The sequence below is a fragment of the Anopheles stephensi genome, chromosome 2, assembly GCF_013141755.1.
Source record: "Anopheles stephensi strain Indian chromosome 2, UCI_ANSTEP_V1.0, whole genome shotgun sequence".
Classification (NCBI taxonomy): Eukaryota; Metazoa; Arthropoda; class Insecta; order Diptera; family Culicidae; genus Anopheles; species Anopheles stephensi.
Window position 1 is genome coordinate 45,175,776 of NC_050202.1, and position 288,358 is coordinate 45,464,133.

The 288,358-nt window shown below is 44.0% G+C and overlaps 5 protein-coding genes and 4 long non-coding RNA genes across 15 annotated transcripts; 5 read left to right on the plus strand and 4 right to left on the minus strand.

Moving 5' to 3' along the window:
- Positions 1-21,491: 21,491 nt before the first annotated feature.
- Positions 21,492-100,268, plus strand: LOC118506885. 3 transcript variants are annotated; one of them, XR_004905568.1, is made up of 3 exons: positions 21,492-21,601; positions 36,018-36,092; positions 94,120-94,475. It is a non-coding gene; the product is annotated as an uncharacterized LOC118506885 (long non-coding RNA). The 3 variants fall into 3 exon arrangements; XR_004905566.1 differs by lacking the exons at positions 21,492-21,601; positions 94,120-94,475 and adding exons at positions 21,910-22,003; positions 100,163-100,268; XR_004905567.1 differs by lacking the exon at positions 21,492-21,601 and adding an exon at positions 21,910-22,003.
- On the minus strand, positions 30,027-132,334 carry LOC118506883 (homeobox protein prospero-like). Of its 5 annotated transcripts, none has more exons than XM_036044649.1 (8): positions 132,118-132,334; positions 99,192-99,251; positions 55,106-59,044; positions 54,519-54,748; positions 53,689-54,434; positions 52,807-52,986; positions 43,318-43,462; positions 30,027-43,141 (listed from the first exon to the last, which is right to left on the minus strand). In XM_036044649.1, exons 3-8 carry the CDS (start codon positions 58,668-58,670, stop codon positions 42,962-42,964), a joined length of 5,046 nt encoding a protein of 1,681 aa, XP_035900542.1. In that variant the 5' UTR covers positions 58,671-59,044; positions 99,192-99,251; positions 132,118-132,334; the 3' UTR covers positions 30,027-42,961. The 5 variants fall into 5 exon arrangements, with proteins under 5 accessions (XP_035900542.1, XP_035900541.1, XP_035900540.1 ...); XM_036044648.1 differs by having other exon boundaries at positions 53,689-54,748; positions 55,106-55,751; positions 55,836-59,044; positions 132,118-132,333; XM_036044647.1 differs by having other exon boundaries at positions 53,689-54,437; positions 132,118-132,333.
- Positions 83,386-85,464, plus strand: LOC118506884. The gene is made up of 2 exons (XR_004905565.1): positions 83,386-83,667; positions 83,735-85,464. It is a non-coding gene; the product is annotated as an uncharacterized LOC118506884 (long non-coding RNA).
- Positions 132,335-155,181: 22,847 nt separating the features above from the next.
- LOC118506886 lies at positions 155,182-201,483 on the plus strand. Its single transcript, XR_004905569.1, has 3 exons — positions 155,182-155,322; positions 170,151-170,277; positions 200,162-201,483. It is a non-coding gene; the product is annotated as an uncharacterized LOC118506886 (long non-coding RNA).
- A 23,840-nt stretch (positions 201,484-225,323) lies between these two features.
- On the minus strand, positions 225,324-227,582 carry LOC118506887 (sphingomyelin phosphodiesterase-like). Its single transcript, XM_036044651.1, has 3 exons — positions 227,382-227,582; positions 225,857-227,289; positions 225,324-225,777 (listed from the first exon to the last, which is right to left on the minus strand). Exons 1-3 carry the CDS (start codon positions 227,503-227,505, stop codon positions 225,415-225,417), a joined length of 1,920 nt encoding a protein of 639 aa, XP_035900544.1. The 5' UTR covers positions 227,506-227,582; the 3' UTR covers positions 225,324-225,414.
- Positions 227,583-246,428: 18,846 nt separating this feature from the next.
- Positions 246,429-256,711, plus strand: LOC118506960. The gene is made up of 2 exons (XR_004905575.1): positions 246,429-246,994; positions 247,929-256,711. It is a non-coding gene; the product is annotated as an uncharacterized LOC118506960 (long non-coding RNA).
- A 5,189-nt stretch (positions 256,712-261,900) lies between these two features.
- LOC118506917 (dihydrolipoyllysine-residue succinyltransferase component of 2-oxoglutarate dehydrogenase complex, mitochondrial) lies at positions 261,901-266,019 on the minus strand. The gene is made up of 7 exons (XM_036044713.1): positions 265,859-266,019; positions 265,646-265,779; positions 265,279-265,385; positions 264,244-264,936; positions 263,343-263,487; positions 262,979-263,284; positions 261,901-262,893 (listed from the first exon to the last, which is right to left on the minus strand). Exons 2-7 carry the CDS (start codon positions 265,739-265,741, stop codon positions 262,759-262,761), a joined length of 1,482 nt encoding a protein of 493 aa, XP_035900606.1. The 5' UTR covers positions 265,742-265,779; positions 265,859-266,019; the 3' UTR covers positions 261,901-262,758.
- Positions 266,020-266,258: 239 nt separating this feature from the next.
- Positions 266,259-266,968, plus strand: LOC118506953 (guided entry of tail-anchored proteins factor 1-like). Its single transcript, XM_036044772.1, has 2 exons — positions 266,259-266,442; positions 266,513-266,968. The coding sequence occupies exons 1-2, from the start codon at positions 266,374-266,376 to the stop codon at positions 266,936-266,938; spliced, it is 495 nt and encodes a 164-aa protein (XP_035900665.1). The 5' UTR covers positions 266,259-266,373; the 3' UTR covers positions 266,939-266,968.
- LOC118506918 (glutamyl-tRNA(Gln) amidotransferase subunit A, mitochondrial) lies at positions 266,953-268,682 on the minus strand. The gene is made up of 3 exons (XM_036044714.1): positions 268,628-268,682; positions 268,261-268,550; positions 266,953-268,198 (listed from the first exon to the last, which is right to left on the minus strand). The coding sequence occupies exons 2-3, from the start codon at positions 268,536-268,538 to the stop codon at positions 266,998-267,000; spliced, it is 1,479 nt and encodes a 492-aa protein (XP_035900607.1). The 5' UTR covers positions 268,539-268,550; positions 268,628-268,682; the 3' UTR covers positions 266,953-266,997.
- Positions 268,683-288,358: the final 19,676 nt, after the last annotated feature.

Below are 288,358 nucleotides of genomic sequence, written 5' to 3' on the forward strand. Positions count from 1 at the left end.
TTGCTTTTATTCCGCGTTTTGCTTGCCTTCTTTCCGTTTTTTTGTTTTTGCATCAGACTAGATTTCGAGTTGTGTGTCTTACTTTTTCTCCCTTTTGTTTCCCTCTTTTTTGCTTTTCCGTTTTCATTCGTTCGTTCCGCCGCGTCGATAATCCGTGTTGCATTGTTTTTTTTTTTGGTTGGTCGTCTTAAATTTTAATCATAATTTAGATAGAAATTTTGAGACGTTTTTTCCGTTCACAAAAACAAACAAACTTTTGCGTTCATTTTGGTTTTTGTTTTGCTTGTTTTTTTATACACATATATGTTTCCAACATATTCCCTTTCCCGCGTTCCTGGTTGCGCTCTACTGGTGCAAATTTACGTTCACTTGCGTCGCTTTTTTGTCATACGTTTCCGTTTTTTTATGCGCGTTCCCATAGTTCCGGACAACTACCGTTCGCTCTACTCTTGCAGAGCATTTTGTTCTTTTTTTTTCTCGAAACCAAAACCTAAACAAAACAGTTTTGTTTTAGTGTGTCCGAAACAGTGTGTTTTCCTGCTTTTGCTTGAGTTTGTCTCTGTGTTGCGTTTTTCTGTTGTTACTTTTTACTTTTCTCTTGTTCTCGTTCTTCCTTTTCACGTTTTTTGTTTCATTCTTGTTTTAAGATTTCAGTGCAGTTGGCGGATATTCATCGATTTAATTTCTTCCGTACTTCGTTTCTTTTGTTGTGCTTAGATTTTCTCCATTTTTTGGTTTTTGGTGTGATTCATTTATACAATAAGATAAGACTTAAGATTACGACTAATGAAAAACGAAAAACAGAACCGAACGAAAGCGATTTTAAAAACTCTTCTACCTATAGCTTGTCTCTTGTTTTAAACCCGTTTCTCTTTTCATTTTTATTTTTAGTTTTGTAATATTTCTAAAACTTGCTCGCCCGCCGCCGCTTTTTGCGCGATGTACAGTGTTTTTGCCATGTTTTGTGCAAATGAAACACGAAACAACATAAACATCGTATAGTTTTACCTTTTTTGTGTTTTTTTTTTTTTGTACGTCACATTCATCCCTTCCGTTTTGCGCTATTACAGCTTGCTAGTTCAGTGGTTGTTACCTTCTACGTATGATTTGGAGGGGCCTTTTCTTCCAAACTTTTATTTTTCTTTAGTTCATTTTTGCGCCTAAACTGCTCTTCCTGATACATTCGGACCGTAGTTCGTTTTTAAATGATGTTCGAGAGATGTGGCGTTGGTGGTTATCAAAAAACGTTTGCTTAATTTAAGTCGGTAAATACAGTTTTGGTTTCGCAGCGCCAATTTTTCCTGCTGTTTACGATTGCGATCGTCAACCCTGAAATCAGTTTGTCAATGTGCGTGTCCCGCCACAGGACTTTTCGTTATGTTTTTGTGTTGCCTTTTCGATGTCCTCTGTTTCGAATGCAATGAAAACTTAGCTTTTGCTTGGTTCCTCCAAAACGTAGCATCTTTGTTTTTTTCTTCTTTTGCTGAGCTGAATGCCTGCCAGGCTGATGCTTCCGGTACTGGTTATGCTGGAACCGTGACATTTTGGGATCGTCGGTGACTTTATGTACACGCTGCTCTAGATATAAAGTGCCTAAACAGTATAATTTTGTTACAATTTTTTACACATTCTCTCTTCACTCTACCCCAAATGTATATAAGCCTAAACGGGCGGTCTTTTGTTCACTCCGATCGTTACGCTTAGTGTCGATCGTGAGTGTTGATTATTGATTAAATTTTGGGTTTTTTTTTATGCCTAGATAGTAAAGTACTAATTACACTGCTTTAGTAAGTAGCAGAAGGAGGTCACAGAGGTTGTTCCATACGGTACCGGAGGAACGCAGCCTGGCGACAATTTTGAGCCACAGTCGCACTTATTTTCCTCGATGTTAAAGCATCCTTACTCTAGTTCATTTGCGTTTTTGCTTGTTTCTGGTGTTGTGAGATGATCTTTTTACTCGCGAAACAATCGTTTTTAGTATCTCTTTTTTGTTGGTAAGCGCATTTTTTTTCATGCCATTTTAAAAATTGATTTTTGACCAGTTGATACTCCCATTGTCTAAATCGCCCGTCGAAATTACTACCATTTTTGTAAAGTCTCGTCTACACGGCACAAGTGCATAGCTGCCCCGATTATCCGGGCAATTGGAAAAGGGATCGATTATAACTGGACGAGTTGTTCTAGGCGTTCACAGTCAGTATCCACCCAGCGATCTTGTGCCGTGTGTGTAGACAAGTACTTTTATCGAAATGAAAAGTCGAAAATATATTCAAACTGTTTCCAAATGAAATGTTCTAAATGTTAGCTCCTAAAAGTTTTCCTTTCATCCACACAGTATTGTTCGAAACATTGTGAAACATAGAATGAGATATTTGTTTCGTAAATTTTGTTTGTTTTTGTTTTGTGTTTGAATTTTTGTTTTTATTTTTGTTTCGGTTGATTTGACTATTTTGTTTTTGTTTTCAGTTTTCTTTTGCCGGGTTTTGTGATGCTGGTTGGTTTTTGTATTTTGTGCTTCCTGTTATTTATACCGTTTATTTTATTTATCCAAAAATTTCCAAAAACATAACCGCTACGTCGTTTTTTGTTTTGCTGATGATGTTCGACCGTTGTTCTCGTCTGGGTGTTTTGTTTTTGTCCACGTTTTTTCCTACTTCTGTTCTGATAACACATCCGGTTCGATTTGCTGAACGGATGTTCGTATGAGGGTTATTAGTTTTAGCTCTCTGGTGTGTATGTCCTCTCTCGCCTAAAATTCGTCCCATCCTCGTTGTTTGCTTATGCCTGAACCATGAAACTAAATTGTAGCAAAACGGAAATGCTTCTACTACCTTACCTTAGGTAGTGAGTTACGACTGATGAAAAACGATAAATGATAGATGCTGGTGAAAGTGGTCTAAAAGTGTATCCGGTTTTGGTTTGTTTCCCCCGATCTTTCTCGGTGTGATCGAAAACCAAAAAATCCGCTATCCATCCTGCGCATCTTACACTACTAATCTCTCGTCGATTCTGTCTGTTCTGTGTGTGGTCTTTTTGCCAAAAAGTTACCTTAATCACGCGTTAGGACTATCCAAAATTATTGAGCATGTTCCTGCCTGTTTGAGTTTTTCGTTTGGTTGTTCCTTTACTGCATATATATGTATGTAAGTTAAGTTTTTCGCATGCTACTCCCGAAAGCATCTCAAAGTGAATGTCCGAAAGGGTTGTTCTTCCATCGATCCCAAAAGTTGTTGTGTTGTGTGTGTATATTATTACTGCCCATTTTGGTGTGCCAGAGTTGTTGTTGTTGTTGTTGTTACAGTCGTCGTTACTATTGTGTGTTACTGTTTCGAGTTGGTAAACCGTGTACTATTGTTAACCTGTCTATTGTTTTTGCTTTGCTTTGGGTAGGTCAAACGCTGGCTGGATCGCCAGCGCCCCCTATATGGAGGGTGCACAAAATAACCGTTTTGCTATTGTTTTGCTCTATTGCCGAAGGCAGCTGCAGCAGCTCCCGAATGGTGTTGCCCCGGCTGATATCGCTGCTGCAGCTGCTGAAGTTGTCTGTTCTCCTTGTGTTGCATCTACGTGGTGGAGTGTGTATTCAACTTTAAACCCATCTATTGCTGGTATGTCTTGATGCTGCTCGTTTAGCTTTGAATAGTAGTGATGTAACCTCTCCTTTACGCCCTTCAGTCCTCACTTCTGGTCGGACACCTGGCAGCCATGTCCAGCTTGCGTTCGTCTCTCACGTTCTTATGCACTCTGGAATTTTTCTTATGCTTCTCTATTGTTTTGCCATTGATACTATTACTGCGAATCTCAACCGTGATGTAGTCGTATGGAGATTCGTTGCTTTTACAAAACGAACCGAAAACTTTTGTCCGTGTTTCCCCAAAGTCGGAGTAACGCGTATGCAATTTGCGAATTTTGTCCAGTAGCCGATGAGAAAGGGAACAGTGTGCGTATTCGACACGCTCGTACTGCGTAGCGCGCTGCAGGCGCCTTAGTGTACTTAGCGCAACTCGCGTGTCTACTAACGCACGGGTAGTAGACGATGTTACCGACTGTTGCCTTATTAACTGTCTTGCCTGCCTGTTTATGGTGAAAATTTAACTTAAAAACCTGATCCGAGGTACAGTCAGCTCCAATTTAAACGGGGACCACCTTTGCCGCTTCCTTCAGGTTCGGTGGACGGTTGAAGGAAGCAAAGATATGTCGCGCTAAGCACGTCGTCGATACACCGTTCTCAAGGGTTCTGACTGCCACCACAGCCGTCAAAACGAAAAGTGAATTCAGCCAAGTGCTTCTTAACGAAAAAAAAAAACACACACTCAGCGAACCATTGATAAACGTTCCAGTGTTGAGTTTTTCGAGGATTTAGCGTCTTACGTATGGGGACGCTTGGTTACGTACTTATTTAATTCAATAACTCAACCGGGTATTATAATAAGGAAAAGGATACAATTGGAGGAAAAGAAAAAATCGGACCGAAAGAATTGTTGTGCAAATTGTTGCACGTGAAGCGTGTCATTATTACCAAGTGTGTTTGTTTGTTTGTTTTGCTGTCATTCGATCTGGTGACACAGCTGTGGCTGATAGTAGTATTAGTAGTAGTTGTAGGTAGTAGTAGTACCGCTGGATCCAGCACACTGAAGCGCTGCAGCGGGTGTAGCTGTTGGGTTACAATTAAGTGTTACCGCTTATTATTGTGTGTGTTTGTGTGTTGCGTGTAAGTGTGTGTGTTTTCATTGCAATCGAAAAGTTTTGGCACAAATGTTTCGGTTTTTTGTTAGCTTTTGATGCACTTTTTTACTGCTGTTGACACGCCGATTGTTTCCTGTGTTTAGTTGTAACTGTGGTTGTTGGTTTTGTTTTTTTAGGTGTGTTAGTGGTTCAGATTTGTGCACCCATATGCTTCATGCTGTCTCAACTACTAATGCTCCTGTTAGCATGTTCTTATCGGTTTCTTGGAAGTTACTGTTACTTGCTTTGCAAAAATTTCTTTTCTGGTTCTATTATCTCGCTCTGTTTTTTCGCCTGTTTGTGTGTGAATATTTTGAAATACTTGCATCACTAAAAGTATTCTCTCCTTCTTGCTCTCCGTCTTCCATACCATATATCCCCCACCGTTTTATTGTTCTTCCTCCGTGTACTAACACTCGCTGCATACGCCACTTCAGTGTGTGTTGCTGTGCCGTTGCTGTCTGCCTGCTCACTGTTTGGACTGTTTGGAAATACATCTCATCTTTGCTGGTTTGTGTCATCTTTGTTAGATTAGGTACTTTATCCTATTTCAACATAAAATACATCTTTACCACCTGCCGCAACCATCTCCCCGGATCGTGACACACACGCCCACCCGGAACTCTGCAACCTGGGTCTGGGGTTGCGATTGTAAAACATTGTACATCAGTTGGTAGACCCACGTCCTGGGACCAATCATTGGGTTGAGGCTGGTGGGCGCCTGTTGTCTCCGGTAGACGGGCTGGCGGCAAGTGTTTTGGGTGGTCCCGAGCCTCGGGTGTAACCCCTACGGCCCCGGCTATTGTGATTGTGGCAATTGTTGCCATTTGTGAGGTTAATCGGAAACTGAAAGCCCGCGTAAATTCGAACGCAAAGATCCGACAAAATTAAAAACTGGATGTGTTTTAATGTATGTACATCTAACTCCACACTCTGTTCAGTTCTGACCGCCAGACGCACTTGCGCCTGTACCTTCTTGAGTTTCTGCTTTTGTTGTGGGGGGGTGGCTTGGTGTGGATTGGTTCGAGTTCGACTATTTTACAGTTTTTGGTTAGTTGGGTTTGGCCAGTCCGAACGGGGTTTTGTCTATTGTTTTCATTGTTCATTGCATATGGGTTTTGTTATGGTAGCTGTAGACCCCTTTTTGGGAGGGATCCACATTAGGTTCAGTTCTGCTGCTTCTGCTGCTGCTGCTGCTGCTGGTTGTGGATGGTTGTGTGATTGTGTGCCGGTGCGGTTGTGTACTGGTGGTAGTGTGAGAGTGTGTGACAACATTTGATGGTTTGTTTGAACTCGTTTGTTGGAGTTGGAGAGTCAAATGAGATAAAGTAAAGAAATTATTGAGAAATGGCGCACAAACAGTTGGCGATCCTTGCAGATGCGCCTGCGTTCTGTTGCGCCCGTTCCTGGTCTATTGTGCATGTTAGAAAGTATAAGTGTTGTTGTTGTTGTTGTTGTTGCTATGTTGTGTTTTTGTGGGATTCACGCAACCCAGAGCTCGCCTCTGTTTCTTCAAGGGCATGGGTCCTTACTTGTTGTTGTTTGTCTTGCTCTGGCAAGTTCCGATCTGTTGGTCTGCGATTGAAACTCGATTTGCAAAACCTTCATACACACAATCTTCAACTTCTTGTTCTCAAAAGGGCGAACAGCAAGTTAGAAGAGGATCGCCCTGACTGATCATTGTCCAATCTTACCCCGAACTTCTGGGTTCTGGGCAGAAATCTCACAAAACATTCGACAAAAAGGACAACTCAACTGTGTTGGCTACGGATCGTGTTACAAAAACCTGGAACTAAATGGTCAACTTAAACTCCCAAGAAGTACCGAAAGTATCCTGATAGATTTTTTCTCTCGATTATCTCTTCCTCTTAATCTATCTCTCTTGTTGCATCTCCGCTACTGAGATGTTAAGTCATTTTCCTGTTCGTTTCGCATCGCAACAGCATGTTCTGCACCGGGGTTTGCTCACTTTTTTTTCTTCCTGTTGTGTTCATGTGTAAGTGTTGTGCTTTATTCGTTTTTCGGTTCCCCTCTCTCCAGGGCCTTTGTCAAATTGTTTGTTTTTTCGGTTTTTTGTTTGCCGCGAAAATTGTGCCAAAAGTTTACGTTGTTTTCAACTTGGATTGTTGTTGGATTGTTGAACGGTTTACGCTTCCTAAAGGTGTGACAATTGACAGACACGAAAAAAATTATACTGACAAGAAATAACTAACATAAAAACTGATAAATGGATAATGAAAATGGGGGAGTTGTTGTTTTGTGGGGGGGGGGGGGGGGGTTTGTTTGGGTTTCGAAAAAGATCGGAGATGTTCCATTATAAATGGTTTCCGCTTTCGGTGTGTGCTCTCTGGAAATTGATTACTATTTGTTTTTTTTTTTTGCTGTGTGCATATTTTTGTTGCTGCTGTTTTTTTTTTGTGTTTCAAAAGGTTTGTGGTGGTGGTGGCATTAAGATTGTGGTTAGTTCACATGTAGTATTTGGTTTACCATTCCTTTAACATATTATACTATTTCACGCAATTTGCTGCACCACTGGCCTGTGACTAAACACGCAGCTGCAAAAAAGATGGTCACATTGCTTCGGAAAATTGGATTCCAAATATCCTTTCCCGATGTCCCGTGTGTCCAGGCCAGACGGCACCAAGAAACGTGTTTGCCTCAATTGAAAATTATGGATATTCCAGATTCGGTTCATTTGATGGTATTTGTTATCATTTCAAGTTACTGCTGATGATCTTCGTATGTACTTCCATTCGTATTGTGCTCTCTCTCTCTCTCTTATTCTGTATCTGCTGCCTGTTTGATATTAGTTAATTAGTGTTTGTATTCATTTTGCATTTGTTTCGTGTCCTTAAGGTTCTGTTGTCGTGTTGGTAAATTACTTTGCGTATCTCTTTTTGTTGCATTGTTGCATATGCACTCTTCGCTTCTTCGCTGTTGCGGTTGTTGCTGTTGGTTTTTTTATTTCTGCTGGTTTTCGTTTGCTGCTTTTGCTTGGTTTTGTTTTGAGAAATAATTTTTGAATACTTCTGATTATTTCGATACTATTTACTTGTGAGTTTTGTGTTTATTTAATTGATTTTTTTTTGTTTGCATTCATTATGTTTCTTATTTTTTTGTTATTTTGGTTTTGCTTGTTTTGCTTTTGCTGCATTTTTAAATAGAGAATAAATACAATATGCTTGTGGTGTGTTTGTGTGATTAAAATTAGATTACAAAAAATAAGTTTATAACCCCCCTTTCCATACCGACCGCAGACCGAGTACGGCGCGCAACGGGTTGCGCTGGTTGTCGAGCGGCAGGATCCAGTTGTGTGTTTGAGTATACGTTTGTGTGTATATGTCTGTGTTTTATATATGTGTGTGTGTATGTGTGTGTTTTGCAAGTAGTAGGAATCATCGATTATCAGTCCAAGTGTTGATCGACCGCGGTTTCCTTACGAAAACCTCACGCGACCAAACAAACACGATCGTGCTCTCAATCCTCCCCATTCTAATGTAATGCGGTGTGCCCGTCCGTGAGTGTCCATTTCTACCGAACGAAGCGCAAGACAAATCCTTGCAGGACAGTGCTCATGAGTAACCCATACTCGAGAAATTATTCGCTCAAAACGTGTGTGTACTTGCGTGATTGTGTAATTTTTGTTGGGCGCTGACGCACCCGAATTTTGGTCCTCAGATCCAAACGCGTGCTCCAGACACAAATTTTAAACCCCGAAGTAATAGCTCTTCCCTGGTCTCTTCAATCTCTGAGGTCACAGGTGGAACGATCGGGATGAAGACAATTTTGACAGTTATCTACTACTGTTCCTTGGAAGCAACGTCGGTACGAAAACGGTAGGAAAAAACGGTGGACACACCTCATCCTTACGCCATCTCCGTGCCTTCGGATTGGCACCCTGTTAAACAGCTTCATTACAATCACTTAAATATACTAGAAAAAATAGTTGATGGTCCAAGTTCCGGCCCGACAGCCCAGACGAACCGCGCACGCCTCGAAGCTCACTGGATCGGTTGATGGAAAAGTGGGGGTTTGTTATGCATTTTGTTTTGTTTTCCTCTTGGTTTTTTTTCATACTCTCTAGCTGCTGCTTCATCTTCACTGGATGCTGTATTAGGTTTATCTGTTTTAATAGTTAAATTGTGTTATTTTTTCTGTTCTCGCTTTCTCGCTTTCTCGTTTACTGCTTAACTTGATCTCATTTCATTCCATGCTTCGTTTAGTAGTTAGTGCAAGAGTTGGCTGCTATATCTGTTGGTTTTGCTTTGAGTGCTTCATGTCATCATGTCTATATTTCCCTAGCGTACTGCGACAGAATTAAAAGCAAAAACAAAATCGCCCACCTGAGAGTCCCAGGAATGAATGAGAGTCTACTGTTCACGGCCATATTTTCCTTCCGCTACTCGCTGCTGTTGTAAGGTTCTGCAAACTCTTGTCTTGCTTGACTTGACGCCGCTGAGTACTTTTAGTTCTGCGAACTGATCAGCTCTCTCTGTCCCTCGTTATCTCTTCAAGCAGAAATCACGTTGTTAGCCTTAGCAACAGTCAGCTAGGAACGAATCTATGCGAATTCCTTGGGTTGGGCCTTTTGGAGCGAGAACTCAAAAATCAGCTTGGTTTCAATCACACCAAAGCCCACGTTTGCTGGTAACTGGTATGTTTCTTGAGGAAGTGGCCCGTAACTTAACCGGTTCGAAAATGGGAGGGCAAAATTAAATCGGTCCTTGTTTCCTTCGTTCGTTCGCTGTTGATGTCTTGATGTCGCAGTAGGAGTTGGGGAAAATTAGGGGGGAAATTACAGTCAAACATGCTTATGGACATCATCAGTAGCTTCTTGCAACTCTAAGCACCCGCGTGTGCATGTGACCCTATTACTCACGGATAATGGTGTAATAATGTGTGTCGTGGAAACATCTGCGACAATACCCAAGTAATAAGCAGCATTGGAACATTGGTAGGAATGTTGTTTGTTTGTTTGTTTGGTTACTTATCTTCCAATTCTCAGCCATTTCACTGTGCTCTGTATGTATGCGTCCCTCAGTAGAACAATAGTGTGTAAGTATGTGGGTGTGTGTAGTCGCCTTTGGTTGGTTGGTACGCACACCTGTTTTTGCTTACACATGGATTTTTTTCTTTTATAATGTTTTCCCTTCTTCTTATGTTCGTTTAGTGATAAGTTTTTGGAAATTTTCTTCTGCTAGGAATGGATGTCTCTCTGCTTAATTGGTTTTGACTTCTGTTACTTGTTTATTAGTAATTCATTTGCTTCTTCAATGTTTGCAATCGGTTTTGTTGCTTAATGTTAAAGAATATGTGTGTGAGTGTGTGTGGGGGTGTTTGTGTTTATATGAGTTTTGTATTGTGTGAGTGTTATTGTTTTCAACTTCTTACGTTTGCTTTAAAGTGGTTTGCATTAACAGTTTGTGACTGTTTTTTTGTTTGTTGTTGTCTTATATAGAACAAAAGTGGTCACCCAAAGATGGAGACTGCACCAAAATACCATCGCGTGACACCAGACATATAGAATGGCACCTAGAATGGCTTCCCGTTTGGAAGTTGTACGGCCATTTTGAATCGCGACCGCAGATTGGTAGTGGTGGTGCCGATAAAACCAAAAAGAAAAACGCGAACTAGATACCATTCCCGAAAAAACACTTTTTCAACACAAAGCACGGTGAAAACTCAAGTCGATATATAATTTGGTAGAATTTTTCCCATGTTTTCTTCTTCTTTCATTTTCTTTTTCATTGTTCTGTTTTGCATGTAAACATGGGGATTTTCTTATAATTCTTCTTATGTCATTTTGTTCTTCTTCCTTTCTGCTTTGTTTCGTCATAGAGTATGGCCATCTTTGTAGTTTGATGCGTTAGATGTATGCTTTTATTTGCTCAGTGTTTCTTGCCTCAGTTTACTACGTACTAGTGTGTGTTGTTTTTTTTTTCCTTTTCGTCTATCTTTCCTTATTTCGCTTTCTCTCTGCATCTCCCTCAGTGCGGAAAGGAAATCTGAACCACCATTTCGTTCGTGTTTCTACTTTCGCTTTTTTAGTTTTCATTGCTATTCCACGAAATATCGTTTACATTGACGACAACTGGTTTCCATTTTGCATTGAGCGCGTGTTGTGTTATCGTTTGGTTTGGTTGATAGTTTTTGTTTGGTTTTGGGTTGTTTAGATAGGCTAATCTTCTCGCGGTAGTAATCTTACCTTTATAAGTGTATTAATTGTTTGTTTGTTGTATTTTTTTTTTGTAAATTTTCTCTCTCCCGCTTGTCACATTTTTTTCTCTCTTGTTTTGCTTTACTTATTCAGCTTTTTCAGCTCCGTAACAGTGTAGTTTTATGATTTGCGTTGCAGTTTTTGCATCATTTTTGCTTGTTTTTATATCATCATGTTCTGAATTATACATTATTAAACTTAAATTTAGTCCTCCGTATTACATCCTTCACTCTACCATGCCCACTATTATCCTTGGCCTCACCTGGTTTTCTTTATTTAATGTCTGTGTGTGTTTTTTTTTGTTAGTTTATTTAGATTATTTTGCTTGTTTCGCTACTTACTCATACACGAAAAGTGGCATCACTTCTGCTTCTTCTTCTTCTTCTTTTTCCCCCCTCCCATCGTCCTGTTCCTGTTATTTCTAAACACGGTTTTGAGCTTTCCAAAGAACTGTTATCTTCTGCCTATTACTGTTGTGTTGTGTTTGTGGTTGTGCTTTGTTGAGGTTTGTTCGAAACAAAAAAATGGTCCAGTATAGTTCTATTGCATCTGTTGTTTGGCTTGTTGGCTATTTGGTTACTGTTACCGTTCGGCTGCAACAGTAATACTCTGTATTGTTGTTGTTTTGTTGGTGGTGGTGGTGATAGTTATTATTGTTGTTGATGTTGTAGTTTCTGTTTGCTGCTGCAGCTGCTGCTGCTTGTTGCTGTTGATATTCCAATCTGCGTCATATGACAATAAAATCGAAACAGAAAATAGAAAAAACGTACACTAGATCGCGCCCGAGTAGCCGAGCACTTTGGTGGGGCGAGAAGTCTATTAAAGGGCCCGTTTTATTCTTCCTCCTCCTTTCCGCGTTTCGTCGGTTTTCATTTGCTCCTCCGTCGTCATCGTCGCTTGTTTTTTTTTTACTCATTTTTTACTCTCTTTTTTCGTATATAAAACTTATTAATTATTTATCTTTTCCATTTTCATTTTTGTAAAAATCAACATTATTACTTTATTATTCTTTTTGAAGGCACTTTAGATCGGACGTGGTGGCCCAAGTGTTACCTTTTTTGTGTTTTTTTTTGAAATGCCGGTTTGAAAAGTGTTGTTGTTGTTGTTGTTGTTACTGTTGATGTTTCGTTGGGCGCGCTAGAAATTTGTTCTATGTTTGGTCACGTGTATGTGTGTAATGTTAATTGTTTAAATTTTGTTCGATTCTCTAAATGGTGTAAGTGTTTGTGTGTGTGTTTTTGTATGTATTGTTGTTTTGTGTCTAGTGAAGTTGTGTTTTTTTTGCTCCGCTTGTTATATTTTGTTCATAGTTTTTTTCCAAATAGATTGACCAGATAGCATGGTGTTGGTAAAGTGTCTTAGCGCGCCCCGTTTTGGTCTTTGGTAGATGTTTGCAGCCATAACGTACCGTCGTTAGTATCGCCAAAAGATGTTTATTTTTTCATACGCCAGAAGGATGTAATTTTCTGTTTGACGTTTGCCATTGCCATTCTGGGTGTTGCTGTTTGCTACGGAAGCATCTAACACCCAGCATTAGAACAGGCATGCGCGATGGCGTCAGCAGACTGCAAAAAACAAACTTAAAATTCGAAATGTGCCATTTTTATTTCAGTTTTGATTGCCTTCATTTGCTATTGTAAGAACGGTTTTGGATTATGTCAGAGATTAAAAAACGTGGCTATTTCAGTTTTGAGAATGCTCGGCTACTCGATCCGACGATCACAACTTAATCCGCGATTTTGTGGTTTTGTGCTTTTCTTCCTGGTGTATGGGTGTTGTTTGTATATGTGTTTGTGTCAGTGTAAGTGTGTGTGTGTGTGCGTAAATGTGTATTTGAATTGCGCTATGTTGATAGATAATGTTTGCATGTTTATAAGGAAATCATATGTCCAGAACGATTATGAAAATGCTCGTTTTCTCTTAGTAGGGTGTATCACACTGCCGACGTGCCCATCTATTCCAAAACTAGATTTCAACACTTTTCCAAAAAAAATTTCAATTCCAAACAACATTCAAAGCCCATTTTATGTCGGGTATGAATTTTGGGCTTATACTACCCCTTTAAAGAAAAGTAGTAATATTTTTTACTTTTTCGAAACACTTTTATATGTGCACTTTGGGAAAATCCTTTTCCCTTCGCACACAGTGTGATACAATTTGGAGGATGAAGAAGATTCACAAGTGGTTACCAATATACAAGTACCATTAACATTGGAGAACCGGAACCGTTTGTTGATGGCCAGAAATATCCTAATGGAAGCTCCGAAAAATTCATTCTCAGCCAAAAGTGCATGGAAAAAGTTGAATTTGTGTATCCTTTTGATTACTATAGGGTGCAGCAGAAGGAGAAGTTGTACACTAGTGAAAATTTAATATTGTTCAAACGTCTGTACGAGATGGTATTTGAACAACGGAAGTAGAGCTCCTGTGTGGTAGGCTTTCCAACTAGGGGTAAAATCAACCTGAGACCTCTAGAGGTTATAATGTCACGTTTTCTTATCGAAAGAGGTATGACTAAGACTGGTCCAGTGGGATAGGCAAGATGTCAGCCGGGAGAATTATACCATTAATGGAGACCTCTGCTGTATGATGTAATGGTGACTGTGATTACTGTGGAAAAGCATACTAAGACGGCAGGCAGTAAAACACTGCTCAAAGTTGTAAGAGTCTCATTGTTCTTCAGTGGCCAACAGGAATCGTGAACCTAAGACACATCTTATCGAGTTGTCACAGCGCGACGCCGTCATGAGTTGTCCTTGACAAAAAATCGTCCGTACCGTCTAATTTGGGAATGCAATCTAGGCAAGTTTGAGGTGGTATTTAGTCGGAAAGAAACGGCCAATACCCAATGGATATCCCTGTTCGATGGATCTCTAGGAAGATGTGGTCCTCGAAAAATGGGTTTCTCTGGGCGTTCTACAACTTTTTTGAAGATCGAGCTGCATGGCCACTCATGCCACTCTTAAAATTTAAAGATGGCTTAAGTAATACATGGTGTTCTGACACAAAGACTTATGCTCCGGACTAGCAGCTCGGACATTGATTATTTAGCAAACAGTCATCGTCGGGAGTGGAGTTCTATTATAGCAAACAAGTGGCTTTGTTAGACATCATTAAAAGACTTGGTCTAGGCCTAGGACTGTTGACGCCTGGGGAATTATGGAAATTTTACTTCAAGCGTTTAATAATCAATGAGTATTCCTTCCAATAAAATTTGCAATTTTTTCCTACTACACCCTACAAATTTAAGTTTTTTTTTTGCTTCCATTCTTTACCGTGTGTACGCAGGGCAATCGAATGAAAAGTGGCAGAGCCAGCGTATCAAGAGCATTTTAAATCAAGGCTTCACAATCGTGGTTGTGCATGGACATTCCTGATATTTTGTCTTGGGCGAAAAAGTTTTTCGCATCCGCTTCGTGCAAAGTCGACGAAACGAAATAAAGGACTCCTACTGTTGTACTAGTGTTGTAGAAACTTAGGATTGTTTACTAACGAAGTACAAAACCGTCGGCAGTCCTCTCTGGTCTTTGGTGACTTGAGAAGCTGCCCTGTATATTGCCAAGTTTATGGAGAGTGGTTCTTAATGTGTTCAAGTATTCGTGAATGTGTGTGTTCGTGTATGTGTGTGTGTGTGTGTGTTTGTGCTTGTGATGTAGTTGTAGTTAAGTATCCTGTAAATCATAAATCTCAAATATTATTTCTCTTGTTCGAAGGAGTTATCAACCGGCAGGTGCATAGGAATGAAGGGGCGCCCCCCTTGTGCTCTGTTAATGTAGCCTGTGTACTACAGCTCTAGGTTGGATGTTTGGTAGTACAGGTCCTATAACTCCTTCTACCGGTTGATCCCCTTCGTGTTGGCTGCCTGTGTGTGGTGGTAGTGGTAGTAGTATTTAGTAGTTCCTTGTTTGTGGGTACATGCAATAACTAACCGAAAACCAGTTTCTCCGAACAAAAGTGTACAACCTAAGGAAAATCAACAATTTATCTCTCTCTCCCTCTGTTTCTATCTCTCCTGCTCTTCATCCTACATCTGTATTTGCCCCCAACCTGTATCGCCCCGCCATCCTTTTACGGGAGAAGAAGGCGATACAGGCCGTGGGCTTAATCTGCCGGAAACTTAACTCAAAACGATACTATTTGTGGCACTAAGATACAACGTAACGTGCCAGTTTCGATTGCGACCAACAATTTCCTGACCGCAATCGGATGTAATTTGTTCCGGGTTTTTGTGGGGGTTGTTTTTTTTCCTGGGGGTTTGTTGAAGATTTTGTCTTTTTGTTCAGCTCAGTTTGGTTTGATCTCGATCCTTTGTTTTTGTCTTGTGTTGCCCGCTTCTTGTGGTGCTGCTGCTGATGCTGCTTGCTCACTAACGTTGGCCTAAATAGTTTTAAATAGTTTTTAGAAATAACCGCTACCATGATGTTTGTTTTTTATATTTAATTTTTTGTTTACTTCTGTGGTTTGGTAATGTGGTTTTTTCTTCTCTTCGTTCCCGTTTTCCTTCTCTCGTTCACTTTTCTTCTTTTCTAATTACTAGTGTTTGATTTATCTTACTTTGGGATTTACTTTTCATTATTAAGGAATAAAATTACAATGGTTTTTCTTTTTGTTTTCTGCTTTCGTATTCATACCGCTCTCTCTCTCTGTCTCTCTTAAACGTGTTCTGGATGAGGTTTTTCTTTTAATATTCCCTCAAATTGTTGCACCTTCCCCTGGTTTATTATAATTGTAATGTGAAATTTTTGCCTTTTTCTACCATTCTGTTGCGCTCCTCCTCTCTTGCTTTCTGCGTGTGTGTATGGTTTGCCTTTTTGCGTGTGTTCTTATCCCTACTCGCTTTATGAAGTCCTCCTCGGAGCACTTTTTTCCTTCCATTCTGTCCTGCAGTGGCTCTTCCGAAGCTGGTTTTGCCCTTACAACTTATACTGCGGGCCATATTCCGGAGCAAGCGTGAGTGAGAGAGTATGGTTTGTCCCACTCCTCATTAACCCAGTAACTTTACACATTATGCTACATCCCACGATATAAAGAAGAAATTAAAACATATTCATCCTTCTAGTTTCTTCGCAATCCCACAATTTCTCGCTGTGTTCTGTTTGAGCTTTTGTTTGCGGGGTTTCAGATACGATTGTGAAGATTATGTGTCCATAGTTTTGGCCTGCGATCGAAAAATTGCATTTCCTAAAACGGGATGGATAGCTCTGTGCCGAACGTCTGTTTGCAAATTTTGCAGGGGTTTTTTAGAACACGGAAAATCAAAACCTTCCAGATTATCTATCCGCTATGCTGTTGTTGTTGTTGTGCCTGATAGGTGCTGCCCTTCTATGGCTTCTAAATTAATATTTCTGTTTTCTCTTCTGTTTTTTACATATCTGTTTGTGTTTGTGTGTTGTTGTGTATATGTTCTTTTGCGTACTTACAGTAGTAACACTGCAAGTGGCCGAAAAGTACTTCCACCTAGGGTGCCCTGCTTTTTCTATACTGCGCCCAAATTTCTCAATAATTTCTCATTTTATGTTACATGATCTTAATAGCTTTCATCATGACTGAATAGTAACAAATCTCGTTCTGCAGTGGTTTAAACTGTGTAGCAGTGTGAAGAGAAGGACAGCAGCCCGAAACTAACATGTGCCTACTGCTGTGTACAGCGCGCGACGCTACGACTGTTGCAATATTTTTGAGCACGAAACTTAAATTATACTCATTATTTGTTTGAAATTTCGTTTAACTTCCAAACAAGAATTCATTGCGCCTTTTTTCCAACGCCTATTTCACTTTTGAAGAAGAAAAAACAAGTAATACTCCCAAAGTTTTAAAGCAGCGCTTGGGTGCATTACCAGGGCACATGTAACGTGCTACGTGTAACGCTTGTGTAACGCTTTTCGCAAAGATTTCAGCGTACACTATTGAAGAGAGATGTCTCGTAGCGATGTGTTGCGTTAGTTTTTTTTTCATGTGATTTTACCAATGACGTTCGGCGATTTATTGTGTCGGTTTTGTTACTCTTTTTGTTACGCTTTTTTGTCTAATGGTAACCAAAATATGAATCCTATTCACGTTTAAGACCTGAATTTGTTTCCCTCGTTTTTAAGATTTTTTGTTGAGTGTTTCCCTTTACATAGAACCTCTTTACTACTCCTTATTTCTTCTGCCTCATCGCCTATTCCTTCTCATTCTCTACTACTGATTTTTCGACCGCTTTTAGTTGCTTGTATTATTTTTATTGAGTTTCTGTGTTCCTAACCGCAATATTTCACAGTTAAATTTTTCTTTGTTTCCATTTGTTTTCGTTTTACTTGTTTTAGTTTTTCACTTTGTTTTTTTTTTTGTATATAAGAAAATATAAGTTAAGGCAGATTTTGGTAAAATTACACACAATGTCTTTAATACGCGTTTGTTTTCATTTTGCTTCTCAGATTTGTCCTCTTTTTTGACTGTTTTTGCCCAAAAGATCCATTTAAACCTGTGGCAAACGTTTTCCTTTTCCTTTGCTGTGTTTGCTTGTTTGCTTTTTGTTTCATACGCAGTTCATACATTTCTTTGCCCACTTATTTCCGATACCGAGTTTTTGGTTTGTTTCGCCTGCTACCGCCTTCCATCCGTGCGTTGATGCGTTTTTAAAATTGTTTCTTAATTACATTTCTTAAGATTTGTTTCACATTTTATCTCTTTTTTTCTTTTGTGTTAAGTTTGTTTTTCTTTAAAGATAAGGCGCGAAGGTGCTTCAAATAAGCTTGTACTTTTTTTCGTGATATTTCTTCTTCTTGTTTTGCTGCTTCTTCTAATATCGTTTTATTTTAGACCGGAAATCCCAAAAAACATTTGCCGAGAACGTGCATTTTCTTAAACTTGTTTCTTCGTTTGCTGCTGCTACTCCTGCTGCCTTCTTGCTCGCTTTCCTTTGATCGCGTCTGGCCTGCTGCTTTTGTTTGCTTTTCTGTAGCGTCGTATCGTTTGACTCTCTATTGTTATTATTGTTTTGCTGCATTAATTTGTGTTGGTTGTGCTGTTTTTTTTTCATTAAACGTTGTCCTAGAGTTACTCCTAAACAAGAGACCGGGAAGTTTGTTTTTTGAAACGTTACGTTTAGCCCGCTTTGTGTCTACGCTTGGTCCACGGAACGCTTTCAGATAGTGCTTTGATGTTTCGATGCGGTGAAATTTGGAAATCAATTCAATCACAAACGTTGCAATTATAAACATAGAAAAGATGTTTGTAAATGAGAGAAATTTATTTTTTGATTCATGAAGGACGGCCTGGCCGTATTGTTTAATTAGAAGAAATTGTTACAAAAGATTTAAAAGCATTATGTTTATTTGAATCCTTCCGATAGTCTTTTTTATTATTTAAACAAATGCTTTTATATTTCGTAGCTTTTCTTTTTTATACTCTTTGTTGAGTGAAGTCCAAATGTAATTTTAAACTATTACAACTTTTATGTAAGTTTTACTGAAGATTTTTTGTTACTAACAATTGTAAGGAATATTTTTCTATTGCATCTGAGCATCGTATCTGTAGCGCGTGAGTTATATGGTGCATTGTTGGCTATCGTTTCTTCTTAATTTTGTTCACAATTTTGGTTTTTACATTTTTTGGTAAAATTTTGTCTGAGCAAATCAACAATAATCAATGCTTTCCAGCTTTTTCTTTTTCCATTAAATTTTGACGTTGTTTTTGTTTTTGTCACTTTTGTAATAAATTTTGAGTATAATTTTGAACCGCCATGTAGCTTATTTTTCTTTTCCTTTTTTATCTTTTTTCTGTTGGTTTGTTGTTTTTCTGATGTTGTTTGTCACTTAAAGGGTAAGCTTTGATTGTATGTATCTCTTGTAAGCACCTCACCTCAGACTTGGTTGTTTTGCTGTTGTTCGCTGCCATAGCTATTGTTTTTCTTTTTCTGCTTTTGCTTTGTATTTTTGCGAATTGTTTACCAGTTTTCGTTTTCATATGGTGTTATGAACTGATTTTTGCTTTTATTATTCCTTTGCTTGCCTGGTTCTTTTCGTGTCTTTTCATTGTTGATGTCAAATTGTTTGTTTTTTTTTTTACTTTCTTCTTATCTGTCTGTATGTGTGTGTTTGTGTGTAACAAACAAAAGTCTATCTAAAGTTCAACCTAAAGTTTTCTGTTCTTCAGAAACATAACACATAATAAAACAACGCGTACCGGCAGCGCACTTTCGGGGCACGCTGCCAGACTCGTGTTTCTTTTAAATGCCCGGTAAAGGTTTTCATACATTTATAATATACATTAATATTTATCTGAGATAATGGTGTCCAAAATATGGCCAAAAGTGTAGCGATTCCAGGATCGCAATCTCTGTGTTGGGTTAGGTTTCGGTTTTCCGGTTTGCAATGGTTGAATATGGTTTGGTTATTAAAACAAGGCGAACTGCGACGGCGCGCTGCTGCTGCGACCTGATGTTGGGGATCCTGCGCGCCGTCTAACTAAACTGTCAACCCAGTTGAAAATTCCGATTTTCGCTAGAGTTGCTCAATTGCTGTTATTACCTTCCGTTTTGTATTAGGTATATTTAGGTATTGCTGTTCAATACCCTACATTTGATATTTTCATGCGGTTTGTTTTGCTTTGTTTTCTTATGCTTCTTTGTTCTATTGGATTCATTCTCGTTGTTCCACTTGATGTTGCCCGTGCTGATTCGCATTTGTGAAATGCACTGTACAATGATGTTTTTGGTTCCTGCTTCAGGGTGATGTTGAAATTAACTCATTCCTTTTAGTAGTAGTAGTAGTAGTAGTAGTAGGTTGTAGCTGTCTGCGTGCGCGCTTGATGTCGAGTAGCTTTCACAGCACGCTCTGTTCGATTTGGAGCTTAAAATGTTTGCCAATTATTAACGTCTACTGGAAAACTAATCAGTCCTGCCCTAGAATTTATCCATTTGCCGATTCAAAAACACATTTCAATCCAATTGATTTGATATAAACGGAATTTCTCGTGTTTTTTCACATTAATAAATTTATAGTCTATTCACTAATTCTTACACTTTCGATCAGAACATAGCAAAAGGATTCAGATTTTTGTTTTGTTCATGCTAATGACTCGAATGTGTTTTCTTTTGCACTTAACGTAGCCGAAACGTTTTAAATGTAACGTTTAGCGTGCTGCCGAAGGAAATGCTAAACTCTTGTTTTGTCTCTCTTTCTCAGACGTTTTGAATTTCAAACGCCAATGCATGCCAAAGCAGAGTACTGTGTTGTGCAAAACGTTTTGTCTTCTTCCGTAAACTACTCAGCGTTCAAAATGGGTTTTATTTCCAAAGTTTTTTCTTCTTTTGCTTAATTTCATACGTGTTCTCTAAATGTTCCTTCCCAAACGTTTGGTTTCTCGTGTTAGTTTTGTTTATACTTTGTTTTAAAAATATTATTCCATATACTTTCTTTACACTCACCCGTTCCTCCTTTTTTGGGGGTACGCCGTTACGCGTCGTTTTAGAGATTTTTGTTTTTGTTTTGAGTAGTTCACCTTTTCACTCTTGCTACACATTGTTCGTCGGCGTCGCCTAGCGCCTTCTTCTGCCGCTTAAAAATATATCTTAATATGAGGTAGATTTTAGATTTCACAAAATGTCAGACCAAAAATTATAACACGCTGTTCCAAACGGGTTGTCTTTGCTGGTTTTGTTTCAAAAACCCAAACACAAACTTATTTAGTATTTTCGCGCAATGTGTTTTTGTTTGAACGGGGATTTTTTCTCTAACACAAATCGCCATGAAACACACACTCCGCTTCACGGGATGCACGTTATTACACCACACAGTCTGGCTTCTGGTATGTAACGCGTCGCCGTTACGTTGCGCGAGAAGGACTTTTGCTTGTTGGTTGTTTTAGAAATGTTCACTTTTTTGCTTCGTTTTTGATACGCACTAAGATTGTTGTAAACTGTTTTTCTTTATCCTCACCAAATTGTCGCGTAGTCTATGAAAGTTTCGCCATTTAAAAATCGTGATAATAATACGAGTAACGTAACGAGAAACAAAATATACACATCTGCCTGTCGTTAGTATCCCTCCCTGTCTACTAGCAGTTAGCCAGTTCGTTCTTCGCTTTTGCCCAGTCGACTTCCACAATCGATCGATGGATGGAATGTGCTGATCGCTGCTAGGATGTTTCACTTCTACCAACGTTCGATACGAGATGATAATGAGAAGCTATTAGTTTCGGTGTGATTATGTGTGTGTGTGTGTGTTTGGTTTCTTTGTGTTTTTAAGGTGTGACAATGATCGCGTATGCGTATGAGATCATGTACTAACTCTTCACAACTCCGACAGCCATTACATTGGTGTGTTTGCTGTCACTCTCTTTCATCTCTCTTTATCTCTCTCTCTCTCTCTGCTTCATCCTCCCATGTCCGGCATTGGAAACGATTGTATTGCTTTCCATCATTCAGATAGTGTTAACCAGCAGTCAGCATTATTAGCAGTGGTTGCTGCTTGCTGTTCTTGCACTGGCCCCATAGCTGCTTCCCCATTTTATTTCTCGCTGCTCCCTCCTGAATGCGGCCTCATCAGCGTCGTAACGAGGCTACCGCAAACGTCGGCACAGGATCTGATACCCTTGGTTGTAGTTCGAGGTGCCCATTTCAGATCCCGGCCTGGCGTCCTTAGCAGTCTGCTACTAGTCGGTGAGGTGCATCTGAAAGTAAGCTGATTTGCTTGTGTGTGCTTGTATATATTCATATATTGAAGTTTGACGAGAGTAGCCTACCACCATTCGATAGCTCATATACTGAGTTTAAGTTCGTTTTTGTTTTGCTGTTCTGCACGCGCGCGCGCTCGCGTGTGTGTATGCTTTAACTGCTGCTTCTTGCTTGCTTGCTTGCTCGTTTTGTACAACATATGTACGTTGCTGTGTTTTGTACCAGGTAGATTCAACGACTACGAATTGCCCTTTCCGGCGGTGTGTGTGCGGTTGTGCGTTTGTAGTTACGGACGCAGCAGCATCAGCAGTGCGCTGGCCGACAGAAACGTCACAACGCTTACCGAGGCTCGATCGCTGCTACGGACTGGTACGGACAATTACAACGGAAAAATGGGAAATAGAGTGAGTGGATTACAAGAATTGAAGGGCATTTTTGGGGGTAGTTTTTCCCGGGGATGGGGCGGGAGTGTTTTACTAGTTGCCTATACACTGTCGAGGATCCTCCTGTTTCCTCCTTCTCCCCTTTGTTCTCTCTCCCACACATACACATTCTGGTCCACGCTCGACAACTGCGTCGGATGCTGTGTGACTATTGCTTGGGTAGTAAGTTACATGACCTCGCTCTCGGGAGGCATGCGTTGCTTCTGGGACGTCCTGGTAGCTGGTACCCCGGTACGCCCGGTTTCAAGTGTCCTGTTTTGGGTGTTGTGTCATAGTCCGGTGATCGGTGGTACACTCACAAATTCACAGCTACAACGATGATCACATGTGCGCATCACATTTGTATTTGTGTTGCTTGTGTCGCACACAAGGTTCGCGGTTCGGCGGCGCGGTTTTCGCCGCATTCTGTACATTCAGTCTGTCGGTTCTGCTAGTGGCTAGTGATCATGCGGAATCAAATACCAGTAAACTAAAGCGGTTTTGTTGCTGCTTCGGTTTTGCACAAAATAATTCCCCATTTACCACTGTTTGAGTTTTGATCTGGTTTGGTTTTGTTTGTTTTTGCACGAGACGGAACCGGTTTGTTGTTGTGTTGTTTGTGAATGCTACTAGTTTGTGGCTAGTAGTTTGGCCTATTACTTCACTTTCTTCAATTATATGACGGTTTGATGCAGGCTGTGATCGCTACGACTTTACGATCGATTCAGAACGGTCAGTTATCGATTTCATAAAACTCTCGCTTTTTTGTGTGTCTTTGCTCGACTTATTATTAGTTAGTTGGGTTTGATCGGTGATCACACGTACACCACACGCACACACACACTCATTTTTTCTCGGTGTGTGATTGCGGTATGAGCGTGTATTTGTTTACTTCAGCACTCGCGTACTATATACAACTATGATACAGTTGGTACTGCTATCGGACCAGAAACGGACCTCTACCGGCCCGTTCCTGACTCTGCCGGCAGCAGTTGGAAATTCTATTAAGTTCAGTGCTTACATGGCTATGGCTATACAAGTTTGAAGGAATACAATTTCATGCTCGTTTTCTGTGTTCTCTCCCTCCTTTCTCGTTTCCTCCTTTCTCGTTGGCTTACATTTGGGTGTTTTGTTGTAAATGACAATCAGCCCTTTATCATTCGTGGTTTTATGCATTTGCCGCGTGGTGGTGTGATGTGATTTGTATTTGAGGTTACACAAAACCACACACACACACACACGCGCCTGTTTCCCAACATGATGTACACATTCACACTTCTTCGTGGCTTGGTGTGGGCCAATGGAAAATGGCTAAGGTAGAATTGATGCAAATCTCCAGTGCGCTACACACTAAAAGATTGATTTGATTGGCTTTGCGCACTGGCCGATTTGGCCGATTACGTACGGCCTGTCGGTTATACACTCAACGCACTTCTGCATCCGTTCCGTTCGCACTTATTCTTCTTTTTTTTCGTTCTCTTTTGCTTTGTTTAAACACTATTGTAAACGGTCGCTCTCCTCCATTACTGCCGAATTGCTTCGGTCTCGGTAAAAATACTTATTGCGATCAAAAATAAGATTGTATTATGGTTTGTGAAAATTGTTACATTGGTAAAGTTCTCTGGCACTATTGTTTGAAATTATTATTGATTCTGTTGTTTGCTTTTAACTGTTACTGCTTTGTTGTTGTGTTTCGTTTTTGTTTTTCAATTGCAGCTATCTCTGGCGCACGGGATTGCAAAAAGAGGTGGTCATTGCGCACACTGCCGTCACGCGGCCTTTGAAGTCTTGTGTAGCATTTTGTTCTGATTTTGGATGTAATTTTGAAGCAAGTGTTTTTATTTTTCAATGTTTTTTTTTTTTCAATTTAAGCATGGTGCTTTTGAATAGCCGATTATGCAAAAATAATGCTTCGTATCGTCTAGTCTTGGATTTGGTATAGGTTTGGAAGTATAGTAAGTTAGTTTGGAAATTAAAAAATGTATTTTTTAACGATTGTTGCTATGCATTATCCGTGAGTGGCTGTGCTTGATTTTAAAAAAATTATTTAAACAGTTATGCTTTCAAGTGCTTAGTTTTGGTTGGAAATTAAAGTTTTCCAATTCAATTTTAATCAACATTCACATTTTAATGTTTTACTTGAATATCCTGTGTCCTATCAATGCATCGAATCGTCATGATCGAATGAGCATGATCCACATAAGCGAAAAGTTGGAAGTAGGAAGATAAATCGAGACGACTTACTAGTTTTCACGTTATACAACAGCTACTCACTTTTAGTCAACGATTAGAAGTTACTTCTGAACTATGGAAATATTTCAAAAATTGTTGAGGAACACAGAGGCTGCATTGCCTTGTGGGTTTATCGTAGTGAAAATCCCGAATTCCGTGCAACCATCTAAACGGTTAATAAAGTTCTGGAAAACATGAACATTGTTATAGAAAACTTGCAGCTGATGTGACAATCGCTCAGAATAAGCTAATGAAGTTTATAAAAAATCCCTTCCAACTGACTTCTAACTGAACTCGATAGTGTCCATTTCAAAGTCAGACCTGTCTCCTCTATCAGAGGCGAGCTCAGCATCTTATCCAGTACCAGTATTATTCTGTATCCATGACAGAATTGCAACTGATCGTTAAGACACAGAAAGAAGGGGAAAATGCGAACATTTATTTAATTAGACGACAGCCATGATTAAAGTCCCAACTACCTGATACAGATCACTTGGGTCCTACCTGTTGGCACCATTTTTATAGCATTCTTCTTGGATGCAGGATTCGAGCATTCAAAATTTTCTAAAGTTTTTATATGCAAAAGTTGTGTCCTGAAGGATGTGAAATTTTGGCATTTCCAATCAGTCTCTAAATACATTCAAGATTTGATTTGATTTTGTTTTAAAATTTCTATTTAAATTGTTCGTCGAATAAATACAACTTTTGTTACAGAGTTCCAACAAAACTCATAAAAAGCAATCCAACCCCAGCTATGCCATAGCAATAATCTCACGATCTGTGCTAGATCATCATGTAATGCACAAATTACACAAGCACAGTTCGGCGTTTTTGAAAAATCGCTAAATATGAAATTTGATCGTACATTTTCCTTACAAGAATTCAAATTCAAATCGCACCGAGTGTTTTTGGGTCTAGGTTTTTGGTTTTGCTCCAAAATGTCAGTGTTTGTTTGCTTACTGATCATACTGCGCCGCGAAAAGGATATTGATACGCTACATGTGGTCACGTTACTTATTTGCAGAGACAAGAAGGCTATTTTTCCCTATTTCGTTCACTTTCTCTCTCTCTCTCTTCTCTCCCTCTCTCACTCTCACTCTATGAATCTTTCGATCAGACCACTTCCGGCACGCGGAAAAGGCACAAATCGATCGATCGATCGTTTGATTGACTTGTCACCCGTCACTTTTGCACCGCACTTACCCACTGACAGGTGTAAAGTCAGGGTGTGCGCGTGTGTGTTGGTGTTCTAAGCGGTCGGAAGATGTCCTTTCCCCGAGTGACGGTTTTAAGTAGTGTGTGCGTCAGCAGTACTGCGTGTATGGGAGTTCTTGCGCCCGCCGCAGTACGGTTGGTTTTGTATTTGTTTCTGGCGTTTACCTATAACTTTCAAAAATAAGGCAATAACTGTTGCTGTTCAAAAACTGTAACCAATAAAGTTTGTTGCGATGAAAAAACCTGGTTCCATCTCACACGGTACGTCAGTAGTCGCCAACGAGACCGTTGCGTGCTACTGTTGCGAATACGCATGTACGCGAAACGAAATGTTCATGGTACTTTGGATTGTATGTTTGTATGTATCTTATATCGATAACGGCTTACTCTCCTTGCTCTCCTTGCTCCATATGGTAGTAGTAATCCTAGATTTGTGTTGTTTCGGTAATATCACAAACATTTGTTTCTCAACACGTGCACGGTGGCGCGGTTGTGTGCTCACATGGTTTTTGCTTTGTTTTGTCATTTCAAAAATCATAAGAAGATATCCCTGTGGTTACCTGTGCACTGTCCTATACTGCTCGGCTGGATCCTGTCTGCTAGTCGTGTCGGGGTCCACTAAGCTACCAACACCACTAGGGCACAACACCACGTTCACGCTGGAGAGATCTCCACCGTGGGAAAACGGGTTTTGAACACATGTTTGAAGCTCTTTTCCCATACATTTATAACAAACGACCACAGCCTGTGTGTATCGGGGGAACCTCGTGCACAGATACTATTTCAACTGAACTGGTAAATTTGAAATCATTCCGGTTTTGTTGTTTGGTTGCGTATTTTTGTGGTCCAAAGGGAACCATCGCGTCCAGTGACAGTTGGGCTCCCCTCTAGCTCTCGATAAGAAGCGAAGCGGAGCACTGAACCCTGTCCTGACCGAACGACGATTCGTTTGGATTTTGGCTGGCAATGGCATTTATTCTCTATTGTTCTATTGTTTGTGTGTGTGTAAAATTATACTCTGTATAAATATATATGTATATATATCTATATGTATATCTATCTCTCTCTCTGTTCTATCCCTTTCTCTCCCTCTCGTTCAGTTTTGTTACGCACATTTAACAGTTCTGCGTTTGTTTTAGCGGTTTGTATCGCCTTTTGTATAAATAGTTGCTTCCGTGCCATAAATGTCTTGCTCCTCTGCAATTTCGCTTTTTGCTATAATAATCTCACGTTCCCTTGCATCTCCCTCGCTCTCTCCCTCTCTCTCTCTCTCTCTCTCTCTCTTTCCTCCTAGTTTTTGTTGCGCTCTGACACTGCGGTATATATAAAAACATGTTGTATATAAAATTTCAATATTAAACAGCGAATATTCGCAAAAAGTTGTAAAAAAAGAAGAACAAGAAAACGTAAATCATTCACTTCGTTTTGTAGTGTTTTGTTCTGCTTCCTCCTTAGCTACAGTAGCTAGTTGGGTTAGTACTTTCCAATTTTGCGTTCGTTTCTTCTCATTGAAAAAAGGGGGCTTTAGGGGACCCGTTCTTTTTTTTTCTTTGCCAATCAAATCAAAATCGAACGAACAGTTCAGTTTTTTTTGCGACGGGCGTGCGGTGCGTGAATGTTTCTTTTTTCCGTTACTCAAAAGTTTTGTTTTGCTTTTTGTCTGTTACAATACGTTGGGAAACAATGGAGATCGACACACACACACACACACACCAGCACTCACCAACTCACAGAGGCCTGTGAGAGTTGTGCCTGTGTGTGCGTGCGTCGATTATTAGCGATTAAATATTCTACTCACATCATTCGTCATTCGACCTTTTTGCTCTATTGATTTAGTTACGGTTTGCTAATACATATTACAGGTATGTATGCATTATCATTATTATTAATAATATATATATATAGTTTACCTTTTGTTTATGATATATATGTATATATATCTGATCACATTTTTAACAGTCTGCTGAGTGTTGTCATTTTTCTTCTTCTTTGAGAGAATTGGATTCTTTTACGTGTTGTTGCGTTTTTTTGGCTTGTTTCAATTGGTTTTTTGCTTATTTTTTTGTGGGTTTTGGGTTGTTAAGCTTTTCATATTTGTTGATTCGTCGTCAGTGTTCGCGCATATTTCTATTTTTTTCATTATATTGTGTTGCTTGCTTTTGTTGTTGTTTGCTGTTGTTGTTGCTGTTGTTGTTGTTGTTGTTGTTGGTTTTGGAAAAGAAAAATGTTTAAAAATAAGGATGTTTAATGTTAAATTTACTGATTTCAATATATAAAACGACTATATGGTTTGTGTGTGTTCACTGTTCTGCTTCCATTTTGGATTTTGCTTCGTTATTGTAATATTCTTCTTCTTGTTGTGGTAGTGGGCTGGGCAGAGGGTTAGAGGTCGGTTCGGGTTGGTGGCAAACCAGCGTGGCGAGTGTGTTGTTATGTCCCACCGTTTGCCTTGCGTTCCCCGATCATCCTCCTTTTCCCCTCCCCCGCAAAATCCCACCCAAGATATTAGTTATTGTGCTCATCACAATACACTGTTGCTGCCATCGGGGGACACCCTACACAAACAGAGATGGTAATGCTCGGTAGGGTTGAAGGTTTGGTTGGTTTGGTGAAGAATGTTCACATTAGAAGAACCTTTTGCTTAAATATTTCCCCGCGTACAGTTCCCCCCGGTTCGTTCTGCTCGCTTTACCCGCGGGACTGCACGTCGGCAAACGAGGTCCAAAGCTTCCCCCAGTTGTCAGGAGATATGGACCAAGTCACGCATTGCCGGATTATTGCAGCGGTCCCAGTGGGCCCTAGGGTCCGGGGTCCTGCGTTGGCTCTTGTAATAAGATTTGTATAAAAATATAAATATATCATCTGTTGTTGCATTTTATTACTATTGTTTGTTTTCTGGCTTTTACTGTTTTTTTGTTGTTGCTTGCTTGCTTGCTTGTTTTGTTTGGTTGGTTGGTTGCTGTTGTTACTGTTTTTTCTGTTTTACTATTATTGAGTTTGGTTGGTTTTTTGCGGTTTGCTTTTCGATTAAGATCTCCTGTTTGTTGCTTTGATTTCAATATTATTATCGTTTGCATTTGTTCGTTTGTTTTTTGTAAAAAAGTGGTTTGTGTTGTACTTTAAATCATTCCGGTTTATTTCATTTATTTTAGCCTATTGAGTAGTTTGGTTTGTTTGCTAGTTTTTTCTGTTTTGTTTGCGCTTCATCTGTATTTTACTGTGGTTTGAATAGTGGTTGCTTTATTTAAACGTTCCTGTTTCCTGTTTGCCGCTGGAGTGATATCGTCAATCTGCTTACAAAACACGCCGCTTTTGATTATGTCAATGTTTTGCTTAAATACCATGTTTTGTGTTTGTTTGCTGCGTTTTAAAATGTTTTGCAATTATTTAACTATTGTACGGTTTTGCACTTATATCGGAACAGCCGAAGGTCGATAGTCCGTCCGATCGTGTCACTATATATACATACACATACACACAACATACCCTGCTGCTGCTGCTGCTGCGGCTGCTAGTTTCGGTTACTTATGATTAAAAAAGTCACTTCCGATCGGTCGGTCGGAGGCATGACCTCAGGCACTTCGACTGTTTGTGGTTGAAGGGTTTTCGTTCGTTTTTTTGCGGATTAGTTCTATTGTTTGTTTGCTGCTATTGTTGTTCTATGGTAAGGAGGATGATTGGTGGTTGTTGGTAAGGAAGATCGATTTCGATCGGGGAGGATCATGGCATTGGTGGTAGTTGGGTGGTGGTTTTGCTGCGTGTGTTGCTTGTTCAAGAGATTGACAATATCACCCCACGTTATTATGGTTGTGGGACACAGACCGCTGATCGCGGTACGGTCCTGCTATGTACGGAGTTTTTTGGTTGTGGTTGTGGTGTGACTATTGCAAATGAAATGGAAAATAGAGATTCGTTCTTCGTTCATTTCTATGGTTTTGTTTTTGTGGGTTGCTTTCTTTTTTTTTAAATTGATTTGCGTTCATTACTTTCTGTCGCACCTTATGCACGCACAACGCCCGATGTTCGTGTTGCGCGATCGTAAAGATGGTAAGGTGCGATCGCACGACGTTCTGCGACGTGCATAGAGTTGCAACGGACGAACCGAGCTGGTATTTGATCGTCCATCTCTTTCTACGGTTGCGTTTGTTTGAGTGAAAAATTATGAGAAATAAAATTTCATTTCGCTATTTCAGCTGCTGGTGGTGATGTGTTGTCTTTGCTGATGTGATTCATTTGGTTTTGTTTGTTGGTTTTTTTATTATATTAGTTTAAAAACGCACGCGGGCGCCACCCCCTAGACAAGTGCTTGGTGCGCTTGCCCCGGTTGTGGTGGCCCCGTTGTTCGTGCTTTGCCGGTTTCTATTGTAAACTAAAAACTGTGCAATATATTACCATCCAGTGGCTGCAGCTGAGGGATGCTGCGAGATGGATGAGAATATATTTTTTACTATTGCAAAAATAGAAGTGAAAATTCTGCTGTGAATTCTTTGATTTGTTTTTTGTTCTTTGTTCTGTTGTTGCTTGTTGTTATTTACTGCATTTTTTCTCTTTTCCAGATGTTTTCAGCGTCTATTATTCCTGACCTGGTGATGTTGGTATACTTCATTCCATTTTACGTGATTAGATATTTATTTGGTGAGCCTCCCCCATATTAATGGTTCGGCTCGTTCTCAGCGATGATGTTGTCATGAACATCATACATCAACAAATTTTGAATTTTGCTTACTTTGGATGTTCATATGTTTTTTTTTTGGTTTTTGGTTTCATTTTGTTGTAGGTTGTTTCGTTCTTCTGTTGTTTCTGGTTGCTTCACGAACTAGCCTGGCGCAGCTAAATCGTATCGTTAGATGGTTGTTTTCGTTTTTTTGTTAAGAGCAATTTCGTTTGTGTTGTTGCTTTCATTTCAAACTGTGTGATTATTTATCGGTTCTGTTTCTTTCTCTGTTGCTGTCAATTTTGATCATAAAATTGGATTACGGTGAAACGGTAATGATTGTGGATTTGTAGTTTTGCTTTTGCTTGGATTGATTTTTTGTTTGTTTGGTTTTTCGTTTGTTATTTGCTTCTTTATGCTTCAACATAGGATGGTTGTACTCAATTGGAAATGAAAAACGTTACTTTTCGGTTTGAGTTCTGTTCAAAGATGAAAAATCATTCCAGTATATTTTATATGTTCTGTTGCCCTGAGCAGATTTGTGACAATGATGATTAAATCATGGTTTTTACAAACAATACAATCTGAAAGAATATTTTGAAAATAAAAAAAAGTCTTCTTAAAAGTTAAATGTTGAGTGAAATTAAAATAATTTTTAAAGTTGAAGAATAAAACTTCTATTTTTGATCGAAACATATAGAATAACAAACAATGCTTAAGAAAAACAAAAAATACATAAATACATAGGAATAGCAATCAAGTGAAATAAAAAAAAAACAAAACTTTTCCAAAAGGCGTACATAAAACGTAACATATAAATCACCATCATAAATCTGCTCAGCAATCTGTATAACTGTCTATTGCTGTTTCCTGTGTTTTTTTTTTCTTGGTTGTTGTTGTACGGTGGACCAATAAACATAATATCCTCTGCCAATCGCTTGTAGTAGACGGAAACGGAAACCAAAAAAAACTTTGATAAAAAATGCACCAAAATGCGCGTTAGTGTTTGTTAGGCTCGAAACTGCTACAAAACTGCTGTTTCCTGCTGTAACAACGAAAACAAGGATCCGGTTTATCCTGTCTGATAACTGAACATAAATAGGTTGTTTTTTCCCGATTTTGCTTCTTCAATGTTTTGGTTGTTCTTCGGTTTTGTTTTAGGTTTGTTTGTTTTGTTGCCTGTTTTGTTACTCAGCTGATTTAACTGAACTGTCCTCGATTGTTAACTCACTTTTGGAGATGTTTTGTTGTGTTTTTCGGTTTGGTTTTTTTGTTTGTTATTTTCGGTTCTCATTTTTACTCATATTTTACTGTGATCAGATCATTTCTAGCCAGACTGTTTCAAAAGTGATACGTATGTTAGCCAAAGTTCGATTGTTGCTAAAATCAAATCGCTATTGTTCGGTCACTATCACGCGATGATGGTTGGGTCGCCAGTAGTGATGGGAAGAGCGATCGAGAAAACTGATTGACAGTGGTGGTGGTGTCGGTTTTCGATCGCTCTTCGAACAATTTGTTGTACGGTTGTTGTTTTGTAATGTCGCTTCCAACATCTGCTCGCCTCTCTAGTGTGTGGCTGTCGTGCAAAGATGTTGCTGCGTGCTACAGCGACACTAGTCAGCGGGCGCGATAGTTGGTTAGCGTGCGCGATATCATTTCGATTGTTATTTTTGTGATCAGATTTTGGTTTTAGTTTGTTTTTTATGTTTACTTTCATATAAATGTTTGTCAAATGTGTTTTTTTTTTGGTTGGCATGTTTTGTAGTATGTTTTAAAATTTATTTTTTTAATATTAGCATGCGAGATTGTGTTAGTTTGTTTCGGTGTATATAAAGTAGCTAACACGCAAACAGGCGCCGTTGGTTGATGGGGGGAAAAAAGGCTCGCTACGGATTCCGTAGCTGGAGCCGGTGAACGTCAGCGAACTTGCACACTGCACAACCCAAACCGGTGTTCGGTGTGTTGCCTTAACTCTGCCGCTGCAGCTGAACCAAAAGAGGAGGACGTATGCATGTGATGTGAAGATGTATTTTTTTTGGGTTTTTTAAATATTTTTTTTCTTCCTCATCAATGCCATCTAATGTCGTCCAAAACTCACCCAGCTTTATTGACGGGAGTACCGAAAATCGGTGGGTTAGAGTTTGTCTGTTTGATTTTGAATTCCCAAGCAGCAGCAGCAGCAGCAACATCGCACAGACGCGCAGAGATGAATGGTTGCTGTGTGCGTGTGCCGAAACCGTATGTTTGGTCGCTGTGTGTGCACGTTGTGACCGTTTCACCGGTTTGGCCTTCGTATCAACGTCATGCCGGCGATGCGTGTGTGAAAAATTGGTTTCGAGTTTATTACAAATTGAAATGATTAATTTGTATGATTTAAATATAATCAAACAGCAGTTTTTTCCCTCCTTCCCGTGTTTTTTTTTGCATTTACTCTTTCTGCATTTTTGGTTGAAACTTGGAATCATAGATTTAAAAACGTCGCTACTGCTTCGTTCCAAAAATGACTCAGTTGGAAATGGAATTTATAGCTTTTCTTCATTTTCGGTTTTCAATTTCTGTAATCGTGTTTTTGACTTTCAATCGAATCGAAAATTGTGGAACGCAAAATTAGACAATTAAAATCTTACTCGATCGATCGATCGAACGATCGCGAGCGTAAAAGTCAAAGCATTTTTGCAATTTTGTTGTGTTCTGCTTGTTCAAGTCCTTATTATAGCAATGATGTTCGTTTTTGTTTAAGGTGTCCACTCACACACACACATTGCTAAATTTATACAGATTGGGTTTCCTGACTGTCTCTCTGTCTCTCCCATTGCTGTCTGTGCTTTATTTCACACATTTATACTGTACTTTAAACGATATGGTTATGCATCAAACAGGAAAGCTGTATTATGCTCAAATTTCGATAAAGAGAAATTTTGATGGATAAAATCACATGTCATAAATGTGGGATAGAAAATGTTGGCCAATTTTAGGATTTTTTCTTCTTCTACCAATTTTCTTTTTCGCCAAAAATGGAAAAGACAAATGAAATCTTACGGAACTTTTAAGATTTTTTTTCGAGTTGCTTAATTTGGAAAGCAAATACTCTCATTCTTTTACTCCACAATATGAACATTAGGGGGTTTTTAATTTCAACAGGAGATTTAGAATGAAATCGTTTTCCTTGTTTTTTTTCATGTTGTTGTTGTTGTTGTTGTTGTTTGATTTCCAGTGCTTAGTTCAACCTTTCGTTGCTCTAATCATATTCATTTTGAAAGTTTTGTTCACGAAGTTTGTCCAGTATATTATTTGTTTCAAATGTGATTGTGGTTGGTCGGTTGGATGGGAATTGGATTTTTTACCTTTCCATTCTGACCCACAATTTCATTTTCCATGCATTAAATTGATAGTGTCTCCTCGTTCATTACGCTTTCTGCTGCATCATCATCTTCTCCTTCAAACTGCGATTATGATGTTTTTGTTTTTGTTATGTATGTTTCATCATTTGTTGTTGTTTTCACTTCGTAAACTTAAGCGAAAAGAAAAATTCTTTTTTTCTAGCATCCATGTTATTCCTTCCCCACGTGCTCTCTGTGCTTGGTTTTGTATGCACTAAACTGATGGTCGTTTAGGGGGTGCCTTATGCGAGCGTGGGGAAGATGCTAGCATTTTATTTTAATAACCGGTTTATTTTTCTCACATTCGTTCTGTTTCTTAACATTCGGCAAATGATAAATGCGATGCTGTGCGGTGATCTTCATTGCACACAGATCGATACTTAAAACGCAAAACTAAAACATAACCAAAGGAAAAACGGATCGAAGAGGATCGTCACACCGAGGATCGGTGTGCGTGAATCCTCCTCTGGTTTGGGCGTGTTGCGTAAACGCCTGCGAGCTCGAGAGTTTTATGAAATGTTCGATGGGATCGGTTCTTCGTACACGTGCGATCACAGCCTGCATTAGTGTTAGTAGTTTACACAGAGTTTGCTACGTTTGGTAGCCCGGGATTGCAGAGTTTTGGCGGTGACTGCATTGCGGGATACTTAGTTTCGTTGGTTGGGTTGTCTGTTTGTTTTTTTACAAAGAATTGGCAATATGGGGGAGTATATCAGGTTCCGGTTTCGTTCTCATGCTGTCAAGCGGCTTTATACAACATTCATTGAATCTTATTTGCATTAAATTTAAATTACGGTTAATGATTATATATCCTGTATATGACTGTATCACGCACATTCGCGCGCGCGCGCACACACACATACAAACAGCAGTGCTGTCTGTCTTTCGTAACAGCACGGTATATGGAAACTATCGAATGGTAGTAATACTATTCCCTGAGTATGTTGCATTCTATAATACCCATTGGTGTCAATCGGTCAATCAACCGTATTGACTAGTCTATTTCAGGTGTGGTTTTTATCTGGTTCTAATCGTTTGATGTTCTGTTCTGTTGGTTGGTTTGTTGTCTGTGGCAATTGATCAATCAATTTACTGTGATAGTTATCCTGGCTGTGTCGTGGAGGACAATGCTTTTTTGTCTCGTTACTATTATTTATCTGCTCATTAATGCGATTGCTATTGTTTGCTGTTGTTGTTGTTTTATCCTGTATATTGTATCCTGGTGGTTTTTTTTTTTTCGTTAGCTATTTCCGATCTTAAAATGCTATGTCAACCGAGCACTTCTGCATTCATCTGAATACATGTATAAATGTATAGTATGCCGAAACATGTTCTTCTCAAAAGGTTTCGATAAAGCGATGCCGTTTCTTTTCACTTTCACCTGAAAAATCTCTCAGTCCTTCCGGTTACGAAACGTGTCTCTAAATTGTCGCCAAACGTGTTAAACAGAATATTATTGTGGCCAGAAATTAATTGTTAAACTTTGCCCAAAACAGCTCATTTCTCTGCTCGCCTTCGTTCTCTAAAGGTTTTTGTGGTGGTCGTGGTGGTGTGCGTATCATAATTCTTGATGATGTTTGTTGGTGATGTAGTGTAACGTTAGTGCAGGGGTTTTTCTCCAGAAAAATTGTTCCTACGTTCACAGACAGTATGCTTCGCTTCACGATTGTTATATTGCTGGTGTGTTATGTTTCTGACGTTGCTGTAAACTGTATTGCATTGCAATTTTGCTTCTTCTTAAATGGGTTAAATTTTAGCTCAATTATCATTCACTTAGGTGTTCTAGATGTGACCTAATTGGTGGAACAAATGTTCGTACGCTCGCAAAACGGAAGCACTAAAAACGGAGCATATATAATCATTCGTACATTCGATAACGCAGGATGTCAATTTATGAGTTATAAGTTTGGAAATAAGCTACTTTATCGACTTGAGAAATATGTGTTTGTTGAATCCAGTTGAAAACGGAAAATATTTTTAAACAGATAAGAGTAACTTTTACCCATTCTATTGCAATCTTTTGCATGCTCTTAATCAATTCAACCTCTCCGTGATTGTCGGTGATGTAAATAATTAGATTCCATTTAAAGCTAGCTTATACTTCACATGCTAACCCGCACAAAGCATTGCACGTTTGGAGGACTATTGATGTTTCGGTTTTTTTTCTTTTGAAACGCCGCACAGAATTTGAATAATTTACGGGTGGTCAAAGTTGAAACAATTCTTAATTAAAAAAAACAGGTTATATAGTTCAGAAAACCCACAATCATTTATCATTTCTCCATAATATAAAATCGAAATGATATGTCCTTATTCCCATATGTCGATTAAATTTGGGATATCTCCTTAAATATCTCCAATACACACAATTGAAAAGGTATCAGAATGAATCGTTAGCAAGTAGTACCAAAATTATGCATCTAAAGCCCACAATTCATGCACGATCGCAAAACTTACCCAAACTTTTCTTAGAAGTCTAATTTTTGTTTTCATTTCAATGTGTTTTTCTTTTCAGCCATCGAGACGTTCGTCAAATCTTGTGCAAATCAATTTTAGTCAGATCAAGAAGAGCCCTTTGCAAATGTTAAACGTAAGTTTCTCCTCAATTATTAGATTTTATTATTTTTAAAAAAATCTACACAATTTGCATAAATAGAACGACGGACAAAAAGGTATGGCAAAATGGAAAAAAGTATTTACAAAAAGCAACTACCGACACACTTGGCTGTTGGTAGAGCAGCAGCTTATCGAGTATCATTCCCCGGTATGGGACTCATTCCCCATTCCCAGTTCCGTCGGCATCGGGATCTTATGTACGGTGTGTGTTTTCGCCTGATCAGACGACTTCCTGAAGAGTTCTACCACGCTTTCCGGTAGCAGCTCTGCCGGGGTGCAGCACACTTGAGCGATTCAGCAAAACAGCGCTTTCGGCAATGGTAAAAGCACGAACTACCAACAAATAGCCAATGCTCCACAAAGTACGCAGTGCATGTGCTGCAATTGAAGCAACAGAAAGGGAACGGGCGCACACGTTGGACCTGCCGTTTTTCGAATTGCAAATTATGTCGCACGTACGTTTGGATCTTGCTCCAAAGCGCAAAGAGACACAGGAAAGCCACGCCAACAGCATCTTCGATTGGCGATGGCGATCGAATCATACGCGCACACCGGCCCGCGCCGCTAAGATGCCGATGGTGGTATGGCACATGGCGTCAGCTACAGGGTGGCGTTGTAGACGGGCTAGTACACACTTGGTCTGTGTGAAGCCCGTGATGAAAATCGCGCAAAATCACAGACTCCAACAGACTGGCGTTTCCTGGACGAGCGATGATCCTCGTACGATGCCGCGCACCCGAACGCAACGTTCGGTTTAAGTGAACGAATCCGTTCGGTTGACAGGCAGGGTTTTCTCGAGCAGAACCCGTCGTGCCAGGAACGGTCTGCACGTCTGATTTTCTTTCCCCGTGGATGAGTAATTCGTTATTATCTTTTCTCCGAAAACGGGAAGCTTTCCTGTCTGGGCTTAGGAAACGTTGATCAATTTATGGTCACAGTGCGGCCGAATGGTGCTGTGTGCCGTGCTTTTGACCATCTTGTTGTATTGGAAAATTGGAAACAAAAACGGCCGTTCGGTGTGTCGTCGAGTGCGCTTGGCTTGTTCGAATGTATGGTTACGAGAACCTTACAGCGCGGCACAGCTGCGTACGGGTTAATACAGAACCTTGCCCGCGGTACAGCGACCAACTAGGATCGTCTAGCGACGGTCCGGAAAAATCTTCACCCATACCGGACGTGATTTGGGTTATTTAGTTTGCTGTTTGTCGGTTTGTGGTTGAAGTATAGAATTGAAAAATTGCTGAGTTATCTGGCTATTGTTTTGTGTTACACTAATTGGCTTGTTGCGCTTGTAACTCACACACACACACTGATTAATATTGAATTGATTAAGTTTACTGTGTACCAGCAGTGCGCTGGCCCATGTGTAGCCCATCTGCACTGCTGCACTAATATAGCTCTACCATTTACTTATGTCTCCGTTTCTCTGCTCTGCTATTTTACTGCTTTTACGTTCTATGACTGTCTGTTTGTGTGGCTGTGTGGATGTGTTTGATTTGTGGTTGACCTGTGTAGTAGTGGTAAGATACTGGTGTGAAATCGTTACTTACAAACTAAGTGTATGCTTGCTGTCTATCCATGTATTATTGTTTTACTATTTAATGTTTGCTTCTTCCGCGCACCTCGTTTGCTGGTGTCACACCGACATGAGCGAAGCGCTGTGCCACCGGGTTCAGGAAGGGGCGCAAACAATTCCGTTACACAGTCGTACAAGCCTGGGTCGGCTCTGGCACCGACGCACTGGTATGGGGTTGAATTTCCCTCCGGGGGCGATTCAATAACTCGATAGCTTTTGCTGTCTTTGCTGGCCGAATAGGATCGGCCCAGCACACACATCACGCGTATCACACCCAATCCAAAGTGAAAGAAAAATGCACACATCTTCTACATAACTGCTAACAAAACATAAGCAGCGCTGGCATTCAGAACAGAACGGCAGCTTTAAAAACAATAAGAACAAACAAATATGCTGTAACAGTACTCTCTCTCCCTCTTTCACGTACACTTTCTTACGTAGTTTGCCGAAAATGTTTGTCATATTCATGCCAGAGACCACACCGGTATCTCCGTGTCCCCTGTTTATATATCATAATGCCTAAAAGTTATGCCGAAACGCGTTTTGGACCGAAAAGAGGTTTAATTTGATTTAGTTCTTGATTTGCAACAATTATTCCCTAAACTAGAGCTGCTGTGGCAACGTCGGTCAACAGCAGCACGGAGTCACCATCGTACACGAACTTCAGGTATTTTCAGGAGCGAGCAACAGCTGTAGCGAACCCTGCACTTTGCCCATCGGAAGGTTGTGTGCTTGTTTCCTGGTTTCACCATGCTCTCACATCCACAGATTGATCAATCCACCCATGGCGCCCGGTGACGATGGTGACTTTAAATGATTAATATCACAATTTCAGTTACTTTCGTCGTTTTTTTTTTGTTATTTAAAATTTTGCGTAATTTTGGAAGGCATGATATAAATAGGATTACTTCTTCGTCCGTTCCACCACTTTCACTTACAACCCCACCACGGTTCGTGTCGGTTTAATTTTGATTCAGAGTATGTCGTCAAACAAAAATTATTTATGTCATTGTAAATAATATGTTTATATATAGAAAAACTTGTGCTTATATTATTTTAAAAAAAAACATTTAATTTCATATCCAATTTGATTTCGGAATAAATAAAATAAAAAATCAAACACTTAAAGAAAACATAAACACTGATACATATTAAACGAAAGGCCACATAAAATAGTAATGGAGAGATAAATGTCAATTTTGAGGACAATAATTTTAATAGATTTGGAAATAGTAATATTTTGTCTTTATTTTTTTGTTTTTGTTTTGTACATTTCTCACTTCTTTCAAACCAGTTCAGTGTGATTGTGTTTTGCGCGACTCGAATTTCGGTTTTTGTCCCGGAGTTGTAGCGTTGTAGTGAACAATGCTACCATCGCAACACAACCACCATTCCCATGGTTTGGAAGAAGCGTACTCATTCATTATAAAGCCAATTATAATAAGGTAATGATGCGTATCATAAGGACGAAAAAATATATCTCTTAGTGCTACTAAACTCATTGCTATATACCGTTTGCAGGTCTCTCGTCTCTCTCGTCTACTTCGCGCGCAAGCTAGAGTTTGTAAATTAGGACATTTTCGAATTTTGCAAACAGTTTTTGAAACTCCTTTTTTAATTTTGCTGCGATCGTACAAATCTCCACACGCAGCAGTGAAGCTTAATGTGGAGGCTTGATGCTGGTTTAACTGGACTAGGAAACTCACCGGATAACTTATCCAGCGGATGCATTTTTTTCTGATTATTAGTAATGGATTCCCTTGTTGTTTTGGGAAGGGTTTCAACTCATAGGCATACGCTCAATATAGCTACTCATTTTCCTATGAGCCACCATTTGAAAACGAATACGTGTTGTTTGTTAAATAAATTTTAGTATTAGTATCCTAAATACTAAAACTAAAGCAATCGACACAGGGAGTGTCCTATACATCTCCAGCGTGTTTAAAGGAATGCTTTCGTTACAAATAAGCTTTGGTTTTTTCTTTGCCAACAAGGAGATGGTGTTCAGTAAGTGATTTTTCGTTCGAGCTTTCCCGCGCTGCGCGTTTACAGAAACTGATCAGGCTGGATTGTGTTTTCCATTTCTACCCGCAAGTGCGCGACTGTTGCCAACGCATAGCTTGGTTAAGATTCTATTGCAATACTTTCGTTTTTGGTTCTCATTGTAATTGATCTAATAGGTTTGTGGGTACGTACGCGTATACACATACGTTGGTGCCAAATCTCAACGCCCTATCATCATTTCGCAAACGTGCAACTGGGGGTTGTTTATCGTTCGAATCACTGTTCAATCCCAAAAAGTGAAATAATAATACAACTCAAAAAGATCCTTGTTTGTTCTTGTACATCGATCACAAGCAAAAAAGCTAAATTCGCCGCGTCTCTGTTTCGTTTAATAGAATAACCACCCGTTATTAAATGGTAGAAACAATTAATTTTGTTGTTCCAATTACCACCATCAACGTATACAATCCTCCAACCATGTGTGTTTTTGTGTGAGAACTTCGGTGTACACCACACCGCCTCCTTGCCTTTCACTTGCCTACGACACACGCTAGATCATGTACGAACGCGATCATCTCTGTCTTTCTCCGTATCTACTCGAAGCAACATGGATCAGGGCGCTGGACCATCACCAACAAAACACATTTCGCCGCTTCCATTTAATTTTCTTTCTATCGCTTTCCTCAATTTTCCTTTTTTTGCCTAAAGTGCCGAAATAACGCCAAAACAATAAACGAAACTTACGCTTTCTCGACCCGAAAACTTACAAATTTTTCCATCATCCTCTTTCCAGAAGTAGTAACAAATTTTGCTTCTAATTTTGATCACCTTACGCTCGTGTTGGTGCGCACTGCAGCCATAGCGTGGTAGCACTATAGCACAACTTTCGCTGTGTATAGGCGCAACAGACTCGCGAAAGGTGAGTTTAGCCTAAAAATATTCAAAAAACTTTCTTACGCCAAACACCCCCCAGCCGGAAATCATACACAACAAAAAACACTTTCGCTACCTAAACATGACGACGATCATCAAACAAAACCCCATGTAGATGGGGTTGTTGATGTGTCTTAATTTGGAATTTCGATAATTATTTTGTTGTTGCTTCGTTTAATATTAGAATTTTGATCAATAAACATAATTTATTTTCAACCCTCGGTCTGCTGCCGACCACCGGCAGCGGTAAAAAATAATAATAATGATAATAAATAAACATATTTACAGATTTTTTTTCTTTTGCTTTTGCCAAAAACAACGTGAAGTGTTCAACGCCTCATCATCAGTGTTTCGATCGTCTGATACCATTTTCTGTTGCTTCGAGTGATCTCCCTATCTCTATGCCCAAGGACTAATCTTGGTGTTCGCACGATCTGCTGCATCTCTGAGTGTGTAAGCTTCTGCTTTACTACTGCTACTTACACACACACGCGCACTCATTTTTCTCATACACGATTGCTAACGATGCCTAAACCTAAAGGGCGTTAAAACTAAATGCGCTAATAACTAGACTATACAGTAAAATAAAGAATGCTTGTTAAAGGATCATCAGTCCAGCGCCCTTGGGGGAGAGCTGGTAGCTCTCACAACCCCCAAAACCCGATCTCAGACACATCCTGTTTAACAACCGGGGGAATGGACCAAAGAAAAAGGAATGCTCGATAGGCTAAAAACACCACAAATGTACAAGGGATAAATTTAGACGCCGATTCGTAAATTAGATACTCTAAAGGTTCGACGATGCGCAATACAGTTTACATCAGTAGTTGCTGTTCAGAAACACGGTCGCAATGCTGTCTGTTAGTTTTAGCTTTGTCCCGCATTTTTTGTTGTTGTTGGCAGCTTCCGTTTCCTAAAGTTTCTCCAAACACTTGTTTTTCTGTTCCTTTCTCTTGCTCCTCGACTTGCTCCAGCACTCAGCAAGTAAGTGCACGCTCCTCTTAGTGTGTGTGTTCTTTAAGTTTGTTTTCCTTCCCCATTTTTCGTTTCGCTTCCTTAAATATACTAAAAATTGGTAAATTTTGAGGTTTTGCCGTGTAGGTGTCTTGCTTTTTGTTTTCGATTTTTTGTTGTTGCATCTAAATACTAGTTTCTTTTTTCTTACTTTCCTTTAGAACGCGCCTCGATAATCTCTTTTTTGTCGAAAAATACCACAATTTGAGGGGTTGTTTTTTGCTTTCCATGAGAGGAGCCTTATTTTTGGCTTTTTGCTTGCAATTTTTCAGTTGCTGCGCTCGGATAGTGATAAATTTGAAGGCCTTTCCCGTGGTTTAATAGCACTCCCCGTACACACACGCACACACGCACACAGTGATTGCACACACACGTGTAGTAGTAGTAGTAGTAGTGTGTAATAAAGGCACACACACACATACTTTGAGTTACTACACTTTGCCAGTGTTTAAAGTTTTTCCTTGTGCTTTACATGTGTATGTGTGTTGTGTGTGTGTGCGCGGGGTTTACATTGCCAGACGCGCACGGTCTGAGTGGGAAAAAGCGCACTACATTATTAGGAACCACAAGTGTTTTCTGTATTTGTTTCTGTTCGTTTTTGCTTGTTTGGGATAGGTTTTGTAAACGCATTGTAAACGCATTGGTTTTTTTTCTTCGTCATTGTTTCGCTTCGTGTTCGTGCTTAGGATTTTTGTTTTTCACTTTTGTTATTAAATAATATAGTCTCTTTTTGTTCTTCCGTGTTTCTTTGTCCCATTCTCCTCTCACTCGTGTTTTTGTATACCTTTTTACAACCCGGCATACTTTATCTCTTTTTTTTCTCTCTTAGGTTGCTTGTCCCCACCCACGTAGTACTCATAGTTCATAAATTTGTTTTAAGATAACAATTTTGTATAATTTACTTTAATTTTAATAATAAAATTACTCTCTGTTTTGTTTTGTTTCTGTTTTTTCTTTAGTTTGTTTCGTTTCCAATACACAAATTAGTGTATCTCATATATTACTTACTCTCTGGTTTCTTTGTTTTGTTTTTGTCCCTCTTTTTCCTATTTATTGATTCGGTTGCCCTTAATTCAGTTTTGCATTTTTTTCTTTTTCTCCGCTTTCCTTTAGCGCGGAAGGGCTTGGCTGGCCTCTGCTTGCTTTTTGGTATTTACTTGTTTTTGCTTTTGTGTTAGTTACGTTTTTTGTTGCTGTTTTGTTTTTGTTGGTTGACACGCTCTAGCATTCTTGGCATTTTGTTTGGTCGGGCACCACCACTCGCGTTCCGTTGGTGGTGGTGCCGCCATTTTAGTAACGGTTTTTGTGTTCAGCACTTACTCCAGCTGCTCGAGGAAGTTCGGAGATTTGAAATACTCCGGCACAGGATCATCCATTCGGGAGATGATTTTGTAAATTGATTTTTTCCACGACTGCTCGGTGTCTTTGCCGCCCTGTATCGCGCGGAAGAATTCACGCAGCGTCTGCTCAACAACGTATCGGAAATTTTGGGGCACCTACAGATATAATGGGGATGGGAAGCAAATGTAATGCGTACATAATTTGATCGTTGCATTTGTTTGTTTGCCAATTGGGTTATCATGCTTGTGTACGCGGTACACTGGACGTTCGATCATTTCGAGGAAAAAGGATCGAACGTGATGCGTAAGGAGCGAAACCTCTCAATACTTACCTCAATGTGATTGTTCCGATTGTAGTGTAGGTTGAGTACGCGGTAAATCTCGCTGTCATTGCTCACATGGATGTCGTCCGCATTCTTCATGCCCTCGCTTACCGCCTGTCTGGCGTACTTCTCCATTTGAATGTAGTAGAATTCCCTGCACGATACAAAAAAGAAACTCATAAGCACTTATTGTCGGATTGAAATTTTGACAACATCTGTTATGTCTTATTCGAGGTCCATTGACTGGAAGCCACTCCAGATGACTACACTGATGGTTTGGAAATCATCGGTTTGAGGCTCTCCTTTGCAATAGCAGCTTACTGAAGCATAGAGAAAGTGTCCAAACCCAAAACGAAGTGATCAATTATTTGAAGAGACCCAAAACATCAGTTATGTTAACCCAAAAGTTTGCATCGACAACAGCGTAGATGTTGTCAAGCATCTTCTCCACGCAATGCTTCACTATATCTGCTAGACCTTAAGAGGTATCGAGGATTTTTGGAGCAAGTCAAGACCCCAAAACGATTATCACGCCTCTGATATGCTATGTAATACTTAAAAACTCATTCTCACAACGTAATCGACAAATGGGCAGATAAAAAACAAAACAAGGAAGAGATTAAACATAATCGCCCTTTCGTAGATTTTTGTTATGAAGCACATAATTATATAGCTGTTAATTGCATTCCTTTAAACTCCTTTAATGATTGCTGCGTTAAAAAGATAATAATGTGCCCATGTTTGTTTTTCGTATTTCCTAATTCCCTACTCTTCCTACCTACACTATCTACACGTGCTTCCCAGTAAATATCAGACAGTCTGTGTTCAATTGGCCAATCTCGAGTTCAGGTCTCCCACACACCCCAAAGAAGTAATGGCACTACCGGCGTTTGCTGAAGCGCGCGCCACCGGCAACTTGTCAACGCGCTTTCAAACACCTAAAGTGGCAACCGCGGGCATAAATGCTCGCCAGGAGTGCACTTGAGTTGCCGCCTACACCAGCCCGAAGGTCCTGCGTCCGAAGGTGGAAGGTGTCTCACAGCCACGCGCGGCCTGCTGTAGTACATTCGCACAAACTAGACATACACACTACACATGCATCGAGCGTTTCCCCGTTTACTGCTGCGTGGTGGTGGTTGTTGCTGCTTGCTGCTACCATTCTGCAAGGCGTCAAAACAAGATACTTTCCCGCTTCTTTCTCTCGTACCACGAAGTCTACCCACCCGTGAATATCTGCATGCAAATATTTTGCTTTTCACGCTTGGCTCCAACGCCTCGGCCTCTTTGCATGGCGTATGAGCAGCAGCAGCAGCTCTATCGTGGCTTCGTCCTTTGCAAAGACGGGTCTCTTGTACGCGTGCTCTTTCTCTCTCTCGCTCTCTCTATGCAAATATAAACCCCACAATAAACAGCACCAACAACACCGGGTCCTTCACCGGCACACCAACCAGCAGGCCCCAACACATACACAAAAAAAAGCTTTCCGTAGTAGCGGAAACGGGTGAGCACGGCCTCTAAGCTTGGTACGAAAGGATGCTCATGTGTAGTGTTGTAATTTACCGTAAAATGCTGCACTCTTCATCATTGTTGATAGGTGCCAGCATGCGAAATGTGTGAAACCGAATGACAATGACTTCCTCTGCAGTGTTGTGGCGGAGTCGGTACAGGGAAAAGAAATTAGCTCGTTTTAGGGGCTGGGATGATGCGGTTTTTTGTTTTGCTTTCGTGCTTGTGAGACAGGAGTAATGAATAAATTTCCACCACAAAGAACCAGAAGCACAGATCCTGGCCCAAACGCAACCGGGCTAATCATAGATTTCAAATCGGACCAATTAGACCGCTTCTTAGCGCAACCACATTCTCCGGGAGCAAGGGCGCGCGGCCCATTACAATGTGTCGATCAAATGTCACACCAGAGTGGGCGTTGCATTGTGCTGATGCATCTCATATGCGCCCGTAACATTCGAATCTCTTTTCCCGTCTTTTGTTATCTGCCAGATTTTTGAAGCATCACCCCCCGGTGGCTGCATGTGTATGTTTCACCACCGAGTGAAAAAGCGCATCATAATAACGTCCTTTGGTTGTTGGATCTTCCCACTTCCACGCTAACACGTGCAACTGCAGCCAAGAACGTGCGGCACATGATGGCGCGCTTAGCACAATGTACGCCGACAAGTTGACTGAAGACAGTGAAATTAAGGGGTCCATACACCTGCTGTGCTCCCACTTGCAGTATCATCTCGGAGCTTGCATGCATCAACACCATCGTATAATGATCGCAATCGTTGACTCACTACCAGGAGCAACACAGAGAGCGCGCGCCGTGGCTTTGTTTTGCCGTTTATCCACTTCACATAATGTGAAATAATGTCGTTCCAACATTGCTTGTCGTGTTTGCGGGTGGATTGGTTTGGTTTTTCTTTTCTGTGTTTTTTGCCCAGTCTTTTGTCTTTGGTTGATAGAACGGAACACTGGCATGCTCTCGATGGAATGTGTATGTGCTTAATTCTCGTGCAAGGATGTGAATTAATAACGGCGAGTAAAAACCCACTATCGCAGACCTTGGCGGAAATGTAACATTTACACACTAGAAAAACACACACGCACGTGGTGAGGACGCAGCAGTTTGTTCTAGACCGGTGTCTGCATAGAGCGCCATCAAAAATTCATCACTATTTCCATCCACATCTCCTTTCCGATATTCAGGGCAAATTTACATCCGCACCAAAGTGCCATTGAGGTCGAGTTATTGTACCGGGGAGTCGCTGGCGGTAAGTTAGTACCTCCCGACCATTCGCGCGCTCGCCGGCCGATGCATCCTTCGGCTGCAAAGAATTTGCAAAGCCCTACTCCTCTTGGTTGTGTAGATAGAACTTAAAGAGATAAAAATGCTCTTCTGTCCCAGATGAGTGGCCAACGAGAGACCTTTTAAATGCTGTGTGGGATCGACCATACACGGGTGGCTAAGGGAGCGCTTTATAAACATAGCGTTACTTCTTTCCGAGCGAAAAAGAATTAAACCTCTTTGATCCACGTTAACTCTGGTTCTTAATTACACGAAATAATGGGCATAATTAATTGAACCGGAAGCTCTTCATGACGACAACTCATCCGCAATGTGCGGTAATTTCCCTACAAGCCGCCATCAACCATAACAAGATTTTTAAATTTAAAAAAGACGTTAACCGCTACCGCCTTTCGCTTCTAAGGTGGCCCCCGTACAATACCCGTATTCACACAAGATCAGTGCATGTTGCGTGTGCCTTTCTCACGCTATTTCGTTCTTACCCAAAAACCATGTCCCCTTGCAAGACATACACGAAAGTAAGAAATCGTTTGACCTATCCCCCTTCGGTTAGGCTTATGCGCAAATGCCTTAATGTCCTCTGGTGCAGTACCAGCGTTCTTCCAACGGTCAAAATCAGCGAAGCGCTAATTTTTCCGTTCACCAACCAAGACCTAGGCGCAGTGTTTTTCCTTCTTCGTTCTGTTCTTTGTTTCTTCTTTTCTCCCTTTTTCTACATGTTCCCATGCCACATGCAGAACGTAAAATGCTTTAAAAAAAGACGGTGGTAGATGGGAAATAATCAACCCTACACAATATACGGTTCTACTTCTCAGCAGATAAATTAAAAGCCACCACCATCAAACGCATAAGACGTATGCTAAGAAACTTTTGTTAGAATACACACTCCGCATGAGAACCTTCCTAGCTGCTTGCCAAGAAGATTGATAAAGGAGCCTCACAGCACAACACAGACGAGAATAACGATCATTTCCCCCTTTTGTGCCCGGGACCGGCACATTCCAACAGTGGTGAAAAATCGAAACAATATCGCACACCTATGTGCGTGTGTGTGGCTCAACGGTGGTCAGAGAAGGGGGAATATTTAAATGCCCTTATAATTCCACTTTCGCTTACCTATCTAGCGCACATGAGGCAAGAAACCTTTCCTTTTTCTGAAGACCATACACTCCTCGACTCCTAACGTGACTTGCTGATGATAATTGCCGGTTTGCAAGGAAGGCGACAAACCCATCGCCGACCGACGGAGAGGGAAACACGACACACGCACACTGCCGTTTGGACGTAAACTTCCGGAGCAAAAAGCAAGGTAGGGAAAAAAACCTCTAACCGAAACCCAAAACATTGGAAAGGGGAAAATAAATAGGAGGGTAGATCGGTAAGGCACACACATCAAGAAACGGCTGACGACGGCCAAAGCTGCTTGCCTGCGCTGGTCTGAAGAAGTTGCGAGACCCGGTGATGGTTTTCTTAATAAAAGAAAACCGTCTTTAAGATGCAAGCTGCTGGTTCGATATAGTGCACCGAAGGAAGGAAGGGGACGTTGCCGTTTTTTTTTGTTGCCCTTTTCCTTTACCAAAGAAGAACAAGAACCGGACGGACAAAGGTAAGAGGATCGTTTCGATTTCCAAACGGCCACAGGCTTATGTGCTTTACGCTGCTGTTGCTGCTGCAGATGCAGGCCTTATTCCCGCCAAAAATCCTCACCTCACATGCGGCATATGGTGTGATTGCAAACCGTGGTACACATCAGTGCCCGAGCCAGATGATCGGGCGGCCAGGTAACGATCTGCGTGGATGTGAGCAAAAATCTCAAAAAGTGATTATCCTTAAAACCGATTTTGCTCATAATTTTAATGATCGTTCCTGAGGTTTAACGGGGTTAAAGTACCTGTTGGCGATCTAGGCTAGGAAAGGCAGTGTAAGGGTGTTTTCTGCCTCTAAAAATTGCAAGTGCATGAGAATGTTTGGAGATTAGAAAACTGGGAAGAATTAAACGTCTCAAGATTTAAAAATTATGTTGGCATTTAAAGAAATGGACAATTTTTTTTCAATTTTAGTTTAAATTTTGAAACTTTCGAAAGAATTGTACGTCTAAAAGGCATTCTATGAAAACGTGATCGCCAAATTAAGAGTTTAAAAAATATCGTCAGGATTTATCTCTCAATCTCATTTTTTCCGTCAAGGATAAAAATCATACTACTAAAACAATCTTTAACGGAAGTTCTTTGATTGTTTAGGTCATAGGTGCGACAACTATTGATAAAGCCACAATATTGAGTCTCTGAATAAAAGACATGGTACAGAAGACAAAAGATGATGAAGTGAATCGCAAGGACACACAGCATTTGATGGCTGTGGATGGAGCCAAATTTTTGAATGCAAATTATCGTTTCTTTTGCAATTCATCACTACATATTATTAAACGGTAGTTTATTGCCGACTAACCAGATAGAGTGTTCCTCATTCTTGCATCTTTTCGTTAACTTGGCCGCTTTGCTACGGTCTTAGCGCCTTGGCCAATCACACAACACTTTTGTTTTCCACCGCTCTCCAAACACCTTCCCGTCTAGAATACAACCGCTCGTCTTACCCCATTCCACTTCCGTACCACAGCTCTGTGTGTCCGGCTAGTGTTGGGCTGAGCTGAACTCTTTCTACATTCTCTGCTTGCTTTGTCTTCCCTTTCCTAATTAGCAAAATTACATTAATTAAGCAATTTTTAATTAAGCTCCTTCGTTTGGTTTTTGTTTTTCATTTCCATCTGTTTGCACCGAGCAGCAAAGCACCTTTCTCGTTGGTATAGGTACACGAAAAAAAAAATCAGCATCCCCCTGCACAAGATTCACTACTGTTCGTAGTGCAAAACGAGTTCAGAGCTACTCCAGCGACTGTGGTGCGATGTTGTCGTTTTTTCCTCCCGCAGTGAAGTGCTCTCGCTGCTGTTCTGTGTTTTGCTGTGTGTCGCTATTTTCACAATTTTTGCACGACAAACCAGCCAACGTCTTCTGTAACTCTGTTCCGGCAGAACAGGACTTAGAGTAGCTAGTGGTGGTGGTGGTTTCACTGTTCTCGTGCATCACTTGCTTCTCGAGCGCCACCGTGAAGAACCCCATACCGTTTTGCCGTTACGGTAAGACGAACGGGCTACCCCAGAGGAGTCTGCATTGGGCGGTCGCTTTATCCTTCCGAGAGTCTTTGCAATTCCGCTTTCTCTGCCGAACCGTCGCTTGAGAGTAGTTGGAGCATTTTGGAGCAACGTCAAAATAAAAAGCAAGAGGGGAACAGCATCTTTGCAGAACGGGTGCCATTTTGTTCTTCCTGTTTGATCCTATTTATTAAAAAAGAAAAGATCTTTTCGGTCTGTGTGCATAGCTGGCTCTCAGTTAGGGCTTGCAGTATAGCAAAGCAGCCTTACTGCAGGATTTAAAATGTCCACCAATATAAATTTAAGCCTATTTTTTCGCCAGAAAAATGTTGGAAATGGTGTAGTTTTTGCAAAAGGACACAACGTAGTTTTTTCCACAAATAATCTCACAAAAATTCTAATACTAACGAACAGAATTTGAAAAACAAAAATAATCACTTTGAACGTTTGATTCTATCAAAAAGCCCAGGAAACTATGCACAGTGCGCCTACAGCGAACAAATCCCTCACCACCCGGGTATGTTTTAGCCCTGCTTGCTGTCCTTTCATGTGCTTAGATAGTATAACGCACAGACCCGACCTCACTCGTACATATGGAGATCAATAGTTGGGGTTCGGTTGGGGTACTACCAGCAAAGCTCCTACTGTTGTACATCGAAATATGACTAAAGCGAGAGAGAGAGAGACAGAGAGAGTTGGGGGCTTTCGTATCCCCGATGACCCTCGATCGAGCTGGTCGTGCACAACCAACAATGCGCGGTGTTAGTTGTTCTATTCTATTTATTTCGTACGGCACATAAGGATAAACTACTTCCGATCCGCGTCCTCCTCTTTACCTAGGCTAGACTGAGCCGAAAAATATCCTCATCCAACCCCCATCGCACGCACCGACTCGAACACAAAATTCCAAAATGCAATAACACGCTGCGTTTGTGCATTCAGCCCTAAGGTGTGTGTACGGGGAGAGCCCAGCCGGTGCGTTCGTGCGCATCTGCGTGTCATGGTGCGTGGTGCGTGAGTCTGCAAAAAAGCGATGACCACCGGATGTATCGCATTTTATGTACGTGTACGCTCACAAATCATTCTCCCAATTTGGAAACCCCCATTTCCACCCAAAATTCCTGATGCACATACACACACACACACACACACACACACACACACACACATATCAGCTGAAGCGAGCACACGTACAACAGAGAGATGCATCCCATTTCGGACGTTCGGGTTTATGCACGAAATCCCCGATACGTAGGATATGGCATTCCCGGGGTTGTTGTGTTGTGTGCCGGACACATGGGTGGTTGTGAACATAAACCCCAATCCCCGCTTTGACTAGCACCAATTCTAATGCACATTGCACACGCAAAGTGCATCTATTGGACGGACTCTCTCTCTCTCTATGCAACTCTGCCTAAAAACCACACGTACAAATTTTGCACATCCACAAACGAAAAAAAAAAACAGATCGGAATATACTAACCAACGCTCAAAAGGTTCGTGCGTATGTGTGTGTGTGTGTGTGTGTGTGTGTGTGGGGGGGGGGGGGTTATGTGCATTCTGGATACCAGCTTTCCATGGCACGTTTTCGGTTCGGTCCTCTGTTACGCTTGTTTGGTAATGTTCGAGGACGCAGATTCGTCCACCGGGGCGGTTTTAGGGAGCGAGCGGGATGAGATGAGACGGTGTTGCGGGATCGAATTTGTTGATAGAGTTTCCTATGTGTGTTGCAAAAGTGCAACGCGAATGCATGCATCACCTATGCACACGCATTCCCTGCAGCGTTAGGGGGCTCAAAACGTACCGAACCCGTCCGCGTGACAAAGCAGACATAATAACGAATGCTATTAATTCTAACCGAATATGGATGCAATTTATTCTCGCATCTAGACACACACACATCCAATCGGTGGGGTTTGGGAATCATGTAGGATGCTAGGTGTTCCCCCAGGTCTTTCAGATTGTGTTCCGTACTTTCCACGTACCAGTACATCCTGCCGAATGTGCCCCTCTATTGGAAGGGGTGAATAGTTTTGACCATTGATTTGGATTCGCTCGGACGGTTATTTTAAGCAGAAATCCAGGAATTCCGGCAGCACAAAACTGAGGGAATTTGGTTTTAAATTTACCCAAAAATTCGTTACAAGCTTTGTCTGCAAAAAACAAGCATACAATGTACGTGGTTATACAACAACGGGATCGGATTTCGGCGGAGATCCGATCGGTGAAGCGAGACATAAAACAGAGCAGCGTCAATCAGTTATCTAAACACACACACACATAAAATTATCCTCCATCACGATCAGTAAAAAATCGGTGTATGATGGATAGCTAATTTGGTCTGCCAGCTAGGCTGGGAATTGTAGCGGCCTAACCGAAGCGTTCCCTACATAACGTACACCGCGTAAAACATAGGGTACACACAGCAGCATGAAGCCATATTAGTTTTTGATGATCGATTTTCGCGAAAACCGTCGTCCCTATTGAGCTTACCCTGCAATCTAATGGATTGCAACGGGACTGCATCCTCCCCTTTCCCCAAGTCTAGCCATCAGCAGCAGTAATACATGATCCCAGTGCTGCATCGATTGATAGCACATATCCGAATAATTTATGGTCCGAAACCGAACGGCTCAGCGGGAGCAGCTAAAGCTAAAAACCCTTCCACCGTGCTCCATCCAGCACGGATCCCGGGGGGGGGGGGGGGATCTGAATGTGCCTATTCGTGTGGAAATTTCATAGCCCAAACTCAATCCCAGAACACCCAGCCGAAAAAGCTGTACCTTGTATGATTTTCCATGCGTCCAAAAGTGACCTCCTGCTGCAACGCTTCCCACAACCGGGACTCTCTGGGAACCGAATTGCGGTACAACGCTAAGTAAATTTGCATTCGATCAATTACTGTACGGAAACAATGGATGTGTCTTGTCTCTCGCTCTCGTTTGTCGTATTTTTTACCCCCGAAACGTACCTAAGGTTCCCTGATTGCAAATCTAACCATAACGCAAATAGGTAGTACAGATCAGTAGTTCTGTTTGGTTTGCGGGATATATTGTTTGGATACTAAGTTCTCCCAATGGTTGCGACATAAAGGGACTTTGAATATCAGAGCATCAGAGGACACTGTATAAACAAATGAAGAAAATTGTTACGCTCTGGATGAGGCAGAAGGCACAGCTCCGAGCTGCTGCAGAAGCACATCTTCTCGATACGTGGCGGTATGTGCATTTAATAATAATTAATTTGTGAATAATGGATTCACTCCTCTTTCCCGCACAAGGGATAATGATTTCATTTCGCCCTGATCGTTTAACCGTTCGTAGTCATGTGCCGAAACTTCCCACTTCCGGCAAAACATGTCCATTCAAACACATAACCCATTTCCGGTGCAGTCGTATGGCTCACGCCACACGTGCACGAGTCAGGGCGGGTACAATTATCATTGCCGTCTTCCCCGAACAGGGGGTTCAGAGCGTAGCATCATCTACCACCAGGGCCATAAGACTATAGTGAAATGGAGATGGGATTCTTCATCGTCACTTACCTGAAATTGGAGAACCACTTGACCAGTTGGGCGGTGTTATTTTTGTTGAACTTGATGTCCGGGAAGTACATCTTCAGCACAGCTGAACTTGGGTACCGTACCCAGAAGAACATCAGCTTCGCCTTGCGCAGGTGCATCGGAGTCAGGGTTGACGAGTTCACCGGAGTTAAGGATTGGTTACTGGGTTTTGAAATTGGTGCATTGATTGTTGATTAATTACAAAAGTAAGACAGAAGCAGAACACCCTTGTGCCAGCAAGCTGTGATGCGCTGTTCCACTGTGAAAGGCTTGGGAGGAATCGTAACAAATGGACGAGAACGCAAAAGGTGAAGTGAAGGGAAAAGGATTGTGCGAATCAGATTTCGATATCTTGATATCCAACAGCCACACCCTCGAACGCCGTAACGGAAACTATAAAAGTGTTGGCGAATCAATTCGAAGAATGCCGTACACTATGGAATGGAAGTTTGAAAGAATATCCGCTCCTACGATGGCGTAAATCTGATTAAGACAAACCGGGTTCCTTTTTCCCTTATTGAATTGCATGTGGGGGGCTCTATAAATCTTTTAATTTACTTAAACATTCGCACAGACACGCATCAAGTGCTGTGGATGCATGGGCGCGGGGGTGTAGAAAGTCTAAGGTCCCCAAACATTCCCGTAGAAAATAGGATTTAGCTAGTTAGAATCCAAGCCCAAACGAAGCATTGCTGCGCTGTTGGCTGTTTTGTCAGTCTAAAATCAATCTGACCCTACATGTTATGCAGGGTGATGCTTGGTTTCAATCGTATACACACGGATACAGTCTTGTAAGGCCTTTCACAGTGGAACAGCAGCTGCATCGATGGCTGAATGTTGGAAAGAAGTTTAAAAATGTCTTACGCTGCAATAGAAGAAGCATCAAATAGTTGCAGATTTGAAAAGGATATAGTAGGCTCCATCCCGTTGTAAGAGATATCGGCGGAGGTGCAGTCCGAGTTGCGGTCGTTCACATCCATCGACGCTCTGATATGTCCGTAGTCCGGTGAGTTGCCGTGATGGGCTGCCAGCAGGGCCGGATGCAGCATCGTTGGCGGGTGGGGTAGTGGCGGGGAATCGCGCGGGTCCAGCATGCCATTGATGCCGGGCGGGCTCGACGACACCTTCATGTGGTGAAACTGTGACGGCTGGGGACCGTGCGGGCCACCGTGCGGACCGTGCGGATTGAAGAAGGGGCTGTAGGGCGAAAAGACTTGCGACTCGTGCAGCGATGGGTTCGGAATCGCAACCGAGGTAGGCAGTGAGACGGGCAGCATCGACGAGGCGGCCCCATGGAAGGACGACCTCTCCGATTTGCATTCCGTGGGCGTCGTCGGACCGGACGGTTGGACCGAACCGGCCGCCGACTGACCGTTGTTGAACGGGGAAGGCTGCGTTTGCTGTTGTTGCTGCTGCTGCTGTTGCTGCTGCTGTGCTGGGGTCGGTTTTTGCGATGCCGTTTGAGGTTGGGGCTGCTGTTGCTGCTGCCCACTCAAGGCGTTGTTGTTTTTGCTGCAACTGTTGTTATTATTGTTGTTGCTCCCCAGACAGTTTGGCAGCTGCTGTTGCGATTGTTGCTGCTGTTGTTGCGACTGCGATGGCGGCTGCTGCTGCTGTTGTTGAGATTGTTGTGAATCAACTTGCACCTGATTCGAGGACGGAATAATGCCATCCTGAGCTAGAATTCTACTCACTGTTCGTGGTGTAATGCGCGTGTCGGTCACCTTATGCCGCTTCTTTTTCGGCGTCACGACTAGGCTGAGCGCCTCGTTCTGCTCGGGATTGTGTTCGCGGGGTTCCGGAGGGGGCAGACAGAACGGGTTCACCTGGCTCGGCGTCCCGAGGGCCTGGTTCATCGAGTTGTAGAGCGCCGCAGCCGCAACCGAGTTGATGTTCTGTGGCGTTTTCGATGTTTGGAACATAGCTGTAGAAGGAGAAGGACGTACATGAGGAGGCATACCGATCGAGTTCATACTGGCCGCCGCAGCCGCAAGCTGTTGCTGTTGCTGCTGCTGCTGCTGTTGCGGGCCAGCACCCTTCGGATCGTGCGTCGATCCCGCACTCGGAACGTGCATGGCGGGCATGGGTGGCATCGCGGGAAACGAACTCCCGTTTAGCCGCTGTCCGGCACAACCGTTAACGTTCGTTAACGGCGGCTGCTGCTGGACGCAGGCACCGTTGCCGGTGGGTGCAGACATACCCACCACCGGTACCGCCACGTTTGGGGCCATCGGCAGGGGTGCGTTGTTAAGACTAGGTGTACTTAGCATAGGTGCGTTACCTGATTGACTGGCGCCAATACTACCGCTACGGTCTGCCTGACTTATCTTGGTGCGCGGTGACTTACGGTCCAGTAGCTGGGAGGCCATCAGCAGATCCTTGTTCAGCTGTTCGGCCGCCGCAGCCGCCGCTTCCGACTGCTTGCCGAGAAATCGTCGCTGGTGCACAAACCTCGTCACGATCGAATCGACCAGATTCGAGAGCGATGCCGTAATCTCCGTCTTCAGCACGTCCGCTAAACCCTCCAGATCCGTGCCGGACATCGGTCCCACGGAACTAGCGTTCGAGCGCATCATGTTCAATCGGTTCGTCAGATCGGATGGAAGCGATGATCCCTTCGGTATGGAAGGGATGTTGTGGCCACCCATCGATGTCGGTACCACATGACCGGTCGTCTGTGGCACTGGTTGCATTGGGACATGTGTCGGCGACAGTTGTTGCGATTGCACTGGAGGATGCGGCTGCTGCTGCTGCTGTGGATGTTGGTGTTGCTGCTGCTGCTGTTGCTGGTGTTGCTGCTGTTGCTGCTGAGACGTCGGGTGCGGCGGAAGCTGTGCATTCGACGGCATAGGCTGCACTAAGCCACAGGGCTGCTGTGGTGGTGGCTGCTGCGGATGCGTCGGCGAAAGTTGCTGATGCGGCTGCGTCTGGGGATGTTGAACAGGCGATTGTAACAGTGCCTGGGAAGTTTGATTTTGTGCTTGAGGTTGCTGCTGGTGCGGCATAGTTACCTGTGATGAGTTATTGCTGGAATTCCGGTCGGGCAAATGAGCTGGATGTTGTTGCTGTTGCTGTGGCATGATCTGTTGTTGCTGCTGCTGAAGCGATTGCTGTTGCTGCTGCTGCTGCTGTAGCAATTGCTGGTTGGAAGCTTGTAAATTCCGTTCCGCTTGTTCCGCTTTCACTAGCCTCGCTTCCTGCTCGAGGAACAGCTTCTGATACATGGCAGCCGCGTTGCTCATCTGCTGACTGTGCTGCTGCTGCTGCTGTGGTGGTTGCTGCTGACCGAGCGCTTCATGCGGCATGGCTGCCGCGGCAACCGCTGCTTGCTGCATGTGCTGCAGAAACGGATGGGTCCCGTTAAAGCCGCCCGGCTGCAGTGGATGTGTCGAGGGAAGCGCGTTATGCAGCTTGGCCGACATCATCTTGCTCATCATCTGCAGCATGCTTGAGGCATCGGCTGCTGCTGCCGCCGCTGCTGCTGCGGCCGCTGCATTCGATTGCCCCTTCGCTCCTGCCACATCCTTGACGGGCGTCGAAGCCGACAGGTGAGGCTTTTCGGGCGATAGGTCGGGCGCACTCACGACATCATCTTCCATGATGTCGCTCGAGGAACTATCGTCCACCACCTCCTGGGTGGTATCCGATTGCTGCTCCATGCGTGAGCACAATTGCACATATTTCTGCTGCATCTCGGCCAGCTGTTCCTGCATCGAGCGCAGCTGCGACTTAAGTACGTCCTTTTCCACCCGCTTTTGATGAATGTGGGGCGTCGTGACCGTCTCCACCAGATCGTCATCATCATCGGTCGTTGTCGGATCAGTGACGGGTGTGGAGGTATTGTTCGCGGCGGCAGCCGCTGCCGCAGCCGCCGCACTGCTGCTCAGCATGAAGTTCTGCAGCGTAAGGCCCAGGTTTAGGCCGGCCGCCGCAGCAGCCGCATACCGTTCGGCCGCACTGTTATCGTGCTGCTGCGGGTGGTACAGCTTGCGCTTTTTGCAACCGTTCACCGGTGGTTGGGAAAGGATCGCCGGGCTGGCGCGCATCGACGACACAATGTTTTCCACCCGCGCACGCTTCATGTTCAGTGCTTCCGGTTCGGCACGGCTCGTCATGATGCCACTGCCTGGTGTAGGCGTTCGCTCGTCCCGATCCTTATCGTCGAGACAGCAATCGTCCAGGTCCATCATCTCCTGCTTGGCGATCAGACCTCCGGTACTGACGCCACCGGTAGAGGACGCCGGCGAGGGTACGGTTTCGTCCACATCGTCCGGCAGGGACGCCACCAGCTCGTCAATCACATCACTCTTTTCCTGCTTGGGATTGATCGCATCCACCACACCGGCACCACTTGCACCATTCGCTAAACGACAGACGTCCGCGGACGTACCGAGCAAATCATCACATTTCGTACTATCACTAGCGCCGTGGGTCGCTTTCGCATTTTGATTATTGCCGTTGGCCGCCCGGTGCTTGGTGGACGCCGAAGCACCCGTACCACTGGCACCCTTGGTGTTGGTACCCACATCACTCCCATCACTCAGCTCGCCCCCGTTCACGATCGCGCCGAGGCTGTTCTCACTAATTTTGCTCACATCGAAGATCGCGTTGCTGTGGTTGTTGTTCTTGCTACCGATCACATTGTTGTTGTCCGGCGATATCCGACCGCCGGTCCCGTGCTGCTGCTGCTGGCCACTCTGGTTGCTCTGGATCGTCGCGCGCAGCTCGTGATCGAGAGCCATCAGGTCCTTCTTGCCCTGCAAGATGTTGCGCAACATGTGGTGCGCCAGCTCGCTTGTGGCTGGTGGTGTTGTAGAGTCACCGTCAAGGTCTATAACACCACCGAGCCCGTTACTGCACGAACCGTCCACTGCACTGTTGCCGCTGGCGGCGGCGGCCACCGCATTCCGGCTGCTGCCCGACTTGGCCGCTCCCGAGGCGCTGCCACCGTCGCCACTGCCACCGCTGCCGCCATTGTTCTCACTATTGGTATTCGCAAGAGCATTGTTGCTGCTGCCATTGCTGCTGCTGCTGCTGCTGCTTGTGTTGCTGCTGCTGCTGCTGCTGCTACTGTTGCTGCTCGTACTACTCGAGCTGCTGCTGCGCCGGTTCGAGCCCATCGTCACATCCGACACCGACACTGTCGCACTGTTACTACTCTTGCCGTTCTTAGCACTTTTCGCACTTTCGCTAGTGCCGGTATTGTTGTTGCTGCCGGAATTATTACTGGCGCTGGTATTATTATTGTTCGTGTTGGTATTGTTGTTGTTCAGGTTTGTCACACTTTCGAACCCGAGCTTGGCGGAATTCACCACACCTCCACTTGCACCGTTCACAACACCACTGTCCGCCGTAAGCCCGCCACAATCGGTAACGCTGCCGTTGTTGATGCTGCCGGCCACACTGCTGATACTGGCCGCGGCAGCCTCGATCGCCGAGAGCATGCTAATCGTGTCCGGATCCGTTGCGTCCTGGGCCTGCTTCACTTGTCTGCCAAGCAGTTCGTTAAGCATCTTGCTGGTGGCCGCCGGTCCGTAACCGCCGGGACCGAAAAGTCCGCTGAAATGTTGCTGCTGCGCCTGGCTAAAAATAGCCCCGTATAGACCACTGCTCATGAAGGACGGCCGAGAACTGAAGCTGGGTATCGAGGAGTAGCTGTTTCTTGGCTCGCCCGCGTCTACGCGCTGTCTGCTTCGCTTGCTGTTACTGTTGCTCCCGTTGCTGCTGTTGCTGTTGCTGTTACTGCCGTTACTGCTGCTGATCGTCACTGTGTTGGTAGGGTTGTTCTTTAGCAACTTATCGACGTACAAACCGAAAGAATCAGAGTCTTCCTCCGATGACATCATAAGCAGGGAGCCTGCAGTTCACGAACACGACGGCGACCACGACGGCAACGACGTCGACGACGAGGACAGCGGCGACGATGGTGGCGGTGATGGTGGCAGCGGTGGCGACGACGACGACGACTACGACGACGAAGATAACCTCCCCTGAAAAATGGACCGCTTTCCAGCAGGTGGGGGAATCGTTCCCCGCCCTGTTGCCAGCGTCGTCACGCACACTACCAACGGTTCGTGTCGCTGCAAGCGCGTGGTCTTTTTTCTGCGCACGGCAATTCCTTAGCGTTGTCTTTTTCGAACTACTGCTGCACGAGCAGCCCCCTCCAATTTCCGAACGGTCGCTTAACCCGGCCTTAGCTTTCCCCTTCCATGGCATGGACCTGGGCATGGAACATCAGCAGCATAACGCGCGTTACGGTACAACGAAAGAGAGCAACAACGGACGAGAAAACGGACGAACAAAAGAAACGAGAAAAACGGAGAGTTAGAGTTAGTTATGTTATTTTATGCTTTTGGGATGCTTCTATCGTGTTTCGTGTGTACGGTGGGTGAGCATGCCTCTTTTGAATGCCTCGGACGTAAACGAATTTTGTACGGCCAGTACGCCACCACGAGATGCACACGAACGCTACCGTTTCTTGGTCCTTACATGGAAGGACAAGCAGATATGTTGATCTGATATTGAATGAAAGGTGTGATATTCGCTGTTACGATCAAGAAAGAGAGAGATCAATTTGAATCTTTCTGTAAATTGATGCAAAAATGTAGAGCAATAAGATTTTATGGATAGTATTTTGACTCGTGATTTGCCCCAGAATAACCAGGATCTTTACATTCAATGCGCTTAAAGGTGCGTTACCAAAAGCGAGTAAGTGGTTAATGTTTTGTTGCTGTTTCTTTCACCCTTACACTCATCCGGAGACGGGCCAGATGGATTTGATGCCGCCGACGAGGGTTTCGAATTCGACCGAGCGACCGATCGAAGACGTGTGCGCGTCCCTTCCCTTTCACTGCAGGGAAAATAAATTACCACGTTGCACACCTGGAACTTAGCCATACCAACACGCACACACACACACAGTCACATCCTCATCCGGACGCAGGGACGCATTCAATAAGAACGGTTTTGAATGTGCCCCGATGATGATGTCCTGCGGCTGCTGACGGAAGAGCAAGAAAAAGCAAGGGGAAGAGAGAAGCCAACTGCAGTGACGCCTCATCTCATGAAGGATTCTTCATACATTGTGGGATGTTTGGGTAAGGGATGCTTTTCTTCCCTACAGAGTCAGCTGTTTGCTGTTGGATGGATGCTGCCGAGCTTGTGCCGGCGCCTTCTAATTAGAGCTCCAATGGGTAACTTATAAATATCAATTTAACGCTCCAAGTGGGGGACCCCGCGAGACAAACACACTGGAAGTAACTTAATTACTTGCGAATGCACCACCACGACTCGCGAGCCATCGTTTCCCTGCTCAGACACACACACAGATATATTAGCGATCGAATCCTCGTACTCGCTGGTGCACACACACTCTGTGTTCATCAGGCCCCGAACAGATAAACTAAGAATGTTTACTGTTTTCCTGTCCATTTCTCACCACCCATTCCTTCATCGCCTTCACAGTCCCTAAAACTCATCAAAACATTCGTAAATTGGATAATAAAATGTGTCTTTCCCTCTTGATCTTCGTGACAAGTTGGTGGGCGCAATATTTGCGTACGATAGACGAGCGCAAGACGACGACGACGACGTGCCCCGAGAGAGCTCCGGGAGTGTTGTAATCGTCTTCACTGGGTTCTGGACTGTATCAAACGGGATTCTTGACGATAACAAGATTGACGCCTAATGATATCATCAACGTCCGACTGAGTGTGAACGTGGTGCGGTTGCTGCTGCTGCTGCTGGACGCATTCTTCCTCAAGACGCTTGTCAAGGGGGGGATATTCGGGGGGTAATTGACAATTGGTTTGGGAAGACGCGATTCGAGTGGACAACTTTTTTATTAGTGAGGTCACTTTGTACGCTTTTGAAGCATTGTTGAAGCAATTGTGTTTGATGAGTTTGCACATACGCAGACCGTAAAAGTTAATCGAATGTGAGGCAGCTCTCATAATATATCACAGAGTCGTATCACTGTGACAAGGTAGATGCAGTATTCACATCCAAAATGTTAAAAACTTGATGGGTAAGTTTAAATAAAAGTCGTTACGACCGTTACTTTCGACGCTTCGTTGAGCACCACACCACACACGGGAGTTCTAATGCAGTGCAACGAGGGCCGGCTGTCACATAACGAAAGGTGCATTATCGGCTATCAAGCACAGCAAACAAGAAGCGAAAGAAGAAACGCCAAGAAAACGATTTTCTTAAAGACGTTGTAGCGAGGGGTCGCAACGTCTTCCCGGTGTGGCACGCTCGCCGCTATGCTCCGGTACACGCCGGGGTTAAATCGCATTCCCCTTTCGGCATACCTGTGTATATCACCCGGGTACCTGAGAGCACAATCGCATATGACACTGTGTACACGGTGCCGAAGGAGTTGGCCTGGAATACTGTAAACGGAAATAGAATAATTGCCGTCTTGTTCCATATGGCTTGTGTGGCTCGTGTGGCACACGCGAGGTGCGGTTCTACATTTGTTGCCTTCACCGTCGGCTGATCGTTATCGTGGGGAAATGTAGTGTGTGCTAGGGGGTGTCGTCTTCCAGTTACGAATCGTCAACGGTTTCTTTTGCTGTGCTGCCTGTGGTATAGATAGATTCGCCAACCGAACTTGCTTCGGGTCAGTTAACCCCAGTTTCCCTGCAGCCGATGAAGACTCTCAAAGATTTCAAGAACTGCAATCATATTTCAGCGGTTTGTCCGCTTCCTTTCGGGGATGGTGGTTGTCCGCCTTACGATTGTTGCTTTGTTCCCATATTTGATTCCGAGTGACCTGAACCGAATGGCACAGCAAATTCAGGAATTCAGTCAAACGTAAACCAGTGTGTGCTGCGAGTATTGTACGATAGAACACGCTACGGCAAACCCACTCCCTTGTGAGACGAACTTGAGACCGCTGCGAACTTCTCCCCTAGGGGCTCCCCGGGTATAGCACTTGTGCTGATTCCTTTTTTTTGGGGAATCCTTCCGCACCCTTTAGACAATGGGCCACGCTGCCATATCAAAAAGAGGGCAAAACGATATCTTCCGATCGATGGTGTTGTGCCAAAGTTCGGGATGCTTGTTGCGGTTGAAGATATTACCACGGGGAGGAGAGGCATCTGCCCACATCATGATGCATCTTGCCTTTGGCCAATGCTACTCTCTGGCGGGGACTCACTATCCACCCGCTTACTGCATTCCGATGAGAAATGGATCGACGACGACAGCGACGGTGTGTAATATGATGATCCTCACCGGAAGTGCTGATTATTATTAATTCTCCCACAAGACGACGACGGCGACGGACGTAACGGACAGGGTAAAGCGATTCAATAAAGAGAGGACATACACTTGCGCAAAACCGCAAACGATGGTTTGCTGAATGAGGTGGCCGCGCAAGCCGTACGATACCGTGCGAAAGGAAGTATCATGGCTGAGAACTGTCTCCTTCCGTTCGGAAGAAGTTCTGGCCGTTCCTGTCCTGTATGTTGTGCAAGAATTGGCAGGGATTTTTTATCTTCGAATGTGTGAACTTGAGCTGTGAACCAAAGTAAGAAGAGATTGTGCCAGCCCTCTACTTCTCTGTGTCTGCTTCCTTGTTCTACATTATGCTGGTTAGTGGTGCAGTGCGTACAGTGCTTCTTATGCAATTACAGCATAAATTGTTAGACACGCTCCCACTTCCTTACTTAACAGGAGATACAAAAAAAAAAACAACAGGAAAAATCACGCTGTCCGTTGCGGAGGACACACGGCGAGTTTTTTCATGGTCGTTACTGCAAACAATTATCAATTAGATCTAATTAAATCTCCCGGGGAACCGGGATTTGGCAGTGAAGTCAAAGCGAACATAAAACATGTACCCTTTTCTCGTTATGTTCTGCCGAAAGAGCAAGTGCACTTACTGGCCAGCGTCTGTGTGCATCGCTCGCGTGTGTCGTTTTGTGCTGGTCCACACTGTCAGTACAAATCTTCAAGTTCAATTAGCTTCAATTGAAAGGAAGCATGACAGATTTTGGGTTTCCTTGTTGTTTTTTCATCCTTGTCTCCGTTTCTAGCCTTCCCACTTCCTTTCATTTTTTATTACCCTTAACGTATGTGCTCTCTGGTATAGTTTACTTCCATTTAAACATCTTTCAATTTCTATGATTGTTTCTGTGTGACGTTTTAGCTTTAAAGAACTTCCCTTGAAAAAAAATTCGAAATAACCTCTTCAATACCGATTTAAAATCCGCGAATAGCCCAAAACTCTGCGAAACATCGTCACTCTAAGTGAAGGATAAATAAAAATGCAAGCAAGCGAAATCAGAGTACTCAATCGTTAAAGGCAGGCTGGTTGGCTGGCTCTTTCTTCAACCCTTCTATTTTCGACCTGCTGCTCGTCATTGCACCTGAGCCGGAGTTAAGATCGATTTTTCGTACGGAAAAATATCATTGCTCAATCCCATTTTTTTCCACTTGCTGGTAAGCCAACCACCAACCGAGACGATGAGGTGCCCCAGAAGCGTAGCGTTACCATTACTACTCGAACGTACCAACCAGCCGCTCTTGATTGGTACACCGAATGTCTTGCGTACACGCGGCGGGTTCCTTGCAATCGTCTTTCGGGTTTCGCGGAGGTTAAGGATTTTTAATGCATCAAACACGATAGCAAGTTGTCGAGAGGGAAAAGAGGGAGTCCAGGACAAGTGAAAAGTGGAGGCTGGATACAATGCAAATGCAGTGCACGGGGTGGGGTAAGGGCGAACGGATATGCGACGCGCAGCATCAGCACCGTGTGCAAGTGAACCTGCTAGACACGAGAGCGAAAGGATTGCGAAAGGATACGGCGTCCACCGTCGTATCCTGGTCGTAGGGGCGATAACCGGGATAACCGGGACAAGAGGAAGTGCACTTTGATCGACTTTGTGACTTGCGTGCCGGTTAGCGGTACAGTACACTGGGGGGGGGAGGGAATGGATGGCATGGTGAGAGATTTGCAACGACGTTCCGCCTTTTGTATTATGGCGCTGTAGCCAAGGAGCGTAGCAAGAAGGCAAGAACGAGAAAAAGGAGATGGAAAAAACACACACACACACAACCTCGGGACGACGGAAATCATCCAAAGATTGCACATTGCGAGAGAAGCGAGTAATTAAAACTCATAAGTTCATTCTGCACGGTTTATTCATCACATCATCGTCATCGTATTTATCGTCTCCTCTCGTGGTCGTGCGGCCTCCCCTCGACAACGACCGACCAACCATCCATCCAGGCTGGCTGTCGTCCTTCGCTCAGTCAGACGAAGAGACGCACACGTTGTTTGTCCTTGCTGCTGGTGCTGTCGGGCTCTATCTGCGTCTTCTTTGCCTCATAATCTCTACTTAGTCGTTTGCCGACTGTTGAATGTGTCCCACCCAGTCTCTCCCACCAGGACTCTGGCTGAAATCGTGCACCCTTTTTTTGTTGGGAAGGATATCTCACCGAGAACGACGACGATATCTAGCCTGCACGCCCCCGTTATGGGGGAGCAATCCGCTGCCACTGGGAGACCTGAGTGTTGGACGTAAGAAATGCAACCGTTGGCAGAAAGCAAGAAAAGCCCGAAGGAAATTATTGCATCGCAAGCCTAGGCTCCGGTCCTTTGCGGTCCTCGCCTCACCAGGAGAAGAGTGCACTAGCAATAATACTGAATTCTGCACCATCTTCGCCATTCGTCGCCTCCACACACTCTCTCTCGGCCGCTGTCGCCACCATCCGAACATTTCCCTGAGGCCTCTTCTTAGCGGTGGCGACGGTTTGAAGTGGCAACAGAACAGCCGCGACAAGAAACGTGGCCAAACCGAGATGGTAAATATGCACAAGTTCTTCTAGTTCTATTTGAGTTGAATCTTTGCGGCTGTTGGTTATCAACATTTCAGCACACGTCTCAACCAACCAAGTCATTAATATGGCAGTGGCCCCGTCTCACTCACTCCCTGTCTCTCCACCCGAATTCTTCGGCCTGATTCTGTGGAGCAAGCACCAAACTCCCTAAGCCATTCATACGAGGTTTCTTATGCAACCGAAGCAAATAGCTGCTCGTGGTTCCCTCGGACATCAGCAACCGCCGCTTCTCGTTGAGTCGGGCCTTTTTTGCATGTGTGTATTTACCCAAGGAAAAAGCGAAAACAAGGCGAAAACCTTATCCTCACGGTGCATGGTGATCCATGAAAAGCGGATTTTCTTTTGCAGACCGGAGTAGCGCACGGTGTCGGGGAAGCAGCAGCACTGTTGGTGCCCATCTTTTGCCTCATTTTTCTTGGGCGTGCATACATGTGCATGCACGTTGACCGAAGCGGGCGAACTGTGGGTGGATGGTGCTTGTGTCTTGTGGCCTCCCTCGAAACAATGATTATAACTATGAACTTTGTTAATGTGTCCGTGTTTACGTTCATTTCGACCTTATTTACATTCGGTTAGGAGTGTGAATCGTTCGTTTGGAGTATGGAGAAAAGGGGGACGGGGGAAGTTGGGAGGGATGGATGTGAAATGTAAATTGTAACAGTTTTCCCATTAAATGTCTGCCGGTTTAAAATAAGCTATGCAGGAAATGAGACTGTTTTACGTACATTACTGTTTATTTGTATTCAGTCGGTCCCCGTCCGGATGAATATTTAGTGACGGCCTTTTAGAGGAAAAATATTCCAAATATTATTTTTTGTTCAATAAATTAACAAAATAAATAATTAAACGTTTCCCTTAATTAAAACCAAACCAAACTTAAACAACATCCCGTTTACTTTAATCGCACAACGATGAAAACGCCAAGCGGACTCGCCAATACGAGTTGAAAAATTCGCGACTTTTTTAGACGAGCATCTCTGGTGCACTCTTCTGCAATTTTTACACCGCACCGGTAATAGATGCAGCAGAAAATTTGCAAATGCCATCTCAGCCATGCAACATCGCACGAAATCATGCCGCGAGAGAGATGGCTTGCCGGGCTTTTGCACAACCGGGAACACCGAACCGAAACTCTGGCCTATCGTAATGATTCCACCGGTTTCGATTTGCCTCAAACAAACGCACACACACACACCCACAGAGAGGGTTGTATAAGTGCATTTGGCGTGGTATTTTTTCCCACTTTTCGTTTCGGCAATATTTTACCATTTAGTCAGGTTTATCTACGAGACAAAAAAAAAGGCTCGGGGTTTACTGTCATGATACGACTGTGAGGACTCTAACAAGGGTGGCACAGAGTGGCGTATTGGATAATCTGGCCCTATTGGTACGGGTTGGTGCCACGGTTTGGCGTACACACGCGACTACACAAAATCGAAGGAGTGGAAAAATGAAAATGCAGTCCTTAAAAACGGTGGGCGAAAAAAAAGTCTCATTGCACTACACGCGGCGGCCCCAGCAGCCTGCGAGAGAATTCGGTGGTCACAAGCGGCGGATTGAGGATTACAGTTTTTCTTCTGGTATTGTTTCGCTTTCTGCCCATCTTCTGTCGCCTGCCTAGCGACAAGATGAGGTTTGGAATTTTTATATAAATGTTTATATACACCACCGCGCCCGCACCTTCCGCCGTACTGCTGCAACCTGGGACCCTCCGAAACGACATTTGCATTATTAAAGAGTGTCGCGGTCATGTCACAGGATCTCGGGCCTGTCACATCCGGTCACTGTTTCTGTGTGCGCTTCGCTGTGCTGTTGTCGTTGCAACGATGACGACGACGAATGCTGATGGTTGCAGCAGCACAACGCAGCATCGGCTTGCTTTATCACACCGAACTGTCCGAAGAATTGGACGGTTCGGCTGGTGCCTGGCTGCTGCACACGGCGCCGATAACAATGCGAAACGCCCGGGTGAATGCAGAAGAGTGGCCAGAGGTTGTGTGGTGCAGCATGCAGCGTCAGAGTGGATGTATTGCCTTCGGCTAGTGTAAGAGAATAGAGCTTTGGCGCTGGCGATGATGATGCTGCTGGTCGCAGCAGATAAATGCCATTGTCTTGTGTAATTATTTCCTTAACGTGCCATCCACTGTGTTTGGGTAGGCGTTAATCGTATTGGAGAGACTGTTGTCACTACTAGTCATCTTCAGCACTTGCAGCACACATATGTGTCAGTCCAAATCAATTTAGGACCAGCGGACCAAACACGCATCATCCCTGAACTAATGAGATGGTAGAGATAATGAAAATGCATATTTTATTACCCCCCAAAACCGGGGCAGGCGCAACCTTCAGCAAGCGTGTGCCCTCAAGAAATAGCGTCCGGTGATCCAACCAGATTTTTTTACGCCGGTTCTTCCCGTTTTCTGCTGCACAGAATCATACGAGGATGGCAAAAAATATTGATTTTTGTACTTCTTAAAACCAACTCCAACTCCATCTTTCCTGTTTCAAGTTGTTGCAGTGGATGATGAAAATTCAACCCGTTTTCGTCCGACTTTTTTTTTCTTTTGCAGAAAATGGGGTTGATTTTTTTTCTCCGTCCCCCTATTTTCCCGTTTCCGAATGGAGGAAAAGAGTAAGATCAACCTATTGAAGGACGGCCGGCCCCCGAGTCTTGTGCGGCGAGTTTTCTCGAGGTGGAAACAAAACTCCGTCGACGGTTCTCTGCATTTTTCGTCCTTGCGGGGCACCACAAACAAAGACAATTTGGAGGAAACTCGTAAGGGCTGTGGGTGTGTGTGTGGAATGAAAAACAAAACAGCGAAAAAAAAATTGCGGAAGAAGAAAAGACACAGGCAAATTTGCGTCCTCCGCCAATATCATCTCGACGAGTTCTACACTTCGCACAACACACGCACACGCAGATCACGAGTCACGAGAGTGGAGGCGGTAGTGACAACGAGGAAGACCCGGAGAGTGTAAGGCCCGAGCACGGCCGTTGTTTGAGAAGCCGGAGAAAATTAATACAAAGTCGGAACATCCTTCTCGCCGGAGCGACTTACCCCTTTTTTCGGGCTCGCTTTTTCGCTGATGACTTCTGAAGATGAAACGCATGAAAACATAAAATTTGTGCGCGCGCGTCCGGTCTTCGGGTTGGAGGAGTCGCGTGAAGGGAGCACGTGGAGGATTTAGCCGCCTTTGTCTCGTCCGAAAAACCCCCAGAAGCCGGCGTGTTTGTCTTAGGACCGAAGGACCAAGCGTGTCCTCTCCAATAGCTCACACCAACGCTTGAGGCAGACTTGAGGGGCGCTGTGCATGTTCGGCAAGGGGCGTATTTGCATGTGGTCTTAGCCGGGCAAATTATGCAATCCCTTCAGGGGTGTGTTTTGTACCACTCTAGACGAATGGGATACGCGTCTTACAGCGTTGGGGATTTTCTTCTCACATTGCGCACAAGAAATGATTTGTCACGCACCGGCACCGGCTTGAACCAAAGTGCATGGAAAATCCGTCGTGTATGTGTATGTCTCCGCAAGTGCATCATGCCACACACAGTCCAACAGCGTCCCACAAACGACACCCGCTCCCCCGAATGTGAAGAGCCTTGTGCATCTTCTTGTGCATAAAACATCCTTGAGAGCGTATTTAATGAGTTTGCTCCTTGCGTGTGTATAGCGGCGTAGTTTAAGTGTGTACTCCCCCACCCCGGAGCTTCATCTCCGAACGGAAGAGAGGATGGATTTTCCTCAAACTTTTGCAGCCACAAAAACCGGGAGCATGATGTGCATGCTCTGCTACAAAGATATATTGGTTTGGGTAGATGGATATGAAGTTATCATGTAAATATCAGCTCTCTCCGCAACAAAAAAACCCCTTCATCGGACGTCTTAAACTAAGCTGCAAAACTTTGCAATATCCTCGGCGATATGCAATATGCATAAATTGCACCACAGTTCGTGCCAACGCAGCGCGCGAATTAGCAACATAATGCACATTTGATATAGTGTTGTACGCTGCCTGCCGCAGCGGAGGCAGAGTTTTTAATTTCCATCCATGGCATGGCCATCCATGGCATGTCGGTGCAAAAAGTGCATCGTCTGAAAGAGGCCCGATATGCACGATGCAGTTTTGAGCAGCTGTTTGTTGGTTTGTTTGATTCGGGAGGATTTTTTTCGGGTTTTTTTTTTGTAGCCAAAACGACGAAAAAACACTCCACTACTTGCAACTCTGCAATGCATATCTTCAGTCCCATTCGGGCCGATGGGGTGGTGGTGCTGGTTGGTGGGTTGGTTGTTGTTTTGGGGGTTTTTTATTTATTTTTTCTTCCACTTTCTGTTCGTTGAATAACGATTAAAATTTCGTCTAGCCAACTGACGTCGGTGCATCGTTACAGTTCTCTCCGCTTTGGTTGGTTGGATGGTTGATACCGAAAACCCGAAGCAAAGTAGCTCACTCGCTTGCGTAGGCTCGAAACAGGCTTAAAATGCCATTTTTACCTATTGCCCTGTACATCATCCACGTTCCATATCCTTCCATGGTCTACGGGAAAACCGAGATAGACCAACGACGGTAGAGCTAGAGGGGGTACACGAGCGTCTAAAAGAGGTAAAAGTTATAGAAAGGTGCCTTTTGCGTTTCGTCATTTGTGAAAATATAAAAATCACATATTAAGCAATAATGAAGGGCAGCTCTGGGTGCATACCCCTGTTGGTGTGGGTGCTTGATTGTACATGCACAATCGGGTGCAGCAGCAAAATGCAATGCAATGCACGTTCGGCAAAATATGTATTTCCTCCGTTCGCAGCTCGGGAACACAAACACACACGGATGGTGGGCGAGCCGCAGATAAGGGACTATTATTTGATTCTTCATGGCCAGCCATTCCGTCAGAGTTTTTCTGCGCCCATATCGCACCACACCACAAAATGCAGGAAGCCCGTGAGAAAACGGGGCTCCGGGAAGAGGGTGCTAAAGGAAGCAACAAAAAATTAAGGAACCATCAAATCCTGGCTTCAAATTCAGTTTGCTGTTATTACTGCTGCTGGCCGCTGCCCGACGGAGCGAAAGATGGCGGCGGGAAGGATATTTTATTTCCTATATGCACCCACCCAGTATGCATGCTAGTGAAGGATCCGTTGTCTATGCACTTTCTGCCGCCACTGCTTCGACTGTGTATGCACTTTCGGGTGTAGCATTTTTTGAAAGTAAAATGAAAATATGAACAAAAAAAAGACTCGTGCATGTGCTATGCAGAACTCAGGAGACTATGGCACAGGCACACTTTTTTTGTTGTTGAGGTGTGTGATTAAGGAAGGAAATGAGTTGGTGCGCCGTTTGGTGCATTTTTGGACGAAAGAGTCGGGTTTTTTTGTGTTTCACGGATGTTCTGATGCAGAACGGGTGGTGATGGACGTGAAAGGAAAGAAAACTCTTGATCCTTTCAAAAAGGTGTGGTGAGGACGGGGTGGCCATAGAGGAGGGGTGCGAATGGAATGAGTAAATGCTTTTGAACGTTACTTTAAGATCTTAAAGACAGCGTGGCGAAACAGCAAAAACAGGCCGCCAGCAAGAATGGAGAAGCTTCTTTCCGATGAGTCATCCAGGGTCGCAAGTAACGTGTGTCTAATTCGCGGAGTAGATATGACCGAATGTGGACTTAATCAAGCGGACCGAAAGCAGAGAGCTCTCAAGACATCCCATGACACTTAAATGGTGTGAAAAAAAAAACACACACACAGTGAGCAATGACCGTTTCGCATGAGTCATTCGCGCCCCGCGGCAACCAGCAAAACGATTAATTAATTTGCATCTTGATGCATCCAGAGGCCCACTGTGAGCATCAACCGCGTTCCTTGATTAACGAAACCGTATCATAAACACCAGAGAGCAGGCGAGTGCGCTCGGAAACGCAGTTGAATGAGTCGCCAAGTTTAATTGAAGTCAGTGCGCACTACGGCTGCTTACGCCAGCGTACAACCAACCACACACCAAAACCGGAGGACCGGATCGCTCACTGATACGGATCTTATGGGAACCTCTCACGCACCGATATCAAGGCGAAAGGATTCAAATTTCTCACCCGACCGTCGCTGTCGATGCTCTTCCGGGAGCCGGAAATGGCATTACTACTGCCACTACGGAGCAGACACAGATCGGGGAGGCAGTGAGAGGCATTCGGGCAAATCTGTAGTATGCGAAAGACCACAACGGCGATGAGGGGTGCTGTTGCTTACGGCCAATTGCGCCATATGCGAGGTGGGATTATAGCGAGAGATCTACAATTGAACGCGCGGTACCCTGCACGGTAGTAAGGCAGCACCGGACCCAATTGACGGGGTGAACGAAGAATGTATGGTGTAAGCTTTTCCTTGTTTCGGTTTATTTCCAGTTTCCCGCGCATATTGAGTACGCGCTGGCGAGCAATTTCATCAATTGCTTGTTCCGTTCTCGAGCGCTCAGGAGAAAATGGTGGGACACACTTCAATGCCGCCAGATGGAAGGGACACAGACAGTGCGCGCTGAAGAAGGCCCAGCCATCGAAAATATATTTTCTGATAAATTTGTACCCATCATAAGCTGCGTATGTGCACGGATGTACAAGAATCCGGAGCACACATCACAAGGGGGCTATCCCACCCGAAGGTATCTGGCTGCTCATATGGTGTGTTTGTTCCGTGCGCGGTCCGGCGAGGCGAGATGCGTCCGAACTCCCCGGAAGACGGATTATTGAAAAATTGACCCACAACACAGCATAACATACACACGTACATGAGTTTTGGACATCATTACAAGGGGGAAAAGACATCACCGTACGGCGAAGAAGAAGCAATTAACGCTCGTAAAATAAGTTTCACTCATCAAACTCAGTGCGAGAGCTTTGAAGAGCGGGAAGGACCCAAAACAAACGGTGCTGATGTGTTTTAGAGGTTTGTGAGGCGGGTCATTATTACCGATGAAGCACATCGTCATCATCATCTTGAAGGAAACATTTGATTGCACGAAGGATGCACATTCGATCAGTCGTAAAAATATGCATACCATGTTTCCATCCCGGGGTCCCGGGGTTTCTCCTTCAAGGCGATTGACAGACGGATGCCAACGATCCGGGGTTCCGGTTCAGTGGATAAATAAAACGTTCAAGAGACCGCTCCAACGTTCGTTCCGCGTGACTGCTGATGATGGTGGTTCATTGCATCGATTCGCCACTTACAGCGTGGAAAAACCAATGTGTCTTGAACTGCCCGTGGATTGACGGTTTTGAGTCAAGTTGAGTTGTGCACCAACTGAGTTGTCCAACTGATTCGGGGGCGTCTCACAACATCTCCTTATCGGTACACCACATGGCGGCTGGTATGGTGATCTTGTTAGAGTAAAAGGCAAACTTGAAGCTTCATTCTGCTGTGCTATATTTGTGGTGCCTCTCTAGTGCTTTTATCTTACATTCTTCTCGAGAATAGTCATGAGCAGCGTTCCGAGTTAATGATTCTTGTCTCGTGTAAAGAGGCAGAAAAGAATGGGCGTTTATAGGCATATCCGATTACCAATGCGTTTAATCTCTGTCTCAAGTCTGGAGCTGGAAATTGAACCTCAAACTAGATCCGACGCTTTTAGTGCTATATTTAAATAAACATCAGTGGATACCCTAACTTCCCAAAAAATAAATCAAAATAGCAAAAGCTCCTAGGAATGTAGCTACAACGAAAGGGAACAGAACAAACCATCGTCTACATTCAGCTGAACTACGCTAGGGCCCCATGTAGGTGATCAAAGCCGGTGCAACTTTTTTTAATGGCTCAATCAAAAAATTTACATTGAAATAAACATTTCCACTACGGCTGCTGCTCTAGGGTCTGCTGCTTCACTGTACGCGTACGACACATGCTGTTGCGTTTGAAGATTATACGCTTGCATGTTGGTGAATTCCGTTGCGGTACGATGAACCATAAAAGGTTAAGTGCTTTACCTATAACTTCTGTGATGGGGAATCAATTTAAACGCGGAAAATATTTTACCCGCTGTATTGAAACATGTTTGACGTATGAAAAGATCTTAAAGTAACTATTTTTTTCATATTTAAAATATGATTTTTATACCAAAAGTTGCTCCATACAACACATTTAATTAGACGCCCTCTCTTTCTTGTGGAGGATGGGCTCTTCTTTATTGCGTGTAGGAAAAACTAATTTGACCGATTGTTTAAAACTTTCCCTGTACTGCAATACACATACACGCGCGCGCACACACACGCAGAGCCATAGCTGTCCTATAGATTCTCTATCGTAACAAAGACTCATAGGCTTTGCGGATGGGCTCCTGTGTAGGGATTTTGTAGTATTCGTACATCCCCTCTATCTTCTATGCGCATGTTTACCTTACTAGGGCCAGCAGCACATGGCGCCGGGAGCACATCTAGTAGTGTTCCGCTTTCAATGCGATGTGTATCGAACACAGCCAACCATAGCAACCAGAAAGATGTTGAGCCGGGGGTGGTCCTGGGTAGGTTTCCCTGGCGGGAAAGGGGGTACTACAATTTCGTACTAAAAACTTGATAAAGCCTTCCAGGCATTAATCCTATTTTCTGCTGCTCGACCATGCGTGCGCGTATGCCCGCTCGAATCCACCGAAATCTCAAAGCCTTTCCGTCTGGGCAGTGAAACATAAATGCAATCGAATGCACTCGATGCAGTCGGCAAAAACTACACACACACACACACACACAACGCATGCACCACGCACGTCGAACAGTATCGAGCAAGCTCACGTACAGCCGTACGCACACAGATGCGTAAGCTCACCCCATCCTCCATTGGGATGGGAGCTCCATCAGAAGTGCATGTGCATGGTATATAGCATATATCAAATGGCATCTGACAAGCCTCGCGGACTCTGCTTGCCCTCCCGGACCTGCTGCCTTCCCTGGGCATTCTCGTTCGTTCTCTCACTCTATCTCAATTTCTGGGTGCTCCCTAGAGCTCGGAGATTGGATCGATACCTTTTTGCCAGGAACTGGACATCAATTGGAGCAGCTAGCGCCAGTATCCCTCGCTCCAATACACTACTCCACACTCCTGCCAGAAACTGCCGGAGGTCCAGGTAAAGGGGGTGGGACGTCATTTGCTAAGTTTTTGCCCAGCGCTTCCCATCGTCTATGGTGCGTTTGTCCATCTTTTCGTGCTTCCGTGCGCCAATGATGTGTGCATGTGCCCTTCGTGCACTCGCACCTCTAATGATCTCCACATGCACCAGCAGCATCAACATCAGCGAGCCGATGTTCGCGGGGGCTCGTTTTGTTCGTTCGTTTCATTTGTCCAGTTTTGTATGCCTAGCGCGTTTCCGCCACATCACATCTCTGACCCAACTCCTCCACCTCCAACTTCCCCAGCTCTCTCGTGACCTCGTTCCGCGTCTGGTCAAACAAAACAAAACCCCGGATCCAGCAGAAGGGGTTTTGGTTTTGTTACCGACGACTTGTCGGCGGTGCATTCGACGGACCAAAGCTTATGTATCAGCAGCGAAGCGTGAGTATCCACCAAACGAAGCTGCTGGTGCACCGCGGCCAAATGTATCCACGCAGCAATCGCCTGCATTTCGCCCCGTTACGACCGTGTGTGTGCGTGCGAGGTTCGATTTTTTGCCCGCTTTCTTCTAGGCAACCCTTCGGACATGGTAGGATATTCGTCAGGATACCGATATGTTCAGCAGTACCCGAGATGCTGCATGAAACGTGGAGATGCTGCACCAGCGTTCTCCTGGATCAGCCTACTGCTGTTGCCTTTGCAGGCAAAGTTCATATCCCCCGTCGCATCCGGTGCATTTTGTCGGTTGGACCTACCTCCACCTAGGGATGGGATGGGGCAGATTCATCGTACAGCAGCAAAGTCCAGCCAGCCAGTCCACCATCACAGATGTGAAGTTGGTGATGGTGATGATTAATGCGCTTTTGCAAGCAGCAAAACGCATTGGCAATAATGCTCAGTTGATCTCGATTTTCCTAGGGCCTGAGGTTTTTTTTTACAATCCGCCTATCGTTCTCTAGCGTGTTTCTCTTTCACTTGTGAAGTCTACTTTGGACGACTGTTATGTACGGTTTTTTTAACGATAACGTGCACTTCTTGCATTTTGAGTTTTGGAACAAATTCGTGCATTGTCTGTTTGCTGATTTTTTACGAGTTTTGGTTTAACGCACAAGATTGTATGAATTTGATTGTCGTGAGCGATTTTTATTGAATATTTAGAAGAATATGTCTTCCGAAAGCTATCTCTTGTCTTGACCAGTAATATACAGTGATCATCCCCGAATTCGTTTAATGTAAAATGTCAAAACTGTCACAAAATAACTAATCCAATATCTACACAACGAAATTCAACTCCCAAACACAGCGTTAGATGCTTAGTACATACGGATAAATAATGCAGTTCCAAAATCGATCCATACGCGCGCGACCAGCTCATGAAAGAAAATTTTTGGGGATAAATTAAGCCTATATCTGGTTTTCGCCTCTTCTAGCTTCTGGTTTCTTATCAATAGCAGCGCGATACTATCGTTGTTCCGTCACCCCGGCTACCAGCGCGAGCGTCGCGATGAAATAGCGCATTCGCACATGTATATAAAACGTTCTCAAAAGCGACAGCCTTTCTTCCACTGACACACCATCGGTCCGGTCCGCCAGGCCCAATTGCATTGCACGCTTTCGGAGAAGCATAGCAGCATTTGAAGTAAATAAAGTTTTGAAATGCAATTTTTAGCCTCCACACACACACGCAAATGTGCGCGAGCTCCATTCGCGAATTTGCATAACACACCAGGGGGAACACAGCACACAGTCGCATATTGGGTTTCGGTTTTTGTTCGCGAAAATTCTTCCCTGGACGTACGTACCGCAGCGCACATGGGGCTTCATTTGAATGCACTTTTTGTACGCAGCAGGCGCGGTTTGCAGGACGGCTGGGTGATGCGAGTGGTCAGTGTACTCGCATTGGTCAGTGTACTGCAACTCTACACCCCAGAGCACCCTTTTCTATCTAGTAGTGGTGGTACAGGGATGTAGTGACGGTGATGGCGTAAGGGCTCTATGCACTTTTTCCCGCAGGATTCCGAAAATATCGCGGGTTAGTAAATGGACGTTGCCTAGATGCACTTCTTCACGCTTCGTGATCCACCCCGGCCAGGCGTTGGCTTTCGTTGAGGAAGAAGAGCTGGCGAGGGAGAGTGAGGCGATGTGTGGGCTGGCTGCCTGGTTGGTGTCGTTTTTTCCTCGACCGATGTGATGCTGTGCCGCGCGAATTGTACACGCCCGGAAGGTTGAAGGCAACGTACGAAATGAAGCAGCCAAAAGCTCGTTAGTCCTGTGTGTCATTGTGTGTGGGAGAGATGGGCAGCTGGTGAAGGTGGTGTGGAGTGTCCTTTTTTCTCTCTCTCCTTACGAGCTATAGTGGAGCCCATGCAATCGGGATGCAGTTTGAAGCTGCATAGCCGCGGCATTGCCTGAGCGACAGCGTGTCAATCTTGTCAACGTTCCAGGCAAATAGGCAACGGATGCGGATGAAGCATAAAAGGCACACACTGTGTGCTGTTGTGCCAGCTCGGTGTCGTCATCGAATCTGACCGTGGGGTTAGTGGCAATGTTTCCGCCTGTCGCCGGTTTTCGGTTATCGATCCCGCGACAGGAAGGATTCTGTCGAAGGGGCATTGAGAAAACACGGACCAATAGGCAATGGATGGAATCTTTCGGGGTTTATTCTAGCCTGGACCACCCACCCTAACGCCCCGGGGATCCTCGGCGGCGGGTTGGGCACTAATGCCGAGCATGATTCAATTTATATGCACATAAGCCCAAGCATCGCGAACGAAAAAGCGGTATGTGTGCCACCGCCGCCACTCACGGGATAACCTCCCATTCTTTGGCCCACGAATCCGGCTTTTCCAGGGCTTACCACCCAAGCGGCCCAAAAAAAAAAAAACCCCAACGACTATCAATCGGCGATATAGCTAACCTAGCCTCTCCCAACCTATCCACTGTTCAAGGTAGAAACATATGTACTTCTCGCGCCTGCAGCAACGGAAGCCAGGCACGAAAAAGCCTAAACAACAAACCACAAATGTTTCGATACCACCTCGTCCACCCACCGACCCATGGAGGGAGGCCGCCCACACGTTCGCGCTCCGATATCGATCGATGGCGTCGTCCATTTTGGCAAAGGATGGCGCATCCTTTTATGGTGCTGCTCACAGGCGAAAACTTTCGAAGGCGACAACGAGCTTCTTTCGAGACTGCTAGCAGATGAAAGTCGACATTTTTTATTTGGTTGATTAATCACTCCATTACTTTGTGCCCTTGTGTCTCACTGCAAAGTACTACACTTGCCTTGACCGGTGCTGTTTACCGAACGGAAGTTAACTGTGACCGAGTCCTGCCGTCCTTTGGTCGGCAGCCGGGTGCAGTTTTCGTTCTTTCGCTGTCTGCTGCTACGGTGCATTTAATTGCTCAATGAGCTGCAAAGGCAATGTGCATTCGACCCAACACTTTTCGGAGTCTTGGAAAAATGGCCGTTACTAGCGGTTACTAGCGGGGCTCAGTAAAAGTCCGGTCAGTTAGGGACACGCTCGTTCAATGTTTTTCGTATGAGTATATTTGTTGTTGGAGGTTGGGTGATGATTTTTATTCCCTTTTAAAACGATAAAACTTCTGTGACGAGGTGAAATTATACTCGGCTGCTTATAGAGCTATTACTGATGGTACAGGGAGCACTTCAAATGAGACATCCAGTTGCCAAAAAGAACATCCTCAACTTCGTGCGTCTGTAGCAATGTGTAGTATTAATTATATTAAAGACATACATTTGAATTTTCCCTATTGAGGCTAATTATTTGAACGGTTCTATCTTACCGGACTTAGGTCAACGTACAGTCGACGAATCATTCGCCTGAAAACCAACAATTATTGTATGCTGATATCTAAGTCAAGTTAATATACATGCACCATTTTGTTTGCGTTTCGATTGAAGCTACTAAAGCAGCATCAAACAACAATACGACCAGCGGAAGAGATGAGCACTCCTTTCCTTCATCACCGAAAGCCAATCCTTTCTGCTCCAACAATCCTTGTGCCGCAAGAGACGCAAGCAAATGTGGGAGCTCGTAGTATGCAAGGTAAAGGAAGAAGAATAGGAACAGAAAAAAACTTTCCTCCTTTTGTTTTACAATTAGAACCATCGACTGTGTACGGTTCTCTTGCAGCTCAATGTTGTCAAAGTTTCATCTTTGATTTCGATTCGACGTCCGCAGCAACTCATTACGTGCGTTACGGCTGGCAAAGAACCTGGGGAAGGCTTTCACAAACCCCTCACCCAGCACACTCCTTGCATCATACTACAACCATCGGTGGCCAATATTGTGAAAACTCCAAGCTAGCTACTCAAGAGAATCAATTGCCAGCAGCAAAAATACTCTCTTTTCCATGCCCATCTTAGCTTACTGTTCCGGTCTGTTCTTTGAAAGCCCGGATGCACAGCATATGCGATGGACGCCCCCTAAACTTGGGTAGGGTTGGGTTGGGTTTTTGTGTGCGCCCAATGACGAAAGATACGACTGTGTAATGATACCGTAGGTACTAGCAATTGTAAATGGACAGCTTCTTCTGCCGAGTGTGTGTGCAATTCTTGCAATGATAAGATACTAATGGGCCTGCAGTTCTTGATGATGCCTTTGCCTAAGGATACGGAAAAGCTCCAGCCGGAGTGCAAGAACTAGCCTGCAAGAGTCTTTCTATTCATTTCAGAAATAATAGAAACTAGACATGCGAAAGGCTCGGTCGGAAAGACGTTAGTGGAGGGAGAACTTACCGGGAGGTCATACAACGAAAACCCTATACATCTCTCTACGCATCATTGCATGCATGTTGCTCCTGTTGGCCGTAATACTTTTTTCGCTTTTTAGATTTCTACATCTAGCTTCTTGAGTCGGGCAAAATGATACATACACACAGTCAACCGCTCCAAAGAAACTTCACGCACCAATGGGGGCTGCTGGCTGCTGTTGCTGGAGCATCGGCATCGGCTTCGAATGGGAAATGTAAATTTACACTGCATGATGAAACCCACTGCGCTATCCATCCGCAATGAAAGACTCAAAGCATTACTGCCAGCAACACAAAAAAAAACCTATGCGAGAAAGTACGAGAGTTCATGTTGATGTTCTTGAGGGCGCTTTGTGGCCTCGTCGTATGTATTATACCCGGGCTCCTACTGACATTCTGCACCTCTTTCTTATCATAACGAGAAGATGCAGGTGGAAATGTAAATATGACGTGAAACCCCAACGATAATGGGACCGAACCAAGCTACCGAACCGGGCGTTTTGGTCGGAGAAATCCCCAAGACATTAGCGCTGGGGCGCGCTGGGATGGTGGAGCGAACCGTACATGGATGAAAGATCTGGAGCTCTCGAATATGATTGCAAGAGGAGCCACGTAAGCCACAACAAATGCTGGTTATGTTTCGGGGAGGGCAAAAACTAGGTTTCGCAAAACCAGGCGCCAAGAGAAAAGACGGTAATGGAGAGAAAAAGCAAAATCTCCGGGTACTTATTAGTCAGTCCGGTTTGGTTTCACCTTCTTCGGTGCTGTGGCTTGTGCGGTATTTGGGTTCAACCACGCACATTCTTGGTCGGATGTGTGTGGGATGACTTGTCGCTTTGTTTTTTTGTTGTTACCGCTGCAATCGTCGTCATACGTCATATGCCAACTGGGTTTGGTACATCTGCGTGCGCGTGTCGAATGCGGGAGAGAGTGATGGAAATTGCAAGCAAAATGAAACATTTGTTCGATTTTACACTCAATGCACTACCTCCAGAGTGGAGCAAAGCAAAGCAAGAAGCAATCGGTTTTACTCTTGAAAAGTACAAAAGGAAAAGATAAACGCTGCCATCATAATCAAGCCAGCACCCGCACATGCACTCCATTGCTACAAGATGGTTCGACAATCAATGGCCATTGAGAAGTCGTACTGACGACGGATGGTGGAATGATCCATCGGGTCGGGTTTTTGCAACTCCTATTTGGCAGAAGAAAAACACCTCAAAAGTAGGACATATCGCATAACAAAAGAGTTGCAATCCTTCTTGCCACGTCACACAGGTACACAGCGAGCCTCGGTATGGCCTGGTGTCCCAGGATGCATGTGGTAAAGGATTATCATAACACACTCACACACAATCGTGCCCGGGTCACCTCTTTTGCCTCGTGGTTACGGGCTTCTGACCTGGACCGGCTACCCGTAAAAGGGTGCTTGAATTTCTTTAGCTAATCGATTGCCCGGTGCAACACCAAACGACATCGGACATTGCCGTCAATGCTGAAGGATTACCCGTACCCGTTGTGATCCAGAGCGATCGGCAAGTCCTGTGTATTGGTAAATGTTTACTCATTTGCACCGCATGAGCTTTCAACGCACACCGTGCAGCAACTGGGTCACATTAATCATAATGCCTTTAGTACGAAAACTTTCTCCCAAACGGATTGTCGGAAGATTCCGACCATCTGGCAAGATTTGCAAAGATGATGCATCACGCGATGCGATGATACGGCAAGCTGCAGCTTGGTGTTGATGTTAGGTTTTACCCCTTAAAAAGTATCATGTTTCAGGCGATCCTCACAAATCCACAATACCAGACCAACGTCCACCTTCGTCAGACGTCCAGTGTTGGTCCAAGTTGGCGACGTGCGATATGGCGTGTGTGGCGGCGGTTGACTTAGCTTGCCACAAAAAAAGGTAAATGAAAAATGCAACTTTTCTGGTCCAGTTTTGATTTTCGTGTTAGTAAACCCGTAAACATGTGGTGGCTTCGTTTCTATCGATTTACAAAACCCAAGGAGATCAAGAACTCAACAGCAGGATCTTCAAACATCGGATGACGGAAGGTTTTGTACCACCATTCCGCATGAATAAACACACACAAAATATGCCGATCACGTAAAAAACGCATTAGGCGCAAATATTTCTGTATCACCCATTTACGCTTCTTCCGGTTCCGGGGGAACTTCGAAACCCCTGAGCTCATTGCACTCCACATCTGAAGCGTGCCCGCTACTCCTGCGGGAGGGATAGAAAACTGCTACACCTCACCAAACGCGGTGCGGTATGCCATCGAGGCCAGCAGCAGCATGCGGTAAGCGCGTGTTGGGACCAAAACGCTCTCCAGCAGCAGCAAAAGACCAGGTGTCTCTACTTCAAGTTGTATCCGCGACGCTACCTCACCACTGCTAAAAGTCAATTGGCATAGGGCTGCTGAATCATGTTTACCATCATCTAAGTCAGTCGAACAACCCCAGAAAAAAAGGTACGATTGGACTTGCATCGATGTGATCCTCGCAGAGGATCCCTGAGGGTGCATATGACTGCCGCGAGAAGATCGGTTTAACACTGGCGTGTGTTTCACGATATTTCCATTGATTGAGCGCAGCGCTTTAAGCGAAGGAAATGTATATCCTAATTCACGTTTTGATCTATTTTATTCTAAAAAGGTTCAGGAGATATTGGTATCCCTGAAGGGAAGGGATCTGCAAACGCCTTCTGTCGTTGATCGACCACAGCTTGCATCGAACGATCCGAAGATGCGTGGCGAAGGATGGAAAAAGTAGGAGAAAAAAAGCGCAAGTCCCAGCCTCATCCTTCCAAGGAAATCCAATGCCTTGCGGATGGTATGCGGGCGTGCGCTAATGAATAAGGCGCCCATCCGAAAAGACGTTCCATGCACGGCTCGTGCCAGCGAAACATGATTAGGGATTTCAATAGGGCGCACGCTGCAGTAAATCGGAACGATGAACCGGCTGCAGAGATATCAGTCACAAACGAATCCTGCTGGTATCATGGACATCAAACTACATCGGTCTTGTTCTATGTTCCATTGATTGCATCTCGTCCATTTCCATAGAAATATAATCATTGAGACACATACAACAGCAGTCCGTTGATTCACCGGAAAGGTGTGCAAGTTTTCTAATGTTTTACACACGCGCCACGGGAAGCGAAGGTGTAAGAATCCGTTGCACCGGTAACGGTTCGATGATCGTCAATTTCACACCTTGCCCACCACCTTCAGGCCGGACTCCGTTGAACAGTAATGACATTCAATTATAATTCAATTTGCCATGAAACGATTCCCGCAGCGGTGGCTACTTCCTGTTCCGTTGTAATGGAAGAATGTCGCCTCAGGAGGGGGTTACATTGGAAGCTCATTTTCTAATTTCTTTACCCCGCTGGACAATGTTTGGTGCACGTTGATATAAGTCACGGCGGTTGCAAAGGTACGTTGTTCCGTAACTGTCGCTTGGCTTGACATGAGATTTTTGCTCAAGACATTTTTTGCCACCTTCCGGCGTTCGGAGAAGCGAATGAGCAAAAGGCTGGCAAGCGAAGCGAAAAAGATCAGTCAAGGAAGGATGCACACCAACGGAAGGACACGACATCCTTACGAAATCCTTCCAAGAGGTAGGACGCACCGACAGAAGCAGAAGCAGCATAAACAAAAGCCACCAGGATAAGGTGACAATGTACCCGGAGGAGCATCACCAGAACCAGAAGAAAATAAAACAAAACATACACACGCTGCTCACAGGACATCAGGGACGATGTGTTTCTTGTGGGTCCTTTGCTGTGCTTAATGAATAAACGAAGGACAAGATGAGGGCACCATGTAGACAAATAAATATGAAAGTTCGGTCCCGGTAAGTGGCTTCCGGAAATGTGTGCCGGAAGTGTAGTTCCTTTCGTTAAAAAAAAAAGTTTGAAGCTAGACGGTACTTTAGCAGTTACTTGGTAGAGATGTTGGAGGACTCTCGCAAAAAGCGGAGATCTTCAAATGTATCTTTCTTAATAAATAAGGAAAAATATATAGCTTAAATGAATGTTTTTGCTATTGACGAACTGGTGGAACCCTTCAACCAAAAATTTGCCAACGTAAAAAAGAATTAAACGCCCTCACGCTTAATCGTCCTACAACACACATCATATCGCAAGCCATCTGGCTCGCCCCGTGCCATACCGGAACACAAGGTGGCGCATCGTTTCATGTCGAGAAGGGAACAGGCGAACGAGCGAACAAACAAACTGCCCCCGTCTCACAACAACACTACCGCCCCGGACTTGTGCCACCCGGACACCGGTTGCGTTAGAGTTAAACGACCTCCGTCTATTCCTTTTGCCATCATCGATAATCATCTTCCGAGCAACGAACACAGCAAACCATATGGTATGTCGGTTAAGGAAGGTTTTTAATGTGGCTAAAAGGGACTACAGGACAATGCATCCCTCACGTTCGGAGCTCGGCCAGACACACAATTCTTATAAGAATTCCCCCACTCCGAGACCGAGCCGAAAGTCCGCCTTTCAACGGAACGAAGAAAACCGGAACGCCTTCCGTGACGTAAGCGTTTAAATGGCCCACGTGCTGTTCGTCGTCGTTGGTTCGGGTTTTCTTTCAGTTTCTTTCGCTTACGAACACAATCGTAAGACGTCGTGTTGTTGGTTGCGGTAGGTTACGGGAAAACTTGATCAGGGGAAGAAATCACCCGGTCGGAACCGGCGGCCCTTTCGGAGTGGTGGAAGAAAATTGTGTGAGTTCCTCCGCTAGGTGTAAGTGTGTGCGTGTGGAGAAGTGGGCCAAACGAATTTCCTTAAGAAGATTGTGTTTCTTGGTGTTGCGTGAGTGTGAGGTAACTCTGGCGCTTTTTCAGAACGGTTAGAGACTTCAACGAGTGAAGCTGTGCTGCTCGCTGGTGCGCTGCGTGGACCATGAATCCAATACAATTCCGCCGTCCGTCAGTTGGAAGTTCGATGAAGTAAGCAAATTGTTGTAGCAGCTGTCGTGTCCTTATACTCTTCGTAGTGGTCGTTTTCGTACGATGTCATAGCATGATGGCTCATCATCCTGACCGAAAGTCAGCGATGCGACAAATGTGCCATATGAGCCTGAGGACAACGGTTTTCCAGGCACCCTCGGTAAGTCGCTATAATTCTCGTGCGTCTAGAATACGCTAGCCCTCGTTCAAAACCTGGCGGGAACCAGTTCTTTTTGCAGCCAACAGGATCTACAGGACCTTCACTGCATCAAGCCAAGCCACACTCGTCGATGCTGTTCTAAGCAGCGCCTTTTTCGAACACGGGCTCAAAATAGCAGCGGGACCTTGAACTTTCGAACCAAAGGCTCGGCTGGTGACAGGAGCGGAGAGTCCTGGCGGAGGCATATACGAGGCCGAGGAAGAACTCACCCCATGCAACCGAAATGTCGCTGAACGCAGCAAACGAACCCCCGACAACGATCTTTACCGTTTTGTTGGTTGACAAAAGAAAAAGGACCCCGCGTCACAATCGGACCTCCTGATGGTGAGATGGTATGCGTAGACAGCAGCAGCAGGACCCTTCCATCGTTCAGCCCTTGGGCGCATGGATGAGCGACTGAAGGGGGACGCACACACATCCCTTGTGTTTAAGTGTGGTTTGCTGCCTTTACTTCGGCCGCAGGAGCAGCAACAGACGCGATCGAGGTCTGCAGCTGCATCTATGACGTAAAGGAGTGCCTTTTCGAGAAGGGGAAGACACAGCTCACCGATCTCTCGTCCTGTGGGTCTACGAAATGCGGAGGGTCGCTGGGACGCCAGCAGAAAACCTTCAGCTCACACAACATCAGTTGCTATTGTGCGCGTTTGGTTTGGTACGCGTCTCTCTGTGTGCGTATGTTTTTTTTCTGCTTTCCGTTTTCGTTCGTTCGTTCGTTAGAGCCTCCTGTGGAAATATCCCGCGGAAACGCGGCAGGCAGGCGACGAATGAGCGTGCAAGGGATAGCGAAGAATGTTTGTAAAGGTGGTACACACCCCACCGGCTTGAGGTTGATGTGGAAGGACTCAATCAAGGTACGGCGCGACCACGACAGGAATCAGCATCGTTCGTCGATATGCTCGACGATCCCTTTCCCGGTCGGTGCGAGGATTTTGTGCAAATTGGAAGGACTCTCGTGCGTTTGTTTCGCTATCATAGGCCGAAGAACACGACATGCTCTGTATTTAACAGGGAGAAAAACTGGGAAGTTCACCAGTGGGACAACAAGAAGAATAAAGGGGTCTGACGCGGTTGTTAGAGCCGGGAAAGCAAGAACGCACATCTGCCTGCGTCTGTATATCGTTCTAGCTGGGCTACATCGTCTGGAAGGATTGTAAAGAGGACTTATCAACTTTACCCAAGAAGGGATAACGGGGACGTTTAGTGCGTTTGAATACCTTTCATTAGACAATGTGACAAGGCAGGATTTTGCACACAAAAAAACTACCAATGCCTTACCGACTAGAAACAACGAGGTCGAGGACTTTACAAATTTGTTTTTAACCAAAGAATATTTTGATATAAACAACGAGTTTTGTGCGCCTAAGGTTCAATATATTAATGTTAACAAAACTTTGAGCAGATATTTCTGAATAACCCGCTCGTGTTGACCGAACTTATAAAAGCCACAGTGTTGAAGTTGAATGCCACATAATTGAAACCGGAACACGGAAACCAAGACCAATCGAATTTTAAATGAATCCTTTAGAGAATTTAAAAACTATGTTGTCGATTAATGAAAAATTTCATGGTGTTAAAAACGCTAATAATCGGTTATTAAATCAACAGGCTGTAGCTATACCCTAATGCTATAATTTCCGCTTCAATTACTTTACTATTGAAATTCCTTTGCTCTGATCATTCGAGGACAAAATATTTGTACCTATTGCTGTTCACAATAAATTAAAAGATTTGAATTAATTATTGATTACTAATCTTGAACAAACAATTCAGCAATACAGATCATCAGAAGAATCTTCAAAGAATGAAAACTATCTACCAAACACGCTTTCAAACCCAAAAAAAGCCATTCGCGACACAGAGCTAGCCGATGCAGCTGTTGTTTGATTGCGCTACTCGTGCAGTTTCATCGTGGAACGGCATCGCGGGCAACCCCTTCAAGTGGTATTATAATAAGTCCGAAAAGGTAAGGGTGACAAACATTTGGGCATCATTTCCTTCGTCATGTTACACAAATGTTGCCAGCTAGCACACACATTTACAGAACCACGCATCGGTGTGTGGAGGAACTCGGCAAGCGGAACCGCGGTGTACGGGCGCGTGCCCATGCGAATGAAGAAGAGACCCCTCCTCGCTCGGAGATGCTTTTCCGTAAATGTGGGTTCTTATCGTCAGTTTAACAACGCTTGACGTGGTGGAAGAGGTCAGCAAACGTAAAGGTGTGCACAAAAACGTAAAGTTGCGTACGCCCCAGAGTTTGAGGGAAATGTCGTGTGAGGAAGGAGCGCCCTGGAAAGCCCTGCTGCTCCCTCCCTGCTGGTTTCGTTGGTTGGTTCGCTTCTTCATGATTGTGATGTTACCTCACCTGGAAAATCGGGAAACTGGTAGCGTGGACGCGTGGCAGGCACGCGTCAACAGCAGCAACGATGCGCTTCACAAGACAAGCGGTTAAAGTTAAGCTCGGGATGGCATTTGGTGAAGAATGCCCCCTGATCGCTCGTTAAATTGTAGTGTTGTCGTTCATGAAGTAAACATTTAAGTTTGCGACAAATTTTTCGAAATTATGCTAAAATTCAGCAAATAATTTTATGATAGTTTAATTGTTATTTACGGATCTCCGGACTATCCTTTGCAAGGACCACATTGACACTGACGCTATAATTGGGGACTGGTATAGAATTGGGGGATACTATCAAGAATATAAAATATCGAGAAGTTTATATTGCGCTTTATCTTTATCTTAGCTATCGTTGTGAGATCGCTACAATTCGGAAAACGATAAGCATGACACACTTTTATTCTTCTAAAGAAGACACTTAAACCCAGTGGCGGATTTTGCGCTTAACCATAGACACCCTAAGCAGAATGACACTTTTAAGTGATAAAACTACCACATAGATTCTGCTGATCAGAAGCGAGGCCTTTGTGCGTTTGGGGAAGTTTGAGCTCATTCCGCTTCGACCGCTTGGTACGGGTAATGTTAAACTAGTCACCGTTTGAGCCTCAAAAAAATGGATGATATTCAAAGAATTAGCAAAGGACAAGAAAGGCATGCCCCTAAAAAAAATCGAAGCATTATTTGTTATTTGTTTAGTAAAATATTTACTTGATTTTTGTTGACTTGTATCACAGTATGTGTTGTAATTAATTAAAGCTTCGTATTATTAGCAACAGTATATTAAGGCCTGGCATTAGGTAAATATTATAGCACTAACATTCTTGAAATTCATTATAATCATCTTCCTCCTTAGAATCAAAGATGTCACTTACACACCAAAAAAACGATTCTGACAATTAAGATTGCAGAGAACGGAATTCAGACAATCACTCAATTTTGTATGACAATTCAATTCCCCTACATCTAGGTCACCCAACAGTATCGTGAAATTCATCCGATTTACAATCAATTTTAAAGGGAACCAGCATAAAAAATAGAAATTATTAATTAATATTCGATACAAGGTCTCTGTTGTGTCTGATGTTTGTATTACTGAACTGCATTTGACCCCTGGAACTAATATAGGGTCGTGAAGATAGCCAAACAAAGTCCAATGACTCAGAGTCTCCTATAAAATAACCCACCAACATCATGCGAATTTACCAACTGTCCCAGTCACGCTACGAAGGATTATCCCTTTCCATTTTCCAAAGCGGAAAGCTTCTTGTGCTGGAGGGACACAACAGTTCAGAGTATTTGCTTAGAAAGCCACCGTAACAATAGTGATTGTTCCGATTCGAGCACCTTGAGAAACCAAATTGCAACAATGGGGGAGAGAAGTTGGTGGTGCTAAAGCAAGAAATGCAAAGCTTCAATCCGGACACGATCCTTTCCTTTCTTTGCTCTAGCGGGATGAACAAAAAGGGGTGTAAAACCTCGGATGTGTCAATGAAGATTTCGGACCCACGTCACCGATCGTGGGTCCATCATATGCGTCCGAATTTGTTTCCCAGCAATCACACTGGGAAGAAAACGAAATCGTCAATAAAATTGAGAATATTTCAATTCAATGGCTGAGAGACCACGGTTAAGGAGGAGGATGAGGTCGAGGAAAATAAAGACAGACGGAAAATAAAGGATGTCCTTCTTCTTGCTGCCTGCCTGCCTGACTGCATGTCGGCTAGAAAACTTATACTTGCAGGTACGGGTTGTCGGATCGTTCCTTGCCGAACCCCGTTTTGCGGTTGTGCAAAGAAAAGAAGAACGGAAAACTTTCGCCAAATAATTTGCAAACCATCTCCGGACGGTGAAGCGGAAGCATTATTTACAACGGACTAGGCACAAGGGCTCAAGCACGGTACGGACAGCAGACGAGTGAACCAGTTGGAGAAGATTGCAAAATGCAAGACCAAAATAAATCTACTTAGATGAACAAAAATTTGCCAGCTACTTTATAAACTCTTCGGCCAACGTTTTGTCTCTACTCTCAGGCTGCTAAATGGACAAAGTTTATTGGTTTTGATTTTTGGGGGAAAATGTTATTCATAGTTCTTTTTTTATTTTGCACTCTTTGCGTGCTACAGAACAACCTCAAATGTTCATTTCGTTGATGAAAAAACGAACGATTATTTTGAGAAGTTTTTTGGTTTTTTTTCTTCTATGCAGCGTTTATTATGCTGGTCTGGTCCAGCAACCACCAAGATGCTGGTAGGTCTCCCTTTGTGTTGTTGCTGATTCTTCTCGACACGACACAAACCATCTTGGACAGCGATCGATCATCATCGTCCGGACCACTGAGCTTCCGAACACAGCCAGAAGAAGACGTTGACACACACAAAAGCAACCTAAATCTCAACCGAAACCACAACCAACCACGCTGGAAAGACGGTTTAATTACCATGAAGAAGCTTGCACAAAACAATGTCGATAAGTTTCCACGCTTCATGGCGGCGACTGCGACCAAACGCGGTCGAAAGAAAGGAAGGGAAAGAAAGGTAAGGTGGGAAATGTGGCGAGCTTCTTCTTTAATGTTGCTAACCAAAGCGTTTGGTTGTTGTCGAGTTTGTCTTTTCGCTTCAACACCCCCGAGGGGTTTTTCCGGGGCCTTTTTTTTTTCTTTTGGATTTCGCACGCGAAACCGTACCGAGGCGGTTACACCAGTCTCGGGGCAAGGAAGGCATTAATCCACTTTTACACTCTTGAGACGCGCCCCAGAAGACGATGGTCGGTTGCTTGGCGTTACGAAAGAAAGGCACTTTAGCCGAGCGTGAAATCGTCTGTTGAATAGCTTGTTCGGCCAGCCACGTCGCTCAAGGAAAATCATTCTTCCAGGATGAGAAGATATCCTTCTTCTCGTCGTAGGAAAACAAATAGAACCCTAATTGTACTTATCCCTCCCATGGAAGGGCGGGACGAGATAGGACAGGGAAGGAACGGAAACGCGAGAACTTTTGAAGATGTCTTAAGCGTTCAGATCACAAAAAAGGGAGACAATTGATGGTTCATAACCTTGCCTCAGTCAATGCTAGAACTTGGGTGCGCCTACAACCTTGACGCAAAACTTCCTTCCACACCGAAGGATTTTCGAGAAGTTGGGGTTTTGGTGTTAATTAGAGAAATCTCGCAAGAAATAAGCGCCGTTTGAAGAAATTTGTTGTACCAAACCACAGTTTACCATTTCAAGGACGCACACAAAAAACGGACGCCTCGGCAACATTAGCAATTTGATAGCCGTACAGATTGATTCGTTTAACATCTTCACCCCAACAAGTGAAGTCCTCGCTGAAGCTGTACGCAAGGCGGAGAAGTCTATCGTCCTTTCGATAAAAAGACGTGGGCTAAGGAAGACAGAAGCGAAAGAAGATTATTATTATTTGTACGTCAAACAAGACTTTGAAGAAGGGTCGAAGAAGTCGTCATCGTCGTACTGTTTGCCGTTCATATCGCCACTTTAGCAAGCCATATCCTTAGGGGATAAATTGAGATTGTACTGTAGTCGGTAAGGCAAGGTAGTTTTCCCCCTTTCCTTAAGAAAAACACCCGATGTGCAACAGGTTAGGAAAATACACAAAAGACCGCCCAAAAGACGGGGTCACGGGGGGCCGTGCGAAAGACACTATTGACACTCTCAATGGTAATGAGAGCTGTGTGTGCGGCGCCACCCTTTTGCTGTTTAGCGGGTGCTCGTGGGAAAATTCCGGAAGTAGTTGATATCCGGTGTTTGCGTGATTTGTCGCAATGCACCTGCGAGCAACAGTAACAAACAAGCCCACAAAAAAAAAGGGAAAATCACGTGGGAGTGTTCTTTTACGGTTGGTGGACCACCCCTACCTAAAACCCCGGAATAGGTACCTACGTTCACTTGCTTGTTGACGACGACGACGACGGCGATGGCAAATTTAAATATTTCCGTAAATTATTCATGAAGCCACCACCACATGCATTGTAGAGAGCATGTATGGGAAAATCCCAACGACCAGGGCGAGGGCAAACGACAATAAAGCAGAACCGCAACTAAAAAACTCGATCACACATCGCGGCCTTTTCGGCCTTTGGGGGTGGTGACTTGGGTGTTTTTCTTTCGCCAATCAACCATGAAAGTGGCTTTTACTACTTGGGCTCTCGTCGGGATAGCAGCAAGACGTCTCCTATTGATTGGCTTTTGGGGACTAAAATCCTTTCCCGGCACGCATACACACAATGCCCACATGTCTTTCGGTGTAGGAAAAATTAAATCAATTAAAGTTTGTCCTCAAACTTTGACATTCCTTCCCACACATGCGAGGTTCGGAACGGATATTGTCTTGGACGGCAAACAAAATGCTGCATGTCTCGTCTCGGAAGGAAAAAGCTTTACACATGCTCCTTCTTATCCTCCTACTTCTACTGATTGTACCCACCTCAGGCTCTGGCCTGAGCAAGTCTACAAGTAAAGTAAAAATTTTAATTATCTTCCCTTTTTGGACGAAATTGATTAATGACTATAAGAATTTCCTGTCAGTGTGTGTGTGCGAAAGAGGGCGCAGGCAGACAGCAAGCAAACTTTGTTGTTCACAGGAACAAAAGGATATGGAACCGTATACGCGCGAAATCGAGCCAGCGCGCCTAAAAGAAGGGTGAGGACCTGGTATAGTTTGTGCGCCCACAGAACGGGAAACTGCAGGAAACAGTAAGTCACAAGAAATCATGGGAAATTCCTTTACTCTCTCCTCTTCCTGATGTTGGTGGTACGGGTGTTCCGCTCTGGTAAATATCCTGTGAATTGGAAGGGAGGCTTAGGTCCCGCGTATCCTGCGTATCGGGAGTGTCGCTATTCGAGTCGCCTGAAGTAATCGAAAGCATTGGGGGAATTTCTGTGCGGAGAAGTTACATTTTAATAGCCGCATTTTTTATTGAGACGCATATTTTTGCAACGACGAGTTTAACCTGAAAGTAATGAATGTCCAAAACTGTCCAGAAAATATAAACATCTCTTAATAATTGAATACTGTGTGTTGAATACACTTGAACGTAGACGACACGGCATTAATTTATTCTAGCTTTTCCGCCCTACCCTGAACAGCGTTTACCTCCCCTCGCTCCCTCCCGAAGGGGCGGATACTTATCTAATTTATACAATCCGAGCGGAACTTGACGCTTCCGGTGGAGAAATAATTGAAGCTGTTCCGCAAGTCAATCTCCGAGCTATCTAGCTCACCCAGCTTCGCATTGAGACGCCACCAGATCACTCGGTGGTGGCCGGATCACGTGGCGCACCCTCTCCTCGATAGTGGGGACGATGAAGTTTTTTGTTCATGTGTGTGTGTGTCTGTGCTACCTCTCGCTCGCCAGAAGTAATTACCATTTGAAACATCCATCAACAGAAACATCCTCCTCCGCTGAACCTGTCCCGGCAGAATCAATAAACCTCATCACTGGGTTGGAGAGCGAGGAGGGCGAAAACCCCCCCGCGAGTGGATGCTTCCAGAGCTCGGCCAGGTCTCGGACACTTGCTGCTGCACCCATCCACCCTCCCCGGTAGGGGCGAGAGATCTCGAACTCGATAGAGAACACGCTCGCGCGCTCTTAATAGCGTATGGTGCTGCTGCGCCCGTGTTGTAGGTCGTCGTTCCGTTTCGCGGACTACTACCCGCTGGCACGATCGGGGCCAAATCTCTAGAATCATATCGCATCATGCAATACTTCCTCTCGCATCCGGTGTTTTGTGTGCAACAACATCGGGTAACCCCTTTTGCTTGCCCGGTCCCTTACACATCGCCGGAGACCCTGGGCACGGATGCGAAGAACGATGAAGCACGGCGAAACGGCACCCATTGTGTCCGGTGTGGTCGGTCCGGTGCTGTGTCCAAAGTGCGCAAAGCTCCAAGGGTGAAAAAATACATGTCGCTACACCCTTCCACACTTGTCACAAAGTGGACCTACCTGCCTAGCGAAATCGTTCGCTACTTCCGATTCTCTCGGCGGTACACACTTCGCGCATCGCTGATCGCCACGAATCAACGCGCATATTATTCTAGTTCTCCCACTTGACTTACTGTGTGCGCCACCGCCTCGGGTTTGGGTGGGAGCGGGTGGGATTTATTTACCTACTGATTGGCCGATGCGCGCCTGGGGGAGGTTGTTGTATTGTCGCCAAACCCTCTCAAGCTGCACGGCGAAAAGGCGTCATCGTCGTTTCGACGGATCGTTCACTCGCTCACACATGCCCGTGTGGACACTTGTTTGTACATTGAAAAGTGTGCATTTAAATCGCGTCTACCGAACACGTTGAAACGCAACACTGACTACTGGCAGTGTACACACTACCGCGAGGTTGTTTAGCTAGGTTACTTTACTTTACCCGCGGACGAGCTTAATAATCATTTTCGTCGTTCGTCACACACGCGCAAAGGATGAAAAAAAGAATGGAAAAGAAGGGGAGTCGGGAGGTGAGGGGGCGGACAAATAACATCATTTGATTGTCATCGGTCACCCTGAAGTTCCGTATAAAATCCACGCTCAACGTCCTCCCCCCCCCCCCCCCCCCCCAATAGCGGAAGCGGCGCGGGTGGTGGTTTGGTTCCGGCCCGCCAGACCTGCCGAGGCGTCATGATCTTTCGACAGTAGTTCCGGTCAATTTTTACTTTCCCTCCCGAGTTTTGCTACTTTACATTTGCTTTTTTAAAAAAGGCCCCCGATTGGACGGTGAAAAATAACTTCACCCAGTTCGTACCACACACGCACGCAGCAGGCAGAGCTTGTAGGTTTGGTTGGGGGCCGCTCTCGTTTGTATTTAGAACCGAGGCGAAATTCGTTCCGTTTGAGAATTGTACTTTTCATGCTAGTTTGGTTGTTGTGATGTGCGCCAACTACCCTCTATTTTTCTGAGCGCCCCCCGCCCACCCAATGTCTCGAGCAGCCGCGGCGCGTCCATCGACATTTCGACATGAGGTGGCCTCCCTTCGCTCAGTTCTGAAGTTCTCCCTACCCTTTTCTGGGGAACCGAGTCAATGTGTGTACGGGGCAGGCAGGTGTGGTTTTTTTCCATTCGGATGGAAAGGAGGGCGCATCGCTTCGCGCTCGGAAGTTCGGAAATTGCAATCGGAAGTAAATTATGGCTTTAGAGAGTTCTTTTCATTTCCCGTCACGGATTTCTGAACTGGAAGGGAAATACGTCGCTGGACATTATGAGGGTTTTTTTCTCCTCCGCTTTTGTTATTGTAATGCGACTCTCTCGAGGTGAAAGAAACCCAGACGGATCAGAATGTTCTTTCCACCTTGAATCTTGTTTTGTGTAGGTAATGAGTAGCTGGCGGGCAATATGTTCACAACCGGTCCTTAGAGTCAAACAGATAATAATAAGCTCTCAGGCTGGGCATGGATTTAGTCAAAAAGTTTATCGATAAATTATGCATGTTTGAAGAGGAACAACTTTTTAAAAATGGCTTCCAAAATCCTGATAAATTCTAAGCTTCTCAAAAAGCTAGTCAAGGATGTCAGAAATGATAGACCAGGACCTTTGGAAGTTGAAGTGCCGTATGGAAGGAAATTTAAAAAAATATAGTCAGCGTCTCCGAGTTGTAGACAATACGGCTTCAAGCCATCATAATTAATAAATAAATAAAATAAAAATCTCTGAGTTGTGGGAATCTAAGCACATTTTCAAGTCCTCTCATTGTGTCTTTGTACCGGAAATCCCCAAGAACTGCTTAAGAGTAGGTTTAATTAACTCTTATTGACATCTTGATAGGTGTCTTGTCATTCCAAAAAGAATATAATAAACACAAAATCCTCCTAGTACCCGCCATTCCGGCTACTCTACTAGGGCATTCGCAAAGTTTTCCACCGTATCTCGTCGTAACTCGTCCTTTTTATTGCGTCCTGTTTTGTACACGCATTTCAGAAACAACAAAAGCTACCAACTGCAGGTGAAACAGTCGCGGTGGCAGCTAATCAGCCTACTCCCCTTTTACTTTCAGCTAACTCGTGCTCACTTCTCTGGCCTTAGCGCGATGCACTCTGCAGTGTGGAAATTGCATGCACCTTTCATGTGTATTTGATGCCAGTCCGTCCTTCCCCAGGATCTACCCCGTTCAGGCACCCACCCTATTGGATGGACAAAAACAATGACCAAACGGAGAAAAGCTGTGTATTGTTTCCTGTGTTGCTTGCCTGTTGGTGGTGGCTCCAACCAGGTGCCAAGGTCCGATGGTCGTGGAGAGGAGATTGGTGGTGATGGGTTGTGTGTTGAGATTTTTACAATTTAGCAAAGAGTGTACAAGGATGCTGTTGCGGCGGCCACCAGGGTTTTTTTTTGCATCCGAAAGGTCCATACAACAACAACGCTCGGCTCAATTTCCGATTGTTATCGTATTGATATGCAACCCCATATTCCGAAGGTGCAAACACAAAAGCGAGACTAGCGCAGGATCAAGATCGTAATCGGTGGCCACTGTAGTGATGCAAGCGGTAGCACTCGCCGGTCTCGGTTCTATTCTGATGATTGCAATCGTACTCTTGGCCACAGGCCGCTTTTCATTGCCCCATCTATCGATACGGTTGGTCTGATAGATTTGGAAGTAATGAAGAAAATATGCTAATGGAAAAGAGCAGTTGGATGGGATGCGGCTGCAGCAACATGCACCGACCTGAGGAGGTGGTCTTGCTTCTTCTTGCCAGTGAACTTTGTGTGCAGCATTGTGTGGTGTGCGGTCACAAAAAACATCAAGGAGTTGGGATGGCTTGCCTTTTTTGTACTTGTACTTGTACTTGCTTGCATGCCGCCCTCCTGACGGGTTGCAGCAGCAAGCAGTTGGATTGATTCAAAAAGGCTATTTCTGCAACATCCATTTCGTAATCATTTGCCTGTGGTTCTGTGGAGTTCTGTGTGATTAGAAAAGTTCTGGATTAGTTTCTTAACCCCTTTTTTGCCACTCTCTGGGTGATTCGACGAACTGGTCAGACGAAGGTCAGGCGAAGGGCCTGACTCAGCCGGCAGCACTACTCATGCTGTGTTCTTTTTTTCCAGAACGCAACCAGGCAGGCGGCAGAAAGCAGTCAATTCTTGCTTATTGATTACGAATTAGATCGTAGCCGGCATGACATCTCATTTCTCTACATGAAAAGTGGAATCGAAAAGAATAAAAAGGCTCTGCTCCCTCTCTTCAAACAAGCCAACTGATTACGTTTTTGTTTGCGATATTCACACAAAAACACACACACACACATGGCAAAAGAGCTCAAAGGAAAGGAAGCTTGTGCTTCACCTTTGTGGCATGTCGTGAGCATTATTTAAAGACCCATTTCCGGTATGGTTTCCGCGTCTATCAGTGTCACTTCGGAAAAGACACTGCGAAGCGGCCGAGCGGACGTCGACTATCGTGTATCAAGTTGAAGTTTTACTGACTGGAGCATTTAAATCACACATCAGCAGCTCGTCTTCATGCTACACATTATTGGCGCACGGAAGCACGAAACCTTAGACCCTAGTGTCTAGCTCTCAAGCCGGCCCAAGATACGGATCAATCAAATCGTGCCAAAAAGAAAGCCTCCTTCCTTTCACGCCTGTGTGTTTCGCGCGGTAGGGGAGGTCGCGAAGGTCCTGCGCTCCATACTAACTAACTAGAGCGCGAGTAATCGGGGTTTCCGTGACGTGAAATTAAGGCTCCTGTAGTTCTCACTTGTCAGATGTGAAGCATATCGAGACGGGGTTTACTTCTTCCGACTGGAAAACAATGTATTATTGAGCTTTTACTGCTTATTGTGTTAAATGTGCAAATACAATTCTTCGGTGCGCCGAATTGAGGTTAAAATTAAAAAAATAATGCTAGACAGCAGTGAGTTCCCTACCCTCTGGGTGACAATGTAGACAAATAGAATATTTTTCGTGTGGCCATTTCCATTCAATACAAAAAGGTTTACAGCGTTACACAACCGATTGAGAAATCATAGCTCATTGTCGGTGTCTGGTCCATCATCGTACACAGCACATTGAGGGTGGGATGGGCCTGAGATCTACCTTAGGCGCGTACTGTGTTGTTCTTCCCCTTAGGTAGGTACATACATAGGGATGTGTGTACACTACACAACGCTCCCCACCAGAGTATTGTGATTTGCCGGTGCTGCGAAGCGAGTCGCATTCCACCATTCGCTAAACCTTGCAGTAGTAGTAGCCGTTCAAGCCGTTCGTGAACGGCGATTCGCTGAAAATGCGCCGTTTGCCCTGAACGCATGAATGATCGCATCTTTTTGTCGTTCTTTGCAGCAACCTCTTTTGCAGCAACCCCTACTCAGAGTCACATCCTTGAGCAGCATGATCGTTGAAACCCAATGCACTTCAATACAAACTCCACTCGCGAGCGATATTGATACTCATGTTGAAGAAAAAGTCGTTCAATGGCAATATGTCTATCTCTTGCACTGAATGGCCGTTCGTCTTTAGTGAAACAATTGCCGCGATAATATGGCGGCAATCTTTCTCCAGCTGATCGATCACATCCTGACAGCATTAAAAAAGGATATAAACTGGGCATGAACTGTTGCACAAGGAAGGCGGCGGCATACACAAAACAGCGCTTAACCTCTTGGAGGCTCTCTGTCTCTCTCTGCGGATCATGATGTGCACACTACCATTGAAGCACTTTCATCAAAGTTTCGCCAACACAGAGAAGCGGCCTTCTACTGCGTCCGTGGCATCGGCAGAAGTGCACACTCGTGAGCGAACAAGCGCAACGCAAAGCATCGACATCCTGCAGCAAATTGGTGTAGAATCCTTTATTGCACAAGCCCAACCGGTGACCAAGAACGGCTATGGGGGGGGGGGGGGGGGGGGGGGGGAGCAGGATGATGATAAGGGAACGGGGACGAAGCACAGCGATACGATAAATTTGCCTCGAGAAAGAAACGTAACGAACGAACATCAAATGATGCATTTTCTTCTTGCTTTCGAGGTGCTGTTTTGTTTTAGTTTTTCAACCAGCCGAGTTGGTGGAGTCAAATTCGAGTCGATTTATTGATCCTGACCTGACGACGACGGTTCTGGTCTTTTAATGTGCTGCAGCAAAGCGAGGATGAATTAATGAGAAATTTTCCCCAAAAAAATCAATAGCGCTTCGGTTAATCATGGGCCGATTTTTGCCTGCAGTCTAGAGAGAACCTTTAAAGGGGGAGGGCCTTCTCCTACGGGAGGAAACTTTCGAGGAAGACAGGCGCGCGCAATGCAATTAGTGCTTTGGGGTTTTTTGGTGCGATGCACTTTGGGAGGGAAAAATTGCTTCCCAAAAACAAGCACTTTAGTTGCACTAAGTAAAGAAGTTATCGAAGTGTAAAAATGGTATAAAAACAAATGAAACATCCCCCTGGAGAGTGAAGGTACATGTGAGTAATGCTAGATCGTAATTGTTGATTTTCTTTTCAAAGTACGCCCCTCTTCGCTAGGGTAACAACCTACCCGAAATCGAACTTAGATGCACCACCGGTATGGTATGGTACATGTGCATTAAACAACCTCTTAGTAGCCGACCTATCCTAGGGGGCACGATGGAACAAAAAAGAAACGGAAATTTAATTTACCAATTTACGCAAAGGAAAGCATTTCTTTGCCGCTTTTCCCCGTCTTGTTCTTAGTCTTGCACGAATGGCGAGAGAATAGAGAAAAAAAAAAAAACAGAAACAAACAATCAACTGCAATCAGTAAAATTATCGATGCAACTTCCAAACAACGGAACGTATGCTACGTAACCGTGAGGTTGTGCTCCTCCAGTGCTCCTGATGTGGGAGGGGGGGAGGTAGCTGACAACGGCGGATGGTGGAGTTACCATGACAGTGGTACGCGTCGCCGCTTTTCTTCTTATCGACCGGATGCCATATCACACATAACCTGTCATTGCATGTTGGGCACATGCAACCGCGGCACACTACGGTGGCCCCCGGTCCCCACGTACGGGTGGTGGGGTTTAGGAAATGTTTTATTTTCATTTCGATTTTTCCAAATATTTAGAATATCACTTCCACACCGACCATCGGTGGTGAAAAGTAGGTAGCATCGGCGGGAAATGCCCGTCCAAAGTGTGCCGCATTCGCGTGCAGAAACGATTATCGAGCTAGGCGAGCCGAAATGCTCAAAGGGCAAACCCAATGGGACATAGCAGAGGGACAGGGGTAGGAGGGAGGAATACGATAACATAGTGGTTTATAATTTATTTCTTGTCATCGACTGCATCACATGCATCAGCGTTTAGTGGTATAGTGTTGGGCAAAAAAACAATGGGTGGTAAGACCGAAAGAGCGGGCAGGAGGAGTGTGATTTGTTGTGTTGCAAGGCTATAGAGTGAAAGGTTAGTTTGCCGACAGCATTCGGCTTGTCTCCTCGAGAAAGTGACGACAAGAGGATGTTGTTTTGGGTTGGGATTTTTTTTTGCTGTTGCGTGTGTGTTTGTGTGTTTGCATTTTTCGCTTTTTTGATATCTTTAGAACCCATATGGTTATCGGGGTTGTTGTGTGGACGGGTTGAACAAAACTTCAAACAGTCGTAGCAGGTGACCCGCCACATGGTGATGGTACAACCGGGCTCACCGACATAGATACAGAGAACTGGCATAGGAGTTATCCTTGTGTGTTTGCTTGCGATGACGACCACCAACGGTGGTAAGGTGAACATAACCTCGATGAACTCGGGGGCCCATTCACGTCATCTACGCCGTTAGCTTATTTAAGATGATGGAACGCTTCGTGTGATTTCGCTGTCACATACACTCTTCTGCTAAGCGGAGTGCGTCTTTCTTCAATCGCAAATGTCACAACAACTGGGTAATGCATCACACCATTGTCTCATTGCATCGTAGAGAGAGAGCCCCTTTTAATGCAATCAAAACATCAGAGCTGATGTCACACAAGGGACGTATTATTGTGGTGCGTATTACGCTAAAGGGCTGCGCTCGCACGTTTACTTCACATCTATCATATAATTGTAGAGGTAGCAGCATTCGTGGCACTCGTGGCGGATGTACTAAAATTCGGAAAAACACTATGGTCTATGGTTCTAAACACTCACCTGACATCAGTGGTAGTGTTCGGCCTGGTGTCGAATATCGGTAATATTTTGTGGAAGTATCTGTAAAAATCATAAAACACATTAGTGATATACAGCAAATCGACAGAGTTGTGTAATCGGGTAGGTTAAAGAATGAGAATCAAGAGAACGTTTTATTTAACAAAGTATAAACAAAAGAAACAGACTTTTTCGATTTTGAGATGCAAAACTGAACTCTTGTATTTTCACAAACACACATACACACAAAAGAAAACTCATAAAAACATTAACGCCGAATTCGTTCCGATCTTCCGCGATCTTTAAGCCATCTCCGACCACGCAGCAGCAGCAGTACCAGCGCACTCTACCGGCCAGTAGGCAAAACTAGAGGCAGAGGCGCCCTCTGTTGGCTATTTGCGGAGGTTGTGCTTAAATTTCATCATTTTCTGTTTTAAATTTTCTTCCTCTTCTTTGCTTCTAAGCTGGTGCGGATTAATTTTTTTCCATGGAACCGCCTACTTTTTTTTTGCAAAATTAACCGTGTACAAAGAAAAATAAATTAACCAGTGCGTTGAGAGTTTTGGGTTGTTACTTGAAATAAAATAACACATTATAAACTAAAATTACACTTAAAAACGCCGCCAATTAGGAGTAATGTGTAAAACGGAAAGAAGGAAACTATTTATGGCTTATAAGAAAAATTCATTTGTGGCATTGTTTTTTTTTTTGTTTTTCTTGAATGATACATCACCATATGGGAACTGTTCACACTAATTAAATACTGTTTCTTCTTCTTCTCTTCTGTTTGCATATTATTGCCTTTGTAGATGTAGCAGGTATGCATTTTTTTAGGATATCACAGTTTGGTTTCTTCTTTGTTTCTTCTTCTTCTCGGTTTCTTCTTCTTTTTTCTTCTTACTTGTTGATTAACTTGCATTCAAAATTAGGCCATTTTTTCTTCATTTTCGTTTTCTTTTTCTTTCTTTTTGTAGTGCCCATTATCATACATTACACCATCACTAGCTCCACCATCACCGCCACTATCTTCCCCTTTCTCGACATATGCCAACGATGCTGCTCCCTCGAAGACGTTTGGCCCGGCATAACGAAGACGTAACATTTCGCAACACGTTCGACGATTTCAAAGAAGCGAAGGATTATGGACAAGGTATCCAGGGTCTTGCCACAATCCATACTTCGAAAAACTAGTGCCTGACAGCCCCCTCTCGCGAAGATTATAAGGTACAAACGATACGCGTAGATTGAGAACAGATTTTACTACTCCCCAAAAGACTTCTCCTCCAAGGATTCTCCCTTCACTGGTCACGACCGAACGTTAAAAGCTATTCGTTTGCCCCCTCCGATCTCGAACGGAAAAGAGCCGGTCATCGGTTTCGTTCAGTAAAAGCTCGAAGCTCTTAATGAACCCAAAAATAGAGAAACACTCCGCAGGACGGTTGATACTGAAAGACTGTAATTTAGTAGCTCACTCTGCCAGTCGCAATGCGATTCGAAACCGTGCCGAGGGGTGCAGAATATAAAGGTTTCTGGCCAAGCCGAAAAATGAAAAGAAGAAGGTTTCGCGGGGCATCTTCGATTGGTCTGCGAAGGATCGGTCGCTGTTGCTATACGGTGGGCTAGCCTGGGAAGGATGTGGAATGATCACCTGTTTTAAGACTTTTGGCACGTACCGGTGGTAAAAGGACTTTATCACGCTCACTTGCACTACGATTGCACAGTCACTAGCTGTCCTTGCTGCGCTTGGAACTGGCATGGATTCACACATAAACACTCGGAACACTCACGCACCACACACGACGCACAGACGGAGGAGGAGCCTTTCTATGCTCTGTGCGTCTTCGCGAAAAAAAAAGGAATTCGTTCACGAGCACTTACTTTCTTCTTACACTAGTGCACTTGCACCAACTGGTGTACACTACTACCGGAGCACACACGCACTCTTTTTCTTTTGGGACCTTCTAACTTGAAGGTTTCCCAACACTCTCACCACGAACACACTACTCCGTTGTTGTGAAAGATTGTTTATCCTTTCCTTTTCCGCACGCGCTCTAGCACTCGCACGCGTACTCGTACACTTAGATACCCGCGCAATCACTTATAAGATGTATTGGAATGATTTGTTCATCCTCTTACATCAACATCCGGTTTAGTTGTCCGTTTCCAACTGAGTTCTCATCGCGTTTGTAAGCACTTTACACGTTTACTTCACAATTCGGCAAACGGCATAACTCACGAATCAATGTTTTTTTTTGTTTGGTATTTATGTTCAGCGTGTCACAATTTTTTTTCATATGTGGCCAGCGCCTAGTAACAGCTCCACACAATTCGCCACCCACACTCATGCTCTACACACACACACATATTCCAAGCAGAACTGCTTTCTTCACTTGTCTTCTCGTATATCTCGAGAAAAACACTGTTCCTTGTTTTGTTGTGCTGTGCGGCGATACGGTTTCACACCTTTTACATCAGCTTTTCCACTCTCTCTTAGCCTCAGTTTACACTGCCTCTTCTTGTGCTTCTTCTGTTGTGTATATTTGCTTCTCGTTGAAGACGTTATCTACGCGTAACTATGCTTAAGCTTAACCCCACATATTATTTAGCTGTTCACAGTTGCGGTCGACTTTTCACTTCCTTAACCATAGAATTCGGTGGTGATGGTGGTTTGGCCCACGACACTGCCGCGTCGAAGATGTTGCGGGAGGCTGTTTGACGCACTCCCTGTAGGGCCCCAAATGATGGCTTTTTGCAGTAGTAAAAAATTGCTCGAGTAGTGGCACTACTCGTCAAACGAAAACTCGTCGTCGGGGGGAGACACCAAAGGAAAATAACACACGCCACGGCCCGATGATGATGACAAACCGGTGGTGCATCACCGCTGCTACTACTACCGCGGAAGCCGCACGTCTTGGTGCAGGGTCGTAGTAGTGAGTCGGTGTGACGTGTGGGGGAATAACATGGTTCAGGTTGATGCTTCTGCTTGATCACACATCCAAAAACAACACCAACTGTAGTATGTCCGTGGTTCGTTTTCGCGTCGAAATCAATCACGGGACGGTAATGTCGATCGATCATGCCACTGAGCACATATAACACATATACACACACAGCACTCCAAGAAAGGTAGGTCGAGCCTTTCGGTTTGGTCTTGCACGTTAAAGTTTTTCGCGCTTTCTTTGGCAGCGTTTCTTTAGGGATATACGCGGCGTGTAACCTAATCAATCGGCATTATCACATTCCGCCGGCTGATGCTGCAGCTGCTGCTTCTTTCGGCGTCGCTTGTTACTAACGTTAGCGGTAAGGGTAATTTCACATAATTTTTCACTCACGGGCACACGTGAACGCGGGTGCACATTGATTCGCAACCTTTGAACGCAATTTGTTGAACGCTTGCACTGCCACTTCCAATCGCTGCTGAACACCAAGCAGTACGCCGGCATGTTGCTGTTGATGATGCGAGAGGATCCGATCGGTTCGCGCTGCTGTTGTCCACCAGAACATAGCTTTTGCAACCGATGGTGATCGATTCTGGTGGTGAGATCTTCCACAGATCCCCTTGCTATACACGATCGAATCCTGGTTTCATGCTGACGACGGCGATTGGTTTGCAATGTCTTCTTTTTTTCTCTATTCTACTTGTCCCGTATTTAGATCCGTATTCCGGGCGTGGGACCACTGCCAGATAGCTCCACAGGATGAGATGTGCAATGTAAGGAACGCTCCTTGTATGTACACAGTCTCGCTCTCTGGATGATGATACTACACACACGTTACTGATGCATATATGTGTTGGATATATTTATATCAGCTTTTATACAATGTTCTTATTACAAGAGTCCGCTTCTTTCCGCTGTTTGTTTGTTTGTTTGTTTGTTTAGCAAGAACACTTCACACACACTGTTTATATAGTCGTTTTATATAATTGTTTAGTGACCGGTGCGCTTAATGGAACGCACCGAGCAAACGAAAGAGTTCGAACGGAAATGCATTGGTAAAATGGGGGATGTATTGTATTATGTTAAAACCAAGAACAACTGTTTTCTTTAACGTCGCAACACTGACTCGACGTTTGCGCCGCCACCATCCAGACGACCGGCACTGATGATGATGATGTTGCTGTGCTGTGGCGCTGGGACGATGCTGATCGGCAACACTGTTCCGCTGACGATGGTGATGTTGTTGGTGTTTCGGAACATTCTTATCACTTTCGGACGCAGCGCGTTGGATCTTCAGACTACGTCCTTTCGGTTTTTGCAACACACACAGAGGGTTTCTCACTGGGATATACAACACCGGCTAGATGAGACTGCTGCTGCTGCTACTGCTGTGCTGATGATGCTCACTCACTATCACACACACAGAGACACACACACCCGCACGCACGCACTGTTTCGAGTGGTTAAACCGAATTCACCTTTTACTGGTCACGACGCTTGGGACGACGTGTCGGCTGCAAGGATGTCTCCAACCGCGATTCCTTGTGCGCTTTTTGCTGATGTTGTAAGTTGATGTAGTACTCGCTACTACTGCTGCTGCTGCTGTGTGTGTGCTTTGTTTTTGCAAGCTTCTGGTTTTCGTCTTCTCCCGAGTATACTGAGTGTAGATTGAGCTGAGTTTCGATTTCTGCTATGCTGTTATGCTGCTATTTATGTTGTATTTGCGCGCGCTTTCTACTCCTTCTTCGCTTCCTTTCTGTTGTTGTTGTTACACACTGTTGTAAACACTGTTTCGTTTTATGGTATACGGCTTCTTCTTTTCACAATAATCTGTGATCACTGTTGTGTACGGTTTGTTTGTATTTTTTTGCTCTTCTATTGCTGCCTTCGATCCTGGTACTGCCTGGATGACGAAAGAGATGGTATTGAAATTGTTTTTTTTTTTTGCTTGAAGGTGTTATTTTTTTCCAAAATTTGATTTTCCTTAAACTTCGTTTTAGACTTTTGCTTTAGATGCTTTTCATAATTTGTTTTTTTTTTTGCTACACGGAATTCTTTCCCCCGGGGGTGCGCTTCACTGGCACCGGTCCGAACCGTAAGAGAGCCGAGTTAGATGTGGTACTAGCGTTTCTGAGACCAACTGATAATATGAGGTGTAAAGTGTCCGACAGCTTCAGAGATTCCCCCCCGTAAAACTTCCTTAGAGCCCGGAGAGATGCTTCTCCTATCTCACTCGCGCGCAACTAACTTCTTGCACCCTTGTGCAAGCCGGGTTCACAGAAGTGGCCCTCTGCTCGAGCTTCTCTTTCTCGAAGACAACGACGACCACGACAAACGATCCCGACGACGTCGGCGACGACGACGACTTTTAACCGAAGGCAAAAAGTAAGCTCGGAGGATGGTTCCGAAGACTTTGCATTCCACCTTCGATAATCGCCCCGCCACCCCCCGTCCATCCGTTTGGTCTCGATGTCCTGAGGAATAGAGCAGTAGCCGAGAGCACGAGTCCACTCCCGCCACCCTCCACCCAATCACACGTACACTATCATCTATCTTCGGAATCCCTATCGTGCTATCCTAGTTCTACTGCCTACTGCTGCTTCACGTCGTCGTCCAAGATTCTTCACCAGAGAAATCCTTGAATGGTGATGGTGGGTGGACGCACTGTACCGGCGCGGAGAACGCTCCGATGCTCGGTCGGTATGGAAGCGGATTGCACACTGAGCGATGTCTTCGTCTTGTTGCCGAACTTCTCCGAAGGAGATCCACCACCGACAGGCGCACACACACACGCATACAAGGGTAATGCCGATAAGCAAGAACACCCTCGCACACGCGCGTATCCTTCTGTGCGCGCAGCACGTGAAGAAAGGGGGCCACGGAAGGAACCAAGCGGGGGCAGGCCAAGGGGTAAATATTTAGCCGAAGAAGAAAATTACACTAAATTTTATATAGAGAAAATTTCTCGAAGGGGTGGTTTTTCCATACTGTGTTCCGCCACCTTACCACATGCTCCCTCCCCGTTCCCACCATATCATCCACGTCGTTCCTTGGGCGTCCTTGGGCGGGCGCGGGAAGTCTGAAGAAATATATAATAATACATATAAAATGGGGAGGTGTAGGGGAGTGCGCGCTATTACAGGTTGTTGCCGGGAAGCACATGGACGGACAACACCGATGGAGGATGGTTCTTCTCTTGAGATATCGTCCTCTTCGGCAAATTCTTCAAATTGTCTTCTCCTTCGCAACTTTTATCTCACACGGGTTTTTTGTGAGTTCTCGCGCATTTCCTTCCAGTTTTGCTCAACTTTGTCTCTATCACAAGGACCTCATTTTTTATCCCCGTTTTCCTACTCTTTCAAGAATCTTGACCACTTTTACTATCTTATGGGTCTACAGTATGGGGTTTCTCTTTGGTTTTTAACTTGTGTTTGTTCGTTTTAACGGACTTCTAAATTCGATACGGAGAGCGTTTTCTAAGCAATGCACAATCTAAGCTAACACAATTGTCGGAAACACAATTTTCCCACTCAAAATAGCACTTAATATTTTTTCCACTACAACTTGTGCACAATATCCTTTACACTGTTTGTGTTTTATTTTTCTTGTTTTTAGCATTTTATCACAAGCACGTGTTTTTCTACGGTTCGAACCGGTTCATCGCCGGTTATCGGGTATCGTAGCCGGATATCAAGCAAAACGCGCTCCGGCTACAGTAAATCCGTACAGCACCGGCACACTGTTTTGCTTTTCCATTTTCTGTTATTCGATATCCTCTTTTCTACGCGCTTGGTTCTGTTGTTTTAATCCTTCAAGCTTGTTATTGTTTTTATTTATCCGAATGCGTTTTTTTCTTCGTTTTTCTAGCTTTTTGTTTTGTTATTTCGTTCAAACCGCGCGCAACCGAAGATGTTTTTAATTTTGCAGCAATCTCGTCCGACTTTTGGCTCACGACTGACGACGACGACTTGAGAACCTGGGGAGCGCCAACAGTTCCTTCCTTTGTGTGCACGGGCTACACACCACGGGAGGGGGGCAGTGTCGGCGGGTGTTTCCCGGCGGTCGGACGAATTTTCCTCGGACTCGTGTTTCCCAGTGGTAGAGCAGTGGTAGGAGAGAGTATTAGAGAAAAAAGACGGCCACGACGACGACTGCATCTGTATTTGGGCGACGACGACTCCAGGTCGTCCCTTTCGTACCAATGCGCGGCATATACGCATCTCTGTGCCCTATGGTATGGGAGGACACATTTCGGGTCGCCTTCCGCGCTGTCTACCGTGTACGCGACGCGGGCGACGTTTTCTTGTCCTTTTTCCTCGCTTTTCTCGCCGTCCGAAAAACCAGCGTGCGCTTGTATTGGTGAGCTCCGCGAGAGTGCTCATCGAAAGCGGCCGACGTGAAAATAGTCGAGTACATAACCTTCACCATTTGATTCGCACGCGGCACTCACCAGCATAACCCGTGTGGCAAGGCAGCATCTTCGGCTTTCACCCTGCCGAGGGGGCGGTGGCGTTGCGGGTGGGAGTCATTTGGGTGAGAAGACACAAATATGTGGTTAAGCACACACGCACACATACACACCACATCCCCCGCCACTTAGCCGGCACATCAGGGAAGGCCGAAGGGACCTAAGCTGCTCATGCGCGCTAGCTGGGGCTTGCCGATTCACACAACATCTAATGTACACCACCACCACCAACGTGTGCCTACCTAGCAAAATCCCTTCCAACGGATATCGCCAACTAACTCGGAAGGGCAACGGCAACGACGGTATTCCCCTTACCCTAATCTACCCCCGCCCGGCAAGAATATGGCGCTCGGTCGGATGTTGTTGTGGAAGGGAGAGAAAACTGGACCACGCACCCCTTATTTTCGTCGACCAACGGCACGCACACAAACGCGCGAGTTCCTGCTATATACACCACGGTGCATGACTTTCTCTTTCCCTTGCACGGGCGGACTCGGGGTTTTGCTACTTTCACCGCTTCCTTGGCCTTCTCCTTAGAGTAGTGCGGCTGGACTGTAGTGCGTACAAGTTAGAATCACTAAAACTTTCTATTTTCTGCGCAGCTTCGACTCCCTCCCTCTACACCACCACTTCTGTTCCATGTACGCTTCTCGGCCTCATCTTTGCCGCGCTTGCAGTGGAATACTGGTGGAACTAAACTTTTCTTTGTCACTCCAAAGCATTTTCGGGCATTAGCATTAGCTTCCTCTCTCTATGTATTAGCAATTATCAGCCCATTCCATATGCTGCCCGATGTTCGGCGAGCGACGCGATTCGATGAGGTTCGGCTTTCCAAAGGGGCATACACATGTGCCGAAACGGTTGCTGCTCTTGGTTCACAGAATGAACTATTCGGGAGCCTTTTATTTTGCATTCTGACACCAATTCTTTGCCCACTGCTTGACGGCCACACGATGGAGGAAGTTCATCCTTCTGTCTTACGTTTTGGGGTTTTGCTTTTCTATTCATAGCGTTAATGTAATTAATCATTTTCGTTTTGTTGATCCGCTATCGCCTGGACCCTACATTGAGGCCGTTGACATCTGATTCGGATGAAATTTGGTGCCTTGAAGAAGGTTAAAAAAGGGCACATTGCATGGTGCGATGGATCGGTTACCTTGACACACTAGTGAATTAAGGTACTTCGCTGACTGTAGAGGCGAAGAGCTATTGATCAGCATTCAATTGAATAAGCCAAATATCCAAAGGCTTGTTCGGAGCCGTTAGATTTTGCCGTTAATATCCCAAAATCTTGTAATCTTGTATTAAAGTATCTTTAATATTCGCATCGCAATTTTAACAAAGATTAATAAAATCGTCTAACCCAATGGGCGAAAAATGCGAGATGGTATCTGATAAGAAAATCTGAAAGATCTTATCTAGCATTAACATTGAGTAATAACCCGCAATTTTAAAAGTACTCATAGTGGTTCCGATCATATGGATAAGAATTTCCTTTGACAGAATTTAACAGTAAAATCCGACATATTTGACAGATGTACTTAATTAAACATTTAATCAGACTGATCTATTTAGATGAAGGTTGATCCTTCGCTGCGTTAATAGTTTAATACAAATGCATATTTTCTACAGAAATCAACTAAAATTTTCAATTAGTAAATGAATTTCAGGTGAATGAAAATTCATTGCTAAAATGACTAACTTGACTAATTTTCCTTCCTGCCTGAAGAAAATAATGAATAAGCCAACACACGATGTAAACCACCAGGCGCCTCCATCGCATTGCACGATCGCGTACTTGCGTCGTGTAATAAAATAGGTTTTCGGGTTGTTTCTTGTAAACGTTGTTCAGATGAATACAGTAAAACCGTATGAACAAGAGATTGATATATTTACTGTGCACAGATTACGCAATATTATTAAAATTGAATTCTTACCTAAGCAAAAGGCTATCTGTTTACTCCTTTGTCTGGAACATTTGAGTCACGCGGTTGCAGCCAGAGAAGGTACAGTAAACGGCACAACTGAACGGTACACGCAAAACAGGCACGTCAAAACAAAACCGAAAAGTAAACCAACCAAAAAGAAAACGCTCACGCTTCACAAACTCCACCCGACAGCAGCACTCGGTTGCTCAGAGCTTTTTCGGGGTTGCCACAATAAAATCTTCAAAACTCTTTTCGTTGTCTTGCGATTACGAATATCGATCGCCGGTGTACGCGATCAAGGCTCCAAAGAGACACACACGCTGTCTTGTGGCAGGCTGCTCGCGAAGATCCCATAAAAGTTGGCAGTTTGACCTTCGTTTCGTTCGTTGTATATCACATGCGCCTAACTAGGGTATGTGGAGACGTTCACCAAACATTTTCATTTCACTTGGTTTGGCGGATGGCCATAAGAAATCACTGAACACTCTCGAAGATCGCATTTTAGCTCCGAAAAAAACACATCGTTGCCGAGGAGTTGTCGCCGCGATGCACAGGCGAAGAACTTTGCACTTCAGCGGACAACTATTCCATCTTGAGCGTTAGTCCCCACAGAGCTCTGCGCATGGGAGGCACATTGTAAAATGCTGGTATATTCGTAGCATTCAATGTCACAATCATCGCGCTGATATGCTTGCAATGCAGAAGGGGCTAGCAATCCTCGAAGGCCGAATATCGGCATGGCATGATCTTAGAAGCCTTTCCTCACTGATGCAAAAGACGTGCACTGGGCTCGATCACTGACCTGCTTCCGGTGAAGATCGCGAGAGTGTGCGTACACACCTTTGAAGTCACTGCCAAGATGTGGTTTATGCATATCCAAAGTATTCAGCACAGTACAACACACACAAACACTGCCGAACCAAGGGGCTAATGGAACTGAGGAGCTAGATAATCCCAAACAGAAAAACGACGTTCAATGTCTTGACGAACACTTGCACACGCACATTCACAGAAACACGCGCGCACCTTGTAGCAACTGGTTCGTGGGCAGAACACTTTCCCACTGACAAAGAACGCCGCCACCAGGAAGGTGGTTGCTTTTTCTTTTCCGAATCAACGACTAACGACTTGCGATCTGCGATCCGCACCCCTACTCGCACAGCAAATGTAATTTGGGAGTTTGCTTTTGAATTTCACATCTTCCAAGACACGGATTCCGCACACACCGCACCGCCATGAGAGAAGGGAAGAAGAATTAGAATTTCGATTCCATTCAGCACACTACGATTTCACTGCAAGACTGACACTGGCCGAAAGACAGCGGTGTTGGGGCTGATGCTGATGAGGATGATGTACTTCCAAAGACATGCGGTATATTTCCTCAATTTGCATGGTTTTTCTGCCAAACTGGAGCACGATTTTTGGAGCCTGGAAGCTTCGCGAACTTGAACGATTTCTGCCTAAACGGTTTTTGGTTTGGTTTGTTTTGTATTGTCACAACAGGTCATCCGAATCCTTAAGGACACATTTTAGCACGAGACCAGTTTTGCGATAAAAGGTAAGGAGAAAGTTTTGTTTGATTGATTTACTTATAATGGAAAAAATAAGAAATTTGACGCCGGTATTTTGGCATCGCGCGACGAACGGCGATAACACGCGTATTAACAACGACGCTAGAACAGCGTGACTGAGCGTCATTATGCGCTGGAAAAAGAAACACTGACCGCTGGGGTAATTACATACACACGTACATGATCCATACACACGTCCATATGCACATACGCAGCCACACACAGACACACACACACACACATGCAGCATCAGCACCCGGGGACAGCAATCGAATCGAAAAACCGGTCCAAATGGCCAAGTGCGAGAGAGAAAAAATAAAAAGCTGACATAAAGGGGGATGATATAGAACCGAACACGCCGTCGTTCCATCTCTCGCCGTCGCGCGTTTTCCCGGGGGTTTGCTGATGATGGCCAAACGAAATGGCACGATAGCGAAAAACTGCCTGGTGGTGGTGGCACGGGCGGGAAAACAAAAAAAAATACACACACACACACACACATCGAGCGCTGCCAAACCTCCAAAGCAGCCCACCCGCAGCAGTGTTGTGTCCAGGTTACTCTGGGCGATCCGCGGTGTGCGCGAAAAAAAAATAGAATGCGGGCCAGCGAGAAAAAACCATTCCGGGACCAAAGCTGAAAAAATGGACACCATCCCGCCGCCGCTCGATCGTCCTCGCAAGCGCTGGCAAATACACAGCCAAAACCCCGGTACTCGTCGTCGTGTGAAAGTGAACGGGCGCTCGCTCGCTCTAGAGAGAACCAAAGCAGAAAAAAAACACGGAAAACGAAAAAAAACGAAGTGAAAAATGTTGCATCCGCGAGGAGACACACATATCGGGAACGGCACGGCACAACACAGCCGACCAGAGCAGAACAGTATCGAACTGGAAATATACCTCCCGGCTCAACGTGCGGCACCCATACAGCCGTATTCGCTCACGCATGTACTATACACAGGGGCCGCTGCTGCTGCTCAGTAGCGCGCGGATCCGAAAATTCCCGCAGCCTCGGCGTTGCACTCCCGTGTTTGTGTGTGTATTTCGGGGGTGGATGGGAAATGCTGGAGTGGTGGCTTTCCACCTTTTTTTCTATGCCATTTCGAGCCGATTTTTTCTTCGTTCACCCCCCCCCCCCCCCCCTTAGCTGGGGCCCGGTGTGTGTATGTGTCCTTCTGCTTTCGGGGCAGGATATGTATGTGCCGAACCGTTCCATGTTCTAATGCCCAGCTGGCTGGTCATCCATCGCTCGGTGCGTTGATGTCCAAAGCAAATAATCAAACTCGCAAGGACGAAAAAAAAAAACACGTCCCGAAATCTCTCCCTCAATCCTCGGGATAGCTAAAAAAAGCTAGAGGCACCCGGAAGAAGAAAAAAAAAGTCCTCCACTATATGGGTGCATTCTGGCAGCACATCAATCGGTTCGAGCGCGCTTGACTCTCCTAACAGCGGCCACAGCAGCATCGAAAGCCGAAATTCGAACAGCCACGAAACACTCTCGCTGTGTACGGTTGTGTTTGTATGCCACCCGGGAGGGAAAAAGAACCGGGGTAGGAGGTCCTGATTGCGTATGCCCGGTGGTTTTGGAAAATCGGGAAAAAGCGCGCGCGAATTCCAAAATCCACCCGCACCGAGCGACGGGATAGAGATCGGAAAAACGGCAGGGTCCTTCTCCTACAATTTTTGTGTCGTGCTGCTTTTGTTGGACTATTTTTTTCTGCAGTTTTGGCTGCTGCTGCTGCCCCGTAATTCTATTTTCCATCCTTCTCCCCAAGCACAGCAGCAAGCAGGGGTCCCAAACAGCATAGCAGCTTAACTCATCGTGTGCATAGGAGAGTCGTCGAGCTCCACAACAACACAATCGGCACCACTACACCTTGGGTTGTATGTACCCGTTTGCAGTGCAGCTCCTATCTGCGCGTTTGTGGGTGTTGGTGAATGCACATATAAATTTCCCACAACAATACATAGAGCGAGAGAGAGCGCGACCGTTAACAAAAAAAAAAAAAAAACAACACTCGATTTTCCGATTTCCAATACTGATGCGACGCGAGTGAGCGCGCGCGATCGGAATGCTTGGGGTCAGGCAACGTGGACGTCACCAGGAAACCGTACATTAGGCATCGACGATCTTCAGCCCCGGTTTTCTCTTCTCCACTCTCACATCCCATCCTCTCTCTTTCTCCCTCTCGTGTGCATGCCCGCCACCCTCACATGCCAAAAATGAATCGCGTATGGATGCATTTCTTGCTGCAACAAAAAAACAAGGCAGAATGCATCAGAGAAACTGCAGTTTTTCTTGGAATGGTTTTGGCTTTTCTCGGCAAGCAGGAAAGTAGTACAAAAAGGGAAAATGGAACGAAATAAAAGTTGGAGCATTATTTGTGGATTGGCAAAAAAAAATTGTCAACTTACTAAGGCATACCATCCTAGCTCCAAGAGGATAAGGATCGCATCCAGGATCCAGGGTATGGTACGCATGCACCGGGCCGGGATCTGCACCACATTCGATGTAGGCGGTTTGGTGGTGTATCGTTGCACCAGTTAGTTTCGCTTTCTATGTACTTTGCTACGCATAGCCGAAAAATAAAAAAAGTGCATTTTAATTCTATGCAATTCAGACGCAATGAGTGATGGGGATGCGAGGGGGTCCGGTCCGGTGGCACAGCGAAACCGAAACAAGGAATTACTAGGAAACGAGAGAAAAAGTGTGCACAAAAAAACAACAGCCACTCACTCACTCGCGCTGTAAAGAACTCTACTCGGTCGTGTGTATGTGTGTGAGAGAGAGACAGATAGAGGGAGAAAGGCGGGTAGACAAACAAATGGGTTGGGCGCGGAACAGGGCGAAGGACTCTGCGAATGCAGTTTTTCCTCTTAGTCGACCAAACTTTCCATCCACTCTACTCCAGAGCAGTTGCAGTAGCAGCAGCAGCAGCAGGTCTCCCCCATCTGCACTCCAACTGCTGCTGCTCCTGCTGCCCGGGAGCGAAAGTGCACAAGAAAAATGGGAAAAATTGCATTTTTCTGTTTACTTTACCACGCCACTCCGGCCCACAAGCTGCACCCCGGTCGTCGTCCTCGGACCGTGGAGTTCGTGCTGTCTTTGAACGTCCACGCCCGCGTCATCATTACCGACAACGATATCTATCAATCGCTCGGGTCTATACTCTCTTTGCTGGTGCAATGCATTTCGGCAAAGGCTCAACCGGAGCCGCTGGGTTGAGAAAGTAAAGCAACGTGGTCGAACGTGGTGAGCCGGCCAGAGCCAAGGTCGGGAGCAGCAGGGCGAAGGTAAGCGGGCCGCGAATGTATAAGCGGAAAACTTCTTCTATTGCAGCGCCGCAGTCTCGGCGAAACCAAACAGCGAAACCGAACAAAAAAAAAATGCCTCCGATTGGGGATGGATGTGCATCGCTCGCATCAATGTCTGCGTTTCGCTTCTGGCTTACGTGTGCTTGCTGGCTCAATGCTGCTGTTGCCTCTGCATGTAACCAGCTACTCCTTGCTTCCCCCCTCCTCCCAGTCCTACCACCATGCACCACGAGTGCAGCGAGTCGAGTGGGCAGCGCACGGGTCTGCAAAAAGCCTCGCGGCAGGATCAAGGCAGGACTTTGTTGTTCCCGTTAGTTTTGGATTTTTCCCCGGGTACCAAGCGCGGTTCCCGCTACTCTGCTGCTGTTTTATTTTTTTTATTAATACTTTTTTTCTGCGCTTCTCATCCCCCCAAACCCCATATGCCTGGGTTCAACCTTTACCTCTTGCGTACCGTCTCGTCGATACTCGGCGCTAGCTGAGGTAAGGTCGCGCGCGCTGCTGCTGCTACAAGATGAATTCTGGATCAGAGCAAATCCGGTGGAGGAAAATCTATGGTGCAGCAGCAGCAGCAGCAAAAAGCAAACAAAAATGCTAAAACAAAAAAAAAAATAAACCAAAACTGCAACACACCAAACTCCGAGGAAGTGCAAGGGCCCGTAATGTAACGAAGTGCTTCGGACTCGGCACCGGGGTGGGTTGGTTGGTGGGCTCTCAATGAGTTTTGCAATGAAATTCACGGGACGGGAAAAATAAAAATCACATTTCCACATCCATCAGAAATATGGTCGACGGGTTTTGTTTTCTTCTCCCCCCTGTGCCATACGGTTGCGCTCCTAGTGCATTGAAGTACACACTTCAAGGAGGCAAAGATAATGAAGGATTACTGACTAGGTACTGCTGGTACTACACTGGTCGAAGAACTGACGAACGGGAAAAGGAGAAAAAACACACACACACACACAGGGAACGATGCACTGAACGATGCAACTTAAACCCCAAAACTCGAAGGTAGCGGACGCTATACTGACTCTGCAAAGGATCAATTAAAGAGCAAGAGAGATCACAAAGGAGGACTTCCACCATCCAATTCCCGAACCGTTATCAAGCCTCGGTGTGTGTGTGTGTGTGTTTTTTTTTGTCGGGAAGGGCAGCGCTTTTCTCGAACTTGCACTCGCCAAATTATCTTACATGAATTATTAAAAAACCGATGCTTCAATAACTAAATGAATAACTTTTGGGTGGAAATAACCAGCATACCCTCCTCATTTTTTTCCACACTCAAAAGGCTCCACCAAACAACGACCGGCGGTACTAAGATATTTCTTTTCTATTATACGGTTGTTGGTTTTTTGTGAATGGCTCGAACCGTTCGTAATGCAATCATCGCATCGCACAAGGGGTTCTCTTGTCCGTGTGCTCACGCCCCGTGTATGAAAGGGTTTTCTCAAAGCGAAGAATAACCGGTTACTCCGTCGAAGGCTCCGGCGCTTCAGAGGCACGGAAGGCCAAAAATACATAACCCGAGGGTGATGGCGCGCTGTGCGGGATTGTGGAAAGGCGACTTCGCGGTCGCTGCAGCGTTAAGAACAGTACTTTGACCATGCAAACGGTTGGCTCGTACGTCTGGTTTGGTCAGCAGGTTCAGATTCAATACGCTTTCACGGGCATGCTTGGAGCAATGGGTCTCGGTGAGGACACGTCAATTGCAACCGGAAAATGTTTCCCCATCACTTTAAGGGATAGTGTTTAAGGGATGCACTTGGAGCTTGGATGCACTTGGATGCATGTCAATGTGTATTGAGTTGTTTTTCGAGTATAAGAAAAGGTAGGAATGGACTTGTCCAAGCCTCACGTCTTACTTTTGTAGGCTAAGCTTAAGAGATAATTTTATCACAGGTAAATACATACAGGAAGCTTTACTACTTCGAAAGAACCGATCGATAACTTATCTTAGATCAATAAAAGGAGTTTTTTAACATTCGTTTAAGTATACTTTAACTATTAATAGATGTATACCACGCAGTTGGGTCAAGGCTTACTAAGAGGAATTGATCCTGATTGTATTCGAATCCCGGTTCTACCGTGTGAAGATTGGCGCCGTTGCCTGCTAACGGCGCTAATCTGAAGGTTCGTGGAGTCTTCGACTCATGGTCTTATGACTATTAATTTTGAGTAAATTCCTGACGCGGGGCGGTCCGGTGGCCGAGGCGATAACGGCGCCGGTCTTCACACGGCAGGGCCGGGGCTCAAATCCCATCCAGACCGCCTCCCCGTACGTAAGACTGACTACTTTACTAACTTGAAGTCACAGAAAACCAGAAATGGCAGGCCCAGACTTCTCGAGGTTGTAGTGCCAAGGAGGAAGAAGAAGAAATTCCTGACGAATGACGATCGTAATTGTCTTGAATCTACATACAGACTGGAATCCATTTCTGCACTCGTATTTAAGATTTTATTTAAGTTAGACTTTCTACCTGAGAAACCTCCTTTAGAATTATCTACTAGAACGAGCCTTATCATTAGGACCTTGCATGCACCTTAACCAAAACAATCTAAATAATAGATAAGATCAACGTAACAACATAAAACCAAGCAATTCGAACTTTTCAAACAACAAATTTAAATTTAATGAACCTTTTAAGGTAGTAACGGTGCCGGTCCTGTACACGGTTAACCCGTTTGCCAAATCTAACAAATCGGACAGACCCGCCCTACTTACTGATTATCTAGCCCAGAATGCCATAATAATATCAGGAAAATCAGATTTCTTAGGACAAATAAGACCTCTCAAGAGTGTAGTGCAAAAAACGATGCAGAATTTCCAAATTCAAATTATGTCTTTTTACATGAAATTCATTAGAAGTAGACGAACCAGGGTCGAAAGTTGCTAGCTAGAAATACTAGAAAATTTACAGAAACTCTAACATAAAGATTTAATAACGATACAACGAGACGCGTCTGTCTTTTCTGCTGTTTGACAGATGTCGATTGCCGACAGATATATTTATAAGTTACGTAAGTTAAGACAGTCGAATTTTTTTTTTCCAATAAGACATTATAAGGCCAATCAGAATTATTGGTACCAGAGTTTATTTTGTATACCGATATTGCATCCCAGCTACGAGTAAAATCAAGTCAAGGAAGTCAGAAAACACAGACCAAGACCTCTCAAGGTTTTAGTAGTAGACCAACAACGGTAAAGAAGACCAGGAATTCAAATGCTACCAGCTTTATAATAACGTGATTCGAGAGTTGTTAGAGATGAATCTTCTAGCGAAAATTGTAGCTAATATTTAAATCTTCAGACAATGAACCTGACATTATTTGAATGAACTTTGTTGGAATTTAAAACGCCTCACATAACAAAAAATACGTTACATGTAATACAAACGGCCGGAATGTACTTAAGTTGTACGCTTCCATTTCTAGGTCAAAAAGAACGGGTAGGCACGTGCACGCAAAATCACGAAAGAAACAAAATAATACAAAATTTTCGGCACCGATAAAGGGGAAGTAAGCATAAGTGAATAAATATAATCGATGATTTACTTTAAGAACCACTACAACCTCCATGCAGGTGTGTCGGTGTGTTCGATTATTGATTGAGCATTTACAATGAGCAATTATGTAAGGCCGATTAAGAGTGGCGATGATGATGATGATGATGTAGCAGTGGTACCAGCTCCCCCGCTGGCAACCCATCCTCCCCTTATTACCACGCGGTACGCTACTACACTATCAACGGCACGCGGAAGGAAACATGCATCAGTAATCGGGGTCGATAAATTTCGAACCCTGTTTATAATTTTTTGGAAGTTTATTTTTCAACAATCCCGAAAAACACATGATGCGTCAACCCCACCGACCGGGCCAGTCGACCGCCTCCGCACCTTCCCTCTGTGGTGTGTGTGTGTGTATGGCGACGGCGGCCTTGGAACGGTCGTACTAGTACCTCGACTGTGAACCGATTTTCCGTTGTCAGATTGCCACCAGTTTGCCAGACGCAGAACCTGGGTGCGGTTTGGGTTCGGGAGGCAAATTTTTGGGAGCCGACGCGACCGGACGGCAGTCCGTCCGGATTTTCGGTTGGGTTTTGTTTTGATTCCTCCTGCTTGACTGCGAGGCGGCGGGGTTTTTCCCCCGTAGTGCGCGCGTAACTGCATGTGCATTGAATTCATTCATTTCGTTTTCGGCAACCAACGGCTGCTGGCGCTGGCTTGGTGTGTTAGTAAACGAGAGCTTATCATTAACCTATAATCATTCGCCTGAGTACCCGAAAAACCGGGCGCAATGGTGGTTAATGTTGCACGGTTTGTTTTTTTTTGTTTCTCTTGTTTTTGGGTGTTTTTATTTTGCTCGTCCCGTTCGGATTTCCCTCGCCCCTTTTGTTTGTCATCAACCGCCACTTTTACGTTGGCTTTTTCGCATTTTTCGGAAGTTATTTTTATTTTTTAGTTTGCGGCCGTACGATTGCGCCTTCCCAGTGCCGCTGGGCACCGACCGAAGCTGATTTTCGGGGAGGTGGAGGATGATTATGTTTTTCGACAACCTCAACGGTGGCGCGTGCCGTGTCTCTTCTCGGCGTCACCGAACATGGGACGGAATGTGTGCCGTGGTGGTGGTTGTTTGCGGAATCATGTGAAACCCGCTGGGAAAATTGGGCAATGATTCAATTATTAACTGCTTTTTCGCACATCGACACCATCGGGCGGCGGGATGGGACCGGGTTGTGTGTGTGTGTGCTCACTTCCTACTTTTGCCGTTTTGGGCAACCGTCGGCAGCCACGAGGTGGAAAACATATGTTTTCTCAGCCCGGGAAAGCCGGGGTTTCGGTCGTGTTGTACTCTCAACACGTGCAAGTGAATCGTAACGCGAACGAACGCTAGAGTGAGACATTTTTGTTTGCTTCCCAAGCGGGGACGACTGCTGGCCGCAGGGGGGACGCCTGAACGGGCGGTAAAAAGCACGGCAGGGAACACCATTACCACCAGGCAGATCAGATCAGAAACCGGGCCATGTGCATATTTTTGGCAACTTTTAATTTTCACGGTCACAACCCATTCTGGAGGTCGTTGATGTCTCGTGCACAGCTTTTTGTTTTTGTTTGGTGTTCTGGCACGCTGCTATTTGTTTTTTATTTTCTTATTTTGACTGTTTACCCGGGTGGGCAAACCACCGGTGGGAACATAATTGGGACAATCCAACATATCCGTAATGTGTTGAATGAGTCTACGGTTTACTACTTTTGCCCGGTTTGGTTGGCACATCATGCGCTCTCTTCCCAACCGGTCCCCCTAACGGATGGGGAACCGGAAGGTAGAAGGACAGGAAGTTTGTGTGTTTGTGCGCCCAGATTACGTCACTGTTAAGGTCACACAGTTGGGGGAGAGTAGGGGGGGGGGGGAATGAGTAAAGTAGCATGAGTTGGGGGGAGTGTGTTCAGACTTTTCGTTAATGAAACCACGCGGTTGTAGGTGTTGGCTGCATTTTGTTAAAAAAAAAACAAGAAGGAAGTGAAGCAGCAAAGGGTTGGGGATGTGCTCTGTAGGACGAACCAGCAAATTGACAGCGTATATGTGGAGCATGGCCGACATAGGAAAATGGTTGAACGCAAAAAAAATAAATTGACGAACAAAAACTAAAAAAATATATCATTCCGGTGGTATTGGCGGGAAAAAGAGTCATCGTGTGTGTGGGTGTGTGTTTGTGCCACACAGTTCTGCTTGTCGTAATGTGGGATTGTAAATCAGCTTCTGACCTAGCAGCAATCAACAGGTCTAATGCTAACACATGCCGACAACGGAATGGTTTAAATTGCATTTTAAAGCGCATTGTAATGATCAACCGGAGCAATATTGAATTGTGCGGCACAAATGCATTGTGCAATGCAATTGACGACACACAATGTATTGTCTAGGTGTGATATTTGCTTCCACTCATGCAAATCCTGACGCAACGCACCAGAAAATTGATTGGATGTAAATGGTAGATTATAGTAGTAGTGTTTTTAAAATATGCGTTGCTATAGGATCATTTTATATGCGCACAGTGAGTTAAAAAGTTAAACGCATGATTGAGTTGTTGAAAGAAATTAGGAAACATGATTGAGATAGCAGAACAGGTTACCGTATCCCATTTGAACCATAGCTCAGTAGTGAGGTCAGAATGTTAGGATACCAAGGCGAAATGCACAATGGCAGATTCAGCCTGTAACAGGCCTTAAGCAGAATGTAAATTGAAGGCCCCTAACACGGTTAAACAAAATCAGAAGCGAAGTGGAGATATTATACAATTTGGGGATCCTCAAAATGATCGTTGAAATTATGAAAATGATCGAGGAAGCCAGGGCCTCATAACCAGCTTACTCTTGGGCCCTCTTGAAAGTTCCATGTCACAATCATCTGCTAGTATGCTTATTCTATAATCCTCCCCTGGTTGACTAGTGGCCTATGCATGCCTAAAGTGAAGCCTAACGAAAAAGCGGAACTTGAGATTGAACCGTGAACGGCAAGACCCCATACACTTAAAGTATCGTTGGAAGATGAGACCTCTTTGCTGAAAAGGTTTCTTAGTAGACAGCTTCCTTCGACTTCAACGTCTCCTGGTTAAGTTTATTATGCCATTTACGAGTGACGACAACTCTTGATGGAAGCGTCTTCCTAAGATGATCATGCCTTTCATGCGACAAGATCTCTTGGTAGAGAAGGACGTTGAGGAAAATGAGACCTCTCGAATGACGATTGTTTTGCCGACCTCAATGTGGAGCCAATCACTCTAATAAAGACTGTATATATAGCATTAGAATTATTCCTTCATTATCGTGTAAGTAGTTCCTGCTGTAGGATGATGTATCTAGTTTAAGATAGTTTGGGTATAGGATATATTCGTTGTGACGTTAAAATGCTTGAAAGGTACTAGTTAAAAAGAAGAGGTTAATTAGCTGTTCAGTGACCAACGGAAACCTAAAAAGCCCGATAACCCTTACAAAGTTGTTACAGCGCAACGGCATGTAAGTTGCTCCAGGCAAACACCTGGTTAGTAGCCTAGGAAAGTTTGGCTCAAAGCTTGAGGAGATATCAGATGGTAAGAATCCGACAGTTCCCATGGAATAGTCATAAAACGGAGAAGATTTTCTTTCTATAGTTTTATGAGACCTGAGCCCGTAACAATTTATAATGGGAAAAACACCTATTTTATTTAAAATTAAAAAAAAATAATTTACTAAAAAAATTAATAACTCTTCTTTGTTTGAAATAACTGTTCAACTTGAAATTAAAAACATTTACAAAAACTCGAAAACCAGCAAAAATTGTTCCCGATTCTAAAAGACACTCTACAACTCTCCGAAGAGGTCCCACCACTCTTACTATTACTACTGCAACTGCCATGCCATGGCATATGTTTGTTTCTCACACCTGTGGTGTTCAGTTAGAATACCATTTACATAATTTAGCCATTCTCGCGCTGCTCCTAATAAACAGCTTAAGATCAAATCGATGGTTCGCATCATACGGGATGTGCCGCTGCGCACCGACTCTTCGCTACCGTAAGTTTTTTAACGACTAAGCGCAACAAACCGTGGAAGAATGTCCTTTTCACGTGTTCCAACCCGAAGGCGCGTGTTGCTCCGATAGCGAAAACTGGCTGTGACGGTTAGGACACGGTGTAATCTCCTGTTCTGACCCATGAGACTTGTGAGTGAACCGATGAAAGGCGCGGCTCAAGAGCGTCGTCGTCGTCGTTGTCCCTGTTCTCTCGCACCGTAATCTTTTTAATTTACTTTTCAAAGACAAGCAAACGGTTCATTTGACTGCTGTGGCCACCAGGACCAAACGGGGTTGGAGGACATGTGAAAAGTCGCGTTCACCTTACGGAGTTGTGTGTCTGTTTGTGTGGTCGTCCTGGGGAAACACCAGGGAGCGGCAGATAATTAGAAACGATATGCTAATAAGCCCTACGTGTGTTTATCCGTCCGCGTATGTATACCGCCTCCGGCGACGGTGGCCTAAAAGTGAGAGTGAGTGGAGTCCGGTGAATGACTTCTGAAATTTAGCCCATCCTTCCGGGACTCGGGTTCCACCGGCTTATCGTTTCCGTGCGAGACGCTGAGACGGGCTGAAGAAGGTTTACTAAAAAATCACTCATTAACAGCGTCGTCTCGTGTCAGAGTAGTAGTCGACCATGGTGGTGGTGGTGATGGGCTAAGGTAAGGTCGGTCGTAAAGAAATAAAAAGAAATGAATAGATTACGGACGCAGCTCAACCCGGTGCCATCATTGTCGGTGCCAATGGGACGGAAAATGTCGACAGGACAATCGTACAGTACAACGCAACATGCGACCCACCCGGCTTACCGCTCCGGACGGACCAGAGCTGGCTGATGATTGTCTTATTCTTTGCTGGAAATCCTTTTGTCAGTTTCAACCAAACCCCCCGGAGGTTGAGGTGGAAGAGGGTTGAGACGCCGATTGAAGGGAGGAGGAGAAAACCATTATTCTTTGCTAGAGGTTTTGACCAGAGGCTATCTCGAACGGAAATTATTTGAAATTTATTGACTCGACCCTGCAGGAAACCAGATGCCTTCCGTTTAGTTTACCGGGCCGCTGCTAATTCCGCTACCGGCGCGTTCCATCTCACCCACTGTGAGATCTGGGCGAGTTTGTGTGTCATTGTTTCACAAAACCCCGTGTTCGTACTGCTGTTGATTTCTTGCCATTCTTTCCAGCAATAGACTTCCAGTTACGTAAGCCACCTCGCACACACACACGCATGCATAATGCGAAGGACACATGGGAAGTGGTCGGGTGATACCGAGGCTCACGCTTACGGCACTATCTTAATGCTGATTTGATCCGTTTTAATTACCTTTTTCCCTGACAACGTATATCAACCCTTCCCTTGTTATCCCGATCGCTACCGTAAGCTGAACCATCATCAGCGTATGCATGTGTGTGTGTATGTATGCGTATAAGGATACACACACCCTTCCCACAAATTGCCTTTGCCGCGGATTCCACACTTTGGTGAGTTCACAGCTTCCTTCGGCGTAGTTTCGGCGTAGCTACACTTGAAACGTATCACCTTTTGACCAAAGGTGGCGGACGGTCGAAGGTTGCCTGTACCCACCACCGGCGGATCGCTCCCGGTAAGGCTACTTGCCTCGTTTTACTTTCGCTGTAAGGACTCTTATCTTTATTGCTGTGATTGTTTACCCGTGCTACAGTGGGTCGTGTGTTTTTGACACCAATCGATAGGCTTGAAGAAGTAGTGTTTAAAGAAAACTGTCAATTTAGTTTCCACACCGAAAACCTTCCATATCTAGATGCTAGAGGTGGTACACGGTACGGGTAAGGTGGTGAATGAAGTTTTGTAGCAGAGATCGTACACTACTCCTTGTCTTACGCCTATGGCCAAACATGGATGTAACTGTGTAGTGATTTTTCGATTAGCACAGCGTGGGCTTTTGTCCGGGATAACAACATGTATGTTACTGACGAGGACATTGTTTAATTAAACTTGAAAAAAATCTAAAAGGATGTACAATCTAAACAAAAATTAACTAGAAAAAATCAATACGGGCCAGTATGTTCACAATGCGGCAAATATTGGAAAACATAGCAGAGAAGAAACTAAGCTCTTATCATGTTCTCAATGATGTTAAAGCCATATATGACAGCATAGTCATGATAAAACTTACCGATGACAAACTAGAAGCGTTTTGAGAGTCTCGACATATCAGGAGAAGCTGAATAAATATCTCCCAGAGCCCTTTGCTGCTACCATTTACCTACGTCAGGACAATTGACTTTCCCGTTTTCTCTTCAACTTAGCGTATGAGCTGGTCTTCCTCCTAGACTCGAAGATAGAAACTGCTTGGGCCAGCTTCCATCAGTTAATCCAGATATAGATTTGCTTATTACATAGACATAGAGGTGTAGCAGAAGCTTACTAAAGGAACGAGTAAGGATCATTCAAAATGTTAACTATCTTTTGTCAAAACTCTGTACTGACCACGCAAAGATGGTAAGATCTCCATAATAATGCGGGCTGGCTGCCAACCGATCTTACTACAATCTGGAGCAGTATCGCTATGCTTAAAGCCTTTAGCAACGAACAAATATAGAACTCTTTAGAACATTTGTAGCCCCAGTACTAACACCTGTGTATAGATATGGACGCTATACTTTTCGTTCTCCTCTCTGACTCCTCAACCGCAAGAGATCTTGGCCTTGGACCTTGGCCAGATTACTGGCATTAGTGAGGAGATAAGGTCCAGATGAGGTTCAATAACTGATCCTGCATTGTGAAGACCTGAACTTCTACCGAATTTGCCATCCGACACCGTCAGTCTGTATTGCTGTATAAAACAGACAATTTCCGCTTAGCCACTTTCGAGAGGAAGTTAACCAACCAACCAAACCAATGAAGAGCTTATTCGTAAAGAGCTTTATAAGCTGTATGCTAGCTAGGCTCCAGAGGACTAGACATGTCATAAGAATGGCACCGGACAACCTAGCCGTCAAAAGTGGTCCGACAGAGGAGTCGTGTTAGTCCCAAAATGAGATGGAGTGATGGTATTAAAGCATCTTCGCCAGAAAGGTAAGAAGATTAGAATAGCAGACGACGGAGCTCGAACGTGAGCGATATCGAGTTTTTTTTACAGGATTCTGCAAGATCTCTGCTAGGCGGTTGTAGCGCCTGATAAGCAATCTGATAAGAAATGTCTTTTTTATATCCAGTATTCACGTCCTGGTTGTTTGTACTCAATGCAAAAATGTAAAATGTAAAAGTAATGTAAAAAAATAGAAATTGCATGCATTTTTAGTGCATATTAAAAAAAAACTAAAAATGTATCATATAAATAGTATAAAAATCAATATAATTGACGAGAAGAATGCAAAAACAAGAACAATTATAGAAAACAATAAATATTTACAAAAATATCCAAAGGAAAAGGAAAAACTATAAAATAGTAAATATAGAACGAAAGCAAATACCAACTTACACCGATCCACTGAGTAAAAAAAAAAACAATGTCACTCTGACTAATACCAACTCCACCGGGGAAAACCCTGGTCCCAAAAAGTGCATCATACATCAAAAACCAACGTTCAGCCGCACTCTGAATGCTAATCTAATACCATGTGTCAATTTTCTGCCTGATGGATGTGCGTGGATCGACGACTATCCCGTTTCATAAGCATGGATCAACAATCAGTGGCTAGTCGGCGAAGGATGAAAAACAATGAGAATTAGCTGGGCTCCAAAGTTTTCTACTCTCCATCCTCCCCCCCACCAAGACCGAAATGCAATCGACCCCACTCAAATCATCTTGCTGTGTGCGTGTGTGGGAGTGCAAATGGTCACCAGGAGAGAAGGAGAGCGCGAAAAAAACGAGGGAGATGGGGAGGTCAACTCTCAACATCCGGCCGATACGTAAAGGCAAGAGGACACAATAGAGGGCAATTGTTGTTGTTGTTTCCACCATATCTCCATTACTAGCCACCACCTACTGCGTGAAGGTACTACTGTGTACTGCTTGTGTGCTATGCATTTTTAATATACACATCCGGACATCTAACCGTATAACCGAGCAGCGACCGAAAATAAGGCTCTCGCAAAAAAAGGAAAACCAAATAGAAGAAGAGAAAAACGAAAAACAACACCCAAAACCCACCACCAATGCATCCCTTCTATGCGTTCGTTCGCATTGTCCTGCCCGCCACCTGCCCACCAACGACCCGAATACGTGTAGGCCCGATCTGCAAATGCAAATCGATTGTCTGTCCTACTACCTCGGCCAACTGCAAAAAGCAACTAGCAGTTGCTGGGCTTCCACCACAGGCACCATTACGATGCAATTCATGCACACATAAAGTACACATTCGCGATGCAACGCGGACAGGATAGTGCAACCGGCTGCTCAACAGCATAAACAACATCAACAATGGGAGAGAATAATATCGCTAAACTAACATACCTTTAACCTTGCAAATGCAGGGTATTATTCACACTCGCGCCCCCACACTACGACGCGCCCAACAACAAATAGACGTGTCTAGAGGTGGGTCCGGGTGGGCTCGGGGGTGACGGGGTTGGTTCTGCCAGCTCGCGAATGGCGCACAGTACAATTGGGAAGGGATTGTTTTTTCTCTCCCTCTCTCTCCCCACCCGAAAACACATCCACCCCACCCGCTCCTTTGTGGTCGCTTCTGGTGCATCGCGCAAAGAATGCATGCCGTAAATTTGCATCGGATAGTGAAAATTCCACAAGGCTCACACAGGGGGGGATACAAAAAAGCGCGCGCCACGGTCCCAAAATAAAACAGCGGTAACAAAAAGAGAATAGAAAAAAGAAGTGCTTACCACCCACATGTAGAAGGAGGAGGACGAGGAGAAGGAGGAATAGATTTCCACACCAGCAGGGCAATGGCATCGAGCATCGGGGGGATACGCACTACACGATCCTTTGCCCGTTAGTTGGTGGCGACCGGCAGGGTCCTTAAAGGTGCCTGGAACTGGAGTCCCAGGGTTAACAACGTGGGGGGATGATGTGTGCACGCATGAACAGCAATAGGCAGAGAGCAACAAAAATATAAAAAAATCGAAGCAGAAAAGTGCATCGAGAGTCGGAAAAATTGCACTCCCGGAACCCGGAACAATAGCGCGCACCACCACACCACATAATCAAATTATATTTGCAACCCCCGTTCCGACACCACCCGTGTGTCCGCGATCTCCTCCTGCGTCTCTAATGCGGCTGTGGGTTGGAGGAATGTGCCACGCACCATCCGGTGCATCTCTGATTGCATTTGCTTCAAGTTGGCTCTTCAAGAGCATCCAGAGTGCAGGCATCCTCCACCGCTCACGCACAACCCATGAGTGGGAAAAAATATTTCTAATAACAGCACAGGGGGAGAGAAAAAAAATACAACAACAAACATTTGAATCGACGACAATCCGGAGGGCGAACGAGCGAGGACTGTGTGTGTATGCTGTGTCTGGAGCACCGCCGCCGCAACAGGGTTGAGTTAATTCTAATTTTGCCGGAGCCGACAACCAGCGCTATCCTGTATAAAATGGCAAGTAACGATGCAGGCAGGCAGCAGGAATCGATGATGCAGGACGACGTCGATGCAATCGACAGATAATTCGATTATGAGTACAGATCGCATAATTGGTTCACCAGATGTTAATGATTGACGCTGGTAGTCACCGATATACGCACCATACGCTGCTCCACTTTGTAGTTCATTTTAAGAAGCGATTTTGTGCGTTGAGTTGATTTTTCCATTTCAAAACGCATCCTGTTCATTTATTGTATTGCGCAAAAAAAGGGCAAAGGGTTTCGATTGAGTAACACAGACGCAGACGGTATGCGGCGAGTGATTAAAGGCTGACACGAGAGTCAAGAACATCCCCACCCGATCGATCGATCGCATTGATCTTTTTGTGGTTTTAGGAAAATTACGCGACAGAAACTGTCAACCTGCACCCGGAACAGGCACGTCAAGTTACTGATGCACCTCTGGAACGCTGATTGCCGCTATGCACTTATATTGCCACAGGCTCCCAGTGGACTTGCGCGCGTGTGTCACATACGTACAACGGTTGCGCTTGTGGCATATTTTGTTATTTTGTTCCACCTTTGCGTAAGCCCTCAACTTGTCAAATGATTAAAAAATGTCCATCAAGAACGTATCAGGGGACTCGGTGTCCCCTGATGGGGCACAGACTGCTTGCTAGCTATTTTTAGGGTTCATCTTCCTTTTACCAGGTTTTATAATGTCTGTTATCGAATATGAAATTGGGAACTACAAAAGCATTTCAAACGCTTCATTACACCAAGAAACACAGCAATTTGCTTTGCATCCTTCGTATCTCACCAATTGTTGTCCGCCGTGATTGATTGGGTGCACCGCGAGCCCTTAATGATATGGCGTCAGCGACCCTATTTGGCGTCCAGAACCTAATGTCTTAAGCGATGCGGCCTCAGAAAACAAACACGAAAAGGCTTAACATGGCATGTAAATATTACACTAACCTTCGCCGGGGACAAATTGGTGCGGGAAGAACTGATGTTGCTACAACCAATCGTGGTACCGAGGTAGACCACCGCCGAACATGTGCTTCCTTTGCATATGAATAAGTTAAAGTCCCACACTCCAGGTGTAAGATTGACAATCCATCAAATCATAGGCGTAAGGAATGTGTATCCCTTCCCATGCCAATGTGCCGGATGTGTTTTGGGGTACCCTATGCCTCATTCAACCCCCGCGTAAACACATGTTTATCGTGGACACCACCACCACCACCACCCGACCGATGCGTTATGGTTGCGTGGAGGGTAGAAACCCGTCCGATGATGATAAGCACATATGGACAGTCCAGAAGGCCCACCACGTAGCTTCATTAACGACGCAATTAAGGACCAATTATCGATCTGCGGCCGAAGGAAGGAGGTCTCCTTAATTTCTTAATATACCTGGAGCACTGGAAACACCTAGCTTGTGTTGTTGTTGTAGCTGCCAGGACACCGTGGTATTTATGCTGGTTGAATAATTTAACCTTCCCCGGCGCACGGCAAGACCCAATAAAGTAATTAGATGGTGAGGAATACCCGACCGGAGCATGTGTTCTTATGCCAGCCAGTTGGTTGTGTAATAAGACGGGCCAACGTTGATACCTTCTATTGCTGAACCGAGAACTGTTACTCACTCCCATGTAAAATAGGAATTCCCACAAATGGGTTCTAAAGAAATTCTACTCTCTCCGAATGAGTGTCTTTTTTTTGTTGTACAACACTCGTCCACATGTGTCCTCGCTGCAAAGAATTGAATTCCTCGCAATTTCTTGTCACTCCTCGTTGCCACCGCCTCGGAATGGGTTTTCATTAGGAAAAATGGTTGTTCGAAATCGTACACATCTCGATCGATAAATGTACGAGATTCAATTTTTTGTTCTTGTTGACTTCTCTCCAATTCAAAGACCTCCATCACCACCACCAAAAATGCATTAATTAGGTCGATGTCTTTGTTTAGCAGCCTTGTTTAACCTTAGACCAAATTAAAGCGATTCTAAAGACCCTTGTCTTGGTGTCTGGTCCACACCGAAGCACATAAAATACTGTGGCAACAACGACGATAAGATCTTATGGTAAATTGCTTCAGTGTGGCACATACTGGCCGGGCAGGGCAGAAGACGTACGTGATGGTTACGTGTTCGTCCCGGTGCCCTTTTGCCCATTGTCTTAAACTCCGGGGCCATCACCATCATTGTCGTCATCGGCAGGCACCGGATAGAGAGAGTGAGAGAGACGCGTGTGGACGTTTTTGGTGAAAGAAGAACTTTCAGCAACTGCACTGTTGTTTAGCATATGTGAGTAGTTTAGCAGAGCTTTACGTGAGACGTGGCAAATTTAGATTTGTGCTAGAGCTAACACCCTCGATGGCATATAGACTTGGATGTTGGGGGAAGCTATTTTGTTGGGAAAATTTTAAACTGACGACTGAGAAGGGTGTTAGTACTATACTTGCCGTTTCTTACGCCACATAGAATTGTCCTTGTAGAAGGACAAACTGTACGTGTCGAGCTCAAATATGTCTCAAAAACACAAACAGTAGAAAAGGTATTATTTAATAAAGTTGTTTGCAGAAAACTACCAGCCTGCAGTTACATTGGTGCGTGGCTGTGAAGCGATTAGGATAAAGATAAACAGAAATAAATAACAAATAGTCAACAGCTCACGTCCACAGGTATTTGATTCACACCGGAGTTTGGTTTAACACGCACCAAGAGCTGCTTACCGCTGCTTAGCTTCTCGACGACCGAGCAAGAAGGGATGAGCACGGGCAATTGAGCGTGAAAGGTGCATGGAAGCAAATTGTGACGCTCCAGTAAGTTCTTAAGCACTTTCCGTGGGAACCATCATCACCTAATGAAGAAGTTAATCGTTAACCACCTTTCTAGTGAAACCGTTCACCAACACCCGACACCACAAGGGTATAATAAAGTGTGACAAAGCGTGAAGCTGGTTGAGCAGATAGTTGCAGTGAGAGCTGATGAAGATGGTGATGGTGACATGCACGCATTATCTGGATCTGTTTTATTCCAGAGAGGCTGCGGTAGATTAATTTTCGATACAACTATCCCATAGCTAAAGGATAAAGGGATTCGAGGGCTATAAATACACCCTTCTACCGGTCCCTGTCTTGTAGACCTTCCTTGTTTGATTAAGAAGGTGTAACATACCTTCACCTTAGCAGCAGCGGGTCTTGATCATTCTTTGACCAGTTGAGTAGAAAACACACCCTTTGATGAGTTTCACCGGCCGACCCACCGACGTGATTGATTCCGGAGTGCGTGTGAAGACACGGTTCGGTTCGGTAAGCAAGTACCGTTTGTTCTTGTTACACTTGGCTACACGTTTGGTGTGGGCCGAGACCAGGAGGTTCCCTCGGGCGTAACGTTTGTCAGCACCTGCCGGCAGACACGGCAGGTAGGCACAACAGCATTACGGAGGCTCTCGAGCACGAGTCTTGTGTCTCGGATGCGTGTACGCACACCCTGGGCCAGATATGCTCTAAAGGCGCACCGTGTGGTGTATCTACAACACCACTCGGCTCGATTCGCACCAGATGAGTCGTTGCTAAACTAATTTGCTAATCGGTCCAACTCCCGCCGTTTGGTGGTGGTGCTGGGAACGCAGTAACGGCGGAGCAATGTCCCCAACGCAAAACCCCATCGTAAGATTCCCCCGGGGGAACGGGCGCTCCACAGCTATTCTAAAGACTAGAGAAAGCGAGAAAGGGAGAAAGAGAGAGAGCGAGATTGCCCTCCCCTGGAGTCCTAGTCGGTCGAGCCGCACCTAAGACGCATCCGGGGTTCGCACATTGGAAACGAGGCCAAGTCGCTGGGTTGGGTTTTATTTATGGAAATGAAAGCCCTCCAACCATCACGCGTAGATAAGAGCGAAATGCTTCGCGGACAGCGCGTGTGTAACGCGAAACTTTAAAACCTTTTCTCGGTGGACATCACCATGGTTTATGTTTCTCAAGGTACACTCACGAAAGCGGTCGAAGGATTGTGGCGGGTACGGAGGGTAAAGGAGTTGGCTGATGACGTGTGGTCATTTGCTTAATTTAATATAACAAGCAAACGGACCACGAGGGCCGCTCCCTACATCTAAGACCGTTAGCATGACAAGAGCGGTTTCGTTAAAAGGCGAGTAACATATTGTGGAAAATTAATTTTCCTTAAGAAGTCCATATGGATGGATCAACACGCTCCTTTACTATAATGAATGGGTTTGTTGTGGACGACGTGGGTATATGTTTCTTTGGCGGTATATGCACAGATACCAGGCTCATATTTGAATATGGTGTCAGAATGTCCACATCACCACAAATCACCAAACATTCGATTGCTGCTCTCTTTGCTTGGCCGGTGAATTATTAACAACACTTTCTTCAACCGGCGACGAATGTCCTGTCCGACTCCAAGGACAATCGCCGACTCGACATCACACAACGCGAACGCGAGAAAGCCACATCAATAATTCACATGATTGCTCACTCTCACGGTTCGTGTGTGTGTGTTCCTGGCTTTTTTTTTTCTACTATGGACTAAATCATCTGACCCCACAGCTGCTCCACGAACGGCGGGCTACAAGGATTAGACTGGTCGATTTGCTTTGGCACTGGTGGTGTGTAGAAACGGCTTGGAAGACAAACATTAGCGTAATGCGCTAATTCCGGTACCAACCGAGAGGGGTGTATCGCCGAGGTGTTGGACGAGGATGTTTCGCTTTCGTTTCCCTCCCCGGATTGCGAGTCAAGTAACCTCAAGCGACACACAGGAATTATGAACGGTGTAAGAGTGTTCCGTTGCTTGCGACCATTAGGAGAAGAGGGTCACGAACAGACAACGGCACATGGGGGTTCTAATAACACCTCACCAAACTCACACACACTCACACACAGTGGAATTACCCGAAGAAAGCATTTTACGGGATGGCCTGCCACCACATTCGGTGGGGTGACCCGGTGTGCTTATCAGTTTCCGGAAATCTGGATGGAAAATTGTTATTAAATTTATCATACACGTATGACGGGGACGAGCGCATGAGCGCGCGCGATCATGTGTCAGGTCCGGAAGCGGTAAAGTAAAGTGCGATTTCCCGTATTTCCTTCCTGCCCCGGCGTGATGCGTTTTGTCCGTGTTGTTGCCTCTTTTTTTGCTCCCGCCCAGGGTATTACTTCTTCTATCCGCACCTCGGAGGCATGCGGAAGGACGTGGCCGTCGTCGTCTTTGGAGCGCTTGGCACGGAATGTGGTCCGCGCGTGTGGAGTCGCATGAATTGATGCCTTGCACGGAATACGGTGCCGCGTAATTGTCTTTACGTGATTTATAAATAAATTAGAGGTACCACAGCCGCGCTGCTACTGGCACCGCAAGCCTTAGATTAGAGAAAGGCTTTCGGTCACTTTGACAATTGGGTGGCGAAAAAAAAAAATGAAACACGAAAAAAGCGAACACTGATGTTGATGTACATTAGCCGATAAGCTTGAAACGCAACTGCTGCATGGTCCAAGGTTCAAGAAATTGTGCCCGAAGCTCTAATGACACAATAGGTCGTGGCAGTGACAGTATAGAATTGATTGGTAGCGATAGCAATGCAAAACAAAAGTTACTTAAACACTGACTTACCTTTAATGTGGATCCTTCTTCCTGCTCCGTACTTCATCATCTAGCATTGTGTGTAGAACGATCCTAGTCAAACACAACACCACCAGTAGAATTTATCTTCTGTTACATCTCGGAAGATATTGCGCTTTCAACTAGAATGCGAAACAAATGTAGAGAAAAAACACTATTTTAGCACGTAATCTTGATAACACTTGATAGATTGGCAATCTTCTTCTGAGTAAGGTTTAAGCAACACTATACTATTTTGGCCAATGCCACGATCGACTGTGGGAGGAATAAGTACCGTTAGTTTCTACGATCTTTCACTCACACAACGATAGAAGGCTGATCACTTGCAAGATATAGTTTTTTGGCGTTGTGCGATAAGAAACACAGGCTGCTTCCTTGCACGAAGCCACTTCGGCGTATTAAGAAAGCGAAAGACGACTGAGAGTGTGTGCGTGTATGGATTCCTACCTCGCAATATCGGTTATCGAGCAAGTGTTGCCAATTTTGTAAAATAGTGGATTAAATTTTCATATTATAATAATAATTTTTTTAAATATGTTTCAACTCAAAAAAATACTTTGGCTGATGTTCATAATAGATTTCTTAAATTCTATTATACATTATTGAAGGTTGTCGTAAAAATATTAATTTTATTCATTAATTTCTGTGCCTTGGTGTCTTGTATGTACCGAGAGATTGGATAAAGCTCTCAGATAGTGGTTTAAATAAAAACTTCTGTTAATCGGTGTTGAGATCAGTTCCTATTCAGATACAGACTCCTGCTTATTCGACAATGCACCCAGTCTTGTCCAAGATATTCATCATTATTTGAGCGCCTTAGAGGCCCGGCTCAAAGCCGGTAGCGAAAAGTGAGTGCCGTGAGTGCAGGGTGATCTTTATTCAGACTTTAACCGGGGGTCCTAAATGTAATGGAAGTTGAGGGTGCCTAAAACGTTCAAAAGGCTGACTGGGGAGTAGTTTATTGCCAGTTAGGGGCTCCTTTCGAGCACGGAGCCCTCTCGGACACTTATTCTTCGGAGTGTTAAACCTGCCACTGGTGTGTATACTTTGGAATTGTGGAGGCCCAGCTGCTGAGACGGCAATTGTGCTATTTTTCACATTAAAGGACCTGCAAACCTGACCTGGAGTCGATTTGGAGTTCGAGTTTTTTTTTATTTATTTATAAGGGACAGTCTGGTATAGCTTCTTCTAAACGACCTCTTAGGCTGGCTTACTAGACTGGATTTCTGGCTTACTAGACTTAATGATACCACGTAGTTGGATAGTCAGTCATCACCCACTACGGGGGAACGGTTCGAATGAGATTTAAACCCCGGTCCTGCCGACTGAAGACCGGCGTCTTTGTCGCCTCTACCACCTGGCCGCCCCTAGATCTTTATAATGATAAAATCACCCAACTATAATGAAGTCTTTGGAAGTCTTTGGAGGTCCTTGTTTGGCGCTGGTCTTCACACGGCAGGACTGGGGATCAATTCCCATCTAGCCCGTTCCCCCATAGCATGAGGAGTGACTATTCAACTATGCGGTATCTAATAAATCTAGTAAGCCAGAAATGACAGGCATGACCCAAGAGGTCGTGAACCCAAGAAAAAAGAAAGATGTAAGCATTACGACCTCGCCTTTTCTAAGGAACAAAACAAAAACTGCAAGACTAATGGAAGGTCAGAATATGTAAACTATTAGAAGATTTAGACTTTCTTCAGAGGCGGGAAGATGATGTGAACCTCGAAATATCAAAGTTGTAATCTATCATCAGGAAAAGACTCACTATTTGCAAAGGTTTTCATCAGGTGTGAATCTTTTATTGAAATGTTGATACAATGTCGTATCTTTAAATGTCTTTCCTATGATTCCCTTTTTCCCTCAACGCCCGATATTGCTAACTTGTCGCACCTATCACATTACGCATCCAGGATACACAAATAATACAATCCCTTGGCCGTTTTGATTTCCAATTCTCGTTTCCCTCCGTCCAATGCAATCAAACTTATGACGGCCATAAAGTTGTGCCACGTTAAACGTCTTATTGGTGGTGAGCTGGCTCACTGCAAGCCCCTCCACAATATTGCGTTTAACAGTGGAATCGAACGAACTGCGTACGAAGGGTAGTTACAGCCTGTACAACAAGGGCTACCGCGCCCAGGATGCGTTCCACGATGATCCGGACGATGATGATGAATGTAATCGAAAACGGACTATTAATTGTGTGATTATTATGCGTCCAGCCAGCGAGTCCAGCGAGCAAACCATAAATATGTAATCGTTACCGGGCTGTGCGAAGGCTTTGCGCGAACCAGGGCAGCCTGCAACTTTTCGGTAGCCCTTGTGGCATGAAATGAAAGCAAAACAACGGCCCAACCGTTGGCCCGGGTGCAATATAGGAGGAGAAATAAAAACACGAGATGAGGTTGCAATTTACCATGGCAATGTAGTCTCAAGTGACCATAAAATGTGGTGGAATTTGAATGTTCTCACCGTGGTTACCGTGTGTGGTGTTTACGATTGAAGCATCGGGTTTTGCAAATCGATTCAGCCAACATCAAACGTGGCCGTGGTAGCTGGCCGTCGTGTTGTGTGTGCGTTTGTGATATGTTACCGAGTGGGAGGCAGCAAAGTATAGAACAGCAAAAAAAAAGAACACAATCTAGAAAACAAACCATATAGGTTACATCGCCATGAGCTGTGTTGCCAACCGTGGCTGACTTCGTTAAGCGTGGTGTTCAGAAGAACACTCTTGGTTGAGACATTTACCCCAAAACAAACAACCGCTCTAATGTGTGGACCTATTTCGAACTCTTAACTTTCGGTAATCTCACCTGGTAGAAGATGGCAGAGATCGAAGGGTGTTTGATGAAGGAACCCTTGCCAAGGTTGTTAATTTTGCCACCAATTAAACCACGTTTCCAAAGGCGGTGCCGGTGGACGACAAATGGGTCGCAATTAATCATCCGATGGTGTCGATAAAGTTGGTTTCATTATCTTCATAAAAATCTTGTAACCAATTGAGAACAGTTTATGTGCCGTGTATGGGAACCCCTACGCGCATCGTTCACACTCAAGTCAATCAAGTGGAATCCAATAAAGGGCACAAGACAACGGATGATCGTAAAAACTGAAACTATCGAACCACTCGAACAAATCAATTACACCCGTCTTGTGACCGTCCTGTGGTTGAGGAGCTATGAATCGATGGGAAGACTCGGACGAGTCAGGATAAGAAGAGGACATCGTACGAAAAGTCTATATTTTTTACTATAAAAAGCATCAAACATCGATTAGACATATCGTCCAGCGTAAATGGGTTAAACTCCCGCACGGAAGGGAACGGCTGGATGGGTTCCGAGCGGACAAAGAAAATTGGTCCATCTTGCACTTGTAATTTGTACGCCCCACCGGGGACTTGGTTCTTATCGCTCGCACATATATTGACACAATCGATCGATTAGGCGACGGCGTGGAAACAACCCATATGTCCACACTCGGGGTGTGGACATGTGCATCGAAAGAAAACCGACGCCGGAAGTGATCTACGTGGCCTGTCACCGGTCCGGACCGGGAGTCGCTCGGGAATGGGGGCCGAGGATTGCGTGGTACACGGACGTTTTATTACCTTCACGGAAACAGGTAACATCACCGTAGGGCCCGGCGTGTGTGCTTTCCTCCTTCTTCGATGATCCATACCGGGCACATACGCGAAGCGACCACTATCAGCGATAAGAAATCAAGCTTAATGTTTTTTCAGTGCCACGTCCCACCATCGCCACGGCCCACCCGGCCCGAGGCAGCGATTACCTTGTGTCAGGAACGAACGCAACGGTAGGACATATCGAGCGGCAGCTGTCATTAGCGGCAGTTTCTTCGTCGTATTTTCCGACCCGAAGCGCGTGCAACGTGTTGCGTTTTTCCTGTACCATAAAAAGATTTTTATCTTATCTCTCCGTGCGGCCATTTCCCATACTTAAGTGATTACACACAGTGCACGCTGAAGTCACCGGTTGGCGTCAGTGTTGCTGGAGCGCTAGCCAGCAAGGGATCGCAAGGTGTATCGGCGTACCACATAGCCTTGAGTGCAGGGACCGAGTGTGTTGTGGTGCCCATCGCTAGACGGCTTTTCGACCCGAGGAATGGAAGGGATGGCGTAAAACCAGGAGGACATGTGTACCAGGGCTATGTCTGCACACGTTTGCACTGGATGGGGTAAATGGGTGAGGGTGAGTTTTGATCGCTACTCCCCATCCCAGGAGAACTGTGAACGTGGCACGTCAGTAGAATATTCGCCTTCGGAACAGTAATACGCAGGTGTGCGTATTTGAAGGCAGTTTGCACTAGGGTGACATATGGATGTGTCAATTTTGGGGCTCGGCGTCGTCGATTATGTATTGTGTAAATAAAACAAGAAATGAACAGATTCAAAATAAAAAGGGTATAAATGTCTGATAAAAATATAACCCTAGAGTTTCATAACTTCTTAAACATTAAAGTAAGAATATTGTTTTAAAATAATTTACAAAATCCAAAAATTTGTTCATATAGTACGGTCTGACCCGATTGCAAATTAAGCAAATTAAAATGATTTTAAATATAATGTAAACTTTTTAATAAAAAACTTGTTTTAAACAAACGAAAAATCAGCATAATTTAGCACAGTAAACCCGCATGCATATTTTGTAATTTTAGCATGATTTGTTGTCGCTCCTTAAGAATTTCTATTTGGTTTTCGTATTGGTTTCTTAGGCATTCTCAATGAATGGATTTTTCTTCCATGATCATCATGTGTGTAACCAGATGTAAGCCAAATCTACAATATCTTTAGAATAGAAGCAAGTAGTTTTTCTTCTCGTGTATCTTTTTCTAATTTTTTATATTAGTTATGCAGTTGTTTTGTTGGTCTAAAATTTTGACGATCTTTCCTCTGTATTTTGTCGTCGTAATTGTTTTACTGAAAATTTATTTTCCATCCTCGTTTTTGTACAATTATTTTGTTTGTCACTTTCATCGATATTTCTATTTCACTACTTTTCAATATTTTTCATACTTTTAATTTTAGTTATTAAATTGGTACAAAACTTAAAAAAAAAAATAAAATTTGAAAAAAAATTGGAAGTGTAAATTTAATATTAAAACTTAGTAATTATTTTTCTTTATTTGCTTTACATTTATTGAACAACCGGAGTGAACCGGACCGAATACCACCGTCTCCCTGTAGTTCACCGTCTGCCTGTAAAACTACAACATGCCCTAGCCAAGAAAACTAGCCAGAAATGGTAGGCTTGTCCTTAGAGGTCGATACGCCAAAAAGAAAAAGCTAACATTGCTCTTTTTTAATTTATTCTCCCCTATGTGATAGGGATTTATGTACTATTGTTATTGTTATTATTCGTAACATCAATATAAACAATTAATAATCATGAATCAAGAATTATTTAGAAAATAGAAAATGAAGGAGGTAAATAAAGATTAAAAATGCACATATAACGAAATTTCGTAGAGTTAGATTTCGTCATTTAAATTTGCTCTTAAAAGAGTAATTCCTCTGCTTTTTTAGTTTTTCAATTCTACACAAAGACCTTTTGGATGGAGTTAAGCAGAGTGATCGAGTACATCGTCGTTTACTGCCATCAAGATCCTAACACAACCTTTACGGTTAACAGCTCTGATACTAATAGTCTTTGGAACGAAAGTAAAATTGAGGTCATTGTACAGCTTATACGGGTCCAGCGGCCTAGAAGATAGCGGCGCTGGTTCTCATTGGACAGGACCACGAATCAAATCCCATTCAGACCGCATGCAGGACTTGACTATCCAGGCTAGGGGTAAGATCAAATCAAGGCAAATCAGAAATGGCTGGCCAAGACCTTTTGAGGTTGTAGTGCCAAAGAAGAAGTAGTTTTATTCGCAGGCTCTGATAAGATTCGTTGACTACCGTCAACAGAGGCGATAGTCTACACAAGGCACGGCAGGGCATCAAATCCCATTCGGACCGCATCTTCGTACGTAGGAACGACTATTCAGCTACGGTTAAATAAAGTCACGGAAAGCCAAAAATGGCAATAGAGTCAAAGTGGTTAGATCTACTACGAACGTTGAAGTCAAATAATTGACATACGATGGTATGTTATGGATAAGAACAGATCCACTAAAACTGCAGATAAACCGTTGATCGTAAGAAAAAGGTTTGATTTGAACATCGATATTCATACGCGTAACTGGCTCGCCTTTCAAATCGTTTTGCGAACCGAGTTAGAAACAACAAAAACATTCTTACTAGAATCTGCTGTAATCAACAGACAATAAAACCATGCCTGCATTGCATGGGAATATCCCATTCAATAGAAGGACGCGCATTTGCACTCCCATTCATGCTGCCGAGGGACGTGCCGGCTACTAAACCAAAACGCTCTACACGACTGCAAGGGGAAATATTTCTCCTGCTGAGAATATAAAAGTGCTTTGCTTCTTATTCCCCTTCCACGCTGGCTAAATCTCCAATGAGGGGTAACCAGTTTACCATGGCAAGGACGAGGAGAATCGCTCCCGTGTTCGAAAAGTGCTGCAAAACCCGAATGAATGGTTTTAGAGAAGGGAAGTTCCTGCGGTTCGAAAGGAAGCTCGTGTCCTTTCGAGTGGAGGGGATACTATTGGAAATGAACTCGCCGGGAAGTGCGGGAAATCCATCGCGGCTTGTCACCAACATCAACGGCATCTGTTGAGCGGTAGCGGTAGGGTATGCTGTCAGTTTCTTCGCCCCGTGCCGGTGTCCGTGGTCCGTAAGCTTTTTGTCGCTCACGTCGACTCTAACCCTTGTGGTGGTAGGCAACGAGCGGCTACCTACAAGGCTGCAGCGGATCACTAAGAACGTTTTGTGGCCGATACGTAGGAGCGTCTGTTGTCGACTGATTTTTCCCGTAGACAAATTCTCGGCCAGGGTTCGGTATGTAATCGAGGAGTATGCTGCATCGCGACGCGAGCACAGGCGACGATGAGGCGCTTGCGTGCGGTTTGAGTTTCGGTGGAGTTGGTCTTCTACTTGCAATCGGACTCTTCGGACACACGTCCTTGCACAATGCTTGGGCGCTCCTCCTTTGTGCGAGGGAGTGGGATTAATTATGTTCTATAGAAATGAAAACCAACGGCCCTGGCTACCGTGCTGAACCAGCCAGGTCCTGGGCAGAACTAGCCGTGTACGGCTAGGTGTACAAGGGGTTCGCACGACAGAAAATCGGAACGACCGGGAAATCTACCGGACGCATTTTCAGCGACTCATCAACGGGATGATAAATTTTGATCCGCACGTTTTTGGAGTACACACCGGGTAGCTGCACCGTGCGATGCGTTTGATGCATTTCACGTTCGCGTGTGCATTTTTTCTCCGTGGGTTTTTTTTCGCGTGTGCATTGGCTCAGGGTGGATGCATCACACGTTGGAATAAAAAAAGGGAGCGGACCTCGGACCTAGGTAGATTGAGGCCTATGGAAGGGAAGTTAAAATGAAAGGATACACAAACACGCACACTCACACACACACACAATCGCTGTCGACTTTCCACCGGATGCACTTTCCCACAAATGAACGCGACTGATGCGGGGTATTTGCTGTGTTTCGAAATGCATGTTGGCAAATTTCTATCCTTTCGCAAAATTGCATTGCCAGCAGGTTCGACGGTGACGCAGCAATGGAGGTCCATCGCCATCATTCGGAAGGGCCCCACTGCCACAACTGGCCACTCCACTCCACGCCACCGGGACGGATCATCTGAGCGCGAGGGTCCATTTTGTGTTCCCGATTCCAAGGAACGCTATTCACAGTCAGCAAAACAGGCCCCCCCCACAGTGTGTGTGCGTGTTGTGTGCGTTTTATGTGTGCGAAGGGATAGGTAAGTCCAAAAAAGTTGTGCGATTAGAGCGGTGGACGCAAAGGGAGGAGGAATGGGGTGGGGACGCTTCCTCGCAGCGCAATAGTTAGAATGCATCACTTGTCTCCCTCCGGGGATCCTTCCTGATCGTCCGACTTTTCTCTCGGCTGGCAGACCCCGGTCGGTTTCGGCATGTCCCCGGGACACAACATGCACCGTGGGGAGGTTTTCTTTTTTTTTCTCTCGTTTTCGGTTGCTGCTTTGTTTTGCGCCACGGAATCTGCTGCTTCGGTGGTGATGCCTTTGGCGTTGCATCAAACTGCAGCAGCAATGCATCTCGGGCATCGGGCAATGTGTTGTGCGCTGATGCTCGCGGGGCAACTGACAGCGCGAGCTTTGATAAATGGATGAATGCAATTTATGGAGCGACGGATTCGCCGATGCCGCTGTGCCTTCGCGTCCTCGTGTGTGTGTGTGTGATGGGTGACGTTCGTTGATGTTTTCGAGAATGACATCGATTTGGGACGGGCGGTTTGGAGGAGGTTTTTGTGGACTTGGGCCTGAGGTGTATGTGTGGCGAATGTGCACAATCCCAGGAGGACGGTCCGGATGTAGGCCTAAACAGTACGGACAGCAGGTGATTTATTGAAATGTTCACCAGGAAGGACCGCACGGCGTATTGGACCGCGATGGATTCGGGCCAAATTTTGGCGCTTCCGATACGTAATAACACCGTGCGCCGCGGTGTATCTGACGGTTGTTTTCTTTTCCACCTTAGTTTGCCAGATTTATTTTCCAAATTTAAGGAAGTTCCTGAGGTGCCTCATGGAACGGAAGAGTTCTTGTAGCATATGCTTGTCAAATTTTGTTCTAATATAAAATCCTACGAAATAAAAATGGCTTTCCAGCACAGCACGGCATGAGGAAAATCGATTCTCGAGGCTCTCCTATACCCTTTCTGTGCGTATCCTTTGATGTGAGAGCCCTTCCAACAGAAGGGTAGATTTTCCCCGAAATGACACGCCGAAACCCGTTCAAGCCCATTTCCTTTTGGCACGCTACACAATTTGGCCATCATACAATCGCCTCATTTATCTTAACACCGCAACCAAAACCTTTCGTTACTACTTCTTGAGGCCTTGGTCGGTAGCTCATTACAGCATAAACCCCGGTGCCACCATCTCCCACCGAAGCATGACCGAAACAGCGGGTTTTGGCGGCCATTTTGGAAGATCCTTCTTCGGACACCCTCTTCATCACGATGTCCCTCCTACTCGGAGCCGACCACCACCACCACCCCCACCAACGTGACACGTGCGTCCCGCTTTGCTAAAGGGCTTCGAACTCCCAATTTTCGAGAGTGAGCCTACCCGTACACGCATTTGCATTCTTTAGCATCTCGCAAGGGGGCTTGCAGCATCACCAGCAAAAGGACACGTTCCCTTAATTTGAATAAAAATTGAGAAAACTAACAATAATTTCTCCATAAATAAATCCATGCCCACGGTTTTCTTCCATTTTGCCGTACCGGATCGCCGGCGAAAACCGGTTGACCGGAAGCCGAACGAGAGCCGAGAGGGTGGATAGGGTTGGGTCTTGGGTTTTGCGAGCCGTGATCCTGGTCAGGGAAAGGAGCACAAAAAAAAGGGTACAGAAAATGGTAATTTCGGATCCGGGGACTTGATTTTCTTCAAAAGGATGGAGTTGTGTTGTAGAAAGCTAGGCGTAGAAATCCTCCCGGTTACGGTTATTGACTTGGAGCGGAGGAGTTGTTGGTGGATGGTGTTGCGAGGAGGTGTTCGTAAACGGCAGGTCATCAGGGTTGCCTTCTCGCCTAGAAAGTGGGTTCATTTGAAGCAGCCGAACATGCAGAACCCTCTCAGCAATCGAATGGCCCAGCGCGTTAAGCGCGTGAGATATCCTTAGTTGGAAGAATTATTAATTTCAATCACACTCAACTAACGGCCCTAAACAATTCCGTTCGTAGCTCACAGTACGAGTGGCTGGCGAGTGGTTTGGGCAATTTATTTGTTGAAATCTGCGGGTATGATTTTTCACACCCACTCGAGAAAGCTGGAAGGATGTTTCTTCTTATCGGGAAGCAACCTCCAGCACTTCAACGCTTCACAGTGGGTGGGTTGGAAAATAATTACAACGTCCGTTTGCTCCAACTGCTGGGTGAGTCACTGTTTCCCGGGCCACCACTACCAGAACCAGTTGTGCCGAGCTTCTTCTACACCTCTCGTACAGTGAGACGGCTTATACATATTCATTAGCTCTAATTCTTCCAAGATAGATTGCTCGTTCGGAACGATCGCTCCGACTGAGACAGCGAACGGTAGTCGAATTGAAAGCAATAAATTAAAAAATGGACAAAGAAAACTTGTCCCCAGCGTACTATGTGTGTGTTTATCCGTGTCCAGAACGAGGAGTTACTTGTATCCCTCCATTCGTCAAACAGTCACAGAATGTAGTGATGCTGTGACCAATTATTTGGTCCTTTATAAATTATTTCCTTCCCCTGTGCTCCTTGCGTGGAAACTAATTTTAATTTCGTATGTGGGTCCTTCTATTGCTGGGAAGGAAACGAATAAAAGTCTCCAACGTTAGTAGGATGAACCTGAGGGCGAGTCAGCTAGCCAGCCGAGATGGGATTGTGTTGCGAAAATGTCGGGCGTTTTAGGAGACTTTGATCCAACGGTGGTTTCGGTTATTGCTACTTATCGTGGGGCACCCATGGGTAGATGGTGCCTGTAATAGGTGGATACTATTCATTACGCTTGATTAAAATTAGTCTCGCTCCAGTGAAATTGAAATTTCAAACCACTCCTTTTCTTGGTACGCGTCCGTTGTTTGCGACGGCCGAAAAGGTACCGACGTCGAAAGACCTATTTTTACCCCGTACCCTGTAGCTGAGCCCTGTAGCTGATCAACCGACTTACGCTCATTATGATGGATGGATGGATGAAAAATCGATCGATGGATACCACCGTATTACGAAGCGAGCCAATCGTTAGCGAGCGATTTAGATCCTTTCGGTTGTGTCGCTGCATGTGGCGACCACGGTGATGATGACGACGACGACGACGACAACGAGACGAGATTGTCTAGAGTCAAAAACAGCGTTTTATTACATTAAATCAGTGGCCAGCGGGATAACACCGGGAACGGGAAGACGATGGTGCCGCTCGGAGGAGGCTGGTTAATAAAAGTTGCCCGAAAAACCCGAAACCCAGCGGCAAAAAGGGTCATAATTTGACGAAAGGTTTTAATTATGTGCTCCATCGTAGCACAGCCTTCCGTAACCGGAACATGGGACAGACACACACAAACACACAGACGATTCGGTGGCCGCAGCCCCAGTTGGCTACAGCATAATTTTATTTGTAGAAAATTTGATGGCATAGATGGATAGATTGATGTTCTTGGGCAGAGATGTGATATGCGTTGATGCGCAAACAGGAGCGATGGTTTGATAAATGCTATGTCCCTTGCGTTGAAATTTAAGTTGTACTATGAAATCAACCAAAAAACGTACGGTTTGCGAAATTCATACAAAGTTCTTACAAACATATCTAGCTGAAGCAACTTGGTGGCAGCATCTCCAAGAACCAAATAACTGATATTTGCTAATTTTATTTGTTTATATTTGTAGCTGCAAGCCATGGCTATATTCTCTATCTTGGAAAAAGAGCATGCTAATTTTCATATTAAATGTCTATTCGTCTCGCGAACAAATAAGAGAGCAAGAAACCATCCGGTCTTGATACTTCACGCGCTTAAAAAAAGGATCGTCAGTACCCGATGAGATCAGCGCCTCGTATTAGTTATAACATTGTAGCCATCTCTCCGGGTAGCTGGATTGATGTTATATGAACTGCATTGTTCATTTACAATAATATCTAATAGGAGGACGTGTGGATGGCGTGAATTCGTAAATGTGAACTTGGTCAAGAGTATCGGTCGATCTCGGTTGATGCTAAGGACTATATCTGGCGGTGTGTAACAGCAAGGCGCGTGGAGAAAGAAAACGAAGTTTAAGTAACCTGACGGTAAACAGGGTTATAACAATATGATGGTTGGGGCATTTGCTGATAATGCGGGAATCATACTTCACCAGGAGGCATAGAGGAGCACAGCTGGCTGGTTGACAGGAGTCGAACATATCGCCGATCTTTCATAGGTTGGAATACAATCAAATACCTAGTTTCTTGGAGAAGAATTGGCGATCTGACCATGCGTAATGGACGTGCCCAAAAAGAAATAGTCTTGGTCAGAGCCTCTATTCATTGGGACGTAGAAGATAGAGGGAAGAGTCTTCCTTGGCACTACAACCTGGAAAGGTCTCGGCCAGCCATTTCTGGCTTTCTGTGACTTGGTTTTACCCATAGCAAGGTAGTCAAAATGGCGTACAGAGAGGCGATCTTCTGCATGGGATTTGAAGCCTGCCGTGTGGAGGTCGGTGTCGTTGTCGTCTCGTCCACCGGACCGTGCCAAGGGGAGTTGTTAACAAGTAGCCCTAATACGTCTAATGAATATAATTTTGGAATTTTTAATATACAGTTTTCTTCACCTAGAATTAATTTTGAAATAGATATTTCTAGGAAGATAAGTGTTAAATTTTGCACGGATTCTGGATATTTCTTCCTCCATAAGTTATTCAAACACAATAGGTCTTTGCCCTAGCATTACTGGTTTCCAATTCATTTTTAATCGTAGCTGAATAGTTATTTCTGAATATGAGGAAATGATCTGGGATTGTTGTCGTGTGAAGACCGGCGCCATATCTTGGCAACTTGGTCGTTACTGGGTACATAGCATATAATTCTTGGGTTGATGTACGGTAGAATACTTTTAACTAAAACGTTGATTGAAAGCGACGAAAAGCTTAGAACTTTATGTCAAAAAGATCGAAGTAATTTTAACCTGCTGTTTGAAGTTATTGGCCCAGCTACCAGTTTTTTAATATCAATTTTCTATGTCCGTAAAACATCTATATTCAACGCTCTCACGTATTGCTGTTTGTGGACCCCTGATTACCATACAGTGTACACCGGATAATCTGCATAGTATAGAAAAAATCTGCGAATCGCTATTAAAGCAAAGAACATAAATTAGGTAATTGATGTTGAAATTCTATAGTTCAAATGTACTTAAGGTACTTGTTTTTATTGAATATGAAAGAACGATTTCAGACAATTTTCTTCTTGAAATGCTTTTGAGTAATTGCAGTTCTCAGTAAGCAATCAATAATGATTGGATGTAACATATCTGAAAGCTCTTTTCCCCATACGAGAGCATTATAGTATAATACTTTTTTGTATAAAAGTTGGTAGTATGTCAATCTCAAAACTGATAGAAATCACTGTATCTGAAATAATCGTATCTTGAATAACATTTATTTATTTTCTACTATCTCCTTTGTTTTTGAGCTATTGATGCATTGAGCAAATAAATGACGTTTGAGTAATTAAACATAAAAGCCATCCCGCGCCGGCAGCTCTCTTGACAAACACGGACGTTAAGCTGATGCTAACGCGTCAAACAGCCACGATACATTCTGTCCTCAATGTGGCACCGACCGATTGGACGCTCGTTTATCTGTCAGCTCTAGCGAAGAATTGCTAGGAACATAGCTACATTATTGTCTACTTAGCGGGTTTGCCTACGGCTACGCCATCCTAAAAAATCGCCATCGTCTATCGAACCTCCTAGGACCTCAGGACACAACAAAACAAACCTCTCCCTGTGTCTGTGGGCTGCGTGTGTGTGGTTGCAGTCGCGCACACAAAAACGGCCTATTTGGCGGGAGTGCATCGGCAATGCAAATGCAATTGAATTGCAAAATAGTGCGGTGCGATTACGTTTGTGCTTCACGCGAACAAACCATTCATCGTCGCGTTCTGCAGAAGGCGAAATCCGTAAAAGTGCGCGTCTGCGAACGATGCCGCTGCACTTTAGCGCCGAACGACGGATTGTTCCGTTTGGGGAGTTTTTTTTTTATTCGTTTTTGGGGGATTCCTTGTCCCGAGCACGGCTAGCGAGCGTTTGCGTTTTCCGCGACCATCAACCATCGACCTCGGCTGCATCGGCTTTTTCGCTAGACGGGCGGAAAATCGCGACATCGCCAACGATAAACCGCGGCCGGTGGCAGCCCAAATTAACTTCACGTGTCCTTTTTCGGAAAGCAATTTCCGAAACGGTCGCATCGTTTGAACGATAGCGAACAATTACAGCAAATTATTTCACGTCTCGTTCCGGTTCTTTCGCAACTAAATGCACGTTCAATGGCATTTTAGGCTTGTATTTCTATTTTTATTGCAACGCAGCCTGTGCGCAGGCTGGCAGGGTCTGGAGCTTTAGTTGCAAAAAGGTGACAAAGGGCAGAAAGGGAAGGTGTAGCAACGCGTTTGGACAACGTTTTCAGATGCATTTCCGGCACATTCAAGTGCAAATCAAAGAATTCTATTACTGGCTGCAGTTGTGCAGATGCGACGAAAAGGAAGCAAAACGCCTAAAAAATATGACAAGTTTTAAAATCGTTTCCCCGTAAGCCGTGTGAACGTGGCAGCTGGGTCCAGTTTTGAGGTGAAACGCTTCCTTTAAAAACCGGTCCATCCACAAGGTCCTGTTTGATAACCCTTTTTCTTGTTTTGTATAATCTTGTCAGCATCATCCCTGTTCCGTTGCTTCTCACAGTGACCTTAAGAAAAGTGTCAAAACCTGTTGGACACGCTTGGTTTTGCGTCACTTTTGTTGTGGAAGAAATTGGTTCCTTGGGCAAGAGTTTCTCACGGTACAACTTTTCCAGAGCGCTGTATGGAAACGTTTGGTCTAATCTGCCGCTTCGCTATGATCGTTAACGGTCAATTCGCGTATCTTGAAATAATGTTCACGATGCGCTCACCGATCAGCCAACCATTCGAACGTAGACTAATTATCTGGAATTAAAGTACGCGCTCGCGCGCCTTCAAACTACCGCCGAGAACCTAATTTGCTTAATAGACTCAGGCATTACGCGAGCTCAAGGCAACGAAGCAAATAAAAAGTCACCGGCAACCGTGTCCCTTTTGGCACACAAACAATGGGGACGCGTGCCGGCCGGTCGAGAGGGACACTCAATTAAATATGGCCTCGAATATCTCTTCCACACATGGGACCCTTTTTTCGGTGCGTGTGTTCGGTGTGCCTTTCTAACCGGGACCGGGACAGGAATCGTTCTAGGGCGGGATGGGTACTGTAGGACTATCAAATTTTATGTAAATAGCCACCAGGATTCTCTGCTTTCCTAGCGCTCACCCCTTTTTTCTTACCCAGAACCCGAGAAAATAACTGTCCCGGGCTGAAGAAGACTATGCTAGGCGATGAGTAAACACACTTGTCTCGTTTTGACCATTCGGGGTCGATTTTCTTCACCCTGACCCGGGGGGCGGGTAGTTCCCTGGGATATGGTGAGGGGATAATTTATTCTTCATCCTGACCTCGGGACGACGGCGTGTGTAATCAAGAAGATGTGCCGTCAGGTTGCGGACAGGAATGGGTCTGGAATTGGAACTGGAACTGTGACGACGGAAAGGGCCTTTTTGTGCTGAGGTGTTCGAAAAAGGGCAAGTTTCAGCTTTCGCTCGACGAACAAACAATAGGCGCACTTGAATTATTTCGAACGTTGGACGTTTAAATATAAGTTTTTCAAGTTTTAATCCTTTTAACGACTTTGTCTACACATGTCCAACTTTTCCATTAGTTAGTCTTTATTTTAGAATTTCCTCATAAAACCCGCAAAGATCTCACCGGCCCAAAACATCTCGAAATTAAAACCCCGAGAAACCATGTTTGCATCGGGCGTGGCGTTTGCGAAAATGACAGGCTATTAACCGTAGAAAGTACCGCAGCGCCTACCACCAGTGTGCCCGGACGAATCGCAAAAAGGGACGACGACGATGTGCGAACCCTTAACCCTTTAAATCCCACCGGTACGAGCCATCTTCATTCTGGACCAATGAGGTGTGTGTGTGTGTGTGTGCGGCACACGCATTAAAAACCGTAAAAACTATTCCCATTCGTACTTTGCGTCCCATAACAGTCCATTAGGCTCATAACATCTTTGTTCTGGGCTTGAAGAGCGCCGGATTCTCGGAGGGTCCTGCTTGTTGTTGTTTTTTTTTTTGTTGTTGCCTTTGCTGCCTCCTCTTCTTGTGCGCAACCATCACCATCATCGTCAGCACCATCAATAAAAGGGTCACACAGGGGAACGTGGCCGCTGTCCCAAAATCACCGGAAACACGTAACCCATCTCAGGTCAAAAGCCGTGCTCCGCCGAGAGAAGACTTTGCTGCGGGAAGGAACAAACACCCAGGACCCCGCGCGTGTCTCCCGACTGTCCCGAGTGCGGGATTTTCGGACGAGATGGACGAGCACGCGTGTACCAAAACTTCCACAAACCACTGGGACGCGTCCTTAAGTGAACCAACCGGGGAATAACCCTTTCGGGACGAAGAACCTAAGCAGCAGAGAGAGAGAGTTTATGTCGCTGCCGTTGCGAGAAAGGGGTAGCGAGTCGTGTGTGTGTGGGTCTTCTTTTTTCTGTGCGCACTCACATGCAGCAAGGATAAAACTTCTGTCCGAAAGCAAGTCCCCGGGATGATCCGTTCCGGACAGCTCATCTTGTTCTTGGGTCGTAAAGCCCACGCGTTCAGTGAATCCCAGGTACTTCTCGGGTCTCCCCTGGTTTTTGGGGGGTTGAAAGTATTTTATTACAATAATTTATTTACGGATTATTATGGCCGGTCGAAAGCCCACGCGTACACCCTGGGAACACTCTGGGAGAACTGAAATGCTGAAATGGCGCCACAAAAGATCGTACGCTGTTTGCCCCGTGTTGCCGTTAAGATTCGGTGCCTTTTTGAGAGGAGAAATGTCCTGTGGGTCGACGTCAGTCGTGCATTATGGTTGTGGCATTAGAGTTTAGGGCACTGTGTGTTTCTAAGCCGTGTGAGTTGGGGTTTTGCTTTTTTATATTCCACCGCCGGTCTGGTGGAGTAGTTTTCCCAGGAGCGAAGCCAAAATCGTACCGCGTTCGCGTTACGGCTAGATCGGCTGAATCGACTGGGCTGGACGGGCGTGTGTCGTACCGAATGCGTCAGAGAATGCGTTGCACATTCGCATTCGGCACTGCACACGGTGAGCCGGCCGAGCAAATCGTGGGGTAATGGAATGTTAAATGCATGAAATATGCATTGTTTTAATATGGGAATTTTATTAACGGGCGTCCGGATTTAAGGCCGTTTCCCTTTCGGTTGAATGCTTCCGTCAGGGGGATTAACGTTTGCCTTTGTCGTCTACAAGTGGTGCTGTCTCGTTTGTTTTTCACAAAATCTCATACCTTCCTGCCCTTTATCTCCTCCACATCCCCGCATCGCTCGCATGGAGTGGTTTGCTATTTGGGTGAGGTAATTTTAATGCTTTAATGTTTAAGCTTACTCGGTAGAGATGAGTATAACTGCGAAGATGTGAATCAAGTAAATTTTTGAATCCAACTTATGGAAAAGTGTTTGAAGAAGTGTCGAAAAAACTATGGCAAGTTTTACGACTGTCTTGTACATTTTTACTAAATTAAATGCTTACTGGCGGTTTAATAACATGTGTAGGTCGTTCTGATCAGAAGATCAAATATCAGATATGAATCAGATGTTAATATTTTAATCTGGTATATGTTCACGCCACGCCAAGAAACTTTTGGCTATAATGACTTGAGGATTTGGTGTTATCTCAATGTTTTTTTGACCCAGTTTGTTGAAGTTCTTCGTGAAAATATTGTAGAATACAAGAAACAATAAGAGTGCATCGCATTTGATTGAATACAAGCTAGTGTTGGGAAGAAATCTGTGCTGATCCTCTACGGAGTCTGTATTTTCTCACATCTTGATGAGATCCCAAATTGACTCTACAAATGGTACTTTTTCATTCCCTTTGTTTTCAGACCTTTGTCCCCAAGGAGTAGATATTCGTAGACATAATTGGGACCAGTTGGGTACTGCCGGATTGGTTACCGACTAAAACCTCCTCAATCCTTTTTCCAAACATTCTAGATCCAAACATCTAGATTACCCAATAAGGTATGATATTGAAAATGAGTGGTAAAGACAACGTCGCTCTGTAACAGTTAAGTGAGGGTTGTCGGGCTTCGTTGCTGCACGATCACTGTAGGTATAGAGCTCTTCCAGATTTGTGGCAATTTGCGGGGTAGCATTTTCCTCCAAAGAGGCAGATAGAGATCAGCATGATGATCTCTGCTTTAGTGCACTAGCTGCTTCTGTTGGAGCACATCATGTCGAGAATGTTCGGTCACTGTCATCTCATTTACCGTCCGGATGCGTGTGCAACGTCTCGTGATGTTGAAGGGAAGGGAAGGCAAGGGAAGTCAAATATTAAGTGCTCAGGTCTTTATCTATCTCGCCCTCTCTCTCTCTCTCTCTCTCTGGACACTTGGAAAAACTTTAAAAAGTGCTATAAAAAGGCCTGTTCTGACCAAAGAGATTTATTTTTGGAAAAAATACAGTTACTGGAAAAACTACAAACTATTTTTTTAAGAATGTGTAATATATCTTATTTACTTCAGAATTGTACACAACAAATAAAAATACATTTTTAAAATTAAATTTATTAAATTTTGAATATTTTTCAATTCAATATTTCTATTGCTAGTAGATCCAAAATCAAAAGGAAAGTATTGAAACAATTTTTATTATTTATTTATTAATCCAGTATTACGGCATGACGCCGTATTGTCAACACCGCATGTGTTGACGAAAGTATTGAAACAAGTTAATTAAAAATTGTTTTCATTGAATATTTTAATACGAAACCTGTCAGAGCGATTAAAGAAGAAACCCCATACTACAGATTTCAAAACACTTCCATCACGGACTACAACAATCACGATGAGGGTTAGATTCCGTTCCGAATGGAAGTTTTATTCAAACCGAGCAGACTATTCTTTCAACCGATGACGATGATGACGTCCATGTTGCCGCCGATGGGACGAAGACGACCGTTTTCTGACAAAGCTTCGGAAAGCTAGGAACTATATGCGGCCATTACCACCGCAGCACGCCGCATAGTCCCTTTAGCATTTGGGCTACCCATCGAAAGAGCAAACCGCCTTTTTCGCATCATCAGGGTGGAAAGTCATGTTTGAACATTCTTCTTTTGCTCCTGTTTTACAAAATCAACCAAAAACCAAACCGCCGGAGAGCCGGAGAGGTGGAAAACGCCACCCCAGCGAAGGCCATGAAAGGGATGGTAATCGACAAGCAGCAAAGGGGCACATTGTAAGAAATGGCTTTGCTGCTTGCTTGCTCGCTTGCTTCTGCATGGACCATCCTCGTCATCATCATCATCGTCATCGTCACCTACAGATGGACCGGACCGAAGGGTTTTCGTACTTTGCCAACAGAAGCAGCGTCGGCACCGGCAGCAGCAAGATGAGCGCTCTCGGAAAGAAGTTCCGATCCGGTGTAGAAGGAGGCGTCGAACCACGGTAGATTGTGAGCAACGGAGCCCTCAATCTGAACTGCTTCGGCGTTGGCGTTGGGTTAGTTCGGCCAGGGTTAGGTGGCGTTGGGCGAGCGAGAACGAGAGTATTAAATTTATTTCCTCTTTTTTTAGGAATTAGATGAAAAAACGGTAGTTGTTTTAAATGGGGGCGAAAGTTGTTTAAAAATTCGCTCCTGCTTCCTACGACCTACGGCCTCGGCGAGGTAGTGTGGTGCGTTCGAAGGCACACATGCCGTGTGCCGTGCGTGGTCGAACGTTTGTGTGTATGTATGTGTTTGAATGGATGCGGGCGTCCCTACACTACACGGTAGGGCGGCACTACCATAGATAGGCGCGCGCGCACGCCCTGCCACCGTCCTCGATAGTGTTGGCCCTTTCCGTCCACAAACAACCATTTCATCGGCTTATTGATCTAGGTGCGAATGCAAAGGTCCGGTCACCGAGAAGTTGGCTATTCATTAAAGTGTTTTCACTGCTGGAAATCCTTTTTGCCATCGAGCTGGTGGAGGGCTCGGCTGGGAAGCCCCAATAGGGCTCGATCGTATTACGAGCTAGCTTAGTAAATGGGTTTTGTAAGGAAATATTGTTGCTCAATGTTTGTTCTGCTTATCCAGAGAGTCTACAGTGGCCGTGCGGACGATGTTCATCTTTATTCGTATGTTTTTAAAATCGTCAATCAGTCCTGCGCTCCATCGCTCTTGCACTCCACCGCGTTCACAAAGTTTGAGCGTCAATGCGCCGTCCAACTGCCCTAAGCAGCTGAAGGGCAAATTGTCTGAATAAATAATTCAATTCACGCCAAAACTAGCGGACAAGGAAAGTTTCTGCATCCGAAGCTGTTGAACACGGTCAATCTGTACAGCAGAGCGCCCTGTTCCGTTGGCGAACACTCGCTGGTCTCAGCTTAAGCGCCGGCAAAAGGAAAAGTTTAAAATTACCGTTGGCGTGTAGCGCGTTGCGATGTTGCGAACCTGGCCGCCCAACCTTTCGGGTTCTTGGTTTCACAGGGATCTCAAAATAGAAACGGTACCACCCTTCCAGCAACAGCAGCGGCAGCAGCACGAGAAGTTTTATTATTTTAATATTCTTTTTTTGGTTGGTTTTTGTTGAGCAGTAACGGGAAACTTTCTTGCCACGATAGATAATAGTACAAGAGCTTTGACCCGCCCTTCGGTTGGGCGATTCCCCGGGAGGATGCTGTCATGTAGCATGCTGGTGCTTTGAGTCTTGAATATCGCGTCCACGGGCATCACGAACATCCGATACCGAGCTGATGTTATCGGGCTGATGTGCAAGACAGGATCGGGCGTTAGATCTCCGCCCCGGTGCAGATGATGCAAGAGGCGTGAGGTGGAAGTGGCAAAGAAAACGAGAGGGAACGAGTTTAGAAAACTTTTCCTTAACACGCTACACCGAAACTCATTAGAGCGTATTATTTCTCGACCGGTTCCGGGGGCTAAGCTTACACGATGTTCCGTATGAACATCAAGCTTTGTATGCACCTACTCGTGCGTGTTACTCTTGTTATAGAAAATTAAATTCACTTGGACCGTATATTGGAAGCGTAGGGCTAGGAATATTCCAGCACTAGCTGGGATATTGGAAAACTCAAAAAGGTTTCTATTGAAAAGCTTGAGATGCATTAAATCACCAAAAGGACATTATTAGAGCCTTGCTTGAATTCGATCGTTTTGGAAGCGTTTGTAGTTAGTGGGAATAGTACTTTGTAAAGTATGTGGCGTGAAGGTTTCAGGGAAGGTTGGGTCAAGGAAGCCAGTAAAGGTTTAGGAATCAGTATTTTTATAAGTACTGCATCAAGAGCTTTGCAAGAAATATGTTGAAATTGGGAGTGGGCGGTCATAACGCTGTCAGTCTTCATACGACAAGATCGGGATTCAAATCCCATCCGGGCCGTTCTCCCGTTACAATGACTGACTTTTCAACTACGTGATATCATTAAGTCTAGAAAGCCTGAACTGGCAGGCATGTCTTAAGAGGTCGTTAGACCAGGAAGAGTGTGTGTGAGGGAGAGAGAAAGATATTGAACATTATCAATAGAAAAATCAATTTAATTGTGTTTTAGCTTAATGGTAGTTAAAAGATTTTAATCTTGCTTCTAGCAAAAATACTGTTTTTTGAGGCTGAGGCTCATCTGCAATGGCTAGTTAACTTCTGGACGAACCTCCAGATAGTTTTGGTCTGTTATTATTAGCTTCGTTGACTTATTTCGGCTTATTTGTTATTTGTAGACACTTAGTTCCCACACCTCCTTCGACGTCTTCACAACTCTCCTCAAAACGGAACTGCTCTGTTAAGTTGAGAAATTGTCAATTTACTCTGAACAACTCTTCTTCCTATATCCATAAACCTTGAGTGATCCTAAAAACCAGTGGTAGCGGTATTAGTCTTTTACAAAGAACTGGGAATTGTTTACCATGCGAATAAACTCTCGTTATGGACTGTTATTCCGTAGCTGGGAGTACGTCCCAGCGATCTAGCTATGTGTAGAATTAAGTATGGTAGTGAGCAATCGTAAACCTGTCCATGTCCCGGTCTACAGGACTAATATCAGTTTACATTGAAGATAACGATGATTTGGATGGTACTCTCTTTTTAAAAAAAATCTTCCTCGTCTTCTTCCTTGGCGCTACAACCCCGAAAGGTTTCGGTCTGTCATTGCTGGCTTCCTGCTACTTGATTTTATCCGTAGCTTGATAGTCAGTCCTGCGTGTAGGCGGTCTGATTGGGATTTGGCTTGGTCCTGTCATGTAAAAACCGTCGCCGCTGTCGCTTCGGCTACCGGAAGTCTAGAAAAGATGCGTAACACTCGAGAGAGTAGAAGAAAATGAAACTTTGGTTGTAAAGCAATGTGTAAATGTGTAAAGGTGGGTTGAATATTCGCATCGAAATGCATGTAATCAAAGTACCATTCTAAGACATTGAAAAAGTGATCAAACGAACAAAATGAAGCAAAGATAGTCCATAGAACGAAAGAACGGTTTTTGAGGTAGTCTGATGAGCTCTAGTCTAATGTTAAACACTCGGATTTATTTCTAGCGATCCTTCTGCAACCACCAATAACCCTTTCACAACAGTAAAAGGTGACCAAGAGTAATCTCATACCAAACAAACAACGCTGGAAATGCAAGCAAATATGAAACTTGAGACAAGTATAACTTAAAGAGAAACCTCTTTTTTCCTCAATATACCCCTTTTTTCCACGAAATACGCATATAATGAGAACATTGAGCGTGCATTAGGATGCTCGTTCGTGGTCTTCGATGCTACCTTCTAGACATCCAGATTGAAACGATGGATCAGGATCAGGTTTTAAGGAGGGAAAAAAGTGGTCACCCGACTGGTCCACGCCGCGAGAAGACATTTCAAGAAGTCGAGACCTCGTGTCTCGTGAGAGTTTTTAGAGCCTTCGTCTCCGGATTGACCCTTTCCCGGTTAAAAGGTGTTCTTCTTGTGACCGGCAAACCGGGAAGAACCAGTTGATGGCACAACGATGCTGTCTTTTTTATCCCCGTACACCAAGATCGATTAGAGTGGACCTTGCTGTGGATGGGGTTGATGTGATGGCATGTACCGTACGACCATCGAGTCGAAACCGTGGATGCAGCCGTGATCAGTCTTAAGCCGAGCGTGGATCGGATCGGTAACTGCTGAAGAAACGGAAATCGAATCAGCCAACGAAACTGAAAACGGTGTCTTGGATTTGTTAAGAAGTTGCCGTTGAGTTCGTCTCGTACAAATCTTCACGTGCATTCTGAAGCCCGCAAAAGGTAAGCGAGTGTGGTTAAATCAAAAGTGGTTGTGTGTTCGGTGGTCGATGTTGGGTGCTGGGATTTTAAAATTGCACAAATTGAACGTTTCCATCGCCTATGCAGCCCGTGTAAAAGGTCAATGCGCAGCTGCAAGGTTTTTCGTTGTAAAATTTTTAGATTGCACTCTCATCTAACCATTGCACCGAGATATCTGGAGAACCATTACGTCGGTGGGCAAAGTTGGGTGGTTGATGGATGTGTTGGAGTGAGAGAAAGAGAGACCGAGAGAGGGAGGTTTCAGAATTTTATCCCATTTCTCCTGGGAAAAATTTATGCGTTTTGATGCATTTGACAGAGTGCACTTCCAAATGCAAGCGCGACGGGTGTCGTCCCCCGCCCATCTTCATCCTGATGGCAGCCCAGGGCTGCCCAGTCTTGTCCACGATCATCTCGTAACACTGGGGGGGGCGGGCTATCCAAGGTGGGTCTAGTGGAAATTGAAAAAGCCTGTAAATTTCCCAAGTCTCAGGATGCATATTTATGGTATGGTCGCATTTGTTTGTGCGTCATTTTACGTGTGTGTGTGTGTGTAGACTTGCATAAATGTGTACCGTGCGTGTGTGTGTGTACGAGAGAACAGAGAAAGGGACTGCAAATAATTTTCATGCACTTTTCATCTTCATTCATCTAGTGCTGCTGCCAGGTCCGGTTTCTGCCATGCAGCTTTCCACTTGGATGCGTTTCCCTGACGATGCACTTTCCATCGGTTCGCCATCCTGTGATGTTGCATCGGCAATGTTTTGGGTGCCCTGTTGCCTGCGCTGCGCTCGGTGCACTGTATGCAGTTTGGTTGCACCGGACCTTTACTTGCTGGGCTGCAGCGCTCCAGCTCAATCTATCGCACTGGTCCGCCATCTTTGAACGATGGGGAATGGGCGGCTGGGGATGCTCCCGCGCTCTACTACACACCGAAGTGCGTGTGTGCGTGTGTGCATGGGATAGCCATCAAGTGTGATGTAGTGTGGATCTGCACGGTACCGATGCAGCACGGGTTGTGTTGCATCGTTTGTGCGTGCGTTCTCGAGGTTTCTGGTGCAAATAGCAACCTCACATCCGGTCGACCCATCCATCCGCTTGAGCTGCATTTCCCTCCCGGATATCCCTCCCCAAGCTTCGGGCACCGTACGCCGGGGCTACCCTCGGCCCCGGTTTGCTTGCAACGGACGTGAAAAATTCAATTCAAAAGGGATTCCAAATTCCACTCTTGATTCGTTCGGACTCGCCTTTCCGGACCGTGCGTGTGCGTGTATGTGCGTAAGTCTGTTCCGTGGGGGAGGCCCAGGGTCTTTCGGGCAGACTGATGTTGCTGCCGCTGCTGCTGCACCACGGCTAGAGCGTTCTATCGGAGTCGTAATCCAGGTACAATATTTGACATCGGGTGGGGTTTTTTTTTCGACTGAAAGCTGTCCGTTATATATTACCCGTTTTGCTTTATGGGCTCCGTTTTGCTAGCTTTGCAAGCAGGATTGGAAACGGGAGAGCATCACGACCATCCTCCCATCCTACCCGAACGAACAGCGGGTGGCAGGACGGCAAATGCTTTTGTCGATATGCATGCAGTTGCATTTGGAGCTTCGCGCTCGGGCAAACCTCAACCCAGTATGAGTGAGAAGGTCCTCATGCTTTCTAACACATTGCATCCAGCCGGGACTGCATGTACGTTTGGCTGCATGTGTTAGAAGCAGCAACAACCACCAATAGGGTGCATCAGTGCTATTGCGTGCGACTGCATTTGTGCACCATTAGATGCACATTCGAGCTGCACTGGCGAAAGCGAATTCGTACCAAACGTTGCCTGCTGACTGATGTCGGTCGTCGATGCACGGTACGGTTTTTGTGGAAGTTTTGGGTTGATTTTAGCTCGATGCTCTATGCCGACGGGTCAGCTTCAGGTTAGCGGCGAAGGTTCGCCTACTCTGGCCAGCATGTCGGCATTGCCGGTATGTAATCAAGCATTATCATCGCCGATGCACAAACCCTCGGAAAGCCAGGCACTCGGACCGGGGTTCTCGATCTGCAACAAAGCCGTTTCCCGGCGACAGAACATTTCAGCTCGATCTCATTTCTCGTTGCTCAGTGAAACACATGAGCTGGATGCCATTTTTAGGTGAGCCTTGAAGAACCAGGAACGGTTTGTGGGAGGGTGGTGGTAGGAGGCTTTCAGATACAAAACTGTACACGCGTAGGGGAGCCAGGCTCGAACCGGGTGGAACCGTACCCCATTCTGTGCCGTCAGGATCTGCGATAACATCCTTGACGATGACGGAGCCCACGGGCATGGAAACACGGGAATCAAACGAATATTGTGGAAACAAAAAAACAGCAACCACGCAGATGGAAAAGAATAACGATGACACGGCGAAAAAAGTGCTCGCCGAAAAGTACAATCAGGAAAAAAGCAAAAACAAAAAATCACATTCACCCAGTCGTCAACCACCGCGCCAGAGCACTAATGCGTTTCATCCGGTTTGCATGGAAAATGCATGCAATGCCCCAGACAAGTTGGCGGTGCACTCGGTGCAAGGAATTGCATCTAACGGTGCACCCTCCGGATAATGGGTACCACCGGGTGCTGCCCCAGCGAACGTTCGCTTGCCGCGAAGAACGACACGGCGTCGGTGGTGGTCACCGTTTGCACCGTAAACTCGCGCCGCGTTTGCTCGATGCTGGTTTTCGGATTTGCGTGCACACAGTAAGGCTCACAAAGTAAATTAATGAGTACCGATGCCACGATTGGAACGGGAACGGATTGATTTTCTGATATGAGACACGGAGAAGCGGGACAGCGAATGCAATCTTACAGTTTGGTGGGCAGACAGTGGGTGTGCTTGCCGGCAATGGTTTAATCGAAGATCCGAGCTTTTAAAGATAGAGCATGTGTTAAAGGTGGAAGTTTAATTGCATTTAATCGTAGAGAAGGTCGCTTAAAGAGATGAACATTCCATTTCGAACATTCCGACTGACGATTAAACATGGTGTCCTCTTACTTGGTAGTTGCTTTTTCGGTATAAATTGCATGCCGTTAGGTCAATTCATTGCAACTCTATCTTAACTATAATGTGATAAAATGAGGTTCACAAAATGTTGATGTTGTTTAGAAAAGGATTTTTTAGGACACTGTTGAAGGTAGTTCGAAGACGTTTTGGTTGGCGACGAACCCAATGGCCTAAGGATATCCTTCATTAAGACTGAGGCTCTGATCCCTGGATCAAAGCACCACGCGGATAAAGTCACCAAGAGGTTTTTTCCGCCAGTTTGTGCTAAATTGAAGGACCGTGCAATTCTTTTAAGATGCTCAGGAAGATTCTCGAATGTTCAACATTCTTCAATCAGCCAGTGCCTCCACTTTTTGGGAAATGATTGCAATACTCAATCTTTATTTGTAACTCATACTACAAAAATCGATTAAATGTTAAGGGGATCTATAGAACACTTGGTCATGGAATGAAAAGCTTATAAAACTTTAATAACTTATATTACAAGAAAAAAGTTGGAAGCAAGCAAAATCCACTCCAGTCAGCAAAATCACTTTACGTCTTTATCACGTCACAAAACCGCTGTGTTTAGTAACTCTCACTATTTTCCTAGCTTAACTCTAATGTACAAAATCCACCGCTCACAATATAGGCAGACATTATGGTGATTTATCGTTACAGCAAATGGTTCCATAAAATCATCACAATTCAATTAAGATGCATCTGCACCGGCCATGGGATTGCCTAGTGAAGCACATTAGCCGTGTATCGCCGTGTATTAGCCCGCTATTTTGGTAATGCTTTTAGAGCGAGAAAAAAAGTGCTGTGAGCCGGTGAGAAGATTAATAGATAGACAGTGTGCAGTAGTGCACGGCATATAGAAGAAGCCATACATTTCGTGAGTGATGATGGGTTTCCCCCCCGTTTGCGAAGCTGATGTGATGGGCTGGCATCGCGATGACATTTGATATGATTTGGAGCTTGCAGCCCTGTCATTACACCGCCACCGAGTGCACCTGCAGTTGTGTTTGCGTGTGTGCTAAAATGCATTAGTATTATTTATGCCTGACCCGCGAGGCAGTACCGGGTGGCCGGTGCATCAGGACCACCACGGTCGTTGGGCTATGGTTTATTATTGTGTGCTGCATGATGTGCTGTGTGTGCGCGCTCTTTGTATGCTTTATCGGAGTTTGAAATAAAATACGGACACCATCGGAGAAAGGCTTGATACAGTTGAATTTAAGCGTAAAAGATACGCTTCATACACGGTGTCTTATCTGATCCAAATGCTAATATGGCGCTTGGAAAGGTTAGGCCACTTCCTAGAAGCTTTATTCAACAAATGCTATATTTGGTACACGTAAAATGAGAGGTAAAACTGTAACCCACAAGGATGATATTGCATCGTTCGAAAAACTTCCGGAAAGTCATTAAATTGTTATATAAAAATCCGACATCCATATTACACCAGACTCTTGCACTCATTCGCTCTCCAGCAGCTTCCAGCGATGAGTTTTAGTACACTGCCTTGACTGCTATTAAACAACGTTCGTGTTTTTCGTGGAAACCTTACGGACAGCTCGTTACTCGAAGCGGTTTAACTTTTATGGTTCAAAATTTTCTAATATTCCCGATTCAACTCAGGACCATCCGGACCTGAGGTAAGCAGCCCGCGTCCGGACCTTCTTGCCACTCGCCGTCCCACTCGATTCTTCGGAGGAAAATATATTGCCTTACAACAGTTAGTCGGCCGGTGTGTTTGGTCCCCCCTCTCCCCCCCCTTTTTCCCCAATGCTCGTTCCGTCGCAGGTCAAAAAAGCACCAGCAGATCCAGTCATTGCACCAGATCCAGTGACCACTTTTTAAAACTATAAATTAGTAATTTCAGCACAAAATATCGTACCAATCTCGTTTCGGTTCTTAGTACACCACCACCGAGGAAAACTCCTTCGGTGTGTCGAGTGGCAGTGGGATGGCTAACTTCTATACCCTCTAAACCGCACACCCCACCCCCAAAAACCGGTGGCATACTCGGTGAAAACTATCGTTCTGAGGCCAGGCGTTTGTCCGCTTGCACTATCTCGGGCTGCTTCTTCACGTCTCGTGTACCGGGAGCAACCGGCCACATTATCCTGAACGTTGGATGCGAACAAACGACGATCCAACTAGTCGAAAATGTTCCCAAATCACACACCCCTCTACTGCTGCTTTGGCTACCACCATCACCACCACCGTGGTGTGTAGTGGTCTTCTTTTTGGGGTTTACGGGTACCAGTTCCGAGCGGGACTGTGTGGGACTCCGTGTGTGTGACCCTTCAGGAGAGCCCCGGGAAGTACAAAGCAATTCGAACCTTAGCACACACCACACGCTTAGTTTCGATGCTCCCACAGCTCGGTTCCTTCTGAATGAGCAGAAAGGTACCGAGTAGAAGAAAAAGAAGGGAGAAACCTCATCCGAACTTTCAGGCTGCTCGGGATCCGGGAGTCGGGCATGTCTTGGTGTGTCGAAAGCAGCAAGGGAAGTTGGGGCACTTTTACCTAAACTAACAACAAAACCCTTCCTTGACAGAACCCCATCCTCAAATAACCTCAGGAACACAGCGTATAGCGAGACAGAGAGAGGGAGGGAGAGAGAGAGAGAGAGAGAGAGGGAGGGAGAGAGCGGCCAGCTTCCGTAGTGTTGGCAGCTTCCGACCAAGGCTTAGATCCCAGTTCCCGTTTCTCGCTTTAGTTGGGTTGGGCCACGCAGACTTGCGAAGTGCGAAGGGTGAGAGAAAACACCCCTTTATTTCTGGACCGTGCCAACCGTCGTCCGTCCGCACAGGGTGGGTTCGTATTGTTCCGGCTCTGCCAAACCAAACCAAACCAGGCACAAAGGGGCGGAGTGTAGGAACCCTTCATTTTCTAATAGTTTTCTCTGCTACATTACCGGGTTCTATGATTGCAAAACGTCGGATGGAACTACACCGGCCGCACTCTGTCCCGTGTCTGCCGGAGCTGTGCTTCTTAAACGTACGAACTTGGCACAGGTTTTGTGTTCGGTGGTCCTGGTGGTAGTCCTGGTGGTGAGTTTGTTCCGTGCAAAACGTTCCACACACTCCACCATTTGCAGGTCATTTGCTGTGCCACCTTGGCAAACGAGCAAAGGTAAAGTCTTCACACGCGACCATTTGCTTTGCTCTATTTGCGGACCTATCAACGGATCAGGGGGAGCCTTGTTAGTTAAAGTATGCGTATTAGTTACCACAAAATTTCACCATTAACACACGCTCCGAACGGCAAGACGCGATGATTAAGATGGTTGGTGAGAATGATCATTTTTGGCTTGGGGGGGTTTTCGGTTAGAAATAAGCAAAGCCACAACAGATCCCCCCCCCCCATGTTGACCAAAGGTTTTCGACCCCAATAATAAATCATGTCAGGAGAAAGGTTTGGCAAAAGAAAAATGGCCTTTCATGGCCTGTGAAAAGTCAGAAAATTAATGATTCACTTGAAATTAGAATTTTCCTCCCAAATCGGTCGATATTCTTGACGCACACTGGATACAGTTTTGTATCTGCTTGTTGTAGTATCACACGTGAGGAAGTCCGGCATGAGTTCCAATACGCAAGTGGAACATGAGTATGGGTGTGTGAAAAAACGGACAAACACGGACGGGTGTTCAATGCGTCAATGATTGACTATTTAGCAATGAAATGGGTCCACCAGGACGCGGAGGGCTTACGCATAATCCTTGTTTAGTCGACTGCTTTCAATCGGCATTTGCAACTGTATTATGTACAATTGAAGCTGTTTTGCCAATGTTATGGCTTTTTTTTCACGAGCAAGTTTACTGTTTTGTTGATCAAACGGAGCAATGAAAAACTAGATTAATGTACAGCGCAAAAAACGGACATGAGCATAAACATTAATCATGTAGACGAGACGAGTTGCCGTACAAAGCGAGAGCGCAAAAAAATTGGAAGAAATCATACATTTGATTTGTTTGCTTTACATTCACATCATTCGAAGAAAATGTGTGTGGATTTAGCTCCATCTTGCTTTCCGAAGCCTGCGAGGCGAGATCATGCATACACTATTGCTTATGAAGCACAGCTCGTACAGCTACACGTAAGGCACTGCGAAAGCACCGTCTGTCCGTCCGTCCATCGTTTGATTTACAAGAAATATGCGAAGGTGCGGGCCATGGGCGAAATGAAAGTTACATGAGGGTAAGCGCTATCTTCATTCGAGTGAAAAGCTACCCCATGGAGCAATCCGGGGCTCGCCGGTTGATTGCGAAATGTTTAATTATTCTATCCGAAGATAAATATAAAAGGAGAATCCTGCCATCGCTACAGGTCAAGCAATTCCATCTTCCGAAACCGAAAGGGGTTTTGCTGCTGTCCAGCTGCCACCAAAGACATACGGACAGCACACACCTTCAACCACCTCCACAACCGCACCTCGTTCGCCTTTTCAGTTCACTTTTGTGTAAATTGTGTGCGCGCTACCGTTCTTGCAATTGCTTGAAAACCAGTTGAGGGACGGTTTGCTGGTGGGTGGTTTGGGAGGAAAACTATTTGTGTGCCCGCCCGCTCGCCGTAGACATGTGTGTAGACTATCGGGAAAGGAAAAAGCGAGTGGAAAACAACGAGAAGAAGCAGCAGCAGCAGCAACAACAAAAAAACTGCTAAAGGAAAATGTAATACTTTTTATGGACCTTTTCAACGGTAACCGAATGCGGGTCGGGTTGACCCGATGAGATGAGTTTCCATTCGACCGGGTGACACTGCACAACGGGCACTTAGCGGGATGAAATTTCGGTGAAACTTTATCTTAAATTAAGATGTGAATGTATACGATTTTATGGCTTTACTAGAGAGTCAAACAAAGAGAAACTGAAGTAGCAGCTTTAAGAACTAATATTTTTATTTTAAATTGCAATTTTTCGATTTATGGAGAAAGCTGACGCTGAAGAATATTACTTTAAGGAAAATGTTTGAAATAGCATAAAAGAAGTACAAAGCTGTAAGAAGTACGGCCAGGTCGTGCTTCGTGAATAAAAAAGGCTGTGCATTAAGCAATTTAGTTATCTCCAAGTATAAACTCGTTCAAAAAAAAAAAAAAAAGAAATAATTAGCTAATATATTTAGGATTCGAATTAACTCATTCTACTTGGCGTCTCAATAGCTGTGGGATTTTTGTAGAAGGATTCTCACATCTCACTTCTCAAGACACTTTCCATTTTCTCAGAGTGTCTCTTACTGCCACTTTTAGCTTTCCTGACTTTTATTTGTTCGTCGCTGAACAGTAAGTCATGTCTGGATTAGTGCAGGTCACCGGTTTGTATGAGGTTTGACACTGACCCAGGTTTTGACAGCAAATATACATTACCCTTCTGTTGAAAAGATTCATTCAAATAGTTGGTGAATTGAAAATATGGCATGAATATTTGAAAAGAAAATGAGCGTGAAATATTTGCAATATATTCTTCCGATCTTGAATAAAAAATGCAAGCAAAAACTGGATCTTAAAAAAATCTAAGCCTATTTTTCAACAAGAAATTATATTAGTTCCATTGGAGAAACTCTTGATACATACTAGAGACGAAGGGGGTCATAGCGACACAAAGTAATTTGTAGATTAAGTATTTATAAATTATTTCTCCGGACATTTGTGTTAAATTTCCCATAGTCCAATGTCTAGGAAATGTTGGGGAAGAGACTGCGAGAAGAAAGGGGTCAAAAGAAGCTACGAGCAGAGAGGGTACAAAGTATTGACCGAGGACGGCTGAAATGATGAAGTTTCTCTGTGTGTACGATTACTAAAGAGTTTGTTTTTCCAACCGGCTGCGGGAAGGTGTAGTGCGCCAGTGCCGGGCCCGGGGGTCATCATCAGTGTGGTGCATGTTTGGTTTGGGATATTGGAGAAAACTAACTTTTCTTTATGCAAAGCGTTTCGTCTTGCCGTGTCCCTGCCATCCTAGCTCCACTGCCGCCATACTATGATGGAAATGCTGGCCACCCAAGGACTGCGCGCAGGGTTCAAGGATGGCGTGGAAAGTTTGCATGAAGAAGTCCCTGGGTGGTGATCGGGAGTGAAATGATGATGGGTTTTTCTCTCCACGTTTCGTTTGTCGCAAGTTGGATGTCACACGTTTCTCTCCACGTTTCGTTTGTCGCAAGTTGGATGTCACAGTTAGTAGTTACAAAACGACACACAAGCGCATCTACATATGCTTATCATGGTTTGTGACAGCCATATTTATTTGCTCAAAAAGTGGTCTGCTAAACTAGACAATCGTCAAGAGCGATTCTTTGTAATACGGAATATTATTTATTTTATCTTGAAGCAGGTAAAACTTGTTAAAAATATATTTCATTAAACTTTGATATTTCACTCCCACTCCGTACTTGCTGCCCCAGGGCACTCGTTGGACGCAAAAGCTTAAACAAACACGGAACGTTCCGGGGTGCGAAGCACACTCACCATTAATGCTCGGATGAAGAGAAGTTTATGGGTCGTAAAGATTTGAGCACCATTCAAACCGGGGTGTTGTTCGTGCCCATCAAGCACTGGTTCGATGGTCCGAACGTTTAGCGTAGTTATGGATATGTACGGTATAAAGCCGGAACTGGACTCTATTTCCCTGGTACGATAAAAAATCCTACGCTTAGAGCTAAAAGCTAGGAATTTTCATTGAAAATTAGACACGCTTTCGGTGAATGTGTACTATTGGTCGGTGGTGGTGGCCGCCTGTCTGTATTCACGCATTTTCTAGACGAAAGGCGATGAGGTCACCGTCAGTCGGCAAAACTCGTAAGACCAATCCGAACGAACGAACGTTTAATGGTTTGGCAGTGTAATGATGGCTTTTCAGCCCGTTGGCGGCGCACCATCATCACCCATGGCGGTAATTCTATAATCATAAAAGTTTAATATTTGCATACCTCGACGTAGTAGTCGTCCTACAGGGCTACATCGAAAATCAAGTCGGAATGGTTTGGGCACTATTCCGTTCGGCATCCTTACGATTTCTATTTCCGGGAGAATGTAAAAAGGTGAACCAAAGTCCGCCTCTTTACGCATCACTTCACAGGTCCGATGCGTGACTTCAGGAGGATGCTCCGGATGGCATAAGGGTTGGTTTTTTGTTTATTGATCATCCTAAAACTTTTAGGCTTGTCACAGGAAATTGAATAGCTCAGACTATGGTTGGCCATTAATTCTGTAGATGTATCTCGCCTAAAAGGTATTTGGAGAAAATTGAACACTAGCAGCGTTCGATAGAAATAGAAAACTGATTTAATCTTGCTTCTATAAACGTTTTACGATTAATTAAAACAGATAGTTATGTTGCAACAGTTGATGCTCTGTAAAACACACTAAAAACATTCATTTAATTAATTTCGTTTCAAATAATGCCATCTCGATCTTGATCCCCTGTACCGTCCCGAGCGTCCTGGGGTTGGGTTTGCCACATTCGAATCATTCTCTGACTCTCTGACTCTGAAGATGAAAGAAGGAAGCTCCGCATTATGCATCGCTCGTCCCATTCGTCGCATCATCTTGTCGCTTTTCATATCAATTGTTGAAGCAATGAACAATCCACCAAGCAGGCGCAGGAAGGTTGGATGGCTTGCATAAGGGATGGCCCCCCTATGCCTGACCCTCGGCCGACCATTCCGAGCTTCGAGCGATAACAGATAGAAATGTAGCACATACATGCATACACACACACAGGGAGAGAGAGATGATGCCTTCTGTGGTACTTTCCAACGGACACATGTCTGGAGCGCACCGTACCCGGACAATGATGGTCCCGAAGTGGAAGTCCATGGCACGTGGACTCCGCAGAAGACCTCCACATCAAGGAATGCAGCAGCAAAAGAGGGGATTGAATGGAATTGGATAGTGTGTCTCCGCATGCCTCGCCACTCGGGGCCCAGGTTTCATTGGTTTTCCCGAAGTATTTTATATTTCTTTCGTCCTCAACGTCCACAAACCCCTTGCTGCTCGGTCGACTCCACATCCGGTTCCCACATGTGAACCTTCCTTTTCACTGATTATGAAGAGGTTTCTTTTGTTTTGCAACAAAACAGAAAGGAGATAAAATGCATTCCATGCAGCAAGCTTGTTGGAGCTCTGGAGCACGTGTGAGTTTGTTTTTTTGCAATGAGAGTTCCGGGCCTTCTATTTTTCTCGAAGAAGAACTCCAACAATTGTGGTCCTCGAGTTGGTGTATGTTTGTGCGGAAGTGTTTCACGTATAGAAATCCATTTCCATACTCGTTTGGTGTTATCGGGTGGAGTCCTTTCGTCCGGACGAAAAGGACATGCGGCCTAACGGGACGAGATAGTCCTTCGGGCAAGCAAAGAAAAGAAGCAAACAAAAAAAGAATCTCATTTAAATATTACAACAATGGTGCACCCAACCGACCACACCAAACCGAAGGAAGGAACTGCGAGGTGTGAGCGTGGTGTGGCCATGCATGCCTTCAGCTCGACCTCGAGCCGGCTCCAATCTTCTGTTCCTGGTCCTGGTGGTGGGTACTAGTTTTGTTTCCCATTGTTGCCATTGGTTAGCATCGAACTAAAATCCAGGAATGGGCATCGGTCGGGCGGTGAGGGTTCTTGAAAAGCTTGTAATATCTCAAATTCGAATCGTTCCCGTGTGCTGTGGTCCAACCTAGCTTAAACGCGTCCAGCGAGCAATACGATCATTGGATCAAATCGTGCCAGTATGCAAGACATTTATTCTTCGGACGGCTTTATTGCGAACGGCTTCGAAAGCGGTGGGCTGACAGCTTTGAGGACTGTGGTCCGTTGTGCGGTTCCAACCTGCTCCGATTACAATACGGAATATTTGTGCATTTATGCAAAAGCTATTGTGTCATCGAGTGCAAAGGTACCGGGTGGATGGTTGGATGGCTGACTACCAACCTCAACCCCACAGCGCTTCCAATGTGTGCAAATAGTCTGAAGCAATACTAAAACCACACACTCCAAACCTGTGTGATCCAGTGAGTTCGCAATAAAAACACATCAGTTTTCTTTGCGCCGTTCCCCGGTTTCCGGGCTCGCTTGTTCAAGCGAAAAAAACGACAAGAGATGGAAAATGAATTAAATGTTTTACTGTAGCAATGATGTAAAATTGCACATCTGTGTTTGTATCTCGACTCCGTCCACCAGATTTCTCCGGAGAAGCAATCCATCTCGGCTTTTCTCGTTCATGTGACATTCGTTTCTTGGAGCCACTTCGTCCAACTTTCCTCCCGAAGTCCTTAGCGTTACAGCTTGTCAGGGTAGGATGGGAATGGAGGGAACAAAATCCAGGCAACAGCATCCTGCCACACGGACAGGACAAATATTTGTATCTACATAGATTTTAATTCAGCAAATTGTAGTGCATTGTGAGTGAGGTGGTAGGACATCGGGATGGCGGATGGGATGGCGAAGTGTTTGGCCACATGTTTTGTGAAATGATGCACTTGAAGACAGGCATTTAAATTAATTACCATTTTTATCCTGGACGATATCGACGCAAAGCTGGAAAGAGGATCAAGTGGACGTTTGTTGGACAGGTTTTTTTGGAAGATTTATGCCCTTTTGGCTGACTTATCGCATTTTGTTCGGAAGGGACTCCTTTTTATTTAAGAATAAATCTTGATTGAAGTTCACTCTTTTAATTTATCACTGGATAGCATTTACTATTTAGGAGAAAATTTACTGTACAAAAGTACACAAATGAGTAGGAAGTTAAAATAGAGAAAGAAAGAAACAAATGAAAAAAAAAAACGTTTTATTTTATTGCATACAAATTATGCTTCAGGTTAGGTGAAAGCACTCGCCGTTCGTTTCCCCACACATTCATTGCAACAAGTGCAATCTGCATTAAGCATGTGCGCTCATGTGTGTGTGTGTATGTACACGACCAGGGTGGGTGTTTAAATGAGCGAGCAAAGATAGTGCGCAACGTGTGTGTGTGTGTGTGTGTGTGTGTGTGTGTGTGTGTGTATTTTGCACACATGTTCTCATGCAGCTTCGACGGCGTGAACGATTCATTAAACAACCTACGCAAAAGCTATGATCACACCCTGATCCTTGTTGGAGGAAAATATTTTACGTTTTACGAATTTGAAGTACCTTAAGAATAGGATACATTACACAGGGGTTTGATGGTAAAATGCATTTAAAGATGCCTTTAATTTATGATAAGATACGGCGAACGAAAGATAGAATTGATGATTTAAATTTTAAATCACCCAAGGAAGTCAAACATTAGGAATCTACTACGGAAGAACTTTGTTTTAATGGTGATTATTATAGTTTGCACTGGGTTTTTTTAAATTCTCGGCACAAATATGAATCGGCGGGAGCATAATCGAAACCCTCCTTTACACAGTGGCCCCAACGAAATGAATGGTGCCACAGTGCCATCCCGGTACTGGTGTGCGTACTTGCGTGCTGCTGCTGTGCGTGTGTGTGTGTTTCCATGTATCATTATAATGACATTTTTTGGCGATTTATTGGTTGCCGAAAAATAAATGTTAACGAGCAAACCGTTTGGATGAAATCGGGTCGTTATGGAGTTGGTCGGAAAGGGGAGGAAGTGTGGGGCGACTCGTAATTCGCTCATGAAAAGCGAAAGCGATCGAGTTGATGTTTTTTTTGTAAGTTTTTTTTCCAAGCGCCCTCAGAGCAAAATATCAAGGGGGTTTTCCCGGCCACGGTGGCGTGGCCGATAGTACAGCTGATTGATAATTCGAATTAACACAAAATGGCAAACTTCTTTTTTTACCAAACCAAAACCAAAAAAAAACAGGAACCACAACTCCGGTAAGCAAACAATGAATTTTAACGCCAGAATGTATGTCAATGGCGAAGAAGATGGTTGGCCGTGTTGGCCGTGTCCTTCGGATGGAAAATGGAGGTGGTCCGAAGGGATGTCCACCTTGTGCTGAGTTGTGAGTGTGATTAGAAGTATGAAAACCCCGTTTAGAATTGATATTAAAAAAAACTAATGAGCACATTTACAATTAAAAGCAAAAAAAATATTCTATTGATTTTGATGGAAAATTTTTGCAGTCTTTTTTGTTTATGCTAACCCCGAAGCAGCCTAGTGCGTGCGTTCAATGCGTGCGTGCGTGCGTGCGTAGATACAGCCGAGTACTGCGCGTGCGCTTTTTTCCCTATTTGTGTGTGTGCGTGCTTTGGAAAAAGGATATAACAAATCGAGGTAGCTGCGAATGAAAAACCTCACGCTTCTTTGTACAAGCGTGTGCGTACAGCAATATGTATAAGTGTGAGGGTGATTTTTCTCCCCCTGAGAGGAAGGGTTGTGGGAGTCAAAGTGACCGTATCATAAGCGACGGTCCTGATCGAAGACCAGTGTCATCATTTTTTTTTGTCGCTGTTGGTGTCTTCTACCACTCACTCACGAATGGAAGGCGTGAGTGGGACAAGCGGTGTGAAGGGGTCGTTTTTTTTTTAAGGGAAGGGGTGAGGAAAATGCTTACCCGATACAAGCGCTATATATCCTGAGGTGTGGTTTTGTGTGGGTAAAATGATATTATAGGTATGGGTTTCATCTTGAAGCGAGCCCTGTGTACGCATACGTGCACACAGGTTCGGTCTGGTCGGATTCCATCAAATGCGTAAAATGGACGAAGCAAGGTCCCTTGTGTTGTAAGTTTTCCCGATTCAAAAAGGAAATGAAAACAAGATGAACTATTACTTTTCTAATTAATGATAAACATTATCTTATTTGATATCTATTACGTACGTATTTAATATTAAACAATCATTTTTCCATCTTTTTTCCTTCCAGGATTAACTACAAAGAGCTGCATAGGCAGTAAAAAAGACTTAAACGAAGAAGAAGCATCTATCTTCACATATGGCCACCCGAGTCCACCCTCCTCTTCTTCTCTTCTCTCCAGCGTCCGAGGCACAAGGTGATCGATAGTCAAGAGAATTTCCAAATAAAACTGCTTTTTGTAGAAGAAACCATTAGTCGCGCTTTTATTCTTTGTATTGCTTTCTAGACTTGAGATGCTGTTTTTGTAGTGCCGCATTGCATGAAGACTCTGGTAATTTAATAATAAGCAACAGTTTGTGATAAGGACACGTGAAGACACAGAGCTGGCTCGTCCGAAACTCTAAATTTCTTAGTTCCCCCCACCTCTGTAGCTCTCTGTGTGTTTTTGGTTTGATTGACATGATTAGTGATTGGTTTGGAGTTGACTCCACAATATCTCCAGACTATATTCTATTACGATTTAAATATTCTAATCGCGCACCTCAAGGACCTGCACCCCTCACGTTCCAACACTACAATCTAACAATCACCGCACATCGTCATATTTCCAAAGTCCATTTGGCAAAGCACGGAGGGTTTCAAAATATTAATTAAATCTCCCCTGCACTCTCCACGGCTCGCGCTCGATCGCTATCCTACCACCACCACCGGTAGCAGCAGTTTTGTTGGCTAGCAAAGTTCCGGTCTGGTGATTGAGCCTGCCAGCTTTTCATCAGCTGGAAAGAAGTTTTTATTTTCCGTTCGGGATGCTGTTTTTTTCGATTCAACCACCCTAATGGGAGGATGCTGTGCACCCTTGCTGTGTGAGTGTGTGACTCAATATCGCATTCCTCGCGGTGTATCAGTGTCCCCCAGTGCTTTGGTGGCGGTAGAACAGGGCTCCGCCTTCGCACCAGTTTATAATGACAATCATAATTATGAAGAGTGATGATCGATAAATTGGTGGATATTGAATATTCGGAATCGCCAGACATCTGCTTGGAACGGGAGGGATTGGGAGTTCGGTAAGGGGTGGTAGGTCAGATGCGAGCCCGCGTTATTTGCCACTGCCGAGGTCGCGGAAGTAGAGAATTAATATTTGAACTCGCCTCTTTCCGGTAATTGAATCGGGAGTTTTCGGGGGCTTGGGTGTTCTGGGCAGCAGCAGCGGGAACGCACCGGACATGTGCTTTTTGTTGTCATTAGCGCGGGAACAGGGATTAGGGAGGATTGAGCAAGTTTGAGTTTTGATGAGCGATTATCGGGCCGCGAGCCGTGCAATTGGCGGGCAGGTGGAACGATCGGTGGCGTACGGTGAGGTTTCGGGAGATTTTGTTTGATTTGCACCATGATGAGTATCCACAAAATTGTCTCATCAAGGCATTTGATGATAAATAAGCAGTGGAAGTCTGAAGCAAAAAGAACAAAACAAAACTCTAGAATAGTGTGTCAAAATTAGAGGGTGCTCAGTGTGTAAAATTTTAAGTTCAACGCTTAATTGTTGGAGGGTAAAATTTCAAAAAATTGGGAGAATGCAAAATTCTTTTTGAGGGTGATAGGAATGTTGTTGGACGTGTCCTAATTACTTAGTTTCAATATATTTTAATTAGAAAAAATAGAATAATTACAGATTTAAGCATAATAATAATATAGAAGATAATATTAATATAGTTCTCGATTCAGCAGGAAAGTCTTAAAGCAATGGGGATAACTTCCTCTTCTTCCAAGGCTTGACTATCTATAGAGATCTCGACCTGCCATATTTCTGGATCTCCTGACATGATTTTATACGTAGATGGGTAATCAATTCTCAGTCTGGGGATAAAGTTTGGATGAGATTGGATAGCCGGTTTTGCCCAGTGAAGACCGACTTGCCCCGTATTGAGGATATACTGGTCCCTTATATTATTATATTATTAAAAGGGTATTCAGATCACATTTGTTAATATGGAACAGATTAGATCAAAGTATCTTTTTTCAAATTAAATCAGACAGAACATCAGCTGTTGCTTCCTTGTTCTCTCCTAAAAGTAAAAAAATACTTCAAACCCAAGTAGTTGCTCCACCAACGCTTGCCGCTCGTCACAAGACGTCATTTGTTTACACCATAACTACCACCAGCTGATCGCTGTGCGCAAACAATACAAAATTATTACCAAAAAAACAAATCAGCTTCCGAACTTCAATCAACGCGAAAGGGCGGCAGAGTTAAAAACATCCAAACAACAACAACAACGAAAAAGATTAAAACAAAAAACAACGTAAACAACAATAAATGCTTTCGATGCTCATTATCAGGTAGGCAGGCAGACAGGCGGCAGTATATATGCACACACAGTACGAAACAGCACAAAACCCAAATATTGGCCCAAATGTAGGTGAGAGTGAAAATTTAAACAGCACATTGATAAACCATCAGACAGTTGAAGGAAAAACAAAAAACGAACCATTAAAGTTAAAAAAGGTCACCACGTGAGGATCGCTACCGGTGGCGATGGGGACGGGGCTCGCAGGTAGTCCCGGTGGGAGTGGAGGTCATTTATTGCCAAAAAATCAGCACGGGCGCATAGTATTTTGCTTACTTTGGTCCTTTTTTCTTTCGCCCTTGCTTTTGCTGCACATTATTATGTATAATTAAAAAAATAATACGACAACGATTCTCCATTCTCCGCCGCCGACCGGTTGCATCGCCGCTCACGCTTGCATCTCGCTCCATCGCGCCTTGCTTCAGCTTCAGCAGGAGAAGGACAGCAAGCTACGGGACGGAGGTTCAGGAGGATGCGCGCGGAGGTTTTTATAATGATATATTTTTCGAAATTTTATTCATTTTCCATTTTCTGGCGCTTTCTCGATGGTGGAAAGCGTCAGTGAGACACACGCGTGCACGTGCAACAGTGCAACACGGACACAGCACGGACCGTGTCGTTAATATGTCGGTGAGACAGTTTGGCCAAGCAACACGTTAATGCCCAACAAACCACACTCTAGCTGATTTAATGCACTATTAAACACGTAAGATCTGGTCGCCAGCCTCAGAATCTTAACTTCACTTTGGGAACCAATTTTTTGCCTGCACAGCAGCACACACCGCACGGAACGAACCAGGACACGGTCGACGGTTTTTGGTACTTACCCCGGTATTCTAAGCGCTGGGGCTAATTATTTCCCATAGAATTTTTCACTCGTTTACATTTCTCATTTGCTTAGTTTGGACAAAAACACCACATCACAGGACGAAAAAATTGGCACCGAAAAACGTACGAAAAACAGAAATGCAGTAATCAAACTCCACAGGGTTCTATGGACGCGGTTCGATTTTTCCGCGACGCGTCACACATTCGGGGTTTTCTTGGGATCGCGAAATCAGCATCGCACACGGCGCATCATCGATGGCCACCGAAAGCTGCCGCCGCGGGTTTTTCGCGCTCACCAACACCAACAGACGCGCGTTCGAAAAGCCGCGCTTTGCCAGCGCCACCCGCCCCCAAACCTCCCGCTCGATGCGTTCATTCGGTGCGGTCGTTTTTATTGTGTATGCGTGAGCGGTCCTCGCGCGCCGTCCAACATTGCCTAACCTTGCCTGGCAACCCGTTGGTAGGTTAGGGAGGTTCGCTTATGTACATGGCCACGAACAGGCCGTACCGAATACCGACACATTTTTGTCGCTGTTTGCGTCGTTCTTTTTTTCGCTTTATTTCAATTGCTCAAAATCCCTCCTCACCACACAGTGAGTTGAAGATTTTTTTTGTTTTCGTCGTTGAGGATACGGACACCCGGAGAGGGGTGACCATGATGTGGGGTTAGGATGAACAACAACCCACACACAAGTAGTGCTCCCACATATGCCTTCGCGTATGTGCGTAACCGAGTGGCATCCCTCACTGTGCCGCTATCCTGAAAAAAAAACATGCTGCCCAGGGGTTAGTGTGAGGACGCTGTGGATCGTGGATGGGCAAAGGTAGCGAAAAAAAAAACATCCCTGAAAGGCGAAATCTCACCGTGCTAGTCTCGCTAGGGTCGCACGCGTGTTTGTCGTCGTCTGTTCTGGCCTGTGTCCTGTCGGGAGAACGTGTGTTTGTGTCTCGAGATTTTTCATCGACTAGCAGCTAGGCGCGTCGGACGATGAAGTCGATGCAAGCAAGCGCGCTCTCTGGCGGTGAGCAGCGAAAGCAGGCGCGTTACTGTCGACTGTGGGCTGGATATTCCGAGGACATGCTACAGGGATACGGGCTTTGGACGTCGGGGTTAACGCAAGGTTAGGAAATGGTATTGTCATTTGTATTACGTGAAAATACAGATCATACAGGATGATTAACGTTACTGTAATACATAAATTAAAAGATGGAGTAAGTGATGTTTACACAAGTCTTCCTTTTTAAGTGAAGAGCATTTAAAGATTTTTATCCTGGAATTATATAAATGGAGGAAGAAATTTGTGGTTTAGAGAAGAAAAAGAAGAAGAAGAAAAAGAGTATCAAGGTGCAAAGAAGGAGTATAAATAGGAAAAGTAGATTGAAATTGGTAAACTATTTATAAAAATGTGCCTTTCCTTTTCTGCTATGGCACCAGTAGCGGATCAAGGTCTTTTAAGGGAAGTTTGGGTTTGCCCCAAACGTAATGGCAGTTGGAAGGCCTGACGTGGCCCCCCTAACAGCCGAGGACCGCCTAACAGAGGGGCCGCGTCTTCCGTTCCTAGGTTGATCCGCTACTGTATGGCACAGCGCCCTAGAGGAGTTTCTGGCGTCATTGACTTCAAATATCAGCAGATGGATAGTCAGTCCATCTGGTGGCCGAGACGATAGCTGTGCCGGTCCTCACATGGCTTGACGAGGAATCAAATCCCATCCCCACTATGCGTCCCCATACTCAGGACTGACTATCCAGCTTCGGGTAAAATCATGGGTAAAAAGGAGGATAGTCAAACTTCAAGGTTGGAATTTGATTTCAATCCCTGCGTTCAACTCTGCATTACGTGCTTCAAACTTGTTCTAGTGATCTTATGTTACTCAAATCCCGAAAGCAATAGCAATTTTCCCTAAACTCTTTGCGAAGTTTTGACAGTTCAATGTGGATTCAAAAAGAGAAAGGAGCCAGGAGGAGCGGTTGCAGGAACCGAGGATCAAGTGATCTTATTTACACATATTAAACACAAAATCTACCGATCTCCATACAGTTTTAAGTAAAGAGTTCGTAGCAAACTCGATGCAACTTCGAAGCACGTGAACACCGAGTTAGTACGTAGAGTGTACCTACTTTCACTACCTGTTGGAGCAAGCTATCACAAAATAAAATGGTGAGCAATATATCCACTTCCTAGAATAAAGCCAGCAGTCTTTTTAATATAGCCCAAACGACATATTACCCATCAGCTGCATCCAACTACAACTTGGCACTAGTACTACCAGCTACAGCAAACAAACAGAGCAGTGTGCAATAAATGTGTTAGAAGAACGCTCACAAGCAATTCCTGGGTATCTCTGTTGTACCCTGGACGCACTTGCTCAATATATGCAGGCTGTAAAGTGCGTAACGGCGGATGGTATATTTTGTTTGGAAAGTAACACTTTCAGTGAAATAGAAGTGTCCTTACTGCCCGTTTGGTGTTGGGAAGAAATTTTCTATACAGAGCACCATCAATTAAGGACGGTACTTGTATGGCGCAGGAATGGTGTCGCAAGCATCAGGCTGTTTTTCAATAGTTGCTCCATGATGAATTGTCAGACACTGCAATATATGGCAAAAGTTTAAACAATTTCTGGAGTTAGTTTTTTTTTGGTAGAGTGAAGGACTCAGTTTCATCAAATCTCGATTGGGTATATTTCTGTGTTTAGGCATGTAAAGATCTTCAATGTAAAAAAATGTACGCTGGCTCTGCAACGTCCAGAGATCTTGCCCAATGATTTCTGTCATCCTTGATTCAATGTTATCGAACTTTTGGTCCTTTCCAGTTAGTTGGATACTGGCCTTGATGCCACTACAAACATAGGGCAATTTTCAGAATCACACAAAAGTTAAAACATATTCAAAAGGGAGGAATCTTAAAATTACGTCCCAATGTTTTATTCAAATGCGATTAGTAATGCTTTATGTGTCGTTTCTCAGATTTTTATGCCAATTAGTACAAAGGATATTTTGAATAAAACTCCTGCAACCCATAAAAAGTTGTTCCGAAAGATAAGGATCGTCCTTATATATTAATACTAATTACAGTTTTCTTAAATGTTAACTCAAATGGTCCAGCGAGCCCCTCGCCTTAACGAGTAATGCTGGTGGGTGAGAGACCTCAGCAACCCATAATTAGCAGTTTACTGGCAAGCATTTGCTAGAAAAACACGGCCCTTTTGCGCCCCAACATGGTCCATGCTGACCAAACTATGGTGTACTCTATACAGCAAAATACAACACTAAGCCATCGGTGTGCTTGTGACGCTTATAGAGTCGAATGTAAGGAATACGGAAAAAATCACTCTTCTTTACATATACTATGTACCACATCCACCTAAACATAAACACACCGACACAAGCAGGGACAGATGATTCCTGTGTGAGCGGGGATCATTCATCAGTGCTGTCCACCACCTATCTGCCTTTTGGAGTCGAATTTGGGCATATGAAAGGGTTGTTTTTTTGGAGTTGCAGCTTTTTTTCTCTGCAAAATATTCAAAACATCGAGCACAAAAATATGTGGAGAAAAACCTTCACCGGTGTCCCCACGCGACACCGTGAGGAGTAGACGAAGCAAAGATGGAGTTGGGAGTAACAGCTTACCCGGTATCCCTTATCTTCCCACCGTTTTCCACTGACATCCAGAGAGAGAATCTGGGATCATGCCCAACATCCACACCGGAGGACATCAAGAAAGGAAACGCACCCCAAAACCGGGTGGCCGGAAAGCAGGAACTGGGTGGAGAGCGAAATAAAACGAAAAAAGACGAAGCACGGAAAAACGGACAAAAAAGAAATATGGCCGAATCGCGTTAGAAAAACAACGACGAACCGGTGCGAGCCGAGTGAGAAAAAAAGGAAAATTTTTAAGCTCCACCTACATTGCGCGCCCGCTGGAGATTGGTTAGAAAAAAGACGAGCTGGAAAAATTCGGACGTGCGCGCGGGGTGTCGGTGCGGTTGTTCCGGAGGGTTGCTGTTGCCTCGGTCGCAGCTTTTCCCCTATTCCGGACTGCCGCGTCCGGCCGTTATTACTAGGCAGCAGCGCGAAAGAGCTCACTCACAGGGCTCCTTTCAGCGCGGTACAGTGTGGCAACCGAAAACCATCGGTGCATCTGTAGTTGCGGCAGCAATAGCAGCAGCAACATCAACTATATGGCTGCTACGGCCATTTCCCCGTATCAGGAAAAATGCGCACTGAAGTTGACGTGTGTGTGTGTGAGAGTGTTTGCGTGTGTATGAAAGCAACCGGCCATAGCTGCTATTATGTTTGTGCACACCGAGGGTGGCGAACATCCTGCGGCCGGGAGTTGATGGAGGGTTGATGGGACTTTTTTTGTGCGCTACCTCCTTATTCGGATCCCTCCCGTTCTACCGACCCTATGTAGCAAGGTACTCATTTTCCACCATTCTTGCCTCAACAAAGCAGGTAGCAGCAACCCCCTCCGATTCCGATGGCGAATCGCTAGGACCACTTTTATTTGCGCTTATTGCACTCCATGTTGTGCTTGCGCCCAACACCAACACCACGACATCGGGTTTGCATGTGTTTGTGAAATGCTGTACCTGAGCGAAGGATTGGGTGCGCCCGCGCACGATGGTTGCCTGCTTGCCTACTAGCCATGGCAACCATTTTTGTGTGTGCTCACACATTTAGCTTTACCCACCACGACACTGTGCTGTGCTGCTACATACCGAAGCGGAAGAATGGCGTCTGGCACGAGGAAGAACTACCCTTTCGGGAGGTTTGGAGGTGATAATCAGGCGATCAGGGGGTTGGGACGGCTAACACCAAAGTGGCGGGAGAGAACTCATTATTTCTGGCAGAAAAGAAAAATGTACTTCCCCCACTTCCCAAGAAAAACCCATTTTCCACCCTGCCAAGTGTGTCGATAACTTCTGTTTTCTATCGTTAAGTTTGATTTTCCACGCTCAACAGCAAAAACAAAAGCAAAAAAAAGGGAAAATCCCGATGCATAAAAGTGAAGGAAAATGCAGCACAAGGTAGTGTGCAGTACAGTACCAACACGTGCACAACCTCGCGCTTTTGTGTGTTTTGGTGCCGTTCTCCATCTTTTTGGCTCACGGTCGTCTACCGAAAGGCAAAGGGCACCCACCCACCGGGACACGGGCAGGAACTCGGCTATAATTATTGATTTTATTGATGACAAATATTTATTCATTGCATTGAGAGCTTGGTCGCAACGTGGCACAAAACGTAATAAAAAGAAAGCGAACGAGTTGAACCACCTGATAAAAAGGTGAATTCGTTTTCTTATTTTTTGGTTAAAGGATGAACGAGGGGCGCGTTAGGCTGGTGCACACCCCGTCTGGAAACGGCACAGTTAGGTACAACGGAGGGAAGCGCGATGAACGAATTGAGGAAGCGTGGTGGCTGGTACCCAATTTCCATTGTCGATTGGAAAATCAATAGCAAAACGGGCTTTAATCGACACAAATGAGATTTAAAATCACAGTTAAAATAAGTGAGAAAAGGCATAGGGGTTTCTTCTTTAATGAACTTTAAATAAATGAGGATTTTTAGTCAAAGAAAATATATTAAAGGATTATCAGTGAAACTCTTCACTGAAAAAAAAGTTTTCATATCGGTATTTGCTATCTTACCTGTATTATTGGTTAATACAAATTATTCTTCTTTTTTTTGGCTAGAGAATCCGGCTAAGTCCTCTAATCGGCTAAGATGTCAAGCAGGCCTTCGCTGATCAAGTCCATCAATGACTCTAGATCGAAAAGGCCGTCAAATAGCTCATTTTTACAAATACGTTTATTTAAAGAGGCTTTGGGTCTCTGAGACCTCATTCGCCTTCTATAAAAATGGGTCACTTACTGCTACCACGTAATTTCGATAGTCAGTCTTCACTGCGTAAGAACGACCCGGATGGAATTCGATCCTCGTTCATTTTAAATAAAAGGATTTTAAATTCATAAAAACACTGTAACGAACAAAACTGTACCATATAGTATATTCGGTTATGAAATTACTGCTATCGATATAATAATACAATATTCCAAAATATGGATTAAAACGCGTAGGAAAGAGTTACTTTAGTTTTTAGATTTAAATCGGATCAACGATCGTGGTGATAGCAGTGCCAGTCTTCACATTTCAGGACCGTGGATCAAATCCCATCCAGAAATGCTATCTTGCATGTAGTACTGAGGACCAGTAAAATCATGTCACAGAAAGCCAGAAAAGGCATTCCAAGACTTCTCATAGCAAAAATACCAAACAAGGAGAAAATTGGGGTGGTGGCCGAGGTGACAGCGGTTCCGGTCTTCATACGGCAGGACCGGGGTTCAAATTTCATTTGCACCGCCTCGCCGTATGCAGGGCTGACTACCTTGCTACGGGTAAAATCATGTCACAGATGCCAGAAATGGCAGGCCGAGACCTTTCGAGGTTGTAGTGCCACCAAAGAAGAAGAGGGAAGGAGAAAATTTATCAAACGTTTCAATAATAGCAACATTAGACTAAGATATGGAGACAAGTTTGGCAAAGAAATAAATAAGAAACAAGCTAAGTCGCTACATAGATGCACTCAAAGCTATGATTTTATTTTATTTGTTGGTCTTCTTCTATTGTCTAACACATTATAAAATGTTTTAAATTTCTAACTCTGGACAGTTTTCGGACCGTTGTCTAGCGTGTGCTATACAATTTGCGGGTGGCACTGCTCCAAAAATAACCCTAAATCAGTTTGAATGTAATAAGTGGAATAAAGTTCGGTTCTCATAAAAAAAAAACAACTTACCTTACAATATGCTATCCATGCATGAGGATTCACATTGCATTACAGTAACCTAAGAATTACAGTCGAAATGCCTGTTTGGTGTATGGTACAATCAGTCCTTCTGTCATGGCGCACTTACAGAAAAATTTAAGTAGATTTGATCTGTTATTTATTTAAGGCTAGCCTTACTTGATTCATCATCTTATAACCCTTAAAGAGTCAGCACAGCCCAGTCACAACTTTCAGTTAACTGCGGCCATCACAAATGTATGCTAAACTGGACGCAATTATTATCCGAGACTCACCAAGATCTCGTTTAGCAAAACATTCTCGAGATAACTAACACTCTTGTCTGGAAAATCTAACCAAATGTTTAAAGCCTGCAGTTAAGTACTAAATTTTTTTTACACAACTCGTAAGCGTAATTATAATGTAATGAAAACTGTAAAATTTATACACACCTATATATTTCGCTTTAATCTCACCGGTAACATCCTACCATGACCCTAATCTTAGTTCCACTAGACTATAAACATAAACCAACCAAGCTAACCGTGTCGTTCGCTTATCGCGTTCCAGCTAGTCTTACCTTTCCCGATTTTCGTTTTTCCCCACCAAATCGCCCTGCCTCTAAGTAATGCGCACGGTCAGCGGGAAAGTGTGGACGACAGACAAAAGCCACTCGAACGTTAAATTCTCTCAAAAATATCTGCGGGCTGTACTGTGGTCCAGTGCTGTGCTCGGTGGCTTCCGTGACGCTACGAGCGTTACAGCAGCAACACAAGCAAACAGGGCCAGCCAACGTTATCCTCCGGGGTCAAAATGTGTATATGGTGCAAATAGTTACAGATAATTGAAGTAATTAGTTATTCTTATCTGTTCGCCCCTGCTCCTTTAACAACCCTTAAGCAGGGGCTTCAAGCAGGACGAGCTGTGTTGGTACGAATTCTGCAAACAAATGTGTATTGTCGGAACGACTCAAAAGATGAGCTGGGTATGATTTTATTGGAACGAAGTATTATTATTTCTGTATTTAACAAGAATTCAAACAAGAGGAAACTTCAGGAAACTACACACTCAACTTCAGTAATGCACTACTCGTGCCCGAACTCAATAGATACCCAAAACGAATCGCTCAACCTCACACCAAATGCAAATGTTCAATTGGAATAATTTAGCAGCACGGCCAAGCAAGGACGGCGCTGCCTGGCTGCCATCTAGAATCAGTGCAAGTCACGACCACACACACCGGGAGGCAACAGAATGCTCATCGTGCCGTTTCGGCAAGCGCAAAAGTGCATGAGAGAGCCTGCATGCATCCAGAGCTCAAAACTCGCGGCTGGCAGCTGGACAAGAAAGCATCGTACGGAGTAAACCAAGGGGGCCGTGTCAAGGAAAATGAAGATACGAAAACCAGCTTCTAACCTCCGGAGGGAACATAATCCAGCCCTCGATTAAAGCGAGAAACGCGCGCGGATTGTGCACGGGTTCACGATGGCGCGAGTTTTGTTCGCGTGTGCTTCCCTTTTTGTTTTTTTGCTATTCTGCTCGCGATTGTCAAGGATTCATACACACACAAGCACACACAGACACGCGAATACAAAAGTGCAATCGGTACGTGAGCTAGCATGCAGAACTGCAGCAAAACGGTCGGGGGGAAAGGATCTCGACGCCAGGTACGCGATGGCAGGTGGTGTTGTTGGGTGATGAAACGGCCATCAGTGGAAAGGCCTGATTTTATGCCACTCTTTTTCAAATGGCAGTCCGAGACCTAAGCATCCCCTTGTATGTGTGTCCGTGCGCGGCTGTGCGATCGTTAGGCAGGCTTTTATCTTCACACTGCACCGTCCATCCATTATGGTCTCTGTTGCAGGCTTACCGGAGTTTTGTTTTTTGGCTGCTGCAGAATGACGCGAGACAGTGACGTTCGCGTTTTCCATTCGTTTCCCGCGAATCGCATATGCAAGAATGCACTCAAACGGTGGATGGCAGGAACGCGAAGGGTTGCGAGATCGCTTTTTTACCCTAATTTTCATCCTTACCTTTTCTAATACCTTCTATGCAGCTGCACTAGACGCGACTCGTTTGTCGAAGGTTTGTGGAGCTTTCTTTGTTGGTGGGATTTTTTCTTGGGCGCGAATGGCCTACGATAGTGCGGAGGAAAAAAAGAACCGTACTAGGTTTTCTATCCACCGGAAGTAACGAGGATTGCTTTTGACTTGAGCTAGTGAAATCGTACACGACAGTGCTATCAGAGCTTGTGTGCTTGAATATGATCGTTCCGGGAGTGTTTGCAACTCGTTTCAAATTGACAGTTTGATTCTTCTTGGCCGTTTCTTATTAAAAAAATGTATATTTTAAAAATATTGATTTGAATTAAATCACCGAATGACCTTACCTTTCAGCCGAGTTATTACAGTCACATCCGGAGTTTTACTAAGTGAAGTTTTAATGAATCTGCTGTTGAAAACAATAAAAAAAAAATTTACTATATAAAGGTGCGCAAAATATATATTGCTTTAAAAGATTTTTAGATACATTTTTAGCCCCGAAATTCTACTTTACGTTTACGTATGTTAAATAACAAAGTAACGTAGCTATCACTTCGGCAATTTCTTCCTAGATGAGATGGAACCTGTTCTAACTCTTATTGGGTTTTCGAAAAGAACTGTTGAACTAGGCAAGAGATCTAGGGCGTTTTCCGGATCCTGTTCAGTACCCCGAATTATTTTCGGCCTAAACTGCATTTATAGTAATGTCTTGACGCTTTGTGTAAATATATAAAACGATTTTTCTGCTAGGCAAGATTTTCCTTTGTTGCAGTCGTGTCGAATTGGAGTTGATATTGTACAGAGTTGAACTGCTATCAGCAAGTTCAGGAATTCAGTTGCATAGATTCGAGTGCTAGACGCATATGAGTGCAAGCAAATATTTATAAATTGCTCAAATATTTTAAGCAAAATGACCAATTTCAAGATAACCAACGCCGTGATTACAAAACTTTTCAGTGAAAACACAAACCGTACCCGTACATTCTAGCGTTCATTGCATTGACATTGCATCGATACGGCACAAAACATTCAGCCACTGTGTGCATGTCTTGCGAGTCTCACCAAACAAAAGCAAAAACAAAACAAACAATAAAAGGTCCAAAACACATCCATCCTTCGGCTTGCAAAACACCGGAATGGTTTCAAGAGAATCGCGAAAAGAATGCACAACTGTTAGCAACGGGATTTGCCACCCACTGGTGTCCTTTCTTTCGGTCGGTTGCGGGACGATTCGCGTTCACTTTTAATCGAATTCGCGATGTTTAGATTGCCCTCTTCCTAGTACCTGCACTGCATTGCTGGACACTCTCTCGCTCTCTCACTCCCGCAGGCTTGCAGTGTTGCAAGTGCTGCAGAAGTACTAGAAGTGCCCGAGCCGTGTAACCCCATCCCTAGAGGAAGTGAGCGCTGCCCCACGGAAAAATCGCTCGCGTCCCCCTTTTTTGGACGGCATTAATCTAAAAGGGGGCATATTTTTGCTTGCTGCATCTCGTGCAAGAATTCGAAAGAACGATCGCTGATTGGGTGCATTGCATCGTGGCAGACACCCATCGGAAAGGTGGATATTGTTTTTGTTCGTGCACCCTGTGCTTTTGTGTGTGCCCTAGCTCTGTACGCCATCCGCTTCTCGATTCCGCCGTTGGAGATCGCTTTTGTTGAGCGCCAAAAACGCAAAACGCTATCGTGCACTTGAGGTAGTGCACTTGCAGATGCATCTCGGGCTCCCAAAACGCGAAGGGAACCAGGGTTGCAAGACACTCGGTCCGTTTGCTTTGGGGATCAGGTGTGCTCGAAAAAATGCACTTTATGAGCCTTTTTTGCTTCGAAACGCAGGCCGTTTTTTCCGAGCTAGGATTTATTTAGGAGATCAGCGTGAAGTTGATGCAACGGCAAGGAAACGATAACCTGCCAGAAGGCTTTTCTCTTTTATTAGCACAGACGGAGGACCGAAAGCCTCATAGTGGGCTGGTGCATCAGCAAAGAAAGTATCTGTTTTGAGTGCGAGACATAGGATATCGCGATTTCCGCGATATAGCACCGCGTAACTAATGGTACAGTCCATCATCCTGCCATATGGGATTGCATCGTGTCACACCGTTTGCTTACGTTAGAACCCTGTGGGCTATGACGTATAGCTATCGTTTCTGAAGTTATATCGTTGGGCGAGGTGTCCTTTTTTCGCTTTCAGTGTTTTTTTAAAGGACATGTACACGCAACCGATGATGCTTTTTCCCAAATTTTATAACACTGGTCATATAAAATATATATTTAAGTCAATTCAAATTTTATACTTTGAATTCATGTGGCTTGTTGTAAATGCTAAGTTTTCCAAATTTAAATGAAAATTATTTTTTTAACGATAATCACTGTGAAGTGCTTAATTAAAGTGAACAAATTTCCTATTTTAAACATCGATTTAATTTGTTTTCTCTGAGATAATTTTTTTCCTAATAAATTCGATAAAAAAATCTCAACCAAGAGCATTAGATAATGTTAACTGTTGTCATCATTAACTACCCTCATGCATCAATTATCAACCGATCAACCCTAGCCTTCATTTTCCAACACCCAGGGCGACTTTAATTTGGTTATTCCAGTGTTTGTCCTTGTTGCCGTGTTTTGTTTTCTGCTGGAACGGTTGCGATCCGTGCGATTTCGTCGCGTGGAACTTGAACGGAAAATTATTATTCAACCGTGTGCCGCAAATGAGCGAGAAGCCATTAAATAATGACCCTGGTCCACGGGTCGGAAACCATCGAACGGGGCGCGCAACATAAATAAAGCAACATAAATGAATAACAAAATAAAAAATAATAAAGCTACAGAAAATACTATGCAAACAAATGTGCTAGCGCCGGTCCCGGTTCCGGGTTATGGATCGCTGTGTGTGTCCTTCACCTAGAGTGGTTTTGTGAAGCTTTTTAATTGAGCGTTTCACCGGTCGTCCAGAACGGTTTGCACGCCGCGAACGAGATGCATCTCGTGTCGATGGAGGCTTTATGACGCTTTCGACTGCGACGACGACGACTACACCGATCACACCGTTCAGGAAAATAAACACATAAACAAGCGCGAAACTAATGGAACGGTGTGGAATGGTGTTTTGCTCCAATACGGTGGCTAAAGCTTTCTCTTGGTAGTGGCAGACAGCGGGATCAACAGGAAATGCATGGAAAATAGTTTTCTCTTTCACGTTTTTCGGTTCCGCGTTTTGCAGTTTCTACCTTTTAGCGTGAATTCGTAATCGAGACAAAATTGTAGCTTTGATGGGACCTTCAAGTTAAATAGTATCAAGATATTTCTTATAATCTAATTATCTACACTAATTGTTACCGAACCATCTTACTTGTTGAATTATTTCCATCTAAATTTAAAATGATGCAAGGAAACTTGTAGCTACATTTGAATGACTTATACACCTGACAAACCGCATATCATATAGCAGCTATACTCCAATAGGATTCAGCAATATTACACCACCCTCTGCCATTTTATGATTCATGTTGACTAAATTTCGAATTTCGAATCGAGAACATCCCTTAAGAAATTTTTAACTTTTTTATGCTATGATTCAGATACAAATATATGCAAATTTTTATAGGTGATCAGCCACCTATAATCAACCGGTTTTTGATTCTATGGGGTTCTCGGCCTTCTAGGTCCTGACCTACAGTTAATGTAATCCTAGATAATCCTTTGCTGAACACTCAGTCCTTCATTTGGGAAGAAAGTCCCTTAAATGTTTGTATACTTATATTCAAACTATCTATATGCATACAGATCTATTTTGTACAACATTCACTGGTTTTAAGTTGTGAAACAAGCGTTTCCATGTATAAAACAATATGCAGTGTGAAATATAACAACAATGACACGCAGATTGCTTGAAGACGCTTGAGCAGGCAAAAGACGAAAATTGAGCAGGAAGCTTTCATATTCCACCGACAGAAAATAGCTTACCGACAGATTCCTAGCACTGACATTTGCTCAATTTACGTTTGGGATGAATCCTGGGAGGGCAATGTCTTAGCATGTGATCAACCATCCTTCACGGTAACTGTTGCCTTAAATAAAATCACAGTTTCTTAAGCTTCTTTTTCTTCTTTGGCATTACAACCTCGAAATGTCTAGGCCATTTCTTGCTTTTCTTGACTGCAATTTACCTGTAGCTAGCTAGTCAGTCCCGCGTTCGGGGAGGCGGTCTGGATTACATTTGATTCCCGGTCCTGTCGTGTGAAGCCCGGCGCTGCTAACGCCTCGAAGACTGGTCCACCCAAAGTAGACATTTCAAATTCAAGTGATCATATCTGCTAGGCCCATTAGATTCTAAATCAATCGTATAAAATACATCTAAAATTTTATTGCAGTAAGTCCTGCATTAGTGAAAACGCTTTGCTAATTCCCGGACATATCAAGAAGACAAAACTTTCCTTCAAAATAAAACAAAGTCAGTGTTTCATAACATTTTTCTACGTAATTATTAGTTCATGCCCAGTTCACGGCTACAGGAAGTGCCAGCAGCATACACAAAGATATAATTCAGCTTTAATTATCTTTGCATTAAAAAGCGATATTACTCCTGGCAGGAAAGCGGAACGAGCAACGTTATTATTTAGCCTTCATCCTCGGCAACAGCGAGCAGATCGGCACAGAAATGATTTGCATAAATTGTCCGCTAACACGGACAGTGCCGTGCGCTCCCCCGTTGGCTACACCATTGTTTGGCTTAGAAAATGAGGCATCCGGTGGTAGTGGCGCTGTTACAGCAGAAGATGTCGATTGTGTGCGGCATCGGGTGGCATGGTTGGCTCGCATATTCAGGCCGCTCAAATCCAAAAGGTTTGTGCCAATCTTACTACAGCCATGATATTAACCCCAGCCGTTCTAAAACTCTGACCAGTTGCCAGTAGCTTGGTAATGCGATGGGAGGGCCGACATTTTAGAAGATAAAAAACACACACACACACACGATTTGAAAACAGACCCAAAAAAACCCTTACGGCACCACATTTCGGTCCAGTCGGCAGGTCTACTCCAGAAGGTTCTCGGTATTCTCGGCCGAAATATCCGGATTCTGCTGCCCACAGTGCACGGAGGTCCATAAAAATAAAACAAAAAGAAGGATCAAAAAAGTTTCTTTTATATCGTTTGGATAATTTGCAGTAACATCGGGGAGCTCGCACATTCAAACACAGACTCTCTCCCTCGTCCGGAGGACCTTTTCTGCTTGAGCTGCCCACAGAAACAGGGTAGACAGGGAGGCCTTTCCGTAGAAAAGCACCACAAAACTCCGTCCCGTTTGGGGGAAAAGGATTTAGGAATGGAAACACGCAACAACACCAACAACAAAAAAAGCGGCAAAAGGTTTCGCAAACAACATAAACACGAGGCAAATGGCCTCGGCAGCAGCAGGGACGCTGTTGAGGGCAATATGTTGAGGGGTTTTGTAGGCTGGAACGTAGAACGTGCCTCACAGAACTCGACAGCACGTATCGCCTTTTCCTGCGCCCTAATGCGAGAAGTGCTCGGCCTCGACGCAATGGAGAAACCACCTCCCTCTCCCCCGAAATCTACAAATCTACCTCCCACTTGGGGCTTGGACACCGGATTGAGGACGGAACATTAAAAAGGCAAAAAAAAAAACAAAACCCAAACTACATTCGCCTTTCGAAATGACCGCGGTAGTAAAAGTTTTAGGATCCTTATTATGGCCGCAGCACATCTCTGGTCTTCTGGTCCTGGGACTGCTGGGTCCACCCGTTCCAATATCGACCCGACCCACTCCATGCGCAACGTTCGCCCCAGCAGAAGCGATGGAGGATTATTTCACAACCATACCCGAGGCGGCCCTGAGGATGAGTTCTTTTATGCTACCAAATTCTGCCAACACATCATCCGTTCCCTCTACGCTTTTGGTTGCCAAAGAGGACGGGTTCTGCGCAGCCGAAAGAAAGTCGCACCGGCTGTTGTTGTTGTTGGACACATGGCGGTGGGCGTGAGGCATTCCCGTGGGGAGGGCGAAGATGAGCAACGGTATCAGAGAAACATGTCAGAGAAATTTCCATTTATTTTCCTTAATTATTTGCGTACTTCTTGTTTTTTTTTTCTCTCCCGCTTACTGTTTTTTACGCCTTGTCGTTGTGTGCGTGCGAGAGTTTCCCTTCATTGAGCGTTTGTCCCTTCTAGCCGAGCATTAGGGCGCCCTTGGGCGTTTAGGTGGAAATCGGGTGGAGGCCCTTATGGGAAAGCCGCATTGGATGTTGTTGGAAAACAGCAATTTTTAAATCCACACGATTTAGCGTAATTATGATAAATGATACAGATATTCGCCATTGTTTGCGCAACTCATGGAAGGATAATGCGACAGCTAAGCGTGGCGATGGTGCTACGGGCCGTTTTCGGGTTGCGTTTGTTTAATTTTAATTTTAATTAGAGTTATTCGCTCGCTTCCGGTTGAATTTAGGTGAAGCGTAATTTTTGCGAATTTTATTCTTCCTGTTCTTTGAAGATGGTGATGGAGGTCAGTGGTTCGTGGGATAAGCTTTTAGGTGGGAAAATTACGTCAAAATAAATAAAGTGGACAATTGTTTTTGGAAAAGTAAGAAACACAAACTAATATCGCGTTACGATAGAGTCTGTAATCACTTCAACCAGTTTAGAGTTCGTCATGAGCGATAAAAGTTTGTCGAACGCTCGTACTGCAAAGTCACCAAAGTAAAAGGTCTTAACACTTCTTACAAACCGTCCAACAATTCAACTTTATAAATATTGTGAAGGCTTGTGTAAATGATTTTTCCTTATGCGTCTTTTGACGTACAACCTGAAGAGATCTTCACCTTCCCTTATAGGATAACTATGACGTTTGTGTTTTGCTTATCTGATCAGACCACCCAAAAAGACATCTTGTTCTGCTTCCTTAGCACTTTAACCTCAAAAAGTCTCAGACTGCCATATCTGGCTTTCTATGAGTTGATTTTATCCGTAGCTGAACAGTCAGTTCTACCCGGAATCAATTGGTGGATCTCAGACATCATTTGCTAACACAAATAGACCTGTATCAGTATTCTCCTAGACCAGAAACGGTATTCTCCTACACCTCTTAAGGATATAGTGCCATGCAAAAATATAGCAGCAAAACATGTATTTCAAAGACCTTAATGGTTAATGTCCTAGCTAACTGCCGAACTATCGCTAGAGAAAGAGTTACAACAATTTTGTAGAATGCTTCCTTCGATGTGGTTATTTACGTCAAATTAAGTTTACGTAAAGTTGTTTATTAATGGTAAATTAGAATAAAGTAACTTCGTAGGGCGGTCTGGTGGCCGAGGCGACAGCGGCGCCGGTCTTCACACGACAGGGCCGGGGTTCAACTCCCATCTAGACCGTCTTCCCGTACGTAAGGCTGACTACTTTGCTACGGGTAAAATTAAGTCACAGAAAGCCAGAAATGGCATGCCGAGACCTCTCGAGGTTATAGTGCCAAGGAAGAAGAAGAAGAATTTCGTAGGGACGTTTCTTCCAAATTAAGATTCGTTACAATGAACCTGCAACGAAATTTCTCGATGCTATCGTAACGTTCTGAATGGACGATCCCTTAGTTAAAATTTCTTATTTTAACATCTCATTGCATCACATCAACTTCTATTTCCCACTCCCATTTTTATCTTATTTCAATTATCAAAGTTTTCCATGATTGTTTTTTTTTCAAATTATTGAATAGCAATAAATCCTTTCGAATGAATTGAAATACTTTAACAAATTTATCCAATTTCTATTTCGTTTCCACTCGCGACATAAAAATGTTCATAATATTAAAACATTTCACATCATTCTCTTATCTACACCGTGTTACATTTCATCTTATTGTAAAGCATCATGGTTATGTTTTTTAATTTCAAAAATCGATTTTCCATTTCCCCACTTCAAGTTGTTTGCAGTTTGATTTGAATAGTCTGTATTTGCAACCCTTTTGTTCTTCTTCCTTTTTTTTGCTTCTTGTACTTCGTTCTGTATCATTGCTGCGAAAGATCTGTGGGTTTCTCTTAAGAATCGGTTTGTGCTGCTGCTTTTTGTCGCTTGTTCCCGGCAAAGCAAACTAATGCTATCATCAGTTCAATCGTATCACACCGACATCGTTCCACAAGTTGCAAGAGAACACCACTTTATCTTGGTTTGACCGCACCGATACTTCTCACCGGCCGGTCTGTGTCGTACCATCGACTGGCACCAACCGATCACCCCCCGCGAGGGCAGATAGCGGGTGTGTCAGGGACGGGATCCACAGTTATCTTGAGGGAGTCTGTTTTTCCAGTGAATAAGCTTCGTCCGGGTGCTGGGCTTGCGTTGCATCTCTGTGTTGCTTTCTGTGCGTGCGTGTGTGTGTGTTAAGTTTATCTGGCTGTTCAACCGGACCGAACGATCGAACCGACAGCGTTGTCGAGGAAATTGGAAAGAGCTCCCGATGCTTGAGGGATTTTATGTCTTCTGCCAAACCCTCGCACGACCAATGACAGAACACCGGGAATCGTGGAACCTAGGTTCGGTCCGAGAAAAGTGCTACTTGACGATCCTTGTCTAGAATGTGTCTAATGACGGTGGCCCGTTGGCTGGAAGTTGGAAATAAATTATGTTTAAAATTCTAATGAACAGAGAGAGAGAGAGAGAGAGAGAGAGAGAGAGCGAGAGGTCGAAGCAGAGTGCAGTGCAAAAAAACACATCCCGATAAAGTTTCACGTACCGTCAAGGCTACGGCAGCAGGTACGGTCGGTGGTAGTGCGGTAGCTAAGGGGTTTTGTGGCGACCCCGAAGAAAATGGTTGCCAGTCCCAGTATTCTCCAAGGCACACACACACAGAGGAAGGAAACGGCACTTTTATAATTTAAACTTTCACAGTCGTTGGGGTCGTGGCAGGGTACGTGCAAACGCTGGCAATACCAAGGAGAACGAAGGTTTTTAGATACAAATACATAGCATCCGTGTGGATACATTACCGACCGAGAGTCTACAGATAGTAGGAGGGTGCAAGCACCACCAGGCCAGCGCCTTCTCGTCCGTTCTCCTCCTGTTGTGGATTCTGGTGGAAAACTTCTCCAGAAAGTGATCACATCCTGTAGCGACTGTTATCTCGTTCGGTGGAGGTCTCAAGTGTAAGGCACTAGAAACCGAACAAATGTGTGTGTCTGTGTGTGTGTGTGGGGGGGGACAGAGGGGTGGTATGACAGAAAAAATGGGAAAATTAGAATGAGAAAAACTATCTGACAGAAACGAAACCATTTATCTTAGTCGTCGTCGTTTTTTTCTCTGCCTTCCAGCCTGTCTGCCTGCTTGTTTGTAGTTCTTCTCTTGCGTTGACCACTTTCGTGCAAGAGACCACTCGGCAATATGCAGATTGGACCGAAGATGGTAGAATCCTCGCAACCGAAAGAAGCATGATTTCCCTGGAGTGTGTGAGGGAAATGGGTCGTCGGCTAGCTCGAGTTCCGGTCCCGTTCCACCCGGACCCGGCCCGTTGCTGGCTTATTTATGGAGTGAAGTAAGCATTTTAATTTTTCATTATATTTTATGTTACCGCTACGGGCAACTTTCAAATTAAATAAGTCACCTGAGACAGAGCGAAGAGGAGAACGAGTTGGGTCCATGTACTTGTGATTGGAGGTATAAAAAATGCTGTAGTTAAATGCTATTCAACTCTTCTTGTAAACGGCCAATGGAAAATGTGAGTAGAGAATAAGAACAGAGGTTTGGTCAGGAAACATTTTTCGTTGTAAAAATACAGGCTTCTGTAACAGCAATAGCACGGTTTATAGCCACACATAACGAATTTAAGGAAGAACTCTCCAATAATCAACAGTTCGGCATTCAGCTTTTTCCAACTGTCTTCAATAAATAGAACTGGGGTTTTGGCTTCGGAAAAGCATCTGCACGGTTCCTGTTCAGGTCAGGTGACGACCATAAGACCATATCATTTGCCGCTGTTGTGCAAATATATCCGCCCAACTTATTTGCTTTCAAACAACCTTCCTCGCTTGGCCGACGTTCGGCATTGCCACCCAGGTACGTTGCAGGCTTAACGACTCCCATTCCATCACCCGTAAACTCGCTGTCGAATTCAGCTCAAGCGAAGGATGAATATTTAAATATTATTTCACTACGCTTCCCTCAATACGTGCGTCTTGCAGGGGTTTCGTGTGTGCTTGTGAGTGTATGTGCCTGTGTGTATGCGAATGGCCAGGCATGGCAGGCGAACAAGATGGCGGTCAGGACGTCTACTTTGGCCTGTTTTTGAAAACTCATTTTACCAAGCAAGTGGGAGTGGATCATTCCACACTCTCGATTCCACTCGCCTTCTTTCCCTCTTGAACTCTGGCATCATCAAACCGATGCGGCCGCTCCATGTTTGTGCTGTGCAAAAAGAAGCGTGCTTAATACACTTCAAACGAGTACCCTTTTCTAATTTGAATGAAAGAAATTTTTGCTGGCCGATGATGAAATGCTGTTGTCCTGACATCAAACCCCACTGCACGGTGCCGGCATAGGCGCAGAGGACGAAAGGCCGAGGGAGAAAAAGAGAGCCGTGTTTGGTCCGATTTTATATTTATAGAAGGGTAATTATGCCTCATATCTAATGCATTGTAGATGCTTGCTTTTTCCCCCGTTTATGTGTGCGCTGTTTTGAAGGAAAATGAAAGATATCGTACTGACACCGATGATGGATGGACGTGGATGGCTGCGAAACAAATCGCGCGTCATGTGCCCCGGTATGTGTGTGTGTGCCGAACAATCTTTTGTTTAACGAGCGGGAGTGAAAGGTTTCCATGCAAATGCTGCTCGGTTGGGTGGTTGTCCAAACAAAACAAAAGCTTTTGGTGGCAAGTCTTGTATTGAAGTCTAATGAGATTTTAAAATACGTCACGTCACATCCACCCTACTTAGCGAAGGATCATGGGAACATTTTCCTAACCTTAGAGTGTCACCAAAGCAATGTTTATTGCTCCGTTTTCTGAGCTGAGTTGTATTTAGCTGTATTAAAATCTGAATACTAGCTTGCCACCACACAAGTAAAATAATAAAACTAGGCAAACACACTACCTGAATGCAGAAAAGTATGTCAATAAATCCAAACCACTTTTAGAGTCCAAAAACAATAAAGCTATCAAACATCAACGAACATAGTTTTGAGCGCTTGGAGTTTGGTGCCTTCACTATCGTTCAATTTTATCAAAATCAATCCTACAGAATGTAATCATAGAAACACAAACAAAACACAGAAAGAATCTCACAAAACACTAAACAAAACACAGTAACAAAATCATAGAATAATACTCAAAAGTTAATCTACAGACAATAATATAATCGTTTCAGGAATACAGGGTTTTTCGGTTCACAAGACGATTACGACTTATTCTGTCTGAGTGACAGATTAAAGGTTTCAACAGGAAAACAACGAGAAAATGTAGACTATACAAATTCCGTGGCATAGCAAAAATCAATCTTATAAGACCCTTTTTGGACAAATTTACTCAATGTGTCCCCGATTTTTGTCGACAACATTCTCAATAAGAGACTTTATTTCGAAGTATTCCATCGACAACAAACGGCTACGTGCGACTTCAAAGACTCTAGAGTATTCAGACCAGGTGGATAATTATTGCATACTTATACTGCATCAAACTATAAAGGAGAACAATTCACATGGGTTGAAGTACGAATTGCTTATAGGAAGCAAATCTTAAGACCAAAAAAGCATGGATAAAATCATAAAATATTAGGAATATTCTAATTTAGTACTGATAATTTCTCATTCTAAACAGTACTTTGTTAGAATGAACTAATTGGTTGTTAACTAAACTAAGTTATTATTTTCATAAGTTTAAACGGTATTCAAGTTTTATTTATGTATTTTTTCAAACTGCAATTTGTTTATTGTTTTATGTCCGGTTCCACGTCGTACAGCTACTTAAATTTGATAATTTACTAGGAGTTTGGTTTTGCTACTGCTACTACTTTTCGGCAAGTTTTGAAGGTTTTTGTCACAGTCGGCTTGTTACTGAATCTAATGGCAATGAAGATGATAGATACAAATATACAGCTGATACGATAACACATCAAAAACTGCAACTTTTCAATAGTGCAACAAAAGTCTGACCAGGAGTCCAGTCCGGAAGTTTAGCAGTATGATTTTGCTGTAAGTTATGGGAAAACCCTGTAACAGATCGTCAATCATTTGCTAAGGCTTAGTAAACGTGTGATTAGAATCCAAGATTAAATTATGACACACAATTGTTTTTAAAATAATTGTAACTAAATTTTCATAAATGCAGTCAAGATAGCTAGCAACCGATCTTGTTAATCAATAGAAGATGAAGTACACAAATACTTGAAGAGGGCAGATACCACCAAACTTCCAAATTTCAATTAGTAAATTTTATTATTCTGATAACATTAAATTTATTCATTTTACACAAAACCCAATTTTAAACATTCGCCGATTTGGCGCAAGTTGTTTTCAGACATTCGGATGTCTTCCTATATTACATTTACCCCGAAACGGCCACTCCACATTTCCAACGAATTTATTCAACTTCAACTTAGTTTGGCGTACTCGAGAAAATCGACAGACAGCCGTAGCCGTTCGCGCTGGGTGTGTGCGGATCTGTTTTTTCTTCTTTTTTGAGTAATTCTATATCATTTCAAATAGAATTACATTTTTGCCTGCGCATGCAAAAGAAAAAGAATCTACCCCGACCACCACTCAGACCCCTCGACCGAAAGAAAGAGAGAGAGAGGAGCGAGATGACAGGTGCCGTAACGGACAAGCGTACTTTCCATTAATCCCCTTTAACTATACTGCAAAGCTTGGAGAATTCTTTCCCTCCTTCACCGGTTTTTCCTGCCGTCCACCATACAATCCTGCAAACCTTCTTCACCCTAGCAAGGATGCTCTCGCTTGAGTGCGCAGCGCTCAAACGACCGGAGATGTCTGTGCATGGCCTGTGGGGAGTCTGTAGGTGGCGCAGAGACGTGCAATGACAACACAACGAAGGCAACCCCAGAATGAAGCATTTATCCAAACGGAGTCCGACGAGATTGCTCTGGCCGGGGCGAGGAACTAGATCGAGTTTGCTTGACCATCGGATGGAAGATATATCCCTTTACTTTTATCCATCTCCGCCTGCCTGTCCTGATACCCGCCATCCGGGCATCCGCAAATGTGGATAAGGGATTCTCGGTGAACCCGGTACGCTTATCTGCTTCTAAAATATGCAGCGCCTGCTAAAAAGATAGAGGAAAAATAAAACCATCCTTCGTGCACAATCCCGGATCCCTCTACACACACAGACATCCCATCCGCTTCACCTACCGGGAAGGGATAAAATCTGAGCTAGAACTCAGACCATCTAGCTTTCGCTATCCCAGGCTCCCCATTCGGATGGTGAGGATTGGCGAAGTGGGAAAGGGAAGAAAAAGGAATAAAAACATTTCTAGAATATAAATTTTCGGCTTTCCGTTTTTCCTAACCCTTGTGCCCATTGGTTGAGAGTGCCGGGAATGTGCCGGGCTCGGATCGGCCGAGGACCATGGAAAGCGGTCAGGGAAGTGGCAGTGGAGCAGCTCAGGCGTGTGTATAGCTTAGCCTCAAGCATTTCGCATCGCACACTCCCCTTGCCACCTTACCTCCCTCTCCCATTCTCTCGCTCTCCATGACCCTTGTTTTCTTTTCTTTTTCCCTGTCACCTACCTCACCAACAGCCAGAACTCGGCCAACCCTTGAAAGCGAAAGGGGGCGGATGTTCCAAAGCTCATTCCATTTAATTGCAGCACATTATTTCGGACGAAGATCCCTTATCTGGCATCTACCTCTCTCTCATGTGTTTGTGTGCACCAGTGTGTGCGCCAGCGTGTCCTAGCACGTTGCTTGAAATTTTGAAACACACCAGGACAGGGAACTCGGGGAAAGGGAGGAAGCGGTTCTTCCTTTCTTGGGTGGGAGGATGAGAACCTGGGTGCCGGTGTGTGCGTGTATGTGTACGTGGGCATGTTAATTCCAACATGGCTGTGCAACGGAACCCAAAAAAGGGGTGAAATAAAGATGGTGCATGATTTCGAGCTGTGTCCACGACGATGGTGACGACGCAGTTTACTGCGACAGTGTGACTTAATACGTTTTTGCTCGCCCCCCGCCCCTCTTAGTTCTCTTAGAGCTGGTGGAGACGACTCTGGGTGATGGTGTCCGGATCGGAAAGATGAGATTCTAGCGTAATGTATGGTAGTGTGCGTAAGATTGTGTGATTGTCCAGGCGTTGAGTTTGGCCCCTTTGCTGGAGATTTCATTCCCCAGCTGTCCCGAGATCGGTCTAGGCGCACCCAGGTACCAGAAGACACGGGTGGTTGAATGCTTTCATCCCCGGTTTTCGGATGAACCGGAACTCGGCCGTACTGTGGGGGTTAGCGGGATTGTGGACGGTCCAGTACAAATGTCCTTCCAATTGCGCTTGTAACAAAAAAGGGGGACCTAAATATAATAGGAAGCTTTAGTGACGGACGTACCTCAACAAAAAACGAGTGCTCTTGATTATGAATTCAGAGCATCGGCATTGTAGGAAAAGGCCTATGGTCGTATGGTGCTGAAGTAGGTTCCACATAAAAAACCTTCAAACCTTCGTACTATGAGCAGGTTGAAGAATGTATCAATTCCGAGTTGTTCTCATCTGAATTATTATTCGAATATTTTCCTTTTACTCCAAGAAATTCAAGCAAAATCCTCACTCACTAGTACATTTTTACACGACAGCCACGTCGTCTCACGTTCTATTCGCTTTCTTCAATTACACCACATCACCCACGGGACGGACAGATACACGTAGCAGCAGCAGCAACAAGAGAGAGTGTGAGACAAAAACATCGGACACTGCGCAGAGCGCAACAGCGAGCTGGCAAAGAATACGGTACGAAACTTGGGAGAAAAGTGTTGGGGATTATATCTGGCATGTTTAATGCATGAGCTGGACTGTTTACCCACCTCGAACCAAGCTCGGTAAGCCGTTGGTGCAAGAAGAGACAGGCTAACTACAGCTAGTTAGTGTCTAGTCAAGACAATCTCCGCACCAATACCACGAGTCTTCCTGTGGTGAAGGAGGACGGATTCACCGTCGAAAGCGACGCCATATTTAATTATTTCTTCCATCTCACGCTTCAGTTAGTGGTTGGTTTCTCTGAAAGGGCTCGAATGCTTCAGTGCTTGAAAAGAAATGGGGTTGAGAATGTGGAATGCATATCTAAATGAAATTCTTCTTTCGACAATAGTTTTACGTTTTGACTTTTTTTACTTAACAATAATAGCCTGGCACGTTATGCATTGCCAACTTGGCATTACTTTTACTATAGCAAAGGAAAAAACATGATACTTTACACATTGAATAATATCAACTTACGGATAAATATTCTGTAAAATTTTCTTTAACTATCTGAACTAAATAAAAGAAAATAGCCCAAGATAGAATTGTTGTAGAACAGGGGTCGTCACACTTTCCTTACATATAGGAGTCATCCCGTATTCCCTAGGAAAAACATTGAATGTAGGAGACAAATGAGGTTATATTATACCTGGTTACTAATCATGCATTATTAAATTGCTGCAACTATTCTCGATACCGCTCACGGTTTAGCGTCTACCGCATCAACGTCTTCTTTCCATATTAATTTGAGTGTACTACGCCGCCGCTATCTATGTGAATGGTCCTTAGGCCTTTACTCTACGGCACCGGACGTCCAGTGCCATTCTCATGACATGACCAGCTCATTTGTCCATTGTTTTTCACATATAATGGTCCAAAAATCCTTCTATATATCATCCTCTCGAATGCGGCTAAGAGTTTTTCATCAGTTTTGAACAGGGTCTATGTCTCAAAGGCGTATGTGAGTGCTATACAGTTCCAGGATCGTCCGTCTCGACATGTATTTTCAGTGGAGAAGTTTTCGGCTGCTGTATTTTGAACAGGTGGCAGCCAGCACCCTCAATTAGTAAATCACCCCTGCATAAATCAGAGTTTGATCGGTCATACCATAATATCGTAATAAACTCATGCTTATTTGTTCACGTTATACAAAACTTCTTTTAAATTATTTTCGATATCTGCCTAAATCTGTCTGATTGTTTCAAAGTACTTCTATATTTTGTTGATGAATAACCTAATTCGAAGGTATTAAGCGGAGGAGTTTTAGAGATCAAATGTACCAGGACATAACAATGTTGGCGTCAATGAGGGTCCACAAAAAAGTTAAGTCTTGCTAAGATAGGACAGGAAGTAAATTAGCGACAAATATTTATCGCGAGTCGTGAATATCCAAAAATCTTCCATGGCACTAAAAACTCGAAGGGTCTCGGCAAGTCATTTCTGGCTTCATTGATTTAATTTTACATGAAGCTTGGAGAGGTATGGAATAACATAATACTTTCGGAGTCCTGCCAATAGTTTTCCTCTTGTCGAATTGTTATTAAAAGACAAGTAATCACTAGATCAGTTAGGATAATAAACGATATAAAACTGATCTAAAATTCGTCATGATAGTACAGAGCTAACTTTCTTCAAAAATTAAGGAGAAGCCATATCCTTCTGAATATCATGTTTAAAGCAGTAGAAATTATAAATTCTTCGACAAGATATGCTTGATATTCTTTGACAAGCCAGGCCTTTAATATTATTAATGATGTCTAATCGTAAAAAAATAATCAAAATATTGCTATGCTAACATCATTTTGTGTACATTTAAACCTTAAATTAGAAAAAGAAAATTACCTATTTTGATCAGTTTGATTAAATTCTGCTTCTCTCTTATGCAACATGGTCGGCGTTGAGATTACACAAAATTTTATTTACGTCGACCCTTTTTCCCTCTGGTTGCCTACTTGCTTCCCTTCGACCCCAACCAAACTCGTTGTATTTCCATCCCAGATTGTGTAACCTCGGGGTGCAATCTTTTCCTTTGATATAGCATTATATTCCGAAATAAATTGCCAGCCTTGCCTCGTGCCGCAACCGAAGATAAGAGAACCGTACAATACCTTTTTACACTTATTTATCACAGCAAAACTAAACAAAATAAAATAGGATAGATCCCGGGTACTATCCTACCGTGCCGTAGGCCATTTCGATATAAAATCTCGTCGTATTTTCTCTTTCCCTCCCTGTCTTCCTTACTATTTCCCTCTCCTTCTCTCTGCTTTACATAACTTCTGCTTGTCTAACAACGGGTGACGGACGGCCGAAAGGGGGGGGGGGGGGGAGGTGGTCTGAGCCGAAAGGTATGCAAAACTCCTCCGTGATTCTCCTTTGGTGCGCATAGCATGGCAACTCGAAGTCAACGGAATGCACAAGAGGAAAAATACGGGAATCAAGGGAAAACGCCAAGCGCGAGCTCGAAAGAAAAAGGGACCAAAAAGTCTTCCCCCTTTTTGTAAACTTTCACCCGCAGAACGCCAGCCGGCCGAGGCTTGTCGCTCTTGGCCCACCCACTCGCGTCGTCCAGCACCAACAACACTGCAACGTAAGGGACTGATTATCCTTCAGTCTATCGCTCGCTCCCCGTTATGTCCTCTATCTGTTTAAATCTCCGGTGTGGGTCGCTCGCTTTCATTTACTTCACCATTTTGCTGCCTCAGACCCGGTCTCCGTCCAATCCATTTCCGTAGCTATTGGCGCTTAGATCGGCCATCTTTCAACCCTCGGTGTAATTTCTCAACTTCAGCATCCTTTGCATGCCGATTTTCCCTTCTGCAAAGCCACAACCACCGCTCGAAATGGGTCGGTGAGAACGGGTAGCGTACGGTTGGGGAGGGCAGTCGTCGACTCTGTTCGCCTACGCAACGGTTAGGGTGCCGTGTCCATGTCTCCCAAAATCCCTCTGGGTAATCGTTTACTGCTAGATGCTTCTGCTTGCCTGCTTTCTAACAATGGAAGGATGCTGCTGTGGGTGTATGTGTGTGCAGAACAAGGGGTTTTTAGCCGACCACTGTAATCGTGCAACGAGTTTTGCACTAAAATACAATGTTTTATTAAATTTGTTCTTCCTTCCAGGCACTGATGGCTAGCGCGAATCGTGCGGAAGACTGACGAGCGCGCTGAAGAAAGTATGAAATTATTTTGCAACATTTATTCATCCCCGATCCCCGATCAAACCCCGACTGTAGAAGCTGTGCTGTGCGATCCACTGCTGTTGTGCATCGGTTCCAGCTAAACATCTAAACTCGGCGAAGTAGAGGCACACATACCGACAACAATTTCATCAAAAGCATCGACTAAATTTTAATTTAAGTATTTGTTTTAAGCTTTCTTTGATAAATTTTCATTTTGTTTCGTTTAATTATACTGATCTTAAATTTCTTTTTTTCTTTTTTCATTCTAAATTAATCGTTTCCTTCTTCCATCTAATACGGTTTTACATTTTCACTCGTTAGATTTGTCTTGTTTCTATTTTTGAATTATTTATTAAAATTTCCTTGCAAACTTCACTGCTAATATAATTTAAATATGTGTGTTATTTTATTTTGATTTAAAATTCAAATAACATTTTCTTTTTATTTGTTTTAGATCTTTCTACGAAATTCATTGACTTAAAATTTTAATTTGTTATAAAAAATCATTGGTTTAATTGGCTTTTAGTTTTACATATTTTTCATTTATCTCTGACCCTTCCGCTGGAGAGCATTTTTACCATGTCAGTTTATTTTTGTTTTAATTTGTTTTATTATTTCGTTGTTTTCATGGTAGTTTTTTGCCTACATGCTATCCTTTAAATTTACCAGAAATTTTCAACATAAATTAATCGTTTTTTTTTTCTAAAACACCAATTTATTTAAGTTTTGAGTAAATGTTTTCTTAAAATATTTTTGATATAAAATTGCTCTTAATTATTTTTTTATACCAAAATCTGTATTTTAACAATTAAAAGTTTGAAATAACATTCAACAAGAATTTTTTTAAGAATCGTTTAAATTTATTAATATTACTTTCGAAATTGATTAAAAGTGTTTGTTTCTTTAATCTTTCTTAAATTCAAACACAAAAATTTCTAAAAGGTTATATCTGTTTTAACGTTCGTTTTAAAGTAAATATTATACTATGCGTCAATTTTATAATTTCAATTTTGAAAAATTTCATCATGATTAAATTTTTCTTCACTATAAACCAATAATTTTTTTGTCAAAAATTTAGTTTAGAACATATATAATTTGAATATTGCTTCGATTAAAATTATGATTACTGAGGAAAAATTCAGGAATATCATTTATTAAGCAAAATGCCTGATTGAACAATATCTACCTCACTCTTTTTATGTTCTTATGGCTTGAGTTAGTCATGTAAGACCCATTTTAGTTTTAAGACTATAGATGTAACAGTAGTGGTAATTGAAATAAACATGTAAGTCCTTATTTTCTCCATCTCTTCCTTGATTTTCTTTTATTATTCAAAAATGCTACCCTGAAACTTATATCTGCTGCTAACTGCTAAAACAACGCACAAGAAAAGCATTAAGTTGTGTGTAAATATCGTAAACTGCAGAACCGTCTGCCACTCGAAAGCACTACCATTTTACTGCGGCAACCTTTTAACCCGCATCAAACATGCTAGGCGCGAACATTTAAACGAGTAATAGTGGTCGGAAAACTAAAACGACTACATAAAGAAAGCCACGGAATAAAACTGCCACCCCGCACTCAAACACGCCGCGTGTCGAGTGTTTTGTGCTAGATGCAATTGGAGAAAACGGACGGGTTTTTGTGTGTGAACAGGTTCCAACAGTAGCACCTATTATCCGCGTACAATGGCGGCCCAAAACCTCTTGTTGGGCCTTTTTTCTTGTTGTCCCTAGTATGTGTGCGTGTGTGTTTTGCTTGCTTTGTTTTGTTCAACTTTTTGTCAACTATCCATCAATTTACCCTTACCGCCCGGCACAATGGTGCCCGGGTGCATTTATTCGCACATTGATGCACCATCGTCCGATACCGGGCCCGGTACGGTGCACTATCGCTGTGTTCATCATCAAAAACATATTAAAGCCCTTGGGATAATGGGCGCGCGATCGGGTTCGTTTTTTTTATCAATCTAGAAATAGATTTTTCGGTGAAAGCGTGCAATTTCCAATCGGAACCACTGCAATGCATTGGGTGCGCCAGTGCATCGGCCGGGCTCTTGAACGTGGAGGGGTGATGTTCTATTGGAAATGCCTGCCCCCCTCTCGCGACCACTCCATTCCACTCCATGCCCTTTCAGCTGATATGTGATGGAGCACGCAGCAAGGCTTACGAAATAACTAAATAAAGTAAAAACAGCAAGGCTTTGAAAATGGTGGGGGAACACTATAAAAAAGCGCACATTTCCAATTTTCAAGCGATATAAACTAGACTTGGTAACAATAACAGTGCCTGGGTAAAACGGGAAAAATGTAAAATAAAACCTCTTTTTAACCAAAAAAACCCTCTACACACACGCATAGGCTGATGTGTGTGTGTGTGTGTGTGTGTGTATGTGTGCGCCACGAAAACCGTTTCGGGGCTTGTGTCAAGCAAAGATTCGATGATCAATTCGTCACCCATTCCCGGGTGGACCATTGTTCCTAAAGTGGGCGGATGGAGCATAGAGCAGCCGGAATGCACATCCGACGATGCACCGGGCAGTCCTCCGTTTGTGGCAGACCCCAAAGCAATCTGAATCGTTCGGTCTGCCACAAGGCAAATACAAGAGTCGAAGCAAACACACGCGCTCCAATACCGTTCGCATTCCTCCCGACACTGGCACGGCACGGTTTGTCCGAGTTTGTCAAGTGGTCGTCCTGCAGCACGCTGTGTGCAGGACGTGCACTCGGTGCATCGGCATCCCCATTCTCACCGTTTTTCGGCGACGTAAGGAATGCAACCGGCACAATCATTCGCACGTTCTTGGGACGAATGGCCCGCGGCCCGCAACGCAATCGCTACGGGGGAGGGAAAATGTCTACGCGTCGCGGGCAGCAGGCAACGACTGAACACATATCGAACCGAGGCGCAAGTTCATTTTGATGTACACTTCGGGGGTACTTGAATTGGATACAATCGAGCGTTCTTACCCGTCATTTCGTCCTTCGTCCCATCGGCCGGCTGGCCGCGGAAAGCCTTGGGCGAACGAAGCGAACACAGTTCGCTTGACAGTCATCGGTTCTTCTCAGTTTTTGGGGCGAGGAATTAAGCGTAAATGTAATAAAAGAACTTCCTTGTGCGGCCATTGTGCATGCTCTGTGTGCAGCTGCAACTGCGTTTTGTTGTCATAGATGGGATTTACAGGGTGTTTCAGATAGATTTGAGTCTATTACGACAATAAAGCAAAACATGATAAAAATATTGTTGAAGGTGTCATTAATACGTTGATCGTGTGTTGTTTCAACTCATCTTTTTTAACAGTTTTTTAACACGGTTTAGTCATAGGGTGGAGTTTTTCAATCATTTAAAGAAATATTTCACACGGATAGTAGAATATTGCAAGCACGTAGAGGAACTTGGATTCATATTATGGGCATAAAATCAAGTAAAAATTTGTAATCTGACTGTAGAGCCTGGGGACCAGGAGCATTTTTGAACAGGCAGTAGTCATATTACAAATGTCTCCCAATTATATACAAGAATATATAATTTTTATGCAAACTTTTATTACGGGCTTGCAATATTATACTTTCTATTTGAAAAATCCCCAAAATGTGTCAATTATTCTGTTATATGGGTTATTCTGTTATACGTTGATCGTGTGTTGTTTCAACTCATCTTTTTTAACAGTTTTTTAACACGGTTTAGTCATAGGGTGGAGTTTTTCAATCATTTAAAGAAATATTTCACACGGATAGTAGAATATTGCAAGCACTTGGATTCACAGGAACTTGGATTCATATTATGGGCATAAAATCAAGTAAAAATTTGTAATCTGACTGTAGAGCCTGGGGACCAGGAGCATTTTTGAACAGGCAGTAGTCATATTACAAATGTCTCCCAATTATATACAAGAATATATAATTTTTATGCAAACTTTTATTACGGGCTTGCAATATTATACTTTCTATTTGAAAAATCCCCAAAATGTGTCAATTATTCTGTTATATGGGTAGAAACTGCACTTTCTTATTTTCATAGCTTTATGCCTTAGCAGCCTGAAAGGCAGAAATTATAAATTAAGTAAATAAATAAAGGGGGAGGTCCGGTGGCCGAGGCGATAACGGCGCCGATCTTCACAAGGCAGGACCGAGTTTCAAATCCCATCCAGATCGCCTCCCCGTACGTAGGGCTGACTACTTTACTACGGGTAAAATCAAGTCACAGAAAGCCAGAAATGGCAGGCCGAGACCTCTCGAGGTTATAGTGCCAAGGAAGAAGAAGAGGAAATAAATAAAGAAATACATTATTTGACTCAAATTTCCATTTTGTAATATTAATGTACAAACCCTTATGAAACATATTTATTTTATGCGCATATTTATTGCATTTAATTTGAGTTAAAGAAACGGTAATAATAAGACGAAAATTAGATAGATTGTAACATCAAAATCGTTGTTTCAAACATGGACCTTTTGAAAACAGATGGTTAAATGATTCAACTGATTAGTAGAATACAGAAATCTTGTTGTATTCAGTAGAATGTGGAATATTTACATGATACAATCTCCTCGAGAATTTTCCCTACATTCCATTGTATGATTGCAACTTTCCACAACAGGAGTGTAATATTCCACTAATCAGTTGAATCGTTCCACCTAGTGAGTGACGAAGACCTTTAAACGAACTCAAACATATTTGAGAAACCGTTTACAAACAGTTGGACAGATTCTGAAACACAAGGAAAAGTTTCGAAAGCTATTAAAATGTTTACCTTTCCCAAAACATCATAAACTAGTTCTTGTTTATTTGAAATAACGTTTTGCTATATCTTTGTACCGCCATCTAGTTTGTTCCTTTATTGTTACGATAAATTTGATAAAACATATTTGGATTAGCTTACAAGAAGATTAAAAAAAGAAATAAAATTTAAAATATATTAAATCGGAAATACGGCGTCAAGCCATAAATAATCATAAAAATATAAATATATAAATAAATCGGAAAAAAAACTTCTGGGATACCCTGTACTTAGGATTATATTGTACACTGTTACCATTGGAACAGGTGCTCGTTTGCCAGTGGGCCACATATTATAGATTGGAAGTCGTTTTATGTTTTGAGTAAGACAAATTGAAGAGTTTTCATAAGTCTTTTAACAAATGAACAGCAATGAAATAACGTTTGAAGACTTGTAGACTGAAATAACCTTCTTACTTCATCATTTTAAACCGCATTTAAAGAACCGCTGTGCATCCAAGAAACCTGACCAAAGAAACTACTTCCATTCCTCCGATTATCTCAGACACACCGTCACTCGTCAGTGCGCGTCAATAAAAATTGTGAAAAATGAGACCCTTTATGAGACACCAAAACACAGCACCGGCAATGCATTCAACTGACGACGCGTAATTCGTCACCAAACTTTGTGCTGCCCATCATCAGCGCACCCTCGGCCGATGCATTGTCCATCGGTACGGGTGCACCGTGCACTTCCATCTACCACGAAAAAGACCAAACAACGATGGAGAAGGCTGGAAAAAGCCACCAAAAAATTCGCACAACCAACGGTGAAGAAAAACGGTCAACCAATCCCTCGTTGGCAATGGTTCGGTTCCGGAAAACGTTGAAACGAGGCATCGCATCATTCGAAGCGTGACAGGAAAGAGTTTTTGACTATTTGCTGAATGGACAGTTTAGCGATATGATCGTTGCTGCTTCACTTGGCTGCGTTTTGGGCCGGATGCTTGGACCAGCGGTGAGAGATGTACAATCCGTGCCGAAACGAATATGCCCGAGAGCTCCGGGGAGAGCGAGCTGACGTGCGATGTCTTCGTCTTTTTGTGGTGCCGTGCATGGAACGGGTATGCACGTTCCCGTTCGGGTACTGCCACACTGACGGATGCCATCCATTGGATGCAGTTAATTTCCATTTGTAATCCGACGTGTACGCCTAAATTGCATTATCTTTTATGCTGCAATTGCATTGCAGCTGACAAGGATGACGACACACGAGACGGTGTCCATCTCTGCTGCTGACCGCCGCGGTCCCTTCCTGGGCGTCGGTGCCCAGAACATGGTGACACATTAGCTAGAGGCTTCGATGTACTGCACTGTACAACATTGATTCACATCCATAAGAGCTGTATGGCGATGGCGACGATGATGATGATGATGATCATGACGAGAAAATTACAAAACATTGCTTCAGAAGAAGATTGTAAAAAATGCATCTCTCGCAATCACTGACATGCACACAGGCACAGCCAAACCCGCACAGCTCTACCGCACATAACCACGGGGGAATTGAAAAATCTCAAAGCATCCAAACTCAGGGACGGAAAGAAGCGTCTCCTCGATAGCGTTGACGGTGCGACACAAGACGTGCGCGGTGGTAAGTGCAATTAAGTTGATCCAATCTCCACCGGTTAACTCAATAACGATGTACACTCGAGAGCTTGGGATATTGATGTACTCGATACTTTGTAGGTAGTAGTATCGGTTCAAGTATCGGTTCCTGGGACACTCATCCCGGTGTGCAATAAAACGGGAACCACCTTGTGCTGAAGATAGTTTATTAGGATTCGCTAAAATGAGCTACAGACATTTCGGTCTGATGGTTGATTACTTAAAGGTTCATCTGATGTTATGGTCAGTTGTGTGTGTTTTCAAATAATATTTAAGGCATCACAACTTTGAATAAAACTGTGATTTCTGATTGTAATAGCATGCTAATTTATTTGATAAATGGTGTACAGTGCAAGAATCGGGTTATCGAAAATGCTGCCGGAATCGTTTGAATCTCGTCGGGGATCGAGGAAGGGGACTGTCCCTAAAGTTTGGAGTTTAATATCGCTGCAGAAAGCGTCACACGAAGCACAGTATTCGACATTAGCAGCATGTTATATTTCCAATCTCTTAACTACTTCGCTTTGCGGATATTTTCGACGTGATAGTACAGATATCAGCGGCGGTGTTAGGGCCACTTCTCTTAAGAACCTCCTTGGCGGGGTTTTAATCATGATAGTGTCCGATTAGAAAACAGTGTATCTTGAGGTTGTAGAGGCAGCAATGGGCTATACAAGCTTCTGTGACCAAGAGGACTCCAGAAACACACACCATGTGTGATCTATCGAACACTGATAACATCTATTGGGTACTCGTCATCAGCGAGCGACATGCGTCAAAGACTATCATTGGTGGTGTTTGCGAGAAGGGCATGTAGAGAATGATGATTAATCACGATCCTGTCGAGCTGTTTGATGGCGTAGAAATTCTAACGGTTATCAAACCCGGAAGGAAGCGATGGTTGACGCGCATACAGAGGATAGAGGACACATGCCCTGCAAGGAAGGTGCTCGTAACAGTGACTCGTTTGATACGAGATGCAGAGAAGCAGGTGGAGTCAATCCTGTGAGAGATCGAATGCAGCCATGATCGGAAGAATGCAGCCTTAGATCTAGTTCCCTGGATTATAGATTGGTGACTTGGCCATCTCTAATACACTTGAACAGCCTATTGTAGACAAAGAGAAATAAGTATAAAATACGCATTATTCTCAGGACATCATCTCAAACATGCAATCATCCAATCGATCTCCAATAATCATCATCTCAAACATGTTGGGTCAGAATTCGACATAAATATTACTATTATTATTATCAAAAGCTTATAAAGATCTTGATCGGGAGTTGGCAACCTACTTCTTCTTTTTCTTTGACATTTCATCCTCGGCTTGTTATTTCTAGCCTCCCCTAACTTGCTTTCAACCTTAGAAGGATAGCAAGTCCTGCATACGAGGAGGCGATGTAGATGGGATTTGATCCCCGGTCCTACCGTGTGACGACTGACACCGCTATTAGCTCGGACACAGGAGCATCACAATGTCTGTAAACTGTTACATTAAAAAAACTTTTAAACTAACTCTTACTACATGGTACAACTGTCAACCTTTTACTAGCCACCAGGCGTCATCATTTCACTGCACAATTTCCTCGCAAGTAAACCATCTACAAGAAATTTATGCGCGCAACGTTCTTTATTGCCACTCTACTTGATTGGTTCATCGAAAAGAGATACCATCCACCGTATAAAGCTAAGAAATAAATATTATTCACACAAACAAGGCTCTGCAAGAGCGAGATGAGTTGCTCCTCTTACCACTTGAAGTGATAATTTACAAACTTTAGTAGCGTAAAGTGATTTACGGCCTCGCTTTCGTTAGTTTGGCGAGATAATACAATGTTTTCATCTTATGCTTATCACCAACTACACACACATGCACATCGAACCAACGAGATGGAAAAAACAAAAACTTTTCATCCCGGAAATGGAAAAGATGGAAAAACAGCAAAGAACAAGCTCCTGGCCACCGAACCACGGTTATAAAGTACAACTTTTAATTTTGTTATCTTTCCTAATCGTTTCTCCTGTCTGACTTTTCAGCGTCTCTCTTGCGACTTCCATCGTTTTGGTGGTGGATTTTTTTTCACCCAAGCCAACACTATTCCATTCGGCAGGGAATCATTATTTTTGGTTGAATCTTTGCATTTGGCATTTAAGTGGTCTTGTGCTGGTGGTAACTCCTATGCTGGTGCGAAAGGCTATGGGGCGGTGTGGATTGAGGAAATGCCAAAAATAAACTAACTTTTTAAAATGTGGTAATTCCTTTGCATCAGGCAAAGTGCTTTTTCTCCGTAATGCTGGTTATCCCATTTTGAAACTTCATAACTGAGCCGATTTTTTCTGCTCTCTACCGAATGGATGGAAATGTTGAACGAGTCGGTTTGGAGCTGTACGAGAAAATGGGTGTAAGAGAAAAGCTCCATTTTTATGTTTTATTGTTGGGCTTCTGAGCTGAGGATTTTGCAGAGAAGAAGGCCAATGAAATTAGTTTTGCTTCGTTGAAAATTATTTAACAATTGAGAGAAATGCTTACGAAAATGTATAATTTCGACCAAATAAAGACAATGAACATTAGCTTCGTAATACGTTCAGATTAGCATAAGATGATGCTTGCTCCCCTGTGTTTTATCTCGGCTCTTTCTGGTTCACCTCACAAACATAATGTAGTTTCCTTGCCCAACCATAACGGGTGCTTTCACATTTACTCTACTCGGCACCACTCATTTCCAGCATAACCAGCCTTTACAACATTGGGGGTCGTACATTCGCCGACTGGTCTCAAGTTGGTTCGCTTTCTTTGCTGTCGTGTTTCCTTCCCGTTTAATTTTAACTCAATTATAATACGTTCGAGCATTACATTGTCCTGCAGTTTTGTGCCGACCATTGCAAAATGGAAACCATTTTCGTGCTGCGCTTCCGTTACTTCCAAGGCGCACGATTCACAATGGCCGCTGCAGCACGGTAACCACACCGAGGGAGGAAGTAAATTTGCAATTGAATAGAAAACTTTTGCTGCTACAGTGTTTTATTTTGTTGTTTTGCCGTACATGCAAACGTACGTACGTACGTGGAGGAGGAAAATTCAGTTTTCGGTTATTATTTTAATTCAACTTTTGCACCAGTACATTTAATGTCCATTTGCCTTCGTCTCCGTCACCGTCAGCTTCGTCGTCGTCTGGCTAGTTTTGCCTCTCCCTTTTTTGGCTCTCACATTCCCTCCCATTTCGCTTTATTCGAGCACATTTACAGACAGAAAAAACAAGCTTTCCGTATTGCTATTTTAATTTTATTTTCATCCCCGAACACAGTTCGCCATCTTCCACTTCGTGTCTCGCGCAGCGATATGATAGCGCCCCGTGGCGCTAATGGCGAACTTTTTAGGAAAACCACAAACACACGAACCCAACCCAAAACGGGGATGCTCCGGATGGTATGGTCCTTTTATATGGCTGGTTGCATGCAGGCAAAAGTTTAAAACTTTTTAATTCCCAACAAGCGGGTGAGTTTTGAGCTGATGTTGTATAGCACCGGCAGAGATACCGGATGCGATGCATGCCACGCTATTTTCCATCTGACTAAAGGGGGGTCCGTAATAGTGTGGAGTGGACCCAAACACAGAAACACACAGCGAACCCTATCGCACGGGGACATCGCAACGAGAAACTGAAACCGTTGGGACGCTGAGGTGAAAACCTCGGGTGGTATAATGCTTTCACCGGAAGCCGCATTCAAACCCATTTGGATGGCTAAATATTAAAATATTTTAATTAAAACAAGTTTTAGCTTTAGCCATAACCAACCGGCTACGTTTTTGATACAATCGTTGGGGAGGTGCTAGTATACATTGCAGGCACCCAGCTAGCACTCGGTACTAGTAGCTTCAAATTTGATCACGCTGTGGCTAACAATTATTGTTCACGAGATACGGCCACGGACCGTGAGTGAGATTGAGTTAGGAAATAGTGGCAACTTTTTTTTGATAAAAGTATTCTAAAGCAATTATGTGTAATTAGTATTTCGAATGTTTCAAATATATTTTCATTTATATTGGTTCGTTTAATTAGTTCCAAGTATTCTAAATAGCTCGCATTTATGCCTATATTCTTTTCTCTTTATTTAATGTAGACCGAATTGTTTTTTTTTTATCTTTTGTGCATGTAATTTTACCGAAAAGATACATTTTGATGTTAGTTGCTGATTTGTTGGAGTTTACCGTTTTGTTTTTGAAACTATATAGGAATATGATTTCATTTCTTTCTGTATCTATTACAATTCTGTATCTAAGTCCAATAATCACAAACGGTTATCATTTGACCTTCTGCTGTACCGCAGAATATACTATCGATTACCCAACATAATTAAGTCAAGAAGGTCAAAACCCCTAGACACTGTAGAAAAAAGAAAACGAGTAGAAAAAGATCACCTATCGCAACGGGATCAGTATCTAATCTCGTCCGGATGCTCTCTCCGTATCCAAGACTTACTATCGAATCGCTAGTAAATTACCTTAAGCAAGGTAAAATCAAACTTCCCCTTGAAGTTTTAAATAGCTCGAGGAAAGTTTAGTTTTAGAAAAGCCACCTTAAGTTTTTAAGTAAGAAGTTGTCAGAAGTTGGTTTTGTATGGCATGAGCTTGGGAAGGAGTTTTAACGCAAACACGCATCGTGATCGCTCGACAAGACAGGCAAGCTTCGTAAAAAATTCAAAAAACTTTATTTTCCGTAGAAAAACGTCATCTCTAGAATCTAAATGATGGCTAATCCTGTTAAGTCTGTTATATTTTTATATATGATGTTCTTTAGTCTTGCTATAATTTTGATGGTGCGACGGGATTAATAGCAAATCAACGATCTTAATAAGGTGCTTAAGTAATGTCAGATGAGTTTTCAGGTTCAAGCATCTTTGTAATTTATTCAAGCTAAATTTTATTTAGTTTTTTTCTACAATGTATGTTTCTACAGCATGTTCAAAAGCTATGATTCTAATAAGATCTTATATAATTAAGTCAAGGAGTAATTATGCCACTAGTTCTAGTATTGCACTTGTTTGAACAATAAAATGAAAATCAATAATGTTGCATCTTTCCCTTACTCTCATTTATATTTTCAAGTTCTCTTCTCGGTATAGTCGTTATTTGCAAAATATTTGTTTGGAGCGTTTCTATACATCGCTTGTGACAAATAGCAGTCATTTAAATGGGATTATAAAGCATGTCAGTGATAGCAATGGTGCCGGCGTCGCGTTACGTCCCACTATTTATGGTTCCGCCTGGCAACAAGGAGCTTCGTTACAATATAATTACATTGTAACTATGAGCTGAAATGCGGTCATAACGAAACTAACCTCACCCTAAGCCTCCATCTCTCTCACACACAAACACACTCATCTCCAAGCACCATCCAACTGCAATCAAGCAAGATTAATCTGCCCACCAGCCACCGTACTAGCCCACCGTCAGAATCCGTCCTGCGAAACGCTGGAGAAAGCAGTCATTGTCATAATTTTTCTTCACTCACGTTCACTCATTTGCGACACATTTCACGATGCCCCTCTATCCTTCACGATCTGTCCTCCATCTCTTCATCTCACTCCCGCGCGGACGTACAACTTGGCCTTCGTAAATCAAACTGATTTCTCATAAACAATGGATGTTTTGCCGACCGGAAGAAGTGGAATGGAATTGAAAAATGTCCACCGTCCACCGGACTCGGGGGTGGGGCAACCCAAAGGAGCCTCCTTACGGCGAAAGGTTCGCGCGTCTTTGTTTGCCCTTTTTGCCTGGAACGAACGCAATGCAATGAAGGAATGGCGGCGAAAGAAAAATCGCCCGACAAGACCAACCGTCAGCCAGCCAGCCAGCAGGGGCATCCTGGCCGTCTTTGTGCACGCTGGAGTCATTCCTCATCGTGCCAGTCAGTCAGTCATGGTGTGGTGGCCGGTTGTTGGGCGGCCTGGCCCAAAAGGCGAATCTCGTCGTATAAGTCACAGCAAACGTGCATCACGAACACCACCCGAGTGCCTCACGTTGCGTTGCCATTTATCATCGCACGGTTCTTCGGAGAATTCCCCGTACTACTCGGTTCCATTCCGGACCAATGCGAATAGTCGCAAGTAGTAGAAGCAAAAGACAATTGCTGCATGTTGCAAAACTGTTACTGCACTGTACGCTTCTTACACTGCGACTTACCAATGCCGCGCAGCATTCCCGGTACTGCATTGTCAGCTGGAGATGGAAAATGGTTGGAAATGTCTTCCTAAAAACAAATCATACCGTGATGCCACAGATTTCTAGGACGAAAAAAATATTTATTCCTGTTCGTCTCTCCTTCTCTCTCTCGCTGTCGCACCCATGGGATACGTTTTATTTAATTTTAATTTAAGTCAATCATTCTCTCTGACAGTTTTATTCCGCCTTCCAACGTCACATTATTCAGTGCTGTCACTGACGCAAAAGGCATAGAAATTTTCCATCCCACATTGGATGGGATTATTTTGTTCTCTTTTCTCCATTCCTATTCCGAACCTGCCACGGCAAACGCTTGTTGAACAATTGATTTTGCAAATTGGCACATTTTTATGTAAGACTATGTAATGGTGTAAACACGTCATTTGCGATCGATCAAAACAAAAAACCGACCGACGACCGAAACGGCCGTAGAATCCTATTATTGAATCATTGAACAACAACATTCGAGCATAAAAGTGAATTTTCGACAAGTGGTTGGTAACGGCTGCCAACCGATCCTATGCGCCGTTGCAACTGGCATCCGTTGTCCGTATTAGAACGTATTCTATGGAGCGATTAAGCAAACCAGAAAGGAATATCAGGCTCACATCATTGCGCCACCATCGCATCAACGCAGGTCGAACAACACAAACACGGTGAAAAACCCAGCAATAATTGATTGAGCATCACCACAACAGTGTTTTCCTACCTTCGATTCGTTCTCTCGCGCGATGTATCTCTCTCTCTCTCTCACTCTCGCTCTCTTTTCAGCTGCATTTTTCTGGTCTTTGCAGATCTGCAATCATCACACGTTGCACACAGCCTCCATACGGAATCGACGCGGGCGAGGATGACTTCCGTGACACACCGTGTGAAGCGTGTGTGACAAATTGTATGCCTCCTGACCGCTAAAAACCGACCTACGCTACAACTACGCTCGACCGGATTCGAGACCGAAAAGGGGTGCTGGCGGTAATAATTGGAGAGACGCCGCAGGAAAACTGAAATCGTCCATCGTACCCATCGCTTGCTGTGCCGGCCAGGATTTGTGGCAGGTGGTTTGGTTTGACACAAAGTTTAACCTATTATGACACTCCAACAAGCTGTAAACAAATTAAATAAACACACCGGACAAATAGGGCTTAACATTATCATCCGTTTTATTACACCGTATCATTATTACACAATTAAGCGGCTCGGTTTTGTAACAAGATAACCGGTGTGGTTGATTTCTGAGCCACCGTTCGATGTCGCGCCGCCCGGCAGTCTGTTTTTTTTTTTTTTTTTTTTTTTGGTGACGAGGGAACCTTTTCACCGATTGGTGATTGACCCGTTCGAAGGTACATGGGCCCCGGAGGTCTAAAGGTGCAGTGCAGTGTTGGGTGATTCCGTGCAGGTCAGATGAGTGATTTAGATGTTACAATAATAGGAACAAGAAAAAAAAAACAACCTGGGGACCGAGGGCTGAAACTATCAACCCATAAGGACGTGTCGGATTATGGGACGGGACCGGAATCGAAAAAGGGGTTGCTAGGGTACAGGCTAAAGGGCCGGGTGTGAAATGTCAAATTAAATGTATGCACAATTAGTTGGGCCCCTTCCTGGGCTGCTTAATAAACCCATGGCAGACGACTAGCAATCGAAGGGCAAAGCTTATTGCTTTAACATGTAGCATTTGATGTTAATAGGTCAGGGTTGATTTGTTGACAGCTTTCAAAAGCATATCAACACCCATAAACAGGTTCAAGGATGTTGGGAGATTTCTGAAGAAAAGTGTGGAGAAAGCGAGAGCAAATATGAAAGAAATAGAAGTATAATTCAGTATGGTATTAATACTATAAAGAACTAATTCCTACTACTCTTTAAATAAACAAGAGGACATAAATATAACAATGAGTCAAAACAAGGGTTATTTAAGAATTTAAGTCTTGGTTATTGTGCTTCATGTTTTCAATGTCCTTTTTTAAGCAATGAATTTCACTAGACTTAGTTTTTTGTCGTCCCATTTCAGAGCTCTACAAAGTTTATGTATTTTGCATTCAGTGATTTTTTTCCATTGGAGATCGATTCCTGCGTGTCTTTTCTGATAACCCTCACATCAGAGGTGCCACAGGGAGCAACAATACTTGTCCCTTTTTTCGTAAACCTCAGTAAATCTGTAAAAGTAAAAAATAAAATTAAAATAAACGTACCACAGGATCGGGTTGATATTACTGCTTGCCATTAGTTTTTTTTTACTAAAGGCAAGTAATAAGTGCACAGAAGATTCCTGGGTTGGCTGAATCACACTCCTCACTCCTAAGAATTGGACTGCTAAATTGCTTGATATGAAGTCACCGAAATAAGAACGTGGTTGAGGCCAGGCTCTCTGCATTGGTGGTCCCTGACGTATGTACTTCTATGACTCACTCGTTCGTTCCTTACAGGGTTTCCGAGAAGAACTAACGATGTGCGAGCCATTTCTGGGCAATGGCTAGGATGAAGTAAAAAATTGCCAGGTAGAACTGGCGATCTGTTACCCTTTCTGGACTATGGCCAAGTTGAACTAGACACAGGCTAGGTTGAAGTGGAGGATGACCAGGTTGAACTGAAATGTCAAATTTGAAACGATTGCTGAAGCATTCGCAAACGTGTGGGGTCACGCTTGAAAAATATTAAAAAAATAACTGATAAAAAACATTTTTTTGTAATTATTTTTTTTTAAGGATATTAATTGAAAGAGATTGTTTTAATTGCAACGTAGCTTGTATGTAATTATAAAATTATTATTTACTACGCTTTGAACATGTTACAGTGCTCAAAAACAATTTTTTTTGTAATGTTGTTTACATTTTGCCTTTTGACAGAAGATGACAGTTGAAGTTTATGTTTATAGTCAATGACTTGAATTCTTTTAACTAATGTTTTGCATATTTTACAGAAAAATAAAAAATACGTTGGCAATCAAAAACAACATTACAATAAAAAAATATTTCTTTTTGAGCATTGAAACATGTTCATAGCGCAGTAAATAATAATTTTATAATTACATACAAGCTATGTTGCAAGCAATCGTTTCAAATTTGACATTTCAGTTCAACCTGGCCATCCTCCACTTCAACCTAGCCTGTGTCTAGTTCAACTTGGCCATAGTCTAGAAAGGGTAACAGATAGCCAGTTCTTGCGACCTGGCAATTGTTTACTTCATCCTAGCCATTGCCCAGAAATGGCTCGCACATCGTTAGTTCTTCTCGGAAACCCTGTATATTGTTGCCTTTAGCCTCGGTCCTTGATCCTATCTTCCTAGACGCGTACGTGGTGGCTCGAAGCACTCATTTATAGTCTTCCTCGGTCTTTTCAATTGCTTCGTCCAACAGAACGATGTTGAATCTTCCTATGTCTCTTTTCGCTCTTCTCACTCCAAAACTATCCAATATTATCCTCCAAACTTCCTCATACTATATAAGGCTACTTATTGGATATTCTTAGTTCTTATTTTGTTATAATGAAATTTTTTATTTTGTTTACATTTTTCGTACTTTTTGAGGTGAACATTGTGAACATTTTGAGGTTGCATTTAGTTAGCCGGCTTGCGGCACCGGTCTTTAGTCAAACGGACAGGGGATCACATACCATCCAGACCGCTTCCCTTTCTCAGACTGAGACCTTTCGAGGATGTTCCAAAGACGACGACGAAGCGTTGTTTGATCCGTTGCTTAACTTTGTTAAAGACAGAACAGGCGATCTTTTAATAGAAATATTGGTTCTCCAGACGGAATAGGAAACTTTTGGAATGAATAAGGAATAAATAATGTTATGTTACGTAGGTGTGAATTTTGTCCGAATTCTTTATTTGAAAAAAAACAACACTTTAAGTAAATTAAAAAATAAATAAATAAATCATAATAATAATAGTTTAAATAATAATTTTAAATATAAACTTATAAAACAAAAGTAAATACTAAATAATGTTTTTCCTCGTGCTATAACCGAACTCTTCTTGGACCCTATTTTATAGCAGAGCTTCTAGAAGTCGCTGTTGTAATCTAGTAAATAACTCGATTTATTTATTAACGGCGAATGGTTGCTGTCTGGGATAAAAAGGACAACAAAAAACCAATATCTTTTTCGGCTTTTGCTAATTCCCTCTTGAAAAAAAATCACCCTTACTGAGTCTGAGTGATGTTCCCACACCATCCTTGGAAAAAAATCTTCTTTTTTTAAATTCATCCCAAAAAAAAACTGCTATCTAAAAAAATCACCCCAAACAGTATAAAGGGGTAACATGAGCGAGTCATCTCGGCTATCCGCAACAAAGCGCTAGGGGTTCGTCTCTTCCGGCCCGGAATGAATCTCCTCGCTTAGTTTCCTGTTCTTCTACGGACAAGTGAAACGACCGAGGGTGGTTTTAGAAAGAAATCCCAGAACCTGCTTTTCTGTGTGAGTGTGTTTAGTGCTGGGCCCGGATTAAAACCCATGCTCGTTCACCCAAAACTCACCCACAACACCACACACGCACACACACATATTCGCACGTGCTTAAAAAATTCAGCTTAAATGTTAAATGTTGATACTCATATAAAAAACCACCCCTAAACATAATTGTATGAGGCTGCGCTCTCCCGGCACGCACGCTCGTACACACACAAAATGCTTCTCAGGAGAAGAACTGGTTTGCCTTCCATTACGCTCCTGAATTACTGAATTCGCGCCAAGAAAACGAAATTGCTTGTTCTCGTGCCGCTTGCCATCTCGCTCTCGCACACACACCCCCTAGAGTTTCGTAATGGAACTGATTCCATTTTGGCCACGGCACCGGAGCACGGTACAGGCCAACAGGACACCGGTTCGTGAACTAAGCAAAGAACAAGATGGTTCGACTTCGCGATAGTACGACCATTCGTGGTGTAGGATGCGGGTGAGGGGTCATTATTGATTTTCCCGGCTTTGGTAAGGGCGCCTGCGCCTGGAAATTCCACGCGCTCGATGTCATCATCATCAGCAGCATGGAAACACCAAACATGGGTGAGCTGGCTCACTCGCCATCAACTGCCAAACGCAGGGACGCCATTTCGTCACAACTGGTCGGCAAATGTCCGTTAGCAGGCGCCAGCTGTAGGCAGGCAACTCGACTGCCCAACGATTTTCCCAACAAAACAACACACGCTGAAATCATTCACTAAAATGTAGGAAATAAATTTTGCACCCCAAAACTATTGGCCTGTGCCTGGAGCCTACCTGGCCAGCCGGGCGTAATCGCGGGCAACAGATTACTCCAGCCACCGAGAGCGTCGTACAGTGCACTCGCTGCTCCCGGTTCGAGTAGTGCACCAAATGACAGCACCAGATGTGGCAGCAATAAATTTATGCTGCTTCAAGATAAAAATAACAATCACCACCACCAACCAGCTCCCTGTGCATCAAACGCGCGTCGGGACTCTGGGCAAAACACACCGGAATAAAGAAGCTGTGTTGCGCCTAGTTAACCCACCATTCTATGCGCGGAAAATAGGGAACTTTAGAACTGGAAAAACGCAGGATAAATGTGATTTAGGTAAAAAAAACGTAAACACAACAAGAAACCAGAACTATGGACCGCTTCCACGTGCGGTATCAAATGATGATTATAGGAAAAAAGCAGATGCACACGCAGGAAACGCGCTTTTTTCTCATTCTCTCTCTCTCTCTCTCTCTCTCTCTCTCTCTCTCTCTCTCTCGTTCGACTCGTCTTGCGGCCGGCAAATTAATCTCGGAAGTGCGATTGCAAAATAATGCAAGCAAAAAAGGGTTTGGGGTGGAGGCGAAAACTAGTTTACACGCACGTCAAAAAACTAGTTTGGCCGCTTTTGTGGAATTATGCGTCTGTGCGCCTGGCGTAACCCCTTTTCCGTTTAAACGCATTGCGCAATCTCTTAGCAGGACATAGTGAGTTGAGATTGATGCAAAACCGACGGAAGGAACATGCTCTCGGTGATGGCAAAACTGTTTATGGACATGTACAATAAATAATATCTTTTAAAATAAGAGAGATGGTACAACTTTTGAAAACTTTATTTTTTAATTATTAATTTCACATTCATAAGGCAAAACATGATAGTAAATTAAACAATGAACAATAAAGTGAATATTCAAATAAATTTAAGTTCGATATCATGCTCAATCTTGTCCAGATTTATACCCAGTGTGCACAACAATATTTATGTCGCTTGAACTTTTGTCGACCAAAAGCTTCCGATGTGTGTAGCGCCATCTATGAGTCAGTAGCGTAACTCAATCTTCCCTGACGAAACGAAATGCTCTGGAAAGCGTGAAATTTCAACATGAAAATAAAATGAACTGGCGTTTGCCTTCCCCTATTTTAACCCTTGGCTCGTGTTTAGAAGAGGGGAAATAGTGTTAATATATAAATGAGGTTTGATTGTGTGGTACAACCACATGGCTTCCCTTTTCGTGATTTTTTCTCTATACATAACCAGCGTGTCGTTCCGATATGCCTAAGGATGCTGGTAGGCAGCTGCTCTATATCGTTTGTCGTTATGTCTAAGATATCACGGAAACTCAAACATGTCGGCCGGTTAGATTTCTTTGGCAAAATTGGTCGGTTCTGATTGCTTTACAATTTTGGTGTAATCCCTTTAAAAAAAATTTGTGACGGGTTTTGAAAGTGATCTTAAGAATTGTACCTAATGTTGTTAGGGCTAATCGATTTTAAACTGGCTTAGTAATATATTAAAAATACAAATACAAAAAAAAATTAACACGGTTCGATGCATTCAACAAATTAAATGTTTTTTTTATTTCATTATACACAAATTAAAAATCAATCATTTTATTATTGAAAATAATATATGTATTCTCGTCTAAATCATAATTTTCAATAGAATCGTTAATCCCGTACGCGTAGCGCAAAACTTATTTCTTGGCAATGCGTTTCAGTATGATTAATATTTTTATTTCATTTATGTTACTCAACAATGCTTACAGTGAGAGACAAAACAATATAGCGGAACGATTCCTTCCATTACTTGCATTAGGCATTTCATTGCTAAATATTAAACAAGCAGGAGTAACATCTTAATTTTCTTACACCGGAACCGGAAAATTGATTTTTCACTCTACAAATTCTGTAATAATTGAACAAAGCTGCATTTAACACAAAAGAGAATCAAAGTCATTTAACTGATATAATTATATGCTTAAGTGTTTCAAAGCCTCAAACTAATTTTACACATCACAAATGCACAAAACAATTTAAGGGTAGGCTACAAAAAAGCTATTTTTACGTCCTTCACACTATTTGTCTTTTAAGCTTTTAATTTTAAATACATTATATGGTCAACTTTATCTTGTTTTTTATCTTAACATCAATTTGAAACTATTCAAAATTATAACTATGTTTTGTTCAATATGAGTGGCCTGACCGTGTTGCACACAATCTTAATCTCATCCTATTAAAAATAAATATATTTTCATAGTTAACTAATAGGTTCCACATACGATTGTACAAGTTATTTTAAATAGTAGAAAAATAAAAATAAATGTTATTGATGCATGAAGGCTGATTTTGAAGAATTATTTGTTGTTCAAATCCCACTTAAATGGTTAAATAATTCACTTATAATTGAACAAAAACAAAACTGAAGCGTAATTCATATTATCACCTAATTTCGTAAATATGAGGTGGTGGTGCAGGAAGTCAACGAATAAATTTTAGTTTTAAACTAAAACTTGGTAGATGATGAAAACGAAGATATCAATCGAAGAAACAATCAATAGGTTTTGGTAGTTATTCCTCAAAAATATATCTAAATCTGAAGCTTGAGAAATGGATCCAAGGGGCGTGCTATTGTTTTGTACGTTACTGTATTCAAGCAAACTGCTCTGATTTTTTATTCTACTAGTAGCAAACGTTCACGACCTGGAGTTGATGAAAGTAAAGAACAAAAAGTTCTCATCTTTGATATCAAGGAGACCTTTCTTATGGTAACAGTATCATCAACAGCATGCAAATGAGTGTGAAAATGAACCTGCCCACACGTATCAACTGAAAATAGGTAAAATTCGATTCTTTTATACTGTTCATCACACAAAAGATTTTGTTTTCAAAACTACAAAATGCATAAGAAAATATCTGTAATTGAAGTGAAGTGAAACCCATTTATGAAGCAAACTGCCTAGTCCTGTTCCTGCCCAAAAGATTGCCCATTTACGCCTTTTCTGCCGTTCTTTTCGATGTTTACAAAAATTAAACAACGATCAAACCTACTGTCTTGTAAATGGACTGACGAAAACAACTACCACAAACAGCGCATACACACACACCCATGACGGGGCGAGCTGCCACCTCGAACAACTTGGTTGTTTACGACGATGATTCAAACTTCGAAATTATGCAGATTCGGGCTTCGAGTTTCATTTCCATACATTATTCCCGTCCGGCAAAAGGGGTGAGTCGAGCTGACGATGACGATGATGATGATGATGCTGATGTTGATATTGTTATACGCTCGAAACACTCCGGCACTGTCCACACTGTCCGGTGTGCAGGAAGCGACTTACTTTGCGTCTGAGCGTTTGCCCCAGTATTCCACGCTCGGCATATCCTTCTTGGACAGTGGCAGGGGTTTGAGTTTTCGAAGGAGCAGAGCGCGGTGGTGAGCCAAACTGCACGAACAAGGAACATTTCAAGAGCTAACACATTCGGGAGAAGCAACCCTGCACCGGATGCGTTGGCCTGTCCGAAAGGGTGGGTGGGTTGGTTCGGGAAAATACCACCCCAAGCCAAGGCTTCTGGAGTACACGGAGCGTACGGAGTTTTATACGGAGATCAGCAACAACACACGAAAAATGACAAAGAACAAAAGCTTAAAGACAACCTCGTGGCAGAAGAAGTCCGGACACTGGCTACCATTTTGCGGCAGCGCCCTGCATCGTGTATCGCCAGCCTGTAGCAGCCACGATGGGAAAGGGGTTTGGGTGGAGGGCGTCCATTCTGCCGAGTCGCCCAAGATCCTGGGAATGCAGAGCGTGGGCATGGGAAGCAAATAAACTCTTATGAGCCACATCGACACGTCCATTCCTGTGGGGGGTATGGAATGGTGTAGAGTAGCCCTGTGTGTGTATGTGTATTGCTAAATTGCTTCCAAATGGGAACAGACTACGGGGAAGGCACCATTCCCGGAGACCACCACCTTCCAACCGATCCTTCGTGCTTTGTATCTTGTACCGATTTCGTGCTCTTTATCAACTCAACATTGACCGACCCCGGGTGGTTTGGAGAATGAGTGGGAACATCGGCAAGAAATTAAAAGATAGTAACAACGATGACACTGCTCGCAAGGAACACCCGATGCACTCCTTGTGAAGTTGCCTTGTTATACTCACCGTCGCATCTCTTTCAACTTTAAGACTCGCCTAGCCATTATGAACCTTGGTGACGAGTCGCGTAAATGAACCCCGTATACACGGGTCTCGGGAAAAGTCCTCTTTACGACCACAAGAAGTTGGCTATGGCGTATATTGCGTAAGAGTTTCCCCACAAACCAATGACTAAACGTGTCCCTCCGAGGAAACGAGAAGCGTCCCAGACATTTTACGCTACGCTGAAACATTCTCTGGGTAATAAAAAAATTAAATAAAGCGATCCGGACCAAGCTGGGATACCATTCAACACACATTCTGGACTCGGCAGTTCGGGTACACTGCACTCTAGTACGGGTCCGGGACTGCTTAGAATGAATATAGATGCATCTTGTGTGCATGCCCGTTTTGCAGTCCATTGCTCATGGCGAGTAAGATTGAGTGTGTGGGCAAGAAACGGACATCACAGCCATAAATACCGTCACGATCATCATCAGCAGTCCAGCAGCAGCAGTAGTAGCCTCCCGCCAGCAGCAGCAGCAGCAACAACATCAACAACGAAACTTTTATGAATAACCAAATTTCTACAGCTGTTGTGGGGAAGGAGCAAAACTTTCCGTCCCCAGAACTCCGGAACCGGCGTTCCCCGGTCGGTCACATTGCTGATGACGGCACTAGCACCACCAACCACCGATCCTCCTGAAAAACACCTCCAATTCGGCCACTGTTGCTGCTACAAACGAACATTCATTCGATTCAATGTCCTGTTTTAACATGCACGACAACTGTTCGGACCCGGACCCGGGCTTCGGACGACGGTGCAAGGCATGACGGAAGACACCGGCAAGACGAGCGTACTTTAGCTCGAAGGATATACTCCACCCGGGTTTCTTCGCCCGACTCCATGGCGCACCGAAAGCTCGCACCACGGACGATGTGCTGGAAAAAGAGAGCCCCGTATGTATGGCCCGAAAAATAAACTAAATTTACGGCGATTTACAGCATTTTTTGCCCTGGGTTTTGGGAGGGCACCACCCCCTCGCCGAACGCACATCTCCACGATGGGCACCGGAAAACAAAATCGGAAGCTATACCAGAACGGATGCATCTTTCCTTTTTGGAGAACTTTCTTTCATTTGAATGTTTGATGTACATCAATTTGGGGACGAATGTTTCAAAGTTTGTCCATTTCGAATTCGATGCACGATGCGGTACGACCGAAAAGCTGAAATGGTGTCGCAAAAGCAATACCGAATGGTAAGCCCAGCTGGGAAGCCGGTGGTCTGTCGACCGTTGGAAAGAAAAGCTATCCTTCCATGGTCTTCATGGGCATTGGTGGGTACGTTTTGTGGCGTACGTTTGTACGCCCAGTTGTTTGGACGACTAGTGGGAGGGTGGCTAGTGTTGATGAGTGTGCAAAATGGAGAAAAGAAATCTATTCAAATCATTCAAAGCCCATGGAAGCATGCACGGCGGGATTTGGGAAAGATACGCGTCGAGCAGTAGGAGAGAGACGTGCTGCAGCTTTATTTAAATGTAGCATTTGTAGACTGATCAACATGCTATTGGTCCTGGAGATGTAAGTTTCATTTTTGGGAATACTTATTCGACTTCCATGAAACAACATTTTTAACAACAGCATGCTTTTATATTATTAAATACCCTGACCGAAAATCGAGCCGGGGGGAATCGAGGTTGTAGAGCCTAAAGAAGTTATTTTAATTGACATCTGGTTGAATGCTTGATGAATAAGGGAATAATAATGAAATATTCAAATTAAAAAATAACTTCTTTTGATAGTTGACGAGGAGCAAACACGATGACGATGAGCGGTTATTATTAATTGAGATCCTACAAATTCGTAATACATTCGTTGTACTTGTTAAGGGTTCATAATAGATGTTCGATGGTTATTGCTGTGAAATAAAAACAAAGATTAATATCACGTTACATTCTTTTAACCCGTTTTGCCGTTAATTAAATTTGTGGAGTATGGCGTTTGTTTCGTATGGAAAAAATTAATTAAATTCTCTTTAAATTTTATATCAGTGGAATAGGTACAGCCTGTGTACATCTCCAATGTTTAATTTTTTAAAAATTCTAAAATATGATTGAGAATCTGTTTTATGTTATTTTGACGTTTTATGTTATACTGAAATCGAGAAATAGTTTACAGAAGTTAATGAGAATAAATTTATTATTATCTGGTATTTTTGTTCGATTATTATGTACAAAATGATGTATTTATTCATTACAATACTTTTCTTGTTAATATCAAATCATGTAAAATATTTTTTTACCTCAAAGAACGTACATTCAGACAATAGCTTTTTTTGTTAATAATTTTTGAATCAATATTCGCATGCATTAAGATGCATAGATAAAATTTCCACATTACGAGATAAATGGCAGCGATTGCCTTGAAATTGTTAGGCTGTGACCGCCTTATGATCATGTATTTTAAAATTTCAAAAAAATAATCTGGAATAGTTTTCATTTTTTAATGTCAATTAATTTGTAAACATGACACAAAATCAATCCATAATTTGTTTGGTAGTATGGTATATTGAACGGTCTGACCAGCACTAATAGCACTTCATGTAATATTCTTCTATCGTAACTGTCACTCAATCGTGTTGCCGATATCGCTCATCAACTGATATGTGGAGCCGACGTGGTCTTGGAATAAATACGCGCTAATTACTGTGTTTGTACAAACACCGCATCAAATAGTGACTGAAGGAATGTTACAGCTCGTAAAGGACCACTTTAGTTTTATCAGTGTCTTAAGATAGTATGGTTTGCGTTTTCCACCATCAAGATTATTTTAATTACAAGATACAGTTTACCCTTGTTGATATGTCTCACAGGGGTTCAGCCTTTAACTGACCTAAAATAGACTGCATTCGCAATTTTAAACTTCAGTTTCTACTTACTACCATTTCTTCCATCATTTAGAAAACGATAATTAATCTGTGGAAACCCTTGACGAATCAAATAATTTAACAGAGGAAAAAAGTAAGACTCGCTGACCATGCTGAGATCACCATGGTCTGATATCTGATTTTACAGAAGAACAAGAAGGCACAATCAATCACACCACAAAGCACACAATTTCCGATGACATGTCACCCACACGAAACCACACAACACGTTATTAGCAAATGCAGTCTTTATATTTCGGGGTAAGATTAATCCACTTCCACTTTAAGGGAAACACATGGCACAAGAAATAATCGATCTAATTATTTTTCCTCGTTAAACAGCTCGTCGTCCAGGTTGCGGAAGATGGCAGCGAGCGCGTTACACTTGCTGTCATCGTTCGCCTCGTTGGTGACGATCTCGCACAGATGGTTCAGCAGGCAGTCCCCATCGCAACCGGCGGCCAGGAACGGATCGCCCCGCTTCACCTTCATCTCCCAGTAGCGGCGCAGATCGGTCGGGTTCGAGGCAAACCGGCGGACCAGCCCATCGAGCGAGGCAGGGCTCACGTTCGACAGCTGGAAGTCCCGGCTGAACGAGTACAGCTGCGTCCAGATGGGGCTACGGTTCGGGTTCTGGTTCGCTTCGGTCAGGTTGAAGTACCACGATTCAAAGTCCGTCACTTGCTGCGGAAGATCAGAACAGGGACACGCCAAAAATCACTCAAGGGAAACCATTCCCAACGAAGGCAATCGATATACTCACGTAAGTTTGCGGGTTGACGTAGTACACCACGTAGTTGGGGTTGTAGTTGCTGAACGGTACGGTACCGCCACCGTTGAAGCCAACGCTGATGGCATGCTGCGGGTTGGCCAGTGAGTAGAACACATTGAACTCATCGGCGTGCGTATGTCCGTGGAAGTGAGCCGTGATGACATCCCAGAAGCGATCCAGAATGCGACGATACTGACGAGCCCAGGTGCGATAGCTCGTTCCAGTACCGATCGGGATGTGGGCCAGGATGTGCACCTTCTCGCCAGCTGCTTCCGCCTGCAGGAGCGTATCGTGCACCCACTGAAGCTGTGCTTGAAGGTAGGTTGGATCGTACAGAATCCACCAGTTGAACGTGTACGCGTCGTTGTTGTTCATGCCGATGATACGGAACCCGGGACGGACCAGCGCGGTGTAGAAGCCACCCTGGCGGATAGTTTGCTGCGTGGCCGTTGGCAACCAGGTGGACCACTGGTCTGCGGAGAAATCGTACAACCAGCTGGCAGAAAAGTCGGTCCGATCGATGTAGCTCGGAGCGAACACGTTCGTGGGGTTATTCTCGTGATTGCCGAGCACGGAGTAAACAGGCTTACTGCCAAACACGTCCCGGAACAGCTGAAGAGTGCGAGTCATCGAGACGATATTGCCTGCGACAGTCGTCTCCCACACGCCATGATCGATAATGTCTCCGGTGTGGTATACGTACGCAGCATCCGGATGTTGGCGGGCAGCAGCACGGACAGCATCCTCAACCGCCTTCCAGGGAGAGTCACAATCCCGGTAGTCTCCCCACTCACCAGCGCCGTCAGCCGGATTGGATGGAATGCCTTGTCCCTCGCGGCAACAGCACGGCTCACCGCACACCGCGTTATATCCGGTACGATAGTGAGGATCGTAATGCACGTCCGTGATGTGGATGATCTTGATGTCACTGGCGCCACGGTTCGGCGAAGTCTTGGAGCCCGTAATTGGACGTCCTCCGGCTGGCACATTGATCGACCAGTTCAGGAAGGCTGGATCTTCCAGCACGCACGTTCCCGACTGGAAGATGATGCCACAGATGGTCTGCGCCGACAAGGACGGACGGTTGTCGATGATGTAGAGCAAGATGTCGATGTTCTTGTTGACAATCTTCACGCAGTTGGCCGGAGTTAGGATGTTAAGCGTTTCGCAGGTAGAAGCCGCCTGGGCCGCAATACGATCGCGATCCCAACCGAGCACACGACGGTAGGTGAGGTAGGTAGTGACCAAGGCACGGCAGGCCGTACATTCCGTGGTCAGGTACGGTAGAGGATGATTGTCCATCTCCATCCGGAACATGTCGGGCTGCTGGCGCATATGCTCGAACATCTCCTCCAGTCGCTCCGATCGCTCACCCGTCTCCACATACTTGGTATGTTCCACGTAGAACTCTTTCTCGAATGCCTCTGCACAGCGCACAGACCAGACACAGGCCAAACGAAAATATTGCGTTACTTGAGACTGTCCATCACAAGCTCCGTATCACGGGTGAACTTACCGTCAAACTTCTTCTGCTTCTCCACCAGTTTGGCGTAGTTGGCCGGTTTCACCTGGTAGCTGGCGATCGATCCGATCACCGCCGCCACTATCACCAACGAGGAAACGACCGCAACGCGTCCCATTCTGCCGATTGAGTGAGCTCTGCGCGTGACTGCTCTCGAGGGCCAGCTACACCTACTGACCTGAGCAATTCTCTCATGCCTCCACTATAGCTCGCACCCGTTTTTATATCAAACCTGTTCTGGAATGTATCGTATTTTGGGGGTTTGTTTTTTTTCGCCCATTCTTCTCCTTTCTGTACTTTTACCTCTTTTCGTCGCTTTCTTCCATCCGCTTCCCGTTACACCCCCTGTGCTCATTGCCAGTGTCCTCCGTTATCAACACGCAGCGTACGATTGTGTATTGTGTTGGAGCGGGATTGCCTTCTGTCCGCGTCAATACCGTTAGGCCATTAGCGCCCGGAACAGGCGCACCCTGTTCCCGCTGCTGCTGCTGCCGAGTCTGCTCGCCCTTACCTCCCCGAATTCCCTCGAAAACCCAGGAGGGGGCCAATGTTTAGCGACCCAGCTGGAAGCATTCTCGGTGGAGCTCGCTCGTATCGGCGAACTTTCATTTTCAAATGTCAGCGCTAGGTGTTGTAGCTGGTCGCGATGTACATTCGCTGATAGATCGACGATCGAGTCTATCACGCTGGAGCATCAGGGTCGAAGAGCGCAAAGTAATGAGTGCCAAAAATATCATGTAGCTCCAAAACACCAACCGTCACATCGCGCGTTGAACGAGCCCCCGTTCGAGCCCCATCGTACGATGCAGTCTCGGCTGACTGTTGGACGAGTTTGATAAACACTACCAACCACCGAAAACACGTGCTCACGGTGTGGCTTTCGGAAACGTGAACGTTCTGCATGAGTGATCCACAGCTGATAGGCGGTGTCGTACGACAGCGCCAACGTCATATCTGCGGGAACACGAAACATTGAAAGGTTTAACATTCGATACAGCCAAAGATATATGCCGTTATGATACGTGACAAGCGAACTTTGCTCCCGAGGTCCAACAGAGACACGTTCGCCAAATGTAAACAACAATACTCCGACACTTTTTGCGAATAAAATTAATGGAAACAAATGAAATTCAAGAAATTTATTGGATCGTCTTTTAATTTAATTAGTACTGTGCTTGGGGTTCTTCTGGTACCGGAAGCAAACGGTGCCAGTCTTTTGTACGGCAAGACCGAATGAAGAAACCCATCTGGACTCTAGCAGGAACTGACCGATCCGCTGTAGCAAAGGCCAACTATCTTTACTTTGGGGTTCCCCCATAGTGAGGACTGACTATCCAACTATGCGGTAACAATAAATCTCAGAGGTCATTAGGCTAAGCGAAGAAGAATAAGAAATTATAATTTCATGTTTATTAAAATACTCTTATAAAATATGTTTACAAGCTGATTTTTATGTATGGTATCTCTTGTACAGTGTTGGACAATAGAATAAGACCACCTAGCATTTTGACATTGTTAAAATTGAGGTTTTGGTGCCGATTTTTCACGAATTGATTAAGTTTTTTTCTTCTACACAATGTCTAGGATACTTTGGATGGTTGTTAGAAAATGTGATTAGACGACTTTGAGGTTAGGCTGGTGCACTGCTTCCATTGAAAGCTGTTTGTTACCCAACAAGAACCAACAGTTGGCTCTTATCATATTTTACGATCAAATGAGTGACTCCTTTGTCCCAGATTGTTCCTGCTGTTCAATTCGTTTCTATATTTGATTATAAGAATCCGGCATTTGTAATATCCTTCTTTGTCCTCATGCTTCAATTCATTTGTTTAGATTATATTTATTAATTAATATAGCGAATTGTTTGGAACTTCTTTGTTGTCCATTATCAGCTTCAGTTCGTCAGTCGCTCTTATCTAGTTGAATAGAAAATTGTAGTAGATCCTCGACTTGTACAATGAGTGTTGCAGCTTATTGGACAGCTGTGCGTACAGTTGTTATTTGTATGGACTACGTTTAGGCAAGTGACGCTGAGGAGCATGGCTAAGACTAAGCTTTAAAGTATGTTTCTGCCATATTACTCAACACTATAATATAAACTGAGCTCCAAAAACGGTGGTAAAAGTTCCTCATCCATCGTATTTTTATCCATTTATTAACCTGTTACAACAGATTGTTAATGGTTTATTTATTTATTTATATTTTTTGTATGACAGCTTGACGCCGTATTGTTGGATCTCACATGGTTTTAAGACTGATAATTTTATATTTATAGATATTACGATTGATTTCTTTTTAAGAAATAACCTAAAGCATGACTACTTTCAAAATTCGTTCGATATTATATTTTTATTTAGGTTGTAAGGCCAGCATTCCCACCATATAACCGGTGCCAGATTCCATTTGGAACGTTTCTCCATAATGATAACCTACCTATTTTACAGCTACGGAAAGCTAAAGCGAAGGAAAACCAAACACCAGCCCAAGACCGTGGCTATCGTCGCAACGAAGAAGCAGCCCTTATTGTTTCACCCTTTTCACAAATAATCTCGCGTTCCAAGGGATGCTGTAAAAATGTATCTCTCGCCAGTACAATGCAGTTGCAAATGGGAATGAAAAACTATCTTCCGGAAAAAAGCTATCCGTAAACCTAAAAGGCCCAGGCTTAGGCTCCGACCATCCGAATGTCGGTTGTGAGTAAACGCTGTGCAAGTCCTCCTATAGAAAGCTCACCAACCATCCAACCAACCCATCTGACCGTCTATCCGAATGTCTTTGTTCCCGGTGGCTGTGGTTTCGGGCAAAGTTTCGGAGGTCTTTGCTTAGTCTCGTACCTTCAGCAGCACGCCCCGAACACTCGTGCCGGAAGTAGTAAGTGCTGCGAGATAACTACTTTGCTGCTTTCCAACACCCGATCGTCTATCTTGGAGGCACTTCCTTTCTGGCACAGGGCAGAAACGGTAAGAAGCACAAGCACAAGGCTTTCATGGCAGAACGGAAGTGTTGTCCTATCTTACACACACATACTCAGCCAAGAATAGTCAAACAAAGCGATTAAATAACGGGTTTGATAAAGAGCGGAAATACATACACACAGGGCTGGTGGCTCGTGTGCCTATGAATTCTTTAAAACTATCTTTTCATTTTGCAATTGTGGTATGGGAGCAAGCTCTTGGGTAGTGTTTTGCCTTGTCCGGTAAAGTTCCGCAAGCTAACCCAACATACGATTGCGCTTGCTTACGTGGTTAGTTGGCGAAAGATACAACTCTCCGGATGGTCCTTTTCTTCGAAATGAAATGAAATGAAATGCCAGCTTAATATGAATTTCATCACAAATTTATAAAGGAAACTTGTAGCAAAACGCACACTGCCAAGCCAAGAAGGATCTGTTGATTTAATATCTGCCATACAAAACGACATTTTATTGCTACAGACCTCAGGGCCGGCGGACAAGATTCCCACCGTGTATAGCCTTTGTGCTTTAATCTCATACACGATTGTCTGCAAGAAATTCACCAAACAAAAAACGTAATCTAAATTCCAACGGTTGTCCATTTAATAAATGTAACGGTCGAACATCGTGTCGAACAAAACCTGCCCCAGCTGCGGCGCAAGCGGAGCAAGATTACGGTAAGGATCAAGCAGAGATGTACGAAACCGGCTTTTACACGCATCTTTCCAAGCATCAGCTTCTTTCCACGCTGCAGCTTCCTTTTTCCCAACTGCTAAAGGATGTTGGCCGGAACGGAAAAACAGGTTCTCCCGGCGAGCCTCGGTTCAACGGCTGGCAGACACCCATTTTCCTCACGGCGTCCAACCGAAGAAGGGTCCGTGAGAACCTGAACCTGGTTCTCGCCAACTCATCGGACAACGCCGACTCGTAGGGCAAGAAAGAAGGCAACATCAGCCATCCAACCGACCAACAACAAAAAAAAACACACTCACATCTCATCAAACTACGGCACCCCAAAGCAATCAGACTCGTTTTCTTCCTCTTTTCGGGCGGGAAATATTCCTTGGCCCGTTTTACTTGAATAGATTTAGATTAGAAATGTTGGCTTCCTTTTTGGGGCCACTTGCTCAGCAACTAAGTGCTGATGGGGCAATACACAGAGGCCAGGCCGAGAAAATTGCTTACTGACCGCATGCATGCACATTGCATCCTAGCAGCAGCAGCAGCCATTTTTCGAACCCCCAAAAACACACCAGAAGCCACTGCTCTAAGTTGGGCACCAAAACCGGGCATGGGTCTCGGACAAAAGTAATAATTTTATAAATTGCACAAGTAAAGTTGTTGATTTTACCTTCCTCCCCCAGCGGCATCTTTTACTGACGGAGGAGAGCTGTGGGGCGCCTGGAAGTTGCAGGCGGCATTGTACGGAGAGAGTGAATATTTTGATAGCTAGCTGATTAGATATGCTCAAAGTTGGCCCTTATCTACCATTGAGGGAGAGAGCCAACAAGAGATGCTTGCTTGTTTCTTCAATGTTTCGGAGTAGAACGTTGTGCAGTAATCAAAGGTTAAATCGGCTAGTTTAGTTTTAGAATTTCATTAGCAATTAATAACTCTAAAATTTAATCACTAAGTCTTGAAACTCAAAAACTTGACTACAACCAAACACTTTTGCTCCGGTACTATACAAATATCAATGTTGCTCACAAAAAATCGATATTTTCTTCTGCTAAACAAAGACGACACGCTTCAGACGCTTTCTGCTACGCCCGTTTCGAGAAAACGACGTTGTAAATTCATCCTTAAGGCAACCAGAATATTGTCCGAACGGAACGGCCACATACACCACCACGCTCGGCAAACATCAACCTCATCCCCACATGCGTGTCAGTATGGTTGTGTGTATGGGATGGATCAAAGCTGTAAAGAAACCCCTTGATTTTGCATACTTTCTTCAGAACCATCGCGCACCAGCAAAGAGATGGCGATGATTTGGCCGGCCATCGTACCCGCATCTATCGGATCAGAACAACCAGAACTGTTGGGAGGGTGACGACGACCAAAATATCGACCATCTCGTACAAAACGACTTTATGCTTCTTATGCTCTAGGGTGTGCACACGTACAAGTGTGTGTGTGTGTGTGTGTGTGTGTGTGTGTGTGTGTTTGGAGAACATTTTGTACCATTCGTTTCCTTCAAGGGATGATAAATCTATTCGTTCAGCGCCCCCGTCACTGCTGGAAGTATTAAATGCCCTAAGAAGATCCCTCGGACTGTTGGCAGATCCCTGCTGCTGGAAAAGGCCCTCCCTGGAAGTGGTTTAAAGATTAGCAACGTCCAAGCGGATTTGAACAGTAGGTCAGATAACATGCTCCCGGAATACAGTAGGCAATGATTAAGGGAAAACAGGACTCTACTTCAAGGGAAACTTAAAACGCTGCATCATGCTAAATAGGATAAGAAATTGGTGGCTTGCGGACGTTGTTGATCATTTTACACTGTGCTTCGAAGGAAGCGTCAGTTTATGTAAGGTCGGTAGTTGGCTCAAGTTTAAAAATTAGGTTTAACTCACAAGTTCATGAACTCACAAGTATATGAAGTGTTTAAATAGGAATAGCGTAATACAATAATATATTGGTTATCTAAACATTCGATGACTCCTTCTCTCCAAGAGACCTATGCTCACTACAACTTAAGGAGCTTTCCTTGCTCTTGTTTGATTTGTTGATTATTGATGTATGTAGTATGCTGCCCTTCTGAGGGGTTCCTTCTCTATGCCGATGACATTCCTTGTCCCATCTGGTGTTCTTCAAAATTTACATGTACAATTTCAATTTACATGGAAATATTGAATAATTTCGTACTATGATTGGTTTTGTTTGAACCATGAATATTCAGTGAATTAAGCATACAGTGTATATTTAACCATCCACAATTAACAATTAGAAATATTGAACCTGAAAGTTACCTACATAAGAATAAACTGGAGCGTTAGAACAGTTAAAAACCGTGCATCGCAACAAGTTTTTTTTTTCCTTCTCCCAGTAGGTCCATGGAGTCGTGCTAGAAAATATTCGTGGGCTCGATGACAAGTTGAACGTGAAACAAAGTTTTGAAGAAGTCCTATTAAAGTCACTGTAGTCAACAGAGCTCTTGGAGTCTCGTCGTTTTGTATTTCGAATTGTCTCGTCAATATCAAAACCAGCGGGAGTGCCTCAAAACACGCTTTAATATTGGCTTACTTCTTGGCTTTATACATGCTTTATAATTACTTGTGTCTTTTTGCGTGTTCCCTCATGCTATCTTCTTCCGAGCGATGTCTGTACCTTAAACATGGTTTACAGGACGAACTACTTAAAGACGTAGTGGAAAATTTTCAGGTACAAATACAATCTGTTCCTCTTCGAAAGCTGTTGCGAACTAAATGCGTCTCAATATTTTTAAGCAACAATTGCGAAAAGGGATGAATTGCAGTAACTTCAAACTTTTCTTTTAGCTGTAGAACCTCGAAAGGTCTAGGCTTGGAATTTCTATCTTCCTTAACTTGAATATACCCATAGCTGTACGTCGTACAGTCCTGCGTAAAGACCATTCATGACTGAAGGTTAGCAACACAAGGTGAAATTATTTCTCCAATTTACCATAAAACCCCCAATAGCTCCACACAGTGCTAGTAACCTTTCTTAATATACCTATTTCTATTCAAAGGGGTAACTTGTGCCAAACCTTGATGATATACCACAACTCGTTCTCACCGGTGCATGATTCTATACATTCTATCTTTCTTTCCTTACGCTTTCTGACAGCTACCAGCTAGGTGTTGTAGGTGGCCAAAGTTGACCTAACTTGCACACCGGCTAAAGAAAAACCTACGAGCTACCTTTCCGTACACGAGACCGGGAAAGATACAACCTCCCCAGTCGTCTAACGCAAAAAGCAAGGCAGTCCTCCGGCTGGAATGGCTGGAAAGTGTGGAGGAAGCTGGAAACTATTCCTAATTTCACGTCACTGCACTGCAAACCGAGAATGATGACAAGTTAATTAAAAAAGTTATGGGAAATATAAAAAGACCCCAATTGTGTGTGTGTGTGTGTGCTTCGTAGCAAAATATGAAATCGGTGAACGTTTCATCAATAAAAACAATACCATTTTACCGAACTGTGGAAGTGTATGGAAAGAAAGTCGGTCCGGTACATTCTCCCATGTTGCCCTATTGGAGTGTAATGTGGGTAGCGCCCTGCGCACGGTTACTACCACTATCGGGCCCGGGGTTGTTGGGAGCCAATTTCAGTATTTTCATCCTTCGGTATCACTCCTGATCTCCCTCACACTACTCCCTCGTCTCCTCCAGATACCCTTTCTATCCCCCGTATCAAAACGATCGGGTTGGAGGTGGAGTTTACATAATCTTTAATCAGAAGAAACATTTTCCTTTTGCAGTGTGATAGGAGGACGGCCAACAACTGAAAAAAGGGTTCCACCTACCCGCATTTCGGTTAAGAGTTTTCGGTACATCCAGGGTATACTGATATGCCGGTCCGATAGTGGGTCGTCTGCTGGGCAAGGGAGCGTCCAATATTCTTCCAACCCCGGGGATCATTTTGTTTTGGCCCGTTTCTGTTCAACCTTCTGCCATCAACGATGGTGGAGCGATGGACTGATGTAAGTCGTTTCCGAGAAATTGGAAAAGGGTTGGGTTTAATTTTATAGATCTCATTAAACTATCGACCGGACCGAAGACATTGGAGATTCACCCGGCACCCCGTGTTGGGATGCTGTCGGTGGGTGGACTTGGTTGGGTTACCGGCCAACTCTCGTAAGATTGCTAACGGAGCAACGCGGTGCCAATTTTGCAATCATGCGCAGGACTGGGCAAAAATCCTAACCGCAACTGACAATAAACACCTTGGAGCGCTCGGCGAATGCCAGGTGACGCCTGTCGCTCTAATGCCTGCTATCCGGTGTTATGAACTGTCCACCGGTTCCGGTATCAGTCGATGAATTATGCAGTAATGGTAATTGATTCAATCAATCATATTTTTATTGAGAAACTGTTTTCTGCAGCGGCCGTAGCTACTAGCTAGGTAACATCTGGCACGGTTATTCCAGAGTTAATGTGGGGGCCAATGAAAATGGACAAAAATCGAGTTATTTTATTTTCCATTAGCGTAATGATTTTATGGCTTTGTTTTATTGATTACAAACTGCTTTTAGGTACTTACTTTTTTCATGGTTTTCAAATAACATCAACTTTGTATAGAATAAAGAAAAGGCTAGCCTGAGCGTAAAATTGGACATAGGAAATTAGAAGTTTTTAATCCCAACTATTCATGTTGTTTCTAAAGATTTCCACTGAAAATATATTTGTATAGATGGTGTGTTATTTAACAACAATTCTTTCGTAAACACTGCTTGCACCAGTTTTCGAGCACTGCAAACAACAAAAAAAGCGAGAGAAAAAACAAATTTCCAACTAAAGACTTGATTTTTCTGTTTGTGTACAAAATGGTGCTGGATCGAGTGAAGCTTCGCATCGACAAGGATGGAAACGATGTGCAAAGCTCGAGACGATAGCCTCCCAGGATATCCAATCGACAGGAACATCCTTCGCTTTGCTGTCCTCTCCCACTCGCTTCCTCTCTCGGAACCCCTCACCTCTCACACGACCGACCCAAGGTACCCCCCCAGTAGTCCCTTCATCTTCATCTTTTATGCAGGGATTTCTATCTTGCCTCGTTTGCTATCGGTCCGCTACACATGCCAAAGTGGCAGCCGAGATAAACTTTCAAATTATTTCCCCCCTTCCTTCCCCCATTGGGGCCTCCTTCTTCTGCCAGGAGCCTTCGCCACTCGGCCTCCACAACCCACCGTCCATTATCAAACCTTTGGCACCGTTTTTGTGTGCGCGTTGTGTCATACAGCACAAGCGGCAACAGCAACAGCAGCAGCCTGTCGGGGAAGCATCGAGCCAGAGAGCAAGAGTCTCTTTTGTATACTTTTATAGTTTATAATAATCTTGCATATATAATTAACTTTTGGGTTTAAAATTTTATAGCTTCATGCAGCATGTGATACCTTCACCGGGCCTTGTGAGGCTGGCTGGCTTCTTTCCGCCGCCCGTCAGTCACTCACGGTGGCCCCCGGTGGAGTGGCCCGAGCGGGTGGTAAATGCATCGGTTTTGTACATATAGCAAGCGTTCGGTCGATGGTTAGCATATCGGCATGTCGTCGACAAGTGGCGGTATGTTCTAGCTGAGATAGTTTATCTAATAGTGTGGCCAGAATCACGCAAAATCGAGCAAAAAAGAAGGTCTCCAAGCCTCTTGATAGCTTTGCCGCTGCTGGATATGTAAGTTTGGACGAGTTTTTGCGTTTTCAAAACAAATATATTTATCAATTTTAGTAGTATCATGGTTTTACAACAAGGAACATTTTCAAAGAGTCAAACTTGTTTTTTATGTCTTGAATTTGATTTTGGCTACAATTGCACAAATGTACAATATGTTGACTTGCGGAGCCCATTGAATGCAGATCTTATTATAAAATCTGTTGATTACATTTCTGCAGATCCCGGGGCTGCGGGTTTTCAATTTCTTGCAAAATAAATAGGATTTGAGATTGGATCTCGGCTGTGTTTAGACAGGTTAAAATATGTTTGAACAATATCAACTTAATACTTCTCTGTACTTCACCCCAATCGATAGACTTAGATACGTTCTGTACAGAAATTAAATATGTTTGACGTCATCCGCTACTTCTTTCATCTAAAATTGGTCCGGAAGTATAATTCATCAACATTTCACGAAGACGTTATTGATTATCGCAGTATATTCCCTATGATAGCAACAGTCTTATTCCTAGGATGAAGTCTTCCAAACCGTAAGGCGCATTGCCCCATGGTATGTACCATAGTTAAACTGATCTCTGTTAAATATTTCGGACAAAAGAAAACAGAAACTAATGTTATTGAACTTTTGAGAGCATTTAATGCTCTTTCCTTTCATTCCGCTCCATCATGTATCACTATAGATCGGGAAGGAAATACCCTCTTTTCCGATAAGGAGGTCTCACCGAGTAGTAGAGTCGCTGAAAAAAATGAAACACTTTTTCACAGTCTATTTAATTCCAAAAAAAGGCTCCATCACTGAAAAACAAATCGTTGCCTGGCCTTTACCAGCAAGGCTATCTACAATATCAAAAAATCATGGGATTTTGCTTATATTCTTCTTTTGACTATTATCGAAAGGGTAGTCTGAGAAATCGAGGTAGTAGTGCCAATGAAGAAGTCTGAGAAACATTTTTTTATATTTAATGTAATTACGAGATTAAGATAAATGACGAAAAGCAACTCAATGCATACAAATTTACCCTTGAACGTGTCAATTCTCAGTGTCAAACAGCTAATTTTAACTGGTAATAATTCAGTGAGTTTATATTAATTTATCTGATTTAAGAGTCATTACGAACATTTACTATATGCTTACAAGACTGTCGTGCACTGTAACTTTTTTTAAACAGTTATTTTAAGCTTTGGAAATAGTTCAACGGCGAAACACAAGATTTAAGAAGTGAAAAACACAAAGATTAAACTCTGTCATTCCTTCCTTTTTCTCCTAATTACCCCGATTCATTCAATCGTTCCGATTAACCATATGTTGGCCTTGTATCTCTACTAACCGTTTGGGTTTTTTTTCTCTTTCTCTTCGAAACATATCCATCACATGCTAGAAGCGACTTCCCTTGACACCTATAACGTACCACCGTACCATACGTTTCCTGCTCATGATCCTTCTCCCAATGTGAACTAACACATCCACCATGTCCCTGAAACCGGTCCACTCAATCTCTCCCCGATGCTCTGCACGAACGATTACGATACAGCCAGACAATGTCAGCTGCAGCGTCACCTAAATCCCAAACCCAAACCCGACCAGCTAAGGACGAAGAGATTTTCAAAGAGCAACCACCCTTAACAAAACGCACCCCTATTTCGCGACCAACGGCGACGAAGCCGGCCAGCGCGTTACGAAAGGGGTCGCGTGTAAGGTCGTCCTGTTTTTCCTCCTCGCTTGATTCGCTCCAGCGGGAAAGTTCATCGTCGTGTTCTGCTGCCTCCGTCTCGACGGCGATGCGGTCACACAGGGCACAACCTTTTTCCGGGGTGAATAGCAAGTACTACGGGTCGCGTCGCTATCCCGTTGGCGGATGCTAGGACGGGACACCATTTTAAGGCCGCCTTTTGCACCCGAATCGGGCCAATGTCATGTCAATGTTGGGGTGGGGTGTATTGGGCCAGTTTTTGACTCTCTACCGTTCTCTGCCTTCGCCCCTAATCAAAAGCGCGCGTTATTGTAAACAATACAGGGCCTGGGTTAGGTTTGGGTTGTCCCGTTTGTGGATAATCATGTCATGACTTCTGCCATTACGATTGTTCCTGGGGTCGGGGCTAATTGGCTGGTGTGGTACAAGTTGTTAATAGGCCCACGGAAACGCGCACGCACATCGGTTTCAAAATGGGATAGCCATTACAATCGGCCGGGTTTGCCCAACCGCCATGCTGCTTGTCGAAAGCGATTAGATTTCTTGAAATGGCCATAACTTTCGCCTCGTTCTATCAGTAAAACATGATTTATTGCTCCCTAGTTTAGTTCCCTCAAGTAGCGTACCGTTTTTCCGGGTTTTTGTCCGCTACCGTAAAAAAGTAAACCGTGCCATTTGAAAGCGCAAAGATGTGTGTCCGACCGACCGATAGCTCGGCCCCCTTCGGAGTCATTTACTTGGCGGAGCGGCGGGAAGGCAGGATCCTCCCGCAGAAGACAGGGTTGCGGACAGAAACAGAACTATATTAAACATTAATCGCCGCTCGGTTATGTCATAATTTTTGTTCACACACAACTTTTATGTTTAATCATAAAATGTTGGACTCGCAAAACTGGACGGTGGTCGGCTACCGGTAGTCGTCGGTACATTCATATTCCAGTGGTCGGCGGTGCCAAATGGTGAGTCGTTGAATACTTTAATACATACTCTGGGAATAGTGGCCATTATTTTTCTTTATGATCATATCTCTTCGTCTCAATCTCGCCTCGTCGCTCGGCGCTCGGCGGTGCACTAAGGATGGCTGACATGGAATAGCAGAACTTTGGAACGACTGTTGGTGGACTTGCAAGAAGGTTAAACAAATGGAATGGCACACCACGGGGAATGGCATCGTTTCTCGGTTTCCTTGTTAGCATTTTGGACGATTTGCCATTTGCTTCTTTTTTGGCAGCATGGATGGATTGTTGAAGATCATCCGCAACTTTGAATTAGCTCTAGCTATAGCAACTTGTAAGTGAGTTTTTCTTAACCTAAAGAACTCATTTTAGTAATTCCAGGTCCCCTTTCGCCTTCATGTCCTCCAGGAATCCTCACGCAATAAAGTGTAAATTTTGACTGCAAGTATATATTATGAATAAATATAAGTTTCTTCCTGTGTGCACAAAATTCGCCAATGATGAATAATTTACCGTATCGTATCTCTACCACCGTAGTCAATTTATGAGGCACTAACAGCTTTGTTCTCTGCGGGCCGAGTTCAGCTCTGGCAGCATGGGATCTTCTTGGGATGGCTCCAATGTGAGCACACACACACACATTAGCTTGGTAACCACCGGCACCAGTATCACGTGCCTCATGTTTTACAGCCAAACCCATCAGTTCGGGGTGCCATACTCATCCCGAGATAAAGTGTCCTATCTTTGTCGGTGCCGTCGGTGTGTGAGTATGAGCACACTTGTATCGGTCCTTAAGAGACTGGCCGACTGTAGAAAAGGTTCACCGGGCGAAGGGGGCAGCGTGAAACGAAGAGATTGCCTCGAAGGATCGAAGAATATATAAACCCCATCCCTGCGCTCTGTTTGGTTTGGTCTCCAATAAGGTGGGCGATCCTGAGGTGGGGTTCCTGGAGGTTGGTTGGAGTAGGTCGGTATGGGGGTTAGCATCGGTGGGTACCACCATGCTGTCTTGCACGATGCCTGACGCCTAATCCTCTGCCACCGCGCACCCAAGCACCAGGAACAGAAATCTCGGTGCTCAAAACTTACGCCCGTAGATATAACTATTATAAAGTTTATAGACCAATTCCTCCTTTGCCTGAAAGGGAGGGACAAGCTAGCCCCGTGACCGTCCGTATGAAAATAGGTTCCTGCTTCGTTCGCAATTTTCTCGGACAAATGGATCGATTCGAGAAGGGCATCGGGCACCCAACAACCCATCAAAACCCATTGCTGCTGGTGGTGCTGCTGCTGACTCTCCTGGCAGCAACAACAGCACAAAAATGGCCGGAAAAACTGGCCATGACTGGACTGGTTCCGAAGCCATGCCTTTCCGTTTGCGTGCACGTGCCTCGATGCTCCATCGATTGCCGGTGCCGGGGTGATGTTAAAGTAATTTTCCATAGTTTTTGGAGTTATCTTTGATGAAGGGCAGACACTCTTAGAAAACATGGACGGCCAGCAAAGCCACAAACACCCAACCGCCCACTTACTTTATCATGTTTTATATTTTAAAACCTTCCCTTTTCGCTCTCGAGGTTCGTCCCGACCCCTTGCCTCCTACCTCCGTTGGTACGCATTGAAGCGTATAGCTAGTAGCTAGTTCTCTTTCTTAGGTTGGCCATAAGGCACACATAAAAAAAGCCAAACGCTTAATCGAAGCTGTGTGAGTTCCTTCGAGAATCGGGTGGACGATTGTAAAAGGGCGTTTGCCAAAAATCGATAGCAAGAGGTTTTGTCCAACAGCGAGCGGAAGGGTTGAGCACTACACTGGGTGATGAATATAGTTGGCCCATCAATCGTACCGGGCAACCGGTGCCTTGGAGACTCCATTATTTTATGCAACTTTACTCATACTCAAAGTTTTGTAATGAAATGATTCGATTAAAAGCAAGATAAGTAAACCGATTGCTGGTAATAATGTTACGAAGCGTTACGCTCTAGCCTAATGGAGTCTTCTTTAATCTCCTGGCTTCTGAAAGGTTCCGTCCTGGAGTTATAATTGCAAGAAAATGTCCTGGTTGGCGATCTTCACCGTCTTCTAATATAAGACCGCTTCACTCATTACAAAACTCTAATCAAATAATGCAATAAAGCTGTAAAGTAATTACACAGCGTAACAAGCATTGTGTGTAAGTGAAGCTGTTTGCAAGTCGCAAGCAAAATCGCTCCCCGGCGCCGCACATCCCGGATGTTCGACCGGATAGGACAAATATTAAAGTTTCTTAATGGTTTAATTAAATCAGTAAATCCTCAATTGCTCTTTTCTCGATTGATTGAAAGAAAAGGCACAACCTAATGAAGGGCCAGAGATCTCCGGCGATGAGCGCATCGGGTGTCTTTGTGTTGTCAGCCATTGGGTCGCACAGCTTTTTAATTAGATTTCGAAGACAACGGCGAACAAGGGTGTTCGTCCGGGCTCGAGGACACCTTTGAACACTCGATGTTCAATGCAACTTGAGCAAATGCTCCAATTACCATCCTTTTACATCCGGAACAGGAAACATGCAAATTCAACCTTAACTATTAGCCGGTATTCTCCCATCAATAGAACAGAGCTCTGGAGCTCTAGAGTCCCGAGTCAAACTAACCGAAGAACGCATACCGGGGTCCTGTTCGTGTCTTGATGCTGCAAACTGGAAGGTATTTTAATTTATGCATTTTAATCTAGCTTCGCTACTCCTTCTCCAACGCGCAGGCTGCAGTTGCACGGTCGAAGTTATTTTCCATGCAAAACCACCCGTTAGCAGTAACAAAACGAACCAAAAGAGAGTCGAAAAAAATACTGCTGCAAGAATGTTATCAACCATCCGCACGGACATGGTTGTACTGAAAATGAAAAGAAATTAACTTTGCCCGTTACGGTCGATCTCAGAAACTTTGGGCAAATGGAATAGCTAGATCGGAAGAACTGGGACGGGGAGTGCCACACAACATTCTTCGGTGAGCATTCGCACTTCTAATGATCCATGTAATGTGCCACCACACGGCAGATGAGATAGTCCACTCCACCCGACTGCTCCAGCCACCTTCAGACATTGACCGGCGTCAGTGTTTGATGTTTAGTGACAGGAGGAATCAGACGCAATTGACGACGAGTACGTACATGACGCCATTGCTCTCTTTGCCACAAACAGAAGCAGCAAGACGGCTATCAAAATGGTTCGGATGGCATGAAATTTGCTGACAAGCAGAGCATCACAGCATCAAGTAAAAGACATAATAAAATACCCCGATCTGTTCCATCCGCCCTGTCCAGGTTTCGATAGCCACAGTCAGCCGGAACACACATACACAAATTCCTCGGATCTGAGTTTCAGTTTTCCTTTTCAGTAAAACTTTCTCCCATTTAGTTTGCTTCTTTTCTCTGAAACTTCTCCCCCGAACCCTCGCTTGCTGCCAACAAAGTGCCTTAAGGTTCCTATTTCGCTCGGGTCACCACATCTATTATGTTTTCCCGTCACCAGAAACACTGCTGCACACGTATCGAAGTTTAAGCTTGCCAAGGGAAAACCAAGGGGACTTAGGCGAACTCTCGCTCCATCGACACAAACGATGCTACTTCTACTGCTGTTTCTCTGTGCGCGTGTGTGTGTGTGTGTTAAAGGATGGTAAAGTAATGACGATTCGGCATTCAGTGAAGTGAGGAGGAGTTTTTCGGTGAGCGAGGCAAAGGGACGATATACCTAAGGCACATCAAACCACTGCTCTTACCGAGCGGCGTCCGAGCGTCTTGCTTCGGCCACAACTATACCAAAGCCAGTCCCCGTTTTTATGGGTTTTTTTGGAAAATGGGTAAAACGAACAACAACAACAACAACAACAGTAACCCCGACAAAGGAAGAAACTCATTTTCCGACCCCTCCCTTTTTTGCTTGGGAAACTTGGGAACGGCGTCGTCGTCGTCGTCGCAGTACGTGTAAAAGGAACCAACTACGACGACTCGGAAGACATGCCGGACGACGTCGTTATTGTCGTAGTCGTCGAATGGGTTACCATGGTAGCAACATCTCACCACGGCCCCAACTTTGAGCTGATTTTGTATAGGGCGGGTATACTGTACGGTGCGAGTGAGCGAGATAGAGAGTGAGATAGTGTGGGAATGGGAAACACCGACCTGAGGAATCCTCCGTCTTGACGATTTGTTACGAGGACTATGGAACTAGCTGGTTTTTGTGATAGAAGGTTTTCCTTAAAAATTTAAATTATTAAAAGAAAAGTTATCTCCAGTACTTGAGATACTTACTATCGCCAGCAAATCAAACAGATTCAGCATCAGCAAGCCCTACGACTACGAGACCAATTCCCAAAGCGATAATCTCTCTCCGGAGTGGAACTGGAGAACCTCGTTAGGTTTAATTAATTAGTTTAGAGGTATTAAACTACGCACACCAATGCACGGTGCAAAACATCTTCGCTCCACGTGCTGTGATTGACATCGAGAAGGTTTGTTCAACGTTTTAAACAACAAACTCCCCAGAACTTGGTTCCTTCTGAAGTCCATAGACGCATACACAGACACCCTTGGACGCATTGTTCTCATACAACGTCCACAAAGCATCTCAGAGTCCAAGAGTTGCTAATAGGATAACCGGTGACTTGGAAACTTACCAAAGGAGCAGCCATCGATTTTCCACGACCACCGGGAAAAGCCAGCAAGATGGCAATGCAACGGACTACGACGACGACGTGGCCGCCCAACCGACCGACCGGCCGTTTCTCAGAAGTGTTTTACGGATTATGTTCTACATCATCGCATTTGTGACCCTCGTCGTCGACGGCGTCGTCATCGCCATAGCCATCGTGCGCTAGAGTGGTTGGTTGACAATTTCTCAACCCATCCGTCCCTGGAGGCCTTAGACGACTTCCGTTCCTTGCCTTTCGTTCCACACCTTTCCCATTGAACAAGTCTGGCGCAAGATAGCTATAAGGCGAAGACACACGGTCACCGAATGAGAATAATTCGCTTGGCTTGGTGTGCCTGGGACGGACGGAGCAAAGGAAACCAAGGAGGAAAACCAAGGAAAAACCTGTTCAATAGTTAGACCCGTGGTCTGGCGCAGAAATGGGAAAATAAAACCTCTTCCTTTGTGTACGGCATGTCTGCAAGAGCCAAGAGTTTAAAGAGTCTTCCGGTTGATGCTGAAAAGAAACGAAACCGTAGGAAAGAAAAACATAAATCTGTGCACCAGCGGAAAACGGTAAAAGAAGTACGAATTGAAAGTCGATAACGGGTGGCATGGTTGGAGCATTTGGTTTTAATTTGTTATACCACTCAACAAGGAGCTGTCCTACACTGCCAGCCCCCTCTTCACCAGATACATTGGTTTGCGAATGTGAATGGAAGAAACGTTATTATGTTGTTAATTAAATCTTCATTTGTTTATTTATCAATGGACATTTGTGTAATGATTGGCCATATGTTGCAATTGCAAGACTATTTCGAAAATATTAATTATATAAGTAAAACTAGAGCTATTGCATGTCATTTTCCGAAATTTTGTTCTAATTTTACATTTAATACATCCCTTGGGGCGACCCGGTGGTGAGGCGACAACGGTGCCGGTCTTCATACGGCAGGACCGGGGTTCAAATCCCATCCAGATCGTTCCTCCGTAGAGAGGACTGACATTTCAACTACGTGTTATAATTAAGTCTATCAAGCCAGAAATGGCAGGCATGACCCAAGAGGTCGTTCGACCAAAGAAGAACAAGAAGATTTCCCTCAACAACTTTATGTTATAGGGTTATCCACGCTCAAAATAGATTATATATCTGATAAACTTAAATAAATGCATATAAACGACATTTTATACCAAATGCAAACTTATATGAATAATAAATTATATGAATTTGAATTTTAAACATAATAACCAGCACACCCTACCAAGGACGAAACGGACGACTCAAATCACGCAACAAACTGCAAGTAACACTAGCTTGTACGCAAGATTGTATCGCACACAACTGTAACGCCTCACAGTGGTTATTCGCCAACCACGCACTATTTTCCTAGCGCTGGGCCATTGCCCAAGTTTAGAGAGGAAATTGGTTTCTTTTGTAATTTTTTCCAAAGTTTTAAAATATTTTTAGAAGATACAAAATGGTTGCTGGTATGCTTGGGATTATTAAAGTAGATTTTATTGAATTAAATTGATGGAGTATAAACTGTATGTAGCAATAAAAAAAAAACAATGAAAACTTATATTTTATTGTTATTCAATACATTTTTTTACAGTATTTAAAATTTATTTTGAGAATTTCCAATCCTACATCAACTCATTGCCGTTCAAAGTGTAAGCCAATTAAACCATCGCTCTAACCTTGAACCTATCAAACATTTAATTTCATCTCATTCTTCTACGCCAAACGCGACGAAATTTTCCGTTGCAATTCAGGTTTCCATTTTTTTCATTATTATTTTCTTCCAGAAAAACCGTTTTTCGTCCGAATAATACAATATGCTAATGATGCAGAGATCCCTCACAAAGCGGAGGAAAAAAAAGCATCAGCATCATCCGCCAAAAATGATAAGCCCAGCAGCTACAGTCCGGCAACAGCAGCATCCTGAGGGTCACCAAACCGTACAACCTTTACATCCGTTCCCAGCATCAGCTATTCGAAGCGCTGGTCACTGGCCGTGCACATCTGCATCTGGCCATTCTGGCCAGATCCTGTTCCCGTTCCCGTGTGCGCGAGACGGCTCTCTAATTACGACTAGCAACAGGAAAAACTTGTTCCTTCCCGAGATGGATGAAAATTCCCCGGATGAAAATCGTTACCAGATCATCTGCATCACCACCGTGGTCCAGGTGTGCCGTCCGTCTCACTGCATCCGTTATCCTTTGGTGGCGGCTGTACCGAAAAACCGGCTACAGCACGCAAAACCGGAACAAGCCGGTGCGCCGTCCTGCTCATACCGGTCTCAGCCGCAGCTTAACGTATCGCGCAGGAGCAAGCGAGAGATTCTGGTGGCGTGGCTTTGTTAATCTGGCTCGAGGGGGGAAAAACGATCTTGACCATGATTTTTGTGCCCGAAAACATTTTCCTGCTGAGCACGGTGCGAGCTAGAAAATCAGTTCGCTCAAGTCCATCTACCGTTCAACATCACTTTATTCTCCTGGCGAGATATATAAAGCTGCTGCGCTTCGATCGGTATTTCGATGGAAGTGTACGGTGACTTTGGTGCTTCGATTGGCCAACAGGCGTGCGCACGCATCTAGGAAGCCATGCATCATCGTTGTGCGCAGTGTTCTAGTGCAGTGAGCTACAGTACTGCTGCCGATGCTGCGTTGAGTGAAGTGCAGTGTGCAACCCATGTGGCGTGAACAAAAAGCAGAACATTCAACAGTGCCCAAAAATGGATAACATTCAGATCATGTGAAAAAAAAACAAAACGAATCATAGTGAAGTTGATAGCTAAATTATGTGTTGAAAAGACATGAAAAAACACTTCAAACCCCGGAATCGTTGAAACATAGACAACAGCTACGCCGATAATAAGGAACAGAAATCCCGATTTGGAAATAGCAAATGAACCAAAACGTGTGTTTGAATCTACGTACAAAATGGAGTGAATAAAGTGACGTTGAACCTACACTTTGCAATGGAAAACAAGGTAATAAGTTCGTGGATGGGAAGGTTTTTAGTGGAGCAGAATGTGATTACTGAGAGTATCCATTCGATTAGAAGTGGATAGATCCTCTGTTATATTTCTCCAGTGTAGATACTTTATACGATGTTTAAATGTTTTAAAACATTCTTAACGTGTGATTATATGTTAAGATATATTTCTATCAATTGTTTCGACGTTCAATTTATGAATTACAACATTGGACATTAATTTCAATCACAGAACTATTTTTCGATAACGTAATTTGCAATCAATTGGGAGACATTTGTGAGCTGTTAAAGTACCTACCTGAAGGCAAAGTCTTAATCTGGATTATTTCCAAAAATCTCTATCGTGAGGGAATAAGGATCTTATTTTGATTATGATACCTGTTCCTGTGTTTGAATATATGCAAAAGATTGTGAGGAGCAGTAGTCTCCAATCAGCAATAACTATTGGTCAGCGTGAAAATGTATGTAACAAAAAGGACCGTTGATCGGAGGATAGCTTCCTAGACGCAATTTTACTCCAAACTTGATGAATAGATAGCAATCATGAAGTTTCACTCTTGGTGCTTTTGTTGTCTTAGTGTTCTGACTTAGCTTAGTGACTTATGAGGATCGGTCCAGCACCAAGCAATACGGCCAGGCCCTTCTTTATGAATAAAAAAAAAAGTTATAACAAGAAAACTTTGAGGTCGTTCACATGTTTAGTTACAGAACTTTAATTTAATTTAATTATTCTAAAATTGCTTGTCTGAATAATTTAAATGTTAAATTATTATCGATAATTCAATGTTACGGCTTAACGCCATTTTTTCAGTCCATCTTGTGCTGATATTGTACAATAATCCCAAGGCATTTCCTCTTTGTATTTTGCCTATCCCGGTGCTTGCTCGATACCCAGTTGACTAAGGTACGTTGTATTTTTCCTTTCGCAGATAGAAGGATTTGAACGAACTCACCCGTCAGACATCAACTATCTTCAATACCACGTTTGGAAAAAGCATTCCGGAACAAACAGCACTCATCAGTACAATTCGCAGCAGATAACGAACCGTCCACATCAAAAACCCTGACTCGCCAAACGTGTAACGAAAGACAGTCACTAGGCCAAACACCTTGACAGCAGAATGCAATGTCTAATATCATTGATACAGCTCCTCCAAAAAATACAAAATGAAACAATCGTGACCGGTTTGGCCCACTATTGAGACAGAGAGCAGAGCACAGAAACACAAGCAGAATATCCACACAATATGCCCACAAAGAAGCACAACGAAACCGTTGAAATAACCGCCGAATAATCAAGCTCGTTCAAATCACCCGCACCCGGATGCCCGAAGCCGGCCAAAGAATGTTCATTGAGAATAAGGCACAGAGCGCTTTGTGTGAAGAAGTTGCGTGTAGTAAACGGCTCACCCCTGGCCAGCAGCACAAGAAAAACCCCGGAAAAGCTGTGCAGTGCAAGAAGAAGAAACTACTTACGCCTAAACCCAGCGAATGATGCATTCATGCGAATAAAATATTGATACGCCATCTTGTCCATCTTCAACAGCGAGTGTCCGATAGTCCCAACACTCAAGGGAAAACGTCTTTGCACGGCAAGACGGTCACGACGACGACGACGACGACGACCAGTGCACGAGCAGCCGGCACGTGTCACCCATACGCTGCACGCAAACAGACGCACAGTAAAATTCAAAACCAAACTCCACACACACAAACTCACCTATACGCTTATAAAAAGAAAAACCCGCTACCATACCTCGAGTTCAGCTTTGGAAAACTGGAAAATCTTAACAGCCACGTTCTTCACGCCAACTTCTCCGTAAGCGGAGAAACCCGTCCTCTCGACATTCGGGCGATCGGCAGAAGAAGCAAAACAGCAAAGTGCTAACGGGGAAATGCAGTGCCCCTATTTTCTTCGGCATCCATCCGTACGTGGCCCGTTTTTCGGGAGGAGAAAATTCCAAAATCAACAGAAAGGGGAAAACCGTCGCTGTTTCGTGCGAGAGGGTTTTTCCCCTTGTTCACAGCAACCCGATCAGACTGGAGAACCGAAGTGAAACTTCTGGAGCAATTCTGGAACTGACAGCACAGCATGGACAGCAGCGTTTGCAGCGTGACAGCGGATACCGACGGGTGATACCAACGTGGGAGCATCGACGACGACGGCCGACCGAGTGAAGGAAAACGGCTTCCAGCGCAACGGAAAACGGCAGCTTGCAAAAGCTTGCAGAGAAGTATAACACAATCTTATGATTTTTTTTTGTCTTGAGTATGATTTTTCGTGTTCGTGAAGAGCGCCTCCGTCCCAGTTCGGATGGGTTTTTATTTTTATTTTTGCGCAGCTCGATTGGATTTTTCTTTGGGTTGAATATTTTTCTTGATTTTTTTATATTTTTAACTGGAATTTTTTTAACACAACACACACACACACACACAAAGGTACAGAAAACACGCCTCGAAATTTAATAGTCCCTTTTGAAAATAATATTGAGATATGCAGAAAAACTAAAGCTAAATTATCATCAAAAGAACAGGACCGAAAAGGAAACAGGAAGTACTAAATCCAAAACAAGCGCCATCTTTGTTTAAAAAGCACACGAAACACTACAATCACTCACATAAACACACACAAACTCTCCTTCTCACTACACTCAAACGTATGCATCGCTCCAATTTTATTATTATTTTTTTAATACCACTTTAATATACCAATTATTACTTTAAGTGCTTTAACACCACCAATTTAGCAGAAAAAACAACTATTCAAACGCACATAGAAGAAAACAGAGAACAAAAATGGGGGTTATAAGAAGAAGAAGAAACTGTAATTGAAAACACACGGAAAATTCACGCATTAGCTTAAGTTGGCCAGGGATTTTTCGTTCCATCCTTACCACACCACAACACAAGATAGAAGAAAGATACTTGTAGTAATAGCTGAATTAGTAATAGCAGCCGGTGCTTATCGGTTTTTGTTTCCTCTTTCTTTCAAACGCAACAAAAAGCCACCTGAAAAAACACAATAACAAATAATATTTCTCTTTTCTTTCGCAAAACAAAACTTTAAATAGGAAACAAAACGTGAAAATACTCAGGATTTAGTTTAGTAACCTTGCTTATCTTAATTTGCTCACCAACCGCAACATAACAGCAGAATCGTTTCAATTAACCCCCAGAGAAGAAAATGGAAACCCCACTCACACGTACAAACACACGCACACACACAATCATTAAGTGGATGTGTGTGTGTGCGTGTCCCTCTATTCTTATAGCAATCTTATTCATCTTCCCCCTAAAACATATACCCAATCGCCAGAAACAAGAAACAATAGCAATAAACAAAAACTGGAATGTTTTGTTTCGAAAATACACGTGTTTGTAGCACGCACGCACACACGCATACAGTTCTGCACGGTTGTTCCTTACAAGCAAACATACAGACACTAAGAATAACAACAACAAAAAACGCACCCCAAATGACTTCACCCCAGCCAGTTTCACACCAAAGCGGATCTGTGCTACATTTAATGGACAAATCAGAAATTGAATCTAGGAAAAAAGTGATTAAACGAACTTTTTTATGAAAAAAGGTGAAAATTGATTCTGTGTTGGAAATCGTTTGCTCTATAAGTGTTTTATTTCAATTAGAACAAGAAAAAACGAAAAACCAGCAGCCAGCAACCTACAAACCACACGGAAGTGAAAAACCGGAATCTTTAAAATGTGATATTTATGCTTTCTTTTACTGTTTTGTCACCACCGCAAAAAAAAGAAATGATACAAAAAGGAAACAAATAGGGAAACAAAACACGCAGATAGAAAATTTTCTTTACAAAAGAAGAACAAAAAAGTATTCATAAATTAATTGTTAAACCAATTAGTGAAATCGAAACAATTAGAAAAAAGGATACAAAAAAAACCGAACAAAACAACAACAACAAAAAAACCCATTGCAGGTTGAGATTTGTTTAACGTATTACAAAACAATACAAAAAATCAATCAATAATTAGCAAAACGAAAAGAAAACAAAAGTTAGCCAAAAAAGGAGAATACAAAACTTTTGAAAAGAATAAATCATTCTTTGTTTGACTGTGATGCAAACGCGGGTGCCCAACGAGACGGGTGCCCAAAGTTGCCCAAAGAAAGTTAGGGAAAAGGAAAAAAACATTGTTCCAAACAATCAACACAACAGCCTTAGTTGTAATAGGAAAAAAAACAGGCACGCGAAACGTTTGACATTGTTATATTTATTATAAAACAGGAAGACGGAAATGGAACGGAACAAAAAAAAAGAGTACCAATCAACCTGCAATGTCTGTCAAAAGTAAGGAGAAGAAAACAGGAAGAAAACCTCTCTCTCTCTCTCTCTCTCAGTACAGGAATCGTCACGAAGTCCTATTGTTGATATTTAAGCCAATTTATTTTAAACTGTTGAACCGCTACCAATTTAGTGCATATTGCATGAACAGGAACACACACAAAAACAAGAAAATGGTACTGTTTGTTAAGCTTTGTTAAATTAATCGTTTGAAGGCAACAATGCAATATGCTGGCGATAGGATGGAGATAACCAAAACAAGTTTAATTGAGACAAAAGAAAAACTCATGCAAAATGGGAACAGTTTCAGCTATAAATCTTCTAGATAAATTTAAACATAAAAGAAAAACAAAACAAAGGTAAAGAAAGCACAAACTCGTACGAAAACACATAAACACAGGGACACAAAACAGATAAAAGCAAAGAAGAAAAAACACACCGTTTTACGGACACTTTGGTGTACTGTTTCGAAACACGAACCAAAACAAGCATGGCGATAAGTTTCTGTGTGTGATTAAATCTGTAACCCAACCACACAATCAGACATGGTGAATTCTTATTACTAAGTTCCTCGAAAAAACAAAAACGAAAGGCAAACCCGGCGCTTCTTCCGGCGTTTTTTTTTCTAATTTCTGCTCGGAAGCGGTGCCGCAGATCGCGAAAGAAGGCATCCAGTTTTTGTAACGATCCTATTTAGTTTCTTGATTTTGTTTCTGATTAACTACACACTACTATCATAAAAGCGTCATAGCAGCGGTCCTGGCACGGTGAGGGATGAGATCATCCGCCAGGAGACACAGATTTCCTTGAAGCGTAAAACACTGACAGGCGTGCCCAGTATCCCGCCAACCAACCGCGCTGTATGATTGGAGGATATTGGACGTTACGTCTGAATGTGGGGAAAACCAGGAAATGTGATACTAAAAAGCTTTCTTTTTATTTTTCTATTTCTAGACAGGGTTTTGAATAAAAAAACAAACAAACAAAATGCGGGATTGAACGTGTAGGGATTTCTGATTGCGAGCGTTAAAAAATACACACTCACACATGTCACGGCAATACTCGTAGGAAACTATGGCACGGAGGCAACTAAACCTTGAGGGCGAACCAGCAAAAGCAAGTACTGGATATTGAATTCCTTAGAATAGAAACCTCTAAACAAATCTTCGCAGACGCAAAATAGGGCCAAGAACCATCGTCAGCGTCTAGCCGTTTCTCACACAAATCTCATATTATTCGATCAATTATCGTTGGGTTTTCATTTAAATACCATATCTCAAGAAAATACCTTCTGGAGCAATTTTCCGGCTTAAGCGTGTCCGCGTGGATCGAGTGGAGAATGGAATGGACAGTGTTTTTCCATCGTGTCAGCGTACGGGTAGGCACAACCAAGCCACTAGACTCGTCCCACCCGTCCGGTTAGTCAGCAGATGGCGTTAGGGATCGATGTCCTGCCGGTGCTGGAGCTGCCGCTCCTTTCGCACTCCGCACCTGTGGCAGCTGTAGCGTGGAAAGGGATAAAATTTCATTTTCTATTCCTTCCCCGGGTAGATCCGTGGCACGCAAGCAAGCAATGTTGGCAGTATTAAGAACACAAAACACGCACACAAAAAAAGCAGGACCACCACAAAATTCCAAACCATATTTACTAATATAACAGGATACAGCAAAATCTTCAAATCTCCAAAAAAGGAACAACACAAAGATGATTATTACAAGCGGCGGAACACGGCGAGCGACAGTAGCGAGATCAAGTGGTGTCTATCAGAAATTAATAATACACGCAACACGCACCCATTTTGGGGAAGGAATTTTCGGTCTATCGGGATGTTTAGGCAAATCGGGAAAATCGGATTCGGGAAGGAGTACAGGAAAATTCTCTTTGATGCAAAAAGCCATTTACCAGCCCACCATCAGTCCAGGCGCGCAAATCTTCTCGACTCGTATTGCATCAGGATCGGTTTAGGAGCGTTCGCAATGCGTACACAGTGCGGTTTCGGAAAATTCATCTTCTCGTCTCGAGGAAAACGGGAAAAGTCTTGTACGTAAAATTGGACCGCAAGTTTACGCTTCATTGAATATGAATATCTTTTGAGCAGAAATGGAAAAGTTAGCATTGAAAAAGAAGTTCAGGCTCCCTTTCGCTTTCGGATTTATAAATTAATTATGATCAGAAAATGCAAAACACGGGGATTACAAATCGGAATGCAAAACAAACACAACCAGGCATGTATGAAAAAACAAAACGTGAAAGCAAAAAGAAATAAGAAAGATTCAAAAGAATTCAAAAAGAAAAATGCAAAAACGGGATAAAAAAATAATCAAAAGTTAAATAGAATTGTCTCTCAAAAACGTAGAACCTAAAAAGCAGTTAACAATGTTATCAACAAAAGCTTTGAAAAATAGTCCACCAAATTCTATAAATTAAACTTGAACCATAAAAAGCCATACAAAAAGCTTCAAAAATTGAATCCAAACAGATTAAAAACAACCAACAGTTTTGAACAGAAGAAAACTCAAGAAGAAAATCAAAATTACAAACATTTTAATGAAACAGGAAAATAGAACTGGATTAAAAAGGTATCGAAATTCATAAAGAATAGATAAGTAAAAGAAAACAAATTCTGAAACAAGAAAACAAGAAATAGAAAAGTAAAAGTAACCACAAAAATGATGATCAAATAGAAAAAGATTCCAAACATTTCTGCAAAAGTTAAAAACGAAACGATAAATTCATCCAAAAAATAGACTAAAACTAAAATAGACTAACCTACTAAAACAATCGAGAAGTATTGCGCGTTTGATAGGGCTTCAGGAAAACCAAATCACAAAACCCAAAAAACACTTTTAAATAGCAAGAGGAAGCAATGCCAAATTCCAAAACACTTAAAGACGTTACAAATTCTGCAACAAAATCTTTAATGCTCAAAAACAGGGCCTCCCCCCTACCCCAAAACCCCGAAACCCGGTGGCGCGAGGAACTCCTTTCGGTAGAAACAATTTCCGGCAAAGACGTTTCTTCGTATCTCTAGGCTGTACGTAAAATCAAGAGGCGTACGTAGGTCACTCAACTCAAACCCAGCGCAAAACCCCAAACCCAGCCCACTTGCTTATCGTCGTCTTGTTCGCCTGAGCGTGTCTTTGCCTCGTGACGAGTGCACGACCGGGCACGGAAATGTAATCAAATTATTCCTAATAGCAAAGCGAAAACGAAATATTTTGTTAATTAACCTCTCAGAATGACTGACCACGGAGCACCACCTAACCTACTACCAACGAACAACATTTCGAAGCTTTGCTGATGACGACATGTCGTCACACGTGAAGCTCTCTATCAAAAACAGAAGAAACAGCAGCAACTACAAAAAAACTCTCTCCACCCAAAAAGCAAAAGACATCAGAAACTTATGTCCTAGACGGGAGCAGGATTCCTAGAGGCCAATCTTCAAACAAATTTGCCTCCTTTCGGACACAGTTTCGGAACGATGAGTCGATGAGTGCATCAAAACCGGGTTCGCACCGTACCCATTAAAAAGGGCCCAACTTTCTTCACAGTTCGGTCATGATCGGGTCTTGTTTTTTTTTTTCTTGGTGGTAGGTGGTAGCTCCCAGCACCATACAAAATTGAAGGATAGCATCAACCAGAAGAAGCGCATGTAAAGCAATTTATGTTTTCTTTTGCCTAAGTTACAGGACAACTCTATCACTCTTTCTCTGTCTCTTTTCGTTCGGTTAATTTGTGTGAGAAAACGTGTAGGGCACTGATAGGTCCGTAGAAAGGGGAAAAAATCGGTAAAATCTTTAGCAAAACAGGCTCTTTAGTTACAGTGAAAAGGATATTGAAATTGGTTTATTTTTACACAAGAAATAATCTAGCCGAAACAAAACAGGAAAATTTCAAAAATCAAGTAAAAACATGGAAAAAAAACTCAAAAATTTAAGAAGAATACAAAAATAGAAACAAAAGGGAAAATTAAACTTAAAAATAACGAAAACAATATGAAAATGGTCAAAAACACAACAAAAACTCAAAAAAGAAACCAAAAGGAAGAAAACCACCGGACAAGAAAACTCAAGAAATATGTCTTTCTGGACGCTCAATTAGGCAGTATTGTTTACAACCAAAAACATCACATGCACATGCAAAAGAAAGTTGGCAAGATTTTGCTTAGTTCCAGATTTCTCGCAACATTTTCTCGCACGGAAGATGATGGAAAAGTTTTTGCACCCAGTACCACCACCAAGATCACTCCTCTTTGGCCCACGATATCTCGGCATGTCTCGGTCTCCGTCTATTTACAACTAATCCTAGTGGAAAAAGTTGGAAGCCATTGCCCCTAAACCCCAATACCTCTGGCTACCCGCACTCCGCTCAAGGTAAGCGGTGGCAATTCCTTTTGAACTAGCAAATTTGCATATCTTAAGTCGTGTACACCGTTCCTGGAACTAGAACTTACCATTCTGGACAACATTATAGCCACTGAACCCCGGTGCAGACCGAAACCTAATCATGGCAACTGCCGGTAAGATGCATCCCGGGATGAACTGAAAAGAAATTCTCTTTCGGCCACCAACAACAACCCCACCCCCGTCCCGATGTTTTGGATTTGGAAAGTTTCGTTCCAAAGATTGACCCAAGCGCTACGGTGCTCCGATGATTTAACCCCACATGGATGGACACATCTTACAAAAACAAGAAAACTCCAGAAAGTACACACGTTGGTCACGTCGGCATCTTTTGAGTTTGAGACGGTGTTGGGGGAGTGTCTGTGCTCGGGAGTCAGGGCTTACTTAAAGTTATGAATATGGCCATTGATTACAATCTGAATCTCCCCGGCAAGAACAGCCACGTTGGGAGTTGAGAAACATTTTCGATAAGTTCGCAAATAAACGACTTGCACCTACGTACTGCACCGTCAAGGTAATTTCGGTGAAAATGCCCCCCAAAAACAGATTCGACGCTAGCTGTCACGCAAATATTGCTCTCTATTTATCAGGTCAGGTCTATTTTTCCCGAAAAAGGTGAAAAGTTTAGCCAACGTGTCAAGTTTCCTCTGCGAGTAGCATTTAAGTAATCGAGAACAAAGTTCAGGAGAAAAACCCAAAACCCGCTACATTCGACGCTAAATATAAAGCCTAGTGAAAGAAATAAGGTTTTCCTATAGGACTTAAGCAAAAAGGAGCGATAAACAAACTCAGTTTTGGAATAAGAATGAAAAATTCGGTCCAAAAACATTTCGAAAACAGGAAAAGGTTAGGCTTTAAACTCCACAAAACAGCACAAACCAGCAACTCCCAAATCAGCTCGCCAAAGGTAGCAGAAATCCAGGCACGTCATTTCCCGCGGCGGACGTAACTGTCACGCCAATTCTTCGAAGAGGTTTATTTACTAGGTGCGTACAATATTTAATTCAACCGAGTGTAGTTTTTCTTGTGTCTTGCTAGTTTTCGTTTCGTTTAATTGTTTTGTGAAATTCGTTGCATTCACCTCACTTTGTAGCTTGCTGTCGCACTTTTTGCGATGCTTTGCCCATTCATTAATGTATTTCGTTTGCTTGCGTCTTCATCTATTCGTTTGTTTGTTTCTCCCTTTCAATTCGCTTCGATTTTAATAAAAAAAAAACTATTAAAATTGTAAATTCTTAACAAAAAAAAACATAATTGTATTAAAACCTAAATCTAACCCCCAACGAAAAAAGAAAACAAAAACATTCAACTCTGCAATAGTATTCACCCACTTCTGGTGGGTAAAACACCGAAAAAAGTTTAAAACAGACACTGATTTAGTTACCACTCTCTCTCTCTCTCTCTCTCTCTTTCCTTTTTAAATATTGAACATTTTTCACACAAGCAAACACACATACACTCCCCTTCCCTCCAACTATTTGAATGCCGAATTTGAATTCGAATGCAATAATGCCACGGTTGAACTACTGATTGACACGCATTTTCCAATAATTTCTCCGATGAAGCAAACTTCGAAAACAAAAAAAAAAACAGAGCAAATTGCTCAGCAGTGTGTTCTCTATTTGCTGATTTAATATACCCTTGTCTTGCGCACACATAATGCATGCCGATATATGAAGAAACAAAATTAATGTTAGCAAAGTACGAATTTACCAGCACGCTGGATGGCTGGATGCTGGAGTTAGGATAAACGTTAGCGTTAGGTCATAAGGCGATTAGCGATAGAGAACTAGTTTTTTTTTCTAATTAGATTAGTAGTAGTAATTCTCTTGCAAAACAGGGGTGAGCTTAGTGAGCGCGTGAACGGATCGTTTTCAATGAACATTTTTAAGCTAAGGATGCATACAGTCTGTTCGAGTGATTTTAAGGAGCGATGATTATTCCAATCGTTTACAAAAAAAAATACACATCGTAAAGAACAGCATAAAATGGAAGAAACAAAATGAAGATGATAAAACAGACATAGAAAATGTGAAGAAATAGTCGAATCATAAACTACATCAAAAAGGAAGAAAGAGTAAAACCAAATGAATCAAAATATGAAAAGAAAGGGCAAAACAAATTAGAATTATATACCAAAATAGAAAAGAACAAACTCAACGGTAAAAAAGGATAGAAAAAAGAAACACAAAACATAAATAACAAAGTAATACATCGGATACATTTGAAAGCTATTCAAAATCAATCTTTACGCACGAAACGAAATGAAAAAAACGTTGTAAAAACTGCAACTTTAAGTGCCTTATAAAGAAGCAAGCAAAAAAAGAAAAAATAATAAGAAAAAATCACACATGGTGTTAAGAGCAGATAGCAAAACTGAAACACTAAACATTTATATCCGTCCAGGTTAACAAAAAAACTTATAAAACATATAGAAACAAAGAAGTAGCTCAAATTCAAGTCTTTTTTCTCTAAAGTAGTTTGAATAAAAGAAAAAAAACGATACAGGGAACCTATTGTAACTGTAACTGTGTGCTGTGGGATACAACAAAACGGAACGCGTACAATCTTTACAGCACAACAGACAGGAGAAAAAATAAGACTTGCAAAACTGTAATAGAGTAAGTAGAGTTATGGCGATCAAAAGCAACCAGTCACAAGTCAAAATAATTGTATACTCTAAAGGAAACGTTAGAAGGAATAATACCGATTGCATAAAAAAACAAACAAAAGCAACCATTCAAAGAAGATAATATGTAAGCAAAGAAGAACTAAAGTACAAAAAAAGGAATCTATAAATCGGGAAAACCCCCCTAAGCAAACAATCAACAAGTAAAATAGTAATGAGGAAAGGCACCCAACTCAGGAATGTAGTGGAGCTGATTTTAAAACCATGTTTCGGTCGGCGTTGACGGCGGTAGCATCAACAACCAACCATTTGGACAAGTTAAACCGAAGTTGTGTAAAAATTCGTCTACCGATTCTCCAGCATCAATCACTACCTTTCTGCGACTAAAGAAGAAAAATCAACCACAGGCAAACTAAAGCGAAAAAAAAACCCGGCTCCGTCGCCAGCTGGCCAGTCTACTGTACGTCTCATTTAAACACGACCTCCAGCATTAACACTGCGACTTCTATTAACGGCCATCCCCTAAATAAACCCAGGCAGCTTACCCATCGACTCGTAGGGAAAAAAACACACCCAACTCAAATCGGCGAAAACAAAATGGGACGGGCCAGTTTTGGGATGGTAGGGAAAGCAACCGTGCGCGGAACAATCGTAACAAGGACTTACCCTCAAATTTCAAACGATTTGAATCGAATGCAACCAAATCAAGATAGGGCGCAACAACGGCGAACAAATCCGGAAACTCCCAACTCAGGACGCTTGGTCCTCTGAAGCTCTGGAACTGCTGGATCTCGCATCCTTACTAAATCCGTGACACACTTTCGGTGCGGCACTCGTGCCTTTTCCTCGAGTCTTCACCGATGGGTCAGTGTCACTGTCCGTGAAGAAATTAATTATCAAACAAAGCACCCGTGTCCCAGAGACAAACCTACAAGATTTTAGCCAGAGTTTCTTGCTCAAATGGACAATAGACTACTGGACAGCCTGTCCATACGCCATAACCCGACTACTAACCGTCTTTCAAATGGGATTGAATGAGCTTATCTTAATTGTTTAGCGGAACGAACCCCTCAAAAAAGTTGCCGGAGGACCAACGCACGGGAAAAGATATCAACAGACATCAACCGGTCACCGGATGTTCCGGTACAAAAGGTACACATTTGTTGACGTGGAACGTTTGGAAGAAACTCATGCCCTTATCCGGAATATTACTTATCTCGAGAAACGTATCAGTCAGACGAGTTAGGAAGAAAATTTAAAATCAAACAAAATGGCATACCCGCACCTGCAGACAGCAGAGTTTATAATATTAATGATACTAGACATTGTAAAAGAAAAAAAAACGGAAGACTGTTAAAGTAACTTCAAAATCAAACCATGTACAAAAACGGCGAAACAAAAAATCGTATAAAGCTAAGAACACATCAATACAATGAAGAAAGCAATACGTAAATACGGCCACAACTAGTTTGAAGATTTAAGGACATGAAATAAAGAATGAAAATCATATTCGGAGACACCAAACTAAACCTGGGAGAGAAGTGTTGTGTTTTATTTATTCTCTCCACAGTCTACTAAGTTTCGGCTGCGTTACTGACTTGTAACGATCGTTACGTTACTCCCTGTTCGCCATCCGCCGCCTGCTGAGCCATGATGAATATGTTGAGAAGCATTTTTTCTTCTTGCTTGTACATTGAAATAGCCCAACTCAGCCGTGCTAAATCGTCTTCAGCGTCTTTCAGCGTGTCGTTTGGGGCTGCCATACTGCACAGCACTGTCTTCTGCTGATTTCCGGCCAATGGCGGCTAAAGTGCATTCGAGACACATCCTTCCAGCCAGCAAAGAACGCCCCGAACAAAGTGGCAATAAAACATAATCATTCGCTCGTATCTCATGCTTTATGACAAAACTTCCGACATTAATGTGCCCCCACCAACTAGCTGCTTACTTACCGCGCGGCCGGGAGTTTTGTCTTTGTTTTATTTCGATTCGTTTTTTTTCGTTTTTGTAGTGGTTTTTTCTGTCTAGTATAAATGTGTTTAAAACTTGTTAGAGAACACAAGAAAAAATGGCAAATCAATTGTTCGTTGTTGTAAAAGAATGTGCAGCAAGATTAGTACCTCTCTAGGTCTAGATGAAATTTATTGTCCATGACATGGCAATTAGAATGGGATGCTGAAGAATTGCACCATGAAAGTCTTTCAGTTTTCGAATTATAAAAAATATATATTTAAAAACAAGTTTAGTTCTTAGGATTCATCGCCGTTATTTAAAGCTAAAAATCAATTACAAACTAAATTTTGTCAGCATTACCACTTATTCTAACCAGCTAGGACCAGTATCGAATGCAATCTAGAGCTTTGTGGAGGTTTGACTACTCTTCCAGGCTAGCAAATATAACCCTTCCAAACGGCCAGAGTTTCTAGAGCCAAAGAAGAGTAATGTTACTGTCAATTTTAATACCCCTTTATGGATAAAAAGAGGTGAAAGAGGTCTCAAATGACCTAATGAATAAATGCCCGTACGTAGGTCTGACCAGCTAGCTAAGGGGTCTAGTTGCTACCCTACTCTTTCTTGTGATCTTATTTAAGCGCTAATGAATAGGCTCGTCAAAGCTTCTGGGATACGATCGTATTGAAACCAATTAATGCTTATTTCTTCAGATAACCTTATGCCGTTCAGTTCAACAGTGCTCTTGTTATCCAACACCTGTATGCGATCCTCGACTCAAAACTAATTTTCATTGCCCACTGCGAAGCCATTGTCGTCAGCTCATTAAAAGATTGGGGCCTCATACGAAGACTCACATCCGACGTAAATGATTCAATGTGCCTTAAAGCGCTTTTGGGCTATATGGTATTTACTTCCGCTCTGATCTCGCACTGCAAAACTTGATAAGATGAGATTTCGAACGATACCCGATGAGATTCGAACGATACCAACAGACGATGGTCTGCAGAATAATATTCTAGACAGAATCTTACAGCCAACATTCAGGGCTATAATGTTTAGGAAGTTATACCAGTTTAGCCTGTTGATCACGTCTCGCTCGTTCGATAGGATATCTCCCTCCGCGTTCCGGTACATAGTAACCATAAGAGACAAAACGCAGACACTGGCTATCTCTTCCGCTCATTTTAGCCAATACGACCAATATCTATCCTTTCAAAGTTCAAAACGATCTGCGGAGTATTTAGCAAGGGAACGGACACCACCTCATACAAAATGCAGCATTTTGAGAATATATCACTCGCTCGGCTGCTATTACGAACTTCAGCAACCCTGCATACGAACTGTTGCATGCGCCATGGCTTGCATGCAGTTTTTCAAGCAATCTCTTGTATGCTAAAGTCGTTTAGCAGGGGAACCCGTGTTAGCAACGTTACTGGTTGCTAAAAATTCTATAGGGAATCAAAATCTAATTATTTAGTATTTGAGATCCATTTTAATGTAACCTTTATCAATTCCGTTCAATGATAACTTATCACAGAGACAGAATAATATAAAACACACAACACAGCCATAATGAGTAGAACCGTTTTCGGGCATATGTTTCATACTGGGTTTTATTTTCATTTACTCAAATAAATACTTCTCTACCTAAACTGCGGTTTCTTGCTCGCTTCGTTTTTTGTTTTGCAAAGGTTGTCTCGAAATGTTATCAAAATAAGAAGATGTTAAGCACAACGTTCTATCACCCATTCCTTCCGTCCGTTGTTCACGCGTGCATTGTAAGCGTCAATGTACCGATATATCGTCGTTCTTCAATAGAGCACCATAATACACGATTCGAATCACCTGCCGATGATGATGATGATGTGCTTGTTATATATCGCTTAGTGGATTTACTGCTTCTACAACTGCTACGTTACGATTGCCGAACAAACTCCATCCCATGCACTAGCAGAACCATCTTCGCACGTCACCACATTAGCGTCCGGTGGTTACTTCCGATCCGTCATGGCTTGGCAAACGACGGATTTCCGGACATGGTTTTCATGGCAAAAATTAGTATAATCATCCTAATCGTCACCCCAACATTCTCGCAAACTAGCATTAATGTTTGACCGTGTCGCAATTCAAACATTCTTGCTAACCACTACAGTAGCTTGAACTTCGTCCGTACTTAATCGTACACCGCACCACCTCTCTTTGAGAGGTTTCGGGTTGAGAACTGCAGTAAAGGGTAAAGATTCATAAGAAACAAGTAATTAGGCAACGGTTGTGCAATCTCTAACACGGTACTGTTCAATAGGTTGGTGCTGTATAAAAGCGTTGTCCTGCTAAATGTTCTATCGATCGGTCACACAAATGTGGTTTCTGCCAGATTTATGATTCATGATGAGAGATCCTTCTTCTTCGTGAACGCAGACAGGCGGCAGTTGACAGGATGTATCGATTCGCTTACAGACCGGCCAGCACGATGCGAGGATCCTCGACGGCGGCCTTCACCTTGCGCAGGAAAGTGACAGCCTCGCGGCCATCAATCAACCGATGGTCGTAGGTCAGGGCGACGTACATCATGGGTCGGATAACCACCTGGAAGTAACCACCAGAGTAAAATTATGCAATCTAAGGCAACGAGTACTTGGGTGAAACACCCAATCAATTTTAATCCACTTACCTGTCCCTTTACAGCGATCGGTCGCTCGAAGATGCCATGCATACCGAGAATGGCGCTCTGCGGAGGATTGATGATGGGCGTTCCCAACAGCGATCCAAACACGCCACCGTTCGAAATGGTAAAGGTACCACCATCCATATCCTCCACCGCGAGCGTTCCCTTCTTCGCCTTATCGGCCAGCCCTGCGATGGCCAGCTCAATGTCAGCATAATTCATGCCTTCTACATTTCGTAGCACCGGTACGACCAAACCCTTGGGCGACGCTACCGCTACCGAAATGTCTACATAATCGCGATAGATAATTTCCTACAAATGAAAGTTAGCATTAAACGCCACGAAAGGATGAAAGCCGAGCTGTGCTTACGTTCTCTTCAATGACAGCATTCACGACCGGTTGGTCCTGCAGAGCATAGGCAGCCGCTTTGCAGAAGGCCGACATGAAGCCCAGCTTCATGCCGTACTTCTTTTGGAACGCTTCCAAATGTTGCTTGCGGAAATCCATGATGAAACTAAAATTGAGAAATGGGTCATTATTAAACAATTTGTTCATTCCGTAAAATACTATCGACTCCCTCTCTAGCGTGCGTCATGTTAAAGTTCAAATTCACAAAACGCTTATTGTGCCTTATTTCTTGCAAAAATAAACGATTAGCCTCTGTCCATCATTTGCTGACAGACAATTCCTCATGTTATTTTTATATTTTACTCTCGCCAAACTCGTTAAATAATAGCGCAAAGTTGTGGCCGATGGAGCATTGCGGAGAGAGAATAAGGTTGGTCGAGCGGTTAGTTTTGAATCGTTCACGCATGCGTGTCCGTTTCCCACGTTTTTTTTTTCCCCGTACAATACATCTCATAATTACGTCATGTTTTGGTAGGCCTTCACCATTCGCACATGACATGATACGTCATCGCACCCCTTCTCCAAATGGGGGATGCGTCACCCCTGCCAGTGCAATTCTATCTCATCGGAGGCAAAAATATGCAGAAACGCGTTAAAAACCGCGCTAGAGAATTCGTAGCATCAAATCCAAAACACTCAAAACATGAAGCACATTTGGAGGCTTGGCCATTGGTGCTGATTGCGCCGTTTAAAAACACCACGAACCACACACCAAGTCGTGTCAAGATGCCACTCATCTGTCTTGTTGCCAGCAGCGATAAGAACCGACGACGCCTTGGCACCGCACACAGCAGCAGCAGCAGCAGTGCGGCGGCGGCTGCAGTGGCGACGAAAGATAAGGAGCATTATCACCGATACTTACCTCATGTCGATTTCGTTGAACGTCGTCAGCATTGCGTTCGTGTTTTGTGCCTCCTTTAGACGCGACGCAATTTTCAAACGCATGCGGGTCATCTTCACGCGCTGCTCCGTGCGCGTCCCGGTAATCTCTTTGCTGTAGTCAGCTGGCGGTACCTTGACGGTGGCCGCCTCGATGGCCTGCGCATGGCGGATGGCAGCGACGGGCATACGGCTAATCGGGGCCGCCGGTTTCGGGGGCGCTGGTGGCGGAGGCGCTCCGGCTGCCGGGGGCGGTGGTGGTGGAGGTGGTGCAGCAGCTGCTACCGGTGGTGGCGGTGGCGGCGGCGGTGGTGGTGGAGCGGCTGCTGCCGGTGCAGCATCGGCTTGTTTGGGTGCGCTAGCCTTTGGCGCTTCGCCGGTAATCTTCAGCTTGAACAGTTGTTGACCGGCCTTCACCGTGTCGCCGTCTGCAACGTAGATCTCTTCGATAATACCATGTCCGGGCGCCGGTACACCGACGGTGGTCTTGTCGGTTTCAATCTCCATGACCACCTCGTCGGCGGCTACCGCATCGCCGACCTTCTTCTCGAACTTCACATCACCCTCCGACACGGAATCCGCAAACGGGGGTACCTTAACGATCTCCGACGAGAGCAGGCGGGCCGAGGTGAAGATGGTGCGCTCGTTCGCTGCCCATCCCTGCGCCTTGATAGAGCTATCAATCAAAAGCAATAAAAGGACAACACATGGGTAATTAGTGGCTTATCGCTAAAACGCTTCCAATGTAAACAGGTAAACAAATCCGCCATGATCCGGTGCAGTGCTTCAGTGAACCGCACCATAAACATAGGGCTCGTGTAGGGTAGCCGTGAGCAGGTGTGTGCCACGACTACCATGTGATCGCACACCCCCACCTACACTCACTACCAGCGCCAGCGATCATACATTGTTATCGGCATCTAAGCTGCGAAAGATCACTGACGGTAAGCAGCGGACCGTATGGCGAAGGCCACGAGAAATGGGCAGCTAAAAATAAAAGCAAAACAATTTCACTTACCTTCGCACGGATTCGCTGCGACGGACACTGTCGGTGACTGCTGACCGGACGATGCTCGGCAACAATCTACGCCCCTGGTGGTAGGATCGGGAACCGGTCGCAGTGCCCTACAAAGGGGAGACGAAAAAGGCTCTATCAATAAAAACACGTAACTTGGACAAAAATCGACCGTCACACACACACGTCTCGTCATCCTCGGACCATCGGGGAATTTGCAAAATGTTCATTTGTCCATCGTTTCGCTTTCGAGATTACATAATCCACACTTTTCACCGGTGCAAAACCGTTCGGCCGTTTTAGCGGCATTACCCCGAGAATTTCTTCACCATTTCCTCACCGCTCAGCCACACCGCGACCGTTAACGTACCTGCTGAGGTCCTGTTTGTCCTTCTAGCGAGCGCAGACCGAGCCGGAGCGCTGCACGGGGCAGATTTCGCGACGATATCGAAAGTATTCCGGCCATCACTCACTCGGGTGCTTGCGGATTGCACGTTGTGTTCCCTGACAACCAAGTGAAAGGTAAAATTTGACGGTGTCAAAGCACCCACAGTTTCGGTGGCAGGGGCCAACAGCTGCTTACCGAAGGACGTTCCTTCGATGGGCTGACCCTTTACGCTAAACCCCCTTCGAATGCTCGTGTCGTCAGCGACGGAATTCACACGGACAAATTACGCGAATTGTTGCGGGAACGGCGACCGATTTTCGCGAATCGTACGGGAAACGGGAAGCTGACGGTCCAGCGCCTTGACAGCTGTCAGATTACCCAAGGTCGATAGAGGCGATGGAGTTTCGTTGGTTAGGGCAGAATTTGAAGTTTATTTTGCAATTATTTCCCAACAATGTGATTTTAAGCAGTTTTACTTCATCGCAATATTAAAGGCAATGCACATAAATTGCTAATAATCTAATAAACGTTACATAGACAAATTGGCCTTTATGGAATCTGATTGTCAAATTGTCAAACTGTCAAAGCTCGTTCAACTCCTCATCACACACTCACACGTTGCCGACGTATCAAAACAAACATCTCTTGCCTAGTGGAACGGAATCGCAATCGTATAGCACGACATTTCCAACCAAAGAACACAAATCACGATGTATTTTATATTTGTTATTTCACTCCTTTCCATGCTGATGGCATTTGCATCAAAAATATCGAAAGCCGTAAGTATTTGCATTCATATTACTCACCCCAACAAGTGACCTACACTTCGGCCTCTTTTTTGCCCTACAGATCCTGCCCTTCGTGTGCCGTGATAGTGCAGAAGTGGTAGCACGAAGAAAAGAAATAGTTAAATTACGATCCGAGCTGGCCAAAATTTCGATGCGTGATGAATACACCAAGTACGTCAAGTGTGAACGTGAAATCGGCAAGCTAGAGGTATCATTGAGCGAAGCCAAAAGCCGTGATAATGTGAAGCGGGTAGCGTTCGAGTACGGATTGCATTACGGTGGATTGGCCGTGCTGGGCCTTTGTATGATGTACATTTCGATTTTCTACCGTTACTCTACCGTCATCGTGTTTGGGGACAATTTCAACTTCGAACCATTCGGCGGATTCATCAACTTCCCTACGAAAGTTCCCAACTCCATATCGGTTGTGTTTTGGATCGTGGTGAACAATTTCGTCGCAAGGACGTTGGCCGGTTATGTGAAATAAAACGTGGGATAAGGTAACAGGTAATGATAATCGATGCTAACGGTTACTTTATTTTACCTCTAGTTGTAGTTCGCGATGAAATCTACCTCTTTTTCGATCCAGCCAGCGATCGCGAATAGTTTCCGTTCGGAAAAATGATCTCCCATAAGCTGCAAACTGATTGGCAATCGACGGGACGACAATCGTACCGGAATTGAAAGTGCCGGAATACCGGCCATGTTAGCGGACTGTGTACAAAAGTCTTGTACAGCGCATTGATCCCGATTATTGCTTTGTACAAAATCTTTGTAGAGCGGAGCATCACTCAGTGTGGTCGGTGTAAGCAGTACTTCCACTTCCTTGAAAGCTCGTACAAAATCGTCACTAATGAGCCTCCGTACTTTTAACGCTTTTTGGAAATATTTATCGTAGTTCTCCCGGAGCAAGAAATAGTTGCCGGATAGAATACGGTTCTTCACAACACCGTTGAATCCTTCAGCTCTGGTACGAGCGTAGAGCTGTTCGGTACTGCTGTCCTCTTGTGATCGATGACCGTACTCTATTCCATCGTAGCGTGACATGTTGCTAGCCACCTCACACTGATTCAGGATTGAGTACACGAATATTGATGACGAGGTGTTGGGCATCGAAACGGGTTTCACCGTCGCACCAGCAGATTCGAGCATATCCGCTACAATGGTCCATGTCTCCATTACTTCCTTATCTAACCCTTCGCAATGGTACTCGACTGGGATACCGATTCTTACTCCTTTAAGCGAAGTGTTGTCCTCAAGCGCTGGTATGCTTTGGTACCGTTTCTTAACCGTCGTTGAATCGCGATTATCAGGACCCGCGATAGCATTCAATACGGATATACAATCGTCCACCGTTCGTGTCATTATTCCCGGCACATCCATTGAATTCACCAGCGGGATCAATCCATGGCGAGACACAAGGCCGTACGTTGGTTTCAAACCAACAATCCCACAGTATGATGCCGGATTTCTGGTCGATCCGCCCGTATCAGACCCCAGGGCTGCGTAGCATAAACCGGCCGCCACAGCTACAGCCGATCCTCCCGAACTGCCACCAGCAATCCGAAACCGATTGTCATCTAAATCTTCACTCCAGCTGTTGCGTGTTGGGCCGAAAATAGAATCAATACAGCCGGAACCCATTCCGAACTGGTCGAGATTAGTTTTGCCTACAAGGATAGCTCCATTTGCCTGCAAACGTTCCACAACAGTTGCGTCGTAGGTTGGGATGAAATTCTCCAGCATTCTGCAAAAACAAGGTGTCTTTTGGCATAATAGTGTTTCGGTTGGGGGAAATGTTCTTCTTACCGAGATGCGCATGTTGTATGAATGTCCTTTGTGCAGAAATTATCTTTCACAGCTATCGTTGCTCCGTCGAGGACACTTTTTGGTTTTTCTTTACGATAACGATCCCTGGAACATTCCGCTTGCTCCAACGCTTTTGCAGAAGATACACGCACGAATGCATTCAGCGGTTTGTGGGATTCTATCTGCGTCAAAAACTGTTCCGTAACAGTCACCGGGTCCAGCGATTTGTTTCGGAAACATTCCGATAGTGCGCGAACACGTAGCGGCAATCGATTCATGTTGGTTTCACCCTAGATATAGTTATTGAGGGCAAGAAAATATTAAATAACTTAACTATTACATGTAGAAGGTGAAGTGTGTTGCGTACCGGTGAATCTGTTTACATTTTTTATTTTCTTTTCTCCATCCCTTCTTGACAGCTGTGTTGACATTTTACACAATGGGCGAAGATACATAATATCAGCGAAAATTTGTTATTTTTGTTGATTGTCGTTAAATTAAATGAATGTGGAACCATTAAAAACATACATATGATCGAAAAATATAGAAATTGTGGTTTAAAATCATTCGTTTCGCAAAACAACACCGCAACAAAGAAACAACAGTGAGATACGAGTGAGTTATAATTTCTCACCGCGCATTTCTCACTATGTCGTTTTACTTGTATGCTTGACTTGCATCAAAGTGACCGCTTGAATATTTTTGCTGCATAGGCATTATGCGTTAACCGAACAACGAGACAATATTTTAATTTAACAGGTCAATTTTTATTTTAAATTAACATCACACAAAAACCATAATAACAGGGGTAATACTGATATACAGAGGGGAAATGTACAGATAAGTGGTTGCTACTTCGAAATCATCAAAACTTCATCTAACTTGGGAAAATAGTCATAAAAACCACCTATCCCGACAGACAATGTTGAGGCTGTATAGAACATATCTAGTCCTAGCCCCTGATTTAAGTCCAAATCTGACGAATTACTCATATCCGTGTTGTAGAAGTTAATCTTCTTCTGTGGCACTACAACCTCGAGAGGTCTCGGCCTGCCATTTCTGGCTTTCTGTGACTTAATTTTACCCGTAGAAAAGTAGTCAGCCAAGTTAATAATATATCGAAAAGAATCCTCAACTCCTTATATGGGTTAAGATAATTAACGAAAGACTACAGTTACATGTCGTACGAGCATGGAATTAGATTCGCAATGGTTCCTGTGGGATGGTCAAATATTGAGAAGAGTGAAGGTGTCGATGCGACAATCCAAAGCTGGGATCAGTGGCGGATCAATCAAGGAGCGGAAGGAGCGCCCGCTCGGGGCCTCGTCGGTTAGGTTGGCCTCGTCGACGAGGGAAATCCTGTATTCACAAACGAGTCACGATATCAACTCCCATTCCGCTCGTGGTCTCCAAAGACCTTGATCCGCCACTGGCCGGGATATAGGATTGCCTGCGCTAGATCGTAAGCTAAAACTACTGAAATCGCCCTTAGCAATGCTAAATATGTTACCCCGATATGGTAATGTTAACAACAGTATGCTTCATAAAGCACAGATATCTGTTCAGATTTCAGCTTTTCATTATTGTAGAACATATACTGGAAAAATAATCTTTTTGTGCGTTATAAAATAAAATAACTGGGTAAATTGTAGCCTGAATCTTCCGGTTTTGTTTCATTCCCTTTTTTAATTTCTGTATCGACCAGAGAAGCCCAGTGTTTCTACTTGGTTGTGGTGCCAGTCGCGAATACAAAGGGGCAAGACTGTCTATTAATCTGATGGAAAATTTTATCAAGGAAGCTAGAAATTTGGCAGGACAAAGATTGGACATCTACATCTACACAATGTAGAACGATTGGAGATTTAAGATAAATTGGTGCCCATAGCATTCTTCAAAACCAGTTTGAACAGTATAAAACATATCAAGCCTTCTCTAGAAATCTTTACAAAACGCAAACATTGCATAATAAAGCACCAAATCGTTTACTTTAACGTCGTGTGCAACATTTCTTAGCATTAGACAACGATTCATAAATAATGCTGCACACAATTGATCGTTGAATAAATCCGTCCCGTAATGATTCGTGTACGAATGCCAGTCGTTTGGTGGTTCACACGAACGAAGAATTGATGTCTACCGGCTGACTGAATCGGTTGATCGAACAAATTCAAAGAAAACGTTATCGATAGCAAACTGGGAAGACACGATACCACGCTGAAAGAATATATATTCAGGCAAACCGATTTTTTGTTTTGGCTTTGCTTCCCTTCCGATACGCACCGTACTCCGGTAGCACGTGGAAGGAAAGCTAACGCCACCGTTCCGAGGAGTCACATCCGGAGGGAATCTTTGCCTTTGCTTGTTTGACGGTTGTTGTTAAGAAAATGAATGAAATTCAGGCAAGAAAATGCATTGCACCAAACGGCGAAGAAGGTTGTACTGCTTGTTTTTTTCCTTTCTAAAGCGGCGAGTCTTCAACATTTAAATTCATCCCTTTCTTGTGGACCTTGCCGTGGGTTTTTGTGTTGCTTGTGTGCTTGCGCTGCTCGATTTGCGTACCACCTCGGGCCCGATTACTTGAATATTCATCGGATACCAATTTCATCAGAAATCTTCAACATTTCACCCGTGAAGTACCATTTCACACCTTTGCTCCGCTGTCGCGAAGGATCGTACGCAGAGAATAAAAACGGAAACCAACGGGTGCCTTCGTCTGCCGGCGGTCAATGAGCAGGATGTACGGAGGGGCCAAGAAAACAAAACACGAAACACATCAAACCCCTAACCCCAAACAAACATAACGAACGGGTGGACAAGTAGCAGCAGCAGCAGCAGCAGGAACAATAAAACTCCAATTTTCCCTCCGTTTGACACATCTTTATTAATTATTTATGTTCATGTCGGGTACCACGATCGAAAGATCCTTATCTCTGAGGTGAAGATACTTCCAACACTGGTGTGGAGAAGGGAGGAAGAATACCTAGAAGCGTCCATCTCCTGAAGGGATGATCTTAACAAGCTCTCGCTGCCCTTGTCCCTGATATGCCCCTCATGCCCCGTCATGTCCTTGGATTATACTGGCCTCGGCAGGATACAGAAAAGGAAAGCACACCCAACGAACTCCAAAGAAACGCCCGGAACAGCGTAACGATGAGCAATAAGACGCAGCTGTGAATTCGCGGTTAGACGCGGTTTCATTTTACAAAACAAACACCCGGAACACCTCGACAGAACGGGTGATGGAACTGGGTGGAAAATTAAATATACATTCCCGCACTGAAAGCGATGCGAAGCACGGGCCACAACGGGTTCTAATTTAAAACTTTACACCCAAGCAAAGCACCCGTTTGCTCGGGTTTGGACAGCCCGCGCACGATACACTAGTGCCCAAAAAAGTTCGCGATGATCATGAGGACGCTGATGATAAGAACCAGTCAGAACGATAAAAACGCAAGCTTCGGTGCGATGAGTTTGCGTTGAACGGAAATGCCGTCGTCCATTCTCGTGAACGTTCTAATGGAGTTTTCCCGGAGCGAAGATAGCAGCACCGTTTGCTCCGAACTTCCCATGCTCGTCTTTAATCGGTGGGTTCAGATGAAAAAGAGCATTTGCTATGGGAAAAGGGGTTATTTGCTAAAACCAAATAGCTGCAATAGAAGCGAACCAAGAGCTTTTTTACTTTTATTAAAACTACCTAAAATAAAGTTCCGCGCTTGCAGTTGGATGGTTTCTTTTTCTCTAGCACTGGCTGTCTGACAATTTACAGCTGAACAGGAAGGGTCAGTAATGTTTTACACGCCCTTAAGTGAGTCGATTTTTGTGTCTGCAACAAAAAAACGAGGAGGCAAACACAACGGATTACAAGTAGCGAACAGATAGTACAGTGAATCAGACATTCTTCTGTGGAGTGGAATTTGAAACCTGCCGAGAGCATCCGTAACAAGGCAAGGTCTTTTAGGCAGATAGAAGGATATAAACGGAAAATATAAAACCCCTGTATTGCAGTTGAAGGACTGCCTTTATCGTACGGTCGGGCGCCATCAGTTTTGTGACGACCCGAACCGGAACCAGCCTTAAAATTTGCCAGCCCAGCCAATGCGCTGGTTGCAATGGTGATCTTTCTCGGGGGTTCTGCTCTGCCAGAAACGGCCGGTGCCGTTTAGCACCTCGGTTTGACCTGACACGCGTACCAGACCGGGGTAGCTAGACAGGACAAAGTTGATCCCTGCGTCAGAGCAAACAGTTGTAAAACAATAAACTTGCATTGCTCGGCCCGAAAGATAAGCGATAGCTTGGGTATTGGTTCGCATTCGGAGGGTTCGTTGTTGTCTGACGCATCCCGTGGTTTTCGGTGCAATAGCTCTGCTGGGCGCAACAGCAAACACAACTTCATCATCCGGCCTCGAAAAGCCTCGCCGAAGAAACCGAAGAAAAAAGCATCCCACGTCCTGTGGTGATGGAAGATGGGCTTTGATTTTCGAATGTCCCAAGATCCGGGGGCGCCAAGAGCACGAGAAGCACGACAAGAAACATCCATCAAATTTTATGCTAATTTTATTCATAGGTTCTAGACACACGCTACGCTTGCCCCACACGAGCAGCACGCTTGCCCGGTAGGGTCGCAGTGGTCGCCGAGATTGGGTCCCCGGTTCCTTAGACTTAACCACCGGTGTTGTCCTTTTCTGTAGGCCAATCGGTTGAGAAAATCGGTGCCATGCTCGGTCAGAGACAACGACAATCATAGGAAGGCTGTAGAAGAAGTTATCTTCCCTTTCTGCACACACACACACACACCAGCTTCCGACTTCCGTTCGGTCCCTCACAAGACGCCTGGTCTGTCTCTCTCGCTCTCTCTCGGAAGGATGTGACTTTTATGAGTCAGTGCCTCACTTCAAAGCGGCACTGGTTGTGCACGGAAATGGGCTGTTTGAGGATAATAACTCAATAATACCCCACCGTGACACATGTGACAGTGACAGGGAAAACGCACACAGGACAACACAGCCCACAGTATTGGGTGATGATTTGTGTCGCTAGAGGAAACGGCACGAAACGTCTTCTTGCACAGACCCGGGACAGGTTGCCGCGTACCATCCGATGCACATCATCAGCATCGATCGCAAACTGTGGCGCTGGATGGATGTCCGAATCTTGGTCCGAAGGTGACATCCAAAGCCGGGCGCTGCAGTGAATGCGTTTGCGTACGTTCCGCCTCAAAGCGATATGAAGTGTCCATCAAGATAAGCACGCCTGGACGGTACTAACGAACGGGCGGTGTTTCGGTGCTCGAAAGCGTTACGAGTCAGTTTGTGGCAGACACAGAAGATTGGACTGACCACTTGTGATTGTTTTGCATCGACGAGCAGCACAACGGGTAAGCTGCATTGGTTGAGTTATAGTATGAAACTATCCTGTTTAGTAACCATTGTTATATATTGTATAAACAAATGGTTTGTAAAAAAGAAGGAATTTAAAAAAAAACAATTGAATTATAAGAAAAATAAATTTTATACAACATTAGCACATCACAGGACTACAACATCATTATAATTTACAATCCTGCCACGTGTAGAGCAACGGTCGCACATGATATCATAAATCGAGCAAATAATATCAAACGGTCAGTATAACGGCTTCAGGAAAGTATCAACCAATTGTATGTCTCAAATTTGTTTAGGCGAGCGTATAGTAGTCAGAATAAAGAAAATTGATTTGAAAAATCCTGAATAGCTTCACAACTTGTATTTAACTCTCCTCTAACAACTGTCCTCAGAATGTTTTACGTTATCTGAAACCGCTGTACTGACTGTGTGATGTTATGCGATGCTATTGCGATATCGACTGAAAACTTTGTCTTTGTAACTCGCTTGTTACATTAAATATGTAGCTGAAGCACCTGAAGCTTCTGTACTTAATATACTATTCATCTGGACTTGACGACTTCTTAGGTCATGCCTGCCACTTCTGCATTACTAGATACCACGTAGTTGGAGAATCAGTCCTCATTAGGTGGGGACTACATGGATGGGATCTGAACCCCGGTCCTGCAGCGTAAAGAACGTTTTTACCTCCTGACATTAAATGCTGCTATTTTGATATCATCTGAGACTGATTTCTTAAGCATGATTTCTACTGTCGTAATCTCAAATATTTTTATTTGCTACTCAGTCATCTAAATATACTATCATACGCTCAGTTAAAATACAATCAATTCTATCATTCCGGATTTACTAACCATAACTTCATCCAGCTAGCATCATTGTGTGAAATAATTTCAATTGTTTTTAATTTTGCACAATATTGCAAATTACATCGCATGCCTCATAAAAAAACTGCATCAACAAACAAACCACCCGGCCATCCCGACCCGGCTTCAATTATACACACTTCAATTGAATTGTTAGCCCGATGTGCTTTTGACCATCGAACCCCGTTTTAGGCACTCGCTGATCGCTGATAGCGTGTGCATGTTTATCCCGTGCGCGACTCAACCCCATCGCAAAGTCAAACAGAGGCTCGATCGCGGTGTTATTTGCCGGCGTGGCAAAAATCACTCTCCACAAAACCGCTGTGGCCGGATGTGGCAGGTGCGGCAACGCCACACCAATCGCTTTGACATACTGACCGACAGTGCGGTTGTTGCCGGGCACCCTTTCCATCTCATCGCACGCCGTGCGGAGAATCCTCGCATACAAAACACACACGATCGATGAGATTGCGGTGAAATCATATGCTGCAGTGCACTGCAGCTTCTCATGAAAGCGCACTGAACTGTCCATTATGCACCGTCGCTGCCTGTGTGTTTGCATGTGCGAAATGTGTCTCAATCTCTCGAACGAACGGTCGTCTTCCTGAGGAACAACCAACCAGCAAACCGGACGACAGTCCCGTCGGTGGCTTCAAAAGGAAGCCAGCAATCGGAAGCTTTACTCATTAAGAACACTAAAGAGCACACACACACACGCGCAGTGAGCCCGGAGAAACAAGGAACCACCAGGACCGCAGTCGTTGAGGGCCAAAAGAAGGAAGAAGCTCTAGCCATCTAATGCGACCTTTCATACATAGCTAACTAACTACCTCGTACTCTTGATATGCTCCACATACACACACCAGACAGGATGGGCGAACATGTCACGCTTGTCATGCATGTCCTACACTGCGTCGGTTTCAATAATTCAAAAGTCCCATTTTTCGATGTCACTACGGGGATACACGCTTCGGTTGTCCGTTCGCTTCGCAAGCACCACTAGCAGGAGTCTAGTAGCCGTAGGAATAGTTTCGTAAAGTTCATGCACCAAAAGGAAAGGAAATCGGTGTGAAAAGAAAAGCTTCGTTGAAGAAAATCAAAACAATCCCCAATCCACGGACTTTTATCCACGGCCACGGTGGAGTCACGGTTGAAAGCAAAGTGGTCGACGGTACGGCAGATATGATTTCTCGCATCCGTCATACCGTGAAGCTGATAACTCACGTGATGGTCTCCTGATGTTGCTGCTAACCTGACAAGTTGGTTAGTTCCGTCGTGGTTTTTTGGGCGACGAAGGAGTGGAATGGCTACTGTCGCCTACTCTCCCCCCCCCCCCCCCCCCCCTTCGAAGCTCCGCCCTGCAAAAGCCACTACCGGAAAGCCTTTGCCAACTTTCAACTTCCAACACCTCTTCAAGCATCCTCACTCATCGGTGAAGTTAGTTCCGAAAGGATATAATGATGAATGACGGTAAAGTAGGTAAAGCCATGAATATTTAAACCAGAGCGCCCCGAGAGAGGCAGGGCCGAGAGTCAATCTCTGCAAAGTGTCGGGGATTTTCTTGTGTACGGGTGGCTGTGTGTGTGTGTGTGTGCCGGGAACCTACACACATCGTCGCTTCTTGGTGTACGGTGGCAACCGCACCGAAGTGCCGGCGGAAGCACGACATGTCGCACATGTCATATGTCACCATATATACCCGGGCACCACCGAGCGGAGTGGAGTGTATGGTAAACCCCAAAAAGGACGCCCGTAGCTCGGGGCAACAACAATGGGCCAGTGTGTGTGTGTGTGCGTGCGAGTTGAGAGAACCGGGTATGTGGAAACCAAAATGTCGCGCCGGATGCTGCTCGTTCTCGGTGCCGTTCCACCATTTTCCCTCCCCGAAAAACTAAAGCTTTTCCGCCGTGAAAAGGACGAGCCTTTTTTCTCTCTCTCTCTCTCTCGCCAGCACCTATTTATCGGAGACAGCCGGGTGTTTGAGCGTGAAGTGCACGCATGTACCCGGTCACACTCAGCCGGAGTGTGTTTGTGAAAGCTTCCGGCATAGCCTCTGACGCCTTCGGGCGACAATGAGCACCGGGTTGGAAAATGGGGGGGAGGAAAAAAACCAGAAGCTGCGTTACCCATTTTCGGGTGGCAACTCAGCTCAACAATCCGGAAAATATTCATTTTTGCCCGTTTATTGGGTCGTGTCTCGAATGATCTACAGAGTGAAAGAGAAACCGGGATCTGAAGGCTTTTTTCGTCGAAGTTGTCGACAAAATAGCGAACCCGAAAGGGTTTGCAAAAGCTTTAACACCTTCATTTATCGCACCTCGCCTCATTGCGGCGAGGTGAGTTGGCGGAGGTGAGCTTTTGTTTTGGCTTTTTATGTACGCTCTCGCTCTCTCTTTCTCTCAGTTGATGTTTGTCTTGTTGGTGGGCAAACTTTGCGATAGCCATCACATGGCCCATATCGACCGAGAGCCCATCGGTCTTCGGTCTGGTGGAAGATACGGCAGCTCGGTAGCTTCCAGCGGGATCCGCGATGCATGCGGCCGCCAACGGGCTGCATCAGGCTCCATCTGATTGTCGTGGGTAATTAAAGCCAATGAAATATTAACATGGCTCGCGACAGACTGGCCCAGTCTGGGGCGGATGTGTGTGTGTCTCTGTTTGCTTCTTTTATGTTGCACGGTAAAGTCCTGTTTTGCCAGACGCGGAGGCTTAATGGATTCTTGACCAGGACACGGGCATGGGCATGGAGCTTGGCGGGAAATAATCAACCACTTCGTCGAGCTCGTGATATGCAGCTTTTAGGTCATAAATCAGTTTCCACCAAAAGCATCAACCGGCAGCGAACGAGAGACGCCCTTTTTTGGGCGGCAAAAGCACGCAAAAGAAAGAGCACATGGGCTGGTGGTGAATGGTGGAGAGAATGTGTGATAAATCTAAATGATGTTAAGCCGAGCTGGTTTGCTAGTTCTGAGCAGTGGCGAGTTTGGAGGATCCGTATAAAGATTGACAAACTGTAAGTCCCGTAATGGTGTAATGGAAGCTCGTTTTTAGGGGTTGTTTGGATGGGCTCTTGCCTTTTTTTTTCTCGTCTGTGTGATTTAAATAATTTTGAATCAGGCAAGTGCATTAGCGGGTCAGCCCATAACAAACAGCATCAAAGGGTATGTTCTCTCATACGGCTGGACAGTAAAGGCCAGAAGCCCTTTTTAGTTTCAAATTGCGATTGTTGTGCCCGGCATAAAAAGCGCAACGAATATATACGTTTATCACGCTCTGTAAAGAATGTCTCCCTCTTGTCAACCCGCAAATGACCTTGTGCGCGATGAAGATCCCTTACAATGCTGGATCGTAATGGCGAATGAGTTTATTTATTTAACCGTTTTTTCTTAATCTCCAAGCTATTATCCACCAAACTAACCATCCATTGGCCATTAAAAGTGCTTCATCTCTCGCTACACCCATGCGCAAGCGGGCCTGATAATCGCTCGCTCCCTCTACGTACGTGGGGAGTATACGGCCCCACAGCACAAATGGGGCGACGATCGATCGCGTGCTTTAATGTGGATGCGCGAGTGTTGGCGTTTGCATGCGTGCGTGCGTGCGTGCGTGTGTCCGCGCGATAATAAAGATAAATTAATAGCTCCAATAATCTTTAGTGGCTATAAATTTTCCAAATCTGTCCACGACGTCGTACGTTTTCTGGTTTGGCTTTGCTTTGGGGCAAGATTTTTTGGTTTATTTTCTTTTCTCGCTGTTCTCCCGTCTGCCTTGGGGTGTTATTTCCCTTGTTTTTTTTTGCTAAGAAGTTGAGAGTTTATGGCGAGGGGCGCCACAGAGATTTGGTCATTGGGAATTTAAAAAAAAACTTACACTCGTTCAGCTTATGCTTCTTCTCGATCGGTCGAACTTGTAGACTGCGGAACATTTGGGGCTGGCTGTAATTTGAAATTATAAATCATTATTAGCGATGGAATTGGGAAGTTTTTCCTTTTACCTCCTATCGATAATTTACCACAACTGTTGAGCCTCAGTGCGGAGTACATCGCCTTTTTGTGATGCACTTGTTGTACACAGGGCTGTCTTGGCGGATACAGAACCCTTACCCTTAGCTCAGACATCCCGCAGAGCGATCATGTGCGGAGATCTCATCATGTCAGATGCCGCAGATCGATCGACTGTTGTCGACGAGGGCGAAAGAAGCATTGGCCAAAAAGTTGTACATATCCCGCCGCGATCTTTTCCCGACCGAACGGAGCTTCCCATTCTCGCGCAACATTCTCGGCACGACATCAGCTCGAAACTGCCGCGTTTGTGTACCGCGCACGTTATCTCCTGTCAGGATTCGGAGCACCAACGCGGCGGGAGATGAGCTCACCCTGAGGGACCTGTTGTGTACCTGTTGACGTAGTCTTTGCTCCATTCCTTCCATGGAGATCGCGGATCGCGGTTCGATGATCATTAGCCCGCTTTACGAACCCATTCTCACCTACGGAACCTCACCAAGGCCTGCTAGTCGATTCGCCCGGTTACCGATGTCCAGCTGACCTCCCGCTTTGTTTTGAAAACACGATGAAATTTATAATACGAACGAAATGATTATTACCGATACGATCGTCGATCGAGGTTGGTTTGCTGTATAGGCCCGTTCGTGGCGATCTTGGTTTCTGTTTTCTTTTTGATTGGATAAGAATTTATCGCGTGTAGTAATGCTGTAGTGGGTACAAAAAAAAACAAAGCTGACCTTCCCCGCGTTTACCACGGCTGCAACGGAAACAACATTGTCGGCATAGGTGAATTTACGATAATGGTCGCAACGCATGTGGTGTGCGCGGGTTGTACGCGGTGACGTCGATTATGATTTAGGTGGTTTAGATGAGCCGCCGAAACGCTGCAGGCAACAGGTTCGGCAAGGCTGAGAGCGAGAGCCAGAGATCCATACCCACCCATTTCCGGTTGCGATGAGCTGCTGGGGAGCTGTTTGGGCGATTAATTATCTAATTATGTCCCGAGCTGTAAGCGATATTATGCGATGAGTGATGAGCTTCGTATGCATAAGTGGATAGGAAACCGGCAACCTCCACGGCCCAATAATGTTGCAATTTAATAACCTTGGCATGGTGCTGTTGCTTGGGATATTTATTGTGACGATGCCGGTACATCTTTGCTCACAACAGCTTTTAGCGTACGGTGTGTTAGGTTTTATAAGGGTAATTTTATAGAAAGGATTAATTAAGATCGATTTCACTAGTGCTTGGGCTTGCTAAAGACGTAAATTTAATTTATTTAAGTACAATTGATACTTTTCAAAGCACTCAGGTGCAAGAGCATTCGGAAGTGAACGTTGGAATGAAGCGTACACACCAATTCCATAGTAACCATACTTCAAATGGCACAGAGAGAATCGTGATGTCAACATTGATCCCAGTTTAATAATGAAACCGATTAGAACCACCCGAACCACGGTACACGGTTTGATGGGGCGCAAGTAATTTCTTCCGGCTGACACGCCATCTTCAAATCACAATCATGACAGCAACCAGCAACGGTACGATCACTTCTTCGCATTAAATGTCGGTAAATTGAATACCATTAAGCGTACGTCCAGAGAGAGATCACAGGAAAGAAGGGGCCCGGCTGTTCACTCTTTATTTTCCCATCAAAGGTAACCCCCGGCAACGTGGACAGGCCACACACGCAACGCGTGGTAATGGGGGATGCAGAGTCGCATATCGCGTTCTTGAGAGCGTTACAGTTACCAGTCTTATTTTGCAATATCGATTAGATTAAGCCCTCGGAGCGTCAAGCGTATCACGGTTGCTAGGTACTACCCCAGCGCTCGAGGGATTTGCTTGAATGGTTTGAAGATTCTAGGCCAAAAAGAAAGGAAAGGAAAGTATTTCACCGGTGCCGGTGGCCAAATAAATGAAACCCCCTCTTTAACCAGCATGCTACTCGAATGGCGCTTGCTCTCGGCGAGCAACGTCTTCAATTCGTTCCATTCACAAAGGCGAAAAGGCGGAACGAATCCTGCGAGAAGAATAGGAAAAGTCGCCGAGATTCGTCGTCCGATATCCGGTTGAAGAAGCGTATGGTATTTCGCCCTTTTTTTCATTTCGTCCTTCTTACGAGAGGCTAAAGTATCTTCTGCGGATACATTATCGGCGCTACTCGCGTTCCGCGTACACACCTGCCTATCTGCCTGATAGCATGTTCACGGTGCATTGCAACCCGTAAAGCGTTTGGATGCAGCCCCATCATTTTCGGTGAGATATTTGGGATATATTGTACGGTTCAACGATGAATCAAATGAAGTGGCCCGGTACCGGTTGCGAAACGGGAGAGATAAAATTTGATTTCATCCCATTCGTGGAGTGGTGTGAATTTTTTACGACCGATTTTTTTGGTTTTTTGTTCTTTTCTGCTTCGTTAATATCAATTTTGTTGATAACAATCGATCCGTACAATCCGTTTCCTCCCGGTACCATGGTTGGAATCGGATTGGATTGGTTCGTTTATGTTGCGAGTGAAGCTGAATGTATGAAAACGCTTTAAAAGATGTGTTAAGTGGAAAATAATCCTTACAGGCATGATGGCGCACGCGTTTCATGCTTACTGGCATAGGATTTTTGCGTGTTAAAAGGATGGGTTACCTTTGATCGAATTAAAGCCCATCGGTGGAGATACGTTATACCGGCAATTGTGTTCTTCAGCCTACAGGTAAAGCTTATTTATGTATTTACAGAGTCTTCAATAAATCTTTTGCATCTGGATACGATCAATATTATTCACTTATCCATAATGAGGAATTTAGATAGGCACACATAAGCACAGTATTATATAAACTTTACCTGTTTTATGTTGACTTGAAAATTAAACTTATATATTAGCCCTTAGGCCGAGAAGTGGCAACGCAAAGCGATATAGATGGTTTAGAAATTTTACATTTTCCTGGAGATTGTTCTTGGAATTGAATTAAATAAAAAGATTTTTTTATTATTTTGCAAGTTGCTGCTTACATTAATTGTTGCCAGTTGCCAGAGCAGCGGCAAATCTATCTCGGCGAAGGCCTGTAGCGGGAATGACTCTAATCATGGGTCTAGACTCCAAGTACAACTATTTGCACGATAAAGACCCTGTGGATGATGAAGCTCCTCCGTAAAGAAGGTTTTTTGGGAGATGAGGTTCTTTAGAAGAAAAAGTCTCTTGGTAGATAATTCTTCTTTGACGACAGAGCATCTTTGAATTCGGTGTCTGTTGAACTTGAGATAAATTCTCTTTGACCACGAGGTATTTTGATAGATAAGACTCGGGAGATAGGACCCTTTGATAGATGGAACATCTCTTTAAACCTTTGAGGTATGGTAGTTGAAAATTGGACCACGAAGCCAGAAGCCATCTCGTAATAAATGAAGCTTGGTAGGTGAGCTCTTTGTAGACAAAAAGATAGGAAGCAAAAATGCCCCGTTGACGACGTGCTGCCTTAAACGGGAAATATATACAACACAGTAACTCCCGCTACTGTTGCTTTGCCCTCAGTAACGTATTTTGTTATTTATCGAAAGCAATAACATTTGGTGTAAGATTGCATTTAATTTTTTGTGGTAAAATTAATGTTAAAAGCAATTCAATTAAATTCTTAGTAGAATCAAATAAAAAACGAGGAAAATCAATCAAAATTTAATGTAACCGTCGGGATAGTATACAAATAAAGAAAAGATAAATGCTGAAATCGACAAATGTACGATAGATTTCACGATGGAAAGATTAGATGAGGACTGCAACATAAACAGAGCTATGCAATTCATCCGAAATGCAGGACCAGTAATCATCCTCAGTTTAAATCGTAATGACGCTGAAACTTTTCGAAACTATTTAGCAAACAGTTCGTAGAAGATGAAGCCAACATAAAGTTTTACTTCAGGTAGCGCATGAGTAAAAGCGACCAATCGTGTAGATGTTCCTGGTGTTTCTGACATTCAAAACTGTCTCTATCGAACGCAACGGAGCTTCTATTATCGGCAGCTATCAAACCCTAATCGAACCTAATAGAATCGTATCAACAGGTGTTACGTTGATACGATTCTTCTACTGTTTTACTTTTATAAGAATTAAACCACAAATCTGGCTATTAAGGCATTTGCTAAATGCTTTAAGCACCTGAAAAGCTTCCACTTCCAACCCCATATTGTATACTTGTTGCACTGATTAGTGAGTAGGCTGCTACTACCACTTAAGGAAAAAAAGAAGACATACATCCATCAACCAAGACCACATACGTGGGGTATTATTTATTTAGTCTCACCTAATCCGGATGAGCCATCCCGGGCACCCGGGCAGCCATGCAAGTGTACCGGGTGAAATTAATTTCTCGTACTCGTCCAAATCCGAACGAAGAAACATATTTCATCTGAAAACTTTCGCCGGTATACACACACCGACTCTCTCTCTCTCTCTCTCTATCTCTCTCTTGGTGCCCTTTCATGCCGGGTCCTCGTTTGACCCGTCCACATCGTCCTCGGCCATAATCCTGCTGCCGAGGTTTGGCGAGACTTTAATTTTGAGAATCTAAACGGACATCCTTCAAGATGGTTGCCAGGTAAACACCGTTGCGTGGTAAGCGGAAGTTAGTCGACCCTCCCGTGAAGCCATCCATGTGCTCCGGGTTCGCGGTGACGGTTGATGGGCAGGAGGAACAGTGAAATCCCAGGATTGGACGGTAATTAGTGCGTTGGATAATTGAGACATTCAGGTGGCTTTTGACCGTCATCATTCGACGGTTCCTACCGTCGCAACCGATGATAATTTATGAAGCCACCACACTCCACGAAGCCCGGTTGCACCAAGCCCAGGGATAATGTTACCGTTCACCGAAATTAGCCCGGCCAAGCATTAATCAGCGTACTGACAGTGGTCACACACACACACACACACACACACCACCGCCGTACTCAGGTAGGGTGGCGGTGCCTCGGCTGCATTACCGCCAATCAACGGAAAATTCTAATCGGTCAGCTTCACCTGCCTGCCACAGCCGGCTCGCTGTCTGTGCGTTTTTTCGTGTTTTCATCTCATCTTACTCGTATGTAATTGCGTGCGCGATGATAAAGTTATTTGACAATCATAAACCGGACAAACATCCGCAACGTGGTGGCTCGCTCACTCTGATGTGGTTCACACCTGCAGTTACATTCGGATGTGAAATTTGCGCACCAAATCCCTTTCGAGTACGGTGTCACACGCGCACATAAAATGAACGGTGGCGATATTGGTCGAAATAATTTATGCACCCTGCCCTAATTAGCAAACTTCCAAGCTCGGGTTGCAAAAGCTCGTTGAATGGATCCTGGGCAATGATTAGCACTTTTATTATTTATCAGCTCGCATGTGATAATTAGCTCGCGTTAGCTCCATGGCCATGACAAGTGGGCAAAGCCCTCTAAACAAATGCAGGGCGATTGTTTGAATAAGGTGAGGTTTAAAAATATATTTTTTGACTGCGTTTGCAAAATGTCGTGAATTGCCTCGAAGATTAGCCTTTTTTAGGAGTCTGCTTCAAGCGTTTCCGTATTCAGCAGATAATCCTTCAAAACAGTATGCAAATCGAAACTACAGGTACAGGTCGGTCTGACAAGTTCTCAATTTTTTATGTGTCCTACTCTGGCGTAGAATTCGGTAGGAAGCGAGTTATTTCACCTGATCAAAATACTACCGCTGCTCAACGTTTTCCGACCGGTTTCCATTCTCAGCAGGGGTTGGAGACTCCACAATGGGCCGGGTCCAGCGAATCTCTCTCGCGCTCCGTGTTTCTCGCTTTTGTCAGCACTCCTCAGGAATAACGCACAGCTCGAACCACGGGGCAGCGAATTACAAATACACACAACATTCGGACACACAAAAGCTGGCCTCCCCCCTCCCCTTCAAGAAAGGACAAGGTCAGAGGAAGGTTGAGTTCGGTCGGATCAGAAAACCCCCCGCGGGGGGCGACGGTAACCGCTTACCGGTTACCCAAGTCTCCTTTATCTGTGTGTTTTTTTTTCGTTTGCCCATGTTCTTCGGTGTCTGGAGGGAGCATTATTAATTTAATTGGATTTTGACAATCGACTACAATGCCCTACGTGCTGTCTCGCTGCTGGTGATCGAGTAATTTCGTTGAGCTAACACGACCTCTCCACTCACGAATGACGCGAACGAGGCGACCGACGAGGCCCCGGTTTGATTCCTCATCCGATTGCTAATGCTCGTCGTTGATCGTTCCGATCGCAACAGCGTTTGTGCGGCACAAATTTTGAACAGCAAGCGGCTGTCTATTTGCGTTCGGTGTAACCCGGGACTCGTTCTTTTCCCAGCTCTCAGATCAACGATGGGAATGTTACGGTTTTATAAGTTTGTTCGATTTTATAACGAGCCACACCTGTAAAACTGGCCGCCCGGTACACTAACGGTTGTAATTGATACGCACGATTAGCGCAACCCGGGGGTAGTACATTGTTTCTGAGCGTCTTAAGGGTTTCGATGACGAGAAGAATAGGGATGATCGGTTATGCTAGAACCACAAAAGGGAACAGAGAGAGGGTGAGAGAGAGAGAGAGAGAGAGAGAGAGAGAGACTCAAAACTTTTCTGCAAAGTAACTCAAGTGGTCGTTATGGAGAAAGGAAAACATCTGAGCTTTTTTAGCAGCTCAAGAACAAGCGGGACGCCCTGTTTCTAATTATCGTCTCCGAAAATGCTTCAAAGGATATTCCAGCATCTTGCTCGGTTGGTTGGGCGTTTGGGGGCGATCTTAATTGGGAGATAGAACAATTCCCTTGTCTCGGTAAATGACGAGTTAGCATCAGAGTTACGAACTCCACCAACTCGTAGCAAAAACAAATGAGACGCCGAATGTGATAAGGGTTGAGTCTGTTTTGTGGTTTTTCCAGCCTTTTGTGTGCTGGCTGTTGCTGATGCCTGCCGGATACATTCCTTTGTGGCAAAAATGTCACCCAACTTCAAATATTTGTTACGGCAGTGTTTTTGCTAAAGGGGAACCAGGAATCATGAACTCCGGACGAGTGTTCCACCACCACAGTCACATTAAAGTGCTACCGGGCGAGAATTTTAAATCGTGTCCCAAATTCTTAACTTTAGGCAAACGGTTCACCTGCTTTAGCCTCTCGGTTTCACGGCTCGGGTTCCGTTTTCATTAGACAGTCGTTTGAGGATTCATTGCAAGAATCGGCTACCGCCAAACAATTACGGTGCAACAATCTTCCGTTTTAATGAACCATACCGTCAGACACGCCAGACCCAGCGGAAGATGAAATAGTAAAAATATCAGCGAGCTGATACCGGTGTTTGCGGCCAGAGTAGATCCCGGCCAGAGTTGCGTTGAATAGAAGCTGAACCGCAAGGCTGATTAATTATTTACTCCTTAAAGAATGCTAGTTGCCGTACATTGCACAAAACTCTACATTTCGTGCTCGCTTTTCCTCCTCGGTGCTCGGGTACGTTCTATAATATTTACACCAATTGCCATGCTGCTTGGGTTTTTCGGGTGCTTCCGGCGGTCCTGAGGAAGCCTCAGGGTTCTGCGACTCGGTAGCAAAGTTTTGCTTTACCCCGAGCGTCCTGTCGGACGCGTTTTTATTAAACATTCCTGTCGTCGTGTTTTGCTGTACGGCCCCCACCGGCCGATGCTAGTGCCGGCCGGTGGCATTCAGTCTGACCAGACTTGATTCTTGATTGGGTTGTGGCTGTAAGGAGATGCTTTGCAGAGGGTGTCCGGGAAAACCCTCCAGCACCAGAAACAAACAAATATAATTTTTCGTTTGCGGAACTTTAAGACGGGTACAGCACACCCCACTTTTTAGGCAACTCATTCACTAGGGGACGTATGTACCGGGGAAAAAAAGTCGCCGAAAGACCTTGTACTCTGGCCAAACAAATACTTGACAGACCGTCTGGTCTACCGGTAGCTCAGTGCACGGAGTTTACTCAACCAATTATGTTTACCCAAGGGCAATCTAATTTTCCCGCTGTCGGTTTCCTGCTGGTGGACTATTTTTTAGCCAAACTTTTAGGATTCCGTACCAGTTTTTTTTTATTATCATATTGCGTATAGCCTCCAACACTAGCTCAGAACTCTCACCCTGTTAGTGTCCATATATCCATCAGAATTCCCTTCTGCACAGCGGCTGCACTGTGTGGTGAACATTACATCTTGCAAGCCCTGAGATTTCTTGCCATTCGCTCGCTGCGGCCGGGTATGTTTCTGACAGGTTTCACCGTGCTTTGTTTGAAAATTGCTAACCACGCAAAAGTTGGCGCTAAGGTACGCGTACGGGTGGTGTGCGTCACCCACACTCTGTGGATGGAAGTGACAAAGTCAGACACAATCGATGGCATTGTAGCTGGTAGCGTTTACTTCATCACCTCCAAAGCGACGATTCTAGCGAGCGTCGAAGGCGTTAATTGAAGGGAAGAAATTTTAGCCGAGTTTGTGTGCGCCCGATCTGTTGCTGTAACAAACGCACTCCCCTTATCAGCATATCACCGCGGGGGACTCCACGAGAGAAGGAAGAGGAGGAGAAAAAACCCAACCCAGGTGACATCCAAATAGCATTTACCGTTTATGACAGAAAGTTAATGAAATTCAAAGTTTTCTCCCGTGACACAACGGTGACACCTACTGACTCCTTACCCCAATCTACATTCCCCGCAGCCCGGAATGAGATGGGGTTGGGGTGTTTATGGGGCGATGAATTTGGAAGTTGTTGGCCATGGTGATGAAACACACGGCCACCACAAATACCCATCTGGTGGACATGCCAATGGAGCATGAATTATTAATAACCGATCAAATACGGTTCGACCACTCCCGGATCGTGGCTAAAATCGAACTTCGGAACAACATTCCAAACCAACCGAATCGGAAGGATGCGAAACGATACCTTCTTCTCCTGCTCGTCCACCTTTTCCTCCTCCTCCCCGGGGGGACGTAGACTGCATGGGTTAATTGTCGCAGGCGCATGTAATTATTTCTCGAGGAAATTTAATTAAAATTATGGAAATTAAATATTTAATCGCAGCTGTCGGATCGCTTTAACAGATTGATCGAATTTACATAAATTAGTTCTGTTGTCAAATAAATAATAACGCCACCGATTGTACCCGTGGTGTGTCCGCATAAGCGCTGCCCACCGTCCCATGAGCGTGCCGTCGAAAGCCTGGCCGGTGACGCGAAAGCCTGGCCGGAGCAGGGTGGCAACGTGCGATCTGGTGGGCTACTACTACCGCTCTCGACGAAACGTTTCGAAAGTGTTCCCCTGACACACTGGGCATCTCGGGCATGTTGTTAATGGTGGCGGAATACATTAGCATTTCGTTAGATTACTACTGCTCGCGTCCGAGCGTCGTCGTCGTCGTCGACCAGAGTTGGAACCAAACGGACAAAACATCTCCACAGTCCGTCTCTCGGTGGAATTGCTACCAAGAACCCGGTTCTCATTCGGCCGAATTTGGGTTTCCGTTGCGAAATGAACAACTAAAGCTGCAAGATAAATGTGGCAGAATTTGTCATTTTTTGATTCGCTACGCGGTTTTGCCTTCGGCTGGGTTGTGAGGGCGACCGTGCATAATGTGCCCGTGCGGATGGTGAGACGCATTTTAAAGCTTGACAAAAACTGTCTGAGCCTTGCGAACGCGGATGTAAGAAAATTGAATAGTTTTGAGAAAAAAAAGTGTTCAATAAAGAATTTTATGCTTGGAAGGTGGAATTATTCTTTCCGCGTGAATCCGCTGTCATCCGCGGTGGTGAATGATTTATCTTATGATCCCTTTTATGACTGTCCTCTATCGACAGGAGTGATCCC

Coding starts and splice junctions, on each gene's coding strand:
- LOC118506883 (XM_036044645.1), bottom strand. CDS start 58,670: ATGATGTCATCGGAGGAAGACTCTGATTCTTTCGGTTTGTACGTCGAT. Junction 43,463..52,806: donor AAGTGGTTCTCCAATTTCAG/GTAAGTGACGAT, acceptor TGTATCGTGCAG/GGAATTCTACTACATTCAAA. Junction 43,142..43,317: donor ATCGGAACAATCACATTGAG/GTAAGTATTGAG, acceptor TTATATCTGTAG/GTGCCCCAAAATTTCCGATA.
- LOC118506887 (XM_036044651.1), bottom strand. CDS start 227,505: ATGGGACGCGTTGCGGTCGTTTCCTCGTTGGTGATAGTGGCGGCGGTG. Junction 227,290..227,381: donor GAAGCAGAAGAAGTTTGACG/GTAAGTTCACCC, acceptor TGCGCTGTGCAG/AGGCATTCGAGAAAGAGTTC. Junction 225,778..225,856: donor ACGTCAACCCGCAAACTTAC/GTGAGTATATCG, acceptor GATCTTCCGCAG/CAAGTGACGGACTTTGAATC.
- LOC118506917 (XM_036044713.1), bottom strand. CDS start 265,741: ATGGCCGGAATACTTTCGATATCGTCGCGAAATCTGCCCCGTGCAGCG. Junction 265,386..265,645: donor GACAAACAGGACCTCAGCAG/GTACGTTAACGG, acceptor TCCCCTTTGTAG/GGCACTGCGACCGGTTCCCG. Junction 263,285..263,342: donor ATGCTGTCATTGAAGAGAAC/GTAAGCACAGCT, acceptor TTTCATTTGTAG/GAAATTATCTATCGCGATTA.
- LOC118506953 (XM_036044772.1), top strand. CDS start 266,374: ATGTATTTTATATTTGTTATTTCACTCCTTTCCATGCTGATGGCATTT. Junction 266,443..266,512: donor CATCAAAAATATCGAAAGCC/GTAAGTATTTGC, acceptor TTTGCCCTACAG/ATCCTGCCCTTCGTGTGCCG.
- LOC118506918 (XM_036044714.1), bottom strand. CDS start 268,538: ATGAATCGATTGCCGCTACGTGTTCGCGCACTATCGGAATGTTTCCGA. Junction 268,199..268,260: donor CATACAACATGCGCATCTCG/GTAAGAAGAACA, acceptor TTGTTTTTGCAG/AATGCTGGAGAATTTCATCC.